Source organism: Mytilus trossulus, chromosome 1 (assembly GCF_036588685.1).
Source record: "Mytilus trossulus isolate FHL-02 chromosome 1, PNRI_Mtr1.1.1.hap1, whole genome shotgun sequence".
Taxonomy (NCBI): domain Eukaryota; kingdom Metazoa; phylum Mollusca; class Bivalvia; order Mytilida; family Mytilidae; genus Mytilus; species Mytilus trossulus.
Window position 1 is genome coordinate 49,431,713 of NC_086373.1, and position 288,358 is coordinate 49,720,070.

The 288,358-nt window shown below is 31.7% G+C and overlaps 3 protein-coding genes across 3 annotated transcripts; all 3 read left to right on the forward strand.

The window, feature by feature from the left end:
* Positions 1 to 26,807: 26,807 nt before the first annotated feature.
* LOC134726414 (plexin-A2-like) lies at positions 26,808 to 73,855 on the forward strand. Its single transcript, XM_063590820.1, has 24 exons — positions 26,808 to 26,946; positions 30,479 to 30,581; positions 33,641 to 33,786; positions 34,515 to 34,703; positions 35,183 to 35,252; positions 47,860 to 48,063; positions 48,760 to 48,924; positions 49,481 to 49,706; positions 50,699 to 50,847; positions 52,263 to 52,393; positions 53,486 to 53,545; positions 54,808 to 54,879; positions 55,100 to 55,166; positions 55,520 to 55,666; positions 56,644 to 56,800; positions 57,795 to 57,959; positions 58,819 to 58,925; positions 59,496 to 59,507; positions 68,494 to 68,574; positions 69,001 to 69,155; positions 70,303 to 70,450; positions 70,746 to 70,877; positions 71,981 to 72,064; positions 72,848 to 73,855. The coding sequence occupies exons 4-24, from the start codon at positions 34,585 to 34,587 to the stop codon at positions 72,950 to 72,952; spliced, it is 2,556 nt and encodes an 851-aa protein (XP_063446890.1). The 5' UTR covers positions 26,808 to 26,946; positions 30,479 to 30,581; positions 33,641 to 33,786; positions 34,515 to 34,584; the 3' UTR covers positions 72,953 to 73,855.
* Positions 73,856 to 85,811: 11,956 nt separating this feature from the next.
* Positions 85,812 to 132,304, forward strand: LOC134723717 (plexin-A1-like). Its single transcript, XM_063587299.1, has 33 exons — positions 85,812 to 85,919; positions 88,125 to 88,195; positions 89,342 to 89,554; positions 91,533 to 91,766; positions 92,493 to 92,693; positions 93,593 to 93,769; positions 94,849 to 95,043; positions 95,515 to 95,649; positions 98,196 to 98,257; positions 100,218 to 100,369; positions 101,695 to 101,803; positions 102,240 to 102,388; positions 103,458 to 103,646; positions 105,055 to 105,124; positions 106,115 to 106,318; positions 106,854 to 107,018; positions 109,797 to 110,022; positions 111,259 to 111,407; positions 112,343 to 112,473; positions 113,239 to 113,298; positions 115,058 to 115,129; positions 115,331 to 115,397; positions 115,628 to 115,774; positions 116,936 to 117,092; positions 118,308 to 118,472; positions 119,239 to 119,345; positions 122,419 to 122,430; positions 123,946 to 124,026; positions 129,531 to 129,685; positions 129,928 to 130,075; positions 130,508 to 130,639; positions 131,183 to 131,266; positions 132,027 to 132,304. The coding sequence occupies exons 2-33, from the start codon at positions 88,141 to 88,143 to the stop codon at positions 132,129 to 132,131; spliced, it is 4,308 nt and encodes a 1,435-aa protein (XP_063443369.1). The 5' UTR covers positions 85,812 to 85,919; positions 88,125 to 88,140; the 3' UTR covers positions 132,132 to 132,304.
* A 9,172-nt stretch (positions 132,305 to 141,476) lies between these two features.
* LOC134726425 (plexin-B3-like) lies at positions 141,477 to 216,984 on the forward strand. The gene is made up of 32 exons (XM_063590831.1): positions 141,477 to 141,592; positions 152,125 to 153,244; positions 158,277 to 158,462; positions 160,528 to 160,668; positions 162,598 to 162,698; positions 164,575 to 164,677; positions 166,957 to 167,155; positions 168,830 to 168,914; positions 175,099 to 175,159; positions 191,234 to 191,367; positions 192,147 to 192,255; positions 194,863 to 195,023; positions 196,411 to 196,599; positions 197,078 to 197,147; positions 198,652 to 198,855; positions 200,371 to 200,535; positions 201,377 to 201,602; positions 203,253 to 203,401; positions 204,499 to 204,629; positions 205,487 to 205,546; positions 206,008 to 206,079; positions 207,337 to 207,403; positions 208,036 to 208,182; positions 208,491 to 208,647; positions 209,475 to 209,639; positions 210,075 to 210,181; positions 211,725 to 211,802; positions 212,406 to 212,560; positions 213,005 to 213,152; positions 213,598 to 213,729; positions 214,555 to 214,638; positions 215,081 to 216,984. The coding sequence occupies exons 2-32, from the start codon at positions 152,246 to 152,248 to the stop codon at positions 215,183 to 215,185; spliced, it is 4,890 nt and encodes a 1,629-aa protein (XP_063446901.1). The 5' UTR covers positions 141,477 to 141,592; positions 152,125 to 152,245; the 3' UTR covers positions 215,186 to 216,984.
* The last annotated feature ends 71,374 nt before the right edge of the window (positions 216,985 to 288,358 follow it).

Genomic DNA, 288,358 nt, shown 5'->3' on the forward strand with positions numbered 1-288,358 from the left:
TTTAACCAACTGCCTAATTAACAAAAAACCTGAACAAATAAGGAAAAATTAATTAAGTATAGTTTTATTGTCTGTTGGTACATAATTGACACATCCATTAATGATTTTACAGGTATTAATCACTACTTCCATTTTTTAAAACAAACAATAATTGAGCTTGGGTATTAAAATTTTATTGTCTTAATAACAATATCAATAAAGTTAAAACTGGTTGATTGTCATTATTTGTTTGAATTTGTAATACTTGATCTAATTTATAATTAATAGAATTATTGCCAGGTAAAACCACAAAACAACTTTGTAACTTAGGAAAGTATATACATTTCTCTTTAAATTAAGAAACAGTTTTTTGTAATAAAAGATATTTTGTATTGATGAAACTTCTGACGTCACCTATTGTTTACTATGCACATTGTTTGTAATATTATGCGATATGTATACACTGTACATGTACTTGTTTATACTGATGAGCCGTAAGGCTCAAAGTTAATAAAGAATAAAAATTAGAAAGCACATATTATACACGAATTTATCGGAAACAAAATTTATTAAATTTGTCAATAAATGAAATCGGGTTTTAACTTCCATTTTGAATGAAGAAGGCTCATATATTTATGTCGACCATCAAAGTCAAATTGGAACTAAATGTTTTCTGAATATGAATTTCAAAGTAGTAATGTAAAAAATATTGGGTAAACTCATATGAAATTGGCGTTAATATTAGACGTTTTCAATCAAGGGGGGGGGGGGGGGAATGCAAACAAGGCATATTCTTGTATCATAAGAGCTCAATCTAACAACAAAATATTGGAGAGGCAATTTCCTTCAGTAAACTGTTAACAAAAAAAAAAAACACTTGGTTATACAAATTTGTTATATAGAGGATACAATTTATCTTTTAACGAGGTCCCATCATTGTGAACACTAGTTTCATGATTTTTCATTCAAGCTTTACATTTTCTTATTTTCATCTTGTCTATCAAAAACTATTCTCATATATATACAAGATTTGTAATCAGCAAGTAATCATATGAATGTAATCTTAAAGTAATCTAAAAGTAATCCTGATAACACCTGTTTTTTGCAATGTAATCGATTACAGTACGATTACTCGTAATCAGAAATGGCATGATTACTGATTACATAGGATTACACTGCAAAATGTTATCGATTATAGCTGATTACGATTACTGATTACGATTACCCCATGCCTTATATCTACATAAAAATTATACCAAGTTGTAGCTAAAAATCATTCAAATACTTTTTATAAGGATTCATAAAAAATACATTGACCTTAAGAACATATATGAATTAATTTCAAAAGATCAATGACGGCTCCCAGTTCGCACTATGGTTGGTACGGTAGCAAATCGGGAAACCTCTATTAAACGATGAAAAAAGGTTTGTTTGTGGGGTTTTTTTTATTATCAAAATCGCAATGATTATCGTTTTTCATTAATCGTCTTTTTCAAAAATGGAAAAAAAATATTCATGTAGGGTCCAATTATAATTTTTCAATAAAGCATTTGTCATCAAAAGTTTGAAGTTCTGAATTAAAGTGGTGACTATAGTGTTCAATTTTTGTGTTGGTGTGTATGTGTGTATGTGTGTGTTTTATGTATTTATCTGGAGAGATCCGGTAAGGCAAACTCCTTAAGGCCGAATGTCTGCTAGATTTGAGTTCTGAAATAATTTTATACACCATATTAAAGCTAAACATGCTTTTACAAGCAGCAGGATCAATGCTGTTGAAGATCATATGATGCATACCACAACTTAAAACATTGTATTCTTGACAGCAGAATAAATCATTTGTTATTCACCTGCAAATTGTACCTCAAATTTAAAGTACATATAAATCTTTTTTCTAAACTATTAGGTCGATGCCTCTCCTGGTGGACTATTAGTCCCCGAGGGTATCACCAGCCCAGTAGCCAGTACTTCGGTACTGGCATGAAAATACGTTTTTTTGTGTTATTAAAATTTGCTGTTACAAAATATTATAAATTATTATAAATTAAAGAATGTATCTCCCTCATGCAAAGCTCTGATTCCTTTCACGGATTTGGCTATACTTTTTGGACCTTTTGAATTATAGCTCTTCATCTTTTATATAAGCTTTTGATTTCAAAATTTTGGCCACGAGCATCACTGAAGAGACATGTATTGTCGAAATGCGCATCTGGTGCAAGAAAATTGGTACCGTTAATTTTATTTTATAATTTTATTAGTAGAATACGGTTTTTAAAGAGAACAATTTCATTATTACGTGGAAGAAGTTTTAAAATTAATTGCCTCATCACACTACATGTGTAAGAGTAGAACTGAACAACCTTGCGCACCCATGACGGTCTTCTACGGTCGGGATATTTGAATGTAGCAAAATACATTTTATAAGATAATACAATGATTCTTTATGTTGGGATATATTAATTTTTTTTTTTTTTTAAATCAATGAAATTATAGATATACATCAATGTCTTTAATAAACCAATAAAAAGAACTAAAATCTAGAACTTTTTTAGATTTTGTAACGATTTCAAATTCAATAAAATAGCTATATTTAAAGAAGAAATTATGACCCTGTTCAAGGTAGACAATCAACACATTGAATTTTGAAATAGAACATAGTACAAAAGAATGTAACTCTTGCATACAAATGACACATCAAAAGAACTAATAACTACAGAACTCGTGCCCCATCTTCAATGACGATTAAGAATTATCAATAGAATCAACAGTTGTAGATCTATGAGAAAGTGACAGCTTATGAATGCCAACCCACATTGAAATATATTTGTTTGAAATTGGTTTTCAACCTGCTCGGAAAAATGCACGAAATACTTGATTTCCAAAGCTAATAAAAAACGCGTTTAAACATTCATGTAATATGGCTGTTAAACATTATAAACCTCTAAAAGTATAAGACACCATGCACTTCGTATGCTTGCATCAATTTACCTACATAAATATTTATTTGAAGCCTAAACATTTGGCAATGTTTATATTTTATCCATTTTGAAATGTTAATATATATCACACTTTCCGGTTAAGATTTAACTAAAGACAAATATCCCAATATCGTCAGGTAAATATGCTGCATGTAGTCGATAGTCAATATAAACCCTGTGAGGGATAAGTGTCATACACCTTGATGTTAAGAACATGGATTACAAGGAGGAAGATACATATGTTAAATTGTATTGATTTTGATAAATATAGGAATTAAATTATTTCCTTATACATGCTCAGTTAAAAACATGTTTAAATGTTAAAGCCTAAGTGGACCATTTGAAGAAAAGTAGGAATGGGTATTTTTCTGCCGATAGAATAGTTCGATTTTACACCGGTTGATATATGTAGCGCGGAAATTACAAATGTACACAACTGTATCTTGAAAACCCATTCATTTGTAGGACAAAATTTCATTAAATCATGTCTTGTACAAAGTTATATTTTGATAGTCATTTATGTCAAAATATGGGTGACTGGCCATGGAGAATAGACAAATATCCAGTAAGGTCTTATTCCGATCGGCCGTGAAACCTTTGTAAAAGTAGAGCGCCCGTTTAGCTAAGCGAGAAGTACAAGTAAACATCTTATCCGGTAAGAATGGGACATTTAATTTGATGCCTCGTGTATTTGAGTGCCACGTTCTCTGTATGTTAACATTCTTTTGATCAACTCTTTCAGGTCTGTCCCTTACCTTAACCTTAATTCTCTCCGCGCCATAAGTCACATAAGGCCTTCACGTTGCTTTTCCACCCTTTTGTATCTTTTGCCGCTGTTCTGACAACGTTCCAACTTGTTCCTCCTTGTGCTTTCTTTCTCTCTCTGTTTTTCTTCTCATTAGCTTTTGCCCTTCCTCTAGTTCTTTTCCCTTCAGGTGCCCATTGTAGTGGTACATAGCTGTTGTTGTCGCCTTAATATGTGTCCTGTCCATATCCACCGTTTCCTTCTGATTTCACAGCTGATGTTTCTGGTGTTTGCAATTTCGTTTACTGTTTTGTTTGATGTTTTACTTTGCCATCTTGTTTTTAGGATTTTTCTTAGGCATTGGGGTTCTATAGTAGTAAGTTTCTTTTCTTCAATGTTTGTAAGTTTACCATGTTTCACATCCATACAATAATACAGGTCTAACTAATGATTTATACAGGTGTATTTTTGTTTTACGGCCAATTCCTCTTGCATACCATATATTTCTTAGTCGATGGAATGTCCCTTTTTGGTTTCTGTATTCGGTTTTTAATGTAGCTATTTCCTCCTCCCTCTTTGTCCATTCTGCTCCAAGGTATGTGAACTTGTCTACATCTTCTACCTTCTAGTTGTATAGTGTTATCAAACCTTTACTCTTTGTATGCTTTGATCTAAGAGTTTTACATTGTTGGGGTTTAGTTTCATTCCAACTCTTTCAGCTTCAGTTGTTAATATCTGTGTATTCTCATTAAGGTCGCTAAATTTTGAAGAAGCAGTGCAATGTCGTCAGCAAAGTCAAGATCTTCTAGAACAGCATTTAAGTTCCATCTTATCCCTCTGGCTTTGTCTGCAGTTGTTTTTCGCATGTTCCAGTCAATGACTAAAAGGGAAAAAACCTGACATTACAAAACCCTATTTCACTCCTGATTTTATTTTAAACCATTCTGATGTTTCTCCCTGGTCGATGACGGTACACTTAAATCCAGTATATATTATCTTTATGGTCCTTATGATCTTGCTTGGTATTCCGTAGGTCTTCATGATATACCAAAGACTCTCTCGGTGGACCGAGTCAAATGCTTTTTTGAAGTCTATAAAAAGTATGATTAAAGCTGCCCTCCATTAATTGGTTTGCTCAAGTATGTTTCGAAGGATAAAAATCTGTTCAGTTGTTCTTCTTTTTGGTCTAAATTCTGTCTGTTCATTCCTTAATCTTGTGTCTATTCCTTCTTTTATCCTTTCTATAAGCATTCTGTAGAATACTTTACTGAAAACAGGTAAAATAGTCACTCCCCGCCAGTTGTTACAATCTGTCATATCGCCTTTTTAAAAGATTTTGCAAATCATTCCCTTTCTCCAGTCTGATGGTCATTTTCGTCTTCCTATAGGCTGTAAAATATATCTGTCATTTTCTCTGCTGTAAGGTTGATGTCTGCCTTTATAAGCTCCGGTGTCGCACTGTCTATTCCTCCTGACTTCACATTTTCGGTCTTCTTCAGTGTTCTTTTAACTTCAGCTACTGTGGTGCATTCTCCTAGATCGATACCGTCTATTATAATTTCAGCCAGATCTACATCTTTCTCTGAAATTGGATAAAGAGTATCTTGCCGATTTAAATCTTGACTAAAATGTTCTACCCATCTATTCAGTATATCGTTTCTTTCACTTGTCAGTTCTTCTTCTTTACTTTTTACTGCTGTGTGTTGCCTCTTTCTTTCACCTGTTATGATTTTAGTGATGTTATAAGCTCTTTGCTGCTGCCATTTTCTGCTGCATTTTCTGCATCTTCAGTCATCATATTGTACCACTTCCTTTTATCCGCTCGGGCACTTTTCTTAACACCTTCTAATTTATTTTTAATTTCTTATGTTTCATCAACCACTTTCCATGTATTGTTGGGTATCCATGGTTTACTGATCTTTTTACTGCACCTCAATACCTGTGTATCTGCCTCAGTGTATATCTGCACTGCACTTTCGTATTTCAACACGGGATCTTCTATGTTACCTTCTTCCAGTACTTGGAATATGTTTCTCACTTCAATATTATGTACTTTTTCCATACAGCCATATTTTTTAGCTTGTTTAGGTTATATCTCTCTTTTTTGCATTTGTTTTTGTCACCTTTATTTCTTGCCAGTTTGATTCTGATCTTTGACCTTACTAAGTAGTGGTAAGTATACACACCTGCTCCTCTCATTACACTTGTATATAATATTGATGTCCTCATGTCCCCACGTACCATTATATGATCTATCTGAATTGTTGTTTTTACATCGGGGCATATCCATGTTACTTTATGTATTTCCTTATGTGGAAATAATTATGGAGCCTGTTATAATGAGCCCGTTAATTTGGCAGAAATTGCATAATAATTCACCATTTTCATTAATTGTCCCACATCCATAATTTCCTAACACCTCTTGCATATGGATGTTGTCTCTGTCTACTTTTGCATTCGGGTCACCCATAGCTATAAACATATCATTCTTATTGCAGAATGTATCATTGTCTTGTAGATGTTTGTAAACTTCTTCTTTCTCTTCCTCTCTTGCATCATTTGTTGGAGCATATCCTTGTATAACTGTCAGCTTCTTATACTTTGAATAGAATCTTGCTTTTATCATTCTGTTGTTGATTGGTGTCCATTCCATCAATGATTTCTTAGCTCTTTCATTCATCATTATGGCTACTCCCTTGACTTGCTGTTCATCATCCCCGACATAGATCATTGTGTCTCCACTTTGAAGCTTAGTTTCACCCGAACCTTTCCATCTACTCTCACTAATACCTAGTATGTCAATACCATAATTTTTTATTTCCTTTGCTACTTGTGCCGCTTTTGATATGTCTGCCATTGTTCTAACATTCAAAAACCCTATATGCATATTATGTTTTGCGCTACTATGGAACCTATCGGCTTGCTTTTGGGCTTCCTTTCGGCTTTCCCCCAAATGTTTCATGTTTGGATCCTCAGCAAAACACCAGTTTTGGGTTTCTTCAGCGTTTCTTGTTTCCGTAACAAGCTGTTTTTACAGAGTTGGGTTGTTAGCCAAACGTTCAACCTCCGCTCTGGTGGACCGGGTTTTCTCTCTGGGTAGTCCTTTCCGTAGATGATTGCATTACCATGCTAACGGATTGCATCTGTCCGGATTTCGTTCTGGATTGTCTCCCGTAGCCTTCAACTTTCCACAGTCATCCACAAGACAGTGGGGCTATTTTACCCATAGCTTGGGGTTTGGTTTGCAGGCACCAGGGCGTATCCACTCACCGGTTTGCCTAGCATGCCTTGCATCTAGAAGAAAAACCTCCTCCAATACCTTGTGGTTTTGCCTGGGGTCGTGAGGTGCCCAGTTTCAATCTATCACCTCGTGGAGGATCCCATATCTGGGCCACATAGATCTAACTGCATGTGAGGCTGTAACTGGCAGAAAAGACTTACGCACTCGGATCTCCTTTTCATAGCAAGCTGCTAGTCAGTGATGAATTCTGAAAGCGAGAATGACAAGCACAGACATAACAACACACATACAGGTGCGCATCACACAGTCATTTGATAGACTCTTCGGTCTGTCACAAGACGAAATTTATGTCACTATTCAATTTTTAATGGTAGTTCAAATTGTACCGGAAATCATTACAGACAACCTCTATTATAGCACCATGCTCATTGTATTAATTGTTAATGTGTATTCGTGCATAAAATTTTGAGACTGGACGTTTTGCAACCAAAAATCAATCAATAATCAATCATTTCCTAAAGAACTGTTTCACGACGGTTTTTTTATGTTATTTCAGGCTGCATAATCGTGATATTTTCTCAAACCTCTCTGAATCAATGTAACATATTTCTTAATATGTCAACTTCATGTAGTCATCTTCATAGGACAACATATGTTTTCTATAATCTTTAATAAAAGAGGGGCGAAAGATACCAGAGGGAAAACAAATAATTTTCTTTCAATAACATTCAGAAACATTACACTTTGAATACCCCCTCCTTTTCTCTCTCCAGGATAATCTAGTAAAAAGGCATCAAACGTCAACTGTCAATGCATCAAGGATAATATATATATATTTATTTTTTATTTGTCAGAATATAGATAAAGATGGCACATTTACTTCAGACATTATCACGGTTTTAAATTCATGATAAAATGAACATTTACTTAAAACACAAATTCCCTTAAAAGTTTCAAAACAACATCATAAAGTTGCTTTAATTTCTCTTTACAAGGTTTAAGGATCATTTTGAGTGAGTCTATTGTAGAACAAAGGATGATGGGGAAAACTTTTTTTTTTTTAACTTTTTTGAAAATATAAAATAATTGATTAGAAAGTATGATTTTAATCAGAACATGAATGACAAAAATATGTGACGTATCAATTTTCTGACAACAGACACGCGAATGTTTTCTTTTAAAATTGTAACACGATGATGACTGCTGTACACATTTTTTGACTATTTAATTTATAATGTCTGTTTAGTTCACGCATCATTGTAAATATAATGGAATTTGATGAGACTGTCGTACAAAGTGAGAAGTTAAGCGCTATAAAACCAGGTTTAATCCACCATTTTCTACATTTAAAAATCCCTGTACCAAGTCAGGAATATGACAGTTGTTGTCCAATCATTTTTGATGGTTTTATTATTTGATTTTGCCATGTGATTAGACCAGACACAAGTTGTTTCCTTTTTCGATATTCGAATTATGAAAAATATTAGTCCAAACTGATTTTTTTTCCCTTCATTTTTTTACTTCAAACTTTTTTTTTCCTCAAAATTTTTTTATTTTCAAAATTTTATTTTTCCTCAATTTTTTTTTTTCCGCAAATTTTTTTCCCTAATTTTTTTGTTTGTTTCCTTATTCGATTTTTCATTTCCTTATTCGGTTTCTTTTTCCTTATTCGATTTTCATTTCCTTATTCCGTTTCTTTTTCCTTATTCGGTTTCTATTTCCTTATTCGGTTTCTGTTTCCTTATTAGATTTTCATTTCCTTATTCGGTTTCTTTTTCCTTATTCGATTTTCATTTCCTTATTCGGTTTCTATTTCCTTATTCGTTTTCTTTTTCCTTATTCGATTTTCATTTCCTTATTCGGTTTCTTTTTCCTTATTCGATTTTCATTTCCTTATTCGGTTTCCTTTTCCTCATTCAGTTTCTAATTCCTAATTCGATATTCATTTCTTTATTTGATTTTTATTTCCTTATTCGGTTTCTATTTCCTTATTCCTTATTCGATTTTCATTTCCTTATTCGATTTTCATTTCCTTGTTCGGTTTCTGTTTCTGTTTCCTTTTTCGATTTTCATTTCCTTATTCGGTTTCTGTTTCCTTATTCGATTTTCATTTCCTTATTCGGTTTTTTTTTCCTTATTCGATTTTCATTTCCTTATTCGGTTTCTGTTTCCTTATTCGGTTTCTATTTTCTTATTCGATTTTCATTTTCTTATTTGATTTTTATTTACATTTGTACTTATTCGGTTTCTATTTCCTTTTTCGATTTTCATTTCCTTATTCGGCTTCTTTTTCCTTATTCGATTTTCATTTCCTTATTCGGTTTTTATTTCCTTATTCGGTTTCTATTTCCTTATTCGATATTCATTTCCTTATTCGATTTTCATTTCCTTATTCGATATTCATTTCCTTATTCGATTTTCATTTCCTTATTTGGTTTCTTTTTCCTTATTCGAGTTTCATTTTCTTATTCGGTTTCTGTTTCCTTATTCGATTTTCATTTCCTTATTTGGTTTCTTTTTCCTTATTCGATTTTCATTTCCTTATTCGGTTTCTGTTTCCTTATTCGGTTTCTATTTCCTTATTCGATTTTCATTTCCTTATTTGGTTTCCATTTTCCTTTTTCGATATTCAAACTTTGAAAAATATATCAAGTCCAAACTGATTTTTCTTCCTCAATTTTTTTTTTCACAATTTTTTTTTCCTCATATTTTTTTTTTCTTTTTTTTTTCCTCAAATTTTTTTTTTTAATAAGGAAAAGAAAGCGAATAAGGAAATGAAAATGGAATAAGCAAATAGAAAACGAATAAGGAAAAGAAATAGAAACAAGGGAAAACAAAAATTGAGGAAATTTTTTTTTTAAAGGGAAACTTCTCAAAGAAATCAAAAATTGATATAATGTCCATTCTGTATAAAATTACTCAAACTCATAGATATTAAAGTTTTATGCTGCTATATAAGAGATCACCATCGATTTGAAATTTAGAGTGTCAATTACCTGCATGCTGCCATTTTGTCATCTCCTCCGTTTCAAGACCACGATATTTCTAAGGACCAAAACTATAGTAACCTGATGTAGTCGTAATTGCGTGTCGATATCTTGTCAATCGTACGGTTGTTTTATCCGACTAATTAACTTGATACGAAAAATGCTATTATTTTTTAAATAACCATGGTCTGTCATTTTTAAACTGTTTATATTGGAATTAGTTAAAAAGTCAAAGTTCATCATAAATAAGTGTATCGTGAAAATTGTCTTCGAAAATCTGTTCATTATGACATTCTCTTATGTGATTTAAATAAATTCGGACCTTCTCGTCTAATCACCAGCATGTCTAAAGGTATTACTCCCAAAGGTATTGTGAGGTGACACGTCCAGGTATTCAAACGATTTCCTGTCGGACTTGCAAGTTCATGCATCGTTTCACTTCTGAGGGTATTGAGGAGTGAACACGGCCGATAACTTGTAATTTTCCATTTTTAACTATCAGGTGTATAATATACATCTCTATCTTGCGTGTCCGAAAGTGATATTCTAGTCATTACTTAACTTATACGCTTGTTTATGAATAACATTTCTGGTGTAAAGAATATTATTTATAAAAATCTATATAATACCAAATAAAAAAAGATTTGAATAACTAAAAATCTATTTACAAATTTTTTCCAAGACTAAATTTTGGAAAATGTAAGTATATACTCGTTGTAGTGAAGAACAGATTGGAACATATCAAAAATATTGATATAAAAAAATGTACGCACTTGTCGACCATTCGTTTATACGCTTGGATATAAAGTTACGGAACTAGAGCGCAATTTAAAATATATGCATGTATATATGTGTAAATTGGGGTAAAAGTTTTGTAAATAGACTAGTCCACGTATGCCAACAGTATCTAATCATCGAATCATCATCACTGATTGAAGATCAAAAGATCAGAATGACATAATGCTAATCTTTTAATTACCTTGAGTTTAACCACGCATTCAACATTCACCAAGTGTCACATAACAATACACATTGTATTTCCACACTACAAGCAGAAAATGCTGGACTGAAGTAAAAAGGTCAGAATACAAACATGTACTTTTAATACACCATCGATCATGTCAGTTTCATATGTTTGTTTAAAGTATTTGTAGAAAAAAAATCTTAAAATGTTCTATTGTATGATTTACTTTAATTACTAAAATTCGTATAAAAAATTCACACATAAATCCTACAATCTACTTTTAAAAAGGTGTATGGCTATCACTTGTTTTTAGTTGGTTAATAGCTACACCACAAGTCGTCGATGCGCTTTAAATCGCGTTATTATATTGTTAACGAACAAGACTTAAATGAGAATTATTTCACTCCCGGCATGCAAAAAGACTTAAACTACGTCACATAAGTCAGGAAGTTTGAAGAAATAAAATTAATAATTCCCTATTTTCTTCTTTATTAGTTTTCATATCAAAATAAAACTTGGTGAATATGTTTTTTATAATATTATGAACATAATAAGATAAGTGAAAAATCCCGAAGATTCCCTTTAAGGAAAAAAAAATGTTGAGAAAACAAAATTGAGCAGAAAAGATTTTGAGGAGAAAAAATATGAGGAAAAAAAATCAGTTTGGACTTGTAATATTTTTCAAAATTTGAGTATCGAAAAAGGAAAAAGGAAACAATTTGTGTCTGGTTGTGATTAGGGACTTTTCAATTTGATTTTCCTCTGAGTTCCGTATTTTTGTGATTTTACAATTTACTATTGACTATTGAATGCAATTAATTTTGACTATAAATGCAATACATCATTATAAGGAACTTCCCGTTTTAAACATTCCTCGGAGTTCAATATTTTTGTATTTTTTGTTTTTTCCTCCTTAAACAGGGACAAAAGATACCAGAGGGACAGTTAAACTCATAAATCGAAAATAAACTGGCAACGCCATGGCTAAAAATGAAAAGGACACACAATAGTACACATGACACAACATAGAAAAATAAAGAATAAACAAAACGAACCCCACCAAAACTCGGGGTGATCTCTGGTGCTCCGGAAGGGTAAACAGATCCTGCTCCACATGTGGCACCCGTCGTGTTGCTTATGTTATAACAAATCCGGTAAAAACTTATCATCGACGTAATGAAAAACAAATTCTTACAAATCTAGATCGCCCTCTTGACGCATTTTTGACCTTCTTTCACCTCTTCACAATACGCTTTGGTTGCATTATAATCTGTTCGGCCTGTTAATTTTCTTAAATGTTTGAGAGATTATGCACTTGACAAATGATGTATAAATAAAATTTCTCCAATATACAAATTGTGACGAAGCTCATTCCGTCTTTTTTAACAAGTAAGATCAGAACCGTGACATGAGGAAACAGGAAATTCCTTCCTAGTCAGTTTATAAATAGAGGAATTGATGGAATCAACATCAGCAACGTTCTACATCACAAGGACGTAACATCTAAAATTCCACGTTTTTCAAAATCAGCCTGTGCCTATTGTATCTTACAGATACACCTAAACAATTGCACCCAATGTATTTAACTATAAACAAGCATTGTTGGACCTTGAATAAGAACAATACTAAAAACACTCGGACATGTGACTGTTCCCGCTCGATTTTTTTTACAGATCCTCTGGTTATGATATTACTGGGTATCTAATCATAATTCAACCAGGAAATCTCCGAAAAGTGATATCTCATGGTCCTTAGTTCTCACATCAATTGGAAACATAGCTTCAAAATAATTATGCATTCAATTTAGGACAACGCCAGAGCAAGGGCTATTCGAGAAAAAGGTTAAACTGGACACTTTGTCAGAGTGGGTCAAAACAATCAGGTCTCTGATAAACGTCTTATTGATAAACTGAGTGAAAGATCGACCATTCAGAGAAAAAGACGCTGTGCAATGTCTATTATTAAAGTGGTATTAACAATATGTGAATTTTAACAAAGAAAAGTGCTTCTGGATAATTTCAAATCTCGATCTTTTTCTGAAATTAGTTCTATCCAAACTTTTGATTTTTTTTTCACCCTGTTGACCACTATTTTCCATGTGAAATTGAAAAAGCGTCTCTTTAAGAAACAATCCACAATGCTTTTCAACATAAAAATTGGATCAGTTGCTTTAAATTGATAAGTATTACTTATATTTCGTTAATAGTGAACAAAAAAGTAAAACATGCTACATAGAGAAACAAGTGATAATTAAGCTTGAGTTTCTTATTGACAACATATTTGTTAAATTTGCAGGTAAACTTGTCGAACAAATTGTCGGGATTTTTATGGGAACGAAATCTGTGCCTCTCTTTGTCGACCTCTTCTTATCTATACACCTTTATTCCTTCAGACACTTGTCAAAATCAAGAAGATCAAAGAAGCCAGATCATTTAATTTCAGATTCAGATAAATTGATGATGTTTCTTTTAATTTTTAGTCCAAGCTTTTCTGATTTATTTCCATTAATTTATTCCCAAAAGTTGAAATTAAAGAAACATGGGACACGACTTCCTATCATATCTAGACGTATACCTCTAATTTGACATGCACGGTCATCTCAGTACAAGAATCTATAACAAATGAAACGATTCTAATTTTGCAATTATTAATTTCCTCACCTTACTAGCTGTATGCTAACTTCACCTTCATATTGGATATACATTTCCCAAACTATTCGGTATTCAATAGCTTGCAGCTCCTTTTCAGACTTTGTAAAACATCCCCGGTGTCTGAGTACAAAGTTGATGAACCAGGTGTATTTCTTGAACGTCTCCTCCTTTTTCTAAAAAAAAATTTCATCGGATGGTTCCAAGACCTTGTTGATAAATATTCCGTATCAATTTCACAAATAATACAGAATGGTCTTGAAGTATTGATTATGGGTACTGATGCTGTTTATCATCTGCATAACGTGCTATAGTATTCTTTTATTTGTCTTTATGAATGTCAATGTATCTGTTCAGTCTTTTTTTTAAGAAATATCTGTGGTTCTGTTCTAATACATCCCCGTCATTGTGTTATTATTATACGGTACAAAGGAGTAGGTCCGGTAAGGACCGATTTGGCCTCAAATTTCATGTTCATCTGACGAAAGATTTTGACAACTTTTTAAACACTTTTAAATTAGTTTCTATTTTATTTGAATCAATTAGTTTATGTGAAAGATTTTAACTGATTTAGTCATAAAAAAAACCACCGATTCAAGCTGAAATATGAAAAATCTACCAAATATGCCGAAAAATGTCATTTTTCAGATGTTTTTTGTCAAAAATGAAAGTGGCCGCATCCGTGTTCATCCTCAACCTTTATATATGTTATGTATTATCAAAAAATACAATTTACATTTCAATATTTAGGATGAACACGAATGCGGCCACTTTCGTTTTAAACGAACCCGTCTATAATTTAACTAAAATGCTAGAATTGTGAAGATTTCAGTAATTTAGTATGACCTAATGGTGCTAGTACCCGATATATGTGCATTGTATTGTCAAAATCAGCCCAAATTTATGTAGCAGAAGCATTTAACTGTCCAATGAATAACTAAAATTTTACATTTTAACAATTTTGTAAAACTGCTTTATTTTGGGGCCAAAAAGGGGTCTTACTGGACCTTCTCCTTTTGTATTCTTCTCTTTCATTTTTGCTAATATACTTTGTTTGTATGCACTATTGTTTTTCTTTGTCACATATGACATTGCTCTGAATTTATTCATCCCGTCATTGTGTTATTGTGCTAAATTCTTGTACTCTTGTCTTGTGCCTAATAAGTATTTTGTCTATATATCTGTTTGTGATTCTTTGTTACATATTTGTTTGTTTTTATAGTGATTAAGATTATAACGTTAAAGTCATAAGAAACCTCAAATCAAAAAAAATAATTCATATGATTTTTATAACTCAATGGATAGTTTTCCTTATAAAACTTATGTACATATACTTTTTTCTGAATAAAATTCTTTAATTTATTCATATTTAGAAGAAGTTTACTTAATTTGAATAGCTTCCTTCCAGCAAGCAATTCCCCCGACATATTTTCCGTATGCAAGGTGACCTCATTGTGACCCATCTCGTAAAAATTCGGTGACCACAATACGCATAGATGTCCTTGAAATAAACTATTATCTGAATTTACATGTTAAACACGTGCTCAATTTCCATGCTTTTTGTTTATTTTTCGTCAATTGTTGACAAACAGGTGACAATCGTTAAACTTCGGCTTCAAAACACGAACTTTAATTACCTGCCATATTTTCACAACAACACTGACCGATTGAAAAAAAAAATGACAATTATACGAAATTTACACGAAAAAAAAGATAAATTCGAGCACAGAAGACTAAGTTTATGATGTAAGTATGCATTGGTTCAAGAATTGGAAGAACATTATTTTTCACCGGTCACTCGTTTCTTATGACTTTAACACAAAGTTGACTGTTGAACTCTATTTTGCTATAGTTTGCTTTACGTGTGTCATGAATCCGAAAATACACTGGAGTAGAATATTTATAAATATAACGTATTCTCGAAGCTTTGTAACAAATTTCACGCCGTTTCACTCCTATTTCTACCCGAGTGATGGGCTTTTGCAGGACGAATAGTATAAGAAATACAATAACTACGCGTGTGGTGCTAAAGAAACCAAAACAAACTACTCAGAGAATGAATCGTAAAGTGCCACAATTCTGAGGTCGTTTTCAAGTCTATGTCTGCAAATGCAATAAAACAACGAGTTTTTTATTCGCATTAAATTTTTATCAGCAATAATTCACAAAATACAAGGTTGCACTTAGTTTAAGAGCCAACCAACTATGCCTTCTGTGTATTTTAATCCTGTTTGGGTTACATAGAGTGTTTTTTTCGTTGTGTTTACTAAGTTATTTACATAACTGTCGATTTAAGATAGTCACATGGTGTTCATGTGACATATTTTATTTTTTTGTTTTCTATCATGTGATATAATAAATCTACAATGCTGTCAGGAGCAGTAAACTGTCTTCGTACACATTGTGTACATAACTGAACAGTACGTCAATATTCTTGGTGTAAATATTAGGACGCTTCGCGATGGAGCGATTAACGTCCGGAATCAACTGTATGGCGGTTATACCCCGTGGTATAATACCATTTGAATATGTAATGACAACAATATATCCCTTTATACTTACAATTACGTATTTGCTTATATGTAACAACGATTTATAAGAAACTGAAACATAAATTAACGTTATTCGATTGTTACTCGCACTTTCTTTCATTTATAAGATGTATACACAATTGCATGAGGAATATCAATTATCCAGTCATCCAAGCGTCAAATGAACGGCAATAGCTTTTGCTAGATGAAAAACGTTACCACTCATTTTATCGTGAAATGAAGATCGTATTGTAAATTTTATTTGTTATCTAAGATGCATCCAATAGATCTATAATCATAATGCATGCTTAAAGGTTAGGTTGACTTGCCTGCTTCGTTTGTATAAAGTTTTGCTCAATCTTAATTACAACGTTTTAGCAAACATTAATACAAGCAAACCAAGTTAGCCAAACCCATCTTTAAACTACAAGCATCTGGAAATTATCTTATTAGTTAGTGATGAAGATTGAGACCACAACTGAAAACTTACAGTGACGTGGATTGACTGAACGTTCCAAGATATGCATGTATGTATTCGATGATAGCGTGTCAGAGGAAAGGATGAATTTTATCCTACATATAGATCTTGATCTGGACATTTTTTTTACTAGAGAAAATAGGAATAGAACTGACTAAATTAGCAATAAATGTTATTTTATGGAATTTATTGATTCATTACTTTAGACTTTTACTCACAAAGCTTTCTGACTTCATACATTTTGTAAAAAAGTCGGCTAAGTTTAGACTTTACATGATTAAACAAAATCATTTAAATGCCACAAAAAAGACGCAATCCAGGGCCGACCGTGCAAGACACTCATTAGTAGCCAAGTAGTAATCGTAATCCCATGAGGACGCGGTGTGTCAGTGTCAGATCAACCCAATGGCCGGAGGCCAGAGGGTGATATGACACTGACACACCAAGTCCGAATGGGATACATTTTTTTACATCCGAGCTGTTTTAGATTAGACGAAAAAAACATTCACAATTCATAAAATCTAGTTTAGAACGCCACACAACCATTATAATATACTTTATATATTTTATACCCTTAATGACCCCGATCACGATGTTTAATTAAAAAAACATGTCAACTCGCCCCACTGGCCAATCGGCCCACACTAATCGCCACTTTCTAAAACAAATCGCCCCACTTTTTACCAACTCGACTACTGATGAAGAGGGTAAGATCCCATTGAACAATTTGTCTGACAACTCGCCTTATTTATGAAAAGGGTTAAAATCCCACTGAATAAAAATCTGCCAACTCGCCCCCGCTTCTGAAAATTTCTTACATATTTTTTAAATATGTTAAATTACTTAAGATGGTATCCAGTCGTCCTGGTGTAGGGGTTTGTGTCGTGGGTTGATACTCTAAAGGTCTTGAGTTCGAATCCAAGTATAGACAATGGATTTTTCTACATAAATTCTAAGTTTTATTGTGGATTATGCTTTCCTGCAAAAATGTTACAAAACAAAGCATGCAAAACAAAGAAACTAAAGCTTGGGTGATCTGGTAGGGATGATCCGGCTCATATCACCCCTGTTACAACAAAGGAGCTGGGATGTAACGTTCAAAACCACCCTCGTCGTCTATATATGATGAAAAATATATTTGTGAAAATGCATCGCATGTACAATACAATAGTTCCTGCAGTGACAATGAAATATATCATCATGAATCGCATACAAAAACAGTATGGGGGAATTTAATTCAATATCAACAAGCTGAATACCAAAACCCATTTTAAGTTATACAACATTAATAATCATGTTGAGAGTAACATTTTTCTGCAAATGAAACTGCTGCTTTTCAATCACTTGCACGCTCTGTTCGTAAAAATGTTTATATATTTGTGTATAAACTTAACACAATCATGGCTTTATTCTTATTTTATCATAACATCATGAACTTGTCGTCTGTTTATTGATCATTCTACATTAGCAATTTATAGCGGATACAGTAAAACATGATATGTCAGGATATGCATAAAATACACTGACAATTAAAATATAGCGTTGTACTACAATCAAGGTATCAGAACCATTTTTGGTATTCTTTATTTAAATGAATTTTATTTGTCAAGTGTAATTATAACATTTATAATGGCAATTTCTGCTTTTAAAATCTTCATTATGGTACAAATCTTACCCTAGTGATAATTTATCATTCATAGTTACACAGAAAATGTATTTACTATGAAACTTAGAAGGCAAATTTAAGCAATTTCATTGGACGAAAAGTTGTATGTCTGTTCTAATTAATAAATGGGCAAATTGTATTTTCTTTCGAAATTGTTTTGTTAAATGACGTTACATGTTCCCTACCTAAAGAGTTGTTTTAGTTACATTTCACGCCATGAAACAGTAGGTGTTTTTATTTCACAAAGTACTCATATGTTTAGTACATGAAGGGAGAGTATGGTAAAAGTCATTTTGGTCACTCTAAAATTGCTATAAAACCACAAGGATATTTTTTTCTCCATTTTTCATATCTTGTTAAAAAAATGAAAAAGTAAGATATAGTCTACCCACTTTTGACTGGTTTTTAATATACTTGGTTATAAAAATTCTATAAAAATTCCAAACTTTACATCTCAGACTGGACTGCAACGAACTAACAACTCTTCAGAATTAATTCTAATTCTAATTCTTTTGGAGGTACTCACAAACGTTTTTTATGCGTTTTTGTTTAAAGCATATATTTTGGACTCAACCTTTGCGTTTAACGACGGTCCGTAAATGAAAACATGTTTTGGAGAAAAATGTTCAAAGCTAAGAAATATCTCTGATTGCCTTTGTCCTTCAAATAGACAGGGAGTATTCGATAAACCAATTGAAAATGATGCTCGTGTCTATAGATGTCAAATGTGTGGATTTCATTATTTATATTAAAATTTTACAGTATATTTAGAAAACTACAGAATCTCAGAAATATCGTTATTATGAATGTTTTTTTTATTCTTCTTAAAATGCAGATTATTACATAGATTTTTTTGTTTCCTTAAAGTTATCCTATATCTCATCCATCTTCCATATTTCTGTTCTTGTAATCATTCTATTATTTTACAAGAGGTCTTCAATCTTTGGAGATTTCATTTTAGAAAAAAAGTATTCTTAATAATAACGTGGGAGTTGAAAATTAACAAATGTTTTGAAGTTTTCAAATGAAAGTTGATTTCTAGACTAAAGAAAAAACATAGTTATTTTATTTCCACAAAACATATGTAGGCTTTTTGGGAAACTGTTACGGAAGTTAAGTTTACTTTTATAACTATGATGGTTGTTTATTTTTTGAAACTAAGATGGTTGTTTATTTTTAAAACTATGATGGTTGTAAATTTTATTGAAAAGACTTTGGATGAAACATACTATTACTAAATTAATGTAGAAACGAGGGAATTGATTTTATTTTTGCTTCCTTGAAGTTGTTATAATTTCATAAGCATTATGAAGATGCAAATTCATCATGAAGATGATAATTCATACGGCAAGATAAGCAGAACAAGATGAGGAGCAGGAAATTCAGATGGCTCCTTACATTATGTTATGTTAGATAAGTCAATATATTTTGAACTGCTAGTGGCCACTGCGGAACCCTAAAGAGAGAATTTCAAGGTTTGATTGATGCACATAGAACGTTAAACTCTAAGAACACGCGGCATTTATACACAATAAAATATATATTTCATGTACATTAAGGCAAGAACAGACAAACGCCACACTTAACTAGGATGTGATGCCCTTTAATTCCCATACATCTATAAGGAGGAATTTTAAAATACCATTGGACCAATTAGAGACCATGAATAAGTTCTTTAAAGAAGACACCGCCATAGCAAAACAAAAGATGAAAAACAACCATCATAAACAATGATTAAGCAAAACGAATCCCAAAATACCTGTCATTCTATAAATCAACATCATATGGACTCTATTGGATATTGGTTAAACGTTTGAATTATTTCAAGATGGAAAATACCCTCCTCACGAAAAGCCCGCATAACTTTAGTATCCTGAAATATTTATACCTGGAACATTCCCCGAAGAAGCATTGATTGTCGGAATGTGCAATTACATTTGTACCGTGTAGAAATATAAACGAGTTAATAAAATGAAAAATAATAAACAACAATTATTAGGCAATACGAATCCCACCCAACTAGAAGATTAATTAAGGTGCCCATTTGCTGCTCCAGTAACGACTAAGTTTATGTTTGATATCATGGGTTACTTGTAGGTGAATAACAATGACCTGTTCTTTGGAAACCTGAGTAAACTATCAATTGGACTATACATGCTATACTTGGACCTTTATTGTTCCTTATTTATATCAACATGATCAATGACTTACCATTAACCTTAGATTATACAAAATCTGATCTATATGCTGATGATACAACTTTGCATTTGTCATCTAAATCTATTGTAAATTTAAATATATGTTTGAATAAAGACTTAGATAATGTTATTAAACCGTGTAAAGAAAATGATGTGACGATAAATAGCAAAAAAACAAAATGTATGCTTTGTTGATCAGAGAGAAAACTGGAAAGCTGCAATTAATGTTAATGTGTTTTATCACAAGATTATATTGTTTTAGTTAAAAGTGTTGACATAGCTAGATAATACAATTTAGTATCTAATTACTACCACAATTTGATATTAATAAGTATTGTAATTTTCATTGTTATTAATAAATGTACTATCAGTATTGCAAAAATAATCTTTAATCAATCCTTATTCTATCTTATTTTTGGGAAATATTTTTAGAAATTCAAATGTGACGTCAATTTGTGTTTGTTTTAACAATTTCAAATGTGACGTCACTTTGTGCGTTGAGGCTTTGGCTAACTCGGCTGTGAATTTATATGTGCTGGATTAGGTTGTTTTATTTAATGTATCCGTTTTTATTCTGTAGTTAGTCACCACTTCGGTTTTATCTATTATATAGTCATTTTATAAAATTAACTGTTTGCAAAAGTATGAATTATTCTAAATAATAGGGATGTTCTTATCCCAGGCAGAAAACTCTAGCCGTATTGGGCATAGTTTCTTTTTAGAACTTTTGGTCCTCAGTGCTCTTCAACTTTGTACTTGTTTTTGGCTTTCGTCACTGGTTAGTCTTGTTTGGACAAAACGCACGTCTGACGTATTAAATTTTAAACCTGATACCTTTTGTTAGCTATTATTCGTGTGTTTCTCTGTCCTATATAATCTCCTATTTATTTGTATTGTAGTCCTGTCATGTAATGTTGTAATTTTAATGTTATATGTAACATTGCCATACAAGCGGGAAGCTTGGCTTGCCACAAATTTAAACCAGGTTCAACCCACCATTTTTTTCTTAAAATGTCCTGTTCCAAGTCAGGAAAATTGCCATTATTATATTATTATAGTTCGTTTCTGTGTATGTTACATTTTAATGGTGTGTTTCTGTTGTGTTGTTGTTCTCCTCTTATATTTGATGCGTTTCCCTCAGTTTTATTATGTAACCCGGATTTGTTTTTTTTTCTCAATCGATTTATGAGTTTCGAACAGCAGTGTACCACTATTTATTGTAGTTGAAAAAATTCTTGGAACTCATATTGATAAAAATCTATCATGGTCAATTCGAATTGATAAAATATGCGAAACTATAACCAGAATATATTTGTTTAAACGGTTGAAACGTTTTTTACCATTAAAGGGTCTTATTCTTGTTTACAACAGCTATATATTACCCATTATTGACTACTGTTGTACAGTATTGGTTCTTACCACAAATCGTAATCTGGAGAGGATACATAAGCTCCAAAAACGTGCTGCAAGATTAGTTTTATCTGTTTCTTTTGATTTTCCATCATAATGGATGACTATATGTACGAGGATACACTATTTTCAAGCTGTGATAATGTTTAAATGTATGAATAGTATGGGACCTTGTTATCTATCTTATTAAATTTACTGCTTGTACTGATCCTTATAATAATGGTCTCAGGTCAACAACATCGGAAATTCTTCATGTACCAAGACCTAATTCTGATTTTTTTTTTTAAACAACATTTAAATATTCTGGTCTTATTACCTAGAATAATTTATCAAGTAATATTAAAGAAATATATAATTCAGATACCTTTAAAACCAAATGTTCAAACTATTTTCTTACTCAACAAAATGAAGATGTACGGATCTAATGTATTTGCCTTCTTCTTTTGAACATGTTGAATGCATATGTATTTATTCAATATTTAAGCTGCGGTATTATGTATTTTATTTTTTGTTTGTTTTTTCGTTTTTTTATAATTTTTTTTGAATTGATTGTTTTTGAAGGTCTCATGGACGATTAATATGTTAATGTTAAATATGTTACCTACGTCAAATAAAGAATTTTATTATTATTTATTATTATTATTATTGGCAAATTTTAAGGAATGTTGCACATAAATAGATAAATTTTATGTAACGTTTTATTTTAAGGTTGTCCACCTACGCAATTCGGACCTTTATGCGCTAAACCATGTCCAGTAAATTGTAATGGACCATGTCACCTAGAAACTGGGCATTGTACATATGGCTGTTTGAATGGATCGACTGGAAATACATGTGAACTTGGTATGGACAACTTATCCTTTTTAATCTTATAAAAAGATCAATTGATTATAAGAATATGAATATAAAACTTTAACAGACACAATTAATGAAGATTGTAACTAGCTAAGTGTAAAATATTGCCTTTAAGGTGGTACCCAACACTTTCACTAAAAATAATTTGGCTCGTTTAATTTTAATAAAATTTTGACAAAGTATTTACTTTGACCCTTTATACAACAATATAAAAATTTCAAAAATTGTGAACCAACCATTTCATCAGTAAATTACACTGGTTATATAGTAGTTTGACAAACACCAATTTTGATCACTGAGAAGCTTAAATAAACTCATCAAAGATATCAGAACTAAATTTTGTATATACGCCAGACGCGCGTTTCGTCTACAAAAGACTCAATTCCCTTTACAACACAACGTAATTAAAACGTTCATCTGACTTTATAGAGTTATCTCGCTACAACCTAGGTACCACCTTAATATACTGTTACTTTTTTATCAAAACCATTGATAAAATCGGTTGTTGATTCTAAAGATCTACTTTAAAATCCTCGGGCGGATAAGTTTCGAGAGCACCACCATCTCAGTGGTTCCGTAAACGTCAGTACTGGCATGAACATACCTGAACTATTGATATTAACTGTTAATAATATTAGATATATTACTGCCAATCGTTGGTGTCTATCATATTGTTTGATATTTCAAATATTAAGCCTAGATCTCAATGAAGGGACACACATAGATACATTTGTCTTACGAATTATGAATGACATACATGATGAACGACTGGTTGGACACACCGTCGATGCAACCAGTTAAATTTCACTTTGTATGCATTTTAAAAATGGATTCAATATAATTGTCCCTTATTTTCATATATGTGTGTATAAGACTACAAACTGCTCAGAGTCTGAAGTGACCAGTTTTTGTGCTCGACCAGTAAAATCGAGCACACATTTTACTCGACTAGTCTCGACTAGTCTCGACATGGTCTCGACTGTACTTAACTGTACTCGACTAGGTCTTGACTTTAATTAATTAGTCTGATTCAGTACTTGATTATCTTGGTGCAGTCTGAAATGGTCTTGACCGAGGCTCGACCTGTCTCGACCCGTCTCGACTAGTCTTGACCTTCAAATTTAGTTATGACTAGTGTAAATCAGCCCATCTAAGTAAATCAAATATCGATCTTACAAAATTCAAGCTGATTTGGTAGTTAATTTATTGCTGTGAAATGAAAGAATATACTGGTCGAGCACAAAAACTGGTCAATTCAGACTCTGAGCAGTTTGTAGTGTAATGACACAAGAAACATGTGCATAATTGGTGATACAAATTGAAAAAAAATCTTTCTTTTTTTTTTAACTAATAACTATATACTTTATTCAATTCTTTCTAGATAGTACAATGATTCTTTTTTAAATTTTGGTTGTTCTTGTTAAAATTAAGTCAGATATAATAATATTGTACACAAGACAAACTATCAATGTAAAGTTGACCCTGCTATCCTTTTGTATGTAACCTTCTTGAGTGAAGAGTATATCATGTAGTGGATGTCGCGGTTTAATGTCTGTTTAATCTGTTTTTCGTCAATTGTTTTGACATAAATCAGGTGCTAGCTATATCTAGGTGTTTGAATGGTTCAGTTTGTCATTGTAGGCTTTCTCGTCTTCTTCTTGTGTATCATTTGAGTAATTTTTATGATACTATACATGTTTTTAAAAACTGGTTATACATACACTGAATTGATAAAATCAAACAATTCAAATAGTAGATACATGTACATAGATGAGCATATATGTGTAAGTTTTTAAGAGAATAGTAAGTAAAACAAACATTAATTTGTTTTTTAAATATAAATTTGAAAAATACTATAATATGTATATTTTTTTATCATCATTAAAACATAACATTTCTGTTAGCTCTTATTTTCAATTTGTTTATCTATATTTCTAGGTTTCGATGATCATATTCAACATAACAAATCATAACATAAAACCGTGTGAATCGAACACCAACTAATAAGATGACTGTCAGTGATTTTTTTTTCTTCAGATTCTAATTGTTACTCTCGTGTTGAGGAAAACTATGTCCTGAGGTGTAATCCAGAAATTTATAAGGTAAATATAGATTGTACATCTGTGTCGAGTGTGTTACGATATATATCCACTCGATACAGTTAAATGTTCATATTTAATGTATAATAAGTAGACACCTTGAGCGTTTTAAATATTGAAAATTTAATTGTCGAGAATTAAAATTGTCATTTTGCATATATGACCTCACAATAGGAATTAAGGAAGAAGAAAGGAGTAAGGGCCGATTTTGGCCTCAAATTTCAGGTTCATCTAACGAAAGTTGTTGGACACTTTTTAAACACTAAAGTATCTATTTCAATTAATTCGATTAGTTTATGTGAAAGATTTTAACTGATTTAGTCATTAAAAACGCTCTGATTCAAGCTTAAATATGAAAATCTATCAAATATGCCAAAAAACGTCAATTTTCAAATGGTTTTTGTCAAAAATGAAAGTGGCCGCATCCGTGTTCATCCTCAACCTTTATATATGTTATGTATTATCATCAAATACAACTTACATTTCAATATTATGAATGAACACGGATGCGGCCACTTTTATTTAAGACGGAAACCGTCCAAAAATTAACCAAAATGCTAAAATTCTGAAGATTTCAGTAATGAAGCATGACTTAATGATGCTGGAACGCGACATTTGTGCATTGTATTGTCAAAAACAACTCATATTTATGTAGCAGAAGCATTTTACTTTCCAAAATATAGCTTAAAGATTACATTTTCACAATTTTCTAAAACCGCTATATTTTGAGGCCAAAAAGGGGTCTTACTGAACCTTCTCCTTTGACGACATATTCGAATGTTGACTTAAAAAGAACTAAGATGAAACGAATGACACTTTCAATGGATAAAACAAACCAAAATGTCAGGAAAAAGACATATCGTGTAAGAAAAAGTGAACACTATTTATCTTTAAGATAAATCAAGAATAGAAACTTCGTAAACGTTTGATATTATAAATAGCATCATATACACAACAAATGTAAATATCATCCCCCGATATAGAATAATCCAAATCTTGTCTTTTTGAAACATCCAGAATTCTTCCCATGATGATCATTATTTAAGTAAGAGAACAGATCATGCTATTTTTATCGAAATCTCTCAACTGACACAATTGTCCTTTTATATAATATTATACGTTTTCGTTCTAATCATTACAATGAAACGTGTCGAAAGTTAGCGTCAGTATCAAAATTTGCAGACTAAGAATATTTATAAAAAGGCGATGCACACAATAACCACATATTAAAAGCTCTATGACATGATGATTAATCTGCAATGTATATAATACTACATATTCACAAGAATTATTTCATTGCAGGCTTAACTTAGTATTTTCAAATCTACGTTATTGTTTTATAACTGTGATGTATAAAGGCCATACACATTAAACGTTAAGCAGTATGTATAGTAGAGGCATATCTTAGAATTACTGTTATTCAGAACTTCAAAACGAAATTGACATTCTCGACAGAGCAATTTTATATTTAAAACCACAATTGTTTAAAGTGAAACAGAAACCAATTCTACAATTAAAAGGTGAAACAGATTTTTTTTTATAAAATTGTGAAACCTTCAATGTCGGGTTGCAACATTATATATCCCATTCTGAAGTAATAGAATAGAATAAAACTAGATTTTTATATTTTTCGTATATTGGGAACAAATGAAAGTTTAAAAAAAAAACGTAAAAATGAATGCATATAAAATTAAAATTTCCTGGATTTAAGTATGCAAAAAAGCAAAAACGCGAACTAGAAAAACTAACAGCCTTTTTTATAAACAAAATAATAAGTTTATTGAAAAACAGATATGGTATACAAAACAAACTACTAATCACTAAATAACAGGCTCCTAGCTAGCTCTGGAATAATACTGCTTTCATTAAAAAGAAATAAAAAAAAGAATAGTAATTTTCTACTTTAAAAGAAACCTATATTCATATTATTGCTTAGTGCATTTTGTTCATATGCTTTAATTTCTACGACAGATCTACATGTAGCTATCAACGGTTTCACCTTAAATTAAGGCTTGTCTTTCATACAGATTTATCCATCAAGTGGACCAGTCAATGGTGGTACATTGGTAACAATAACTGGACGATTTATTGGGAATGCTAATGATAATGTTACTATTGATTTTAATGGAGCACCATGCCACAACGTAACAGTCCTGACACCATACACTAGGTATAAGTCAATAAATATATATACTTCTACAGTGCAGGTTCTCAATAACGCCATACAGATATTTTTGTCTCACTTAAAATAGATTTTACATCCCCAAAACATTATTTGATATTCATAAAACCCTAGCCGTATTTGGCGCAACCTTTTTCAACTTTTGATCAACAGTGCTTTCAACTTTAAAACTTTTTTTTACTTTCGAACTTTTATATCTGGGCATCACTGGTAAGTCTTGTGTGAACGAGGCGCGTTTTTGGCGTATTGAATTTTAAACCTAATGCCTTTTATTATCTTTTATTCATGTGTTTCTTTGTCTAATACCTTCTCCTATTTATTTGTATTGTAGTCCTGTAATAACATGTTGTATTTTTAATGTTATATTTAACATTGCTATTAAAGTTTCCTTAAAAATGTCTTGTACCAAATCAGGAAAATAGCAATTGTTATATTGTAGTTCGTTTCTGTGTGTGTAACTTTTCAACGTTGTGTTTTCGTTGTGTCGTTTGTTTTCTCTTATATTTGAGTGTGAATTAACATTACTTTGAGACGTGTTACTGTACTTTTCTATCCCAAATCCATGTATTTGGTTTTGATGTTATATTTGTTATTCTCATCAGATTTTGTCTAATACTTATTCCGTTTCTGTGTGTGTTACATTTTAATGTTGTGTCGTTGTTCTCCTCTTATATTTAATGCGTTTCCCTCAGTTTTAGTTTGTTACCCCGATTTTGTCCATAGATTTACGAATTTTGAACAGCGCTATACTTCTGTTGCATTTATTTATAAACACTTATAATCACCGTTTTGTTTAAAGCTGACACAAATAGTCATGCAAGCTAAATTAATTAAATTTGGTTCTTGTTATTCAATATTGTTATGGTGATTGCTGAATATATAAATTCTACCACTGCATCGAGTGTAATACGATATTTATCCACTCCACACAGTTAAATTTTGAAATCTAACTGTTGAGAGTGGATAAATATCGTATAACACTCGATTTTGTGGTCGAGTCTGTTTCTCTAATGATTTTCAAACAATATGCGGGCAAACTTATTCCTTTATTTTGAATGATCTGCCAAAAAGATGTGTTCTTTCTATGAGAAGTCATCAGATATGGTCGCATTTTTTCATGCCGTCACAATATGAAATCCGGAGGAAAGCAAGAAAATTCCACGTCATAATCGGATTTTAACCAATGAAGAACTATGATGACATGAAACACACGAGGATTAAATTTGTTTATACAATGGGTGCAGAAAGGGATGAATTGACGAAGAATAAGGGAAACTGAAATATAGAGCAAATTCTGTACACGGTTTAGTAAGACATCTTAAATACAACATTTACACAAAACAAAGTAGAATAAATCATAAAAACGTATACTAGTGAACAACCTTATATACTAAGACATACATATAGCAGATTATATCGTAAAATATGTGTATTCTGTTGAGTCCATAGTTCAGACAAAACAAACAATAACGAATCGTGTAATTACTAAGTATAAAAAGTTTGTGGTGAAAAGTTATAAGATAATATGTAGCTCTTCCTATCATTGTCCTTTGATTATTGTTTTGATAGTTGTACATGTGGTTTCATTGACAATACACTTAACCATTCTATATCTAACTCCATAATATTCAAACCTTCAAAACAGAGAAGGGAAAAGAAAAGACATGCAATATTATCATATATTAAAAAATATAAATGCCAACATCTTTTTTGTTAAACAGACCAAAATGCAATTTTTGTGTTCTCATCTCTACAAATATACATTGTGTGGTAACAGATGATTATTTGATTTTAATTTCTGCGATTACGAAGTATTATAACTGGCATATTGACACCTTTTACACTAAGGTATAAATCCAATCAATATGTGTTTACTGAAACATTCCACACTATCAATGAACATACTAAGTGCTCTAAAACTGTAGACCTTACATGTAGAGTTTGTCACATTGTCTTAAGATATATTAAACGAATCTGGAGGGTGTTTAACCAGTCTATAATACAACCTTGAAGTAATAACAAACAAATCCCTAACATTGATATTGGCAAACTTCTAATTCAATCAATCTCGAAACATACACATGCTCGGCCTACTCAGCTGTCGATTAAAAATAACGGTTTTCGTAAATTCAGGTACACAAAGCAACACCTTAGTGCTTGTAATAATTCAAAGCAAGAAATATCAAGAGACAGTCAATCATTTCTTTAAGAGAAAAGCACTACTCAGAAAACCAAGATTCAGCACTATGAATACTGATATATCGAAGAAGCTAGATAAAATTTTGTCATGGATTTAAGGAGTTAACACAATATTACACTCACGGGTTATTGTTCATAATCAATAGCATACTCCATATCAAATGGTATTTATTTAAAGTTTAGAAAAGAGAGGAAACTTATTTATTCAAATTGGTCATTAATGACTACACTAAAGCAATTTAAAGGCGTTGACACATTAGCCAAACCCGATATGAATTTTATTGACCCGATAAATTCCGTATTATTACAATTGAACACTGGGTAACGAATTTATCCTGATTTTGTTATATTACATTATTATAATATTCAAATTCAATATTAGGACAATTTCAACCAAATATATTTAAGATATTTAATCTAAAACTGTGAAAAATAAAAAATATAAGAACTTCAGTGTAAAGCAACTCAAATATTATATTTTTTATTATGTCAATGGTATAAGGGAGATAATTGCAATTGACGTAATAAATAAGGGAGATAATTCCAATTGACGTAATAAAATTTTTTATCGTCCTTCCCTACGCCTATATCACCCTGCTCTGTCGCTCAGTAATTCACGTATCAAGACTTCAAAACGAGACCAGGCATTATCAGCGACGTCACAATGTGAGAGGAGAAGTTATCAGCGACGTCACAATGCGAGAGGAGAAGTTATCAAGCGTGCTTTCGTCAAGCGTAAAACTGTCTTAGGGAGAGAAAAAACGACCATTAATAGAACGATAAACAGATAATCGTGTTTTCTACGTATAGATATCGTAAAATATCAGCCGCTCGACACAATGTGAAACTTTTTAGCTCGTTCGCTACGCTCACTCGCCAAAAAGGTTCACATTGTGGCTCGCGGCTGATATTTTACGATATCAATGTGTAGAAAACCCGATAATCTATACGTACTGAAATTTATTATGACAATATTACTGGATTTATTTCACTTGACTGGGTTAACTGGTTCGCTCATAAGAAACCCGTCCATCTATAGATAGGTGTTTTAGGAGAAACTCATGAATGAAGCGTCCAGTCATTTTTTTGTAAATTCATTTGAAGACACTGATAGGAGGTTAGAAACCAGTGATAATTATAACGTCAATCAACCTAATCACACACATCTTGAAATAGACTGTCCATATGCAAGTAAAACGTAAACTCCGCCCGATCAGTTGAAATAACATTCCTTTTTGGTAATATCAGCCAATCAAATTGCGAGAAATTACTCTAAATCCGGATAAATTACTTTCTGATACCTTCATCTGTTTTTTTTCAGTTTGACATGTGTTACTGGAAGCAAACATGAATCTGCGACAAACATATCTGTTTCAGTACATAGTAAAAGAAGTGGTTCAAATAACCTTTCCTTCACATTTCAGGTATGTCAATGAAGGACATTGTGTTATTTTCCTAACAAGCGTTTAGAGTTGCATCAAAAATATAAATAATCACCAATAATACTCAACATTTTTAAAATTTTCATTAATAACATGAACATGAAAAGCGTTTCACTTCCCAGATTTCATTATAGGTGCATTATTTGCCCAAAAAAATAATAAACATAACACAATATGTATTTTTGATTTTCTCTCCATGTTCTCATTGTGTAGCTGTTTTTACATACTTTTTATTTGAAGAGATATACATCTTCAAGACGGATATAACTACGTACGTCTTGCCATTTTATAAAAAAAATATTCATTTGATTTGGAGAAATACAGATTTTACAACTGCATGAACTGCATAGATTCTGATACGAAATTACCCAAATCAAGATAGTTTCAAGAGTATGCTTTAAGATGTATTTTTTTATTGAGGTGTTCAAACAAGGTAGCCTTTTTTAAGGTGTTAGTCAAGCAAATGCACAGAATGGGGTAAAATCACAAAAATATTGATCTCCGAGGAAATATTTGTCTCCAACAAATATATACTAGTTTAGTGATAATGAACGCCATACTAATTTCCAAATTGTACACAAGAAACTAAAATTAAAATAATACAAGACTAACACAGGCCAGAGGCTCCTGACTTGGGACAGAATGCGGCGGGGTTAAACATGTTTATCTCAACCCTCCCCATATACCTCTAGCCAATGTAGAAAAGTAAACGCATAACAATACGCATACCAATACGCACATAAAAATTCAGTTCAAGAGAATTCCGAGTCTGATGTCAGAAGACGTCATCAAAGAAAATAAACAAAATGACATAAATAACAACATACTACTAGCAGTTAACTGACATGCCAGGTTCCAGACTTCAATTAAACTGATTGAAAGATTATGATTTCATCATATGAATAACAGGCACAATCCTTCCCTTTAGGGGTTTAGTATCATACCATCATAACATATATGAGAATAACATAACCTGTGTCATGACAACAACTGTTTATTGATTAAATGTGTTTAGTTCAGATGCAAAAACCTATAAGTGAATCAATATTAACGCCAAAATATGCAATCTTTAATGACCTGACAACAGTATGGTAACTATATCCCTTCTTAATAAGTCTATTTAAAGGTTTTGTTAGTTCCTGAGGTGAATACTGACATTTTTGTGCTTTATAAAGAATATTTCCATAAAAAATGGATGTGAAATACCTGAACCTTTAAGAAGTCTGCATGTTGAGCTATGTTTACGAATGATGTCTTTATACCGATGATAAAATTTAGTAAATGTTTGACAAAACTTTGAACTTTTCAAAAAACTAAGGATTTTCTTACCCCAGGAGTAGATTACCTTAGCCGTATTTGGCACAACTTTTTGGAATTTTTGGTCCTCAATGCTCTTCAACTTTGTATATGTTTTGGCTTTTTCACTATTTTGATCTGAGCGTCACTGATGAGTCTTATGTAGACGAAACGCGCGTATGGCGTATGAAATTATAATCCTGATACTTTTGATAACTATTGACTAGTTTGTGATATCGAAAACCCTGGTGTAATAATTTTTCAGTAATACACAAATTTCTCTAGTTAAAATCTAAAACATTGTTACATACACGAGCGAATCGTACAAGTTGAGATATATAAGCACCGTAAGATGGTGACAAGGGAACGTCACCATCTAAAAATGGATAATTAACGTTGGGAAATGAAAAAACATATCTTTTATCATAAATTTTAGTATGAAGCTTTCCGTTAGTGATATAGATATCAAGATCGATTAAAGGGCAGTGGTCATTGCTAGTATTAGCTTGATTTAAAGTAAATTCAACAGGATAAATTTCTTTAGTATACATACTGAAGTCATCATTATTGAGAGCCAAAATATCATCCAAATATCTAAAAGTATTATTAAATTTCAGATGTTGTTTCGATGGGTCTTTGCTGACTTTTGTCATAAATTGTAATTCATAGCAATACAAAAACAGGTCCTCAATTACTGGTGCACAGTAAGTCCCCATTGGAATTCCGATAACCTGACGATATACGGAATCTCCAAAGCGAACAAAAATGTTATCTAGTAAAAATTCAAGGGCAGATATAGTATCAAAACATGTCCAATTGACATAGTTTTTTTGTTTATTGCTACTAACAAATGACCTAAAAGAGTTTGAACATATATATTCACATTCATATTTATGTCCTTTACTGAGGAATGATTTTAACTCTCGCTCTTGAACAATGGTAAGATCTCCTGTTATAAAATGGGAAATGGGTCCATAAATGTATTCGGAATTACTACAATTACATGAAGTAGCTGTATTTTCAGTGATATTAACATCTTTACACAATTGGCTATAATTAAACACAAATTTCCGGGTAGATTTCTTGTAAATATAACAAATAAGAGGGAGCTCAGTATTGTCAAAATATCCAGGAAAAAAGAATGTTTACAATATTTTTATTGTTTTGAGAAAGCCCCCGTCCTTTAGCAGTCTTACTACGACTCGTAGTCAGACTCGGGTCGTAGTCGGAGAGTTATTGTTAATCTCTAATTGGGTTACAGTCGTTTACATTATGTTACAATCTTCATTACTATAAAAATAAACAAACATGTAACAAAGAAACACAAAATGGCATATGGATCAAGCAAATTAGCAAAAAAGTAAAGACAAGAATACACAAATTTACCATAGTATAATAACACAATGACGGTATGTATAAGTACAGAGCCACGTCATATATGTAACAAAGACACATAAAAATGCATATACTAGTAGAAAAACGCATTAGCAAAAATGAAGCACAAACATACACAGCTGTTTAACAACAGCACAATAATGGGATGTATATGATCGAAGAGCAAGAACATTTGAGGACAACTTAGTGTTTACAAATGAAAAACTGATATTAAACGAAACTCACGTTTATAGTTAAAACAATCCTCCGTTAGATGAACAAAAATGAAGACAATGATACATAAGATAAATTAATCTCTCAATTTAGATGTAGTCAACAGGGGGGAAATAATGTTATGAACTTTATTTCAGACACCTACGATTTCCAATTTCTCCCCAAAAAATGGTATCCAAACAGGGAACACAACTGTAACAATAACAGGTCACAATATCAGTTACGAAGGACAAAATAGATATAATATTTCGTTTTATGATGATACGACAAGTATAGAATGCAGGTATTGTAGTATTTGCCCAGTTTTTTTCTTGTCAAAAATGTAATTAAAACTAAAAAACTAAATTGTTTCTTCTTTTATATTTCAACAGGCTTTTCATGCCAGGATTGTATTTATGGTCAACACTGACATTTCAAAATAAAGAAGGACAGCATAAATGTATAAGGAAATAACAGCAATGAGATTCTTCGCCCCTAAGAAATACTTAAAATACATAATATTACTTTAATTCTTCGATTTTACTTATGCAATCGGTTAATGACATATACATGAATTCGGACATTGCATACCTGAACATCAAAACGATGGCTACATCGCTTGACCAGGCGTTCGTTTATTGGTCATTATATCTGATATACAGGCAGATGCAAGTACAGCTGCTGTTTTCCTTATTTGAATTGTTTTAAATTTTGTTATTTAGAATCGATTAATTTGTTAACAAGCATGTGCAGTCCATTAAAACTTGAAAATTGTCTTTCATAATATTGTTTGAGCTATCGTTTCATGTTTTACTCATTTTCTTATAATGTTTATAATTACGTATTCTAACAACGTATAATCTAAAGACATCACTGCAAACAAACCATGAAGAAAAAACGACTGTTCTGTTCACCATAACAACATTTATAATGTCGACAGTGTGGTTCAATTTTCTGCTTGGTATTTACCTTATTCGAGAATTTTTTCCAGAAGCAAGTGAAAATCGTGAAATTATTCGTTTATTTTTATAGGGCAATTCAAAGTGAATTTAATTCAAAGAAAATCAAGTGCAAAACTGGAAAATCGAATGTTTCGCGAAATATGAGTCGATTGCAAGTTGTGATTGATGACCTGACTATACTAAATTTCACCGGAATATTTCAATATTTACCGGATCCACAATTTACTCTATCAAATGAATCAAAGAAAGCACAACAGAGGTAAGAATTCGTTAACATGTGTAACATGTAAAAAATGATAAATCATGAAAATCACCATTTTAAGTTCTATGTTTTAATTGATCAATCATGAAACCCACCATTTTCTATATTTGGAAATGCCTGTACCAACTCAGGAATATAACAGTTGTTTTCCATTCGTTTGATGTGTTTTATCATTTGATTTTGCCATTTGATTAGGGACTTTTTGTTTTTTTATTTTTCTCGGAGTTCGGTAATTTTGTGATTTTACTTTTCATTTAAAGTGCGTTTATGGTTTTATGCATTTCATGCTTTATTGATTTTCTTTTATACTGTACTTTTATTGGTGTTTAAAAGTGTATATTTCAAATAATCATATGTACATGAAAGAAGAGCATGCAAAAGTAATTGTCATCATTTCAATATTCAAAATAACTATCGTAAAAACGTGCATAAGTTCCTTTATTGTTTCAATATTTCTTTTTCTGTTTTTTTTTTAGTGGAGGCGCAACATTTACAATTCGTGGTCAAGGCTTCAATAATGTAGGAGAGATAACTGTTGACAGAGTGGTGAGTAAATATTAACACTATGATCATCAACATTGTATAGTTATGTTCTATATACAAAGTACCTGTCAGACAGTAAGAGGTTTAGCTAGCTATAAAACCAGGTTTCATTACCATTTTCTACATAATAAAATGCCTGTATCACATCAGGAATATGACAGTTGTTATCCATTCGTGTGATGTGTTTGAGCTTTTGGCATTTGATTAATGACTTTCCGCTTTGAATTGTCCTATTTCAGTATTTTAGTGATTTTCCTTTTTTTTTCAAACAAGGAATCAATACATTGACTATTCATGATTCGTTAAACAATATTTATTAAGGGCATATCCAACAGTTTCAGGGGAGGTTATAACAAACGTAACCGTCGTCTATTGTTTCCCGTAATTTTAAGGTGTTTCAACGACGTCACAATGGCCGTCTAGAAAAAGGCGGTTTCTTTCCTCAAAGGAAAGGGCACGGCGGGAATCGGCAAAAAACTCTTACAGAATATTAACAGAACTAGAACTCAAGACTATACTCACTTAAGTTTCCGTTTTATTAAAATTATCTTCAATACAGTAGAAAAAAACGAGAGCAAATGAGTATTGATTTATTATTGCATTAGAATGCAACACAAATTGTAATTAGTTTGTTATCAAACTTTTCCGAGATTTTGTTATTCAGGATAGAAAACTCAAAGTTTGGTTTTACTTGAGAAAGATGAAAAAAGGTGTTTCTTGAGAAAAATAAAATACGGCCGCGTAAACTAACATTTATCATGCATCAAGCTTTGCGTTGAAGTGCTAATATATATGCAGTAGCTCTTTAAATGAATACGATCTTTAACCGGTAAACAATGTAAAACAAAAGATGACACAGTAATTTAAAAATATTGAAATAGGAAAACATTGTAATATATACGTTTTACCGCTAGTACGCTCTTTATATCTTGATAATGTATCAATCAATTACTTTAGATCCACTCTCGCCTCGTCGTAAATATGCGTGATATATTTGCCACTGGAGCACGGGAGCAATCAATTCATCAGTTTCATATAGTGATGCATAATCATTAATTCTCAACTGATAGTTTCCTCAAACAGTATTCCAGTTTTGGTATTTTTATTTTTATTTTATAACTTATTTCTAAAAGAAAATTTTAGAATTTCTTTCCGCATCTTTCAATTTGAATTCATTTGTTTGAATAATCAATAATGATATAGTAGTCTTCATCGGTGGTTACATTGTATGCAGCCAAACTATGTAGAGGGCAGTAGAACAGAAAGCAAGTTCCATTGTACTCATATATTCGCCATACTAATTTCCAAATTGTACACAAGAAACTAAAATAAAAATAATACAAGACTAACAAAGTCATAAAAGCAAAAACATTCGAAAAAATAGCCACAATTTATAATAATATTAAACATTTCTCGGCCGTTTCGTTTATTCTCAAGTTAATGTCTTACTTATCTGTTTTGTTAATCAAAGTATTTTTTTCATCTACAATTGCAAAGGCGCAACAGATATGCGACTTATTTGAAGATGCATGTGACCTTTGTTGTTTTTTAGAGATTTTATTCGAAGTTCGTATATCCCTTCAATCATATATTTAGATGGAATTTTAACGTATAAATAGCACAAAACTCTCCTTACTTTATGCATCTGATATTATCACATTTTTATTTCAATAAAACGAGGCTGCAAATTTATACATCCGAGCAGCTAAACGGCCGCACCCAATTTTAGAAAATATATACACGTAACTGTCGGACGGGAGCAGTCCAGATATGTGAATATGTCTATACCCAATCAATCCTTTTTTTATGAAAAAGATTTTAAAGGTATACATTAATACGACAGTAACCCAACGACACATATAATTCAAAACACTAATAGTCAACATACAGATTTTTGTTATAGCTAGAAACCTGTAACGAAAAAATCAAAAACTGCAACATAAATATATAATACGGATTCAGTGAGATTTTAGACAAGTGTTTGGTTGTAAAATTTCACGTGCTCTTTATTGATATCGAAATTGATATATGAAAATTACCCCGGCCTGCTTTGTACTATAGACCGACACACATAAACGAATTTCTAACGTGTAATTAGTTTGTTTTAAAAGAGGGGTGAAATACCGTGCACCAGAGCCGGGGACTATTTTAATAGTTTGTTAGTCAATGGTTTGCTAACCCGAATAATTCAGTCCCTCCCGGTAATCGATCTCTCCTATTTGCGAGGTAGTAATCGTAGATCAGGGCAGTGGCGGATCCAGAAATTTTCAAAAGTGGGGGCCCACTGACTAACCTTAGAGGGGGCCTGCTCCAGTCACGCTTTAGTGATTCCCAATATAAGCAACCAAATTTTTTCCCAAAAAGGGGGCCTGCCCCGCCTAAATCCGCCTCTGTAGGGAAATATAACAACTGAATTATTCGGGTTAATGGTTTAACAACTGTGTTTCACAACTTTGTCAAACACAATATTAAAGGAAACTGAGTTATAACCATCTCGTACAGATACTGGTCCATTATAAATAAGAAGATGAGTACTATCGATACAACTATCCAACAAAGTCAAAGTGAAAAAATACATTTGTCTGCAACACCGTCGCACTGCCTTTGCAAAATTAGCGGGGAAATATAACGTTACGTCCCGAAACGTCTTAATATTTGGCGCAATTTGTGAGGCTTACGAAAGGGATCTAGTAAACAATGATACATTTCTAGATTTTTCTCAAAAACGAATATGATGACAAATATTTTTCAAAACGTTATGACGTTCCATTTTTTCAAAGAATAACATATCTTACTTTGGCCAAATCGACACCGTTAGAATTATTTAAAAAAATCAAAAATGTCCATTTCAAATGTTCATTTCTTGCCATTGTTTGGGTCCACCAAGACGTTTTTGGCTTTCTTTGAGTAAGAATTAATGCTTTAAATGGTAAAGTTAGATTTTTCTTACCATCTTGAGTTATTTTGCTTCAATTTGAGCCAAATTATATAAGTATATGTTGATTAAAAAATCATATTTAAATATTTGTTTTGATAAAAAACGTTTTTTACTCCAAAATTGCAAAAATGTACAATTTTCAGCAGCATTTTTTGCAAAAACGAAATCGACGACATATTTTTTTTTGGCAAAATTTGATTCTCTGTCAATTAAAGAATAAAGATATCTTAAAGAGAAAAAATTCTCACCGTCAGAAATAAACTGTTGGATATGCCCTTAAGTTCAAATGGTCCTTCATCAGAAGCATCTTTTTTCAGAGTCATAAATGTTGTTAAACTCATGTTAATTTTCTGTTCTAATGTCTGAAAATCTTGCCAGATTTACGATAATTTAATCGCATACTACGTATATTCTACTATCATCTTGACTTTCCACGACATTGGTATATATTATCTAATAATAAATTTAGTAAAAATGTCACAGTGAATTGAAGTTTAATTGATTTCTGACTTTATAATTTCTAAATGTCTTACAATTTACTTTTAACATAGAATAACTATTTTTGAAGGTATTAAACTTTAAAAAATACATCATAGTATGTCCACGCACTTTGGACACGTCACCACTAGACTACGAAAACGATTCATAACACAAAACATAAGTAAAACTGTCTCTTTATCCGTCGTATCATCTGTGTATTTTAAGAGGTACTTGAAACCCTTGCAAGTACAATTATTTTAAACTCCTACGAAAAATGTCACATTCAACAATATTCTCATTTGCTATCGCAATGTTTTAGTTAATGTGATAGTCCATGTCATAAGGTCGTTCAAATATCATAAATCATTATGAAGAGACACATCAAGGTAAAAACAAATATAATTGAGAGTATCGCATGAACTCTAAAAGGAGCGAAACTGGTATGTCGAAATGGTAAGCGTCTATGTTAAAGGTTCACACTAGGTAGAATGTAACAACTGGGAAAATGACACAATCGGTAGAATCACAGATCAGAATATTATGCTGATAACGAACAAGTTACTAGTGATGAGATGAGAACTAGACAAATTGTATCAGACAACCAACTCTGGATGATTACTATAAAACTTATCTCTTTTAAGTCGTTTATCCTCATAAACCTGTAAAAGCAGTTGTTGAGGGAGGTTAAACGTCGGGGGTAGACCTACACAATCATTACATATCAACTGAGCTATGTAAACGTCAGATGATAAAGTAGAAGATATATTCTTGCTGCAAAATTTAACGAATGGAAAGTTGTAATCATCACTTTTGTTATAAATTATAGTAAAAAGTCGTTCATCCCACGTGTTCTTTTGATATTAAAAATAGCAGGAAATGAACAAGACCCTTTTCTTTTGGTAGTTTTATTAATTTTAAATTCACTTGTATGTTTGAAATATGACCAGCTGCTCAAATCTGGGTTAGTTAGTAAACAAACATCAATATATAGATTTAAGAAGATGTGGTATGAGTGCCAATGAGACAACTTTCATTCAAAGTCTCAATTTGTAAAAGTAAACCTTTATAAGTCAAAGTACAGTCGTCAAAACGGGGCATTGACTCACATCGAACAAAAAGCTAAAAAAGGGCTCCAAAAGTTAATAGTGTAAAACCATCACTACAAACTGTTCAGAGTCTGAATTGACCAGTTTTTGTGCTCGACCAGTAAAATCGAGCACACATTTTACTCGACTAGTCTCGACATTGTCTCGACTGGACTTAACTGTACTTAAGTGTACTCGACTAGGTCTCGACTTTATTTAATTAGTCTGAAATGGTCTTGACCAAGGCTCGACCTGTCTCGACCTGTCTTGACTAGTCTCGACTCAGTCTGAACCAGTCTCGACCTGTCTCGACTAGTCTCGACTCAGTCTGAATTAGTCTCGACCTGTCTCGACTAGTCTTGACCTTCAAATTTAGTTTTGACTGGTATAAAGAAGCCCATCTAACTAAATTAAATATTGATCTTACAAAAATCAAGCTTATAAGGTTAGTGGCTGTGAAATAAAATTAAAAAAAATTTACAATAGGTAAAAATAAAAATTATTATATAAATTCAGATAGGCATCTTTAAATTTTCTAATAACTTTTTCAAATCAACTTGGATTTTCATCAAACTATGCACCTATCTAAGATATATATCAAGCTTACTGAATCCCATTTCATTTTCTTTTTTGTTGTATAGCTATGAAATTTAAGAATTAAAGTCATCTCGGTAAAAAAAAAGCTAGGATTTGCAATTTGGACAAAATAGAGATGGGCATCTTTAATTTTTTTAATAACTTTTTCAAAATCACTTGGATTTTCATCAAACTATGCAGCTATCTTAGATATATATCAAACTTACTGAATCCCATTTCATTTACTTTTTTGTTGTATTGCTGTAAAATTTAAGAATTAAAGTCATCTCAGTAAAAAAAGCTAGGATTTGCAATTTAGACAAAATAGAGATAGGCATCTTTAATCTTTTTAATAACTTTTTCAAATCAATTTGGATTGTCATCAAACTATGCAGCTATCTTAGATATATATCAAGCTTACTGAATCCCATTTCATTTACTTTTTTGTTGTATTGCTGTAAAATTTAAGAATTAAAGTCATCTCAGTAAAAAAAGCTAGGATTTGCAATTCAGACAAAATAGAGATAGGCATCTTTAATTTTTTTAATAACTTTTTCAAATCAACTTGGATTGTCATCAAACTATGCAGCTATCTTAGATATATATCAAGCTTACTGAATCCGATTTCATTTACTTTTTTATTGTATTACTGTAAAATTTAAGAATTAAAGAAATGTTGGTAAAAAAAAGCTAGGATTTGCAATTCAGACAAAATAGAGATAGTACACTTTAAATTTTCTAATTACTTTTTCGAATCAACTTGGATTTTCATCAAACTAGGCAGCTCTCTTTTTTTTTGTTGAATTGCTGTCAAATTTAAGAATTTAATTAATCTAGGTCAAGAAAGCTAGAATTTGCAGTTCAAACAAAATAAAGATATATAGTACACTTTTAATTTTTTTAATATTTTTTTCAAGTCAACTTGGATTTATTCAAACTATATAGCTACCTTGTTGATGTATCAGTCTTACTGAAACATAGGTTGTTATTTAGTTTGGTGTATTTCTGTCAAATTTAAGAATTTAATTAGTCTACATGTAGGTCAAAAAGCTACAATTTTAGATATATATCTTTCCTCATAATTTTGGAAAAAGTATATATAAATTAGTTATATAATTCCTTTAATGTTTTATTCCTTTTGATATATATATCCTATAAATATATCAAAAAGCAAAGAAAAATTAAAGAAATTATTCAAATAGTTCTTCTAATTTGTGGTGATTTATAAGGCAATACCTTCTGCTTGGGGCAAACTTATTAAAAAGATCACATCTACCAGAGAGTTTTAAATTCTAAATAACATTTATTCAAAGTTGCAACATCCTGTTAAATCTAAATCGCAAGGCTTTTTTAATTCTCTTGATAAGTAATACACGAGTTTAAGAAAAGTAGGGCTTTCTTTTTACCTGTAAAACTCAGGTGTACTGATGTAATTAAACCATATTGTATAGTGCCATGTCATTAAATTTGACAAAATAATATTTTAAGATTTGATTAAAATAAATTTTTACTGTAACTTTGGAACACATTTCTTTTTTTAAAATGTTTTCAAGGATTGTTATGAAAGTTCATGATATTAATTTTTTGTTTTACTACAAAAAAAGGGGTTTATTTTGTTTAAGCTGATTTGAAAAAGATATGAAATCTTAAAAAAGACACCTATTTTTTGTTAAAACAAAAATTTAATATTTTTATTTAAAGAAAGATATATTTTTAATATCAAAGCTTTTTGACCTACATGTAGATTAATTAAATTCTTAAATTTGACAGAAATACACCAAACTAAATAACAACTTATGGTTTAGTAAGATATTTAGCAAGAATATTGCAAAGATAGTTATAGAGTTTGATGAAAATCTAAGTTGATTTCAAAAAGTTATGAAAAAATTAAAGTGTACTATCTCTATTTTGTCAAAACTGCAAATCCTAGCTTTTTTACCTAGAATACGTTGATTCTTAAATTTTACAGCAATACAACTAAAATCTAAATAACCTGGGATTCAAGAATCTTGATATGTATCGAAGATAGCTGCCTAGTTTGATCAAAATCCAAGTTGATTTGAAAAAGTTATTAAAAAAATTAAAGTGTACTATTTCTATTTTGTCCGAATTGCAAATTCTAGCTTTTTTTACCAACATTACTTTATTTCTTAAATTTTACAACAGTACAACAAAAAAGTAAATGAAATGGGATTCAGTAAGCTTGATATACATTTAAGATAGCTGCATAGTTTGATGACAATCCATGTTGATTTGAAAAAGTTATTAAAAAATTTAAAGATGCCTATCTCTATTTTGTCTGAATTACAAATCCTAGCTTTTTTTACTGAGATGACTTTAATTCTTAAATTTTACAGCAATACAACAAAAAAGTAAATGAAATGGGATTCAGTAAGCTTGATATATATCTAAGATAGCTGCATAGTTTGATGACAATCCAAGTTGATTTGAAAAAGTTATTAAAAATATAAAGATGCCTATCTCTATTTTGTCTGAATTGCAAATCCTAGATTTTTTTACCGAGATGACTTTAATTCTTAAATTTTACAGCAATACAATAAAAAAGTAAATGAAATGGGATTTAGTAAGCTTGATATATATCTAAGATAGCTGCATAGTTTGATGACAATCCAAGTTGATTTGAAAAAGTTATTAAAAAAATTAAAGATGCCAATCTCTATTTTGTCCAAATTGCAAATCCTAGCTTTTTTTTACCGAGATGACTTTAATTCTTAAATTTTTTAGCTATTCAACAAAAAAGTAAATGAAATGGGATTCAGTAAGCTTGATATATATCTTAGATAGGTGCATAGTTTGATGAAAATCCAAGTTGATTTGAAAAAGTTATTAGAAAATTTAAAGATGCCTATCTGAATTTATATAATAATTTTTATTTTTACCTATTGTAAATTTTTTTTAATTTTATTTCACAGCCACTAGTCAAACTACCTAATAAGCTTAAATTTTGTAAGATCAATATTTAATTTAGTTAGATGGGCTTCTTTATAGCAGTCAAAACTAAATTTGAAGGTCAAGACTATTCGAGACAGGTCGAGACTGGTTCAGATTGAGTCGAGACTAGTCGAGACAGGTCGAGACTAGTCGAGACAGGTCGAGACTGGTTCAGACTGAGTCGAGACTAGTCAAGACAGGTCGAGACAGTTCTAGCCTTGGTCAAGACCATTTCAGAATAATTAAATAAAGTCGAGACCTAGTCGAGTACACTTAAGTACAGTTAAGTCCAGTCGAGACAATGTCGAGCCTAGTCGAGTAAAATGTGTGCTCGATTTTACTGGTCGAGCACAAAAACTGGTCAATTCAGACTCTGAGCAGTTTGCAGTGCATCCAAACGGGAAACCAACGGTCTAATTGATATCAAAAATGAGATATTAGAAACACTTATGAACCACTATAACAAACGACAACTACTAAACATCAGATTTCTGACTTAGGATATATATCTAGAAGTGAAATTATAGAAATATGTTGTCGATCATTTAGTCCATCATTTTAATGATTGCATCTTCGATTCAAATTTACAAATGAACAATCATTACAACTTCAAATACATCCTTTTTTTTTTATTTAAAACTGTTTAAAGCAATACTGAAATAAAATTGAGAATGGAAATGGGGAATGTGTCAAAGAGACAACAACCCGACCAAAATAAAAAACACACAACAGCAGAAGGTCACCAACAGGTCTTCAATGTAGCGAGAAATTCCCGCACCCGGAGGCGTCCTTCAGCTGGCCCCTAAACAAATATATACTAGTTCAGTGATAATGAACGCCATACTAATTTCCAAATTGTACACAAGAAACTAAAATTTAAATAATACAAGACTAACAAAGGCCAGAGGCTCCTGACTTGGGACAGGCGCAAAAATGCGGCGGGGTTAAACATGTTTGTGAGATCTCAACCCTCCCCCTATACCTCTAACCAGTGTAGAAAAGTAAAAGCATAACAATACGCACATTAAAATTCAGTTCAAGAGAAGTCCGAGTCTGATGTCAGAAGATGTAACCAAAGAAAATAAACAAAATGACAATAATACATAAATAACAACAGACTACTAGCAGTTAACTGACATGCCAGCTCCAGACTTCAATTAAACTGACTGAAAGATTATGATTTCATCATATGAACATCAGGCACAATCCTTCCCGTAAGGGGTTTAGTATCATACCATCATAACATATATGAGAAGAACATAACCCGTGTCATGCCAACAACTGTTTTTAGAATAAATGTGTTTAGTTCCGACGCAAAGACCTTATCAGTGACTCAATATTAACGCCAAAATATGCCATCTTTAATGACTTGACAACAGTATCGTAATTATATCCCTTCTTAATAAGTCTATTCAAAGGTTTTGTAAGTTTATGAGGTGAATACTGACACCTTTGTGCTTTATAAAGAATATTTCCATAAAAAATTGGATGTGAAATACCTGAACGTATAAAAAGTCTGCATGTTGAGCTATATTTACGAATGATGTCTTTATACCGATGATAAAATTTAGTAAATGTTTTGACTAGTTTGTGATATCGAAAATTTAGTAAATGTTTTGACTAGTTTGTGATATCGATACTGAAAGACTTCCAACTATATTTGAAGTACCATTTTGTTGTGCTTTCTTATATGTTGGAAGTCATTCCCAGATCTTCATCTTTAAATTAACAAAAAATGAAAGGCAATACAATGGAATGTATTTGAACTATAAACAGATACAAAAAAGTGTGCATCAAATACAGTCGAACCTCGTTGTGTCGAACTCGGTGTGTCGAAAATTCGGATGAGTCGAAGTCGTTTCTAGGTCCCGTTAAAATTAACGTTTGATCAATGCAAAATTACCTGTGATGAGTCGAACTCGGTTGATTCGAATACTCTGTTAAGTCAAGTAAATTTAATGGTCCCGTCGATTTAAATTCATTTGAATTGACCCCGATGTCTCGAAGTTCGAAGATTTTCGAAAGTAAGAATTTTCGAAAAATGCAGACCTAATGATAACATTCAAATCGAATGTATTTCTTATGTAACCTAATCATTTTTTCAAAAGAGATTAAAGCTGCGTAATCATACTAGTTTGTATAACAGTTAAAATGACATGTTAATGGTTGCTAGTAATTTTGTTGATCGTTCAAGCAGAACTTAGTGTGTTGAACATATTTCACATGAGATAAAAACAAACCGAATTTAAATGACCGTAACCGAGATTAAATAAATCGTTAGAACTAATACTCATTAATTAAAAAAAAAGGATTGAGACAATTACGATAAATTCAAAATAATTTAATGTAAAGCACAGGACCTCGAGAATGTTATTATTTATTATTATTATACAGTATTTATAACAGCGCATTATATAATATCACAAATTACCCTAAGCGCTTAACAACATATTCATATAGATATACAAGTATTAACAATAAAATATGAAAGCCCAAGTTATGAGATCTTAAAAAACAAACATATCTAAAATAAATGGCATATACTATTAAGTTAACTTATCAAAAATCAAATTTAAAATAAATGGGCATGATAAAATAAAGGAGACATTGATCCCGTATAAAAAAAAATAAGTTATAAATATTTGCTTAAAAATTAAAAAAAATATTTGCTTAAAAATTAAAAAAAATATTTGCTTAAAAATTAAAAAAATATTTGCTTAAAAAAAATTCAATAAGTATTTGCTTAAAACTTCAAAAAATTACAGTGATATAAAATATTTTAAGAACTATGAAAAAGATTGTCTGAATAAATGAGTTTTCAGATGTTTCTTAAACGCGTTCACAGAATGGATGTTCCGGATATCACTTGGTAAATCGTTCCATAAAACGGCTGCTGCTTTGTCGAATCTCCTCTCCCCATATGTTTTTGTTTTCACACGCGGTGTTGTTAATATCATGGCATTTTCTGATCTGAGTGTTCGCATTGGTTTATATATATCAACGAGTTCTTGTAGGTAGACCGGTGCCTCCTCATGCAAAGCCTTGAACACATAGACGAGGAGTTTATATTGGCATCTGTATGTTACGGGGAGCCAATGTAGACTCTTTAGGATTGGCGTTATGTGGTCGTATTTCCTCCGCCTTGTAATGACCCTGGCTGCAGTGTTTTGTACTCGCTGTAATCTTTGAATGGTAGTTGATGGAAGTCCATACAGCAATGCGTTCCCATAATCCAAACGAGAGGTTACAAGGGAGCATACTAATGTTTTGCATGCTTCTTCGGTAATAAAAGGACGAATTCGTTCAATGTTTCTTATCTGATGAAAACATGATTTTGAAACAGCGCTAATTTGTTTGTCCATTGCCAAAGTTTTCTCAAAATAAATGCCTAGGTTTTTTACGCACTCAGTATCACTGACAACGTTTCCACCAAAATTAAGATGCAAGTCTGAGAGGTTCTTCACTCGGTTTTTTGGAGCAAACACTATCAGCTCCGTTTTGTCATTTTAACAAATTTGAGCACATCCACTTGCTGATGTCAGCTTCGCAAGCCTCGAGTTGCTTAGATATATTTGTCCAATTATCAAGTGGTTTAAACACGAGGTAAACTTGTGTGTCGTCTGCATAACAGTTTTAGCACATATTATGTCGTTTACATATTTCGCCAATTGGTCTTGCGAAAATGCTATAAAGTTTTGGTCCCAAGACCGACCCTTGAGGAACACCAAAACGGAGACGAATCTCATCAGAAAGAACAGAACCAATAGCAATTCGCTGTGTCCTCATCTTGAGATATGACTTCAACTAACTGAGTGCTGTACCGGTTATCCCACAAGAGTATTCCATCCGCTTTATTAGTTTTTTTAGTGACTGACCTATGTTAATATTTGTTAAAAAGTTGATTTTATTTGTGCACGATTTGTATCTGTACTTGTGTGTTTAATTATTATGAAGGACCAACAATGGAGATTGAATACGCAATCATAAAGTGTCATATCGAAAAAAAACACACTGTCCAAAGAATCTAGTTTACGCATATCTCATACAGTATTTAATGCATTCCAAATTCATGACGGCAAACTCAACCTCGGATGAGTCGAACCTCGGATGTGTCGAATACTTTGGTCCGGTCCCTTCGACTTCGACACAACGAGGTTCGACTGTATTTCAATTTTTAAACAATGCAATATTTTGGATCACATGCAGGTTTGTTTCATAGCTAGACATTTGACAAGGGCTCATATTGTTGAATGAAAATACGTGGATAGATAATCAATATAAGCGTTCATATGTATAGTAGATATGACTTTTGTTATTTGATAATAGTATTCATTTGATTCAAAGCCTTACTGTAAAACCAATTAATGGAAAGAGTATATGCCTAATAAGACTGGTATAAAGACAACACGAACTTCAACCTATAGTGTGTTCAATTTCAAATATGAAATATAAACGCTTTCGGGCTCGAATATGCAAACTCTTTTCAAAACAATTGATTAAATTTTTAATGAATTACAAACTTTGAGCATTGATTTTAATTATCAATATTAAGATGATTTTATAAATTTCTGTTTACTAGGAAAAACCTTGCGATGTACCAGAAGATACTTCAGCTGTGTGCGAAACGCCTACAAAATTAGCAAATCAGTCTAACAGTCAAACTGTTTATGTTCGTTTTGACGGAGTGACTCTTCCGGTTACTATAGATTATGTTGACGATCCTACATTTGAAAAGTTTCCAGATGTATACGAGTACGACAAAGAGTCTCCAATCGAAATCAAGGTAAAGTTGTAATTATGGGGTATAACTATGAAAACTAATAGTATGATTTTCTTTTTTCAATAAAATGTACGCCATTTAACAAATCATCAGTTTTTTAAGTTGAAATATATTTGAATGGTGGGTCGCAGATATTGAACGATTTGAGAAAGTAAAATAATTTATCAACAAGTATAGTTCAACTTGGTTTTGTGAGATAATGCATGTGACGATCAATGGAGACTGTAAAGATTGTGACCGACAAGGTGTAAACACGATTCACGAAACCAAAAAACTGTATATAATTAGATTGGAGAAAGCTGTGATGAATGAATAAAACATATTTCATTCTGCAATGACACCTCGGCAAAATAATTTGGTCATATTAATTATTATTTGACTCCCAAATGAGGTGTTTAACGTATTACTGGCGATTACTACATTGCTTAACTCAATAAGATATTCTAAGCCATGACTATAGCCTTATAATCGGGTACACAAAAAGATTCGAAAAAAGATTAGTTATGTTCGAATTATAAAGTGTGAAAAGTGAAATAAAGTGCAATTTTTAAAAACATTGCTTTCAATGTCACTGGAGATGAATTTAATGTAACATTTTCTCTATCTCTTTATCTCTTTATGTTTCTCCAGTATACAAAACAGTGAATCATACAAGTATTCTAATTAAAAAACGTTCATATTAATTGATTTCTTGTAAAGGGTTCAAATCTTCTAAATGGAGCCAACCCTGGAGACTACAGTATACAGATCGGTTTGGATGGAAATTGTATTGATGTTAAAATCACTATGCAATTAATTACATGTTTGCCACCAAAATCAGTACCTCGAACTAATCATACAGATGTAAATACAGTTTATGTTATTGTAAGTACAATTGTCAGCCATATATGTTCACTAAAAAGAAACTTTAATTTCACTTTTGACTTTTATGAAGTAGACGATTCGCTTTCGAAATAGGGAAGTGGTATATTTAGTAGCAATATTGGATAGATAAATTAAACCATCATAAAATCCCGCATTATAAGGGTTGATTAAAAAAGAAGTTGAACTGCCTTGATTTTTAGAGATATAATTCCATCTTGCAGTGCTTTATTATTTCTGCGGTTATTATTACATTGTACTTTATAAATTCTGGAGTTACCATTTAAAACAAGAATGGATCCATTACGACATTTTTTTTGGGTAGTTTTTCAAGTATAAGTTTTTATAATAATTACAGGAATTCATTATAATAAATTCATATTTGCACAGATATAATATGCTGGTTAGAAACATTTTATTAACAACGTCTTTTTAGCATTACATAATAATGTATATATTTTTTATATAAAAAAACAAATCTTATTTCTGTTTGTTGTGGATAGTAAGTAATTATTAAAAGCTCTTTTAATAATTAATTTCACTTGCTTTGAATGAACAGGTGTTTGTTGGAAGACTCAAAGCATACATTGGTGACTTGAAATATCAAGAAGACGTAGAAATATTAGCCATCATAGTTGGTGTTCTAGCTGCGGCATTGGTTACAGCTATTATCGTTGGTATATCTGCTGTAGTTTTGTTGAGGAGGAAAAAGAAAAGGGTTATTAAAGAATTCAAAATGGAACTGATGACTAGAGAAGAAATGATAAGAAAAGCAAGCAGAGAAGGTTATAGGTTTTTATAGTATTTATAAACAAATATTCTTCATTGGTCAAAACAAATTATGCAAAAATTTACGTTATTATTTCAAACATAAAATTTAAAAATCGTTAAGTATGTTTATAACTTCTATATGAATCGAATGAGAAGAAACGGTTAGTATTCTTTAATGTGTGTGTAATAGGAACAACGTATAAAAATGCTGTCATCAAAGATATCAAGCTCAAAACTTTGTACTCCAGATTTGTGTTTGTTCTACAATAAAAACTCATCAGTGAAGCTCGAAATAGATTGTTAAAAATATTTAAAAAAACATCACAGAACGTTTAGAATCCAACCTATCAACATAGTTTTGTCAAATAAGGTATTCTAATCATAGTCTAAACAATCTTTCGTATTGCAAACAATTTCAAGTTTTGTAAACGTTAGTTTCAATTTAAAGAAAACAAAAATAAGGTACGATTAGATCTTAGACTAATTAATTGATTGTTATTATATTATTTGTTAATTGACTGTTTTTAATTTTCAAACTATATCTATTATTACATTCGAAATGATGCATTTCGTTGTTTATCTCAGTTAAAAGGTATGAATTGGTTGACCTAACATTGAAAAATGTCAACAAAGATAACACGAAATTCAATGTAGCCACGTTATTCACATCAACGAAAAGTGTTGCGTCCGACGTGCCTTTCTGAATCGATTTTTTGAATCCGTAAACATAGATAATTAGGATTAGATAAGTAATTAAAAGAAAACAATTATCTGCATTTTTTTTCATTTACTTTCAAGGGATAATGTGGTCGTTAACAAAAAGTATAATAAATAATATCAGCTCTTTTCAACCATTTTAAATCATCTAATTAATCAAAATTTTCTATGAATTATTCGAATTCCCTCAAAAGAAGTGTTAATTAACTGTTGCATTGCCTGTTTTTTTAACAAAGTTCAGATTCGAAATCAAAATATTATATCATCTTGCGATATTTTAATTTTGCAGAATTTGCTGATGCTCAGATGAATATAAGAGACATTAAATCGGACCTAGTTACAACACGAGTGCCATTTTGTGACTATCAAACTTATGTTCTCCATCTTCTTTTTCCGAACCAAGATATTAAATCAAACCCGCTTCTACACGATTCAGAGGTAATATATTTTCCGCTATTTATTTGGTCTACACTAAATTAAAAATTGCAATCTGTAAATTGTGATTATTGTATCCAAACGATCGTGCTCTTCATTTATTACATTAAAACATTTCACTCACGTGTTTTATGCAACTTTCCATATAATAGGATTTTCGTAGTACTTTGTTTTGTATTCTGTATCAAGATTTACACTATCTTTCTGTTTCTCTTATATTTTACTCGTTGAATCTTATAACTACACCTGTTCTTCAGCTATAAAGTGAAAAACATCCACACATTGTTAAATACAATTCTATTCCTTTTTGGTGTTGATTTGTTAAGCTTTGAAAAAACATAATGTCAAATAAATATATAGTTCTATATAATAAAAAAAAAAAAAAAAAACTTTGTGTCAAGTATAGAGTAGGGTGTCCTTATCCTTCATTACCTCACGAGGGGCGGGGGTAACTTCGATTTTTTTTTGGTAGGGGTGTGCCATTTTTGCCTCAAAAAACGTACCCATTTTAATAAAACATTCACTGAAATTCAGTACCTATAGTTATATAAATATTTAAGAAAGAATGACCTTTACTTATATACAATATTTAAAATATGACGTCAAAACGTTATTGAAGATCAAATCAGGAGACAATTTCCGGGGTTCATTTGGGAACTTATTTTAAAGGTGAACTTTCAAATGAATTGATTTAATTGAATAATTGACCACTAATAATGTAAGATTTTCAATAGCATATTTATATATGATATGTAGAACATACCCCAAATCAATATACAGTTATCAAACGTAAATGCATTTTAATATAGGATGTCATTAAAAACGAGGGTCATTCTTATGTAAAATCTTGCAAAATTATTACAAATATTTTTGGCACATGCCCGTATACCCAAAAATAGAGAGTTACCCCCCCCCCCCCCCCCCCCCCCGTGCATGACCTAAGATATCCCTTGGTACATCATGGAATTCTTAGTCCTCAGTCTTTATTTTGTTATATTTTTTTTAAACAAATGATTTTCTTTTGTCCATAATATAGTTATTCAACAATAATAGTATATTGAGTAAATTTGAAACTGTGTCTATAAAATTGAAAATGGAAAAGGAGAATGTGTCTAAGAAACAACCCTACCAAAAAGCAGTAAATATCCGAAGACCAATATTGAGTCTTCAAAACCGAGAGAAAACTCGCACCCGGAGGAGTATATCTATCATATTGAAAAAGGTCGGAAATGTATACATGACATTGTACGAGTAATTACTTATTTTGAATGTATGCTACAGATTATATTATGAACAAATACTTCGTCATGCATGATTTGGCAAATGTCAATAAATTTATTTCTGTGTTCTATTCTACATATCACCTTTTCCTATAATGGTCGATTTGACAGATGATTGACTACATTTTTTCGTTGCAGATAACAGATGACAAGAAAACCAGAATTAATAGTGCAATGGAAAAATTTGAAACATTGTTGTCTAAGAAGCTTTTCTTGAAATCACTTGTTCAAACATTTGATCGACCGAATATGCTGACAATGCAAGAAAAGTAATATAAATCAATTTTCTTGTTTTTTAATTGAGTTTTGTATGATAAGGCCAATTAGAGGAAATTGTTTGGTAGCCAGTTGTATATTTAGTACAACAAATCTTCGACTGAAGTGTATTCAATAATTTATTCATGATAGGACATTTCAAACTAATTTTCTGACGCAATTCCTGCATTTGATACCCATATATAATTTAATTTTGGATGTAACGCGTCTTCTGCTTGGCTGACGTTGTTTTTCTATCAGATCATATACATAATTTTGTCATGTGACCGTGACGTCCTCACATTTTTTCATTGTTTTCTACGATTTAAAATGGAATTTGGAATTATATTATAGAAATGACTGTAAGATCTGTCTTCGAAATAACACAAAAAATGTATTGCACACTGTTAAATAACCCGCTACGCTATTTTTTTTATATTTCTTCATAGACAGAAAACATTTTACAGTCATTCCTTAAATATTTTAATCACAACAGTTGGAGATAGTACACACAGAGTTGACATTTTCTTTTTTGTTTGTCTTTTTTTGGTATCAAAAGAAATAAAACCTTAAGTTTCTATTTAATAACATGAAACTGCTTAAACACAATTTTTGACGTATTGCTTTCTGTCGAATTGTTAAATTATGATTGCATTATTGTCGATCGATAAAAATATCTATTACTTTGGTTGCAATGAATTACATTGATTTTACAGATAAATAAAAACCGATAATTTCACATGTGAAATGCACGTGGTTATTTCTCTCTCTGACGCCATACAACATAAGGCGTTGTAAAGACGTCAAAAACGGCGGATAAAAAAAAATGTGAATGCGTAGAAAAAATATATAGTTCCTTACATGTTTTACATTAATTTCTTTAAAAAAGGCCATTCGCCAATGAAATAAAAAGATTAACTAATAAAAGAATTCAAATATCGAAAAATATTCAACTCGTGATCGAACAAGATTGTTAATTAACTCATGCCCTACGCGCATTCGTGAATTAATATGTTGTTCGGTCATTCGTTGAATATTTTTCTCTATTTGAATTCTTCGATAAGTTATTCTATAATTAAAACAAGTTTATATTTTGTATATTTTAGGGCTCAATTTTCGTCAGTTTTGTCGATTTCATTGCTTGGAAATATGAGACTCTACTTCGAGTAAGTATATTTTGATTTCGATTACCAGACTTTTGTTTTTGCTTTCATTTTCAAAGAAACAGAGTGTGTAAATGTTTTTTGCAAGAACTGTGACTAATTGCATGATATTTATTCCCTTTAATATGAAATTTGTATGGATAGTTAGTTTTGACTAAACAACATATCATTGTTACGTTTTCAGTAAGCATTTTTTTTTACAACTGATTGTTCAAGAACTGGAGTCGCATCTTTTTAAGAACAATTAATTATAGAACATTTCTTAATTTCTAAATGATTTTAGATAGTTTGATCCAAACCAGTTGTACCTTAAAATACTCTCAAAGTATTTTTCTGTTATAATATGGGGTATCAACGTCAAAACTCTTTTATGTAGAATTTATTCTAGTTTATTGATGTCTAAGTATGTTGTAAATTTCAAAGGTCAAGCATTAAAACAGTTCCAAATAAAATGAATAGAAAGGTATATATCTATGTATTTTCAGGTAAACAACAGTTGGTTCTCCTCACTATAAAAAAAAATTGATCAGACGGGTTTTTTTTATTTTAATATCACAAAATGGAAAAAATATGTATAATATTTCAGAAGTACTTTTTAAAATGATCTTCATGACAGATAAATATATCGTTCTGATTTAGATTTTCTGTATTCATATAACTATCTTTTTAATCATTATTAAATTACGTATAAATAACACGACATTAATTATCATGTGTAATTAGACATCTGTGAATTATCTGCTCTGTCTCTTTCCTCTTTTAGATAAACATAGTACATATTACTAGAAATATGAATGTGTATCCCATATACTAGCTAGACACTTATGATAATATCTTACTCAAATAATGTATAAATCAACCAATTCATTCATAAACAAATGAATTCAAAAAGTTTGATAAAAATTTGGTAATGAATAATGGGTTTGTCTAATACTATTTTAGACATTTGGTAACCTATTAAAAAAAATTTAAATGAAGAACTGTCAACAAAAAAATAATGGTCTATCTATCTAACACTTGTATTTTCTAGAAAAGAACTGTCTGAACATGTTCTAAACCATGAAAAGATCTACCGACAATGTTAATATCTTAGAGCGGTTATAACTGTCTAAATTTGTCCGGGGTTAATGTTAAAAACTGTTTAATGATGAAAATGTCAAAAATGCCTCAGATTACATATGTAAGATTTCGTAAGACTGTTTGTGGATGACGTCAACTATTGGTATATTAAACTCAGTATGTTTTTTTTGGTTTTTTTTTTGTAGATTGGTTCATTGTTTGCTGGTAGACCTTATTCGGACCTCAACCAAAAAGAACCAAAAAAGTTTATTGAGAAGGTACTTTATAGTTTCATTGTTAAAATAAAGTTCAAGTAACTTACTTCTGGTTCAAATAAAAACGTTTCGATTGTTTGGGAAATAAATATTTAATGAAAAGAAAAACAAAAAAATATTTGAAGTATTAACGGCATGGAATTTGTGCTGCTTGTGATAGATTCAATGGCATACATTACACATGTTGCAATTCCCTCAATATATATAATTCATTATTTTGTAGATTAGATTCAATAACCATGAGATTAGTGGTAAATTGGTTACAGACAGGACTGTATAAACAATTGAAAGTACGTAATGAAGTATTTCAAAAGACGAAAAAAATGATTTGGTGTGTATCTGCTTTAAATTGAATTGCTAAATTTGTATTACTCATTATGAATTAAGCACGTAATGTTTTTGCATAGTGTATACTTGGCACTTATACTGTCTAAGTACAATTTTTTCTATTCTTTACGATAGGAAAAATACGTACTATTTTGGGCTCTGTGCATCAGTTTTTTTTTTTTTAGTTTTCATCACATTTAATTCACGAAATAATCAGAATTTGAAGTCGAAATCGGAATATAAGACATATTAACTTATGTTATTACTCCGATTCCACACTTTCATTTATAATTTGATTTTTCATTCATGTTTACAGTCACACAGTGGTATGCAACTGTTCATGTTATACAAAGCAGTACAGACAATTATTGAAATGGCACCAGTTGATGCACTTACGGCTAATTCGAAAAACACGATTGCAGAGGAAAAACTACTTAAAATGAGGATTGAACATCAAACTCTTGTACGTACAACTCAATTTCTGTTTCTACTAGTCATTTTGTTGAGCACAGTCTTTTTAATCTAATTGAATATAGACAGACTACAAAAACCCGCCTTAAAGAAAGATAATCTCATAATATATTTATTGTTTGCCAGTTGTTTCTATAATTTCAAACACTTTTTGTTGTAAATATTTGTAATCACGTTCAGGTTAAAATCAGTGTTTTTGAACCCATTTGTTTAATGTATGCTATTCCTAATTGGCTTTTAAGTGTTTCTTCTATATGAGCGTCACTGATGATTTTTGTGTAGACGAAACGCGCGTCTGGCGTACTAAATTATAATCCTGTTATCTTTGACAACTATTTAAACCACACTGGGTCGTCCTCGAGAGTATCACCAGCCCAGTAGTCAACATTTCGGTGTTGACATGAATATCATTAATGTGGTCATTTTTATAAAATTCCTGTCTACAAAACTTTGAATTTTTCCTAAAACTAAGGATTTTTTTATTCCAGGCAGAGATTACCTTAGCCGTATTTGGCAAAACTTTTTGGAATTATCCTCAATGCCCTTCAAATTTGTATTTGTTTGGCTTTTTAAATTTTTCGATATGAGCGTCATTGATGAGAATTATGTAGACGAAACGCGCGTCTGGCGTACTAAATTATAATCCTGGTATCTTTGATAACCATTGTATGTATGATTAAACAATGTATAGTAATAAGATTTAAAAACCAAATGAACTCATTTTTAGCAATAACAATTTAGTTTGAAAGGACACAAAATAAACATGGAACATATTTGTCGTAATAGAAAAAAGATTAATTGCATGCTGTCAAAACGGAAACACACACATTTTCACTGTAAATGCAAGCATCTAGTGATACATTAGTCTGTTTCAATACTGTCTTTAAGTACAATACTCTTAATGGACTAGAAGGGGAGTTGTATTATCATGCTATCATATAGTGTTTCTCTATGATGTACTTTTTTTAGACATTACAAATAGATTTGAATGGTAACAGTGATCAGCATTATCCTGTTAAAGTTCTTGACTGTGATACAATATCACAGGTGAAACAGAAATGTTGTGCACAGATTTATAAGAATAAACCTGCTTCGGAGATTCCACATAATGAGGAACTTTCCTTAGGTATGCAATTATAATCCTATTACCTCTTACAGTGCGATTTTGTATAAAAAGTTAAAGACGCTTCTGAAAGTAATAAAATATGTTCTGACATAACAGGAACTTATGAAACCAAATTCTAAGTGGCCTTTTTGAGATTGAGCCTTACTCAGATGTGAAACATAGTCTTAGCTTTGACCATTTGGTGAATTTTTAAATGGAACCCTTTAATTAAAAACCATAAAACCACCATCGTATGTTCTTTTTATATGGGTGAGCAATTGAACACACGTCACAGAAAGTATAACAAACCTTTTCATAGGTTATAAATTAGTTTGCTGTCATATCTTTCTCTCTTTTTCATAACTTAAAGTTTTGTTGTTATAGCAAAATTGATTCAATTTTGAGAAAAACTTGTCGTTAAGTCACAGGTACTAAAACACGATCTTTATTTTTTTATTATTACTATTCTTTATTATCTTTTATTATATTTATAGCTATTATTATTGTGATTATTCGTGAAGAAATTAGTTCTACTGCAATTTTATCATTGTCGCATACGGCGTATTTGCTTAGACATTTAGGAATTAATTGGAAGTTTCTTGAAATTATCTAAGATACAAGGAGAACATATTTGTACTCGCCTAATACATGTTATTACAGATAAATAGATTAAAATGTTCAACACTGCATATACAAGCATATATCAAAATCATCCAAGAGAAGTTATAATGCCTATAAACATATTTTACTTACATTTTATTTAACATGTTCAATACCAAGTGTTGCAAGAGCGTTTGTTTTCTAAGCAAAATGTTGAATAAATTTGTAAAGTTGCATTACTTCGAGTCTTAAGCTTGTTGCAGAGAAATCTAAGTGCCCTTTCTCTTGACTCAGTTCGGTTAATTTAGATGGACAAGGTATTTAATCTTATATCAAAATGACTTTACATATAAAACGTTACGTAAAATTTTGAGGTAGAACTGTAGTAGAACTAATTTATTATCTGTTTTTTTAGAATGGCAAGAAGGAAGATCAGGCAAACTTACATTGAATGATATCGACAATACGAGTGACAGAAATAATGGATTGGTCTGTCTAAATACCTTAAAACATTATATGGTTAAGGACAACTGTAGAATGGCCCTTATGTACAAGCACATTGGCGAAGAGGATGTCTATGGTGAATATATTTTAATGTTTTTTTTTACAGTTTTTAAAACTGTACATGTGCACAACTTTTCAAAGTGTTATATTCTAAATTCCGTTTAGTAGTGTTATTGTCAAACTTTGCATTTATGCAATGTTATTGGGTTTTGAGATGTTTGCACCACATTATGGATACATTTTTGTTGACAATTTTTATATCAAACTTTAATGATTTTCATACTGTTTCATATACAGTGTAGTTTCTAATTCCATATGGCTTTACACATATAGGCATATATGTAAAGTTAGTTATAGTTATAATCATAGTATTTGAAATGCCCTATAACTTTAACATAGACATATATTGTTTCCGATAGCAAGTACGTTATATCATAAAAACATTATATTTTTATTTATTTTTTTACTTGATTTTCTCTATTTTTTCGGCTAACAACAGAAAAAATTCAATCAGTTTTTGATAGTATTCTCGTTACTGTACCTATAATAAGTAAAAGTGAGACTTCATTGAAATTTTTTATTTCCGGATAATTTTTAGGAGATTTAAAAGAGGGACGAAAGATACCAGAGGGACAGTCAAACTCTTAAATCGAAAATAAACTGACAAGGTCTGGCTAAAAATGAAAGAAGACAAACAGACAAACAATAGAACACATGACACAACATTCAAAACTAAAGAATAAGCAACACGAACCCCACCAAAAATAGAGGTGATATCAGGTGCTCCGAAAGGGTAAGCAGATCCTGCTCCCCGTGTGGCACCCTTCGTGTTGTTTATGTAAACGCAGTTCATATATTATTCTTGGATTATGTTAAATTATGATTTATTATTCTAGATAATCTAGGTATTGATAACTTTTTTTTTAATTTACAAGCTAATTCATCAGGAGGTCGAACAGAAAGTGTAACATCAGAGAATATTCAATTACTGGTATCTGGAAGTGATGAAGGCGAGGATACAGAAATGCAAAAATGGCACTTGGTACATGTACAAGTATAATTTAAATCATTATTTCTCTCTATACATTTTTGCTATTTAAAACACGAGAACATGAAATTCTAACGTACATGTTTTGAGTCATATAAGTTCACACACATTCATGAATAATTCTTAAAAATAAACATACTTAATATAAACTATATTTGATGTAATATAAATATGTCTTGACACATTTGATAATTCTAAGTGAAACATCATGTAAGTAAGGTGCTACTTAAAAAAGAATATAAAACTACTTTTAAGAAGACTTTGCTAAAATCATCATTCTGAATACTAGTTTCATGGCATGTGGTTTGTAGTTAAATCCGCAAGTAAATAATCAGTTCAAATTAATGTTAAGAATAAGAATTTGGTAGCTTTTTTTCTCTGACATAATATATCCAAGTCTTCAACAATGTGACCGAGTTACAAAGTGATAACAGTTCGCAGCGGGTTAAAAATAAAACACCACAAAAAAAAGACAATATCTGCAATGCCTTTTCCTCATTAATGTATTTTTTGTGGTATTTTTTTATGATTATTATTTTCATTTTGCAATATATTTCTTTAAAGGAAACCTGTTCGGTAAGTAAATTTATGTCCTAGTTATCCTGTTAACGTACACATATTACGTTTGCCTTTTAATGATAAGTTATAGGAAATTCTCACTCTGAAAGCTCTCCATTTTAAGAGACCTCTTACAGTTACTACTTCAATATCACATCCGTTGATCGATTCACTCTCGTGTTTTCCCCATTTCACTATGTATCTATATTCACTCATTGATAGTTTCTTCATAGTTTGTGTCTAACCGACTATTACATTGCCATATATGTATAGCCTGAACTAGAAAATATATCAAATTAAGGCGTAAGTAGTTTACCGATATTCAAATATTATGATTCGATTAGCGTGAGACAAATCAAGATAACAAACAAGGTATAGGTTTTGCTCATTTATGAAGGTCATACTGTGACATATAGTTGTTAATGTCTGTTTCATATTGGTCTCTTGTGGACAGTTGTCTCGTTGGCAATCATACCACATCTTCTTTTTTATAAGGACTCATTGAACTCAAAAACCAGCCTGGAAGCATCAAAAAGTAAATTTCTCTTGGTATAATACATCAATCGACATATTAATTCACACCATGTCAAAATGTCAAGTTTGTAAATAAATTTCTCTGAAGGAATCTTGTTAAGTAGGTAAATCGATGTCCTGGTACGTTTATGAGTTTAGAGCATATACTTTATATTGGTGCATTTTAGCTATATTACCTCAGATGAACCAGGATTTTCTCAAATAAACTAGAATTATCTCACATTTTTAGATTAAGCTCAGATAAACCGGGATTATCTCGATTTTTTCCAGATAATGCCGGTTTATCGCAGAATTTTCAGATAAACCGGGATTTTCTCCAGATAATGACTTTTCTATATTTTCTCAGATAAACTAGAATTTTAGCGAATTTGAGTTAAGCTAAGATACTCCTAGTTTATCTAAGATAAACCGGATTATCTGCGAAAATCCGGGATTAACTGAAAAAAAGAGCTAATAGAAAGTCACGACACATTGGAAGAAAATTTCATGGTCATACGGGATCTGGTATAGAGACCATGGTGCATCTATACAGACAGAATAATGAAAGATAAGGCTCTTACGGGAAAAGTTTTAGGACGTTTAATTTTTCTAAATTTTATAAAAAGATAACAGTTGATTTATTCAGGATGTACATGTATTACAATTAAATTCTCCCTCATGAATTCGTCCGAATTTAAAACATTTCTATACTAAATACATGGCTAAATAAGAGACAAGTCATACTTTAGGTTTGTTTGCTCGCAGTAACTTTCTTATTTTCTCAGCGAAACAACATTTAATATCTTGTAAACATTTTACAAATTACAAAAATATACCACAATTCCATCTATATACATTCACAATGTCCTTTAAATACATATCAATACAAACATAACTGTAATATATTATGCAGAGCTTAACGTTAACTTCGTCTATCAAAGTTACTCGAGCACATCGATAATAATCAAACGTAATCAGGACTTATATATGCCTATAAAACCCCACCCGTACTACCGCCCTCGAAATATTCGTGCAGAAAACAACAGTAACATCAGACCACTTCTGATTTACATACTAGCCAAACTTGTACCACAAGTCTAAAGATAGAAATAGAATAGGGAAATTCCAAATATAACGGAATAGAAATAAATTTAAATTCTCCCTCATGAATTCGTCCGAATTTAAAACATTTCTATACTAAATACATGGCTAAATAAGAGACAAGTCATACTTTAGGTTTGTTTGCTCGCAGTAACTTCGATAAAACAAAGGAATAAATAATTTGAGAACTATATGCCAAGATTCAAGGAAACAGCCATTTGAGATTTTAAATTGTCTTTAATATACCCATCTTTGGATTTATCAGAAGCCCATCTACCGTGGACTTTAAGTAACCTATCAGAGACTCCTCTATTAGCCCCCGTAGAAGCGCCACCACTTCTCAAACTATGAAGCCCAAACTTAAGCTTATCTAAACCAATATCTGATAAACTCTCTAACAAAATTTCTCTCGCTCTGGTATAGGACAATGGACTATTTATATTACATAATTTATAAACATCTTTCGATTTCATAAAAGACAGTGCTCTGAAAATATAGCTATCAGAATTTTTACTCAATTCAGCTAAATTGATATACTTATTTAACCAAAAAACTGGACATAAATCTGTACCTGTTGCAGCTATAACAACAGAATTACCCCTTCTGTATAAATCAGTTTTGCTTTTGTCAATGCGAATTTTAACATGACTGACTTGAAACTCAATATTATTCATTTTAATGTTAGCCAATTCACTATACCTCAAAAATCCAGAAAATCCTAACAGAAATAATACAACTACACGCAATTTTTTGAGATTATTATAATCTCCGAACTTTAAAACAATTTTCCTTAATATATCTGGCGTAATAGGTTCTTTTTTGTTTATAGGTTTACTTAACAATCTCCTTCCTCCTTCATAAATAAGACCAAGGAATTTGTCTGAACAAGGATTATGTTTGAAATTAAAGTCATGAAACCATTTTATTGAATAAAAACTTGCATCTAAAATCGCAACACTGGATCCCTGTTGAATGAGTCCACCTATATACATAGCAATCGTAGTAGTTGTCGCTGGTAAACACTCAAGTGAACATGAAACACACCATTTTTCAAACTTTTTAAAATAGCACTTGTATTTCTTAATTGTAGAATTTGATCTAGACGATTCGACAAAAGAGGGTAAATCTCGTATGATACTGGCAAATCTTGAATCATTGGCATAACACTCAAATTGTTTCCATTGATCTGTAAAATAAATATAATAATGAATACCAAGTAATAACTATAAACAAAGTAAATATAATTAACATTACTACTATAAATGAATGCGGCATTTCCCTCGCAAACAACCCAGTGCGGCATTTCCCTCGCAAACAAATGAATGCGGCATTTCCCTCGCAAACAAATGAGTGCGGCATTTTCCTCGCAAACAAATGAATGCGGCATTTTCCTCGCACACTTACTGTGGCATTCAACCTCACAGTATTTGAAAAAGTCATATACTTATATATATACAGTGGCATTAACCCTCACTGTATTCATAAACAATTAATCAACAATGTTAACAATGACATATCTAATTGTTGCAGTTAAAACATCACAATGTTAAATTTAACGTTCTTTCGAATATAGCCTCATATCTGATAACTGCGGCAAATAACCATCGCAGAAAACTAAATCAACTACAGTCTGTATACAACATTCAATGTATAAATCTCAATACTTCGAGAAATCCAACAACAAAACATATACATTACTGTTAAAAGGTCTCTGTGCAAATATACTCTTTTCTTGTGAACCTTTTGTAAAAAAATTCATAGGTTTTACATACTCTCTAAAGTCTATAACAAAAGATTTAAATCTGTCTGAAAACCTATTCACTAAGATAGGCCAAAATAACGCTGATGGCCATTTAGGTACAACTAAAGTGCCTTTAGCTTTACATAATCGCATGTGATTTAAACACTTGCTAACTAAACAAACTGGTGGAACTAACCAGTTATTATGAGCAGACCAATCATATGCGAAAGCATCAACCCCGGAAGTATCCGGTGAATAATATCTAGAGTTAAAATAGTCTACTTTTTTGTTTTTCGAATCTGCAAAACGATCGCATGTGAATGGTCCCCATAATTTATCAAAATATATAAAAACTTGATAGGAAACACCCCAATCGTCATAATCAAAAATTTTGCTCAGATAATCTGCATAAGTATTTTTATCTCTAGGTATCCATTCAACATCCAAGAAAATATTATGTGACAAACAAATATGAAATAAGCTTAAAGCAATGTCTTGTAATTCTACTTTCATGCTACCCTTTTTAACAATCTGTACTACATTTTGGTTATCTGTATAAAGTTTAACAAATTTTCCTGTTAAATCAGATTTAAAAGAAGAAATATTCTTTTCTACAGTTTTCAATTCTCTCCATGTAGAACTTTTGCTTCTTTCATGACCATCAAACATAAAATGTACAATTTTGTTATCATTCATTTAAAACCCTGCTCCGGCATACTGACTAGCGTCAGTGAAAATTACACGCTGTGGTATTCTATTTATAGGTACAATGCGTTGGAAAGATAATGACTCGCATTCAAAATACCAAAATTTTAGTTCCTTCAAAATGTTGTCATTTATAGGGATGACATCGTCCCATGCAGATCTACAACAGACTAACATATGCATATGCTTCGTCATCATTTGACCAACGTTACCAAGAGCAGGAATCATAGAAATGATTTTTCCATATATTTTAGCAATACATCTATAAGTCAAAATAGTTTTGCCATCTACTACGCTCGATATAACCAGCTTTAAAGCAAATAATTTTTTAAGCGATATTTCTAAAGTACAATCTTTAAAGTTCCAAACAAAACCTAACCAATCAATATTTTTTACTGGTTCCCAGACACTCTTTTCTGTATTAGCAATAAAACCGGAAAGCAGTAAATCATTTTTTACTGTTTTCGATAATTCAAAACATGTATCAAAATTTTCTGCTGTACCCATACCATCATCTAAATAAACCACCATGGGAAATCCTAAAGATCTCCAGTATTTAACTAACACACGTACTGTCTTGGTAAATATATGACCAGCTGATGAAAGTCCAAAAGGCAAAACCGAAAAAGTAAAATAACGCACTGTATCACCATATTGCCAAGAAAATCCTAAATATTTTTGATGATCAGGGTGAATTTCTATATGGTGATAACCAGACTTTAAATCAAATTCAAATCCAAAACCGCTAAAATTTACAAATGTCATAGCTTCTTTAACCCCTTCAAATTTAACTTTTTGTTTCTCGACAAATTTATTAACATGCCTCAAATCTAAGACTAATCTTTCTTTACCCGTACTATTTACCGACACAGTAAGTGGATTAACGACAAATGGTCGATTTACTTCTTTTATACATTCTTTAGTTAAAAGTTCTTCAATAGAATTTTCTACAAATTCTGAGTGTTTTAACGCGGATCTATTATTACTTAGAAAAATAGTCGGTGGTTCACTCAGAAAACGAATTCTATAACCAAAATTAATAACATTCATAATAAAATCATTAGCGTTAAGTACATTATTCCAAAACAATGCATGTTTTCTTAAATTTCCTTTCACATTTATAAGATTTTGACCAGATTTTTTCTCATACTTGTTAACAAATTGAAAACAATACTCAACTTCATCTATGTCTGTATCTGTTTTGTTACTGGGTCTTTCCTGTGTTCTGTTCCTGGACTTTGTTGCACCAACTGTCGCTGTAGGAATCCTTTTTTCGGGGCAGTTCCTTGCAAAGTGCCCGGGCTGGTTACAATAGAAACACTTGTAACTTTCTGACTTGCCTGCTTTGGAGAACTCGGTATCACTGACTTGGCCAAGGCCACGAAAAAAACTCCTAGAATTGAATTCTCCTTTTCTGGAACCACTATTGGAAGATTCTGGTTTACTGTACGGCTTGGAACTTCTTTTACGAGAAGCCCTGGAAATAGCAGCACGCAAATCACTAGCATCTTCTTTATTGTCGGCCAACGGACTATCCAAGTATTCTTTAACCGTGTCCCATCCATGCTTGTCGGCTATCTTTAGAATTTTGTTACGCTTACGGATGATTTCCTTTTCCTGGGAAATGATTTCACCAACTTCGGAAGCGTTTCCAAGCTTTATACAACTTTCAACGGCAGCAAGCCTCTCCAGACGCTCGGTATTAAACGAATATTGCACTTTAATTCCCTCACTATGGAATACAAATTCTGGTTGATCGACACCGGTTGCTTTAACACTTTTTCCTAAACGAGCTTCGAAATGATTAATCAAGGAATGTTTTTGCTTCTCTAAAGCATTGTTTAAAACTGACGTAAAAAGCGAAATAGCCCCGTCCGTACTTAACTCTGTTTCGTTACTATTTTCAGCATGTTGAGTAGTAGCACGGCGTTCATCATGGTCGGAGCCTTCCTCGGACATATTATGCAGAGCTTAACGTTAACTTCGTCTATCAAAGTTACTCGAGCACATCGATAATAATCAAACGTAATCAGGACTTATATATGCCTATAAAACCCCACCCGTACTACCGCCCTCGAAATATTCGTGCAGAAAACAACAGTAACATCAGACCACTTCTGATTTACATACTAGCCAAACTTGTACCACAAGTCTAAAGATAGAAATAGAATAGGGAAATTCCAAATATAACGGATTAGAAATAAATGTATATCGATATCAATGAAGATCAGTGGGAAGTTGTCTTGAGAGTTTCTTTTTAGAAAATTTGAATGTAATATCCGTATTTTTCCATTTGATGTTACAAAAATCTGACATCCGCACAATTAACTAGGACAAATAACTTTAACGTTGAAATAATTTTAGCACAGTTGAAATACACCATTTAGAAGTCCTAAAGAGTTTCCTTTTAGAAAATTATAATCTTAATTTAAAAAGATTTCACGCTCCATTTTTCTTTCCGCAATTTTCTCTATTAAAACAGTGAAATATGGTATCATACATTTTTTGGCTTAATGTTACATTTTAGAACTTACATTTTGTATTTAGTAAATAGAAATATAGAGTTTTAAGGGTTGGTGCTTATTAATCTTAACATATTCGATATAATCAATATACCAAGTTTTCAATGGAAGATATGTCTTAGAGAATGCCACTTCAACAATGTGCAAATGTATCGGTTTATTGATGAGTTTTAAAATTCATCATTTTACTCTGTCGTGTATTCTTTCATTCATTGGTGGTTTGTAAGGTTGTTTTTTTTTAGTTTATGTTTAATCGTAAAACAATGGTTATATTTCAATGTTGACGTGATTAACATAATAGAATACATATAAAACTTTTAATGCTGCAATTAAGTTAATGATTTGCTATTGTATTCCGTTTCTTCTAGCGTTTCTGCTTTTTAGCTCACCTGGCCCGAAGGGCCAAGTGAGCTTATGCCATTACTTGGCGTCCGTCGTCGTCGTCGTAAACTATTTCACGAATCTTCTCCTCTGAAACTATTAGGCCAAACACTTCAAAACTTTAACTGAATGTTCCTTAGGGTATCTAGTTTATAAATTGTATCCGAAGTTTTGATCTATCAACAAACATGGTCGCCATTTCTAAAAATAGAACATAGTGGTCAAATGCAGTTTTTGGCTTATATCTCAAAAAGGAAAGCATTTAGAGCAAATCTGACATGATGTAAAAATGTTCATTAGGTCAAGATCTATCAGCCCTGACATTTTCAGATGAATCAAACAAGCCATTTTTTGGTTGCTGCCACTGAACTGGTAATTTTAAGGAAATTTTGCAGTTTTTGGTCATTATCTTGAATATTATTATAGATAAAGATAAACTGTAAACAGCAAAAATGATCAGCAAAATAAGATCTACGAATAAGTTTATATGACCGAAATTGTCAATTGACCCCTTAAGGGTTTATAGTCCTTTAATGACAATTTTTCACAATTTGTTCATCATATTTGCTAACTTTAATAAATCTTCTTCTCTAAAACTACTCAACCAAATTCAACCAAACTTCAACTGAATGATCAGTAGGGTGTATAAAATAAAGTTTGTGTTTTATTTTCTATTTGATAAAAAAAACATGGCCGTCATGGCTAAAATTATAACACAGGGTAAAATGCAGTCTTTGGCTTATTTCTCAAAAACTCCAGCATTTAAAGCAAATAACCCAAGAAGTTAAAGTATTTATTAGGTCAAGGTCTACCTGTCCTGAAATTTTCAGCCGAATTGGGTAACTGGTTTTTTCAGGTATAATGCCCCTTAATTGATGATTGTAAAGAAATTTTGCAGTTTTGGGTTATTATCTTGAATATTATTATAGATACAGATAAACTGTTTATAGCAAAAATGTTAAGCAAAGTAAGATCTACAAATAAGTCAATTTGACCAAAATTGTCAATTGATCCCTTAAGGAGTTATTGCCCTATAAAGACTGTTTTCACAATTTGGTCATCATGTTGACTTACTTTAAAAAATCTTCTCCTTTGAAATTGCTGTATCAATTTCAGCCAAATTTAGGCTAAATGAGTTTCAGAGTATCTAGTATAAATTTTATATTTTATTTCCTTGTATGTCAAGAAACATGGCTAAAATAGAACATAGGAGAAAATGATTTTTTTTTTTTGCTTTTGAAGAAAATAGGACGATTCAAAGAACATCTAAATAAATTAAAAGCCAAAATAATCATTGATGGGAGATTTAACCAAATAAATTAAGGTGAGCGATTCAGGCTCTTGAGAGCCTATTGTTATATACATTTTTCGTGACGAAACATCGCAATATTATGTACCTCAAGGCATCAATGTAAAAATATTTCCTAAAAATCTGATAATGCCGTTATTTAAGAAGGATCTTTTATATTTTTTTGAATAACCGGAGCTAAAAAGGGCAAATGCACACTATACATTAGACTCTGATATTGTTGAACATTGAGTCAAAGAGTGTTAACAATAAATGAACACTTATTTGCGGGTATAATTTTCAGCTCGGTTGTACACATGTGACTTAAAGTTCAATGATTTAGAATGTCGATTCAGGTCAGATTATTAGGAACAAAAGTATAAACTTAAATTGTGTAAACAACTAGCTTTTACATTTCCTCACCGATTCTTGATTATTCACGTCTTATTTAGTACACTTTTTAGAAGTTGTATATATCTCATCGATTGAGTTGGTTATATATTTGTTTCTCGTTTGTGTTTAATGTTTTATTTCTGTGTATTTAGATAATATTTAGTTGACCTTTCAATATGCCGTTTGGAAATTTTATGCATTTTACATTTTATACTGTATACTGGGTAAGGCAACATTTATATCTTTCTTCTTGTTTGTGTCATGTTCTGAATGAATTATAAATGTATTTTTGTTTGACATAACTTTAAAAAAAAACGCATACTACTGCGTACAATTAAATGAGACTATCTATATTTTCAGCCAAACCTTCCTGATGACATAAAGTCTAATAAAGAAACTGATTTTGGTGACATATTCTTAAATAGATTATTCCATACAAAGGTTAGATTCAAATACAACCTTCTTTTAATTTGAAGTCCACGTTAGCAAACAAAATACTTTATATAATAAATCCTTTATGATTCAATGCCATAGTAACGCAAACAAAATAATCATGTGCGATACAATCGACCTGGTACATTTCTTAAATTCCAGCTATTTGATGATAATAACAAAAAAATACTTGAAAAAGGTGAAGTTACTGAACGTGGCTACGTACTTATATATCTTTAACGATTAACACCCTGCGATTAAAACTGGTAACCTTTTTCAAATATCGATGTAGACTTTTTAGGCGTTTATGTAATTCATTTATTGAGTTAATATATCCTCGTAGACGCCGTCGAAAGAAAGATCGATTAGTGATATCTAGACTTTTTAAAAGAAAATATATGTATATATATTATAATTATTATTAATCATTTCTAGTTGCTTCTATCCGACTACATTGATTCAACGTTTGAGGGGTTGATAGACTCGCAATCACTGTCAATACCAATTCGATACTTCCTCTGCATGTTAGACACGTTTGGAAACGACTATAAAATTGAGTCAGATGTTTTACAAGCATGGAAAAATGAGTGGTGAGTGTTCCTTATACTAATTCACATAGACAAGTTACCTCAAATAATATTATTGTCCAATTTAATGAAAATTATAGATACTTATTAGACCGTTGGTTTTCCCGTTTGAATGGCTTTACACGTCTAGTAATTTTGGGGCCCTTTATAGCTTGTTGTTCGGTGTGAGCCAAGGCTCCGTGTTGAAGGCCGTACATTGACCTATAATGGTTTACTTTTTTTAAATTGTTATTTAGATGGAGAGTTGTCTCTTTGGCACTCACACCACATCTTCCTTTATCTATATAAACTTCTTTTTAATGGAAAACCCTGTCGGTTTAATTTTTCTTGTATCATATACTTAAATATCCATTTCCATTTTATTTTAATGTCTTATTGAATATAAAAAAGAAGATGTGGTATGATTGCCAATGAGACAAACGTCCACAAGAAAACAAAATGACACAGACATTACCAACTATAGGTCACCGTTTTTGCCTTCTACAGTGAGCAAAGCCCATACCGCATCGTAAGCTATAAATTGCCCCGAAATGACAATGTAAAACAATTCAAACGAAAAAACTAACGGCCTTATTTATATATAAAAAAAATAAACGTAAAAAAAATATGTAACACATAAACTAACGACAAACACTAAATTACAGGCTCCTGAAGTGTATCTCTTGTATTGTTCAAACAAAGGAGAACACTGCCGGCCAGTATCGACCCAGTATTAAAAAAAACACCTATAAAACAACATTTTATAAAATAGACGCACCAGAAGCGCTTTTTTCGAGGGCGGGGGAGGGGGGTTCGAGGGACTTCTTCGAAGGTTCAAGTAAAACCGAAAATTGGAAACACCAAACATTTATGAGATGAGACAGAGCTTTAGGACCTCAAAAATAGCAAATCCATCAATCATATTTGTCATTTGCACAGTATATATGTGCATGACACTCGGAAGGTATTTTATGACCTACATTATTTAATCAAAATACGAAGAATTTGGTTTGCATACGAAGAACTTAAAACAGTTCATATTTCTGTGTCATGTTGGTCTCTTGTGGATAGTTGTCTCATTGGCAATCATACTACATCTTCTTTTTGGATATGTTAGACGTTTGTTTTAAAAACTGGATCTTAATTTCTAATTTTGTGTTTTCTGATCTAGTTATGCTGCGCGAGTGTGGGCTCCGTTCATTGCAAAACCAGAAATAATGTTTGATGTTAATGTACCTGGTCATGTGGAACCATGTTTGGACATTCTAAGACAAGTGTTTGTAGAAAGCTTCACACAGACAGCTCACAAAGTGAACAAGGTCAGATTTATTTTTTACTGAATGAGCAGATTTATAGACAGTTTTAGTTTATGCTGGCACCTTTCACCTAATTACTTAGATATTTCTCACAATATACACGGAATGCAACGAATGTCGAATAATTGTGTTGTGGAATAGGTTAGATTAAAAATAAAAAATTGTCGGTAACATGAAAATGAGGAAACACTAACATTTTCAATAAAAATATATGCACGTGAATATTTTTTATTACAATTATAAGAGAGATGCAAGTATACGTAATTAAGTAATCATTATTTATCATTGAATTAAACAGGAGTCACCACCACAGAAACTGTTGTTTCATAAAGATATACCAAGATACAGGAAACTTATCGCTCCTTTCTTCGTACGAGTAGAGCAAGTGAATGAACAAGAATTTTGGAGTGAATTAGAAGAAATATCAAATGTAATTAGTACTCTATTTTTTTTATCAATGACTTATGTTTATTAGAGATTCCAAAAAAGTATAAGAAGATGTGGTATGAGTGCCAATGATACAACTCTCCATTCAAGGCACAATCTGTACAAGTAAACCATGAAAGGTCAAGGTTCTGTCTTCAACAGCAAGCTATGAAGAGCCCCAAAATTACTAGTGTAAAACCGTTTAAACGGGAAAAACGACGGTCTTATCTATATACAAAAACGAGAAACAAGAACAGGTATGCACCACCTAACAGACGACAACCATTGAAAATTAGATTCCAGACTTTGGAAAGGTGCAACCAAATGCTCATAAGGAAATCTAAAGGACAGATTGAGATATTCATACACTGTTTTCACATGATGTACAATTCACCAATTTTATTGTGTTCATGACACATTTATGTCTATTCTATATCTACAATTATGAAGGCATATCAAACTCCTTTATAGATAAAGGCAACAGTAGTATACCGCTGTTAAAAACTCGTAAATACATGAACAAAAAACAAAACCGGGGTAACAAACTAAAACTGAGGTAAACGCATTAAATATAAGAGGAGAACAACGACACAACATAAAAATGTAACACACACAGAATCGGGCATTAGACAAAATCCTATGAGAATAACAAATATAACATCAAACCAAATACACTAATTTGGGATAGAAAAATACCGTGACACGTCTTATAGTAATGTGAATGCACACTTAAACACTAGAGAAAACAAACGATACAACGAAAACACAACGTTAAAATGTAAAACACACAGAAACGAACTATAATATAACAATGGCCATATTCCTGACTTGGAACAGGACATTTTTAAAGTAAAAATGGTGGGTTGAACCAGGTTTTGTGGCATGCCAAACCTCGCACTTCTCATTTGAATACATTTTAGCGGAGATTATATTGTAACATTCGTTTGATGTGTATAAACTTTTGATTTTGCCAATTGTTAAGGACTTCAGGGTTTGGTATTTTTCTAACTTAACTTTTTTCTTGGCATGAGCATGAATCAAAATCTAAATTTATTAATTGTAATAGTCATCAGTACTAAGCAGACAAAGTGATTTATTCATTTATAGACGCAGAAAGAAGAATTGAAGTTCAGTCGACAAGCTACTCTTCATCAACTGTATAATTTGTTTATTGGGAAGTATAGATCTGATGTAAGAAAACTTATAAAAATAACCATTATAACAATATCCAAATAGAAACCACTTAGGTGCGAAGTAGCTGTTTTTGTTTAGAATAAAGTTAAATGTCTTGTCTTTTAAATTCATTCCAGTTTACAATATATCGAACACTGCTATGTTAACATAATTCGAGTAGTTTCACGAGTAGATGTTTCATACATTTCATGCGCCTTTCATTTAGGTTCAATTTGTAAAATGTTCAATTTTTATCTTTTTATTTAATCAACGTGTGGATCGTTGATCTTAGTTCTTCATTAGTCGAAATTCGAATATGACTTCGAATCTTCTTGCTTTCCTCTGAATTTACCTATTGTGACGGCACGAAAAAAGGCGACCATGTCTGATGACGTCACATAAAAAGAATACATCTTTTTGCATATCATTTGAAAAGAAGTATGGAATTTGTCTGCGTATTGTTTAAAATCACTAGAAAACAGACTACACCACCAAATCACGTGTAATACGATATGGATCCAATCTCGACAGTTAAATTTCAAATATTTACAACACTTGGCAAGCCTCGCGTTTTAATTTTGAAAATTTACAGGTCTCGAGTGAATAAATATCGTATCACACTCGATGCAGTGGTATATAATCTTTATTTATACTTATTAAGGTGCCAAAAAATAATCAACAAGTATTTTCCCCGTTGCAACAGATTTTTAAAAAACTTCACCAATTAAAAACCTTTCAAGGATCGGTTTCATCAGCTCGGTTTTAACGTAGCGGTACAAACATATACTGTCTTTGTTTCAGATAATTGATGATTTTGAGGACTTGGAGGAAAGTAAAACCCTTCAATTCGCACATAAACTTGAAGAAGTCATAGATTTAATGGAGGAATTTTCAAGCGATTCTTAAATAAAGGAATATGTCTCATATCACAGAAAGTATACTACATGTACTATACAACAGATTGTTAACATCAAATTCTTGGTTTTGTTTGGTTCATTTTTTTATATAACAGATAAAACATTTCTGATATGCCTTTTAAACACGAAACGGACAAACAGAACAGAAGAGTTTCGTGTATTCGTGAATGTTAAATACAATGACAAGTGTAACTGACTGCTTACGAATACAAGAATACATAAATTTTGGTAACTTATGCATTGATTTAACTGGTGTTCACATAATGTCGGAAATATAAGATGCTTTCTTCTTTTACATTTCAGGTAACGCATGTCTTGTATCATACGTTATTTCTTGTAGTCAACCTTCATGACATATTTCTTATATTCACTCCATTTCATATATTTGCTATTTAGCTATTTTGTTTGAAATTTCCTTGTATTATATTGTTTTTGTATATTTACATGTTCATCAAAATGTATTTTGGTGTATTATTAATACTTTAACATACATAATTTTTAAACAAAAGTTAACACCTAGATTTAAGCAGTTGAATGTTTTCATAGTCAAATACATATCTGATTTTGCCTTATAATATGATAACACAATTTACTCGTTTTTCTTTGAGGATTGATTGACTCCAAATGTTTTAAAAGTACAAATACAGGTCATCGTATCATATTTAAGAGTATACATTTCTAGTTTATTGGGAAAGAGGACACACACATTTAACGTGTAGTATTAGGTGGGTGTTTTTTTGTATTTGTTTTTTTGAAATACCGACTTATGATATGTTAAACGGTAAACAAATCATTATTACAACAGCTACATCTGTTCTGAAAACAAATAATCTTTTATATACCTTAACTATTTTTTATTTTGTTGATGCCATACTTGTGACATATCTAGCATACATTTTTAGCTCACCTGGCCCAATCACTTGACGTCCGGCGTCCGTCGTCGTCGTCCGTCGTCGTTAGCTTTTAGAAAAATCTTCTCCTCTGAAACTACTGGGCCAAATTTAACCAAACTTGGCCACAATCATCATTGGGGTATCTAGTTCAAAACATGTGTGGCGTGACCCGGGCAACCATCCAAGATGGCCGCCACGGCTAAAAATAGAACATAGGGGTAAAATGCATTTTTTTGCTTACAACTCAAAAAACCAAAGCATTTAGAGCAAATCTAACAACCCGTTGTTGGGTTGCTGCCCCTGAATTTGTAATTTTAAGGAAATTTTGATGTTTTTGGTTATTATCTTGAATATTATTATAGATAGAGATAAACTGTAAACGGCAATAATGTTCAGCAAAGTAAGATTTACAAATAAGTCAACATGTCCAAAATGGTCAGTTGACCCCTTCAGGAGTAATTGCCCTTTATAGTCAATTTTTAACCATTTTTAGCTCACCTGGCCCGAAGGGCCAAGTGAGCTTTTCCCATGCCTTGGCGTCCGGCGTCCGCCGTCGTCGTCCGTCGTCGTTAGCTTTTAGAAAAATCTTCTCCTCTGAAACTACTGGGCCAAATTAAACCAAACTTGGCCACAATCATAATTAGAGTATCTAGTTTAAAAAATGTGTGGCGTGACGCGGTCAACAAACCAAGATGGCCGCCACGGCTAAAAATAGAACATAGGGGTAAAATGCAGTTTTTGGCTTATAACTCAAAAACCAAAGCATTTAGAGCAAATCTGACATGGAGTTTAATTGTTTATCAGGTCAAGATCTATCTGCCCTGAAATTTTCAGACGAATCAGACAACCCTTTGTTGGGTTGCTGCCCCTGAATTGGTAATTTTAAGGAAATTTTGCTGTTTTTGGTTATTATCTTGAATATTATTATAGATAGAGATAAACTGTAAACAGCAATAATGTTCATCAAAGTAAGATTAACAAATAAGTCAACATGACCGAAATGGTCAGTTGACCCCGTTAGGAGTTATTGCCCTTCATAGTCAATTTTTTACCATTTTTCGTAAATCTAAGTTATCTTTTACAAAAATCTTCTCCTCTGAAACTTTTGAACCAAATTAATCCAAACTTGGCCACAAGCATTATTGGGGTATCTAGTTTAAAAAATGTGTGGCGTGAATCGGTCAACCAACCAAGATGGCCGCCATTGCTAAAAATAGAACATAGGGGTAAAATGCAGTTTTTGGCTTATAACTCAAAAACCAAAACATTTAGAGCAAATCTGACTGGGGGTTTAATTGTTTATCAGGTCAAGATCTATCTGCCCTGATATTTTCAGACGAATCGGACAACCCTTTGTTGGGTTGCTGCCCCTGAATTGGTAATTTTAAGGAAATTTTGCGGTTTTTTGTTATTATCTTGAATATTATTATAGATAGAGATAAACTGTAAACATCAATAATGTTCAGCAAAGTAGGATTGACAAATAAGTCAACATAACCAAAATGGTCAATTGACCCCCTAAGGAGTAATTGTCCTTTATAGTCAATTTTTAACACTTTTCATAAAATTGGTAAATTTGTATTAACATTTTCCACTGAAACTACTGGGCCAAGTTCATTATAGATAGAGATAATTGTGAGCAGCAAGACAGTTTATTACAGTAAGATTTACAAACACATCACCATCACCAAAACACAATTTTGTCATGAATCCATCTGCTTCCTTTGTTTAATATTCACATAAACCAAGGTGAGCGACACAGGCTCTTAAGAGCCTCTAGTTCGTAAATCTTAGTTATCTTTCAAAAAATATTCTCCTCTGAAACTACTTGGCCAAATTAATCTAAACTTGGCAACAATCATCTTTGGGGTATCTAGTTTAAAAAATGTGTGGCGTGACCCAGGCAACCAACCAAGATGGCCGCCAAGGCTAAAAATAGAACATAGGGGTAAAATGCAGTTTTTGGCTTATAACTCAAAAACCAAAGCATTTAGAGCAAATCTGACATGGGATAAAATTGTTTATCAGATCAAGATCTATCTGCCCTGTAATTTTCAGACAAATCGGACAACCTGTTGTTGGGTTGCTGCCCCTGAATTGGTAATTTTAAGGAAATTTTGCTGTTTTTGGTTATTTTGAATATTATTATAGATAAAGATAAACTTTAAACAGCAAAAATGTTCAGCAAAGTAAGATTTACAAATAAGTCAACATGACAGAAATGGTCAATTGACCCCCTAAGGAGTTAATGTCCTTTATAGTCAATTTTTAACAATTTTCATAAAATTTGTAAATTTTTATTAACATATTCCACTGAAACTACTGGGCCAAGTTCATTATAGATAGAGATAATTGTAAGCAGCAAGACTGTTAAGTAAAGTAAGATGTACAAACACATCACCATCACCAAAACACAATTTTGTCATGAATCCATCTGCTTCCTTTGTTTAATATTCACATAGACCAAGGTGAGCGACACAGGCTCTTTAGAGCCTCTAGTTTTTAAATTACTGAGAAAAAAGTGCAGTTACTTTGTATGTGTTGAGCCTTCTTGACTTATCAACTGTAGTCTGTCATAGTTCCCAAAAATGTCACACAGTATATTCATTTGCGTGTGATCTGTAACTTTAATTTATGTTATGAGTTGCATTGTAATGATTAAACTATAAATATAATAAATGTCCAGTCATTGCTTAATAAAGATGTAGGATATCTTACTACAAAACTCGCATTAACCTAGAATATTACATCCGTTTTTTCCATCTATATGGTATGCTGTAAATTTTCCTTCCAGTTCATTATTTTGTAAATTAATGTGTTTTATAAAAAAAAATAATCTTGTTGTGTTTTAATTCAATAGCCTCTGATTTTCAGAATGCCTTGAGTTCTGAATCAGGTTCCAACGATCTCCAAAAAAGCTATAAGTATTATAATGCAAAACATACGTAATGTTAAAGCAACAAACAGCCGATTCTTTGTTTTACTGATCTGAAGACAAAGAAAAACCAGAGAGACGAAAACTACCAAACAGACATTTCAACTCATTAGTCGAAAATAAACAAACAACCACATAGCAAAAAAAAATAAAAGATAAAAAGACAAACAAAAGTTCACAAAACAAACAATAACCAACTTGTAGAAATTCCAGGTTCTCCGCAAGGATAAACAAATCCAACTCTACATTAGTGTTGATTTTTATGATCCAAATGATTTTAAAAAAATTATAAAAGTCATAATTTTTTAATCATAGATCACACATACTTTCCATCGTGTTTTTATTTTTTATCATATCATCTTTAAACTTGTTTTATTTGAGATCTGTTGAGTAATGCATATTTGGTTAACATGCTTTTGTTATTTTACAAAGCTATATTATTGTCAGTAATAACTTATTTTATCATGGTATTTTAATTTTGGATTTATATGTTAAAGGAAAATAACATTACTTTTCTACATGCTTTGACTGAAAATTGTATATTGCGTGCAACAATAAAAAAAACCCAATCATTGATCATTGCGGTGCTTGTCCTTTGGTACAGGCAAAACAGCATCGCATTAATATATGTTTTCACAAAACGTTTTGGAATTTTTTTTCGAACTTTTAACTGCAAATAAAATGGGATTATTATTCAAACTCAATTCGAATATGAATTCAAATCAGATCTTTAAAATATTACAGATAATGCAAATGCATTTAACCAGAAGACGACCAACAGGACAACGTACCTTTGAGATGGAAATTAACATTACGTGAATAAATGTGCTTTATTCATAATAAAGTGAAAAATGAAGTTTATCGGTACTTGCATGGCCTATAAATTCAACCACTGTAAAACGTGTAAAACATAATTTGTTGATACTTGTTACCACCAATTATTACAAACGTATAGTTTCAATATCAAATTTTCCTGTTGATGCTGAAATTTTGTAGCATATAACAAAGGCTATGAACCTATTTTATAGTTGTTTGATCGAAAATGAATTGTGAGTTTAACCCTATAGCTAATTCTTTGTAATGATTTGTGATCTATAATTTCCGTTCATTTCGAAATCGGCAAAATTTTAAAGACATCTACTAATTTGACTGTGAGACAAGTCTTATTAAACATCATTAGAACTACAGTAAATTACTAAAATGGTGGGAGTTCTTTGTGTTATTGTTCTATTCAAACATTTGCCTGCATTTTTAGTATTTTTGGAAGATATGTACAAAGACTAACACAATGTTCTGACAGAAATGAGATTATCTATAGATATATATATATATTAAGTAGAGATTGTACAGTATATGTCGTCGTGAGTTTGATTGTCAGAAGGACTAAACAAAACGTATGATATACATGTACTTACTAAACATGTGAACTTTCGATTTATAAACGAGTTTGTACTACATTGTACTATGAAAATCAAGACGCGTGTCACATAGGGAGCAGGTTACTTTTAAAGAAATCGAAATCGGCAAAATTTAAGACCTCAACTTATATGACTGCGAGACAAAAATGGCGGAAGTTCTTCATGTGTTTGTGAGTGAAGATCTATTCAAACATTTGCCTACAATTTTAGTATTTATTGTTAGATATGTACGAAAAATTACACGACTTTCTGACAGAAATAAGATTATCTACAGATATATATTGATATATTAAGCGCAGTGTGTATAGTGTATGTCGTAGTGAGTTTGATTATCATAAGGGCTAACCAAGACCTTTCGACTTATAATCGAGCTTGTTCTATAACGAGCAACACGACGAATGTCACATAGGGATAAGGATACTTTAAACCTTCTGGATCACCTTAGATGGGTTTGTGTTGCTCATTTTTTATGCTTTCTACGTTATGTGTTGTGTACAAAAATTTGTCTGTTAGTCTATTTCTGTCAGAAATATAAGTATTTTAATGCGAAACACACGTAATGTAAGAGCAACAAACAGTTGATTATTTGTTTTGCTAATCTGAAGACAAACGAAAATCAAAGAGACGAAAACTACCAAACAAACATTTCAACTCATTAGTGGAAAATAAACTGAAAATCACATAGCAAAAAAGAAAAAGATAAAAAGACAAACAAAAGTTTACAAAACAAACAAAAACCACCTGGTAGAAATTCCGGGTTCTCCGCAAGGATAAAAAAATTCTACTCTTCATTCGTGTTGATTTTTATGATCCAAATGATTTAAAGAAAATTATAAAAGACATAACTTTTAAGTCATACTTTCAATCGTGTTTTAATTTTATTTTTATTCATCTTTAATTTTATTTATAAAAAAGAAGATGTGGTATTATTGCCACTGAGACAACTATCCACAAAAGACCAAAATGACACAAACATTAACAATTATAGGTCACTGTACGGCCTTCAATAATGAGCAAAGCCCATACCGCATACAGTCAGCTATAAAAGTCCCCGATAAGACAAAGTAAAACAATTCAAGCGAGAAAACTAACGGCCTTATTTATGTAAAAAAAAATGAATAACTCACTTTATTTGAGATCTGTTCATTTATCTGTGAGTAATACATGTTTGGTTAGCATGGTTTTGTTATTAAATAAAGCTATATTATTGCCAGTAATAACTTATTTTATCATGGTATTTTATGTCAGAATTGATTTTAGCTATGGTGTGGATTTATTTTCGACTTATGATAGATATCGGAAGATGTCTCGTGAGTGTCAATGAGACAACTCTCCATCCAAATAACAGTTTAAAAAGTAAAGCATTATAGGTTAAAGACCGGCCTTCAACACGGAGCCTTGGCTCACACCGAACAACAAGCTATAAAGGGCTCAAAAATTACTAGTGTAAAACCTATCAAACGGGAAAACCAACGGTCTAATATGAGTTTGCATATGCCTCTGGTATCTGTTGTCTCTCTTTTGAAATTGTTTGGCAAACATGTAAATGGCACTTTCAAAACATGCCCAATTAAATGTTCAGAAGTGGAAAATACTTTTAATTTGATTTTTTTCCCGAAATTTGTTACTGTCTTGTAAACTGTTCTTTCTTTTAACCATGAAGCTGATTTTATTGAAATTAATATTTTCATGTACACTGAAACCATGATTTAATTTTCTATTAGAGAAAGAAAGTTTCAAAAATAAATGTGACTAGACACCGATTGAGGAACAAATAAGATGAGACTTTCTTTAGATTTAAAAAAACGTTTTTAATTTCAAATTATGATCCTTCAATGGTAAGCTTAGGTTTTGCAGATTAAATTGAAAAGGGTATTTTTTTTAACTGGATTCTTAAAGAATGGCATACAGAATGTGGCGGGGATATCTCTTCCTTAGTATGGGACCGTGAGATAACAGCATTACACAAGGACACTTTAAATATCTGTTTGAAAAGGCATGACTCATTAAATCCCCACAATTCATAATATCAACTCATTAACATTTAAAGAAATAAAGTTCACAAAAAAGTCATCATTAATGAAAATTGAAAAGCCAAACACGTCTAATAGATGTGTGATGCTTTCCAGCAACTTAAGTCAGTTCACCTATACGAATTAAGTTTAAAAACTTTTTCAACAGCATAAAATAAAGTGCTTCGCTAATTGCAGCTGAATTTGCCACACAGAGGTTCAACCCTGAACAGGCGGGGCAAAAATGCATACAATATTCACGCTTGATAAGGGTCTGAATTTGAATTTTAATTAAATAGTTGACATAATATAAGTTTCTGAATAAATATAGTCTAAAAACTTGAAATTGGTTAATATATGAATTGAATTTATATGCAATTAAAGATTTGTTGCTGTTGTTCAATACACTTTGATGTTGCGCAATACTTGGTAACTCAGGTGTCAGACCATAAACAAAACGAAAGCTTAAATCAATAGATATATACTCGGAAAATTTCTAAAATCGAAAGGGAGCTCAGGTTAATAGATGTTAACAATCCACAAAAAAGTCTTGCAAGTTGGTGAAAACATTCTTGAGGTATTGTCTGGATAACTGGAAAATCCAATAACTCGGAAACGTAAAATCTAAAATTTCTTAAAAATCGAAAGAAAGCTCAAGTGAATAGATATAAAAAATTCACCAAAGTTTTATGCAAATTGGTTTTAGCGTTTTTGCGTTATTATCCGACGGACGAATAGAGGGACATACAACGGTAAACCACAATATGTCCCGTAAACGGGAATATACAAACTAAATGAAGGTTGTCTTGATACATATAATTCAGTCTTCAAAGTTTAATGCAAACCTCCCTTTGTCTACCTCATTTCTCGAATACATTAGATTCTAGAATTTGACAATGAGTGTCGGTTGAGCACATAACTTTACGACCAAAGAGAGGATTTCAGATTCCAACTTGTGAACTTTCCATTTCTATGTAGAGACATTTCAGCGGCACCTGCATACCGGTATAGATCTCTCAAAGGACACGATATTTCCGAGCTTGTATTTCCAAATATGATTTTCTTGATAGAGGGTTGTTGCTCACAAGAAAGCTATTAAACCAAGAGTTCAAAAAGGTGTAGTTGAAATCATCCCTTCGTATTTTGCGGACGCCATGACGAGTCGGTTGACCGTTTTGTAAAAAACAACGTTTCACAGATGAAATAACATATGTTCCTTATGTCCTTACTACAACCATCTTCCCTTATCACGAATTTGAGTTACCGAATAAGACTATTTACCGGATTTGTAATATTAAAGAATGATCAACAAGACCGGTGCTACATGGCATGCTAGATCTGCTTGACCTACCAGAACACCTGAGATTACCCCAAGGTTTTGGTTGGGCTCGTGTTACTCAGTCTTTGGTTTTCTTTGTTGTGTCTTCTTTACTGTTATTTTTCTGTTTGTCTTTTTTCCTTTTTAGCCATGACGTTGTCAGTTCGTTTCGATTTATGAGTTTGACTTCCTTTTGATATCTTTCTCCTCTCTTTTTTAAGGATATTATCCAAAAATTTGAAAATCACCCCTTTTTAGAAATACAATCTTATAACTGGGCCATCTTTAAAGTCATAAGAAACGAGTAACCGGTGAAAAATAATTTTCTTCCAGTTCTTGAACCAATAGATATAGGAAGATGTGGTGTGAGTGCCAATGAGACTGCTCTCCATCCAAGTAACAATTTAAAAAGTAAACCATTATAGGTTAAAGTACGGCCTTCAACAAGGAGCCTTGGCTCACACCGAACAACAAGCTATAAAGAGCCCCAAAATTACTAGTGTAAAACCATTCAAACGGGAAAACCAACGGTCTAATCTATATAAACAAAACGAGAAACGAGAAACACGTATATATTACATAAACAAACGACAACTTCTGTACATCAGATTCAATGCATACAAACATCATAAACTTAGTCTACTGTGCTCGAATTTATAATTTTGGTTATGTAAATTTCGTATAATCGTCAATTTTTTTTTCAATCGGTCAGTTTTGTTGTGAAAATATTGCAGGTAATTAAAGTTCGTGAATTGAAGCCGAAGTTTAACGATTGTCACCTGTTTGTCAACAATTGACAAAAAATAAACTGCATGGCAATTGAGCACGTGTTTAACATGTAAATTCAGATAATAGTTTATTTTAAGGACATCCATGCGTATTGTGATCATCGGATTTTTACGAGATGGGTCACACTGAGGTCACTTCGCATGCGGAAAATATGTCGGGGGGAATTGCTTCCTGGAAAGAAGTAATTTAAATAAAGTAAACTTTTTCTAAATATGAATACATTAACAATGCTTAAAGAATTTTCTTCAGAAAAAGTATAAGTATATAAGTTTTATTATGAAATCTATCCATTGAGTTATTAAAAAACATATGCATTTTTTTTTTTGATTTGAGGTTTCTTATGACTTTAATAATGACGACTTTAAATCATTATAGACAAGAATATGATTGTCTTTTTTCTAACTTCCGCTTTAAATTTTAGGTTTCAAGAAAACATGCGATAAAATAATAACTATAAAATTGTCTTTAAAGGACAACAATTCATTCACCTCGTATACCTAGTGTTATAATAGTTTTGGTAATAAAGAACGGTGGGTAATTCTCATCATTTTGACACTTTCTGATCCTGCCAGAGTTCTACTATCTATAGACACTAAGATATGGCAACAACTCGTATTGTTTCTTCGGACCAGGTGAGCAAAAATTACAGTATATGTACTGTAATTGAAATAACATTGTTGAAGGAAATGATATGAAGTGGTGCATTCGTGATAATAAAAAACGCCGTTCTAACTTCATATTATTTTAAGCATGTTAAACAAGGAATAATAAGAAACTACCACGCCTGAAATAGGATGTAAGATAAGACGTAAACATTACTACCAAATAGTATATGTTTTAACATAAACTTGATGAATTTTATCGTAGTCCACCGTTCGCTTAAACTTGATAAAAGTAATAGAAGATCGTGTTTTATTCAAGCAGTCTCAAAATAGCATATTTTCAAATGTGCTTATCCTGTTATAATTCAAATTAAAAAAAGGAATATGTATTGTTGTATAAACCTAAATGTCTACAAGGGGCACGAAAGATATCAGAGGGATAGTTAAACTAATGGATTGAAAATGAACTGACAACGCCATGGCGAAAAAAAGACAAACAGCCAAATTATAGTACAGAAAACATAATATAGAACACTATAGACTAAGCAACACGAACCTCACCAAAAACAGGAGGTGTTCACTAGTCCTCCGGAAGTTTAAGCAGATCCTGCTCAACATGTGGCACCCGTCGTGTTGATTATGTTATTGCAAATCTGGTAAACAGTCTAATTCGGTAGGTCACATTAATTTAGTGAAAAGGGAAGCGTATTGTAGTTACGACATAAGAATCATATCAGATATCATCTGTGAAACGGTTATTCCATAACGTCCTCTTGATTTACTAGCTTCCTTGTGAGCAGTTATCCTCTTTCAAGAAAATCATGATACAAAACACCAACCCAGGAATATCGTGTCAATTGGGATATATACTCCGTATGCAGCTGGCGCAATTTGAATTTTGTAAGCTGAAATCATCTCTTTTGTCATTTAGTTTTATTTTTAACCGACACTCATTGTTAATTTTCGAATGTAACCGTAGTATCCTTTATCTCTAGTTTGATGGGAAAGATTCGTTCAACATAGTCACCAAATTTTGTATTATTTAGTGAGAGAACATCATCTATACAGCGGAACATAAAGTTAAAGGACACTGCTAACTTCTTATCATTTTGAAATCAGCATCATAATAATAAAAACAAACAGTCACAAGAAAAGGGCACAATTGGTTCCCAATAGAATTCCGACAGTCTGTTGAAAAGCACAAAGTCATCCTCCAAACGTAACAAATATGTTGTCAATCAAGAAATCAAACACCTTGATTATGTTAGTTTCAGAGAAATTTTTGTTTAAATCAGAGTGATTCTTTAAAAGTAGGATGTTTCCCTTCCCTCCTACTTGTATCTTCGTCTGCCCTACTTTCTAATGAAACAAAGAAATACCAACTCTTTCAATGTGTCTTTTAGTTTGGAATTGTAAATCATACAACAAAATATTTAATCTCATCAAAATCGGATGAATTACAAAGCTATTGAATAACATTGTCATCCCATACTCGAGTTCACCAATAGCTTTTTCAAGCACAGTGAATTTAACCACTAAACGTCTTGTTAGTTAGTTTTTATGGAATCGCACAGCACAAGTGCAAGAAAAAAAAATAGTAAAAATAAAGAAGTGAACAAATCTGATCTCTAAAAAAGACAAACCTTATCTTACTATGACATCAAAAACAGTCAATCTGAATACAAATATAAGGGAAGTCGCTGAAGGATGTCCACACAAACTTAATCACCACACATTGTGTATCTGTTGCAACAGATACTGAATATGTTTAAATTAATCTCAGTTGTGATAATAACTTATTTATTCCCACTATGAGAGCTTCAGAATATCTAATCAAAGTAGGTCAGGTAGGCGATAATCTAATAACAACTATATGTAAGGCCCTATCATTATTACATGAAAAATTGTTTGGCACATGTCATGTCAAGTCTTTTGTGAATGCCTGCCACAAAAACTACAAAGAAATGCAACATATATAAAATATCTGTCAACTAGGTGTTATAAACATGTCATTTGAAAACTACTAATTTTTAGGACAGTTTCTAGAATGTATTTTCCATCTATTCTTGCGTAATAGGTTTTAAAAAGTTTCTTTCTAAGTAATGCTTGACATATATTGTTTCTTTCTTAGTAATGCTTGACATATTTGTAATGCAGATTTATTAAAACATCGGATTAAAACTTTTGAACCGAGTTGTACTGAGCGTATTGTTGTGAAAATAAAACTGAGAATGGAATCCAAGAGACACAACATGACCAAAGGGCAGATAACAGCCAAAGGTGTGTCTGTATATTGTACATTGGTAAGTGATACGGATGGAGGGTTGAATTCTAACAAATGATGTTTGAATCCACCGCATCATTTTTGCGCCAGTCCAAAAGTCGGGAGCTTCTTTTCTTTTTTATTCTTGTATGATTTTTTTTTATTGGTGCATTTATATGTTTCAGATTTTAATGTGTTTAAAACAATTTGGCGGTTAGCTGACAGAGGTCTGCATCCAGTGAAGGATTTTTTCGCTGTGTTGCAGAACCATTGATAGCGTCGGTCTGTTTTCTGCTCGTTGGTTAGGTTGTTGTCTTTTCGTTGCCATATTACCGCTTTCCATTCTCAATTTTATTAATTTATTTTTTAGGAAAATCATTGTAAATTAAATGTATATGTTTTTATTTTCCTTTTTGTAAGGGTCTTTTTTAAATTTTATTTTTTTGCATTAAAACACTAAAGGAAATTCAGATTTCACATCTTTGAAATTTTATCGATGTTAATTTTGTCATTTTCGTTTAGTTGAGCACTTAAAATATAATTATATATATAAAGGAATATGATACAAACTTAAGGAGGTCTCTAAAAATATACCGCCCGTTTTATATCATCACACACGGAAGATTGAAAATGCTTCATATTGACACCGGATGCAACATCAGTTTCCTTCACATATACAAATTAAGTCATGTTGATTTTATCACCCTTTAACATATTTTGAGGAAGGTAAGATAAATTTTAGTTCTAATAAAAAATGAGCTGGTAACTAAAAAATTCAAAGGGACTTTTATTATCATCGCATCTTAAGATGCGGAATATATATATATTAGCATGAAAGTGTGTATTTTTTATTTCATCAGTGATACCAGATTATATGTGCACACAATATTTTCTTTTCTATACATTAGGTGTTGTAAAAATGTTTCGTTATCCTAACAACAAAAGTATATAGTTGTGTGAACGTAATTCAACTTGACGCCGTTTTGTCCTACGTAATAGGTTTTTTTTTTCGTAGTTTAACTTCCCTTTTTTTATCAATATTATATGTATATTGCGTCTTAGATAAGATTTATACATTCAGTTTATGTTTACTTGAGATTGTTAGCATGTATTTTTGATGAGTCAAGCAACTTCAATTGAAGTTTTATAGTTTGACTTTTTATGTTTTAATGTTACGACTGATTCAGTTTAGGGTGAAGGTTGACGTCTGTTAATGGCATACGATACAGTTTTGATTCCGTATTTACAAGTTGACAACAATTTGCATATAGGCTATTTTTTTCATGATTAAATCAAATATGAAATAAAAAATTTACCTTCATGTGCTATTTTTTTTAAATTTTAAATGAGGTAGAAATTTTTTAAATTAGCTAAAAATTCGGATTTCTGGCCGTATTTTCCCTTACGAAAAAGACATAACTTTTTTGTTTTAAAAGATAAACACAAATTGTTTTTGGTAAATAATTTGTAATTTCTGTATTGTATTAGTATTCTAAAAATTTATGATTTTTTTTGTTCAGAAATAACTCATATTTATCAAATGGTCAAGAACTGATAAAAATGTCATTTTTTGCTGTATATTTTCCAAAATTAAAATATTTGCACTATTTACAGTTTTATAAAATTTGGTCCACATAATCTCCCGGCAAAATGAAATAAAATGTCGTTTCAAAAAATGGGGGTATATGCATTTGTTTTCAAATTAAATCAGTTTGAATGATAAAAAAAAACAGTCGAAAAATGCATCTTTTACCGATATGTCACAGTTTGACGTCGCGAAAATAACATTTTACGTTAGCAACGTCATTACCTCCCCCCCTGTAACTGTATGCCTTTAAAACGTTGACACCCGCAACATTATTTTGTTCCTGCCCTAAGTCCTAAGTCAGGACCCTGTTGTTCAGTGGTTGTTATTTATTTATAAGGTTAAAAATGTGTTTATATTTTCTCGCTTTCTATATAGATTAGACTGTTGGTTCCCTGTTTGTATCGTTTTTCAATAGTCAGTTTCGGCCCTTTATAGCTTGATGATCAGTTTGATCCAAAGCTCCGAGTTGAAGGCGGTACTTTGACCCATAATTGTTTACTTTTTACACATTGTGACGTTGATGGAGAGTTGTCTTATGGGCACTCATACCACATCGTCCGATATCCATTTGAATCAGTGCCGTGTTCATGTATAATACTGTACAATGGAGTTATGGCATTTTATAATGATAAACTTCATGGACATGAAGAATAAATGTTCCATCGTTTTCCATTCATATAAAGAGGTTCTCAAAATACTGGTTACTGGTTACTTGAACAGCAATTCGCGTTTCTTCTACAAAAGACGTATCGCGGCGCTCGAATATAAAAAGGCCAAATAAAATATGATTTTAGGATTATTGAGGACCAAAAATTCGTTATTTATTATATGTGTGCGCACAACACATCAAGCCTTTTAAAAAAAACGTGATCTGTTTTAATTAAGTGATTAAACTACTTTCACAATATGGCTTTACATTTATGTTAGCTTTTTTTAGTAGAAATTACTTTAATACATCATTAAAACAAATCTGCTTTAAGGTATGGCATTCGAAACAAAATTCATGCTTAAATTGTATTTTAATTACTATTGAAAATAAACCGATTTATAGATACATTTTCATATGACATTTATGTACTATGAAGTGGTATCTAATGAGTACATATTATTGTTTTGATATGTTTAGGTACGTATGTTAGTATTTGTTTCCTCACTTTCAATGTATATATTACAAGTGTTTATTTGTTTCCTTTTTATTATGAAATGCCTCTTCGTTTTGCTTAAATTCATTAGATATTATCAGTATCATAAACACGACTTTTTACTTCCTTTGTAATCAAATTGTATCCATATATTTTCTCCCTTGCATATGATATATAACTGTTCTTTTCTTAACATTTTAGCACAGATGACACTAGTATGCTACTGGTTTTAATTATTCAAACCACTGTGTTGTTGATAGTTGCAGCACAAAGTAAGTTTGTCAATGTTTGCAATTAAAAAATTATAAATAGCAATCCATTTTTTTAAGACATTTGATTGGTTTGAACAATTTTACATCATAAACGTTTTCTTTCGCTTGATAAATGAAATTGAATTTAAATAATTTCAAAAGTAACTAATGTTTCCACTTCTGTAGACAATTAAATTCCACATAGGAAATCAATTTATTGCTAACGCTGTATTAATTTTTATATGAAGCTTTGTTAAAAATATTTCCTAGAATAGAAAGTTGATATGGATTATTATTTTTTTTTTCTAATGTCAAAACATAGGACAGTGTGGAATATTTTCTACGTTTATATGTCTAAAACTTCTAAGAATTCAAACTTATACCTAAACATTCTGTACTATCCCTCCCTTCACTAAGGACCTTTTCATAATTCAGTTTGGCCGCTACGCATGTGCAGTTATACTCGTTTGGTAGCTCTTGATATTTGTTTTCATGAGGTGAATCATATGGATGATATCTGGAAACTAGTGTGTTAACAAAACAAAAACAAAATATCTAATAATAGTAAATTTTCTTTTCTAAAGAGGTGTGGTTTGCGACACAGTTGTATTAACAAAGTGCAACCTATAATGATTTCATCGTAAAAATTCGGCAAACAGAAAATTGAAAGAAGAACACATCGAATATAATTAAACGGTATTCGTCAAATTATTTACAGTTATTGAACTAAGCTTAATATGCACATTTCAAGAGAGAAATTGTCATTATCATCGACTCAAATACCTGTATGAAATATGCACAGTTTTTTTTAGTTTTCTATTGTGAAAAGTTGTCTCGTTGGCAATCCTACAACTTGTCCTTATTTTTATATAATAGTAATCAAAGTTACCAGGATTATAATTTAGTACGCCAGACGCGCGTTTCGTCTACAAATCTCATAAGTGACGCTCATATTAAAATATTTATAAGGCCAAACAAGTACAAAGTTGAAGAGCATTGAGAATCCAAAATTCCAAAAAGTTGCGCCTAATACGGCTAAGGTAATCTATGCCTGGGATAAGAAACTCCTTAGTTATATAATCTCATTATTATATATTTAAATCGACAAGAAACATCCATATTGTACGGCTTTTATAACTATTCGTTGTTTTTTCATGTTTTTATCAGAGGACCTTGGCAATTATGGCATAGCTACACAAAATTCAACGTATCATGAAGGTGGTCAACCAGAAAATGCTGTTAAACCGCCGATATCAAATAGTTTTAGTTTAAAAAATTGTTCACACACAAACACAATTTCAGAATATGCTTGGTGGATGTTTGAATTTTCTTTTGGTACCGCCTTCATCACAGATATAACAATATACTACAGAGAAAACTGTAAGTATACAGATACTGAAGTATTTTCACAAAACCCTAAATATTTCTCATAGTTATATTAAAATATCTCAAACAAAGACGAAATAATGCGTAGAACAATCGTTATTTCTTAAGCTGAAGATAACAAGATTTTGAAACCTAAATTGTACTCCATTGTTTCATTAGCATGATATTGCTGATGGGTTTTTTCACATGATAGACTATTACTGTTTATCAATTGTGACCATTTAATAGATATTAAATAGTGATCTGACGTTTTATGTGATACTAGTGTGTTATTAGTTAATTCGGATATCACATTAGTTATGTATTTGTAAGCATATTGTGAAACCGTTCAACTAATTCCAAATACTCAGGGTTTTCAACGTTCGACATCGGTGGTTTTAGCCATATGTTACCCAATGTTTTATTGTTTGTTTCAATACTTTACAAATTTGTGTTTGATTTGGCTTTCAACATGTCTAAAAAGAAAAATCACAAAAATACTTAACTCCGGGGAAAATTCAAATCGGAAAGTTCTTAATCAAATGTCTAAATTAAAAACTCAAACACATCGAAAGAATGGACAACAACTTCATATTCCTGACTTGGTACAGGCATGTTTAATGTAGAAAATGGTGGGTTAAACCTGGTTTTAAATCTAGCTTAACCTCTCGCTGGTATAACAGTTGCATAAAACTCCACAATAATGACAACGATGTGTCAACAAAACAAACAGACATATTTGGTAAAAATGTCAACAATATAGGTACAGCAGTCAACATGTGGTGGGGTTCGTGTTGCTTAGTCTTCTGTTGTCTATGTTGTGTCTTGTGTACTATTATTTGTCTGTTTGTCTTTTTCATATTTAGCCATGGCGTTGTCAGTTTATTGGTTATTTACGAGTTTGACTGTCCCTCTGGTATCTTTCGGCCCTTTTTTGTGTTTTTATCTTAACCAATATGAGAACAAACAAAACATTTACCACGGTACAATAACACAATGACAGGATGTATAAGCACAAAGCCACGTCAAACAAAGAAACACAAAAAAGGTATACAGACAAAGCACATTAGCAAATATGAAAGACAAGAATGCAGAAAATATCAAAGAACAGTAATACAATGACGGGAAATTGATAATTTTAAAATTTAAATGTTTTGATTTGCGATCATGGATGAGTCATATTCATATCGTATTAAATTATAATACTGGTAACTTTGATAAGGTTCTGTGACTGAATTACAGACATTTAGTATTATAAATACCATAAGCATTATATCAAGTAGTTTAAATGGGTTATATATTGCCTATTTGGTACAGGTGTGTCGTTCATTTAACAGTTACTGTTCATTTAAATGTTTTAAAATGAAAACCTGACAAGTTTTATGCGCGATATGTGAACCTATATAAAAATTGTTGCTAACTTTTGTATGCACCTGAGTTTAAACATATTGATTTATAGTGGATTGAGAAACAAGTAATTGCAACTTATATTAATCCCTTTCCACTTTGCGGGTGCGAGTGCTGCCTTGTGGCGGCATTAGCCTACCGCTTTTTTAATCTACAAGGGTGTCTTTTACGTGCAAGAGATATGGCTCTCTTTTAACACGGGCCAGCCATTTATCGACTATCATCGTTTCTCAAGATCATACTCGCAAATGGTGTCAAGGGAGAGCCGATAATTCAGGCCCTGAAATTTTCTCCCTGGAATGGAGTCGAACCAGTAACTTTTGTGTTAGTAGTCCGATAAACCTTTATTTACTCTTATAAAGAATTTTTTTATGACAGAATCTGTTCATGCGGTGGATTTTATTTATCATTACCAGCTTTGGCGGCTCTATATCGAGATAACGTATTCAATGTCTTCAACGGTATCGAGTGGAGTTTGGTCTATTGTGACAGATGATAAGCCTCAATTGTTGTCCTTCATACCTGTATACCCTTTAATTAATTGTTTTGAAATCAACCTTGACAGAATTTGTTGTTGTTGTTACAGATGCTGATCGTATGTATGGATTTGAGTTATATTTAAGCAATACATCAATTATTCCTCCAGAAGGACCTAAAGGGTATCTCTGTTATAAAGATCCCGAACCAGGACCCCCGAACATCAGCCAGACAATTCCTTGTAATCACCTCGGACAATATGTCATTTATTTCGATAGGAAAGGATCTGTAACAAGAAATGAAAGCTTTAGTGTCATTGAGTTATGTTATGTTGGCATTCATGGTGAGTTTTGTTTTGGGGTACAATGTACATGCACAAAAACAATGTAACCCCCCCCCCCCCCCCCCCCGTTTCTTTTTATTTAATTCAAGTCTACTCTCGCTGATTTTATATTCAATGCATTATAACTTTCACAGGAACACACTATTGATCTTAGAATGCACTTTGTGTAAAGTATAAACAGAAAACAGGCATATTTAAAGCCCTTCTCATGGTGCCTGATTTTTTTGCTGTGATGAAGAAATAATTGGTCTTGTTGTATTGTCTCTTTGACAACATCTGCATTTCCATTATCAATTTGATTTTAATTCAAAAGTTAATATAGAACTTGCTGATTAGAGAGTTTGCATCATAAGATTTCAGACTGGTCGAATAAATTTGAAATATAAAGAAATTTGAATATATCTGTCTGTAAAAACGACAACAATCTGCATATATGAAATAACAAATGATTGGAATGTGATTACAAATTAAAGTTAAGGCTGATGTTAAAACCAGGCACAGCTTTTGAACAGTAACATTAGAAATGCTACCTGGTCTATAACTTGCAACGTCACTCGCGCACATTAGTGGCGCTCATATGAAAAAAATAGTCAAACCAAACACAAAGAAGAGGAGTATTCCAAACCAAATCTTCTTTCTTGTTTTAATATACACCATTGAACTTTTCATCATATTCTTTTTTTTTTTATTTTGACTTAAACAAAGTTTTCTTTATTTTGGTTATAGGTTGTCAAAAGACATTTTGGGGGAGTAATTGTGAGTTCGATTGTGCAGAAAATTGTATACACCAACATTGCTTTCCTGAAAACGGTTCCTGCATTTGGGGATGTAATGAAACGAATTGTTTGAATGACATCTGCGATCCCGATACAGCGGTTTGTCCCGAAGGGTGTAAAGACGGACGGACGGGACCCTATTGTAACAAATGTAAGTAATTATGTATAAGTACTGTCAGTTATTATTGGTGTGGTCAATCTGCAAATAGTAAAATAAAAATTAAAGCAACAACTTTTTATTCAATCAACCATAATTGACACATCTTTTGTATTTAAGTGATAATTTGCATTCTACTGAAACATGCAAATCAATTTGAATGATAAACATGGTAATATACGTTTCATTTTCACATCTAGTGTGTTATAACATTCAAACTTCTAGATATTTTATTTTACGGATAATCGACTAATACATATAGGTATTCATATAAGTTTACTTTTTCATTTCGAAGATATTAGCTTTATATGTTTCTTAAAGAGTTTGATCATTATTGTCCCATATATTTCCGTTTAATTGAGCTATTTGAAAATAAACATAACTTCAGTAATTGATTAACATGGCACCTGTGTACATTAAATCAAATGTCATCATTGCATCATGAATTGCGGTATTACTTCTCTATGCTTTGTTTCATCACTTGATTTAATTGACAGGTACAAACATCTCAAAAATAATTTAAGTTATTAGTTCAATATCAGGTCAGATGATTTGCAATCACTATCCTAAACTATTTGATCAAAACACTGTAATCATTTCTCGAGTCAATATTGACATTTTATCTCTAGAACTGATCAAATATTACATGCAAGCCGCTTGGAAATTTGTACTAGTTTTGTCAATTGACCATTTCTTTCGACACTTTTTTTTTACTGAAAATGACTTAGAAATACATATACACATCTATGAAATACTCATTATTACACATAAAGCTACAATTCATTGCATATTAAAAAGAACAGCCTCAAATGTCATATTCGAATTGTGTCTGAAATTTAATAGACATTTGTTTAAATAATCAAGACACAGTTATATTGTTTTGTACATTACAGATAACCTTGCATTTAACGGTTCGGTCATTTTTAATAAAAATGATACACAGCTGGCTAGTTTATCTGTAGATGGCGATAAGACGTCGTGTTTCACAATACCTCGGGCGTCCGAAATATGGATACAGGTTGACATTAAAGAAATTAGTATCGTGACGGATATTTATCTCAATTTAAGTGGTAAGTTTTTTTTATTTCTCTTGATTATATCATATTGAAATGATATATTTACAATAATATATGTTTAGCCCACCTTTTATAATTAAAACTGACCACATCAAAAGTATACATATGAATGATACATGTACGGAGAATGAACATTGGAGTGACGATGAATGCACGGTGAATGATGCACTCATAATGAGTGTTGAGTTTAGAAATAGGATTAATAAGATAACTAACAATAAGCGGTTAACTTACACATACTATGAATGCACGAAGGGGATGAGCGTTGCATGAATTATCATCACAACAAACATAGACGGCAAAAAATCAGTTAACTAAAAAATTCAATTTGAATTATCTTACAAGGTAACAATACAGGAGCATGATACATACAAAGTTTCAAACATTTGAAGTATGTTCTTTTTTGTTATGAAAAAGGCGGTAAAATAATTCCAGTATAGATACTTCTTTTGCTGAATTTTTACCTTAAGTCAGGCTAATAACCTGATTTGTGACAAAATCTAGCGATTATGTTTACACGTCTCTGTCGTTTGTAAATCAGTTATACAATGTATGTGTGAAGACATTATTTATGCCACTAATCGTTATACATCATCCAGTTATCATTTCATTGGGATAAATTAAAGTCTAATTTAAAAAATGAAATATGAAGCAAAATATTTTTACAGTGTACGTCCTAATTAATGTTTAGCCAATCCCGATATCTAAGGCTAATAATATAATTTAGAATGCACACATCTTGGCGATATCATCAGAAGCTAATTTAATGACTTTCAATCTTACTCTTAAAATCGAACTGACAAGGAAAGGGAACAAATTGTTATTGTCTTAATGAATGTAATCATTCTTTCCAAATAAAAATTGAATTTCTATGCTTCTCTGTCGTAAAAAACAGATATTGATATTTTTGGGAAAATTTTTGTTGGCGTCTTAATGATTTGATATGAAATAGCATAGAAGTAAACAACCTTTTTAATATATGACAGATGACTTTATTACAATTTGTTATGGCTGTTTTGCATGACATATGAATATCTGCAAATTAACAAACGTTTTTTTTTAAATTATTTTAGTGAACGTTAAAGATGGAGGTAATCATACCATTTCCGTATCAAACGCAAGTGGTGTACAGGAAAAAAGAACTATATATAGCAATGTATCTTTACCATCAAACATCAAAGTTGATGACGTTTTCAGATACTTAACTTATGAATATCTACAAACGAGCGAAAATGTTTCACTTGAAGTTTGTGAAATTGGAATTGTTGGTGAGTATTTTAATCGGACCAAATCAATAATGAAATCGTAGAAGTCAATCATGTTCATGCAAGTTCGCATCCTCATAAAAAGATACCATATGACTAGCAATCCTCATCGTGCAACAAAATGTAAAAAGGGAAAGTACTTGTTTTTTGGATTTGGACTTTTTTATGGTCGTCATTTAAAAATTGATAGAAATGTAACTATCCAGTCCCTTCTTAAGCTCTATATAATTTGTTTTTTGAAAGGTTACAATGTACAAGATTTTTTTTTGCAAGGAATAAAATGATTTGCTCGATTTGGATTATATTCTCGTACATTATTTTAGAGGAATTGATTTTAAATCTCTATCAATTCGGGAGTACAGCACAGCATTATCGTTTAAAAATAGCATCAAACGCTAAGATTTACACACAAAAAACAATTATCATATGAATGGTGAAGAGATTTTATATATATTTCTTAAGTGATTTTTTTAGGTTGTCCTCCTACAAACTATGGACCGCTTTGTAATAAATTGTGCCCAGTAAACTGTAGTGGTCCCTGTGACCTGGAAACAGGACACTGTTCATTTGGATGTGTAAATGGATGGATTGGTAATACATGTGAATTAGGTATGACAAACCTTATAAATGTTATCATTAAAACAGATCACTTCAATGATGTTATAAGTTATCTACGTTCATATCCGTAGATATGGATATTTTAACACCCTGAAGTACACCAGTACACCTTGAGGCGTAGCCTAAGGGTGTACAGGATACTAAAGGGTGTTAAAATATCCATATCTACGGATATGAACGTAGATAACGAATTTATCCCCGGTCTTAGTCCGAATCGGGCGAGTTTTATGGAAATTCGGGTACAAAGTGTAACGTGAAAACAACGTTGTTTTCATTATCTAAAAAAGCTTTATTGAAATATGGTAATTTTACTTATTCTTTACCGGATGTAGGGTACTACCTTTGGTAGAACCCTACAGGTAGTCAAATATAAGACGTTTATAATACGGAGACAGAGAAACTAGATTGAGTCAAATTTGACGCTCAATGTTGTGAGAGTAACGTCAAAGATGGTGTAACTTCAACGTAGGTCATTTGCATATCTAGGTCAGCAGTTACATTCCTTGAAAATGGGACAGTCAAGTGATGCATTCAATGAAATGAGTGTAAATAATCGACATTATAGGACAAAATCGTTAATGAAATAAATATTAAATTACAAATATCATGAATAATCTACAGAATTCAATATTACACAAGGAGCAATCAAGAAACTAAGGAAAACTTGCGCGAAGTTCCCCGGGATAATGGTTAGCAACGTCCGTGGATATGGGTTAGCAACACACAGGGGCCATGGGTTTTGTAACGACGTCCGTTAACCAATCAAAATCCTAGATATATACTTAGCCGGGGATAATTACTTTGAGTGTAGTTTTATTGTTTTCTTATTCACGTATAATCAAAATCATGAAATGGCTAAAATAATCAATTTGAAAAATATAGGCTCGATAACATGTAGTTTCGCTTTTGTGAATTTTTGTCTAGATGCTATCTAGTTAGCTTCCGAGTTGAACTCCAAATAACTACGATGTTAATATAAGCAATATACACATACATATAGATATAAATAGAAATCTAACACGTGCAGTTAGATTTTGTTTTTAAGTCTGCTTAATTTCGTATTATATACACATGGAAAAAAGTATTGTAGCACCTTAATTTTGTAAATCTTGAAAAATCAGCCTCTTTTTTTGGATGGAATATAATAAAATATGTGTATAATATTAATGAAACATAGTTAATGATAAAATTGGCATTGAAACGAACAAAAAATGTTTGAAAAAAATTGATTTATATAACTACAATTTTATTAACAAAATGAAGTGTTTTTTGTACATAAAAAGCATTTTACAACTTTTACTGTAGTCAAACTTTACAATGTCAGACATTTCAAAATTAATCTTCAGATGACTGTCCACATCATGGTTGATCGTTATACGCCAAAGAATTAGTACTTTGTTCGCAGCCTCCATTCAAACGGATAACAGCATCTTAACGTCTTTTGATTCCTGCCATAAATCGACTAATTTGTTGCTAAGGTAGCAGCAGCCATTTCTGATGAAGGGCATTGTTTATTTCATGATGTGTTAGAACTGGGGTGTCCTTTCGCGCACTTTCCGCCTAATAGTGTCCCATGTATGCTCGATATGGTTCAAATCGGGGCTACGATCAGGACAAGGCAGATGAACCGAATTCCATTTGAACATTGGATCTTCCTCCACGACGCTAATTTCAAACTTTCGCGAGCTCTGTACTTCATTGGATACGGAAAACTGTGTGTCTGTTCGTTAGCAAAGGTATCCGAAGTGGTCTTTTCGCAGGATAACCAGTAGCGATGAGTTGATCTCGAACAGTTCTTGTTAAAATGATCCTGTATGGCCACCACTCTCTTTTTAGGATTGTCTTGTATGCAATGGGTTTCCTTCTGACCAACATTCATTATGCTTGATTTTCTCTAGCAAATGGTATAGGGGGTGGGGTCTTCATTATCTCGGAAGGTCTTTAACAGCGTTTATTGCCTGATTTTTATTCTCCAATCGACTTATAGTTGAATGGTGATGACCAACAATACGTGCAGCTGTTACATCGGCATCCCTGCTTCACTTATGCTGATAATCTGCCATCTTGCTGCAGTTAATAGTTGTCAAGGACCCATTACAAGGTGTCAATCACATAACTTTAAAAACTTGGTTATTTAAATTGTTGAAAACAATGAGGATAAAAACATCTGTTTTGCTGTTTACAGGTACAGTAGCTGCATGTGCAGATAAAAACTTATCGAGTCGATATTTATTGATTAAACTCATGTGATACTTAAATAATGTTTAACTAGTTCTATTTTACCAAATTATATCACACAAAAATAAGGAGTGTTTTTTTAATTTCAATTTGGTGTTGCAATACTTTAATCCATGTGTATAGATAAAAAAAAATATATGTTTATCATCGTTTTCTCCTGTATAAAAATATCTAGGTAAGGGGTTAAATAGACGTTCATATGAATACGGATTCAATGAGGTCGAAATATTCACAAGTGAATAAATCATCATCAATGATTTTAAGCCTATTTTTACATTACTCTTATTATTTTATTACAGATGCAGAATGTTTCGAAGACTCAGAGACACCAGTCTTGAAGTGTAGGCCAGAAATTTATAAGGTATTACCTGATAATATACTTTATATTCATGTATAAGTCAAATGTTGAATGAATTGTAGAAGGTTTAGTGAACTTACTCATTGACATTATCTAGTTTCTTTCCGGTATTTGTAAGATCCTAGGTACGTTTTAACTTTCAAAATACTTTCCTTGACATGTGAACTCATTAAAGTAAAAAGATATTCTTTATCCCTTTTTTTTTATTACACATCTGTGCATTGAAAGTTATCAGCTAAGACCGTGTTTACATTGACCTAAAGTCGGTGTTGTGTTAGTGTAACTCACACAATAACTAAACATAATGGCTTTACCATTGATAAAACTCAATGTTTACATGTATTTTCAATCATATAAAAAAGAAGATATGGTATGATTGCCAATGAGACAACTATCCACAAAAGACCAAAATGACACAAACATTAACAACTATAGGTCACCGTACGGCCTGCAACAATGAGCAACGCCATACCGCATAGTCAGCTATAAAAGGCCCCGATAAGACAAAGTATAACAATTCAAACGAGAAAACTAACGGTCTTATTTATGTAAAAAAAAATGAACAAAAAACAAATATGTAACACATAAACGAACGACAATCACTGAATTACAGGCTCTTGACTTGGGACAGGCACATACATAAATAATGTGGCGGGGTTATACATGGTAACAGTACAACATAAGAACGAACTATAAAAATCAGTTTAAAAGGGCTTAACTAATCATATAGACAAAAAATACAAGTGGACGTGGCCAGATACATCCCGACACGAAAAGACACAATGAACAGATCTAAGATAACTCGAAGTTATCTGACAGCTAGTTCAAAGCCACTAACAACTAATAAAAAAATCATGCCTCTAAGACTTAAAACTCAATCCGTACACATCCAGCATACAATGGATTTAGTGATAAGACGTCATTAACAGCCAGAGAAAAACATGACCTTGTGCAATGTCAAGTTAAGTTTTGTCTACATGCAGCCAATAGTCAATGCAGGATTTATGTGGGTAAAGTGTATACAAAACAATGTATTAAGGACATGAATTTTACCATGTATATTTAAAGAAGAAACGTTTTGAATAAAATTGTATGTGTGTATAAATACTATAAATAAAGTCACTTACCGATTTATATGTGCAAACTCGAAATCAAGACTTAAAGCATCATCATTACCAACGACATAATATTTTTTTTAAATGTCTTTCAGAATCTACTGCAGATACACATAAATATTTGCCACTGGTCTTTACTCAATTAACGATACATTCATAAATGCATCACTAAAAAGGAGTGCGTAGTAAATTGTATTGTGCTAGTTTCTCAGCTCTGGTAAAATATACTTCTGACCTATTGGTCTAAGTAACAGTATAAACTTTGGCATTGAATGATCCTTTAAAGTACTTTTTATTGCGTAATCGATACATTTTGAGTATCTTAACAGTACTCCAAATTATCAAAATGGCTTTCATTAGAGAAGTTGTTGTTCGAAAAACTTGAATTCGATTCTATGTAATGGACCTTTAAATGGCAAGTTTACAAGAGATTAAAAGTGTGAACAAATCTCATGTACAGATAACTACACCAGGTGTAAAGATGTGAACAAATTTAATGTGAAACCAGTGTAAATTACGTTAAACTAGTAGTCACCATGTTTTTGTACATGGTGATTGGTGTGAATACGGCCATATTTAAACATTTTTTCATTGTAATTTTTTACAAATAAATCCATGACGCAACTAAGAGGCCAAAATAAAAGTTCACTGACAAATTCCTTAGGCATTTTATCTGGAGTAGTTACTACATATTTATTAAAGAACTTTGTAATATCTTCTTTTTCATATTTATCTATAAGGAAGGCGATACGGATAAAACATTTGGTGTTAAGTCACATTGTCACTAAAAACATTGCTGCCTTAAATGCTTGCGTTAATGTTCTGTCTAAATTTTGTTTCTCGTATAGGTCTACCCATCTACTGGACCTGTTCAAGGTGGTACATTATTGACAATAACTGGAAAATACCTTGGAAATGTGAATGACAGTATTTCCGTTAAGTTTAACGGAGTAAGATGTGATAATGTAACAGTTCAATCGCCAAATTTTATATATACAAGGTACGGATGACTATTCATACGTAATAAATATAGATGATCTATAAAAAAAGAGTTGTATGAAAATTTGGACATGCAATTGAAAAACAATGTTCTATCATGTTTTAAATAAACCAAAATGAGTCAAACCATTCCAATTTGACTACTGGTTACAAGTTACAAGTTAAAACTGTCATAAAAGCAAAAGTATTTTTCACAGGACGACGTTGTGCCTTATTCTATAGCTATAAGTTATTGATATGGTGGTAAATATGAATATCGTAGTACGACTATTAATTATGAGCAATGAGTGTAATGGATTATTTGAAATCACAAAATTATTTCGCTTGTTGCGTTATATTCATTCTGAAAATACACATATTATAATTGTAAGACGACTGCAGATAATCGAAGAATACTTTTCAGAGCAACTTTTTCCTGTATTAGTTATGTTTTCAAGAAATTATATTATATCATCATCTATCAAGTGTTCAACAATTAGCCGTTTTCACCGATCCCGGGAAATATTCCGACAGGATATATCAAATTATTCAGATATTGATAAGCCATACCCCTATTTCTAAAAATATATGCAAAATTAAGATAGATAAGTAAACTCATCAAATGAAACAACTTTTGCCGTTGTTGCTATTCCAACTTTTTTTCCAAATCTTGGTCTGTTGTATTGTTGGTTTTTTTATAATGAATTGTATCAATTTATTTGTGACACTGGCTATTTATGTCATGTTATTCAATTTGAAAGAGAAGAAATTGATATCAGGCACCCCGATAAGTTGCTGCTGAATTATAGTTTTTTGTCATGAAAGTCAATGAGGCAAGCCACATTAGTATATTGTGTTCTATAATGAATGGAAACAGAAAACTCGACAAAATCACGCTCATCTATACGAAGACCTGGAGAAATTCTTCTCTTAACGTTTTCTTTTCTAGCATGTCATTTTCCCTTTCTTATTTATGTTTGAACTGATAATTGTAAGCTTATAACTGATTAATATCAACGTAAAACTGATTAATATCAACTTAGAACTGATTAATATCATCTTAGAACTGACTAATGCCAAATGAATTATTTCAATCAAGTTAGACAATTGCAAATATAAATGAGATAGGTTAAAAATAAAACCTTTCTAAAGATAAGATATATTAGTAAATTTTGAATTGTTTACCACTCACTATTTCTATGATTTTGAAATGTGTCATGAATTCATCATGGAACAGTTGTGTAGTTCTCACTAAAAGTGCACGACTTCAACTCTGTTTAAATGAAGTAGTACTCATGCTTTGAATGACTGATATTTGTATTCACCTTTTTGTATCTGTTTGAACAGTTTGACATGTGTAACTGCAAAATACAACGATCTCAAGACAAAGGGGATGATCGTTTCAGTGAATGAAAATAATTTCAGCGACTATAATAGTACACGCTTCAGTTATAAGGTATTTTAACGTATGTATATCATCACATGTATCATCACGTGTATAGTCACGAGCTCTTTGAGCTGGAATAATATTCCCAGTAATGATTAATTTTGAATGCTTTTACCTAATCGGTAAACAAAATGATAATTTTAATTCACACATTTGATATTGAGTGCGATTGACTACAGCTAAAAGAATGAAATAGATAAACAATAAGTTAAAGCGATAAGTCATATCGTTTATCTTCAAAGTCAACCATACGAATACTCCTAAGATGCTTACAATGACAAAGGATATTATTCTACTTTTGTTTGAAAATGTTAATTATATTTATTTATCAATAAATGTGATAACAACAACAGAACAAACAACTTATAAATTGTTTATTGTTATTCACCTATTTGTTGTTATCTTCTAGAAATAGAAATAAGTCGTTTTGTAAATATTGCTTCAGGAACCGTCAATCTTTGAATTCTCACCAAAGAGAGGGATTGTTTCTGGTGACACAATTATTACAATAAGCGGTGACAATATTGGGTTCGAAGAATCTAATCGATACCATATTTCGTTTTGCGTTGATGGGGATTGTCGTCAACAATGCAGGTATATTAGTAATTTAAGAAGCTAGCAGTACTTTATCTCTAGTAACCAATTTAATATTTATCAGCATAGGCATATGCCAGAATGAATAATTTTGACACGAGAAAACTCACAGTTCGATTTGTGTAAAAAACAATGAACAAATACAAGGATGATCAAAAGCATTGGAAGTTAAACCACACATCAGATTCAACAGGTCTGGGTATATTTTAAACACATACGAAAATAACCAATAAAAATACAGCAAGCACTATGGTGTCAGCTCTTTTGATGAAAAAAAAAAACGGTTTGTTTTTAAAATATAAGCATTTTATGTTTGATGTGATCACCTGTCGAGTGCATAATTTCGTGGTAGTAACTGCGAGACAAAACTTGTGTGCCGTATTGGGTTTAATTATTAAAAAAAGACAAGTCATGGGAAGTTTAACTGCAGTTATGGATGACACAGTTATTCTACAACACACTTGAAGGGAGATGTTAAACTACACCGAAACTATTCGCACAAATAAGGACATTTTTTTATTTTTAGTATTGTAGATCTGCAATGGAGAATAAATGTTTCAATTAGATGATACTTAATATTAACAACAGAAAATTTATAAAAGAATGACAAAATGATGACTTAATTGGTGTAAATGCATCATCAAAAGAACCGGGCAAATAAGCGTTTTATATATATAGTCTTTTTACCATTTACAGTCATAAAAAAATGACTAAATATGTTTAAAAGTTCTCCAATGATTCTTTGAAATAGGTCATAAAACATATACCAACCAAGCAGCTAAATCTTTCGGCTCATCTGAAAGATAATATTCCCTTCGAGACTTTATTAAAAATCAATAATACATGTGTAGATCTGGACAAAGCGTAATCAATTGTAAGTTGAATATTGCCTCGTATGACTTCAAGTCGCCAGCTGATTAGTGCAAACCTTTCATTTCGGAATTTTAAATGTTTGTGTTTTCAAATTTTCTATAGAAGTAAATTTGCACTGCATATATGATGTATCTCAATTTCATCAATAAACTTTTAATTCTGTATAATAAAATACGTTGTTTTCAATTTATAACAGAGCGTTTCAAAGTTCCTTAAGTACGCAGTATATAAAGTGCAAAACGAAAAAATCGGACCAACCTAGAAATATGACTCGGTTGGAGGTTGTAATTGATGGCTTGACAGTGTTGTCGTTAAACGAAACGTTTCAATATTTACCTGATCCAACATTTAATTTATCCAATAAAGCACGAAAGGCACAACAGAGGTAAGAGTACACAAAACATTTTGAAGAGTTTTCAGAAAGACAATTAAGGGTTGCTTTTAATTTCTTGTAGATTACATAATATTGTTAATTGCTGTTATTTTCAATTATATTTCATTTCTCCTTATTCTTCTATTGTAGAATATAAAATGATTGAACAATGTTATAAATTGTCGATTCCTTCATAGTTGTGGCCTGTTATATATTTCTTACATGTTATATAGTTCTCGTATCAAATAATCTCATCATAGATATGAGGACAAAATTTAGTATATACGCCAGTCGCGCGTTTCGTCTACAAAAGACTCACCAGTGACGCTCCAATCCAAAAAAATGTCATAAAGGCCAAATAAAGTCCGAAGTTTGACGTTCAAAATTCCTAAAAGTTTTGCCAAATGCAGCTAAAGTAATACACGAAAAAGTAATACGAAAATCTGCGTTTATCTCAATGTTTAACCTGGCATCACAAGACGATATAACGGCATTTACATTGGCTATTCGTAAGATCATTGAATACTTTTTAAAGTGAAGACGATGTCTTCAATAATGTACAAAACATTCTAACAATTCATCTGACAATCTTCATAAGGTCTTTCCACTACTCTATTGTAAAGCTTAGGCACTTTATTCGGGGTTTAAATTGAACTACGCTAATTAAAGTGATTGCTATTTGAATTATGAAGAATAACATACACTAAAATAAGTATTATTATATAATACTTCAAACGATGACAAACCGTCTAAGAAATGTTGGTCTCAAAATTAATTACTATAGATACGATTATATTATAAATTGTAGAATATACCACTTCTTCGATATATTTGTACATTTTGGAATGATAAAATCATGTTATACATTTGTAACTTGTTGAATATTTCATAATTCTGTTTTATTCTTGCATTGGATAATGGTTAATGTTATGAATTGATTTTTAAATCAGCATTCAATATGTTTCAGAATGTACTCAGGTGAAACTTAGAAAATTAAGAAATTAAAATTGCTACAGTAACTCCGTTTTGAAAGAGCACTAGTTATGGAACAAAATATGCTAAAAATATTGATAGGTCATAGACCTCCTATTCAAAATGTTCGAGATATTTGAGTTTTTAGGCTAACTCGGACTTTTACCTTACATTTGCATTGGTATAATTTTGGACTATGAAAGAACAAAAATTTAGGAATTGCTTACATTTTGGAAAATGGCCTTTTATGAGCTAATGAAGTCTTTTATACAATTGAAAATGGGTGTTATTGGGCAAAATATTTTACCCTGTATTGATGGGAAAATACCAAGGCGTCCGAACATTTAACACCAATTTCCCAAAAAGCACCTAAGTTCATCCTTTAAATATTTATTTTGTATTGTAAAACTGGCAAGATATTTCTTGTTGAGATTGCTTTTTTATTTAGTGGTGGCGCGACATTTACTATTCATGGCGAAGGTTTTAATAATGTGGGAGAGATAACGGTTGAAAGAGTGGTAAGTTATATATTACAACATTAAGATTATAATAATTTTCTGTTACTTTCAAAGTTAGGAATTTTTCGTTCAGCGAGATTAGGATTACGGTTAAAAGGGTAATTCATGTTGATATTAATTGTATTCTACACTTATTTTTTTTTGTTTTTGGTTTTTGTCATAATAACATTTTAATTGAAAAGTTTGTTTGATTTTTTTGTAGTAAATAGTAAGACGTTTAGGTATCAGTGTCCGTATTCATTCTGCAGTTATGTAATTCAGCTATATTGATAACAGCATATTCTGCTCCCATTCCCAGTAAAGATATATATCATATTCTGTAAAGAAACAAAAGGAGAAAAGAGACAAAGGCTATGATTTGCCCCACGTAATTAAATATCAAACAGTATGTTTCATCAATCAAATGACGCCGTTCATTTATTGAAAAATAATGTACTTAGACAAAAGTATTTGGAATAACTGTATTTTACTCTATGTTGCTGTAAGCGTTAGCGTGTCTGTATTTCATAAAAAATAAAACTAGAACAATTATCATCATTATTAATTTTGCAAGTTATGCAAGACCTAACATAAGGGCAACTTGTTATTATATGTCTTATACACATACCTTTACCATGTTGACGAAAGCGAGAAAGCTTTTGAAGTAAACTATTTATTCTTTTTAGTAAACGTCAATAGGCATTAACATGACAAAATACTCTGGGGTTTTTTTTTTACCTGTCAGCTATTTTTTATATAGTTTTATATAATTTAGCTTTTATTCTCAGTAAACCATCATTTTGATAAGATGTAGATAACTTCTTAACTTGAACGGGTTTTTTTAAATTTTGTAAATACATGTGTCAATTTATTCATGTATCAATAAACTTTTTGTTGTATTCCGCACAAAACTGAGAAAGGGCTCCGTGTAACCTCGCTCTTCATGCTTCTCCGCCTCATACAAAAAAGGTCATATATTTTTTAATTGACCTAATTTTGTATGTTTATTAGGTCAATCCATGTGATGTTCCAGAAGATACCTCGGCAGTGTGTGAAACGCCTCCAAAACTAAAGAATCAATCTAACAGTCAAACTGTGTATGTTCATTTTGATGGCGTTAAAATTCCAGTCAATTTAGAATATGTGGACGATCCTACATTCGAAAAGTTCCAAGGCGTTTACAAATACGACAAGGAGTCTTCTATTAAAATCAAGGTTAGCATCGTGACGTTTGAAATGAAGTATTTTCTAGTAGATGAAATACTTTCTAAGTTTTCTTTTCAGTACAATCTAATTTAAAACTTTCATATGTTGCAATTAAATCGTTCATGTAGCCTTGATACAAATATGGTTTTTTTAAAGCTTGTACGTGGTAAACAAAATGTCAAATTTTTTTAAATGAAATGTGTTAAGAGTCAACCAAGTATGATCCTGGCAAATTAACCAACAAACAACACACAGAAAACTTAAGATTGAGTTACACGAGGGAAATTCGGGTGTTTCGAAAAGTAAGAATATGAAATAAAAACTGATACCATTCAAGAAACGACAACAAAGGGTTCAAGGTAGTCAATCTTGTTAATTTGAAAGGAAGGAAATAGTTCCTCAGGTATGGTATATAAACTAGTCATGAACAACAGCCGATCAAGGTCATTGTTCCCCATAATATGAACTATTGATTTGCAAGTATACGAAAACGTTAACTGGACAATTCAAGTCATGCAATTGTTTCGTATGATCTTCTTTATAGGGTAGAAATATTTTAAATGGCGCTCGCCCTGAAAACTACAGGATACATATTGGTTTGGATGGACGTTGTCTTATTACAGATATCAATATGCAGTTTATCATATGTCTTCCTCCTAATTCAGTACCTCGAACTAACAACACTAATTTCAACATGGCTCATGTTATTGTAAGTGTAATATATATTGGTATGCGTCATTTGCATGGGGTAAGAGCAATGCTCAAACCCAAAATGAAATTTTTCTGACCCCGTCTATATCGTATTAGGTCGCTAGCCCACTATATAGCGAATTTATCTCACCGACTATCTTTATTTGTTGAATTTTGACTAGAGTTGCCTTATTTGCAATCATACCGCGTCTATTTATTGTTAAATTTAACTGTTCAAGTGTTCAATTTTAAGAACTTAAAGTCTTTGGTCTGCACAACAAAACTAATGTCAACAATAACAGTTTAATATCAACAATCTTGATATAACAATAGTGAACAGAACTTTCATTACATTTAAGGATTCAAATAGTTCCAAAGTCGTTACTCAACTATTACCGTGTTTTGAGATAAGCCCCGCCTTCATACTAACCTAATATCGAATATACACGGTATCCACGCGGACACCTTCAACCAATCAAATTCCTAGAAATGTATAGGAGGTAAGATAAATATTGATATGCGTAAAACTGTCAAAAAAATCAATCACTATTATGGGTATATCATGTTTAAGAATATTAATACAACTTTTATAAAAACGAGAATGCAATTATAAATGTATAAAAAGACAGCATCTTCTTTCAACATGATCAAACGGGCATTCTAAATAGTTGCTACAAGCTAGCCTCTACATCTTGAAGAAACAATAGTATCACCATTTGAAACTTTCCTGTTACACTCATATTACGTCAAGCTTTTTAACAGATTTATTGTCCTATGTTCGGTGTTTGCATTTTATTATAAACCTACGTCCAAAAAAAGTTAAGCCACAAAAATACTGAACTCCGAGGAAAATTCAAAACGAAAAGTCCCTAATCAAATGGCAAAACACATTACACGAATGGACAACAAATTTCATATTCTTTCATTGGTACAGGCAGTTTCAAATGTAGAAAATGGTGAATTGAACCAGTTTTGATAGCGCTAAACCTCTCACGTGTATGACAGTCGAATCAAATTCTATTATATTTAAAACGATACGTGAATAAACCAGACATAACAGGTAACAATGTCAAAATATGTGTAACTTAAGATAACTACAGATAACTTTGAACAGTCAATCTAAATATGAGGTTTATTGACAGATTTCAACTGAAACTAATCATATTATACGTTTTACACGTTGAATAGATATAGCGCAAAAATGCAACAGTGTTAAAACTGGAAAATATTTTTTGCTTTTGAAACCAAATTAAAGAAATGGTTTTTAATTTTTAAAATTAAAAAGATATGAGGACAATGGTCAACTGTTAATTCCTGGTAATATTAACCTCAACTTATCTTCTTTCTTTTATACTGAAAGACGCCCTATATTTTAGACTCATGTAATCTCTTGGGTAATCACATTTAGATAATAAAATAAACTCATCATAGATACCAGGATTGAAATTTTATATTCACGCCAGACGCGCGTTTCGTCTACAAAAGACTTATCAGTGACGCTCGAATCAAAAAAGGTTAAAATGCCAAATAAAGTACGAAGTTGAAGAGCATTGAGGACCAAAAATTCTTAAACATTTTGCCAAAAACAGCTAAGGTAATCTATTCCTAATGTAGAAAAGCCTTGGTATTTCTAAAATTAAAAATTTTGTTGAAGGTTACTTTATTATTGTGAACAAAAAAGAGAGCAAATAAAAAGTAACATATACTTGCAATATTGTGTATGCTTGCATAATTCCAAGTAACAAAACATAAAAGATATTTGACTATTCCAACAATAAAGTGAGAGGGATTTCTTTTTATGTAAAACACATATTGTGAAGGTCAAAGATCAGGTCAAAGGGGATCATTGATCTTATAACCATCAAGTAGACATTTCCCCGCAAGGGTATTTCCAATTAAAGTATAACGTAACAGTACCCAAATTGTACCGAGTACCCAAATTGCACCTATTTAGCAAAAATAGCAGCGGAAATCTTACAAGATTTCCTAGAGACTAAACATTCTGCATTTTTATGATTTGATATTATGCATTTCTTTCAACATAGGTAAAAATATTTAGATATACACAAAACTTTCACAGTATTTATCAACAGATGACGTGTTAACTGCTGATAAATACTGTGAATGAAAAATGTACGGAAACGTCATCATGCGATGTCATCAAAACGTCATCTTTTTAAAATTAGCAAATACAATGTGTTACAAGTATCCATTTCTTAACAGATGAAGAGTCATCATAGACTCATATCCAGTTGTTCAAAATATTTGAAGAAATTAAACAAAAGCTCTGTTATTCGACCTTCTTCGACGACTCGAATTAAAGCATGGTTGAACTTTAGGTTCTCCTCATTACATAATCATTGATGATTTGGAGGTCAGTTCAGACCAATTTTTCTATGATTCGTTATGGATTCAAAAATAAATTGGTGAAACCATATAGTAAATAAGGATACATGTACAAAATAAACACACATTGAAAACTTGTGTCTGAAGCATGAATAAACGTAGGTTAAAAAAAATGTCAAAATAGGTGCCATTTGGATACCCTCACGTTAAATAGAAGATATTGGTCCCATCCTCATAAGTGAAATCAATAGGTTGTTACGTAAAGGTAAACATTCTTTAAATATGAATAAAGGTTGAAATATTGCTCAAATGTCTATTATGATTTCTGTTCCGAGTATCCGAGCACGACATTTGTAATCCAATACTAGAACATCAAAGCACGTACTCTAGTATGCTAGTAATCGCTGCTTTCATATTTTATGCACATATTTCCTATATGTTTAAAAAATAGGTCACCGTTGGAAATATTGAGGCATATATAGGTGACCTACATTACAAAGAAGACATTAATACATTAGTCATCATAGCTGGTGTATTAGTTGCTGCATTGATTACAGCTATTGTAATTGGTGTATTGGCTGTAGTTATTTTACGAAAACAAAAGAAGAGAGCCGTCAAAGAATTTAAAATCGAACTTATGACAAGGGAAGAAATGATACGAAAGGCTAGTAGAGAAGGTGAGTTGGTCTTAAACTACTGGTATATATTAATGAAAAATGGAAGTTAACGTTGGTTAAGGTGGTACCCAACACTACAGGGAGATAACTGTGTAAAATCAGCTGAACGTTTTAATTACGTTGCGTTGTTAAAGGAATATTAAGTTTCTCAATAATCATAATTAGTGTTTATCAAACTGCTATATAACCAGTGTATTTTTTCTGATAAAATGGTTGGTTCAAACTTTTTGAAATTTTTATATTTTTGTCAAAGGGTCAAAGTTAATACTTTGTCTCAATTTCATGAAATTAAACGAGCCAAATTAATGTTACTGAAGGTGTTAGGTATCACCTTAATCTGGCATGTATTGAAAAAAAAGACGGAAATATAACAATATGGTATAATCATGATAATTGCTAGTAAGACACCTTGATCAAACAAAAAATGACGTAGAAGTTAAAAGTTATATGTCACTAAACGGCCTCAAGAATGAGATTAACCAATATCGCATATATTACTATATACCCTAACTGATAAATGTATAGCAATTCAATGTGAAAACTAACGGTCTAATTAATTAACAAAACAATGAAAGGTAAACAAAAAATGATAGATAGTTAAACACGACAACCACTGAATGATTTATGCAAGAAATATAAACAATCAATGTTACTACTAACAGTCCTTAAATAAGTTAGACAGAAAATGGACATGTTTAAGAAAACACAAAACTATTACTCTGTATATTCTTTTTAGATCCAATAACGTCTTTCACTTAAAGAAAAATGTAAATTTTCATACTGCTTTTTTTAAAATTTATTTTTGTATCTGAACGTTTAAAAAAAGTAAGAATACGAATAACACTTTCATTCATGTGATTTTGAACCAGGATTTGAAAGAAAAAAAACAAATGGTTGCAAAAACTACATCAAAAATAAAAAGAGCCCATGTTTACGTTTGGTTTATGTATTGTAAAATTATCTGTTAATGGTTGTACTATCGAATAGTTTTGATGATATGTATTCATCGTTCAGATAAGGTTAGACCCTGTACACTCTATTTACGAATTTGGCTATCTATGTTAATGGCTACTGTTCGAAATAGATTAAGGACGATATCATTGGAAATTCGACATAGATTTTCATGGCTAATGGGAACTTTTAGCAACCATTGATATTGCTCAACCCATGTTCACTGATATAAAACCAATATTTTGCGCATGGCTATTAATTTCTCATGATATTATATTATTACAGAATTTGCTGATGCTCAGATGAATATTAAAGATATAAAATCTAACCTGGTTACTACAAGAATACCCTATTGCGACTATCAAACCTATGTTTGCAATCAACTCTTTCCTAACGAAGATAAGCTATCTAATCCATTAACTAACGATTCAGAGGTAATATTTAGTGAACCATGTATGAAATCTTTATTAAGTTGACTGACTGGTTCTCTTAGTGTTTGAAGAATCAGTTTGTCGCGTCTTGTTTTGAATTCAAAGCATGCCTTTGATTCCATTTTAGTTTTAGGATTTTCGCTGAAATTTTGAAGTCAATATTTTCTTTCCTTTTCTATTTGATAGTTGGGTATGCACAGCTTTAATCTCTGTTATTATTTTATAGGCTTGCACATAACTATTGTTCATTTTATTTGTTTACAAACAATTAATAAGCAACATTGATTTGATTTTTTACCTAGCAAACAATCTAACGCAGTTACACTTAAATAAATATTTTCTTTTATGGTATAAGTTATGTTGAGTTTTAAAATGGGTAAGTCTGTTTAAGGAAAATATTAGCATGCAACTTATGATCCTGTTTTTTTTTTAAAAGGTCTTCTTAACTGTTGGATGATTTAGTCCCAAGACAAACAATTATTTATCATAACTGTTATCAGTTACAGTTATCATAACGGCCCCTTTTAATTTCCCAACTCTTGAGTTCTACGACAAAAACAGTTGGCCCTTTATGCTTGAATTTGTCTTGTGTACAGAAAAGTCAAATACAAACTGTTTGTGTTTAAATTAGAGATTAATAGTTTTATGCTCTTCAACTATTTATTTGGCTTTTTAACTATTTGATCTGAGCGTCACTGATGAGTCTTATGTAGACGAAACGCGCGTCTGGCGTATAAAGTTATAGTCCTGGTACTTTGGATAACTATTATATTACTTTGTGATTTGTTTCATATAATACTGCTCTTAAGATATATATAATGTTATTTTAAAACGACAGATATGTATTATTGAACCTCCCTTCCAGTCTCAGAACACTCAAACTAATACTTTAACCAGGACATCGTTTATCCTTGGAAAATTTATTCTTGTTGTTTCAGATAACAGATGATAAAAACTCCAAAACAAAATGTGCAATGGAAAAATTTGAAATACTGTTGTCAAACAAGCTTTTCCTGAAGTCACTTGTCCAAACGTTAGATCGACCAAATATGCTTACAATGCAAGAAAAGTAAGTTGTCATACCATACTTCCTGTTTTTAGAGGCAATGACATTTACTATTTTTAGTTTGTGATTAAAATTGAAATAAAAAAATTACTGAGCTCTTAGGAAAATTCAAAACGGAAAATCCTCACAAATGACAAAATTAAAGACTAAAACACATCAAACGAATGGGTAACAACTGGTATATTCATGACTTGGGCGATGCATTTTCTGATGTAGAAAATGGTGGATTGAACGTGAGAATCAATTGTAAAAATACCTGATAATATTTGCTTCACAGCTGAATGATGATTTGTAAATCTCAGAAAGCCACGGAGACGAGATTATAGACGTCATTTTTCCTATGTACTTGATGTCAATAGTGCTCAATCTTTTATACTTTTTGTAGTTACTATTTTTATGAAGATGGTATAACTGTGTTTTCGACGTATTTTGAATATCCCTTTTGTGTCATCTGTCTGATTTTATGTCATTTCAGTATACCTTACTCCATTGAAATGATTGTAATTTCACAGATTTTAAATCGGCATTCATTTTGAAATAAGATAAAACTTTATATGATTTTGATTTTTATAGTTACGTTCAAGGCTGATAGAAAATATATTTAACCTGCCTATCATGTAAAATTCTAATATTTCGATTATAAATAAGCTGATCAATTATAAGTAAAATTAATAACCCCGCTTATCATTTTCAAATATTGTTGTTTATTTCAACGCACATTTGTGGCAAACACATATATTTTATCAACCATAATTGCATACATTTCAGGGCTCAGTTTTCCTCAGTTTTGTCGATTTCATTGCTTGGAAATATGAGACTCTTTTTCGAGTAAGTTTAATTTATATTTTGTGACTGTAACGAAAATACTATTTGTTACTCATAGTATGATGATATAATTTTCATTAATAAGGTTCAACAGTTTTAGTAAGAGTTATCATTTAAAATATACATGCATACATGGTCCTTTTTAAATAATAAAAATAAACTTAGGTCTTAACAGTGAGCTATGCAAGCGTGTTTCCTGCAATTTTTCATTTTTAGCTCACCTGGCCCGAAGGGCCAAGTGAGCTTTTCCCATCACTTGGCGTCCGGCGTCCGTCGTCGTCGTCCGTCGTCCGTCGTCGTCGTCGTCCGTCGTCGTTAGCTTTTAGAAAAATCTTCTCCTCTGAAACTACTGGGCCAAATTAAACCAAACTTGGCCACAATCATAATTGGAGTATCTAGTTTAAAAAATGTGTGGCGTGACCCGGTCAACCAACCAAGATGGCCGCCACGGCTAAAAATAGAACATAGGGGTAAAATGCAGTTTTTGGCTTATAACTCAAAAACCAAAGCATTTAGAGCAAATCTGACATGGGGTTTAATTGTTTATCAGGTCAAGATCTATCTGCCCTGAATTTTTCAGACGAATCAGACAACCCTTTGTTTGGTTGCTGCCCCTGAATTGGAAATTTTAAGGAAATTTTGCTGTTTTTGGTTATTATCTTGAATATTATTATAGATAGAGATAAACTGTAAACAGCAATAATGTTCATCAAAGTAAGATTAACAAATAAAACAACATGACCGAAATGGTCAGTTTACCCCTTTAGGAGTTATTGCCCTTTATAGTCAATTGTTTACCATTTTTCGTAAATCTAAGTTATCTTTTACAAAAATCTTCTCCTCTGAAAATTTTGGGCCAAATTAATCCAAACTTGGCCACAATCATTATTGGGGTATCTAGTTTAAAAAATGTGTGGCGTGAATCGGTCAACCAACCAAGATGGCCGCCATGGCTAAAAATAGAACATAGGGGTAAAATTCAGTTTTTGGCTTATAACTCAAAAACCAAAACATTTAGAGCAAATCTGACAGGGGTTTAATTGTTTATCAGGTCAAGATCTATCTGCCCTGATATTTTCAGACGAATCAGACAACCCTTTGTTGGGTTGCTGCCCCTGAATTGGTAATTTTAAGGAAATTTTGCTGTTTTTTGTTATTATCTTGAATATTATTATAGATAGAGATAAACTGTAAACATCAATAATGTTCAGCAAAGTAGGATTGACAAATAAGTCAACATAACCAAAATGGTCAATTGACCCCCTAAGGAGTAATTGTCCTTTATAGTCAATTTTTAACACTTTTCATAAAATTGGTAAATTTTTATTAACATTTTCCACTGAAACTACTAGGCCAAGTTCATTATAGATAGAGATAATTGTACGCAGCAAGACAGTTTATTACAGTAAGATTTACAAACACATCACCATCACCAAAACACAATTTTGTCATGAATCCATCTGCTTCCTTTGTTTAATATTCACATAAACCAAGGTGAGCGACACAGGCTCTTAAGAGCCTCTAGTTTCATAAAAAGATAGTTTTGTGGGGTTTTCTGTTGCTTAATATTTATCTTTTTATTAAGTGCAATGTAAATTGTAGACAATAATGTCTCTTTACTATCTTTGTATTTTGTTTGGGAATCTTTGATGAGTTGTGACTTGATTTCTTTTGTACACTTTTGTTATCTCTATTTCTAGTTCCCAAAAGGTCAGATACTACTCACATTATTTCATATCTTATTTCTCTTTTTATTTTGTAGTTTGATTCATTGTTTGCTGGTTGATATGGTTCGATCATCAACAAAAAAACAACAGAAAGTTTTATTCAGAAGGTAAATTAAATTTAAATTTTAAAATAACTGACTTCCTTTCAACGATTCCAAAGTTTTACCGGCTTCTATGTAAATTAAATGCTACGTCTAAAATCTGTATAATTATTCCCAGTTAAAAACACTGCCTGCTCGCGCTTAAATTTAGATGATTTGAATAAAATGTTCGTCTTCAATATGAAGAGCTGTTTACTTTTGTTATAGGTTTGACTCTATTACCCTGCGATTAATGGTTAACTGGTTACAGATTGCAATGTATAAAGAATTAACGGTAAGTTGTTATCTAAAGCATTGATATTCATATGGTTATGGTTTGTGCTATCAGGTTGATAATAGTTTAGTACAAGAAATGTATTTTTATGAATCAAGGATAGGCACATTTGTTATGTCGAGTGCGTTATTTTATTGTTTATGAAATTAATCAACATTAACATGTTTAACTTCTTATATTTCTGAAAACGAGTTTGCGTTTAATATATGAATAACCGATTTTCGTTACAGTCACACAGTGGGATGCAACTGTTTATGTTATACAAAGCAGTACAAACAATTACAGAAATGGGACCAATTGATGCACTGACGGGTAATTCGAAGAATACCATTGCAGAAGAAAAGCTACTCAAAATCAGGATTGAACACCAAAATCTTGTAAGTCAAATAAATAATATATTAAAAATACCATTTTCCATTATCTAGGTAGAGAGGTTATTTGTCCTTTAACAGATTAGTTACACATCTATAAAAAGATTATGCTGTCCTCAGACTGTTAGCATATTCAAACGACAGAAATGCTGGTATTCATTGTTAGAATTATAAAAAAATAAACTTCAGAGCATTAAGAGTGACCAGAATAGTCTTACGAAAGTATGCATGCATCTATCAAATGTAATTTAAATGCATTAAATAACTTCCCGCTGATGCGTTTTAGCAATTCTTCTGATTGACTTTCTGTTTTTTTCTTTTTTCCTACGTTTAATATAAGGGTCAATACAATGAAGGTAGCTCTTCATTTTTGTAATTTGAACACGAAACTTAGTACAAAACTTTGTTTGACAAACAATTTCACTTTTTTTTAAATTAAATCAATTTTAAATTTATATATTTACATGTATTTGCTATGATATGCAAGTCAAAATTCATTTAAATGCCAAAACTTGAATTAAGATGAAATTGTCTGAATTTGGGCGTAGAAGCGTTGTTTTCGTAAAAACATCAATTTTAAAATATATCAGTTTATGTACGGCTTTAAATAAACATCTAAATAATGGTAAGAATTACTGTTCCAATTTGATTGCAAAAATTAAATCAATTGATTTATCAAATTACTTCATTAATTGCATTAGAATAGATTTATTCCCTGCGTCAAATATTATTGGTTTTAAACCATTTAGAAAATACAACGGAGCTGTCAAATTACATATTGGTTGGAACTAACATAATTTGTATTCATCGAGAAAATATTCCTTGTATGAACATGTATAACTCATAAGTAAGTAAGTTGGTACATAAATTTGTTGGTTTTTTATGTGTCTCTGTCAAAAACTTATTTAAATTCAGGATTTCTAGTAACAATTAATATATAATTTATAACTGTGAAGTAACGCTTTCATTCATTAATTAATTTAATCATATATCCCTCAATTCGATGTCTTCTTTCAACTTATTCATAGAAAAAAATCATAAAACTCCTTTAGGTTTCTCCAGTATTATTAATAAGTTATATGTTGTTTTGTCCAATGAATCCAAATGTTATGAACAAGATTTTTGGCATGCCATTATAAAGTGTTGCTAAAAAAAAAATTGTTTTAGACATTACAGATAGATTTGAATGGTAATAGTGACCAGCATTATCCTGTCAAAGTTCTTGACTGTGATACAATATCACAGGTGAAACAGAAATGTTGTGAACAGGTTTATAAAAATAAACCTGCCTCAGAAATACCACAACATAATGAACTTTTTTTAGGTATGCATTTCTCATCACATTCATACATCTAAAATGTATTTCTGCATGCATATTATGTGCGTGCTAATTTAAACTTGATATCTTTCACAAATTTCAATAAACTGTAAAGCAGTAAAACGTAAAGTCACAAAGATACTGAACTCAGAGGAAAATCCAATCGGAAAGTCCATAATCACATGGCAATAACAAAACACATCAAAAACGAATGGACAAGAACTGTTACATTCCTGACTTGGTACAGGCATTTTCAAATGTATAGTTGAAAATGGTGGATTAAACCTGGTTTTATAGTGCTAATCCTCTCATTTATGATGCGTGAAATAAATAGTATCCACTTTCTTTTCAATAAAACTGAGATTTCTATTACTAAATAGTTTTAAAAAATCTATTCTATTATTGACATATTAACCATGAGAATATTGAGGCTCAAAAGTCTCCACAAACTGAAATCAACAACAAAAACATTAAAAAGACCTACCAACAGTCTACGGTAAAGCAAACTAAAGACTGAGTTATACGAAAACAACCAAACACCGTTATTTATCTTGGTTACTCCGGAATGTGATGTCGGCAGTGATGCTCATTTGAGTGAGAATACCTGATATATCAATGATGTCCCATCCCAGCAAATACGTAATGGTGCAATGATATAACATTCAAGGAAAGATAACTGGATTGTTTGTTACGTCAATTAAACATATCTATCGTCGTTTGTGAAACAGAAATTCCCACATCGGTCAGCCAGCTAATAAAAGCGTCAGTTTACTAGTCGAAGGAATGACCTCGATTTCACTACTATATGTAATATGCTAGCTTCCTTGTCAGCAGAAACGCATATCACTGAGATCATAATAATACAAATTCAAGCTCCTTATGATAATTGGAAAATATCCGGCGTCAAGTGTGAAGATAATAAATTGTGTTGGGTCCGTAAAATTTTCAAAGATATGACTTCACCACTAAAAATCTTGCTTCAATAGCTTCCATGTAAGTTGCAAATCTTTATCAAGAAAATCTATTTTGTCCTATTTTTTTTTTCAGTAGATATTCATTGTAATTTTTTTCTAGCAAATTTGTAACTGTATTTTTTGTATATTTATCTTGTGTTTCAAACAATATGCATGTCGTCATAGTCCTTTGCCTTATATCAAAATCACCTACCTGTTAAAATATATGAGACCATACAAAAATACACATTCATTTATCATATTTTAGAATGGCAAGAAGGAACAGCTGGCAAACTAACATTGAATGACATTGACAACACCAGTGAAAGAAACAATGGATTGATTTGTTTGAATACATTAAAACATTATATGGTCAAAGACAACTGTAGAATGGCATTGATGTACAAGCCTCATGGCGAACAGGAGATATGTGGTACATTATTTTCATCAAGCTATATTTTTTAAACGAGGTCAAATCTTCTGCATGACTTATTTCGAATTACACCTAACCTGGAGTCAATGTCAACATCAGATTTGTTAAAGGTTATAGGTCACTTTACGGTTGTCAACAATAAGACAATATCACACCGGTAAGTCACTTATAGAGGATTCCAATAGGGCAAATTTCAAACAATTGAATTGAAAAAAAAACACAATACGATTAAAGAAAAGCAATTATGATATATGAAAAAACGACATCCACAAGTTTTATAATCCTGTTTCGGGACCTTAATGTTCTGGGAGAAGTAAACGTGTATGTCAGAGCTCTTTTCTATAATTGGACAGTAGTGTAACAGCACAACATAAGAACAAACTATGAAAATTAATTGCAAATGGCTAATCTCAATAGATCGGGAGAAAAAAAACGTATTAATGGTCAGAAGAAAGCACAAAAAAAGCAACATACATAAAGTAGACAGAAGCACTGATATGATATTAGACTAATTGCAGTTACTGAAGGCTAGTGTTAAACCAATTGTAGCTAAAACTTTCCTTTTGATTTAGATATCGATTAAAGCAAATCAACTTCATTAAGATTGAATATGTCATAAACAGTCTGTGAATCGCTTGACCTTGAGCAATACCAAACTATATGTTTATACTATAAACGGCTTGTATGATCATGATCACTTACAGCTATTCATATAAAGCCGTATATATTTAGTTGTATTTTAATGAGTTATGTTTATATTTTATAGTGGACTCAAAAGGTAAAGAAATAGAAAATGAGACTTCAGAGTTTATATCATTACTGCTGTCGAACGATGGTGAAGACGAGATTTCAAAACTACAACAATGGCACTTGGTACATATATATATTAAATCACTTTATTTTTTTACAATACATATTTAAAAATATTTATAATCGATTATTCAAATTTCCATTTTGATGTTTTTCCTTAAGTACTTTTGTAAATATTGCTTTTACCGTATTTCAATATTCCTTTCAGTCACTGATAATGAACCAAAAGTAGAACATTAGGTAATTAAATATTTGACCGTTTAAAATTATTTAAAATTAAAATCAAATGTTTTTTTTAAATTTGACACGATTTTTCTATACTTCCACTGCATACTGAAAATTAAAGAACCCTTAAACAGGTCGGGACCACTACCTTATATGGAAATGCATAAATTAGCATACTTATGTTCTCGCACATGTAATTGTTTATTTACATGTGACGCAATTTATTTTTACCTAGGTTTTTGACCAATCCACTAAATGAGTCACATTGCATGATGGACTACTACGTGTTTACAATCAACCAAGAACACGTGTTATTTACTGAAATACAACACGTTTTTTCGTGCAATGCGGGATTCACAATTTCGCTTAGTTTTTCATTTTGTGTATCCTTATTCATAGTTCGTGATATAAAGTATTACTTCCATGCACAGATTAACGAAGAGTTGTTTCTATTCGAAGAAAAACGGGTTTGAATTACCCGATATATAGCCATTCACATGTTTGATGATGGCACAGAGATTTCATGTATCGTCTACAAGACAGCAACGGAGCAACAGCGAAAAACACAATTACCCATGAGACAAACTTACTAGTGTAAGAATAAGCCGTGACGTCGATAACAGCCAGTGCTAATATTCACGAGTACAGCAACTTTCGTATAGATAATTAAAGGCAAATGTGTGATCCTTGAATTTTGTGTTCGTAAAATAGGCGAAGAAATATTTACATACATGGCAGTGTTAACAAAATCTATAAATATTTATTTTTGTCACATTTCAGTATATAGGACTTCCAAACTGTTCCCTTTGTTTTCAAGGTATTGAAGTCAGCAACTGTAGTTTCAGTTTGTTCGTTTTTTAACAGGCTCGTACTTTTGCCAAACTGAATACATTATTACAGCTGATTTCTTATACATGCAAAGTAAAACTTGCGTTAGCTTGCTTGCTTTGTTTGTATAGATGTTTATACAAGCTTTGAAAATAAGATTGACATCTTTAAACAATATATATAGGCATAGTTTAACTTGTATATTTTATATTTTGTACAATATACAAACAAAGCAAGCAAGCTAACCAAAGTTTTGCTCTACATGCATTAGGAAATAAGCTGTAATGATTTAAAAACTTATAGATTTTGTTAACACTGCCATGTATGTAATTATAAATAATATGTTTTGTGAAAATTGCAGCGTTGGACCTATAATAAAAAGAGAGGTTGTGGTATGATTGCCAATGAGACAGCCGTCCACAAGAGACAAAAATGACAAAAAAATTAACATTTATAGATCATACGGCCTTCAACAATGAGCAAAGCCCATAGCGAATAGTCAGCTATAAAAGGCCCCGATATGACAATGTAAAACAATTCAAACGAGAAAACTAACGGCCTTAATTATATAAAAAAAAAAAGGAACAAAAAACAAATATGTTACACATCAACAAATGACAACCACTGAAATACAGGATCCTATACAATATTTTTTTTTATGGGATAGATTTCTTCTCCTTTGATTTATTTAATTGGGCCGGGTATTTTTTGGTGTTGTTTGGATTGTTTTACACAAGTATTTTTTGGGTCATTTATAGCTTACTTTTCAGCATTGAACCTATGACTGCTTACTTTACTGAATTATGTCTTTGTTGGAAAGATTTCTTACTGGCACTCATACCTCATCTTCTTATTTCTATATACAAAGCACGTTTTAGAAAGAAAAAAAATAGGTAATATGTCACCTACTTTGATCCAGATACTTTTAATCTTGGATATATATTTTACATAATTATGTCAACAGGACAGCAGCCGAACGATAAAAAAACCTCTAAGGTATATTCTGTGATAAAAATTAGCAACAAACGGATATTATCGATGGATGAAACAATAAAAAAATGAATTGAGCTATATACTGTACCCGTTCCAGGAGGGCGGGGGTTCCGGGGGATGGACCCCCTTTTTTTGGAAGATCAGTGCATTTGAATGGGGACATGTAATTGGAACCCCCTTCACTTTTGTCCAGGGTTTGGATCCCTGTTTTTAAAATGGCTGGATTCGCCCCTGCCGCTTTCATAACACTTATTTTTAGCATACTGAATATTATGAGGTTTTAACTTTTAGTTCAGGTCCTGATAAAAAAAAATACACATTCAGTACAGAAAGAAGTATTTCAATGAAAGTTTTCGTGTTTTTCTAGACAGAAATGATTTTGAAATGAAATTATACCGGTCTTAAAGAGCTGAAATGATTTTCTTACTGGATAGTGGTCACTTCATTGGATATTTCACTGTTTCATGTCGTGAAATTAATGCAGGTTCAATTCATAGCAATGCACAAAACCGGTTCAACTACTTTTGCAAGGCGAAAAAGAAAGTCGAATCGTGAAGCCAGTAAACAATTTTTTTTAATCTGAGCATGCAAATTGAGGATTACGTTATATATTTTACATTAAATATATTTGCAGAATAAATATATTGGTAATGAGAGTCCCAGACAATATATTAGTTGACTGTTTTCCCACTAATTCCACGTGTTTTGAGTAGTAGTTTACTCGTAGTAGCCCACAATGCATTGTAGTTCATTGAGTCGATTGGTCAGTTTTTCAAGGCCATATTGGCCTTGTGTTTTGGAAATTACTATGCAAATATATTCTATATTCTGACGTCAGAAAATCTAGAGTTCTCGACCTGTTAAATGGTTGTTGGTTTTTTTCTTATATAACACGTTTCCATACAAATATTTGTCCTTATTTAACGACAAACAGACAAAGAATTAAAGATAGCAGTGCAATAGTCTAATCCAATTATTGCCATTTGCAATTAGGTAAGAAAAACATTCAGTTTAAAAACTTTTTTTTAAAGAATTGTAATTTTTAATGGTCAAACGAACGCGATTTGTTTTTATTCTATCTTTTTTACAGGAAACATTTTCGGTAAGTAATTAATTATGTTTGATACCCTTTAGTTATAGAAATAATAATATTATCAACTCAACCAATATCCAATTGACAGTAATATATGTATTTGTTCTCGCGCTGTGAACATGGTGGATTCACTTGAGGGTTTTGGGGTTTTTTTTCCTTTTCTTTTGATGTAGTCATATCTCAATGACGAAACCCGTTTGGCTTAAATTGAAGCTTATGCAATACAATTATTTGTGTTTTACTTATATATATTTTTTTTTATCTTTTCGAGGTATTGATGGGATTTGGAAATTGCTAACTGTTAACTTATACTTATCACAATTTCAATTGCAAAAGTAAACACTGAATAATAGAAAGTAAAAGGTTGTCATTTTTACTTAAAAGGTACTCTTGGAGTGTTGACAGCTTTTAGGAACTTGATATGCATCAACAGCCTATGCATTTAGCTTTATATTTAACATGGATAATTACAATTTGTTAAGATGAGACACTGAAAACTCTTTTTTATATAATGAATAGTCAAAAAAAAAATGTGTCTGTGACCAGTGAAACGAGCTGATTATTATATATTTTGGAAATTATTAATTGCGTCACCAAGGGATAAAAAAAAAGTTTCGCAGCATAAGTTTATCGTCGGATTTGGCTGCCATCTGAAATATAAGTGGATAAATATATTGCAAATAATGGTTCAATTGAACCTACAATGTATGGATAATCAACAAGCTTCATGTGCAGATACTACCTGGTTACAAATGTATTAAAAATCTGTTGATTTTATCAGAAATATATCTTGTATGAAAATAAATCATGATTATCTCTTATATTGGTAAATAGCCTCCCTATTAAGTTATTTTTGTAAGAAATTTGAGAATGGAAATAGGGAATATGTTAAAGAGACAAGAGGCCCTTGATCTTGGAACAGGCACAAACATGCAGCGGGATTAAACACGTTTTTTATTATCTCAACCCTTCCCCTATATATTTAGCCAATGAAGAAAACAAACATACACCAATACGCAATACGCACCGAGTCCGATGTCGAAATAGGTAACAACAGAAATTAAACAATATGACAATGATACATTAATTAACTAATGACCTGCCAGATCCAGACCTCAGTTTAACTGATTGAAAGATTATGTCTTCATCATATGCATATCAAGTACAATCCCCATCATTAAGTGTTGATTAGAATACCATCATAAAAGATATGAGAAGAACATAACATATATCATGCCAACAACTGGTTTAAGAGTTAATGTGTTTATGACAAGGGAACGTCATCATCTAAAAATGAATAATAACGATAGGAAATGAGTAATCATCTCTTTTATCATAAACTTTTGTATTGAGTTTCTCATTGATGATATAGAAATCAAAATCGTGGAAAGGGCAGTGTTCAGTATTATCTGTATTTAAAGTTAGTTCAACAGGATACATTTGATAGCATTGACTTAGGAATAGTGATTGTCTGTGTCTGATTTTATCATGTTTAATAATAAAAATATTGATCATATTTTCCAGTTCAATCTTCAAGATGATGAAAATTCTAAAAGAGAACTTGGCTTTGGTGATATCTTTTTGAATAGGTTATTTCATACGAAGGTATAATTAATTTCAAATAAATTAGTTTATCTTTATTTAGAATGTATTTAAACATATATAGCAGTCTTTATTAGTCGATTCTCATTCAACGTTAACTATTAACTAAATGAAACGCATGAACTTTTTTCTGTAAAGAAAACTATTGTATATAAGTGTATTCTGATTCGTAAAGGTAAAAGAGTAGTGTACCAAACAAATTAAACATTACAACAACTCACACAAACCAGTCTATGGAAGGTGCGATACGATAAAAACTTTTCTTATATCAATGAGCGATATTGTCTTATATCAACGAGTTGCATTGTGGGAAATCTAAGACGAATGTTTACATTTTTATGAAGGAACGAAGATTTCTCGGTATAAAGTAATGATTCTTTTCTTAAACCAGGCTGACATTTAACAAGACATACGTCTGCTGTATAATTTCCATGAATTATTTTAAGTTATACCAAGCAAAATGTATTTAAACGAGAAAATTGAATTGTTGAATAAATGAGACATAAATGCACGATTTATCATTTGTAGATGTACAAATTTAATTAATGTCATGTAGCAAATTATGTGGAATGTAATCGAGATAAATTAGATTGTTGGATAAGCCAAAATCGCCAAGTCAAAGATACTGCTATATTTTAAAATATCAATGCGATGTTTGTCTTATATCATGGCGATATTTTTTTAATATCAAAAATTTATGAATGCGATACTTTTCTAATATAACTGCTATAGTTTTCTAATATAGAATTAATACGATGATACGTCACAATGCATGTCAAAAGAACCGCAAACATAATTCACAAACTTATTTCATGACCGACTTAATGTTTGAGGATCAATATCACTAAAATTTCGTTTCTGTAACAAAATTAACGCTTACACGATCTTATCATTTTTTAAATGTTGCTTGACTCTATTGATATTTGAAAGTGTTAACAACCTGTTCAGTCTATTGTTTTGCAATCACATGCTTTAACCAACAAATTCTATTTGAAGTGATGATGCAATGGCGGAATTTGAATGGGGTTGTACATAGTCTACCGACCTATTCGATTCTAATAACGGTCCAGTGGCGTATCCAGAGGGGGCGGGGGGTTGAAACCCCCTTTTTTGGCCGATCAATGCATTTGAATGGGGATATATGGTTGAACCCCCTTTATCCTGGGTTTGAAACCCACCTTTTAGAAACGGCTGAATCCGCCCTTGAGGTCACACTCCTATAGTCTTTCCACATGGGTAATATCGAAATAAAAAAAAAATCATTACTTAAAAGAAAAAAGAAAAACATTCATTCAAACAATCCAATTCAATACAGCAATGCATATTCAAATGGTAAAATAAATATTCCAAACAAATAAAAATGTACAAATGCTGTTGTCCCGATCTTTGAAGAAACCAACTGAGTAGCATCAGACTATAAATTGAACAACTTCAGATCGAACGAAAATCAAAAATTTTGTGAAACAGAAACTGTATTTATTATCAACATGGACGCTTATTTACAAATTTAGCTATATATTTTGGACCTTGGATTATAGCTCTCTCTCTTTTATATAAGCTTTGGATTTCAAATATTTTGGCAACGAGCATCACTTCAAAGACACTGTATTGTCGAAATGCGTATCTAGTGCATGAAAATTGGGACCGTTAATTTTATTACTTCCACTGGGTCGAAGTCTCTCTTGGTGGGCTGTTAGTTCCCGGGGGTATCACCAGCCTAGTAGCCAGTTACTTGGTACTGGTACTGGCATGTAAATACGGATTTTTTGTGTTATTTAAATTTTCTGTAGCAAATTTTTAGAAATTATTATAAATTATGGAATGTATCTCCCTCATTCAAAGCTCTGATTCCTTTCACGGATTTGGCTATACTTTTTGAACCTTTTGAATTATAGCTCTTCATCCTTTATATAAGCTTTGGATTTCAAATATTTTGGCTACGAGCATCGCTGAAGAGACGTGTATTGTCGAAATGCGCATCTGGTGCAGGAAAATTAGTACCGTTAATGTTTGGCACTGGCTACGGTTATATGGAAATGTAACAATAATAAAAATAGTATTGTTACATAGGAGACTAAATGCCGGAATGCAAAGGCGGATAAGGAACCGATTAATTACGAATGTAACAATAATTACTGAGGCTACGGTTACATGGCGTTATTGTTACATGAAAAACAGCAATTATTAAACTTAAATCTTGTATAGTTTTGTTGCCTTAATATTGCATATGTACGAAATAATACTTGTAATAATGATAAATAATATTTGTAATAATGATAAATAATACGTGTAATAATGATAAATAATAAATATTATCGTTAACAAATGGTGTTTAAATTGTTTTTTTCTAACGTATAAATGGTTTTGGTGTTTTTAAGATACTACTTTTGATAAGTAGTGCCAAAGGCGAAAATATAGACCAATGGTTTGTTGTTGAGAACTCGGGCTGAGAAAAGTGTCCACTTTAAGTATATAACTGCACACCTACTCGTATTACTATCATTATTCAATGTACAATGGATGAAGAGATTCTTGTGACCAATTTTGTTGTGGGTGAAAAATTTAAAACTTGGGATTCGTTTGAAACAAAAATGAAACAATATCAAGACACAAATTTCATTCAGCTTTTCAAACGCAGTTCTAAAAAAATTGATTCATCTATTACAAAGTTTGCTAACTGTGAAGTAAAATACTGTGAACTTCGGTATACATGTATCCACGAAGGACGTAATTTCGTTTCAAAATCAGACGGAGCTCGTCCAAACCAAAGGTAAGTTATTTTAACCTATAAACGAATATCAATGGGTCAAAATATTCATTTCGTTTCATAATTCAATGTTTGAATTGACACAGACCAAGTCTCCTACTCTTTTTTGCCATCTTTCAACGACATATTTGCTACATCTACATCATTTAAATGCAGAGGGTCTAAGACCCATTACGCATGTAAGTTAAGTCATTCAATATGGTGCTCATTAAAAACATTTTTATATGTGAAATTAAAATTAAATGTTTGTATTGTGACAAAAGGGATATCGCAGAATGGAACTGTACAGTATGTGATACGGACGTTCACAGTGTGGCATCACTGGTGTGTGATGGCTGCTTGGAGTGGTTTCACCAAAAATGTGTCGGACTCAGTAATGCTCCAAAAACCACTTACTGGATATGTAGAAAATGTCATTGCAAATAAATAATTAAAGAATTTATATTTAATAATTGTATGTATTGTAAATATAAAATAAATGTCTTTAATTTTTATTATCTAGTACATTTTAATAGACCCATCGTATATTGCTATTTTTCATGTAACAAAAACGCTATGTAACCGTAGCCTCAGTAATTATTGTTATATTCGTAATTAATCGGTTCCTTACCCGACTTTGAATTCCGGCATTTAGTCTCCTATGTAACAATAATATTTTTATTATTGTTACATTTCCATGTAACCGTAGCCAGTGCCTTAATGTTTTTACATCGCGACAACAGCGAGGACATTCTGCTGTATTGTTGCCAGAGATTTGACCTTAGTTTTTGACTAGTAACCGATCGTATAAATACGCTTACATTTCTTAGTGCAAAATAACAATCCGTATCGCTTGTTATAAGTTAATTTTTGCAATGAATGCTAAAAAAGATGTTTAGAAAACAAATAGATAAGATGTAAACGCCAAGCGCGCGTTTTGTCTACAAAAGACTCATCAGTGACGCTCGAATCCAAATGTGTATACATATTTTCTATATTTTAGAAATAATTCAGGGAAGCCATAGATTGTTGGAAATTTACACATGGATTGGGCCGTGATATTCGAATTTTATCCTGTAGATTTCTCCGAGCTCTTACAAGTGCATTACTTCTTTTTATTATGCATCCAAATAAGAATAATAGTTAAAAAAAATTTAATTGCACTTTTTAAAACAATAAAATCGGCAAATGGTCTGCAAATAGGTTCCAATGCATGTAGACTTACGCGGAAAGTATATTGTACATAACAGCAATTATTATGTATACCTCTGAGTCTGCGCTAAGTATAGATCTATCGAGAATTTTGTCACAGTGCTGTTTACAAAGCGACGTCATACTAGAATTATACATTTAGATCTTTTAGTGCTGTTTATTTGGTATTTTTATTGACGTAATCGTTCTTGTACCATCATAACTGTCGTTACCGTTAAAGCTTAAGAAGTGTACTAGTTTATATTGCACTGTACAAAAGATTCAGCACCCAAATGACGTTTTTGGAGGTCTGGAGAGCAGTTATTTATAAAGGGATATTTTAAAGATTTATAGATATAAGAAGATGGTGCATGAGTTCGAATGAGACAACTTTCCACAAAGTATAATGATTTGTTTCAAGTAAACCATTATAGATCAAAGTAGGGCCTTAAACACGGAGCCTTGGCTCACACCAAGCACCACGCTATATAGGAACAAAAAAAACTAGTGTTAAACCATTCAAACAGGAAAACCAACGGTCTAATTTGTATAAAAAAAAGGAGATTCAAAAGTACAGGTCAGATTTTGTCGAATCAATCTGAATGAGAACAGTATGATTCATCTTTGTCACAAGTTAGTTTCATTTTTATCAATAAAGAAAGTCTTACATGCATGCATCGCGAGCATATCAGATATATAATATTTCGGTGCGTTCATTATAAAATTGCTAAACGTTAATGTTATATATTATGTGAACAATAATTTGATACTTAGCTATTTGATTACGATATTGTTTATTTAACCACATCGGTACTGGCAATTTTACATTTTGAAAATGGATGATTGAACCTGGTTTATAGCGCTTAACCTCTCACGTGTATGACAGTCTCATCAAATTCTGTCATATTTACAACGTTGCGTAAATAAAACAGCCATAATGGGTAAAATTGTAAAAATAGGGGTACAACAGTCAAATATTGATACTAATAAGTGCTAATATTGATATAACAAAAACACCGCTATGATATTTTAAAAGTATCGCATTGATATTTTAAAAGTGTCGCATTGCTTATTTATGTATATAAGAAAAACACAGCACTTCAAATTTTACACGGACATAAACGTTAGCGTTTAGCTAACTACTGAATGTATATTTAGACTCAATTGTTGTTTATATTTGAACAATAAGTTTAAAAGTTAGTATTTACTTAATTTTTCGTTGCCAAAAACAACATTTTCCGCATGAAATGTCTGCATGTTTACAATTGATATTAGACAATATCGCTCATTAATATAAGAAAAGTTTTTATCGATACGCTTCTTCCATAGACTGCTTACCTCCAGTAACATATTGTTATCGTCACTCTATGTGTCTAATGGCTCGAATAACCCAAATAAACCGATTTAGTATCGGCACACATTTTGATTAAGATGCCAGTAAGGTGTTTGTAAGATCAATCAAACAGTCTTTCCTCTATGTATATTTGTTAATGGATACGTGAATTGTTGATTATTGTTTTGAGAACAGTTTAGGACATTGAATTAAAAATGTATTCATATTTATATCCAGTTGCTTCTAACAGACTACATTGATTCGACTTTTGAAGAGCTAGTAGACCCACAAACGCTTTCGAAATCTTTTCGTTACTACCTCTGCATGTTGGATAAAATTGGAGATGACTTTAACATTGATTCCGACGTACTACAATCATGGAAAAATGAGATGTAAGTTTAGCTGATATCACAGATATGTATTATTATTTTTTTGCTACGTTACCACATTATTAGGTTCAATAATCGGGTTATTTTGGGGGGTTTTATGTATTTTTTTGTAAAAATATATTATTTCATATTTTTTGTTTACTATATTGTTTATATAAACGCACGCTGTCGTCTCATTGCCATCCATCTTTAAATCCAATAACTTTTTTGTTTTGTAACTATTCATATATTTTTTTTTATTTTAGTTATGCTACACGAATTTTGGCTCCATTGATTGGTAAACCAGACATACTGTTTGACGTTAATGTGCCTGGACATGTCGGGCCATGTTTGGACATTCTGAGACAAGTGTTTGTAGAAAGCTTCACGCAGACAGCCCACAAAGTAAACAAGGTCAGATTTAAAGTATATTTATTTATTAGTTTGTTTACATTTTTCTTTATTGGTTTCTTTATTTCAGTGGTTAGTAGTACATGTATGTTGCCTAAATACGATCGATACGATCAAAAAGTATTGAATGTTTTTGTTTTTTTTCCTAAACTTAATCTTAAACTGCAATAATGACATCATGAACATTATCGGTACCAATTTTTCTGAAAAAGATGCGAAATTCGACAATTTACAAATGTATGTCTCTGTGTGATGCTAGTGGCCAAATATTTGAAAAAACAAATACAGAACACTAAAAAGAAAGAGCTTCAACGCCCATTAAAGACAATGTTAAGTTATACCTGTGGAAATAGATACATCATGAAATAAAATGACTTATACTGGTTGATGATGCAAATCAATACTATTTATAACGTTAATGTTGTAATTGGACAGGATTCACCAACACAGAAATTATTGTTCCATAAAGATATACCAAGATACAGAAAACTCATAGGTCCTTTCTTCAAAGGCATAGAGCCAGTCAATGATCAGGCATTCTGGAGTGAAATAGACGAACTATCAAATGTAATTATTACTTTCTTATCACATTTCAAATTAAGTAGATTAAAATCATAAATTATAACTCTTTGTTAAGGAAAACTCTAAGATAAATAATCGACTTTAAAATTTGAAAAACATATATAACTATAATTGTTTGGTTCATCATTATGTGGTAGTATCTGTATTCCAATACTGTCAAAGAGGTAAAATTAATTGATTTGTTTTTTTAAATCTTATAATTGCAAATATTGATAAAGAAATAAAAAAAAAACTTTTCGTTTGTGAGTGAATGGAGCAGTAAAAAAACATTATATGACAGCTTCACAGCAACAACGACACAGACGAAATGAAATTTAGAGGGTCAAGTATAATACATGGGGTCATTCAATATTTTAAGCTCGTGCAGTTTTAATGAATAAAGCAGAAACAATGAAATATCTGACATTTTCACACAGTCATATGAAGAACAATTTGCTTCGGGGCGTAGAGACAATTTGTCTGCAGCATGATACGTTCACAAGTATATTATCAAAACCTTCCAATAGATGTTTGAAATATTCATTTCAGAAACAGAAGGCAGAATTGAAGTTCAATAACAAGTTGACTTTTCAACAGCTATACAATTTGTTCATTAGAAAGTACAGAAGTGAAGTATGCAACATTAAACATTTTACAACTTATCAAGTTTAGCATAAATCTTGTTTTAATGAAAGCTTTAAAATGAGATAAAGTCAGGCTTGCCTGCGTCATGGTTAATGTTAAATACATCCCTTAGGGTTTAAAAATACATGTAAGATCTCATGGACAAAAGTGCAAATAAATAAGTGCTATCATCGCTATTGGGACATGCTTTATTAGTTGTTGTAACACAAATGGTTATTTAATGTAGTCCCCTGCAAACCATTCTTTTAATTTATTTTTTCGTCCCATTTTCCCCAAACATTTTTTTCTTAAACAAACTTATTATCCTCGGGGCCTTTTATAGCTGACTATGCGGTATGGGCTTGCTCATTGTTGAAGGCCTTACGGTGACCTATAGTTGTTAATTTTTAGGTCAATTTGGTCTCTTTTTGAGAGTTAATTCATTTGCAATCATACCACATCTTTTTTGTATAATTAATATCATTTAGTGATAAGATTTTAAGATATTTTATCAAATGTAAACTTCATTTTAAATGCTTTTAAGGCCTAATCACTGAACAGTATTACAAAGCATATTACAATATTCATTTCAGCAAGTGTCTTCAATACCAAAGAATATATACATGGTTGTATATATTGTGATATTGGTATGAAGAATAAAGTTTAAGAACTCCTGAACTGTTTTATTCCGATTTCATGCCATATATGTTGTCTACTGATATACAATTTATAAGTTGGTATTTTTTAACACTTCAATTATATTTTTTAGATACTTGAGGATTTTGAGGATATGGAAGAAAGCAAAGACCTCCAATTTGCCCAAAAAGTTACAGAAGTCATAGATTTGATGGACGAATGTTCAAATGACTCTTAAAATAAATATTAAAATAACTGTAAATAAGAGATGGTGCACAACATGTATAAATAACTTAAAATGACATTGAAGATATCTATGAACGAAAATTTTTAAAACTCAACAAATTTAATGAAATCATAGGTCGTGAAGTTAGCGTACATATGCATTATTATCTGAATAGCTTTAGTAAATTTTTTTTGTTAAGAATAAAACAAATGTGTTAAATAGATGAATGATGAGATTTTCTCAATGCCATTTTACATCAATAGTTTGACAACTTTGATGTTGCTATTAAAACGACTCATGTTTTCTTTCTTGCTTATGAAATAGATAATGTTTAAAAAAAAAATCAATTACATGTAGTTAGAATGGAAATTTAAAGAACAAAAATAATCAACCGTACAACACAAACACATAAGTCCAATAGATGAAATCATCGAACTACTCCTCACTGGAGTAATTATCCTTTCATTAAGATGTTTATCATTTGTGTTGCATGTTTGTATATCTGAAACAAAACAATATTTGATAGATAGAAACTTAGATATGTAATAATTACCAGCTTAAGAATTACAAATATGTTTGCATGGTTGAAATAGTCCCATGAAAGCTTACTAGAGTTATTACTCTTTAATAAAGATTTTTTTCAAATTATTTGCAACTTGCAATTGCTCAATATCCTTACAACTTGAATAGAATCTAAAATAAACTATCATATATAAATAAATTTAAATTTTGTACGACAGACGTGTTTTTGTGAAAAAAAGACTCATCATTGATGCTCGAATATAAAACAGTGAAAAATATCAAGTTCAGCCTTTTTTCAACTGATTTTTATAGATAGATCGTATGTGGTAATGTGAAACCACTACCCCATATTAGGGGAGGGTTAGTATCTGCAAACTAGTTTAACCCCACTACATACTGTATGTAACTGTCCTACAATAAGAGACTGTAGTGGTTGCCGTTTGTTGCTGTGTTATCATATGTTACATATCTGTTTTTGATCATTATTTTGTACATATATTATCGATAGTATTTTCGTTTGAATTATTTTACATTTGTCCGGGCATTTTATAACTGACTATGCGGTAGGGGCTTTGCTCGTGGGTAAAGGACGATATGTACGGTGACCTGTATGTCTATAGTTATTAATGGTCATTTGGTCTCTTATGGTGGGTTATATAATACCATATCTTCTTAAAAAGAATAAGGTAAACTGACAAGCAAGACCAGATTAACAAATAAGTCTACTGCCCGGAATCATCAGTTTGCTTAGCTGAGTTATTATAAAAATGAGATGTATTGACCTTCTGCTGGTGTCTGTTATATGGTCGGGTTGTTGTCTCTTTGACACATTCCCCATTTCCATTCTCAATATTATTGCTTTGAAATTCAGTTTGTCTGTTGGGTCGTGTTTAACTCGGTTTAAGTTTGTAATTCGGACTTGTTTTCTCTCAATCGATTGATGACTTTTGGAAAGCGGCACACACCAGTTGCCTTTATTTAATCCATCCTAGACTCCGATGTTTTTTCCTGATAATTTTTTTTTGATATAAAAAGCGTTGACCAAAGTTCATTGTATAGTATACATATTTGTTCAGGGGCCAGCTGAAAGACGCCTCAGGTGCCTGAATTTCTCGCTGCATTGACGACCTATTGGTGTAACCTTCTGCTGTTGTCTGTTCTGTGGTCGGGTTGTTGTCTCTTTGACACATTCCTCATTTCCATTCTCAATGTTCCTGTGTATGAACGAGCAAGCGCAATATTCTAAAAAAAAGAGCCGACGGTAAACTATTAAACAACCGTATGAAATTACAAAAAAAGTGTAATACTTATAATTACATTTTTTCGCTATGATCATGAAAACACGATTACTATCAAGTTTCTTTTTATTTACCTGTGCACCTTTTCTTTTTTTTTTGAAACGTGTGTCATCAGGTTTTAAAATGAAGGTTAACTTCCGAATGTTAATAATAACATTAGATGTATGTTCCAACACTACGCATTACTTTGATTAACTAACAGCAATCTCGCGTCATTCTGAAATTAACCTTCATTTCAAAACGTGGTATGATTGCATCATAACTGACAAAGACTATATAGCATATATCTAATCATGCTATACAGACTTTGATCTAGACGAAGATGAACGGAATTTGTTTTAAAATGCCTGCATCACAAACATTTACCGGATGTTTGCGATTTGAAGATATGACGATGCCTATGTATTGGACAATTTGAATAAAAGAATGTACTGTGTTTACTGTGATATTGCTACTTTTTAGGTTCATAAAGTTGGACAGTTTTAAACGTTTTAATTTTTTAGGTGTTTATGCATTTTTCACGTTTATGTACAGGTTAATTTTGATTTATTACTTATAAACATACTGTGATATCTTCTAAATTTACTTTAACTATCGATCTTACTAATGCTGTTCAATATTGGTCGAAATAACAGATATATGTTAATGTATACTAATTTAAAACATATGGGCTTTTATCGTTGTTGAAGGCCGTACGGTGACATATTATTGTTAATGTCTGTGTCATTTGGTCTCTGGTGAAGTGTTGTCTCATTGGAAATCATAATATTATCAAATTTTCTTATTTTATAAGGAAGTGAAACAAATTGTAAATCTATTTAAATGTGCTTGATAGTACTTATTTTTTGATTTATAACAAAAGGTCCATAAAACCCTTTACTTCTGAATATCATAAATTTCTGTGTCATTAGTTTGCAAGATTTCAATATTTTTTTATTTTGAATGTTGTCTTCCAAGTTTGCATTAAATTATTTGACTTTAGAGTAAACTATTTAAAGGAAAAAAGGCAAAAATATTATAAGTATTTAGATATGTGCCCAGGCTTTATTGAAAAAGATAGCTTTGTACAAAAACTGAGTACAAATGTCACTTTGTATTAACTTAATGTTTGGTTATGCCTTTGCTAGTACGAACAAATGTGTCTGAAATGACAATTTTTGGTCAGATACGTCCTTTATACTTCCATGCCAGTCGTTTATTATGCCCTGTTATGACAAAAAGTGGAGCAATTTAAACGAAAAAAACAAAAATTACCAACAAAATGCACAATTGACAGACAGAAGGCAAAGACAACCACTGAACCATACGTTCTAACCTAGAACAGGCAAACATTTAAATGGTTTGTGACCACAAATGCTCTGGAGCACGCACCTCTCCTTTTACCTTGGACTGTGGTGCAACACCATCACAAAAGTTGTATTTACATTACACGATATTGTAACTTAATACAATGAAATATATTGTGTCGATGTGAGTGATTTATTTTACGTTCATGCTGAATCCTTAGCTACTATATTTCCGTAGAATTTGATCTGGTTTTTTTCATTGGAACGACAACAAACAATCATGTTATTGCCAACTTCAGAATAGGTCCATATCAAGTACAATTTTATATGTTCTTGACCAGCATAATGGAATCATGTTTGCACCACACACACTCTTTTGTAGATAGTATGCTCGCTGAATTTTCTTGAATATAACAGTAAAGTTTTCGATTACGGTTAAAACCACATGGGCCTTTTGTTTTTCTTTACTTTGTATTGTTGCAAACAAGTAGTGATCCATAGTTACAATGTAGCATTTTCTGATACAGTTCATATTTAAACTCTTTAACAGATAGAATACAATTTTCCTTTATAAATGACATTAAACAACCGTCTGTTATGGGTAAGTGTTTGGGGTCCTTAAAATAGATTTATGTCGAATCTAAATTACTATCTTAATATGTCTCTTTTTGTTATTGCAAAATCTATTTAGAACTTGACATGTAAACTCTACAAAATGTAAAGGGAACATTTTCAATGATCATATCTTTCATATCTTGACTTACAACTAGAAATTGTCAATAGGGGTCGATTCAAAACAAAACTTTACGACAAAAGAGATGACTTTAGCTTCCAAATAGTGAACTTTCCATTTTTATGTAGCAACATTGCATTATGTAAAATATGTCCAACAAAAAAATGAAAAATTCATTGATATAAAGTTCGCGATGGAAGGTCTGACTTTTTGGTCGGGTTTCGTTATACTTTTTTTGTTGCGCACGATATTGGTGTCACTTTGGAAATATGGGTTAGATGGCGGGTTATTCAAATTCAAGCTCTTATCCTATAAAATAAATAGCCATGTTATGCATATCATTCGAAAGGAAATAACCCATAGAAATCAATAACATAGATGAATTTGTGTTTTGTCTATTTTTTGATGAAACAAATTGCTCATTTCGATGTCTATAACGTCATTTTAAGGGTGTCCCGCTGTTACAATTTTGTTTTATGTGCGTCCTTGAAATCCCAGTGCGGTCTCATTAATAAGTAGAATGGTTTAAAATTTTACAACTACATTGTATACATTTGACGCTAAATGAAGTAATAGACGTTTTTCACTTTAAGAGTAGGAAGATCGTCAGAAAAGTTTAAATAAAAAAGAGAAAAAATGTCCCAATTTGCTGCTCAACCCGTAAAAAAACATTCTGTCTTCAATTTCATAATATATAACATACGAAAATGGATTTCAATAATATCAGAAAAATTATACATGTTCTGAAGAAACTATCTGAAGACATCATTATGTAACTGCGGTCTTATTTTAAAAACATCGTAATTTTTCCCGTGTCCAATAAAATGTCCCGATGGACAAAATAACACAAAAAATAATTCAGAGGCTTTTTATCAAACGAAATTCTACTATATCTCAAATTTTTATCACCTGGTAACTGATATGAATGGAAAATACATTTAATTTCCTTTAAAATGATATGATATGTACTTTAGTTTGAGTTGCAGGTGGACAATCCGAACCGATCTAAGATGTCCAATGAAATGTCCCCGTAACCGTAATTTGACGTTCGCGTTATAATAACGTTAAACTGTATACGACTTTTTCTTGCATATTTGGCATAACATAATTTCATGAAATGGTTTATAAAATAAAGTTCTCGTTTAATATGCCTTAAAATGTAGATCTGCATTGTTTCAAGGATATAAGATGTCGAAATATTTAACTTCGATACTCCTACAAGACAATGCTCCGGAGCTATAACAAAGAGAAAACTTACTATTGACCGCACCCCCACTTTATAAAAGCAAGATACATTGAAAAAGGAAATGCAAACAAAAGTGAGATCTTCTTTATTATCCTCCTCAGCCAAAAAAAATAGGCAGTTAGTTTTCTCGTTTTAATTGTTTTACGTTGTCATTTCGGGGCCTTTTATATCAGACTATGCGGTATGGGCTTTGCTTTTGAAGACCGTACAGTGACCTATATAGTTGTTAATTTCTGTGTCATTTTGGTCTCTCGTAGAGAGTTGTCTCAGTGGCAATCGTACCACATCTTTTTATATATATATATATTTCAAGACATCAAATTGTTATTTTGTGTAATTGTTGCATATATAATTCTTCGCAAAAATCAAAAATTGTTCAATGACATGTAATTAAAATTTTGTTCAAATTCAATGACATTTTGTATTTGTACCGGCTTGAAAAAATAAAACCATATACAGAAGCAACTTCGAAAATCTCTGTACTTTAAGCGGCATTTCACATGAGTAGAATATGAGGTCAACGTTTGAAACTTTCCGTGGAACAACGTGAAAATCGTTGTTTAATTAGGAACGTCGTGTAACGCTAAGTGGCACCAAGACTGTGCGTAACGTCCTTGTTTTGTTTTATCAGCTATTTACCGTTAATTTATTGTACTAATAGTTTCATGTGGTATATATGATGAGTATTTTGCCTGAGAAATGTTTAGATACATTTGATACAGGATAAGTGTTGTAAAATTACAATTAATGTTCCACGATTCAACTATCCAACACGAAGCTAATTTAAGGAAATATAGGTCATCGTAAAGCCGTCGGCAATAAAAAAAAATATCGTTTAGACAGCTACAAAGGGCACCAACATGACAAATGTAAAATAATTCATGCAAAAAACACAACAGACGGATTATTGACAACGATATGAAGGATGGAATATAAATGACAGCAAACAACGAAATCTAATGATCTCAGACAACTTACTTGGGACCGACATATTAAAAATGTTGCGGATTTTTATATATTTGTGAGAGCTCACAACCCTCTTCTTAACCTTCTTAATGACATTTGTTTAACATCAAAACATAAGAACAAAATTTAAAAGTCCTATACTTTTTAATAATCACACAATAAAACAATGTGATCACACACGCACTAATTGTGATAAAACACGCATTACTTTTAAAATGCTGGGGAAATTTAAAAAGTCGGTCTAGTGGATAAAATCGTGAGAATTTAAACAATACAATGTTATCGAACTTTAATTTCCTCTTTTTTTTCTTTTTTTTTCAAGCATCCTTGATTGTTTTACTAGTAAAAGATGTCCGGGTATTTTTATTAGACGTCATAAAGTTACACAATAATCATATATTTAAATGTTCAAATCCAAATATTAATACATTGTAAAATATAAAGATATCTTAAAAATTACTATCATATTAATTTATTGTTTCAATGTATATGTGCGTGTGTAGAATATAAAACATCTCAAGGCGACCAAAATATCCTTTTCGTGAAATAGACACAAAACATATCCTTCCGCACTATGAAGAATTACATTCTGTAGAAATAATCCAGACTAAGTGTTCTATTGAAAATAAATCATGATCAATTATGTACCATTTATATATCAAAGTGAAACACGTCAACAATGATAGCTGCATTAAGATGTTCTTCTACTTCGTATCATATTTTGTTAATACCGAATTCCCTAAATGATAAAAAAAAAAAAAATCAATGATATTAAATTTCATGATCCCTCCTCTTGTCAATGATTTAGTTGTTTCCTATATAATTACTATGTTCTAATGTTGAGTTTGTTAACTGTTGCATATATCGAAGTTCAAGAAGTTTTACATGATCTTAAATCTGGCTTAGACATTATTTGAGACCAATATGGCAGAATATTTAGTACTTTGCTAATTTCAATAGCTGCTGTTTTGACTTTATTTGAACAACAGCGAGTTCAATTAGATCATACATGACACAAATACAAAATTGCAAATATACCAATTGTTACGTTTTATCAACAATCAGTCAACATCCTCTCGAACGTTAAACACTATCTGTATTTTAATCGTGAAGAAAAAGACATTGTCAACCTTGAGAACTTTCAACTCTTTTAATTGAAAACAACGGAAGTGTACATTGTAACTGTAATATTCAGATTCAAACTACAGACACAATTTAGATCTATATGATTAGTGTCCATAAAGGGAAAAGGCCTAGTAAAAAGATTTTTCAAAAATCAAGGCAAAAAAAATTATCCAGAACTTTGCGGAAGGTTTTTTTTTATTTTAAATTTCGATGTAGGATATAAAAAAAAATAAAAAAAAAAAAAAATAAAAACAAAACACTTAATTCACAGTTTTTTCATTGACCTGCTTAACTTCATTTGGGAAAAATCGATTGACCAATATGGACATATATAAAATCAATTTTGGATAAACAAATCCTGCAGCAATTCCCCGCCCCGCACCAAACTTTTTGATTTAAGTTCTTTTCCTACATTGATCTTTTGATGTCGTCCCAAAGTTACTAAGGGACGCAACTAAGGGGCCCCCGAGGTTAACATTCTCAATTGTCGTGGGGGAATCAAATGAAGAAAAAACTCCCATTATAAATTATTATTGGTTATTATCTATCTGTAAAACACACTATGTATATATAATCATATGAATAAAATATTAATTCTATCTGTATGTTTTTCTCACGAGAGCTACCTGTACTTATTAAGCAGTTTCAATTTTGAAGCACATCTTCCCTTTAGCAGAGGGCAATGTTGTCATAACGCAAGAAACTGCAAAAGGGTTTTGTCTCACTGATCGACACGACGAATAAATAACAACTAACAAAAAAATGACATAGCATACCGATTAAAGTTTAACTATACTTACATGTTTTTACTAAACGATAGTTCATTGCAAATAATAAGTAACTCATAAATGTTCTTTTTAAATTTTTAGAAAAATTTAAAAAAAATAAGTACAGTCAATGGATTAAAAGAAACTATAATAATGAGACTGAGAAAAGCATGATTTGGTGATATGCTATAATTCTAGCAACATATATTAAGTTTAATACGTTTAATTTATTCATATTTTTTTAATAGTTCAAATAGAACTATAATTATTCAAAGGCTTTTATATATTGTTGATATAAATAAATAACCTTTTAAGTGGCTGTCAGTAACTGCGAGGACTCTCAGATCTGTGCAAAGTGTCTTTTTGTTGTTGGGATGTACAAGTACCATGCCACATCCACTCTGTGTAATATTTGTTTGGTTTTTTTTTGTTTTTATCGGATAAGCCTTTTCAACTTACAATGTATGTTTATAGTTCGTTCTTATGTATTACTGTTACACCACTATCCCAGGTTAGGGACAAGGCTGGGATCACGCTATTAACATGTTTCACCCGCAACATTCTGTATGTATGTGCCTGTCCCTAGTCAGGAGCCTGTAATTCAGTAGATGTCGTTTGTTTATGTTATACATATTTGTTTTTCGTTCATCTTTGTACATAAATTAGGTGGTTAGTTTTCTCATTTGAATTGTTTTACATCGCCATTTCGGTGCCTTTTACAGCTGTCTAAAGCGGTCTCTTAAGCTTGTGGAAATAGTCTTTTTGGCAATAATACCTCATTTTCTTTTTTTATATATAGGATTGATACAATATGGTTCAAACATCAGTTTAAAATCTGTTGACCTATAATGGTTTACTTTTATAAATTATGAATTGGGTGGAGAGTTGTCTCATTGGTACTCTTCCTATATCTTATAATTGATAACATCAATGTGAAAATTAGGATTTCTACATGTTCAGGATTTTTTTTACATAAAATACTATTATACATGACTTTGAATGTATGAATGTAAGCGCTTTTTATTTTCTAAATTGACTAACTTCACAGGATGACGCTTGGTGTATCTATTTTAGATGGGAGTAACACGCTTTTTGGATGTGGGATCAAGGGGGTGTTAAATATAAGGGTAAACACAGGGATGTAGAATAAAAGGATCAAGAAATAAAAAGGGAAACAGGTTAGAAGTGGATACATAATATTTGAGAAATGAGCGTCTCCTGTTCATCACCCTCTTGCTGATGATCGCATGGTTACCTTTTGTAACTGAAACTTAATTTAATTGTTTAATAGGTTTTGGTGCTGTGAATAAAAAAAACATACATTCTAATTTTAAACTTCTGAGAATTTTGTAGGCCCGTTTTCTATATATTTACCTGTGAGAAACTCGACACTTTGATTATTAGTGTAGACAGGGAAGTATTTCGCGTACAGTGTATCTTACATCCTTTCATCAGGACAATACTGGCGACGTGATAAAACATCGTTCTTGATATGGAATTTATCCGTAGAAATTGTTCTCATACATAAAGGTAGGGAAAATAAAAGGATCTTTTGTCTAGCATATGATTTTAGGGGTTCAAAGAAATTAAGAAAAACTGTACGTAAATTTCATTGTATGCGTGATTAATATGTACATTTGAAATTATTTGACACACAAAAAAGACTTGGTGTATTTGTAAATTTGATACCAAATTAAATGTTCGTTAAGTACGTGGTTACTTTATATTATCAATACAAATAAAACTGTAATTTGAATAAGCTAATAAAATAAAATGTTTAAAGATTTGATGTTGTCATGACCTACATATAATTATTATTTATAGTTTACTTTTATTTTTATTGCTACTATAAAAAACCAAACAAAGAAGGCAATTTTCAAACTCTTTAAAACGTTACATAATGATTTAAACTTTTTTGTGAACAATGAACATCAGTTAAATTTTTATCTTCATCAAAACATTTGGTAAATACTAAAATTAACCAAATGGAAATTATGACAGTGCATGCTTTAGAAAATAAATCTACTTACAAAACCCTAAATTTGAAAAACGATGTACCACAAAAGTATTCATAATTGCTTACAAATAGAAAACCCGAAATGTCTATTGCAGCTGTTGAAAAAGACAATATCTAAACAAATTGTCCACGAATTTATAAAACATCTTACATACAGTAACGTTTTACTTATCTCGAATATAGTTAAGAAATATATAGGTACAAGACACATCTTAGTCCTGAGTCAGGTTAACGAAAGTCTCCTAAAATAAGATAATTATGTCCAATATTTGGTCATAAAGTTAGGATATACAAATAGGTGTCTTAGGATAGTCCTAATGCTTACATTGTCCCAAAACGTAATAAAAACAACAAATATAGCTCAAAATCAGAACTAAAAATAGTAATACAATATTAAACTATCATAAGTAGTTGTTATTAGAATTGAATTAATAAATCAAAATATTTTCAATATTTGTTAATTTTAAAAGATAAATTTCAATTGTATTAATTACATTACATTATTTTGTGCTGTTTATTTTGAAGCCTAGAAAATACTATCATTATAAGCAATATATTTTGCGACTAACCAAAACGCTGCAACTTTAATTTAAATATGGTAAAAAGTTGACTTTTTTTTTTACTAATCCTGATTCGATACATGTATAGAAATCGAGTGGACCTACGAACAAAACTAGTTTATGTACTAAAACTACAGCACGAATATCCCAAAGTTTTGTGACTATTTACTTTTGTTTTCGTATCAAATTCATTTATATCTTTTATCATATTTAATATCGTATTTATTAGTATTACGTTAACACTTTAACTTTTATTTTGCGATAATTGTTTCCATATAAGAGTAGATACTAACATACCATTAAATCTATATAAGACATACATGTAGAAGTCTCTACATATTTTTTCAATTAAATGTGTTAGGATGGTCATAGGATTATCGTAGTTAGGACTGTCCTAAGACAGCTATGTTTTACATCCTAATTAAGACATGTCTCAGACACGTCCTAAGACCATCCTAAATAATGTCCTAAGACATATCTTAGGACATATCCTAGAATACATTCATTTAAACGGTCTATAACAGTATGAGCATAAGAGCCATATTAAAATGGCGTTCTTTTGAATAAAGGTGGTACATATGCATGTACATTCAAAGTTGGTGTTCACATCCGATCGGATTTTTACGTTAAACCATTTACTGTTTTCTAAGAATGCTACTACTTAAATCTTAAAAAGGATATAAAAATAGGGAGATGTGGTACGATATTGCTTATGATACAACCAACCACCAGAGGAATTTAGTGGCGGATCCAGGGGGTGGGTACCGGGGGTTGGATCTCCCCTTTTTTTTTGGACGATCAATGCACTTGAATGGGGACACACAGTTGAACCCCCTTTTGTCCCCTTTTTTTTAAATGGCTGTATCCGCCCCTGATTCGTAATCAACTATAATTGCTTACCTTAAAGCTTCAAATAATTCTAATTTAGCAAATTGCCTTATAAAAGCTATACAAGCTATAAAAGGCTCTGACGTCACAATTGAAATAAAATAAAATCAGAAAACCAAGGGCCTGATTAATGATCAAACAATAAATGAAAAACTAATATGATAAAGAGCAACTAATGACGATCACCGAATTCCAAAAAAATATAAGCAAGATAATATGTGTCTTTCAAGAGTTTTATTGGCTCCCTGCCTTGGATAGACACATTCAGTATATAATGCACCGGGATTTAAACAAACCTTGAACCTAACCCGTCAGCGTGGTGTATAAGCTTAACAATCTTTTGAAAGGCAAAAAGGGCTAAATTCATCAGCCCGATAAGAAGCACAAAATTCAACTAACATCTTTGAGATGTATCCTACGGTATGTTCACTGATTTCTAGCAAGTGTAGTTTGTGTATTGAGATAATTTTGATAAATTTCCGTCGAATTTGTGAAAGATGTCATAATGTATCATGACACTATTTAAAGGCTTTCATTTTCTTAGAAATTTTCATTGTTGATTCACTCATGTCATAAATGCACATTTTTATATAAACAATATTTTCTTCTGAGTGCTTTCAAGCTTTGTTGTATCAAGGAAATAGTTCTGTTTTCTCCATTATAATATTTACCTTCCTGTGTTAAGTATGTACTCGACAAATTTTGAGAAAAATATGTTTTTCTATGTCGCGCCTCAAATGTGGTCTTCAAATGCTATATCTCTGACGACAATGGCAGCTGTGTAAAACAAAACAAAAACATTGAAACCTCTTTTCCGAGGTAATAAAGAGGACAGGTAATATTTTATATAAAAGGAAACGGCAAAGAGAAAAAACAATAGTTAACAAAATATTTTATACAATTTATGATATATCTCGGGATCGTTGTGTACAATTCATATTCAGTCGTTGTATGTTGACAATTACGTAGGAAAATGTTTCAGTTGAGAAATTAAAGGCAAACATGTATCTTGTGTCTAAGATTTGTCATCTCAAATGGTCGAACTAAAAACTTTTAAGCCTTTCCATTTTATGACAGTAAGTTGAAGTACTACTTTTTTTAAAGCTATGTATAATATTGTTTAAGAAAATTCTTTTCGATGTCCGTTCAATTTTAAGATAAAACTTTGTTGTATACTAAACAGTCTAAATCAATGTGAAAAAACAAACGTGAAATCAGAAAGGAACTGTTAACACAAAGACAAACCAGGGGTGGTGTCTTGAAAGTATCCTAAGATTCGTCCTTAGACACATATTAGACCAATTTTAGGATGGACTTAGGATCAACTTAGGACACTGTTAAGTTGTGTCTCGAAGCTATCTCAGAAGAATCTTATGTTAGGACGTCCTAAACATATCCTAAGTCGAAATTGTAAATCGTTAAAGATATTTTTTGATAAAACATTTATTAATAACGAAATTATTTAATAAAATTGTTTACGAATTTTTTATAACATGACTTGTACAGAATTAAATGCATAATTATGGAACGCCATCGCTGCCTTATAAGAAGACACTACTATGACATGATGCAAATGTTGCTTACATGATGTGAATTCTCCTTTATATGATGTGAATTCTTCTTGACATGATGTGAACTCTTCATTACATGATGTGAATTCTTCTTTACATGATGTGAACTCTTCTTTACATGATGTGAACTCTTCATTTCATGATGTGAATTCTTCTTTACGTGATGTGAACTCTTCATTACATGATGTGAATTCTTCATTACATGATGAAAACTCTTCATTACATGATGTGAAAACTTTACTACATTACATGATGTGAAAACTTCATTACATTATGTGAAAACTGCATAACATGATGTGAAAACGTCTTTACGTGATGTGGTTGTTTCATTACATGATGCAAAACTTTCCATATGTGCTGTGAAAATAAAAACCCTTGGACATGATGCGAATACTTTAGTGTATGATGTGAATATTGTAGTACGTGATGATATAACTGCATTACCTGATGTGAACGTCACCCTATAATTATACGTCATGTAAATTGTTAAATGAGACTATCCTCCCGGGACGTGTAGTTGCCAGTATTGTGTCCCTATTCGACCATCTGGACACCTTATGTCAGATTATGGCTGAACAACAGACAATTAATTAAATGAGACTATGTTTAGTCACAAATGTACAATAATTGCGGACAAACGAGAGTTAACAAACTTTTTTAAAGGAAGTTCAAAAATAGAGTAATTTCAAATGTAAAATGAAAAATAAAGTGTTCCCAGAGTTAGACTAAGTCTTTAGTAAAGTAAATTGGCTTCGCGTTGTGTTTTAAGTAGTAAAATTGCACCAAGAAGAGATGACTAACTCTAGCGAACTGCACCGAAGTGGTGACTAACTCTAAACTCAAGTGGACTACTGGGCTTTGTTCATTGTTGAAGGCCGTACGGTGACCTATAATTGTTAATGTTTGTGTCATTTTGGTCTTTTGTGGATAGTTGTCTCATTGGCAATGATACCACATCTTCTTTTTATACTACAGACCGGCGAGTTTTTTTTAGACCTGTACAAGGCCGACTCCGATTGAAAAACAATTAAAATCCTTATATTGTCATTAAACCGGATAACTTTTACATTAAAAGTACTGAAAACAAATTGAATAAACTAATATTCATTAAACATTACAGAAACATCAAAAGTTAAATACTTCTTTGAGAAGTCAATTAAAACAGGCATTGTTCCAGATGACTGGAAAACTGCCCATGTCTCTCCTGTTTACAAAAAAGGCCAAAAAATATAACCCTGAAAACTACCGTCCTATATCACTTACATGTATTTGCTGCAAACTTTTAGAACATATCGTAGTTAAACACATCATGAACCATGCAGATAATCACAACATTTTGTATCCCCTTCAGCATGGATTTCGCAGAGGTCGATCCTGCGAAACACAACTACTGGAATTTATAGACGATGTCTCGCTAAACATGGAAAACGGTAAACAAACAGATATTTTGGTCATGGATTTTTCTAAAGCATTCGATAAGGTTTCACATTCTTTTTTAACTAATAAGCTTCATCATTACGGGATACAGGGGGAATTAAATTACTGGATACAAAATTTTCTTAGCAATCGCAAACAGGCAGTAGTTCTAGAGGGGGAAAAATCTGAGTATGTTGCAGTTGAGTCAGGGGTCCCACAGGGGTCAGTTCTTGGACCAAGTCTCTTCTTGTATTATATTAATGACATTCCAACTGGTCTAACATCTACAGTACGTTTATTTGCAGACGACACAATAGTTTATTTGGCAATAAAATCAAACTCCGATGCATTAACATTACAAAAAGATCTAGACAAACTTGCATCGTGGGAAACTACTTGGAAAATGGCATTCCACCCAGATAAGTGTAATGTAATTTCAGTCACCAGAAATAAAAAAAACAATCACATTTAACTATACATTACACAATCATTCATTAGAACATGTAACAACAGCAAAATATCTGGGGGTCACCATCAGTTCCAACCTTAAATGGGATGTGCATATTAACAACATATGCAAGAAAGCTAATAGCACACTAGGCTTTCTAAGGAGGAACCTGAACATAAGTTCAACATCCATTAAAGAGCAAGCATATAAGTCCCTAGTAAGACCACCACTAGAGTATGCTTGCTCTGTTTGGGATCCATACTTACAACAAGACATAGATAGCATTGAAAAAGTTCAAAGGAGGGCTGCCCGTTTTGTTACCAACAAATACAGAAACACCTCAAGCGTTGGTAACATGTTACAACATCTTGAATGGCGCAGTCTCTCTGACAGAAGAAAAGACTCCAGATTGGTAATGCTTTACAAAATTGAACACGAAAAGGTTGCAATTCCTAAAAATAATAAATTAATTCCTCATAAAAGACAAACAAGACATTCTAATTCGAACAGCTTCCAAATTCCATCCTGCAAAACACAGTACAGAAAAGAATCATATTTTCCAAGAACTATTGCCGACTGGAACAAACTACCAGATAACATTGTAAATTGCACTTCAGTAGACTCTTTCAAATCTTCAATCTCAAAGCATCAATATTAATTACAACATCTTACTTTATTATACAAAACATTTTACATTTTTAATTTTTCGTATTTTTAAAAAAACTTTTACATTTTTTTCAATCTATGTCTTGTTGTAAGTTTCCTCCTCTGACATAATCTTCAATTTGTTGAAGGCGGTCACTATATGGTAGAAGTAGAAGTAAATCAGTTAAATTAACAATCCTTACTTTTATCTCACTATGGAGTTTAATTCAAATTAAACTCAAAATAAACATTTACAGCTAATTTCCAAAAGCATGTAGAGCAAGACTTTAGTTAGCTTCCTTGCTTTTTTTTATATTTTGTACAATCATTAGGATAACACCCAATCAAATTCAAATATTACATATTCAGTTTCGACTACGCCTATATATATTGTTTAAAGATTTCAATCTTATTTACCAAGCTTGTATAAACAATCATAGGAACAAAGCAAGCAATCCAACCAAAGTTTTGCTTTACATGCTTTAGGAAATTAGCTGTAATCAACAAATAATTAATCTCTCCAAAAGTAAGGGGAATTAACTAGGCACATTTATAACACTATTATAAGGTTCATATTTACGGGAACCTCAGTAGTATATACTAAACGTTTATGAGTAGCTGAAGCGGACTTTAGGTTTGCACTTTATCCGTCTGTCAGAATGTCCGTCCTGAAAACTAGCTTTCCGCATTTTTTAGTTTTAAACATATTTATTTATAATGGATTCGGTAACACGTTTTGCAACTTATTTAAATCCCTTTCCACTTTGCAAATGCGAGTTCTGATTTGTAGCGGCATTAGCCTACTCGTTTTCGAAATCTACAAGGATGTCTTTTACGTGCAAGAGATATGGCACTGTTGTTGGCCATGCTTGAAAATATTGATTTGATATTTAGTATATAATATAACTTTGACAGATCAAGTTCTAATTTTGTTACGGTTTGAGGATTTTTTGCAGAGTTATGGCCCTTGGACTCAGAAAATTCACTCAGATAATTGGTTTCCATATTATTTTTTTTTTTTTTTTTTTTAAATATATTGACTTAAAATTTGACATGAAAATTAGTAGTGAAACCATGACAAGTTACAGATCAAGTGCGAATTGTGTTTGCAAAGTTATGGTCCTCGAACTTAGAAAAATAATGCAAGAAATAAATTTTCCACTTTTTGTTTTGTCATTAACTTACAGATTTAGATTTGAAATTTGGTTTATAGTTTGACCATTACAAGTTACAGATCAAGTTTAAATTTAGTTTTGATTTGATGATATTTTGCAAATTCATGTGATCCTTAGACCTAGAAAACTCACACAATGTTCTGCACACGTTTTAATTATGCTTTTCTAACTACCGTTATATTAATTTGGTATTTGGTATCTACTTTTAACATTACAATTTACACATCAATTTCAAATTTTCTGTTTGAGAATAATGAATTTTTACTGGTAGGGGACTATGTATTGCCATGCAATACTTTCAGAATGCTGGATACTACCCATACTGGTCTTTGTCCACACTTTTTAAGTTTGTGTATCACTTCTTAGCCATTTTTTCTGGATTTTTTTTTTTTAAGGTTAGATAAATTAATAGATTAGTTAATTTGAAAGTGAGATATGTAACAAAGTAACGTAAGTGAGACAATTGTACATGTACCGTATAGTTTCTGGATATACACGATATAGGAGAAGTATTTTCGAATAATTTTAGGAAGGGGTTTGCCAACATTGCCTCTAAAAAGTACTATTTTCATATAAAATTCATTTGAATTAGGTTCCTAAATTTATATAAATATATAAAAAAAAAAAGACTTATACTTAAAAAAAAAATTTAAATATGACACGGCCATGCTTATATAAGCTCTAAATGTATAGCATCACTCATAACTTACATAAGTTTTATATTCAGCTCCCTTTAAATGCATTTAAGGATGTACTTAGTTGAAATTAAAAAAAAATCCAGAAATTAAAATTGATACTATAAGTCGAAATAGCATCAGCTAAGGAACAAAATAAGCTAAACAATATTGATAGGTCATGGAGCTCCTTTTTGAGATATTTCAGTTTTAAAAAATGGCGGCAAAAGGCTGACTTGGGACTTTTACCTTGCATTTGCATATAAATATATAAAAAAAAAAAGACTTATACTTAAAAAAAAAATTTAAATATGACACGGCCATGCTTATATAAGCTCTAAATGTATAGCATCACTCATAACTTACATAAGTTTTATATTCAGCTCCCTTTAAATGCATTTAAGGATGTACTTAGTTGAAATTAAAAAAAAAAAATTCCTAAATTTATATAAATATATAAAAAAAAAAAGACTTATACTTAAAAAAAAAATTTAAATATGACACGGCCATGCTTATATAAGCTCTAAATGTATAGCATCACTCATAACTTACATAAGTTTTATATTCAGCTCCCTTTAAATGCATTTAAGGATGTACTTAGTTGAAATTAAAAAAAAATCCAGAAATTAAAATTGATACTATAAGTCGAAATAGCATCAGCTAAGGAACAAAATAAGCTAAACAATATTGATAGGTCATGGAGCTCCTTTTTGAGATATTTCAGTTTTAAAAAATGGCGGCAAAAGGCTGACTTGGGACTTTTACCTTGCATTTGCATATAAATATATAAAAAAAAAAAGACTTATACTTAAAAAAAAAATTTAAATATGACACGGCCATGCTTATATAAGCTCTAAATGTATAGCATCACTCATAACTTACATAAGTTTTATATTCAGCTCCCTTTAAATGCATTTAAGGATGTACTTAGTTGAAATTAAAAAAAAAAAATTCCTAAATTTATATAAATATATAAAAAAAAAAAAGACTTATACTTAAAAAAAAAATTTAAATATGACACGGCCATGCTTATATAAGCTCTAAATGTATAGCATCACTCATAACTTACATAAGTTTTATATTCAGCTCCCTTTAAATGCATTTAAGGATGTACTTAGTTGAAATTAAAAAAAAATCCAGAAATTAAAATTGATACTATAAGTCGAAATAGCATCAGCTAAGGAACAAAATAAGCTAAACAATATTGATAGGTCATGGAGCTCCTTTTTGAGATATTTCAGTTTTAAAAAATGGCGGCAAAAGGCTGACTTGGGACTTTTACCTTGCATTTGCATTGGTATTACTTGGATCTAAAAATTAGCTATTGAAGATTTTTATGAAAATAAAAATTGGTGTTATGGGGCAAAATATTTTACCCTATAGCTTTGGAAAAAATCCAAGGAGTCTGAATAATAATAATAATAACGTCCGAGAGGTCCCGTGTTCTTATAAAGATGTTTTGACATAATGAAGTGTTCACATAACGTCATATGAGTTTCTTACCTCGTTACCCATTTGACATTACGATATATATATTTTGGCATAATGTAATAGAAATAAGACATAAAGATTTTTTAACATAACGTAAAGAAATTTTCGCATCATGTAATAAAACTTTCAGATTAGGTAATCATCGGAAACAACCACATCACGTAATGAAGTTTTCACATCATGTAAAGAGGAAACCACATCATGTAATGAAGTTTTCACATCATGTAAAGAGGAAACCACATCATGTAATGAAGAGTTCACATCATGTAAAGAAGATTTTACATCATGTAAAGAACAATTCACATCATGTAATGAAGAATTCACGTCATGTAAAGAAGAATTCACATCATATAAAGGAGAATTCACATCATGTAAGCAACATCTGATCATGTCATAGTAGTCTCTTCTTAAAAGGCAGTGATGGCGTTCCATACATAATTCACAATGTAATTATATGAAATAGATTGTTATCTAAACTGGTAAATAATTTGTTTTGAAATGAGAATTAAATTTGTAGTGTAATCGTATCGTGAAACACGAAGTTCAAAGTTTAAAATTATGCACAGTTTCTTTAAATACGAGTTAATAACCGCTGGTGCGTTTCATTTCATGTTCATTTTCACGTAAAATAATGAGCAAAAAGCGAAATCCAAACTTTATTACACTATGATGAAGATAGGATGCTCTCAAGACACTTTATTGGGTGTCCTAAAGTTTGGACGAAAAATGAGATAAACAATAAGTTAAGAGAGCTTTGAGAACACGGCTTAGGACAAAGACTTGTCATACGATAGACTTAGGACACGTCCTAATCCTAAGATAGCTTCGAGAACACCACCCCAGGTATGAATATTGTAACCTCATTTATCATTGACAATGCATTTTATAAGATCATGCTTTGGTTCAAACAGTCAGGTTGTGGTTTATTTTCCTATTTTTGAGCAACAATTTTTATTCAATTATTTGGTCAAGATTGGATTTTTATGGTATTTTGAAACATCCATACAACGAAATTTTCTGGTCTGGTTGTACTCGTATGCTTTACTAAAATTGATTTATGAGTTTTCATTTACCTTCTCAATTATGATTAAGTATTTTCCATGAACTTGCATGTATTTAAAAATTAAAACATCTATAGTTGAAATTCAAACGTACTCAAATGCATTTTTAACTGCAGGTTGATTGTTGTTCCGTAGATTCGAAAATTTTGATCAATCTTACCTAGGACGAAGCAGCTCAAATAATACAAGTTCAATGAACATTCTATCATCTAGACGCTGATTAAACATCATTTTATCATGGGATTCATACGGAAATTATCTTTTAGTCTAATTCTGTACATAATCGTCACTGCAGTAGAAAGAACTTTGAGCCAAACCAGCAATGAAAATGAAATTACTACATTACGGCAAATGATCGTTTCAAATGAAACGATATATGTAGGAGGTGTTGGCGGTATTGTGTCTTGTCATAGAGAAAACATGACGGAAAAGGCATTTGCCAATATTAATTCCAGCGTTTGGTTACTGTTATATGATGAGGAAAATGAAGAAATTATACAGTGTAACCAAAATAATATGAACGTGAGCTATTGTTCGAAACTGGATATAAATTTGCAGATTACTGGAATCGAACGGAGCGATATGTTAGTCGATATACAATACCCTCCGACCTACAGTATGCTCGATGTCAAAGAAGTAAACACAAGCATTGTAGTAATCGGTGCTAACTCTGCAAAAGTACTAAACACATCGTATGGAATTTTGTCTCTTAACTTGACAGATTTTACCTTGTTCAATATTGAACCATACCGAAAAGGACCAATGAATATTGAACGTGCGGATGAAGAAAATTCAACTCTTGTATTCAAATCATCTTTTTATCATGCACCACATGTTTACTTCTTCTTTCAAGTGCATGTAAATAACAAATTTAAATCTTCAAGAATAGGCAAACTTTGTCTCAATTACGAAAACAAATACAATAAATCTGGATACTACCATTCCTATGAAGATATGAATATTACGTGTAAACACAATGGAATGAACTTAACAGTAATCGAAAATGTCATAGATGAAGGTGAATTTGTCATATTTCTTTTCCTTCATAACAATTCTAGTGTCATCTGTGTACATTCATGGGTCGATATAGAAAAGGATTATAATGTATCTAGGAAGTTACAATTAGTCTGTGGAACCCTTGCTAAGGAAGATGGAGAATATTTCAAACCAGACATTGAGCGTGGAACCTCTGAAAATTGCTTTAAAAATGAAACATATTGCGATAAGGCAATTGATGTAAGTAAACATATAGTATAAAATTTGTTGGGAAACCCCATAAATGATATTCAAAGTTAAGGGTGTTCGCTTGTCATGTTTTGGACCTGTTGTCAGATTTTCTAAATCCTCTAGTTTTATCCATTTGAATTCTTTAAAAAAAAAAAATTGCCAACAAACCCACATATATCTTTTTATATATCTTGTACATATATAATTATAAGCCATCTGTTAAAGTCTTGTAAAATCAATGTTATTTTTTTATATTTTTTTTGAACTTTTTTGAATTTGTCAATAATCAATCTTAGAAAAATCAAGAGAGATCATTTTCCAGCTAAAATTTCAATGACTTATATCTCGAAAACAAACACACGGATCTATATATATTTCTCTCTCTTTTGGTTCCTTTATCAAACCTCTATCATTATATATAATAGTGTTATGAAAAGCTTGTTATTTTGAAACTGAGGTAGCGAACTTCCTTAAGGAACTTATTTCGCTTCTATGAAATGATTATGATAAATTATATAGTATGTATCCAACCAAGCATCCAATTTTTAAAAATACGAAATACACAGGTGAGTATCGCTAGTTTAATTGGTTAATGAGGGATACAGTATACGGGTTGTAAAGAATTATTTATTATTTGTGGTATTTTACTTGCCTTTCGTTTTATTTATTTCATCTTTTATTTCTTCTGAATTTGGAAAACAATACAGAAATTGATAAACAGGTGCAGAAGAGTCAGGACCAGTGGGGAACTGAGTCACTGTTCATGTCTCGTGTTATGAATTTTTAGAAAACCTAACCTTTTCCATTATTAATATGTGCTATCATAATATCTATTGCACACATTTGGCACAAAATAATGTGTATCATAATGTTTAAACATTTTGTATCTTATTGTTGCATTCTAGTGAACATAGTTACCAAATGTTTGATTTAAACTATAAGTCATCATCGTCAGATTCGTCAAAAACATGTTCCATTTCTCGTGATTTTTAGAGAATCAAAATCATAATCGTCACTTTTTGTTTTTTGTTTGTTTGTTTGGTTTTTTTTTTTTTTTGCTTTTTGTAGCTTTTGCCTCTTATCAGCTCGATTTTGGTAAGTCTCTTGCTCTTTCAGTTTCTCTTGTTCAGGACTCTTCTGCATCTGTTTGGCATTTTGTGTGTTTTCCTCTGGCTGTGGATTACCTACTAATAACTTTTTTTTCTTCGGAGGATATATCTCACACCAATTTTTTTCCCATGAACATGAGTACGTATGTTACACTCGAGACATGAACAGTGACTCCTGACCGGAGACCTGTACAATTTTCTTTTTTCGTACTAAAATTGCAGGTTCTGCAAAAAATGTCAAATAACTAGAATAATATCAAACATGAAATGGCTTTTTTTCATTTTGCATAGTTCGATAAGGTAAATTGCAGACTTGGAACCCAAAACACACAAAATGTATAAGTTACTGTAACAGTTATCTTTACATATTTGTTCTGACAAAAATATATTGCAATGCTAATTTATGTTAGTCTATGTCAGTCATATTGGCAACTACAAGCTGGTCGAACATAAAACGTGAATAAAGATGCACTTGAAATGAATGAATAGTTGCACTCTGATAAATTTTACTATCCTCTTTTTTTCGAATTGGAAAGTTTCCAGACACTCAAAAATGTTAAAATAAAACCATACGCATTTTTTTTTATAAAAGAATTGAAAAAGTCGCCCACCCAAAAATTTATAGGCTTACGATACAGTAAAGATACCATGGTTATCTTTTCTGGGATTGTACTATAGAGTACACTTATGATAGTGTCCATGGCAAGAAAAGGTTTATCTGCAAATACATTACTTTTATTAAAAGGGATAACAATTGAAAAGAAATATCAGGCCAAAAAGAAAATGTGTTAAATAAATCTTATATTATTTTGTCTTAAAGTCGATTCTTGAACAGTTGTGGATACTAAAAGTGTGTTCGTGTAGAAGAAGGAATACATGTTTGTACCCTTGGTTTTGTTCTAAGTTGGCTTACTATTTTTTTCTGATATGTGTTGTTTAAGACCTTTTTCTTTGTCAATAACCATGATCTTAGTTGATTATGAAACGACGGAAAAGGACTAACTAATTGCAAAAAAATCGACTCTTGTGAAAACTTGCCAAGAAGTTTCAGCGGAAAATTTGTATTTGGGATAATTTTGTAATATTTTGTTACTCTCTACATAATTCTTAGACAATTTTATAAGCGCATCATTTCACTTAAATTCTGGTAATTGCCTGTATGCAAACCCTTAAATAATTTCCGTTCCTTTAGAAGAATGATACTTTTTGTGTGATTTTTTTATAGTGGTAGCTTGGATGTTTAATTGTAACTTTTTTTGCAATAAAAAAAACAACACTTCTTATAAGATATTTTGTTGGTACCTCTTTTATGTATTTGTGTTTGGGGGGGGGGCAAGCGGCACTTCAATCCGGTAATAGGATGGGATGAGTAGCTCAGACATCAAGTCACCCATTTAATATATTATGAATATTTAAAAAGCATACCAGATGAGTGTTCATTGTCTAAATATACATATACATGTAAGCAAACATACTTATTAGTTACGATATTTCATGGTACGTCATTTGATCTTTGGTGTAGAGAGGTCTTATTGGCAATTATACCACATCTTCATATTTCATATTGACATATCAGTATTTATGGTTTGTCTTTTAACTAGCTTTCATTAACTGCGAGTACTCTAAAATCGTATTTTTGTGTTAATTTGACATGGAGACACAATTTGTGATGCATTTTTGTTATTCGATGCTTACATATTGTGTTACACCTCGTTTCCCTATGTTAATGCTATCTTTGATAAGCATTTTGTATGACGATAAATTTATTTTCTGTTCTCGTATGTTTACTGTGCACAACAAGTTTATTTGTTTTGTAAAATGTAAAAATATTTCCGAATACACGTAACAACAAAATCATTATACTAATAACTTTTCTTGTGTACATTAATATTTTTAACACCAGTTTGTCCTAGATTAGAGATGTCTCTATTTGTTATTGTTTCAAATATTTTGTATGCCCCAATTATGGGCATTATGTTTTCTGGTCTGTGGGTCCGTTCGTCCGTTCGTTCGTTCGTCTGTTCGTCAGTCCGTTCCGCTTCAGGTTAAAGTGTTTGGTCGAGGTAGTTTTTGATGATGTTGAAGTCCAATCAACTTGAAACTTAGTACAAATGTTCCTTATGATATCATCTTTTTAATTTAAATGCCAATTCAGAGATTTTCCCCCATTTTCACGGTTCATTGACCATAGAAAATGACAGTGCGGATTGGGCAACTGTGTACTATGAACACATTCTTGTTTATTGATATTGTGTTGATATTTTAATTTGTCATATATCATATTTATTCGTTCAGTGTATGTTTACTTGACACGACTTTGTTCTTGTCTATATCCCTATTTGGACGAGTTTCGTAATTTCAATTGAAATTTTATAGTGTCTTTTTATCTTGTAACTGTTTCAGATTAGTGTGAAAGCTTGCTCCTGTCAAAACGTGTAAACCTGCTGCAGGAGGCTGTTCAGTGGTTGTAGTTTGTTGGTGTGGTTATATGTGTTTCTCGTTTTTTATATAGATTAAACTGTTGGTTTTCCTGTTTGATTATTTTTTACAGTTGCTTGTCATTTTGGGGTACTATATGGCTTGCTGTTCAGTAAAAGCCAGGTTGAGTGTTCAGGGCCGTACTTTAAACTTTAATTGTTTACTTTTGCAAATTGTTACTTGGATGGAGAGTTGTCTCATCGGCACTCAAACCACATCTTCTTATTTCTATATGCATGTTTCTCTTGCATTTACGACTGTGGATTTGATGGAGTCGGTAACAAAAACTACATGTTTGATAGTTTCAAAAACTTTTGAATTGAAAAGTTACCTTGGCATATAAATGATCCCACTCCCTCGACCTTATCATATATCATATAAACTGAAATAGTGACCTATCAATGAGGCTCATTATTACCATTTTCTACACCAGGAATGGACTACCTTAGCTGTAGTTGGCAAAACTTTTACGAATTTTTGGTCCTCAATGCTCTTCAACTTCGTACTTTATTTGGTCTTTTATAACATTTTGGATTCGAGCGTCACTGATGAGTCTTTTGTAGACGTAAATATTAAATTGTATTCCTGGTATCTATGATGAGTTTAATTATATTACATGGTAGTTTTTTTAACGATATACAGGTACCACGTCCACTTGTATTTTTTGTCTATCTGATGAGTTAAGCCTTTTTCAACTGATTTTTATAGTATGTTCTTATGTTGTACTGTTATACCACTGTCCCAGGTTAGGGGGAGGGTTGGGATCCCGCTAACATGTTTAACCCCGACACATTATTTATGTGGTACGTCCCAAGTCAGGAGCCTGTAATTCAGTGTTTGTCGTTTGTTTATGTGTTACATATTTGTTTTTCGTTCATTTTTTTACATAAATAAGGCCGTTAGTTTTCTCGTTTGAATTGTTTTACATTGTCTTATCGGGGCCTTTTATAGCTGACTATGCGGTATGGGCTTTGCTCATTGTTGAAGGCCGTACAGAGACCTATAGTTGTTAATGTTTGTGTCATTTTGGTCTTTTGTGGATAGTTGTCTCATTGGCAATCATACCACATCTTCTTTTTTATATACAAGAAGTATTTTTTAATGCCGTCTTGGTTTTTTTGTGTGTTTTCTTTTGTGTTTTTTTTTTTAATTTAGCATGGTAAGAAACCACTTATTTCTTTCAGTTCTCTTATATTGAAAATCAAACAACTAATCTGACATAACATTTACATGTCACAAAAAAAATTGTAGAGCTTATTTCAGGATTATTATGTTTATTTCTATATACTGGTGAATATAATTAAGAAATGCTTTGATTACACAAGCCGAAAACTATAAATTATATCTCTCATTGGTTAATAATTTAAAAATAATTTCATAGAATTCGATATTGATGAAAAAGATATGGCATGTACATGAACATTCTAAGTTTGGTACAGCATATATGATTTCAGATTTGTAAAGAACTCGAAGGCGACTTTTGTGATATGAAACATTATCATACTCTAGTCAGTGGTAAAGGAATTGACAACATGGACAACGTCTACGACATCGACAAAACAATTACAGCCATGGATATTCTTCAAACTAGTAATTACTCTGTATTATATTTTGGAACAGTAGATGGTCTACTTGGCAGGGTATGTACTAAAGTATGTTTACTTTCAACAGGCAAAATATCTAATATATAAGTAGCTACTAAAGAAACCTTCGTCGTTTCCATGTTTTGCATGTCCTGTTACTGAAAAAAAAACAAACTTTAAGTAGCCTCTTTTTGGTGAACCACTTAATATAAATCTGTAAATCAAGTAACACACCTCAGATGTTCACAATAATAATTAATATGTCATCAATAATGTTTCTGATTTTTTCAAATATAACTTAATAGAATCAAATAAATTGACAGTCTTCGGCCAAGTTACGAAGTATTTAATCATAAAAATAACGTTTGCACAAGTTTTCAATTTATCTATAATTCCATAATTAAGCAAAACACTTAGATATCTAGTCGACGACATGTGTGTCTATTAAGTTAGATCTAAAAATGCATAGCCTCCGATATTTTTTTTAATACCATGGACGTATCAATATATTTGTTCATAAATTTTCGTTTCTGCCCTTCCATTATGTGTATCAAAAAAAAGATCCCACAAATTGGTAACAATTTCATTGAAAAGAGCAAATCGAGTGCACCTTTTTATGTCAGAGTATGTTTGAATATTTTGTATTGAAAACGTTTAAAGCAAGAGTATCTGATAATTCATCTCGCTTCAAATTCTATTATTTTTTTATATAAACGCTACAGGTAGAAGTTATAACATAAAAAAGCACAGTACAAAAAAATGAAATATATGGGTCAAGCGAAATACCTTTCTAATGAATCACAAAAACAGAGTAGGTGTGTTCGAATAGTAAATTTTTACTAAAAGTACTTGACGACAGACTGTTAAGTTAGATCTTAAAAATGCATATCTTCGAAAAAACTTATTTTTTGTGTATGATAAGTAGGGTTTATAGTCTTCAGCCACTGATATTTTTAGTCTGCTCTTCCACGAAATATTTAATTATTTTGATGAAGTGTTTTATGAATTTTCAAATATTCCACCTGACAACCGATCAGACAATAGTTTCAAGTTGACTGAATACATCTTTCTTTTAATTTTAACTAATGCTGAATGCTAGTAGATACATTTGCCTTTCAAAATACAACTGGCATATAAGGATCGTAATGGTGCTATGTGGATAACTTTATAGGTTTTCAAGAGTTAAATTGGCAGCACGTCATCCCTACAATGGCTTCTATTTTTTAGAATTGTAAAAATGAATTGGCGTAATTGGGAGATATCTTTGACAAGGTAGAATCCTGACTGTACATTATTTTCTTTATTATCGTTCAAGACATGCTATCAGAATGAACCTAATGGGAATGACCTGAGTCTTAGCTTTTTTGCAACTGATAATTATCATGACCATTGTCTTTATTGAGCTCAGAAAGTATTCGAGAAAAATTGCGAGTAGTAACCTTTGTCCTGGAACTATAAAATTGTATTTTGAAATCATGAATATTGTGCCTAATATTTAAGATAAGATAAAGACGTTTATTGCAACGAAAATAATTGTGACCACTATTTGAAAGATCGGTGACTTATGATGAGATGCTAGTAGTTCACTGGCAGAAGAAGTAACACGAAGTATAAATTAGATAATTTTGTTTAAAAAGTATATTGATAAAAATTAAACAGTAAGTTCTACACCAGACTCAATCTAAATGTAGCAAACAATAAGCTAGCGAACAATAAGAAAATGTGCCAACATGATCATGCCTAAAAACGAAGACTTGCAATAACACAAAACGTCCTTTTAAATCTGATGACAATAATTTCCAGTACGGAGACGAAATGCAATTCCATTTTAACACAGCATAAATTAATTAGTAACTGTTATTCGTCTATTTGATACAACTTTTTTTTCCATTTTAGCTAATCCTTTCTCTTCTTGGTGTTATCTGATTGGAGATGGGTTTGTTGTCTTTATAATAAAATTAATAACAACAGTTCACACTAAACTAGTGTGTACGTTCTACTGCAATTTTGACAATATGTATTTGATATCCCTTTATACCATATTACATTTATGTGATACAAAAGTATAAACAGTTTTCCCTAACTAATTTTTCTAAGTTTAAAATATTTACAATGTTTGTAGGTCTATTTACAACTTGGTGGAGAACATGGAGAACATGGAGAACATGGAAACCTTACAACAAAGTTTGTGTCTGTAGCCAATTCGAAGATTATTAATATCAAAATTGAACAGGACAGTGTATATTTTATAACCGAAAAGAAGGTACGATATTATTCTAATATTGTGCAATATCATGTCTTGCTGTTATATTTATGACGATGTTTTATAACGTCGTCTATCAGAGTATATGATGACATTATTTCATACTAGTAGATAGTAAATGATTTATGTTCCTTTGTGTTCACTGTTTGTTAATTGTGATTGAAAGGATACCACGTTTTAGAAACTTTAAAACTAGTTGAGAACCATATGTTAAAGTGCGAGTCAGGAACCTTGTCACTGGTCTTCCTTATGTTGTTCGTTAATATTAGCATTGGTATCGAAGGCAGATCTTTAAAAGTCTCTTTAAAATTAAATCACATTGGGTTTTTTAAAAATTTTGACGAATCAGAGTTTGGTATATTTATAGATACGTATCTACTATTATATCAATAGATATAGGAAGATGTCGTATGAGTGCCAATGAGACAACTCTCCATCCAAATAACAATTTATAAAAGTAAACAATTATAGGTCAATGTACGACCTTCAACACGGAGCCTTTGCTCACACCAAACAACAAGCTATAAAAGAGGGACGAAAGATACCAGAGGGACAGTCAAACTCATAAATCGAAAATAAACTGACAACGCCATGGCTAAAAATGAAAAAGACAAACAGACAAACACCAGTACAAATGACGCACCATAGAAAACTAAATAATAAGCAACACGAACCCCACAAAAAACTAGGGGTGATCTCAGGTGCTCCTGAGGGGTAAGCAGATCCTTCTCTACATGTTGCACCCGTCGTGTTGCTTATGTGATAACACATTCGGTAAATAGTCTAATTCAGTAGGTCACAATCATGAAAGGGAAGGGGATTGTAGTTACGACGTGAGGAACATATCCGATATCATTTGTGAAACGGTTATTCCATAACGGTCAACCAACTCGTGATGGCGTCAGTAAAATTTACGAAGGGATGACTTCAACTTCACCATTTGGAACTCTTGGTTTAATAGCTTCCTTGTGAGCAGCCATCCTCAATCAAGAAAATCATGATAGAAAATGCAAGCACGGTAATATCGTATCAACTGGGAGATATATACCCCGTATGCAGGTGCTGCTGGAATGTTGGTACTTCACAATTTAAGTTCATAATTGGAAAGCTGAAATCGTCTCTTTTGTCGTAAAGTTTTGTTTTCAACCGACCCTCATTGTCAATTTCTAGATGTAAGTCAAGATATGAGGCAGACTTAACTGTATCCGTAGTATCCTTTATCTCTAGTTCGATGGGATAGATGTGTTCCACATAGTCAGCAAATTTTGAATTATTTAGTGAAAGAACATTATCTATATAGCGGAAAGAAGAGTTTAAGAATATCGCTAACTTCTTATCTTTCTTCCTAAGAAGTTCCTTCCTAAGAAAAGATACCTATATCTACGTTGGCCATTCTTTTTTATGAAACAAAAGAATGGCCCTAAAATTACTAGTGTAAAACCATTCAAACGGGAAAAAAACAACTGTCTAATCTATATAAAAAACGAGAAACGAGAAACACGTATAAATTACATACGACAACTACTGTACATCAGATTCCTGACTTAGGAATGGACCTGATGTAGTTTTTTGTCGCTTGATTGTTGTATTGTTGACGTATACCAAACATATTCTTTTCAGATTATTCTAAACAAATGAAAAATACACAGTTACAAAATGTATCCCAAACACCATACATTTAATTTTTAACTTACAAAAATAAGAGAATGTGGTATGAGACCAAATAATGTAAAGCAATCGGAAATCATTATTCGACACAAAACAACATAGCTTAATTGATTCCAGTAAAATGTATATGTACCTCGATTTGAAGAGCTCTCCAAAGCATAGACTAATCACCTAAACATGCCATATTTCTGGATAAAGGCAAAAGTTATATAACATTATACATGTATGTAAATAATTGTAATACATGTAAATGTATTTTAGATAGGGAAACTGGATATCAACAATTGTTCAATACAAAAGGACTGTATGTCATGTATGAATTCCTTTAGTTCATCATGTGGATGGGATTATGTTGAAAACAGGTGTATAAGTATTGTTTTGAATTTTAAGAAATTATACTAATATACAGATATATGAACAGACATATAGGATATTACAATCAAATAAACACATTAAAACTGAAATTTAATCGGAAAATTTCGGAAAATACAAACCAATATATACATTGTAGGGGTTTAGTCTTCTTTATTAATGAAATATAAACTAAACAATTGATTTTTTTTTAATTTTAGCGTTATGGTCTGATGAAAAAACAAATTATCTATAATTTTCAAATATACACAACCGTTTGAGAAATTAAAACGATTTCTATATTTAAAGTACCGAATTATGTTTCTCTATTGTACAACCCCCCAATGGTGACTGGGGAATAGAAATATGGTCACTTGGTCTTCTCCCGACCGGCAGTTAAACGCTTGCCGAAGTGGGGCGTCCGTTTTGCTGTGCGGGATGTATTAAGTTCGCAGTCACGTCCAGTCAAAATGGGGACGTTAAATCCGATGTCTCGTGTAAAGATAGTACCACACTCTTTGCACGTTAAGAACCATTACAACAACTCATTGAGGGCCCGTAGGTGGCCTGTTGTAAGGCAAAATGTTTGTCCCTATCCGATATTCCCTCATTTTCCAGTGGCAGTCGAAATTTCCCCGACCATCATCCCTTATGGCCTCTATTATGACAAGACCTACCTATTGTATTTATTGTAAAATTGTTCTCGTCCTGAATATGCATGAACTATTTGCCACTGGACGTTAAGCAACCAACAATAAATCAATCTATTGTACAACCACAAAAACATACAAAGAAGAGACGAAACCGTCAATGCCATCTTTGATTCAAGGAGTTAATGACAAAATGATTTATTTTTACGCTAGAACCTACATTGTAATTAGAATTTTAATCATTATTGTGAATATCAGATTGAAAACATGGTATATGGTTTTCAACCGAACAACTGGAATAAACTCAAATGGGTTCGCTAGATTCAGAATTGATAACGGCACTAGATTAATAAATATTAAAAACAAATATACTCATTGTGGTCACGTTAGTCAAATGTAATATCTGTTATAAGCATTTAAGGACCCAGGTCTTAAAATATCTGCAAATACAAAGATTCCATGAACCAATATTGCTACAATTACATTTTGAAGGTCCTCAAAAGCTTTCAAAATACTACAAATACCTATTCTTTCAAGAAGATCTAAATGTGCCCTTTTTTTTTCTTTTTGTAGTGTTGGTGCATGTATTATGTTATGATTTGGAATGAACGGACCGAAAACAAAAATTATTATTCAGCGCCTATTTATTATGATAATTGATTAAGAATGTCTGTTTTCCTACCGAATGTCGGTGGTTCTCTCCAGACATATAAGCTTCTTTGTCAAAAAATGTACCCACACAAAATAACACAGTAGTGCTGTAAGTGGTGTTTAACAAACCAAAAAATCAATCAGTATAACTAATGTGCACTATTTATCCGTTCTTAACTTTAGTTGTATTCGCTACACATTTCTTTTTTGTTTTCCAAGCAATTGTGAATCTATCCATGGGTTGCTCCTTCCGTACAAGTTAGATACAAAAAATAGACCCTTGAAAAACAAGAATTTTAAACTGTTTTCGGGATACAATTTATCAACTTACTTATCCTCTTTATCCCCAGTGGGACATAATGCCGGGATACAGTGTAGTTCCTCTTTACCTTTCAAAATAGTATATGACACTGGGTAGTTGAGAGAAAACAAAAGTAATTTTATATCAAAGTATATTAACGGTATAATAATTTACGCTTAATTGTGATTTTTGAATTATATTTAAATCAATATAGCATTATATTATTATGGATTCATGTATGTATTCTTTTTCACGACACATGATTACGTAAAATTAATAATATAGGTGCAACTTAAATAATACAAATTCATCGATGTGGATTCCATCAAAGGAAGGAAACTGCATACGTTTCAGCGACATACCTCAGCATGTAAAGATCGACACTATGGTATGTAAATAAGATTGATTTTATTAAATCTAAAACATTCATGTGAACTAAGGACATTCATGATTACTTGTATAGATTTGTATGACTAGCTGTGTTCATGTTTACTGCGGTATTTCAGCCAAAAATTTGAATCGTTAGATCTCACTGTGTATCATCACAACCGACTTTATGTCTCCCCAAAGCAAAGAAAAATGCTAGCTAAAGTACCTATTTTAATTAACGTACATTATACAATAATTCGCAGATACTCGCCGTACAGTTTATCCGCTTAAATAACATAAATTTCTCTGTGTAAAAACTAGTTTATTCTTACATCACGATAAACCTTGTAGCTACAATATCAGAAATTACAATATCACAAAACGTTACTTGTCAGCAAAACGTTGACATATGGTAAAATTTAATAAAGCCTTATAATGAAAGTAAGAAGAAATTTACCTTAGATTTTGTTTGTTCCACAGTTTCGGAGGTACCTAGTATATTCGATGGTTATGATTAACATATTTATAAAGATATTTGCAATTTTACAAATGGCAACTGTAAGGCTTTCATTCTCTCGAGACATCCCAAACCGTTCTGTTTTAGTTCAGAATCTATCAATTAATGAAGTCGGGATGAATGTATTATAACGGTTATGTAATATCAATCCAACAAACCCAACAACATTTCGGTAATGATCCCGCATGGTTTTTCTTTTTACACTTTTAAAACTTTAAATTTTCATCTGCGCTAAGAATATATTAGCAATACAAACAAAACTATACTAAATAATAAGAAAATTAAAAAAAAAAAACATACGCATGATTTAAACCACTTCCTCGTTTTGTTCCGATTTTCAAATCGCAAAAATAACAACAAAAACAAATAATGCAAAGAAAAATTAATCCTCGATTTTTAATTTTAATTTTTCAAATCAAATGTATACAAATGGCCAACCTTTTATCAAACCTTAAAGTATTGATGAATTGGGAGATTTTTATGAATTTGTCTATTAATTAATAAGTTTGCATACACAACTGACGTAAGAATAATATATTTACATTTTTTTCCCATTATAACCCCAATCCTGTCATCATTTAATTTAACTGTTCACAAAACTTTTGATTTTTTTAAAAACTGAGTCTTTTCTACCTTAGGGATGGATTACCTTAGCTGTGTTCGGCAAACAATGCTCTTCAACTTCGTACTTCATTTGTTCTTTTTAACTTTTTGGGATTCGATGTGTCTTTTGTGGTCGAAACGGCGTCTGGCGTAAATGCTTAATTTAATCCTGGTATCTATGATGAGTTTATTTCCTAGACTGTGACTTACTTGTACTTGTGTCATCCACTGATACATGTTTCCAAAGTAGTATGACCACGAAGGCTTTATATTGGCCCTTAAAATCAGATTTTGTCAAACTATATGTAAAGACCAATAAATGCGATCTCAAATATGCAAATTTAGATAAACAAGACACATGTGTTGTCTGTTTCCAACTTACAACGTTGACAGCTCAAAATGTGATTTTTTTACAAGTTTTTAGCAAACTTGACGCTTTTTGTGCATTTGAAAATTATATTCCTTTTGCCAAACTTTGGCCACACCCTTCGACCAATATAAAATTGTTATTCAAATGTGTATATAGGTCAGGTAGTCAGGTACATATTGTGGGGTCCTTGTATTAAGCCGATGTCGTGTGAAGCAAAACATTTTCATATTAAGAAAACAAAAATTTCAAAATTTTACTAAATATAGACTCATCATAGATACCTGGATTGAAATTTTATATTTGCGTCTGACGCGCGTTTCGTCTCTAAAAGACTCATCAGTGACGCTCAAATCAAGTAATGTTTAAGGCAAAACAAAGTACTAAGTTGAAGAGCATTGAGGACCATAATTTCTAAAAGTTTTGCAAAATACAGCTCAGTTGAATTTCATTGAGTTCTATGGCCATTATGAACTCTTCCTGAGCATCCTCTTTTGAAATCGCCGTAAGCAACACGACGCGTGCAACATATGAAGCAGGATATTCTCACACTTCCAGGTTATCCGAGATCATCTCGGTTTTTGATAGGGTGTGTGTTGTTTATTTTCCAGTTTTCTATGTACCTTAAGTGTTTTGTAAACTGTTATTTGTCTTTTGTCGTTTTAACATAATGTATGTTTGTCTTCAACATATGAGTTTTATATCTTCTCTTTTTAACTCGTTTTGAAATACGTTTTATTTTTATTTCACTTTAATAATGTCTTGTTTATAAAATCTTGTTTATAAAATTGATATTTTTCCTCTATTCTAGGACATCACAATCATAATGTTTCAAACATTCCCTCGTAAACCAGTGGATGGTAATGAAAACGTCACATGTAGAATAACACGAAGTGAGGGAGGTGGTGATGACAACGTCACAGATAGAAGAGATAGAAAACAGGGGGATGTTAGCATAAGCACTAATGGCAGTTCGTTTTGTCAAATTGACGTACAAAATCTAACTACCGGTAAGACTGATAGATTATTAGATACAAGAAACTTTGTGTTTACAAAAAGACCAAATATTGAAAAATTGTAGAAAACAAGAATTTTGATGTACAAAAAATACGCAGATCGGATGTATTTTGACTTCAACTACTGGCTGCTATTGTTTGGGATAAATTGTAATAAATTGTAATTATGATATTATAATAAAACTGAATTTTAGTTTTGTTAAGATAAACAACATTTATACCTTACGTTGTCGTGTGTACCATAGATTTCGACATTTTCTTCGAAAAATGACCTGTTTAACAGAATAAAACGTCTAATTTTGAAAACTTTCTGTTTTTTGTTAGGAATAAGCTATTAAAAAATAAATTATATTCTCAATATGTGGAAAATGAGTGAAAATATACGAGGTGTCAATTCCTACCTGTCATACCTTTAGTTTCATTGATAAAATATAAAACGAGTTCGTCCAGTGTGAGTGTCAACTTAGTTACTTCACACATTCAAGAGTGTTCTGATTTATAGTGCGTGATAAAATTTTGTGAGGGAATTCGATGTTTGCTTTACTACGGTTCAGTTCAACAATTTATGACAATACCCCTATACCAATCAAATCGATTGTTATGCCCCATTTATAGGCATGATATTTTCTGGTCTGTGCGTCCGTTTGTTCGTTCGTCCGTATGTCCAGCTTCAGGTTTAAGGTTTTGGTCGAGGTAGTTTTTGATGAAGTGGAAGTCCAATCAACTCAACTTGACACTTAGTACACATATTCCCTATGATATGATCTTTCTGATTTTAATGCTAAATTAGAGATTTTCCTCCATTTGTACGGTCCACTGAACATATAAAATGATAGTGCAGATGTGGCATCCGTGTACTAGGGACACATTCTTGTTTGCAGTGTATAGAGAAATGATTTTACTTTGTATCCATGTATTCCTAGTGAAACATTAAATATTTTAAAATGGCGTATCTTCTATCCCAACAAAAACAAACATTTTTTCGATCTGATTATAATGCTATGGCTACAATTTATCCCAAACAAAAGTAGTCAGTAGATAAAGTGAAACTATGTCCGATCTGTCTATTTTGGTACATCAAATTTCAAACCATCGTCTGAAGGTAAATTTCGTCTACCTCAAAAATCCTGTTAATTTATCAATATCCGTATATGAAAAGAATAAACAGTTTTGTAAAATATTCAAAAATACATCGAAGTTGGCATTGAGGGTATCTTCATATCTAATCAGGAATTCTAACATTTTTTTTTAAGTTCATGAATTTAATGTATTTTTTAAATCAAGAACTACGTTGACCCGCAAAAAAGTAAGTTAAGAACGCATTATCATCAATGATATATATCAGACTGGTGTGTCTTTAGTTGTCCATATATGTACATCATAGAAGATATGATAAAAAATTATAATATAATGGGTTTTTTTAAACAATGGTTTGAATGGTTCAGAGTTGAGGTCAATACGTACAGTTTTAGTTCACTCTTTATTTAGAGGCAATCAAACCTAGCACTGATAAAAATGTCACAGGCTATGTCAATTGTACCTATTCTCAATATTTAGGGAAGCTACAAAAAATATTATATTTTCTTACACGTTACAGTTACATTGTTAAAGAAAGACTGATAGAAAGTTGTATTGTTACACACACATTCTGATAGCTTTTTATTTTAGGTCGGTATACATTTGAAATAATGTATAAGCAAGTTATTATGGGAAATGCCACGATTGAATTTTACAAGTGCCAGGATTTAGAAATGTAGGTTCTGTTTTATTTGTAATCTGTTATTTATTAATATGCCTCGTATTGATATTAACGTTATCTGTGTTATCATCCGGGTTATCACTGACAAAATATTAATCCCCCTTTTATAGGCATTATGTTTTCTGGTCTGTGCATCACTTCGTTCGTCCTTTCGTTTGTTTGTCCGTCGGTCCTCTATCTCGCTTCAGGTTAAAGTTTTGGTCAAAGTAATTTTAGTCTCGCTTCAGGTTAAAGTTTTGATCAAAGTTATTTTGGTAAAGTTAATCAATCAACTTGAAACTTAGTACATCTTCAACATGTTGTGATCTTTCTAATTTTAATGTTAAGTTAGAGTTTTACACCTATTTCACGGTCCACTGAACATGATAATGCAAGTGGACCATCCGTCTACTACCGATACATATATAAAATATTGAAATTTATGCAACTCTTGGATAGAAAATTACAAATATATAAGATTCAGACATAACAAAAATAGTATTACTATTAGTGATGCAGGAGTTTGCAAATTAGTTCATGTGTTGGTTAAAGCGCCACATGTAGGCTGGCGATCCCTTACGGTCTACATTATCGAAATAAATCGTTGGCTACATAAAGTTCTGCCTTTTCATCAATGGCCAACATATTTAAAACAAACTTCATGATGAACACTTTTAGGAAATATCATATTAAATAAAGCTATTGTTAATTGACAGTCAATGGCCTAAGTGGGTGCTTGCACTTTGCGCATCTGGTGCAAGAAAATTGGTACCGTTAATTTTATTACTACCACTGGGTCGATGCCTCTGCTGGTGGACTATTAGTCCCCGAGGGTATCACCAGCCCAGTAGCCAGTACTTCGGTACTGGCATGAAAATACGGATTTTTTTGTGTTATTAAAATTTGCTGTTACAAAATATTAGAAATTATTATAAATTAAGGAATGTATCTCCCTCTTGCAAAGCTCTGATTCCTTTCACGGATTTGGCTACACTTTTTGGACCTTTTGGATGATAGCTCTTCATCTTTTATATAAGCTTTGGATTTCAAATATTTTGGCCACGAGCATCACTGAAGAGACATGTATTGTCGAAATGCGCATCTGGTGCAAGAAAATTGGTACCGTTAATTTTATTACTACCACTGGGTCGATGCCTCTGCTGGTGGACTATAAGTCCCCGAGGTTATCACCAGCCCAGTAGCCAGTACTTCGGTACTGGCATGAAAATACGGATTTTTGTGTTATTAAAATTTGCTGTTACAAAATATTAGAAATTATTATAAATTAAGGAATGTATCTCCCTCTTGCAAAGCTTTGATTCCTTTCACGGATTTGGCTACACTTTTTGGACCTTTTGGATTATAGCTCTTCATCTTTTATATAAGCTTTGGATTTCAAATATTTTGGCCACGAGCATCACTGAAGAGACATGTATTGTCGAAATGCGCATCTGGTGCAAGAAAATTGGTACCGTTAATTTTATTACTACCACTGGGTCGATGTCTCTGCTGGTGGACTATTAGTCCCCGAGGGTATCACCAGCCCAGTAGCCAGTACTTAGGTACTGGCATGAAAATACGGATTTTTTGTGTTATTAAAATTTGCTGTTACAAAATATTAGAAATTATTATAAATTAAGGAATGTATCTCCCTCTTGCAAAGCTCTGATTCCTTTCACGGATTTGGCTACACTTTTTGGACCTTTTGGATTATAGCTCTTCATCTTTTATATAAGCTTTGGATTTCAAATATTTTGGCCACGAGCATCACTGAAGAGACATGTATTGTCGAAATGCGCATCTGGTGCAAGAAAATTGGTACCGTTAATTTTATTACTACCACTGGGTCGATGCCTCTGCTGGTGGACTATTAGTCCCCGAGGGTATCACTAGCCCAGTAGCCAGTACTTCGGTACTGGCATGAAAATACGGATTTTTGTGTTATTAAAATTTGCTGTTACAAAATATTAGAAATTATTATAAATTAAGGAATGTATCTCCCTCTTGCAAAGCTTTGATTCCTTTCACGGATTTGGCTACACTTTTTGGACCTTTTGGATTATAGCTCTTCATCTTTTATATAAGCTTTGGATTTCAAATATTTTGGCCACGAGCATCACTGAAGAGACATGTATTGTCGAAATGCGCATCTGGTGCAAGAAAATTGGTACCGTTAATTTTATTACTACCACTGGGTCGATGTCTCTGCTGGTGGACTATTAGTCCCCGAGGGTATCACTAGCCCAGTAGCCAGTACCTAAAGGTACTGGCATGAAAATACGGATTTTTTTGTGTTATTAAAATTTGCTGTTACAAAATATTAGAAATTATTATAAATTAAGGAATGTATCTCCCTCTTGCAAAGCTCTGATTCCTTTCACGGATTTGGCTACACTTTTTGGACCTTTTGGATTATAGCTCTTCATCTTTTATATAAGCTTTGGATTTCAAATATTTTGGCCACGAGCATCACTGAAGAGACATGTATTGTCGAAATGCGCATCTGGTGCAAGAAAATTGGTACCGTTAATTTTATTACTACCACTGGGTCGATGCCTCTGCTGGTGGACTATTAGTCCCCGAGGGTATCACTAGCCCAGTAGCCAGTACTTCGGTACTGGCATGAAAATACGGATTTTTTTGTGTTATTAAAATTTGCTGTCACAAAATATTAGAAATTATTATAAATTAAGGAATGTATCTCCCTCTTGCAAAGCTCTGATTCCTTTCACGGATTTGGCTACACTTTTTGGACCTTTTGGATTATAGCTATTCATCTTTTATATAAGCTTTGGATTTCAAATATTTTGGCCACGAGCATCACTGAAGAGACATGTATTGTCGAAATGCGCATCTGGTGCAAGATAATTGGTACCCTTAATTTTATTACTACCACTGGGTCGATGCCTCTGCTGGTGGACTATTAGTCCCCGAGGGTATCACCAGCCCAGTAGCCAGTACTTCGGTACTGGCATGAAAATACGGATTTTTGTGTTATTAAAATTTGCTGTTACAAAATATTAGAAATTATTATAAATTAAGGAATGTATCTCCCTCTTGCAAAGCTTTGATTCCTTTCACGGATTTGGCTACACTTTTTGGACCTTTTGGATTATAGCTCTTCATCTTTTATATAAGTTTTGGATTTCAAATATTTTGGCCACGAGCATCACTGAAGAGACATGTATTGTCGAAATGCGCATCTGGTGCAAGAAAATTGGTACCGTTAATTTTATTACTACCACTGGGTCGATGCCTCTGCTGGTGGACTATTAGTCCCCGAGGGTATCACTAGCCCAGTAGCCAGTACTTCGGTACTGGCATGAAAATACGGATTTTTTGTGTTATTAAAATTTGCTGTAACAAAATATTAGAAATTATTATAAATTAAGGAATGTATCTCCCTCTTGCAAAGCTCTGATTCCTTTCACGGATTTGGCTACACTTTTTGGACCTTTTGGATTATAGCTCTTCATCTTTTATATAAGCTTTGGATTTCAAATATTTTGGCCACGAGCATCACTGAAGAGACATGTATTGTCGAAATGCGCATCTGGTGCAAGATAATTGGTACCCTTAATTTTATTACTACCACTGGGTCGATGCCTCTGCTGGTGGACTATTAGTCCCCGAGGGTATCACCAGCCCAGTAGCCAGTACTTCGGTACTGGCATGAAAATACGGATTTTTGTGTTATTAAAATTTGCTGTTACAAAATATTAGAAATTATTATAAATTAAGGAATGTATCTCCCTCTTGCAAAGCTTTGATTCCTTTCACGGATTTGGCTACACTTTTTGGACCTTTTGGATTATAGCTCTTCATCTTTTATATAAGCTTTGGATTTCAAATATTTTGGCCACGAGCATCACTGAAGAGACATGTATTGTCGAAATGCGCATCTGGTGCAAGAAAATTGGTACCGTTAATTTTATTACTACCACTGGGTCGATGCCTCTGCTGGTGGACTATTAGTCCCCGAGGGTATCACTAGCCCAGTAGCCAGTACTTCGGTACTGGCATGAAAATACGGATTTTTTGTGTTATTAAAATTTGCTGTTACAAAATATTAGAAATTATTATAAATTAAGGAATGTATCTCCCTCTTGCAAAGCTCTGATTCCTTTCACGGATTTGGCTACACTTTTTGGACCTTTTGGATTATAGCTCTTCATCTTTTATATAAGCTTTGGATTTCAAATATTTTGGCCACGAGCATCTCTGAAGAGACATGTATTGTCGAAATGCGCATCTGGTGCAAGAAAATTGGTACCCTTAATTTTATTACTACCACTGGGTCGATGCCTCTGCTGGTGGACTATTAGTCCCCGAGGGTATCACTAGCCCAGTAGCCAGTACTTCGGTACTAGCATGAAATTACGGATTTTTTGTGTTATTAAAATTTGCTGTAACAAAATATTAGAAATTATTATAAATTAAGGAATGTATCTCCCTCTTGCAAAGCTCTGATTCCTTTCACGGATTTGGCTACACTTTTTGGACCTTTTGGATTATAGCTCTTCATCTTTTATATAAGCTTTGGATTTCAAATATTTTGGCCACGAGCATCACTGAAGAGACATGTATTATCGAAATGCGCATCTGGTGCAAGAAAATTGGTACCGTTAATTTTATTACTACCACTGGGTCGATGCCTCTGCTGGTGGACTATTAGTCCCCGAGGGTATCACCAGCCCAGTAGCCAGTACTTCGGTACTGGCATGAAAATACGGATTTTTGTGTTATTAAAATTTGCTGTTACAAAATATTAGAAATTATTATAAATTAAGGAATGTATCTCCCTCTTGCAAAGCTCTGATTCCTTTCACGGATTTGGCTACACTTTTTGGACCTTTTGGATTATAGCTCTTCATCTTTTATATAAGCTTTGGATTTCAAATATTTTGGCCACGAGCATCACTGAAGAGACATGTATTGTCGAAATGCGCATCTGGTGCAAGAAAATTGGTACCGTTAATTTTATTGCACGGTTCAACCGAGTTCAACATCGTTTCAAAGCTTTTTTTTGTCGAAAAAAAATCACATTTAATTCATTTGTTCCCGCAATTTAAGATTAAAGCACACATAAGCTATGTAGATAATATACTTATGAGATAATAACTAGACTATTAAGCAATTATAACTTACTTTCATAATTCAATGAATAATTGTTTTATCTAAAAATTTAATTTGAAATTATTTTGTGTTTATTCGTACAAGAAAAGTCAGAAAGTATCTATGTTGATTCTCATGCAATTTTTAAATATTTTTGTTTCGTTGGGTTTTTTTTTTACAATCAAATCAACGATTGACGTGTTGTAATTTTTTGAGTGAGCCGCCATATCTCACTATGCTGTGGTCAACGTAAGCGTCGCCAGTAAAACTGCGGTTTCGACCATCAAATCGACAATTCTAAATTGATAATAAATTATATACGTGTGTTCACCATTGTTTACTAGTTGATATTTTGTGAAACATATACCGAGTCTCAACACAAAGAAAAAAAATGAATTACAAAATTGTACGAGATGAAGTGGATAAACTTTAAGAGCGAATACTATTACACAAATATAAGATGTTTTGGGGTAGTTAAGAAATTTTGCTTTGCAACATGTTAGCAACAAACTACATAAGGAAACATTCTTCAAAGAGAAGCGTTCTTAGAACGGAGTGAAGACAATTACTCACAAATTCAATTCTTATTTGAAATTGTCTTAAAAATCGTTTGGTTTGTCATTAAAAACACACACACATTTTTCTTCATTAAATTGAACACATGTACATTTGTTTTTTTTTATTAGCATCGGTTGTCTCGTAATGGCAGGTTTGCCTATCGCCGAAGCTGATGCCTTCAATCCTAATCATGGTCAAATCATAGACTTTAAAATTAATATTTGCTGTGATTCGACTGTGTAGACTGCGTGAAGGGAAAAGAGAAAACTTTAAAAAAAAAAAAATATTTTGTCGAAATAAAAATAATGCGTTTAAAGGGATATGACCACTGAAATGTTACTCTGTGAACTAGAATGTCATCAATTCCGATAGTCCAGTTGGTCTAGTATGTACCAATGTGTATATGATCATACAACATGAACATATTCATATTCTGAAAATTAGTTTAATATTGGCCCTTCGGACGTTCCATCAATCTATCTATTTCGTTGTAAAAAGTCGTAATAATGATTCCTTGTTTTGGCAGACTTGAGACATGTAGAAAATATTATGATTATTGTGAAAGTTTGGATCCACTGAAAATTGAGGTAGGTGTTCTTTTAAGTTTGCTACATACGTATACAAGGGAAAGATCCGCTTTGCCAAAAATGCGTCCTTTTGCGCCACAAATTTTTTCTCCAATGCTACGTTTGCGCCACCTGTTTTAAAATTACTTGATATCATTTCCGCCAAAAATAAAATACGATTGCGCCGATTAGAAGAAAAATGACTTCCCTCCTCCTGTTTGGGACTTGGAACCGGCAGTTTACACGGTAAATGTTTCCTTTTCTGCAACATACTTTCTTCTTACTGCTGCTGCATGAGTGCTTCTCAATTTAACGTATGTAGTAGATTGTAACTTCACTTTATTGTCAAAAATAACAAACATTGAAAGATGAAATGCATAAAAACAGTTCGGAAGAATTTCGTTAGAATTCTATTGCTCCGTTACTGTTACGTCTTGCGGTAGATAGAGGTTCATTCCATACGGAAAGTCGGAATATAGCACTGTGTCATCAACATATCTGTCTAAAACATAATCAGTAAAATCTTCTATTTTCTTCTCTTTTGGCATATCTTGTATTAAATATTCAGCAAAGCAGTAAGTTTTCTTCTCTCTGTGTACATAGACCGTCTAATGCATTTGAAGTAATTTCTCACCAGATGGTTAAATATCTTTGAACATATGATTCTTTTAAAGCAAACGATAAGAATTAATATTAATCATTAATATTTATGATAGATATGTGAACAGGCAAATTGGCGCAAATGAGTTCCGAATATTGGCGCAATTGATACATTTGGAAAACAAAATTTGGCGCAAATGATACCCCGAAAAACAGTTATTGGCGCAAAAAGACTGCTGCCGTATACATATAGTCTAATATTTTATTATTTTATATTGCAAATCATTATATTGCAAACAAATAGTGGAAAAGGTAAAGCTTTTAGTGTATGTGACAGTTGCACTATCCTTGTCAAAATATATAGATGAATAAAGAAACGAAAAACATCTACTAACGTTATTGTCTATTAGAAATTAAACTTATTAAAACATTTGGATTTGATATCTGAAAAACAAAATTCTGTAAATTTGGGTTATTTCTAAAATTGATTATTTTTCTTCTAAAAAAATCTTTTTTTTTTCATACTGAAGGTAGAAGGTTTCTTTTTTTAATTTCGAGTAAAACTTAAGCCATCGAGGAGTACTGTAATCGATTTAATGATTATTTTCAGTTTTCTACCCGTACACTACCAAGAATTTACTCACGTTTTTATTATACATTTCTACCCTCGTATATATCAGTACTGTTCGGCAAGACAGAAAACTTATAATGTTATACTTTTTGATAATTCAGTACTGTATATTATTATACAAAAACGGTACATTTACTAATTATATAAATTCAGTACTGATTTTGTCAGTACTGTTTCAGTACTGATTTTGACAGTACTGTTTCAGTACTGATTTTGACAGTACTGTTTCAGTACTGGTTTCGTCAGTACTGTTGCAGTGCTGATTTTGACAGTACTGTTCTAGTACTGGTTTCGTCAGTACTGTTTCAGTACTGAGTTTGACAGTACTGTTTCAGTACTGATTTTGACTGTACTGTTTCAGTACTGATTTCGTCAGTAATCATGATTCAATACTGATTTCTTTAGTACTGTTTCATTATAACACTAATTTAATCAGTACTGTATCTGTTGGGAATTTTTTATTACTGTTTTAAGTATATACATGTACTAGCTCTTTTCAGTGCATGGATCAATAGATTACTGGGTTTATAAAAAAAAATGTCCTCTCTTTAAGTACGTAAATGTGCATCTTGTTTAAGGATTTTATTTGTTTCTTTATCAGGTAAAAATTAGTTTATTTAACTTAAAATTAGTTACAATGTTTACATTGGAATGCGTACAATGATGCCTATTTAAAAGGTCTAAGGTTGTTTTGTATATTTGGGGTGAGTTAATTGTTCTCTTTGGACACTTACCCCATTTCCATTCATTTTCTATATCGTGACATGTTGATGTTTTCGTTTTTTTTTTTTTATTTCTCTGATTTTATTTTGTCCTGATTTGGTTTTGCTTTAGTTCCAGCTCTTCGACAGTTACTTAGCTTTTTTTTAATATTCTGGCTTTATGTCATATTTATTGTCAAAATTGCATCTTGTGTGGTCATTTTATAAGGTTTATGTTTTCAGTAAGATCTTATTAATATTTCTATTTGACAATACCATATTACATGTATTTGTATCTTGCTTGAGTCAAATCAGAACTTATTGAACAAGAATTGAACATTGGAACTCGGTATATTACTTTTGAAAAGATGCGTGGATGGATGGATGTTATGTGATCCAGTGGCAAGTTAAGTGGAGGAAGAGGACAAGATACTATACAATATAATTAACCTGTGTTGTACATTTTTTTAACATGCTATAAAAAAGAAGATGTGGTATGATTGCCAATGAGACAACTATCCACAAGAGACCAAAATGACACATAAATTAACAACTAGCTCACCACAAGGAGAGAATCTGCTAGAATACATGTCCCCCTACATGAACAGGTACCTTCAGACTGAACAGTCTACGTTTTTTCTCCTTTATTCTGTGTGCTGAGGGAACAATCAGAATACGACCACTTTTCCAGTCTTATTTCTCATAAATAAATTTCCAATCATATGCCCATTGTAAGATTTTTAATGGTTAAATAAATTTATTGACAGATTTCGTTTTTTTGTATACATTAATCATGCTGCAATTTCATTCACTTGCAATGTGTGTATTGTGAATAATAACTTAGGTATGCATAACTCTTGTACTCTTTCCTATAAACCTTAACTGCAGAGCGTATTTTACTAAAAGAATATATGAAATTTGGTTTTACAATATTTAGGTATCCTGTTAACGGTGAGTTGAAAGGGTGAAATTTAAACTACATTACTCAGTAAAGCATGTTCACATGAGGACTGATGACTTTCAGGAAACTCTTGATTTGTAGTTCCTCAGAAAACTGTGATGAATTTGAATCTTACAGACATACATACAGAGGTACATTTTGTAAAAAAGTATAAAAAATCTAAAGACTGATTTCCAACAGACTGAAAATATCTGACGGAGGTCATTTGGTACATATATTAACTTTTTTTATTTTTGAACATACATGGTTTTCTTATCAAAATTGATTTTTTTTGACTGAATAAAACAGGATTAAGAACTCAAATTTTTAATTTTATCTTCTCATCAACTGCAATAACCTCCATTGCAAATACAACAAACAGTAATCTTAAGAATGAACAGCATGAAAGAGTAAAAAATGTGTTTTTCTCTCTCTCAATTTGATGTTTTAATCACTGAATCATAATTCTGCTTCAATGTTATTTTCAACTGCTCTTCCAATGCAACCTTGTTTCTGGAATGGAAAAAGTGGATTATAACACTATCAGATTTCAATGTTATCATTTTTGTTAAAGTTCAATAATAAGATTAAACATAGGTCAGCCATGACATAATGTGTATAGTGTACATGCATTGCTTAAGGTGGTATAACGTTAATTATACAAGGTTCATATTATACATGGAGAAAAATAAAAAAATAAAAGAATGGAATAATGTTTGATTTACCTACTTGAAAACTGGCCTTGAAGTCATAAAACTTTCGAGTCAGTTTTTTGTACTAAAAAAAAAACTGACAAAAAAATATATATATATAATTGTATGTGTTCGCAGCAGATAAAATCGGAGATCTCCGAATGTAACAAGGGTGAGGATATGAGGATAACGCCCAATCATTTCCGAAGCCTTCGCAACTGAACTTAGTAGTTGTGATGAAAACATCAAGAAGCCATGAAAAAAGGTCCAAGTAAACAACGTTATGCGAAACTAGATGGTCAGCTCGGGCAGATTCTTTGTTCACATTTAAGTCGGCCTTCCCCGTAGTTGTTCATGCCTAAGAATATCTCCGTGATAATTAACATCAGATCACATTGAAAAGATACAAAATGCTAACAGCGACGATATTGGCACTCCTGAACAACTTAAAGAAGAAATATCTCGTTGGAAAACCAGATGGAACATGACCATGTTAGAAGCGAAACCAAAGGCAATCCATGAAACACTTTTCAACAAAAACAAAAATCTCTATCTGTTATTATATAAAGGCAACAGTAGTATACCGCTGTTCAAAGTCATTAATCGATTGAGAGTAAACAAATCCCGGTTACAAACTTAAACCGAGGGAAACACATCAACTATAAGAGGAAAACATTGGAACAACAGAAACACTGAAGTGCAATAAAAACAAACGCCAACATACATAGAAACGGACTATTTGATAACAACTGCCATATTCCTGACTTGGCACAGTTCTTGGTATTATATATGTCCTTCTTGCAATACCAGCTTCAACAGTCACAGCCGAGAGATCTTTTAACGCCATGAACATAATTCAGAACCTCGATGAGAACAGACCGTCTCTCGGCGTTTGCTATGCTACACATCTATAGAGATGTGGAGATCGATAGACAAAACGTGATTACAAAATTTGCGTCTGTTATTAAGAGAAGAAAGCTGAACGTTTTGTTGTAAATAATCTGAATTGTTAATTTTGTAAATAGATTATGAAGTCATTGGAACCCTAATCAATATAATTATAAAGCTATAAAGGGCCCCAAAAAGGACTAGTGTAAAACCATTCAAACGGGAACACTAATGGTATATAGATTTAGGAAAATGTGGTATGAGTGCCAATGAGACAACTCTCCATCCAAGTAACAATTTATAAAAGTAAACGATTATGGTCAAGATACGGCTTTCAACACGGAGCCTTGGCTCACACCGAACAGCAAGCTATAAAGGGCTCCAAAAATTACTAGTGTAAACTATTCAAACGGGAAAACCAACGGTCTAATCTATACAAAAACGAGAAACGAGAAACATTAATAAACCACATAAACAGACGACAACCACTGAAGGCCTCCAAAAAAAATAATATGTAAAACCAGTCAAACGGGAAAACCAAGGGTCTAATCTTATAAAAACGAGAAACGAGAAACACGTATGAATCACATCAATAACGACAACTACTGAATACCAATTTACGTTAGCAACGTCATTACCTCCCCTGTAACTGTATGCCCTTAATGGTGTGGGATACGATAGAACCCGTATTGTTCGGTTGGATTATAAAAAAAAGAAAGTTGAAGCAGCTTCCAAAACAAATCTGGAGTAATCCGTACAGATAAATGTCCAAGATATGTTACACTGTGCACACTTTCTTCTGCTTGCAGACACAGACACCTGGTTAAAAAAAAATGATTGCACAATAAAAATTTGTTTTTATTTGAAGCGATTTTATGATTCTTTTTATCAATATGATTATTATTATAATAAAGTTCAGACAGAGGTACTTCACAATTAAGAAAACTAATCAGAGTAATACATTTTATATTATATTTTTCCCGGTGCTTCACTGTATGTCATTAATAAGCATAAGTTTGTTCAACATCGGTTATTCAGAACAAACATAACTACAGGCTAAGTTGACAACACATAATTAACTATTGATTGCTTAATGTCCAGTGGTAAATATGTCATGCGTATTTAGAACAAAAAAACACATAAACATTGCATTTAATAAGTTTTGTAAAGTTAAAATCATCCTTTAAAACATTGTAGAAAGTAAATTCTATTGTGATGCCTAAATGTCTTTTTACAAAATATATGTCTATGAGGGTATTGCACGACCGGCTTCGCGCAGAAGTGGTTTCTGTGCCTTAAGAAGACACAATTAAACGTTGATTAACAGAACATATTTTGGCGCCTGTGCAATTTGACATGTTTATACGATCATTGACGTTACATGGACACGTTTTGGGGGAATCGGACACGTTTCTGAGTGCTACATATGTACGTTAAATTATCAATTACATTGAATTTCCACTTTGATCTATTAAACATTAATATACTTTTGTATAAAGTAATGAGTATATATTTAAATATCTTTCTGTCGTTGTTTCAAGAATCTTATTATAAAGAGCACATAAATAGACCGATGGTTAAAGCTAAACGTGCATGAAATACTTGCCACTGGCAAACACCAATACTTTGATGATGATGAATTAAATTCTCATATTTTCCTTCTTTTTTTTTAGCAACACATTTCAACTTTGATTGATTATATATATACATGTATTATCAGAAGTCCAGTCCATTACTGGACTTCTGGTAGTATATAAAGTAATAAGTACATTTTGATTACCATTCCCTTCCATAATTGTGCATTCTTTTTATTTTTACATCACACAGAAATGAGGAAACAAAAGAAAGTTTATAATAGCCTTTATAAATTCATTTCATTTTCTTTCCTCATAATGATTAACAGCAATGGAGACAGGAGCTGACATGGGAATGGTCGATGTGAAAATTGAAGACCTATATACAGACGGGTGTATCAATATGGCACCCATCAGAAGAAAAAAACCATTTAATCATGAACCATTTAATCCTAAGTTTCGTACAAGTACCAAAACATTAAAGATGGATGCTTATAATGAGCTCATATTAGAACTAAAGTGTCTTCTTGAATTACCACTGTACATGTAGCAAGACACATCATATGCGGGACTGAATTGAGGAAAAGTGCCAGGAAACTGACATTCTACGAAGCATTCCAAAGAAAAGATGGCAAAGGGGGAGAGCAATAAAACATGATACATGCAAAATTAATTGTTTCTTTGATTGTTTTATTTATGAACTTGAAAGGGTCATAAAATAATCAAGGGGCATGAAAATGATAGAGTTTTTTGTCACAAACTTCACATGTTTATATGACATTGAATGTTTTATTATATATTAAAAAAAAAATGGATACGATTTTCAGAAACATACATATTATGTTAGATATACTGTTCCCAGGTTAATTATAATGCATTGCCTAACATAGTAACATATGACTGCATTAATTACAATAAAATTGAGAATGAAATGGGGAATGTGTCAAAGCGACAACAACCCGACCATAGAGCAGACAACAGCAGAAGGCCACCAATGAGTCTTTAGTTAATGTAGCGAGAAACTCCCGCACCCGGAGGCGTCCTTCAGTTGGCCCCTAAATCATGTTTTAAGCAATAGCAAAATACCAAAAATTAACAGTATTAAAGATTCTAATCTTGTTTGATATATGTATAAATTGTGCGCTATTATACACATTGATATTGTAAAATATCAGCCTCGAACCACAATGTGAATCTCTGATGTCGAGTGCGTATTCTTTTTTTAAACACAGTCACAATCAAAATCAAGAAGTAAACAAAGAATCACAAAACTAAAGGTTGCAGTCTTGTAATTAACTGCTCCATAGGCTTACATGGTAAACAGCTGATCTTTTAAAATAAAAAAATAAAAAATGCTACATAGAAAAAAAATTTCATGTTCATATCATGCATGTACTAATGTGAAATTGTGATTTAATCGAAAAAAAAGAGGGTGTTGCCACGAAGAATAAAAAGTTACGCAATCCTGAAGTCAAAACATTTTTTTTCTACTTTCTGTTTGCTATTTTTACTAGGCCGCACCACTTCCAGTAAACATGATATCCTTCCACTTTCCTGGATTGATATCCCCAAAAGATGCAAGATTTTTTTAAAGTCTATATATATATGTTTCAATTCAGCATAAACCTATAATCAAACAGAAAAAATTGAGTTAAGAAAAAAAAAGTAGAAAAAAATGCACTATTTTGTTTCCCTCCATGTTTTGACATGCACCGGAAATTGGAGTTGTAATACAAGACTGCACCGGAAATTGGAGTTGTAATACAAGACTGGTACCTAAAGGGCATTTACAACAACACTTTGAAAAATACATAAAAAAACAACACGAACTCCATTAAAAACCGGGAGTAAATTCAGGTGCTCCTAAAGGGTAAAATCCGATAAACTGCTTATCTTGCTTCATTTCTGTTGTTTTTCCCTTCACTTCAATAGTTTTTCGATAGACGAAAGTAAGCTAAAAATTTTCCTTGGTCATTTTGACGTCGCTCAAAAAAATCTGCTCAGCGGGTGATATAGTCGAAGAGAAAAACGTAACCAGCTAAAAAAGGATAATAGTAATATTGTCACAGAATTATCAAACCTATATTTGGATACCAATTGTACTGAGATGCACATTGTAAAGATTTCCCTAATGATAGACCAACACTGAATCAGAGATGTCTTCACAAGATACAAAATATCTCACAATTATTATGTACCATACTATACTTACCTTGTTTATAAGTTTTCAGTTCCAAGTTTTTTTGAAACAATACACATTCAAATTAAAAAGGTTAACCACACCAAATCGACTGCTACAACTATACCTAAAGAAACAACTATTTTTCATATGGATAAGGTGCGCACTAAAAAGTAAGTTCATTACTAAAACAGTGAATGAAAATATCAACTCAATAATAGTACTGTATTAATAAAATCGGTATACTTACAGTACAAAATCAGTATTGAAACACTACTGACAAAATCAGTACTAAAACATTACTGACGAAATCAGTACTGCAACTACTGACGAAATCAGTACTGCATGCGCAACTACTGACGAAATCAGTACTGAAACAGTACTGACGAAATCAGAACTGAAACAGTACTGACGAAATTAGAACTGAAACAGTACTTTCAAAATCAGTACTGAAACAGTACTGACAAAATCAGTACTGAATTTATAGAATTAGTAAATGTACCGTTTTTGTATAATAATAAACAGTATTGAATAAACAGAAAGTATAACATTACAAGTTTTCTGTCTTGCCGAACAGTAATGATATATACGAGGGTAGAAATGTACCAAAAAAACGTGAGTAAATTCTTGGTAGTGAAGTTCTACTGCGCAGGGAGCGTTAGAGTTATTAGTACGATGGGATTTTCGTTGCTATTCTAGTACATATCTGGCAAATAGCTATAATATATTTTATAAACACTAGTCAGTTTCATTTTGTAGACCATTGTTTTTTAACAAATTCATTTGACATCAAATTTTTTTCAATTAATAATGGAACTATTCGCTCATGCGCATGAAATAACGTGGGAAAATGTCATATTCCTTAAAATTTTGAGACTTTATAGGAAAAAAATACCTTGTGACAATAGTCGCTATACTGTACTCTTCTTTCACTATAAGAAAGGGAAAAGTTGTCTTTTCCGGGTACAAGACAACTCGGCATGAAGACAACTATCACTGTCTGTTATAACAAACGACTACTCGAACTGTCTATAGAATAGACAATTATTAACTTCCTACAGGTCATAGCTTATGTATACAACTAAGATTGCATATATTTTGGAGACAAATGGAGCCGTCACTAGTAACAACTCAATCTATACGACCTTCGACAATGTACAAACCAATACGATACCGTGTAATGAGATTTATACTGCAACTATTTGTGTTTATTTCCTAAATATAGTAACATAGCTATATTTTGTATAATGTCAATTTTATCATGGAACACTTTCTCCACAATCAGGGGTTCATTAAGGGATAAAAATAAGTTTGACATTTGTGTAACGATTTAAAAAGCTATCAATGTATTAGTTTAAGTTGCAGAATAAAAGCAATATTAGGTCAATGTCATAAAGCAAAACAAAAAAATTGTGCTCGGCGCAAAACTGAGGAAGAGCTCGGCAGAACCTCGCTCTTCCCCAGTTTCTCAGCCTCATACAAAAAAAGTTTATATTTTTCTTTCATTGACCTAATATTGTATATTTATAAGCATGGTTTTGTACCAATGTGAAAATAAAAATATGGACCTTGAATGTGTACATCTAACCAAAATCAGTGTTATCAAATAATTTCTTTCTTTTAATCTTATATATAGTATTGATCATTTCTTATAGGAAACTACAGACAATTTTTAGTAAAGATTGATTCAGATACACCATAATAAGACTAATTTAGTTTTATCTCACATAATTTACAATTTGTCAGAACATATTTGTTTTACTTTTTTTGGTATTTATGTTATAGATAATGCATATTTTAAGGTTTTTCTTGTCGTAGAACACACCGAGGGGTGACAGGATTGATCAAATGAAAGACCGACCGGAGGGAGGTCTTTCTTTGAACAATCCTGACACCCCGAGGTGTGTTCTACGACAAGAAAAACCTTTAAATATGCATTATCTGACTTATATACCGTCAAAAAATATTAATTTTATAAAGATTTGTAAAATTAAGTATCGTTTTTTTACCGACAACACTAAAGTGGGATATTCCTTTCTAATGCGTTCAGGTTTATTACGCCCTGCGGCTCTTTTAAAATGTGAAATAAAACTCACTAAATAATTTAGATATAAACCTTTTAAAAATTGTTATCCATACAAAATAAAAATATTACTGTAACTGCATGAAGTAAGACACAAATGTATTGTTACCATCCGATAACGGTGTATGACAAATACAAGACACATTGTAAGTTATTTATTGTATCACTATGGAAAAGGGGGAGGGGTATGTGTTTTTTTGTTTTTGTTATGTTATTTCTATCGCGGAAAAGTTGTTATTTATTTAACCATTTTACTTGAATAGAATGTAAAATTCAGAAAGATTGTCTTTCGAACAGCAATACATTTTATTAAAAGATTATCATGATAAAATTATAAACCCTCCGCACCGACTCTTTCGTGTTATTCAATAGAATATAAGATGATTTTATTAGTTGATCATTTGATAGAGTAAAAGGTATACATAAATTTTAAAAAGTTACGAACTGACACGAACAAATATTAATACATGTAGGTCACAGTATGATTTCATATTCAGTGTGTATCGTTCTGAACATACATGAAATATTTGCCACTGGACGTTAAGCAATCATCCTATTCAGTTTGACTCAATAAGATTTTCAAAATCTTACACACGAATATGTTAAATCTGGATTTATTTTATGAAAGTCTACATTAAAATTCATCTGACCTATATGATAATGTTTCACTTTCTTTATTATAGCGATAAATTAACAAAACTTCACGTTATTTGTTTCTAAAATTAAATTGCGGGTCTACAATGACGGTTTCTTTTACATCTATCATCGGTTGAACTTTAGAAAATAAATATCCAAATCGACACCAAAAAACTATTAGACGAATAAAATTTTGAAGTAAATCATAGATTGCATGTTAATCAAGGAAAATAATGAACTTACACAGGTCATTATTTTATGCCTTGGAGCATATACCATGTCTCGGTCATTGTATAGAAAGGTATATACTATGAAAATTAGAGCGCGGGGCTTTGCCCCAAGCTCTTATTTTCATAGTATATACCTTTCTATACAATATCCAATTTAGCACATATTTACAACTTGAGTAATCCTGTAATTAGTCTATTGATATGTTTTGGTTGACTGGATGAAGCTCATTTACGTAGTTTTGTAAATCTACTCACTATAATTATCATTGTAAAAATGGGATTTCAAAAGGCCCTTGACTTTAGAGTGTAAAGAGGGTAGCTGCTGGTGTAAGTATGTTTATTGATATAAGTCGTTGTTTTACTATACATGTACTTATTTACATGGTATTAGATGACAAAATGAATGATCCGGACATTTTTTCAATTGCAGTGAAAGCTTTACATTCTTGAAATCATTTTTTTAATTTTACATAAAACCTAAATCTATTTTGAAAATGCTTTTGAATGAGTACAAACAGTTGGATCCCCCTCCCACATCTTTGGTTGAAACACCTTTCAAAAACGGCTGGATCTGCCCCTGGTATGTACCCATAGGTAGTCAAATGGATAGTTTATATTCATGAAATATTTGTCACTGGACATTAGGCAACCAATTATCGACCAGTTTATGACTAAATATATCAAATTGCTTTTTAAATAATTTCCCTTCAAAATGATTCATGGTTGACTCTTTTTGTGTACAAAGTAATTGCATGGACGATAATTTAAAAAGAGGATAACAAATTTTAGATTCAATTTGAGTTAAATACTTTAATCAAGGTATAAAGCACCATAATTTTTACTCTTTATTTTTATGAAAGAAACTTTTTTAATTGTCAAAACAAAATTTAAATCAAAAGATTGAATAGTAGGATGTAAAAAATCTGTTTGAAAACTAGTTACAAACTATTTAATTAAATTTGGAACACAGAATTTATTTCAAAATAGCCAGTAGCAATTTTTGTTCTAATATCTTGATTGCAATACAATGAAATCTTACCCTTGTGGTCATTCATGCGTAGTTACTTAAATGCGCACAACTTCTTTGATGTTCTAATGGAGCAAATTTATTCAATTCCTAAAGGAAATTCGTTCTATTTATGTGGAGACTTTAATAGTCGATTAGGTAATTATACCGATTTCATTCAGGGAATAGACCAATTATCCACCGATTTTACAACCAATAGTTATGGTGAAATATTTAGTGAATTCTTGTCAACAGTGAATTGTTGTGTTTTAAATGGGAGATATCCTATCCATGATGATTATACATATGTCTCTACTAAAGGATTATCGGTTGTCGATTACTGTGTTGTTCCATATGAAAGTTTGTGTCATTATAAAAATTTTAAAGTTATTAGAGCCAGTGTTCTATGTAATAAAAGTGCTCAACCAGGTTCATTTAGAGCAAATCATATACCTGATCATTCTGTATTATGTTGGGAATTTGAAACCAATTTTGATAACATAAATGAAATTTGTTCTATTGATTTATCGCATAGTGCTCAAAATAGCTTGAAACAACAAAATAATACAAATGTTTCATATGATGTGAAAAACATACCAAGTGATTGGATGACAAATAATGATATATTGGATAAAATTAATATGTGTATAGATAGTATACAATGTTCTAAAGGGAGACAATTTGAGGTTGATAAATTATATAATAACTTTGTTGAAATTCTTCACTCTGAAATGAATGATAAATTAGAAACTAAGGTCAAAGTTCTGAACAGTACAAACAATCGAAAAAGACGAATAAAGAAACCATGGTGGAATGACAAGCTAACAAATAAATGGAACATTGTTTGCACGGCAGAAAGGGACTATGTAACTTGTAAACAGGGTAGCTTAAAACAACAATTACGAAAAGACTTTGTTGATAAACGCAAAGACTTTGACAAGCTTACACAAAAATATAAGCGTCAGTATTGGTACCGCTGTCAGGAAGAGCTGGTTAATTTTAGTGACAATGATACGAATCAGTTTTGGCGTAGAATTGGTTAAATTGGTATTGGTAACGAGAGACAGATGCGTATTCCGAATGAAGTTACTTTGGATGATGGAACTATATCTAACAATTTAGAAACTGTTTTAAGTAAATGGAAAAACAGTTTTCACAGTTTATTAAACCCAAATGTAAATGCAGATTATAATAAGGTTGATAATTGTATTCTTAAAGAAAATATTATTTGTATTGATTTAGATAAGGAAATTACTATTGATGAGGTTCATAAAGTTGTAATGAATGCAAAAAATTGTAAAAGTGCAGGAATTGACCTTATTCAAGCTGAGTTTTGTAAAAATATCTCTATTATTTCTATTTTACATAAATTATTTAACTTATGTTTCAGTTCTGGTAATGTACCAAATATATGGAATAAGGGAATTATAACCCCAATACCAAAATGTTCTACATCAGATCCTAGAGACCCCTTATCTTATAGGGGCATAACTCTAGCTCCATTCACATACAAGATGTATTGTAGTATTTTAAATGAAAGATTAGTCAAATGGTTAGATGAAAGGGAGATAATTAACGACGAGCAAAACGGTTTTATGAAAGGCAAAAGTACAATTGATCATATAAGCACTATAACATCAATAATAGAAACCAGGAAAAAATGTAAATTATCAACATATGTAGCTTTTATAGACTTTAAGAAAGCATATGACTCAATTAATAGAGTTTTTTTGTTAAAAAAACTAGAAAATCTAGGTATAAGTTCAAAGTTTATGTATTCTTTAAAAGCTTTATACTCTAATGTAGAATGTAGTGTACGTATTAATGGTAATATGACAGACTGGTTTAATGTTGATTCTGGATTGAAACAAGGTTGTGTTTTATCATCTATAATGTTTAATATATATATAAATAATTTGGTTGATGACATTAATGCTTTGAATATTGGTATTAACATAGATGATGAAAAATTAGCTATATTGTTATATGCTGATGATGTTATTTTAATGGCAGAGAATGAAGAAGATTTACAAAAAATGTTGAATGTGCTTAATACATGGTGTCTCAATAATGAGCTGACAGTTAATATAAATAAATCTAAGATCATGCATTTTAGAAATCCAGCTGTTCTACAAACTAAATGTATTTTTTCTATTGTTGGTAATAGTATAGAATGTGTAAAATGTTATCAATATTTAGGCTTATTACTTACTGAATATTTAGATTATCAGTTAATGGCTAAGGCAGTAGCGAAGTCAGCCAGTAGAGCATTAGGATTATTAATTGTAAAGAGTAAAATGCATGATGGTTTCCAGCACAAATTTTTTTCTAAACTGTATGATACAATGGTATGGTCAGTTATTAGTTATGGCGCAGGTATTTGGGGAACAAGAGACTTTTCCTGCATAAATGCAGTCCAAAACAGGGCCATGAGATTTTTCATGGGTGTTGGCAAATACACACCAAATGATGCCATAGCTGGTGATATGGGCTGGAAACCTCCATGCGTTAAACAATGGTCAAGTGTCTTGAGACATTGGGCTAGGTGTTCCATAATGGACCCACACAGGATAAATTTTAAAATTTTTAAGTGGTCTATACGAAAGTGTAATACCAGAATTAAAAACTGGAGTTTTAGAGTTATAGAAATGTTAAAATTGTATAATTATGAGCAATATTGTAATTTTGAATCAAATGTATTAAACAAAAGTTGTATTAAACAAATTGAGGAGGATGTATTTGATAATTTTAAATCAAACTGGTGTACAAGAGTTGCTGCATATGCAGAGGGAAGTAAATTCAGAACTTACAAATTGTTTAAAAATAACTATTGTACTGAAAATTATTTGCAAAATATTATATCTTTAAAGAACAGAAGTTCATTTGCTAAATTTAGATGTGGGGTAGCTCCACTAAAACTAGAAACTGGAAGATATGAAAAGAAAGAAGTCCACGAGAGGACATGTTTTAACTGTAGCTCTATTGTTGAAGATGAAATGCATGTCATTTTAAAATGCCCATTATATGTGGATCTAAGACAAATCATGATACATGAAGCTTTACATTTTAATGAACATTTTAACCTTTTATCAGATAATGAAAAATTTATATTTTTATTTAGTAATGACAATGTTGCTGCTATAGATGCCAAAACCTGCAACAGCATTTTATTAAGAAGAAATAGTATTCTATTTCACTAGTTTTTAATATCATTTAGTAAAAATGTATATTATGTCAGAATTTTTAATTCTAAATGTGTAAAAATATGTTTATATGTATATAGTATATCTTAAAAGTCTCTCATAAATCTTTTTAAGATTGGTACATGCAATGCAAATGTTTTAATGTTTTAAATCTATGTATGTGAATCTCATTTTATGTTTGTATGTGGTGAGACTATAATAAAATATTGAATCTGAATCTACTTAGTTCACAGAAAAAGTATGTACTATGAAAATTAGAAGTCAAACTCAAGCAATTTGATTGGACGAGAAGTTGTAAGTATGTGCTAATGAAACTTTATTTTGCAAAATGTTTTATACTTGCAAAACATGGTATCGTCCGGGTTGATTCTGAAAAAGAATGACCTGACGTTCTGAAAGAAAATAACTCCATATAGGTATATAATATATAAGATCATAGTAACCGTTGCTTGACTTAATATGGGTATGCATTAGCAATATACTTAAACTATGCATACTTTTTGTTATTATCTAATCATTGAGCCGAAAAAAAAATATGCTAATCATATAAAATGCGTCATGTTTTTGTAAAGACATATCTAGACAATTACGATAAAATTAATACAGACAGTGAAAACATGTATGAATTCATCCATTTTTAAATTACAGAATTTGTTTGCAAGATCATAAATTTTGAAAATAACTTGCGTTTCGCTTTACATTTCAAGTAAAGATATATTTAAATATTTTTAGATTTTCCCTTCAAGTGGACCAATAAATGGAGGGACGTTAATAACGGTATTTACGAATAGCACAATGAATATAGAAAATGCAACTATCTCCATTGCTGAAGTCAATTGCGAAGTGAAAGAAACAGCAAATAATTCGTAAGTTTAAACTACTTTTTCAACTGTTATTATTCGCATACACGTAACTTCAAATTATTCAAGCCACAAATTCAGAATAGATATCTGTTAATACCTGTTAAGATTAATCAAACTATTCCCTTGTGTACTTGATTATTTACAAGTTTCATTGAACTATATGAGAGCAGTAACCAATTATTTATAGACATATTTGTTGGTACACTGTAAGCTACTGACTAATTATTTACCTCCAAATCTTTTTTTATAATTTAATGATGTGTTTCATTTTTATTATCAAACTAAACTTGAATCCATATCCTTTATACTCTTTCTTGTAGTTGTCTGATTGACAATCATACCGTTTAACCTTATTTCATGATAGATAAAAGGACATAATCCCTCGTTTTTAAATGGTCATGAGTATAATCATTTTCGCATATTTTAATGTACTACTTAGGCGTGTTTAACGACACTGACTACCAATGGGAGTCTCACATGGTCGTTATTAATTGACAATTTTACATAGTAAGTGATTTCTATAAGGCAACAGCGTCGCTAGTCTTGTGGAAGAGTGTTCTTCTTCAGTGCTGGAGATAATACATGTAGACTTGATCCCGACTGTGTCAACCTACAGACCTTAAACTGTTATTCTGCTTTAAACCTACGCGCACAGTTTTTAGAACTAGGAGCATACATTCAATTAGCTCTGACTTGAACAAATCTGTTATTGTAGTGTTATATGATCTCTTGTTGAAAGTTATGTAGGCATCAATACATTGTTTGATTTTTATTTTGTTTAGAGTTACCTGTATTACTGGAGAAGTAGCAAACTCAACAATTGGCAAAATAAATATATCAGTTCGCAAAGAACCGATCAATTTAGAGAATGATACATATTTTACATACAAGGTATCAATATTAATAATTATTAATATCTATCACGAGAATTTATTGTTTTTAAATCGCTTCTGTAAGTTTTACTTTCTCAGTCTATTGGTTTAATAATTGAATTTTAAATAAACTGTTAACCAAAACATATTTTGAACCATACCCTTTTTTAAAATATCAATTTATTTGCAGAAAATTCTAAACTTGCTATCAATCCTTATTGACTGCAAATACCAATTCGTGTTCCTAAATTTTACATGGCTGACAAAGTACGCATAATTATTAACATTGTATATAGTAGAATTTGTTTCAGCTACTTCTGTTCCTAAATTGAACTGCATGGGTAAACAGAATAACAAAATCATCTTGTTAATATGTATATATTGTCGGCATGATCATACTCATAGTTGCTTACAGCAGACAAAGTTGACAAACCTGTTAAAGTATGACATTTTACATATCACGAAAAAGCAAAGACTTTAGAAGAACTTCTATTTAAATGAATCATCAAGAAACAAATTAACGAGGTAGTTTTCCTACATATAGATGGATACAGCACTTTAACAAATAATTAACAAGAGCAATATAATAGACTAATTTGCAATATTGTTTAATTGTGAATATCCTACCATGCTGTATATTTTAACGACAGTACAGCAAGTCTTAGGAGATTGACTAAATTGCTTCTCAAAGCTCTTTTGCAAAACGGAGATGGAAAGTATGATGTCTCTAAAACGTTTTCTTTATGGCAAAAACATGACTTGTCGATTTGGAGATTTTTGTCGAGCCTGCGAATTTTGTCGTAGACATAGAGATAGTGACCCGGCTGCGTCGGCTACGGCGGCTACGGCGGTTGCGGCGTTAGCTAGTTCCTTAAAAGCTTTTTATTTTAGAAGGTGGAAGACCTGGATGCTTAATACTTTGTATATAGATGCCACATGTTACGAAAGTTTCTGTCAGTCACATATCCAATGTCCTTGACCTCATTTTCATGGTTCAGTGACTACTTGAAAAATAAAGTTTATTTTTTTTGTTATATTATTCTCTCTTATTATAAGTAATAGGATAACTATATTTGGTATGTGCGTACCTTGCAAGATTCTCATGTCCGTCAGGTAGTTTTCACTTGACCTCAACCTCATTTTATGGATCATTGAACAAGGTTAAGTTTTGGTGGTCAATATCTCAGATACTAAAAGCAATAGGTCTAGTATATTTGGTGTATGGAAGGTTGTAAGGTGTACATATCCAACTGGCAGGTGTCATCTGACCTTGAACTCATTTTCATGGTTCAGTGGTTATAGTTAAGTGTTTGTGTTAGTGTCTTTTTAGTAATACTATATGCAATAGGTCAACTATATTTGGTGTATGGAAATATTTTATGATCTATATGTCAGTTGAAAAGGTTAAATTTGACCTTGACCTGATTTTCACGGTTCATTGCTCAGTGTTAAGTTTTAGTGTTTTGGTCTGTTTTTCTTAAACTATAAGCAATAGGTCAACTATATTTGGTGTATGGAAGAATTGTAGGCTGGTCATGCTTGACTGACATGGTTCATCTGACCTTGACTTCATTTTGATGGTTCATTGGTCAGTGTTTAGTTTACTTGGTTAATGTTAAGTTTATGAGACAGTTGTAATAAAGCTTTATATTTAGGACAATTATAATAATATCAATGATTATTAAAGAAGGCGAGACATTTCAGCGTATGCTCTTTTGTTGTATGAATATTCTTGGAAACAAAAAACAAGAAAATATGTTTGGGAACAAAGATAAGAAAATATTCTTGGAAACAAAGAAGAAGAAAATATTCTTGGAAACAAAAAATAAGAAAATATTCATATTATTATAATATCATGTTGATTTGTTAATTCTTTCTAAAGAACATTTATGTCTTCAATTTTTTTTACTTTAATTAAGTCTTGTCATTATAACGTCTCATTCAGGGAAACTGAATTAGCACAACCAACGCCCAACCTGTCCAATACAATTAATGTTATGGTTTTCAAGATTTTAAGAATATTGTAAACACATGTAATTAATGTTGATATGTTTGCTGTTATGAACAAGACAATTACTTTAAATTCGTGATTTAATCTTTAAGAGAACGAAGGTTCGCTTCTAATAAAACATGACTTTAATTTACAGGAAAAACATAGAACCGAAGAGATATTTGCAATTGCAAAAAGGCAAAAAGTAAAAGCACAAAAATACTGAACTCCAAGGAAAATTCAAAATGGAAAGTCTCTAATCAAATGGCAAAATCCAAAGCTCAAACATACAATTGAATGGATAACAACTGTCATATTGCTGACTTGTTACAGGCACTGACTAGTTTTATGTAAACGTTTTAACTAGATATATTCAAAAAATGATTCCCGACGTAATATGCACAGTTTTTTCAAAGCAGTTTTATATTACGCATAAAAAATCGAAAACCTTTAAAAAAAAAAGTGATTCATAAAAAAACTCTTTTGTTTTCATAAGGAAATTCTATAAAATTATTTTCTAAAACATTAGATACCAATGGAAGTAAAACAATAAAATATATTCGATTGAATATTTCTGTGTTTTAAATATACCGGTATACATATGTATGTTTGAAAATCATATATTATGTTTTTAAGAATCCAGAGATCTACGACTTTTTACCTAGAAAGGGAATCACATCTGGAAACACCACCATAACCATAACAGGGCAAAACATTACGTTTGAAGGACCAAACCGATACAACATATCATTGTGTGAAAATGACTCATGTATAACATGCAGGTTTTTTCAAAATGAGTATGCTTATTTGATTTTAAAGCTGGAAGATATACAAATATAGTCAATTTTGTTAATTGTTCATAAAGATTCCGCCAAAGGAAATACACTCAGATGCTTTTAAGGGATGTGTATTTCTTAAATAAAAACATCCATATGGTTACATGCGTTCTAAATGGTTAAACCATGCTAATGCGTAAGGAAAAAAAGCTTTATATTACATTTTTTATATAAGTTCTAAACTAAGAATTGATTGCTGCATTAAGAAGGTTTGTAAAAGCAAGTGGCATTTTTCAAGAAGACCTTTTACCGTAATATGTAGTGTGCCCGGTCGTCAAATATCCACACTTGCAATTTCCAAGAAACCAAGATATAAAATAATCAAGGTTGAACATTCTTAAAAAATTCAAGAATTAAACCAAATTTCCTTTTCTGTTTTTTTTAATATGTTTTATTATTCAAATAAAAGAACACAAATGAATCTTATAGAATGACCTGCATCATTCCTGATAAGATCGAATACCCTTCCTGAGTGCATAATTGTTTTCGCCAATTTGTTTTCAAATTTCGAGGAAATCTTTATGGACTGTTGTATATCTGTTTAAATATTTTGCTTTTGGTTATGGGTTAATCTTAGCTTCTGTCACTAATGGTTTGAGATTGCATTATATTCCCCTTTTCCGCTATTGAAAAGATGACCAGTTTGTTAAAAGCTCAGTATTTAAATGACATAATGGAATACTTAAATACTCAGAAGCAATATACATGCATATGTGTGTGTGTGTGTGTGTGGTTTGACGAAATGTAGACAACACCTTGGGTGGTTTTTTTTTCATACATGTACATTTGTTATATTGTTCTTAACTTTGTACTAGGTAAAACTTCTCGATATAAATCCATTTATTGACGTTTGCACCCTTATGAATATGTACGTTCAAGCATGGAAGTAATATAACGTCCATGGTTCAAGTAACATATATTCAGAGGGTTTGAAAAATAATCAGTTCAAGATCATCATGAAAGACTTTAAAAAGTAGAAAAACAAAAATAACAAACTCCAAGGAAAAATCAAGACGGAAAGTAATTATTGAATGACAAAATCAAAAGCTCAATCACATTAAACGAACTGAAAACAACAGTCAGATGTTCCTGTTCCTGACTTGGTACATGCATTGTTTTATGTAAAAATTGTTAGATTACACTTGGTTTGTGTACCTAGATAAATATCTCACATTTTGTATAATATAGCAATTTTTTTATACAGAAGCAATGAAGTCAAGTGAATTTATGAAACACATCGTTTTTCATTAACACTCACTTATCCTCACTAGGAATTTTGTGTATGTGCATAGTATGTAGGTTTTATAGTTTTAGTGGCTATTCTTTCAAATATCTCATTTTATTTAAGGCTGTATAAACTAGATTTGCAAGATTCCACAATAATGTGCAAAACCGGGAATTCAACAGGACCTATCAACTTGACGGAACTGGTAGTTTTTATCGATACTAATACAAATTTTACACTAAATGGAACATTTCAGTATTTGCCTGACCCAACATTTGAATTTGTGAATGAAACTTTAAATGCTTTAGAGAGGTGAGTATTTGTGTTCACATCTTTAAAAGCATTGCAAAATGTAGCATGCATGTAAAGTAATGTAGATTTCTGTGTAAATTGAAAATTGTTCAACAAATTAAAAAAATAATATTCTTTTACGGATGACGATTTTGTAAAAAAAAAAAGTTAACCGAGAACTGTATTGGATATTATTAAGACAACTATTTTCAAACACTTAGAGGTTACTATTGATTCTTCGAAAAACATTGAAAGGCGAGTGCACTTCAATGTTTACAATTCCAAAGAGATTTACAGTCAGCTTAATGATTCATGCTTTATTTTGCGGTGCATTTGAATATCATTTGAATTTAGCTCTATCTTTTATTTAGTTTTTGTAAAAATTTGAAACTAAGGAGAAGTGCTCAATTATATTATAAAACATGTTTATACATTGCATATTGCTTGTCAGTTGTGGGAATTTTGAATTTCATCAAAATCTGCTTCTTTTTTACTTCAGTGGAGGAGCTAAATTTACTATTAATGGTAATGGTTTCAATAACGTTGGACAGATAACTGTTGAAAGAGTAGTAAGTGATTTCAATTAAAAATTTTAAAGCATTAAAATAAATCATTACTCAGCGCTCTTGTGTTGCATCAGGGTATGTTGCTATTAGATTCAGTCGATAAACATGCATCTTTAAACGTTTTACTAAACAGCATTAATTTCAAATTATAATGTAGTTGTTTTAAGCATTGGACGTATCCAACTAATTATGGGTCAAAACGGCGCTTGAAAATAGAACAACAAAGCAAATAACAGACAATCATATAATAAAACGATTAGAAGATGTGGTATGGTTGCCACTGAAACAACCCTCCATCGGAGACCAAATTACTTAGAAATTACAACTGCATGTATATGTCACCATATGGACTTAAACAATTAACAAAATCCGTACCGCATAGTCAAATATAAAAGGCCCATTCATTAGAGAATTCAAATTTTCAGACAGAATTAACGGTATCATGTGTAAGGATAATCAAGAAGATCGGGAAAGAATTTTCTTCGTCCAATGGATATTTTGTCAGTTTAACAATTTTAAAAGCCTTTATTCGTGACCTACACTCTAATTAAGGCTGTCGATTATTCATAATTCTGTGAAGCTCTCTGAACCTTTTTGGAAAGGTTGAACAAAGTCTTCTTTTGTCTTGTTGTTAGCGGTGCTGTGAAGTGTTATAATGTTTGTCATCCTTCATTTTGAGGTTGACGTGCACTAAAAACCATTTTATGAACTTGTATGTAGTCCGGCTATCTGGGCGCGTTGTATGACTTTGGTTGAACGTCTACCTTATTGGAGTAATTGGTTGTTGAGTAATTGTTTGGTTTGTTGTACTGTCCAGTATTTTGGTAATATTTGTTATGCTGCTTTTGAATTATTACGTACTTGTCAAATTAAAAAAGGAACGAATGTTATTTTACTGTTGTATTTGAAAATCACAGTTAGGTCTTCAGTACAGAACAAAAGCTAACTACAGACTCGACATTCAATACGAATTTTCCACCAATGTGTTAAAGTCTTTGGCAAATTGTAAACTTAATATTTATACCGGGCCTAAAGATACGAAGATGTAGTAAGTCACCCTATGGCCTTCAACAATGAGTAAAATCCATAATGCTTGTTTTTTTACAATAATGATTCAACCAATTCCCTAAAATTGACTTGATATGATTTTATGACAGATTTCGATTACATTCAGCTAGTTTAATAAATACCGATACAAGTAAAACAGAATATTGCATGCAAATAGATCTTCTAAAATACCTCCATGTATAGCATTTGGCCGACATTGTTCTCTTAGTAAAAGAAGCACTAATTACTCAATCGTGTAGGCAATCACGTTTCACATCAAGAAGGTTGTTCAAAAACTCGTCATGAAATAATGTATGAATCGCGCAAATAATTCGGAAGGACTACACACCGATTTCGATCACAAAATTAAAAATGAAGACAAAACGTAAAATAGTATATGAGAAACAAGTTGTTAAAAATTAAAAACATCCATATCTTTACTTTTAGTTTCTTATTTCAGGTCGAGCCTTGTAAAGTTCCTTCTGATAACCAAGCTTTATGCCAAATCCCTGAAAAAGTACCAGATCAACCAAATAACCAAACTGTTATTGTGAATTTTGACGGAATAGCACGTGCTTTTGAAATTAATTATGTTGACGATCCTTCTTTCGAAAGGTTCGATGGTGTAGTTGATTATGACAAGGAATCTCCAATCACAATTAAGGTACGTAAATTAGTTTTTAAAAAAAGTTAACTAATGAATTTCTCTTATATCACTCATTTGATAATACTGCATTGGCCATGGAATTGCCCATTTATCATAAGATATTATAAGAGCTGATGCTGAATCGTTCATAATCAATTCAAACTATTTTGTGTTGAACCTGTATATTATAAAAAAAAAAAAGTCCTATTAAGGTATCTGACTACAAAATGGTGACAACTGATAATCTTATTTACAATTTGTTAACAATTCAGAATTTTGGTATAAGTATTTTTTTCATTTAAACATTATAGTTTCGGAGGCAGCATGCGCTCAATCGTAAGTGCGTCAATACTGACTAGATTTTTAAAATATTTTTCTTAAACTTCTTACATTGAGTTCTTATCGTGCTTTGGGAGGTTTTGGAAAATTTAATGAAGGTTCTAGGCTTTACTCAAAACAAAAGGTTATCGACTACTGCATCTTGTCAAAATTCGTCTGGAAAATAATATTATTTCATTTTTATAATGTACCGATTTATAACTCTGCAAGCAGAAGAATGTTGTATGGTTATTTTTCTTGATTATATGTTGTCGACCATGTCACGTAATGGCAGACAATTCAATATTTTTTTACAAAATGTGACACTTTCAATATGTATTATGCCTGTTCAACCTAAAAATAAATCTTAAAATGTCCTTTGCCAAATCAAGAAAATGGCAAGTGTTATCTTATAGTTCGTGTCTTTGTGTGTTGCATTGTCGTTTGGATTTTTTGTTGCACTTGAGTATAATGTTTCTTTTGTTTCGTTTTTTTCCTCTTATGTTTGATGTGTTTTCTTCAGTTTTAGTTGTAACCTGGACTTATTTTTTCTCAATCGATTTATGACTGTTGAACAGCGGCATACTACTTTTGCCTTTATTTAGATAACTTACCTAAACTTTGCCTTGTAATAATGAAAAAAGATACATTGAGTGACACACTGAGATTGGTATTCAAATCGGAAAGCGAGAGCGAAAGTTTGTATTTTTTTTTATCTTTAATAACTTTTAAATCTCTTAACTATACATTGTTAAAGTGTTATACTAAATGTTAAGCTCCAACTGATTTACTACTTGTCAATAGTTATATAGATAATAAATATGTATGTGTTCGACTGTTTTAATAATTACTGGATTTCAAATATTAATCTTTCCCGATGATGGAAAATCCATACCTACGCATGAATTTTTTTCTTAAGTCAGAGCCTTTCTTCAAATGCTTAAAGAAATGTAATAAGTAATACCATCATTTCATTTGTTATTTCTGGTGGATTGACGATACCGGTTATTATTGGACTTGGAAATCACGCTGTGTCGTTGCAAACCAGCGTAACATTTTTTTTATTTAATTTCGATGATAATGTTTTGATAACTTTCTCTTTTGCCGTATTGGTTTTCATATTTTAGGTTTCATGATTCAAATGACACATGTTCAGAATAGTTGTATATCGGAATTTATCTATTTTAAAATATTCTTTATGATCTTTTCTTATAGGGTAAAAATATTTTAAATGGCGCCCGATTTGTAGATTACAAAATTCAAGTTGGTTTGGACGGAAAATGCCTGGTATCTAAAATATCAATGGAATTTATCATTTGTGTTCCACCGAAAAACGTTCCTCGAACAAATAAATCAGAAGTAAATACAGTTCATATTATTGTAAGTATAAATGATAATACCTTGTACATATATATAGCAGTGAATTCTTTACCCATGATCAAATCTAGTAGAGCAGTTTAAAATGTTAAAAGATAATATAAGAATTTTCAAGAATTTAAAAAAACTTTCCAAAACCTCTAAAAGTAAGATGCCTGTCAAAGGAATTTATACAATGCGAATTCGAAAGGGGTTTTGTATGGCTCTTCGATTGAATAAATATTTACAAATTTTGAAATTAGATCACAACGAAGATTTGTGCCGCTTTCCGAAATTTTGTTTTATTCGTTAAGAAAGTAGGCATCTGCGATGAAGATCACGAACTTTAGTTTGTTTCAGTCTATACTTAATAGTCCTGTAAAGAAAAGTACGTGCTGCAACGTACACAATGTGTTTTTCCCCCTTCTTGACATCGAAATGTTCGTTTACATCTATAGTAATTTGACTGCGAACATCGATATCTTTGTGAGTTTGTTGTATTTTACAACCTAAGTCACAAACACGGCAAAAGCAGGTCTGTTAACCGCTCGACTCCTTCTGTCGTTCCGTTATTGTTTTCGTCTATCTGTAAGGAAGACCGTGTGTAAAAAAAAATCGTCAAAGTTTCTTTTGCTACTGTGAAAGAGAAATTATATTTGGTCTGTCAAAAGAGTTTTTCTGAAAAATCACGGAAACGTTTTACAGAACTAAAATTAGTTATCGTGTCTTCTATAAAATGCAATTATAATTTATTTGGTCTGATACAATCGTACGCGGTAACGCAGGTACCAGCCATTTTCCTGCTTTTTTTCAAATGACTCTTATGTTCTGCTCGGATGTAGCATAAGTTATTAAAGTTTTACAGGTTGAGGTTGGTAGAATAGAGGTGTATATAGGCGACATACAGTACCAGGAAGACGTCAAAGTATTAGCTATTATAGTCGGTGTTTTAGCTGCAGCTTTGGCTATTGCTGTTACCATTGGAATACTTACTGTTTTTGTATTAAAAAAGAAAAAAAGAAAAGCTATCAAGGAATTTAAAATAGAACTTATGACACGTGAAGAAATGGTACGAAAAGCTAGCAGAGAAGGTACTGATAAATATGAAAATACGATAAAGAAGTTGTCCATGATGAATTAAGCATGTAAATAAATCTGGATTTATATTCAAAATCCTCTATGAATTATAAATAATTGAAATGTGAAATTTAATGAATAAATATTTTCAAAGTCCAAATTACAATTACAAAAGAAACTGACGTAACATTTTGGGATGTATTAAGCGTTTGTGATGTTCGTATATTTTTAACGTAAACGTAAAAAAAAATGAGGGTCGATTAGGCACTTATATTTCTATGAGGAAAGCTGACTTTCATTATTTCACTGTGATCATTTATTTTCTTTCTAAAAGTAACTGCTTAAACATGATATATGTGTTTCGCAGTTGACACCTTATTTCAAGGTTAATGTTGCGTAGTGCCGCTCACATGTTATGAAGTTGGAAACATTTCTTAGACATTTTGAATGGCGACATCATTGTTGCAAATACTGTTATGGTGTATCTTTATCATGTTTGTGGTAATGTTACAATTGTACACACAACCCTGTCCTGTTTTCTTCGATGGTTTAATTTTCCAAAGCCATTGGGAAAAAAAATAGTTTCATTAGAAGAATGATTTAAAATGTTGCTTAATATTTATCAAAGATATTAGACGTTAAATTATTTTTGGCGGCCGCGTTTTTCTTTTATTTAAAAGCCCTTAAGTGGTGTCTCTATAAAACAAAATGGAAGATTCAGATCAGTTACGTAGTAAAAAACACTAATGATAAGATATATATCCAAAACAAAGCACTGCTAGAGAAAACACTTAATAATTTCCCACAAAACTTGTGAATTTGACACAACCCGACTCAGAGTGAGTTCAAGTATTCCAATAAATTTGCATTTCCATCTATAATAAGTATTATTGAAAATATAAGATTATCTAATTTTGATCCGAAACAGACAAAATAAGGAAAGGATTGAACAATACATTATTAAGTTATTTTTAGTTGCTTAATTACTTATTCACTACGGTAAATTTAGTACGGGTTAGACAAATTACATGCAGTCAGTAAGATCTTATCAGTGTGTTCGGACTGTTCAATAGTTTGTTTTTAACTATACACTGTAAAATAAACTAATTTGTCTGGAAATGTATGGAATAATGGAATAATTATACACTGTAAAATAAACTAATTTGTCTGGAAATGTATGGAATAATATTGAAATAACTGCAAACATATTTAATACTTGAACAGTACTTCATTTACAGCAGTCGATCAGTTTAATGATTTAGCAAAAGACTGAAGTTGACTTCATAATGTATTGATGATTGCATCGCCTTGATTGTTTTCCAAATGACCACGATTATGATTTCGACTTAGATTGAGGAAGTTGTTCGCAAAGCTTGATATCAAAATCGTACATCAAGACCGAATGTATCAGTCATTCATAAAAGTATAATGTAAGCTGATAGACAGTATGACGAAGAGGACATTTGGTGTGAATTACATGCGGCATCAACACATATTAATTCTTAAATTATTTAAAAAAAAATAAAACGGTTCATATTGACAAGCTGTGGTTTTTCATTATGTGACACTTGGAGCAATTCTTGTTTTAACATATTAAACATTTTTTAATTCAATTGTCTTATTTATAATTTCGCTCTAATATATTTTTTTTATTTTTATGTTAGAATTCGCAGATGCTCAGATGACAATGAAAAGTATTAAATCTGACCTTTTCACGTCAAAGGTACCCTTTTGTGACTACAAGACGTATGTTCTTCGTCAGCTTTTTCCGAACCAGGATATAACAACAAATCCCTTACTCCACGGTTTAAAGGTAACTTGCACACAGGTGTTTTAGATTTGAACGTAAATCTTTTATATCATTTTAGAGTAAAAAATAGCTACTTAAAAATACTTTTTAATGAGTTAGTTTTTGCATTTTATGATACATGAGAGTCTCAACCCATCTTAAATCACTTAGAGTTTATGTGATTGAAGTGTTTTTATTTAAGAATTGAATGCTTCTTTTTGTAACTTCATTTGAGTGTAAAAGCGTTGACCGAAGTACATTTTGTATGAAGCGTGGTCAACGCTTTTACAACCATATAAAGTTACAAAAAGAAGCATTCAATACTTATAATTACATTTTTTAGCCAGGATCTTGAAAACATTTATCAATTTTTTATTTAATTCACCTGTCGCTTTATTGTGGGACCTCCTGTTTTCATGAATGATCAGTTTTATTGTGTAATGCAATTGCTTAAGGAATAACACGTGATGTGCAGTTAGCCAATCAGAATAACGTATTATAATGAAATCTAATACAATTAATTTGTATTGAATATTCAGTAGTTTATAACAGTATTTATTAAATTTTATAAGTTGCCCTTATTAACACATACGGCTGATAAATTTGAGATATCAAGTAAAATTGGAAATGGAAATGTGAAATGTGTCAAAGAAAAAATAATCCGACCATAGAGCAGACAATAGGCGAAGGCCACCAATAAGTCTGCAATGCAGCGAGAAACTTCCGTACCCGGAGATGTGCCTCATCTGGCCCCTTAACAAAAAAATCATACAAGACTGACAAAGGCCAGGGCTTCTTAATTGAGACAGCCGCAAAAAATGCGGCGGGGTCAAACATGTTTCATGATATATATACCCTCTCCCTATACCTCTAGCCAAGGGAGAAAAAACACACAACAATACAAACAGTAAAACTCAGTTCAAAAGAAGACCGAGTCCGATGTCAGAATAGGTAACAAAAGAACTAAACCAAATGACAATGATACATACATTAACAAAGGACTACAAGTAGTTACTGACATGCCAGCTCCAGACCCTAATTCAACTGAATAAAAGATTATATTTTTATCACATCAATATAAAGTACAGGAAATGTTTTCAACATTTATATTTTTATTCAAGATATCGGATGAAAAAAAAGACGTTACTGAAACTGCGATTGACAATTTTAAAATGTTATTGTCGAATAAACTGTTTCTGAAGTCACTAGTCCAAACTATTGATCGCCCAAGTATGCTGACAATTCAAGAAAAGTAAGTAGAAATTGTTGGTTTCAATGTTATTTAATACAAAATAAAGATGTCTTTTTATCTGTTGTGATACGTTTTTACGTTCAGAGATATGATCCTCTTAGTTCCATTTTACGCACAAACGTATTCTAATTCTGAAAACATATGGATGACACATGAGTAAAGCTACAATAAAACTTGCACCAACCTTTGTACTTTTTTTTAACAAAACCAGAGATTAAAATAAAAAAAAATATCAAACAGTAATCGCATATGTGTACATGTATAGTGAGTTCACATTGGCTAAGGGCTTTTCGAAATTATAAAATGCCTTGCCTCAAACGGTACTTTGATGCAGATGGCTTATACAAAGATGTTGATTTCAGTAAAAAATCAAAATGTTTTATTTAATGTTTTAACTGGTAAATCATTTTACTACAAACTTTATATCAAATGCTCATTTTATGTCCACATCAACATGATTATAACGATATAGTCACATTTCAACTGACATCAAGAAATAGTGCTTTTCATTTACCGAATCTACATAATTATCGAGATTTTGATATTAAGCATTTCAGGGACCAATCAATGACACTTTTGAAGCTCTTGCTTAACAATTTTATTACTGGTCCTAATCAGTTTAATCAGTGCTAATCGATAAAAAAAATGCCCTGTGAGAGTTAACATGTCTGTAATCTTTCATGTTTATACCATTATTGACCATATTTCAAAATTATTTTTTTAAGAACATAACTAGTCTGTATTGGTATTTTATCTCTCAATTGATCACTATTTTGAATATTTTTCTCAAGTTATAAGCTTAACAAAACCTCGTGAAAATAGCTATCAATAAAACAAATAATGCTTGGTTATTTCAGAGCACATTTTTCATCCGTTCTGTCAATTTCATTGATGGGAAATATGACACTCTTTTTCGAGTAAGTATAAATTACATAATTTGCCTTAACCAACTTGTTTTGTTCTATGAAGAAATAAAAATAGTTCAAATAAGGTTATTATTTACTCGTTGCCATGTGATCAAGTTTTAAAAATAAAAACAAAACATTAAGGACAAGTGGCCGCTGCTCGGATTGGAATTAAACATGCTGTGACAATGATTATCTGTTAATTGTTCCATTCAAGAAATTTAAAACAATTCTTATATTTGTATTTGCATATGTTTATAAATTCTTTGTACATCAATGTTCAAATTCTGAAAGTTGTTGACCATTAATTCTTAGTTTTGAAAACTTGAAATATAACTTTCGAGACAGACTGGAGTATACCTGGACGTCTTCTTTCTTTCATTGTTTAAAATCATGTAGACATACATATGTAGCAAATTCTTCCATGTTCTAAAATTACTTTTTATAGTAAACAAACACTAATCATTTTGTAGTTTGATAGAATGTTTGATGGTAGACATAATTCGGTCAGCTAATAAAAAGCAACAAAAAGTTTTATTTAGAAGGTAAGTAATATGTCACATCATGTGGCTTGAAGAACCAATTTCATGTGTCAATTTGTTATGGCGTGCCACTTCCATTCTTTTAATGTTTTTACAAAACAAGACCAATAGCGAGTCTGGACATGCGTTAATGCATAACATTGATTAAGATTACATATATACTGAAGCATAACTGATCATTCTCTTCCATGAAAAAGTTTGAAGAGAATTGAACTTGTACAGTGAGTGTTATGAAATGCCAACATGTCAAACTATCAACAAATAGTAAGTGGTAGCACGGAAGATGTTGATATAACTTTCACGCCACATAATACTTTTCCTTAGAAATTGAGAAAAATTTGACGAGACTTTTTCTTTCATAATAAGTATTGTAAAATTGCAAACTATCAGAAAGCCAGAAACCTCTGCACGGCATGCTTCAAGCTGAGGATCAAAAACTAAATTCATATCAGACGGACAGAAAGAGGGCGGAATCGAACAAATACTGGAACCTGCATCTCCTGTGGCGACTTAGGTAAAACAGATTAGATAGTTGAGTAATCAACAGTTCCAGATTGATTTTGTTTCACATTTTCTTCCCCGAATATAGTTAATTTCCAAAAATTAAGATTAGTGTACAGCAATTGCATTATTTGTTCTGTTTTTTATACTAGCTGGTTGTTTATTTTCCTCGTTTTCTTATGTATATAATTTTGTTACAGCAATTGCAATTTTAACGTCAACATTTTTTAAAAATAAATGCTAAAAACGTTCGAAGTTTAATGGCATTGTGAACCTTAACTACGAAAGGTTAAGCCAAATACAGCTAAGCCTCATCTATTCCAGGGGAGAAATCATAAGTATTTCGAAAAATTCAAATAGATTTTTCAATTATCATCTAATCAGTGATAACTCGTGTCAAAACAGAAGCGCTGACTGCTGGGCTAGTGATACCTTCGGCGAAACACTAAGCAAAAGTTCGATTGTATATTTTGACCCAAAGAAGGTTCAGAGCAATGTCAACTTTTCGTATATGCAGATGGTGTATTAAAACTGTATGTCTGGATCTTACATTTAAACATAGACGTTGAGCATTTATGATTGGAGAACGTCTTGATTAAATTATTCACTTGTTTTAAACATTGTTGGACACATTTTGATACATTTCCTTTTTTTAATTAAATGTTCGAATGTAAATTATTGGAGAGTATCTGGGTTTCATTAATAAACATGTTATCGATCAACAGCATTGTCTAGTTTACTGGGCTTGTTATTTTGTAGGTTTGAATCTATCACACTGAGATTGATGGCAAACTGGTTACAGATAGGACTTTATGGACAGTTAACGGTAACTAGTAGTTTTAAACCTATGACAAGGAGCAACTTTATATTCCATATATAACACAATATGACATACGTTATTATTTGCTCAACGATGTTTCATACGTGTTACTTATAACGTATGAACGATACACTTTAATCGTGGAATAGAGACAATAAAAAGTTTAAGATTTCAAGAATGATATAATGTATGCCAGAACGTAAAATTATTATCTGTTTCAATGATTTGCATTCTATTGAATTCATAACAAAAGAAGTACGGAAGTCTGGCTACTGCATATCAAAACATTATCTTTAAATACTCATCCAAGATATCATGTTGATAGTTTTATACATTGACTAGCGTTCCGTTAACATTAGATTTATCAGTCGTGCATTTATTTAAAATAAAATTTGGATGAAAAATCAAACAAACAGCTGAAGAGCATTAAAACAAAATTCCTAAAAATTGCTCCAAATAAGATGAGACCGTCTTTATCCGGAATCGGAGGTAGGAATATAAAAATCTTAGTGTATATAATGATAAATATATGTAACACAATTTATCACAAAGCGAAGCATAATTGCATCGTATGACCTAAAGCCTTAAGAGTCAAATTATTCATTATGTGACAGGATTATTATATTGTATAATTACAGTCAAATTGTGGAATGCAACTGTTCATGTTGTACAAAGCAGTAAAGACAATTGTTGAAATGGCACCAATAGACGCACTTACATCTAATTCAAAGAACACTATTGCAGAGGAAAAACTACTCAAAATGAGGATTGAGCATCAATCTTTTGTAAGAGTATTTGAAGTTTATTTATCATATGTTTTTTAATAGGATAAAAGGTAAATAATCTCTAGTACAAAATCTGACTTAATTTTAGATTTATTTGATTTCTTTTTTACATGTTAAAGGAAAAGAAGCAATATCTTTTCAATTTTGAACTTATAATGTTTAAGTTTTTGTTTCAAACATGCATTATTCAGACTTTTGGATAAAAAACGAAATACATTGAATTATGCAATATAAGGAACTGTATTTATTTGAGGAAGGGTTATGTTTTGCGATGTACCTTTGTTCATATTACTATTTGTTTTATTTAGACTTTGCAAATAGATTTAAATGGGAATAGTGACAAGCGTTATCCTGTGAAAGTTCTCGACTGTGATACAATATCACAAGTGAAACAGAAATGTTGTGCACAGGTTTATAAAAATAAACCTGCTTCGGAAATACCAAACAATGATGAACTTTCTTTAGGTAAGTAGTACTTGTAACGAAACTATAAAAGTGCATTTAAATTTATCTCAACAAATGAACGCAGAAAAACATTTTCAAATTGTGTTAAACAAATATGAATCAAAGTAGTCATAAATTTGAATCACCTAAGACTGATACACTGATTCAAATACTGTGTTTAAGAGTTTAAGATAGTCGTTGCTTTAGTAGTATTTTAAAAGAGATTAATTGTGTTTGTATATAAGAGAGAAGATACCAAGATGGATAAAAGGTTTGAAAAGACCAAAAACAATGACAAAAACACTACAAAGCAAACTAAAGATTAAACAACACGAGCCTCTTACAAAATCCTTGGTTGAACTTAGATGCTCACGAAGGTTAGCTGTCTCTGTTCCACTGAGGCAACACGTTGTGTTACTCGTCACAAATTACTCTTTTGCTGAAACACATGTAGCTATAGCACTTGAAATTAAACACTGAGATAAACATACCAACAACATCTTTTAAACTTTTGAAAGACCGAATGTGGCCTACAAGATTAGATTTATTCCCGGGTTTGTACTAACATGGTCAACACGACGGTTGCCACATTTAGGCCAGGATCAGTTGACCTCTCCGGGGCAATTATATCACCCCCAGTATTCGCCACGTTTTTGTTTTGTTGATATAATATAGGCCAGTAACAGGAGTTGAAAATCGTTGTTTTTATACATACACACGAAAGGTTTCAAGACAGGAAAAATTGATAAGTTTAAGAGAGCTTTCTAAGAATTGCTCTCACTTGACTTAAATTAAGAATTCATAAAGTATAGTTTCACAATATAACCTTTGATTTTATGTTTTTTTAGAGTGGCAAGAAGGGAGGGCTGGAAAACTTACACTCAATGACATTGACAACACAAGTGAACGAAACAATGGAATGGTATGTCTGAATACCTTAAAACATTATATGGTTAAAGACAACAGTAGAATGGTCCTGATGTATAAGCAACGTGACAGCCACACTGTCAACGGTAAATATGTATATTTAAAATTTGCACACATTCAAAGTTTCTAAACATTATATTAAGTACTTGATATTTGTCTTTTGTCGTCACATTCTGATATGTAGATGACGTTCACTAACTTTATCGAAGTTTTGTCAATGTTAGTTGAACTTGTAACCCAAAGATGAAGTTCTGATGGTCTTCTTAAAATTTACAATGTGAGTCGCAATGTTAAACATACTAACATCTTCCTATATCTATAAATTATATGTAAATGGAATAAGTTTAAAGATTTGAAAATCAGATCAGGTTTGATAATACACGCATAGACATTAGAGATTTTATGGGGTTACCTCATTGTCGAAGGCCGTACGTTTACTATAAGGGCTTACATCCACTTCATTATCACTTTGGTTGATAATTGTCTCATTGGCTGTATAGAACATTTTTTTATCTTTACAGTGAATTCAATAGCGTTTCGAGATGAAAGTCTCGCGTCAGAGGATATTACTTTACTCATGCCGGAAAATGTAGAATGTTCGGAACTAGAAGGCCAGAAATGGCATCTGGTAAGTGTTTTATTAACTTTTTTTATGTTATCATTGTTCAATTTGATGTTTTACAAAAACACTTTTATGAGTCAATACTAAAAGTAAAATTCTTCAGAAATAAATATTTGTCAAAATATACATTGTTAAAGTTTATAGAAGATTAACATAGGTACAAAAATAATGTAATACTATTATTTGGTAAAAACATCATCAAAATAATCCCATATTACGTAACTGAATTTAAACAATTTCTTAATTATTACATTTCGTAGGTGTACAAAATGTATAAACATGAATTAGAGGCAATTCTATCAATTTTCAATTCCAATATATCACTTTGGTGATACTATTGCTTCTGGTATAGTAATAGTTGTCAATATCTTTTTAAGACAGTTTTTAATTAATAAAGTTACAAGGTAATGCTTATACCATTGCATAAGAAGCCAATCAAAAAATAGTTTAGATATTCTGTTATTTTCATCCGCATATTTTTTGTACGTGTATTCTTAATTTATAAATCTTTTCAAATGTACAGGAAACAAATGTGGTAAGTAAATCATGTATAACTTCTATTAGCTAGATAAAAGAAAGGGAAGGAATGTTATTGTTTAACTTACTGTGAAAACACAATCTTTTATATTTGGTTATTTCGATGTAAGCTTATTAGTTATCATACCGACAATTTTGGGTCATTTATCATATTTTGAAAATTTGATTATTTAAAAAAATAGATGCTCCACGTTCGTTTGATAACGGCATTGGTCGTTTTAAAAAAGAAAAGCTTTTTAAAATCATCGTTATTTTTTTCAGTATTCTATATACTATGGGTTTTTTTCATTGCAAGAAACTGCACTGCCAAGTAAACCTACCCAATCATGTAATGATTTTTAATAGCAAATTGCTTCACACTTCCGTTTAATTTGTTTTGCTTCATACACTATTTATTTTCATAATGGTATATCAATGATTGAACAGCTTCATACCCAATATTTTATCTACGTTGTATTGACGGACTGACACGATGACAATGTTTTATTAAGATGCATCATTGTTTTTTATATTTGGTATGTATTACAAAGAAGGCGACCAACGCATTCATCTTTGCAAATAATAACACATCTCACAAAAGAAAAACAACTGTCATATTCCTAGCTTGGAACGTGCTGATAACTGTATACATCGAAGACTGAGATCATTTCTTGGATAAATCTGATTCATATGAATAGGGAAAGTAATTTGCATTCAATAATCGTAATAAGATTACAAAAAAATATCATCATTCCTAATTATCATACTATGAAAGCCAAATAAAAATTCACAATGGATTCTTGTTGCCGTTAGTCATATGAATGTCTTGCTACTTCAATTTTTTGTTTTATGTTCAAATGTTTTAAAGCAATATAATTTTAAAATAAACACCATGTGCCGTATATTGATTATGACCTTATGTTTACTCTGTATTCATTGACCGGTTATCATCCGAATTCTGTTTTGTATGTGCATCTTTCTACTCTAGATACATGAAAGAGTTATATGTAAAAGCTTATAATATATTTTCTAGTCAAACTTACCAGATGGACAGTCTAATAAAGATGTAGATTTTGGTGACATCTTCCTGAATAGATTATTTCTCACCAAGGTAATATAGTTTTTATTATTCAAAATACAACCGTATTAAAATTTGGATCAACAAATTTTTCAATAATTTAACAATATGGTTTTGTCAGAAGAGTGAATTTGGGAATTTTATCCAGTTAAACTTCATTTTTAGTTTAGGACAATCTTTTTTAATAAGAACTGAGGTGTAGAAATATGATCACATGGATTTGTCCCATCCGGATGTAAAATCCACTTTTGACAGAGAGTCTGTTTAAATTTGTGGTATGAATAGGCATAGTCTTTGCAAAACGGAATCGGGAGACTGAATTGTATATACAGCATCGTTGTTTTCTAATTTCATTTCAAATTTCCCTTCAATGATCTGGCTGATCACAGCTTTCCAGTTGAAGCATGTCTATTGAGCGCAATAATATCTACTCAAAGCAGGGTCGAGTTGAAGTCATTAAAACGAAACAGCCACCCCGTCCTTTCTAGCAGAAGTCATCTTATTTCTAACATTTCCGATCCTGGTAGGCATAGGGTTTTTTTTTAAAGACGAAGTTGACCAATACTATAAAGACATGTTGCAGTCAATGCAAAGGTCTTAAACCATTGCCAAACAAAACATTTTTCTTTGTTTCAGCTGCTACTTTCGGAGTGCATAGATACTACTTTTGAGAATTTAATAGATCCACAATCATCTTCAATACCAATTCGATACTTCATCGGTATGTTGGATAAACTTGGAAAACAATTTGGAGTAGAACAGGATGTTCTGCAGTCATGGAAAAATGAATGGTGAGTGGTTGAATCTTATTCATAGATTAAAAAAAAATATTTTTTAAGCTTTGGTTTAAACTTTTTTAATTTTACCGTTACTTGACTAAAGGTGTTGCTGTTTAACTTTATCTATAGCTGTTCAAACAGATTGTACAATTACAATATAATTCGGACATTTGAATTGAGCTGAGTGTTTATCAGGTCATTGGGGAAAATCTTGCATTTTGTTCGATGTTTTATCGTTCTATTTTATTGGTATATTAAAACTTACGCCTTCTGACATTTTCGTTATTATTCCCCGTTTTATTTATGTTATTATATATGTTTTAGCAGATTATCAAGAAGTTCAAATAAGGTTTATATAATCTTTGGAAAAACATATTTCAAAACGTATATCATGTCAATATAATTGAAGTTTTGCTATAACTATGTTTCTGATGATACACATTTGTTTTTGCTTAGCTATGCTACAAGAGTTTGGGCTCCACTGATAGGTAAACCAGGTATATTGTTTGATGTTATTGTGCCTGCATACGTGGAACCATGTATGGACATTCTAAGACAAGTTTTTGTGGAAAGTTTTACCCAAACTGCCCACAAAATCAACAAGGTTAGAGTAAATTTAAACTTATAAATCATCTGTGTTTTGAAGAAGCCTGAACTATGGGTTGTCCAATTTTGAGTAGGTTAAATAAGAGAAACATTTACTTTATTATTGATGACTCGACTCGTGCCTCTATTCTTATCATTTGACTTAGTTATGAAATAAGAATAAGCATGAAAAAATACAAGGCTAAAATCAAATAAAACATTAAAAAATCCTTAAAAAATCCTTAAAAAGTCCCAAAAAAAAGAACAAAGAAAATCTTAGTCCGGGTTAACGTGAGGAATAAAATTCAATTTGAATAAAATAATAACTATTAGAGTTACATATTATTGCCGATGACTTTGTGTGGTATTTATTTATTGTTGCGTTTTGGTTTTGATATATCTTTTTTCAATATTGAGAAGTTTGATTAATTAGCATTATTATTCTTTGCATGGGAATTTGTTAGGAATCACCATCACAGAAGTTATTGTTCCATAAAGACATACCAAGATACAGAAAGCTTATTGGTCCTTTTTTCATCCGCCTGGAACCAGTGACTGATACTGAATTCTGGAGTGAAATGGACGAAATCTCAGATGTAAGTATTGACATTTTTCATAGTAAAACTGTAGGTGTAAATATGATTTTAAAAAGGTAAGGGGGTTACAAAATAAGAGAAACATGCAAACAAACTTCTGGAGGTAAACATACGATCTTCAACAGTGGACAGGTGTTTAAACTTGTATCAAGCTCGATATTTTTGAAAGTAGCAAACAGTGCATGTATTCAAGGCAACTATATTAAACCCAGGTTTCAGCGTCGCTCAATCTGTCTTGTTTTGGTTTTTGTGGGATTTTTTTACTATTCGCTTCACATAAACATGAAAATCATACAGACGCTTTCACAGATCTTCTATGTTAACACTAAAAGGTTCAAACAATAATGACCTAAGCCAGAAATTTACGAGAATTTTTTTTTCATTAGTTGCCTATGCATTGACGTACCATCTTTTATACGTTTTTGATTCGAGTGTCAGTTACGACATGGACGACTTCCGCATAAAATTTTTAATCCTGGTATCTATATAACAGATATAAGTTTGTTCCTTGGTAATAATCATTAGGAGTGGTGTTCGATTCTATAAAACTGTTTGGCTCATTCTTTAAAGCATAATCTGAAAATAATCCTTTTATTTGTTTTAATGAATCAATTGTTGAACTATTGGTTTTTAAATACATCACAACGAAATAGAGGTGGAAAGGATGATTAATGCACATAGCAAATATGAATTAAAAATATAAGTGTTGCTTTGGCTTCATTGTATATATTTTATTGAGTAATTTAAATGCATGTGTTCCTACAAGTCATTTGTTATCAGAATTGATAACATAAATGATAACATAAATGTTAATATCTATTTCAGAAACAGAAACTAGAACTGAGGTTCAGTCGACAGTCTGCCCTTCAACAGCTGTATAATCTATATATTAAGAAATACAAGACTAAAGTAAGTGATTTCATTGCATTGCTATGATTGAAAACATTTTGAATATTAATAATTTTGTCAGATTCATCTCTCGGACTTAATTCTTCAAGTTTTTACATTGGTCTATTGGTCATTGTTGGTCTGCTGTCCAAATAAATTGCATTTTAGAGAATATTTGTACATGAAAATTCTACTTTAAAAATAAAACATTTGGCTCACAAAATAAGCATCAATTCCAGATATGTGTACTGATCATCAATTTTTCGGACTGCAGTGAAAATCAAAATTCTATATGACATTTGTTGCCCCTTTTGCTTTTAAATGGGAAATATTTGGACTTTGAAGATTCTCCTGACATCTAAGATAACAACAATAAAAAGGTTACTTCGATGCTAACATTTCCGATTAATTTTCTTTATATATGATTTATTGTTGATCATAGCAGTTTTTTCTCCATTTTCAGATTATAAATGATTTGGAGGATATGGAAGAAGCGACAGACCTACAACTCGCAAGTAAACTTGAAGAAGTCATAAAACTGATGGATGAATCTTCTGCCTCTCGTTAATTGGTGTACTTCTCGTTATCACACAGACTGTAAATAGATACAGCTTATTTTTCTTGTCTTTGAATACGGATACAATCAATACACGAGTTATAACACAGAAAACAGCAATGCAGCAAGAAGTTATTACTCGCATGGAAGACGTTGTGAAATATACAGGAGTATTTCACATAATACTGTTATTATTTTATGACAATTGTTATTTCTTTTATATTTATTTGTTAATGAATTTACAAACACAAGTTGGGCAATCCACTTGTATAATTGATCTAAAACAATGGACAAAGTCATGTATGAATGGTCTGGATAGGTGCATTAAATGGAGAACAATGGGCTTACAACAAAAACAATGTGAAAAGTTATTTTGAAATACAAAACAAACAAAGAAATAAAAAAAACATATTTAACCTCCTGCTCATTGTGTATTTGATGAGAGAGGTATTATTTTATTCTAATAAAGGACTTTGATAATTTACTCAAATTATTAAAATAGTTTTTACATCAATTTTTCAATTGATAAATATTTGTATTTATTATTTGTATATTATACTATGTGTACAGCACGTACATTTATACATACTATATGTCTTGTAAATATTACGAAAGCGGCTTCTTGACCTAAACACTTTCTTATCTAAATAAAATAGTTTTTTGACATATTATCTGAAACTTGGTGTACTTTGCCTTTGCTAAAGTCACTCAAAATTATTTTCGTCTTGTCGAGGTTTTCGTTTGTACATAAAACCACGGTCGTTTTGAGCATGGTTCTTTGTTTTTTTTCTCCCTGGTGATTAAATAAGTTGCTTTTGTTTTTATTTGAATGCTATGAATTTTCCTTTTATCAATATGTTCTTGCTTCTATTAAATATATCTTAAAATGATAGAACGTGCTGTTCCTCAACTCTTATTTTCAACTAAAGAGCAAAGGAACAACTCATACTACTGTCATTGTAATTAAATACCGTTATTAATTTGAAATATTTTAGAAATTTTGATTTATAAAAATCAAAATTTAAAATCATAGTAAAGACAGATTAGTAAAGGGTGCAATGTAAAAGGCGCGTGTGAAATTTTTTGTGATGACATTTTGTTATTTAACTTATAACGTTGTTTTCGACATCATTTTTCAAAGTCGACATGTTGTTTTTCGTTAGGGCAAATGTCTTTACTGAATGACACTTTGAATTTTTTACCTTTTGCAATTTACACTTACAGTGATTTTTTAACTTTTATTGTGTCAAGTACCCAGACCATATGAGTTTATATACGGACGCTGGATTGGTTCAGGACAGATGAACGAAAGATAAATGGACCCCCCCCCCCCCTTTCCCCCTTTTATTATTTTACTTCATTATATTTTTTTATCATACATTATGCTTGCTTATTTTTTAAATATTTTTGGTTTTATGTTCTGAAATCACTTTATCTCGTGCACCCACCTGAAGGGTTGAGAATTGGTCAAATTTGACAGATCAACCCTAACAGATACGATGTATATTACAGTGAAATTTTCTATAAGGAATTTTGCAAAATCCCTAAAGTTTTGGAAGTTTTGTATAATCTGAATTTATAGTTATTGAATTTATAAAATCCCAGATTTGTTAAAATTTTTGTACTAGAGATGTTTAAGATCACTAGAATAATTTTAAACTTTGGTCGATGATTCGCTGGTTTAATTCAAGAAATTAAGAAAAGACTTATGAATCTTATTAATGAGTTTATAAATTCCCGACAATTTCAGGTAAATTACATAATTCCAATCAATTTAGACTGTGATATCATTACAATATCAGTCTTTTTTTTATATAAAAATCATAAAACTGTGAGCGATATTATAAAATCCCTAAATAGTTCAGGTAATATACAAAATCTTATATGTTACAAATTCATTGTTACGTATTTATCAATTTGTCAAAGTTGTTGTTAATGAATATTCAATTGAAACATAATGTGAAAATAAATGTATAAGATGAATAAAGATAAAAGAACTTGACAAATATCATTATGATATAGCTGTCACAATGGCGAAACGTGTATCCTTGATAAAATTCAGCCGAAATGTGCATGTAAAAATGGATTTACTGGAGACTGCTGAGCAAGCAAAAAATAGAACAGTATATATGTAATGAATATAATGAATATTGTTTTTTTTTTTTATATTTTGATGAATATTGACTGCTCTACAAATGAAACATCATGTATATTTGATAAATATTGTTTTTAAAATTGATCGTTAAATGGAAAATGTACAAATATAGTTCTTATAAATTTTACGCATATTATTTAATTTAAAAAAAAAAAAGAAGATGTGGTATGAGTGCCAATGACCAATGAAACATTTAAATCTAAATTTGTAACAAATAAACAATGATAGTGCCTACAATGCGGGTCAATAGCTCACATCGAACAGCGCTACAAAAGACCTCTAAAATAGTAGTGTAAACAGGGAAATCAACTTTCTAATCTAAAGCCTCGGTCACACCTTACCGGATAGCACGAACGGACGCCTAAAGCCTCGGTCACACCTTACCGGATAGCTCGAACGGACACCTAACGGATAACTTTTTTTCAATCCGTTCATGTCCGTTAGACGTCCGTCAATATCCGTTGCATGTCCGTTAAGCGTACGTTTTATCCGTCGACGTCCGTTCCGTCCGGTGGAAAATTTTGAGTATGTTCAAAACTTTGAACGGACGTCAAACGGATAAAATGTCCGTTGAACGTCCGGTAGGCGTCCGTTTTGTACGGTACTCGTCCGTTTCGTTTCCGTTTTGTATCCGTTAAGTGTCCGTTATACATCCGTTGGAGGTCTGGCAGATAAATTCACCAACGGACTTCTAACGGACGTTTAACGGATAAAACGGATGAGAAACGGACTTCTACCGGACGTATAACGGATAAAACGGATAATGAACGGATCTGAAACGGATAAATGCCAATTGAAAATTTCGCGTCAGAAATGCCAATTATTGGTATGTCAGATTTCTTAAGGGTCAAGAATTCTTATTATTCATAATCGATCTTAGAGTATAGGCACGTCTTCACAATCAAGCAGTTCTTATTCAGGCCAGACAGACACTGCCCTTTGGCGAAATTTTGAAGAACAAACCAAAACCAGTTACGTATACACAGAAACATTTTGAATATTTATGCGATTTACATGTATTATTATTGTCGCCTTTGATATTTCCGTATATCTTGTTCATCCGTTTTATCCGGTACGCTTCCGTTATGTGTCCATTTTATGCGGTACTCGTCCGATGGATGTACGTTCGACATCCGTTCTGTCCGGTACGTGTCCGTTGCTCGTACGTTGCATATCCGGTGTGTGTCCGTTATGCATCCGTTACACGTCCGTTTTATTCGGTAAGTTCATCAACGGACTCCCAACGGATATCAATTTTGTCAACGGACAACTTTTATTTTCATCCGTTAGGCGTCCGTTCGTGCTATCCGGTCAGGTGTGACCGAGGCTTAACGGATGAAAATAAAAGTTGTCCGTTGACAAAATTGTAATCCGGTGGGAGTCCGTTGATGTACTAACCGAATAAAACGGACGCGTAACGAATGCATAACGGACACACACCGGATATGCAACGTAAAAGAAACGGACAAGTACCGTACAAAACGGACGCCTACCGGACGTTCAACGGACATTTCATCCGTTGGACGTCCGTTCAAAGTTTTGAACATACTCAAAAATTTCCACCGGACAGAACGGACGTCGACGGATAAAACGTACGCTAAACAGACATGCAACGGATATGGACGGACGTCTAACGGATAAGAACGGACGTCTAACGGACATGAACAGATTGAAAAAAAGTTATCCGTTAAGACTCGGTCAAACCTTACCGGATAGCACGAACGGACGCCTAACGGATGAAAATAAAAGTTGTCCGTTGACAAAACTGTTATCCGTTGGGCGTCCGTTGATGTACTGACCAAATAAAACGGACGAGTAACGAATGCATAACGGACACACACCGGATATGCAACGCAAGAGAAACGAAAACGTAACGGACAGAACGGATGTCGAACGTACATCCAACGGACGAGTACCGCATAAAACGGACACATAACGGAAGCGTATCGGATAAAACGGATGAACAAGATATACGGAAAAGATAAAGGCGACAATAATAATACATGTAAATCGCATAAATATTTAAAATGTTTCTTTGTAACTGGTTTTGGTTTGTTCTTAAAAATGCCACCAAAGGGCAGTGTGTGGCCTGAATAAGAGCTGCTTGATTGTGAAGACGTACCCTTAATCTAAGACCGATTATGCATAATAAGAATTGACGAACCTTAAAAATCTGACATACCAATAATTGGCATTTCTGACGCAAAATTTTCATTTGGCATTATTTTTGTCCATCTGATTAAGCCTTTCAACTGATTTTTATAGTTTGTTCTTATGTTGTACTGTTATACCACTGTCCCAGATTAGGGGGATGGTTGGGATTCCCGCCACATTATGTATTATTGAATATATCATTTAATTAAAAATATCACTTGGTGTAAATTAACCAATTATCAGAATTGACGAACAGACGCCATTGATGCCTTGATTTGTATTTCACTACAACAAATAACAAACACTGATTTTGTTTGGATATGAATTGTCATGGCAACATTTAATCAAAATTCATTCATAAAACAACAACAACTGTTACAACAACAGTACACAACCAAAATATTTGTCAATCAATAAAATGTTAATGACGATTGAACTCATCATTGTATCACAGCTGGGCGATCCAAAGGTGGTGTACTGAAGGGCGGTCCATTCAGCAATATTTCAGAATTAGCAGCTGGGCTATCCATAGTCTGCATAAAATGAAGTAAATTTCGCCAAAATTATCTTTCGGACTCGAGTACAGAATGATAATTCGCCACAAAATTTACCCATGACAATTCAGTTATCTCCAATTCTATAATCAACTTATCAACAACATTTAAACAATTAAAATAATAAAAGATATAGTGAATTCAACATTTATATAACAACCAAATTTCACAAAATAAATGTATTTCCATCCATTGTCAGTATGAACTATGTTTATCTTAAGTTAAAGGTGATCGTGAGGAAATACAACACAATGTGGATACTTTATGAATGTTTCTAGTGCTGATTGAATTTGATTCAAGAAAATATTATTTCCAATAAATGATAGATGTACTCCATCGTCAGAATATAGCGCTGGATGACGGTCGTCAAAATCTGGATATTTGAGAACGTATCCTCCATGTTTGAGTTTATAAGATCTCACTCCCCTATTTATTCTCTTTCTTGTAACTTCCATGGCATGGTCATCGCTTGAGTATCGCCATGAACGCCTGGGAAGAATGCTTGACCATATAAGAGAGCAATTTTGGAGCATTCGAGACAGAATTGCTATTGTGAATTTAATGTGATATCGCAGAGCACAACATGGTACATTTCCTATGTCATTTCCACCACAATGCAATATCAACGCATGTGGAATTTTGCTGCATAAATTAATGATGCTGTTAACTGTGCCAACAACATCGTCCCATTTCATACCAGATTTGCCTGCCCATCGCAAAAAACAATTATTTTTTAAAAGACATAAATTACTACCTGAAGGTCTGTTCTCCGAGTGATCACGAGCACTGCATATTATTAAAGAACCAATAATCCATATTTCATTACTAAGACAAGCTGAAATTATAAGTTATTTGGTTAGCTCAATTCTTATTTAACGTTTAAAGGATGCAGATTTCCAACGACCTAAAGTCATAATTTCTTCATCAGTATGGCCGTTCATAGCAAAATGTGTAGCTGCACCTATTCGAAATGAATGCGTGTTGTACTCATTTGGATTACAATCAATAAATTTCATGGTCCTGCATAGTACACTAGAAAATTGATATCGTGTTACACCGGTTTTGTAAAAATGACAAAAAAGTGGTCCATTGTTTTTGTGTCTGATTGAAATAAAGTTTAATAACAATATCACCGGGCAAATATTTACTTGATTAAACCTTTCAACTGTTAATGTTGTAGCTAAACCTTTTTGGTCTGTTTTCGAAAAGGGAATTGTGATATATGCAGATTGTGAATGATGTGAAACATTGACATCATCATTGTTAATGACATGTTGCGTATTTCTATTTATTGTAATTTCACCAATTCTCAAAAATGCAAAAAATGCTAATGAAAACATGGATCTAAATAACGTACATTCATAGAATGTAGGAAAAAAAGTCACAGGAAAAAAAGTCACAATATATATTTTTTGCATGAAATAGTCATAGGGTCTGCATATACATGTATTAACAGGAGAAACATTCCCAATTTGTATTTTTTTTTATGGAAATGGTCATAAGGCCGCACATATAATTATATGAATATATTGGGAAACATTCGCAATAGATATTTGTTTGGAAATAGACATTTTTTAATTCATTTTTACAGACTAGCTTTGGAAAAGGTATAAATCGCAAATCATTTAAATGGAACATGTACACGCTGGTGTACTAGATTGATACATGTTTTCAAAGATTTGTTGTAATTATTTTTGTTATATATCTCTTAGAGATGTGAGTTTAACAGCAACAATTTCCTTCAATTTGAATACAAGTTAGAAGTTCAGTATGTTCCGGACCATATGAGTATCTGGACCATACGCGTATGGCCATGACCATATGGGTATATACTCATATGGTCCGACCATACGCGTATGGTCGGACCGTACGCGTATGGTCGGGGTAATCAACACGAATACTTTTAAACTCTTCATTAGATGTGACCCTTCCGGTTGTTACGTCACTAAAATGTCATTTTATTATATATTAAAAAAACTTATAAAAAGACAGCTTCACACAGTTAATTTTATTTACGATTTGTAAGTACAATTATAAGAAGATGTCAAAATTAAATGAACATATTGTAAAATGAATTTTATTGTTTAAAGTAGGTGACATCACCGGCAAGGATCATGGTAATTTTTTTTTAAAGATAATGATATTTTTTAAGACATGTTTGATAAGTAAAATATCAAAAGTGTATACACTAGTAATTTTGGGGCCCTGTATAGCTTGTTGTTCGGTGTGAGCCAAGGCTCCGTGTTGAAGGCCGTACTTTAACCTATAATGGTTTAATTTTTAAATTGTTATTTGGATGGAGAGTTGTCTCATTGGCACTCACACCACATCTTCCTTTATCTATGTTTCTTTATTTTTTCTATTCTTCATTTCTATACTTCTATTTTAATCTTTATTATAAGACCGGTAAAATAGCATTTAAGAGCCATGAAATAGCTACTGCCTTTATTTAATTTGATCTGTGATATTAATTTTACGATATTGGAGATTTAGAGTTTCTTAAAAACACCGTAGACACATCGGAATTGTCCGAGTCTATATCACTGCACGCAGCCAAAACAAGTAATCACAGAAAAGCTACTTGTATGGTACCGTGTGAATGTCATTCTAAGATCAACTGACAGTGGCATCAATATTTAATGTTTATGTAGCTTTTGAAATGTAAAACTAATATATACGTATAATTTCTATTGTATATTTGAAAAAAATACCTATATGGTCCAAATACTCATATGGTCCGGCCCGTTAATAACCATATGAGTACAATACTCATATGGTCGGACCATACGCGTACGGTCGGACCATATAAGTATACGCATATGGTCATGACCATACGCGTATGGTCCAAATACTCATATGGTCCGGAACAAGTATATAACTTGACCACATGTTTTTATGATTTTTATAAAGATATGTATTCTGTAAGTTAGTGTTAAACAAACAACTCATTGCCATTAATAATAGCTTAGCATTTTTTTGGGCGTATGACATTTGCGACGATTTTGAAAATTTTCATTCTTTCATTTGCGCCGATTTTTTATTTGCTCCTAATTAGATTTACAGGTAAATTAATACTTGTACATGTACTGTACTATACCATTGGTAAAATTTGGTTCTAAATGTTTTTCATTTATGTTTAAGATAATTTTGATTCATATTTAACACGATAGGCATATAGCACACTGATACGAGTCGAGGAGTTAATTCTTTAATCATCGAGGGCCATACATATCGGGAGGTCAGTGTCCTGAAATATAACAACATATCTTTCTAATGTACCATAAAACTGTGTAAAGCCAGAGTCACCACGGATTATATTGTCAAAACACAGATCGAGCATAAATATGTGGCAGATTTCCAAAAGACAGAGGCTAAAGAAATACGGTTACGGTCAGGGAAAATGTCTGGAGATGTATCTTGTAGGCCTTCTTCCACCTCCCCACTGTGAGCAGGGGACAACAGATATATACATGTTATGATTGACAATTCATAAATTTGTACAAGTGGCTAATGGAAGAGGTCTATAATGTTAAATGAAAAATAATATGACTTGGATGGAGAGTTCTCTCATTGGCACTCATATCACAACTTCTTATATCTATTCACCTGTTATTTACCTGTAAAAAAATTGGCGCAAATGAAAGAAAATATCGGCGCAAATGAAAGAAAAAATCGGCGCAAATGAAGTGCAGATCGGCGCAAATGCAAAACGCCGATTTATATATATATATATCTAGGGACTGTTGATATTGATGTGTGGCTTCTTGTGGCACCTCCCCTTTGTATACCTTTCATTTCCTGTCTTCGTAGGAAGCCATATCAATGAAATACAACTTATGCTCAATATTAAATAAAAGGACACAATCAGTTTTCCCTGTTTGTTAAAAAGTCAATTTTGGAAAAAAAACATTATCTATTCCAATACACTTTTATAAGTATATATAATTCTTTTATAGTTTTTAAAAATTAGCAACTAACATTAATCGGATACAAATATATTGTGACTTTTTTTCAATGCATTCAAAAACTCCAGTTTAGTTATTTATTGCATACATGTACATAGTGACTTTTTCACATGCATTCCAACATATTTCTGACAAATAAGTTTACTTAAACAAATTGTGACTTTTTTTCCTGTGACTTTTTTTCTTGTGACTTTTTTTCCTGTGACTTTTTTTCCTAGGGATATTGTGACTTTTTATCCTGTGACTTTTTTTCCGTTTACCCATTCATATACTGAAGAACAAACAAATTGCAACGAGTTTATTAATCGAGCTAATATTTCTAAAGTTATAGGTTTGCGACTATCTACTACACCATATAATTTGTCCATTCCTTTCAACATTTTTTGTATAATGGACGATGAAGTCAAATCTGTGAGCTCATTTATTCGTAAATAATAGCTTAAACCTGATAAGTACACCTTAACCGTTGCAGGAGCATACCCTAATTTTGATAAATAAGCAACATAATTTACTAAATGCGAAATACTGGGCGGTCATGTATTTCCTAATCCTTCTCATCATACCCAACTATATCAGTCCTATTCAGGACCGATAACTCTCGGGTATACAATATTGTTAAAACCAGACCAATCGTATTATACGTCTCTGTTGGAATGGATACAATAACTTTTTTTTTTAACACAATTTAAACTTTATATCGATTCATTGCCCGGATTTATCTTTAAATATTGAATTATAAAATAAATAACAATAAAATCATATTCAATGATCGAAATTCATTTAAATTAAAATTTGAATCAGAATATTTTTTTGAAATTATTATAGAAACATATAGATATTTGAATGCCTTTTAAGCAAAAAATATTTTTTTAAAGAAATTTTCATAATATTCATATTTTCCTAAAGTTTATTATGAAACATACTTCTTCTGATTTGACACGGGAAGGAGAAGATATTTATTTGTACATTTATGAAAACTTTTGTATATCACAAAATTTAAACTCTGGTAATACATGTATACACACTGACAGGATGTTAAATGTCACCTGGTTGCTTTTGGTTTGGACGTCTACCTGACAATATATTATGATGTAACATTATAACCCAAGTTAGATTTCACCTGTTCGGTCAAGGAATGAAATTTTAAAGGTATAGAATATTTATCTAGTATTATAATTGGACATTGTTTTTTTTCTCTTAGGATGAAAACATTTTTTTTTGTTCTAAAAGGACGGTGCGTCTAAACACTGCTAAGGACTCCTTAGTGCACTAAGGACTACACAATGCCACTAAGGACTAGGAGGAGTGCTATTATGTGTATTATTTTTACATATTATGTTAGAGATTGATATTTAATGCATAAATTTCAAATTTTATAGAAAAATAATCATTAATAAACAAGATATTCAACATTATTTAGACACGTGCCCGTTTTTCTTTGATATGCCGAAACTCAATGAACCGTTTGACACGTGCCATATGACATAACAACTGATAATAAACGATTGTATGCCAACATTTTTTTACACAATTTTATACCTTAATTTCAAAATGTTGGCATAGGTTGAATCAGAGACATATAATTATATGTCTCTGGTTGAATGAACCCATAATTTTTTTCGGTGAAGTAAAAAATGGTCACATAGCTGGTCCTTTTTTGACTAGACCTATATATAATCTAAGGTGTTCGCCTACCGGTGTAATTCCTAAGAAAACTGGTGGATTCAGATTGATTACGCACTTATCTTTTCCACCAAATTTGAGTGTAAATGACTTTATTGATGAAAAGTTTACTACAGTAAATTAACAAATGACATGGGTTAAATCTCTTTGTTCTTACTGTGCTATAATCTGAATAATGAACAGCTAAGGTGTGCATTAAATACCTCAGATAATCTGCACAGTTCAAATCTATTTTTACCTTTAGGGGCGTTTCCTGGATTCTGAAAGGGGTGTGACATGTATTCTATAAAATTATAAAAAATATCAACGATTGTATCGAGACTAAAAACGTTTCGTTCACCAAATCAATGAACAGCATATTCGACCCCCCCCCCCCCCCCCCGCCCCCCCCCCAAAAAACCAACAACAAACGAATCCGCCATTTGACTTGAAGTTACAAAAAAGTTGATAAATTAAACACTTTGTACAAACATAGTAGTTTCAAAATAAGAAAAAAATGATCGATTGATTGCTAATGTTTTAACGTCACTTTTAAGCGCCACATTTCGCCAAATGTTTTTTTTTTTGGTAGAGGGAGCCGGAGTGCCCGGTGAAAACCACACACATTTGATAGTGAAACTGACGGTCCTACTCAATTGATATTGGAGTCGAAAACCTCAGCACGGGCGGAGTTAGCCCTCAAACCCTCAGTGTTTACTGTCTAGTCATTACTGTATATATGGCAAACGAGGCCCCTGATGAAAAAAGAAAGGTTTCTCCTTCCTTTTTTTATTATCTAAACTGGGACATGAAATATTTTATTTTATTTTGTGTACACAGTGTAAATCTTAAATCTGTGCTACAAAGTCTGAACAGATAATAACGATTTTTTTGTAGTTTCTGCCAAAAAAGAAATCATGTTCAAATAATGAAATACTGGTTAGAATAAGTTTTAGACTCAATGAATTTCATTACGATTTTTGGCATGATATTGATTCCTATAAAGGGACTTTTTGGGTATCGAATTTAAATTTGGGGTCGGGGGAGGGTGTTAAAGATTGTATAGCGAATTGTTGTTTGTGTTTATTTAACATTTTAAATTTATGTACTAAAATCTTCCTCGTTTCATCTTTCTCTAACCATGTCATTAAGGAAAGAAAAGCAATTAATCTTTACTTCATAACACCGATTTAATAGTACAATAGGTCAAAGTATTAATCGTCACTGAATGCAAGAAAAAAAAATACTAATAAATTTAACAGAAACGATAGAAAATTTTTACAATTAAATCGCAAGTAATGTAAAAATTAAAGGGAGAAGCCCAAATATAAATAAAAAATAATTAAAAACTTACCAACCTCTTACTACATAAAGGCTCATTTTCCCCTTTCTTTACTATACAACAAATTTTATTCAGGAGCCGTGGATTGCGGAACATCGTTGCATATTGCTAAAACGTTCACGTAAATTGATGGCGTCATGTGTTAAAACAGTAATTGACCAATCAAATCGATATATTGGATTTAATCTGCACGCTCGTGTGACCCTTTAACCCGAACTCCTACGTCGTTCGGGTTAATTAGGGTCACCCAAGCTGTGCAGATTAAATCCAATATACCGACTTGCTTGGTCAATAACTATAACTTAATTTTCATTTAATTAAATTCTATTATGTGCCTGTCCCAAGTCAGGAGCCTGTGATTCAGTGGTTGTCGTTTGTTTAAGTGTTACATATTTGTTTTTCTTTCTTTTCTTTTTTTATATAAATAAGGCCGTTAGTTTTCTCGTTTTAATTGTTTTACATTGTTATTTCGGGCCCTTTATATCTGACTTTGCAGTATGGGCTTTGCTCATTGTTGAAGGCCGTACGGTTACCTAAACTTATTAATTTCTGTGTCATTTTTGTCTCTTGTGGAGAGTTGTCTCATTTGCAATCATACCACATCTGCTTTTTTATATTTATCCGTTTCAGATCCGATCATCATCCGTTTTATCCGTTATACATGTACGTCCAGTAGAAGTCCGTTTCACATTCGTTCAACATCCGTTCGAGCTATCCGTTAAGGTGTGACCGGGGCTTTAGGGATCCGTTCGAGCTATCCATTTAGGTGTGACCGAGGCTTAAGAATAAACCACGAAAAATGAGAAAAACTAACGAACCACAGAAACAAAAGACCACCATTGAACAAATGGCTCCTGATTTAGGAAATATCTGAAAGAAATTGGATTACTAATGATACAAATGAGAAGTATTTAGTTTAACAATTGGACTGAGTAAACTAAGGATGTTCGCCTGTAAGTAGAGTACGTTCGTCTAGTAAAGGTAGTGAACAATTGAGTAATGATCATAGAACATGTTCTTGTGGGCCAAGCATGGTAACAGGATCTGTATTTAATCAAAATTAGATTATAGACATCCCTTCAGCGTTTGTATTAGGAGTTGGACTTTCATGTATATGTCCTTGAACATCATTTAAAAGTCATAAATTGGCGAATGCCTTATTTTTTGCAGTAAAAATCGAAACTGTTTATTTTGTTCATTTTGTAGGTTTTAGATAGGTGTTTTTTTTTTTAATTACGGCAATGTTAAAATTACAAAGTTTGAACCTTGCACCCGACATAAAACAAATGCATCGGGGTTTTTTCTCCAGAAATATTGTGTTTTAATTACAGAGATATATTTCATTTTTATATAATGATGATATTTGTATTGTACATATCAAAGAAAGAGTTTATGGTGACGGCTGTTATACTACGACGTTACGCACGGTATTGCGTCGCAAGACGTAACATGTATAATTTGGGATAATTGATAAATGTGACGCCATATACTAACTTTGACATTTTGTTATCAAGAGCGGAGAACTGCTCAATCGACTTTTATCAAATAAATACAATAAGCTGAAGAAATGTTTCAAAATTCATCATGTATAAGGCAATTAAGTAAGGATCGTTTTTATTTTCTGATCTGTAATGAGATGAAAACAAATGCAAGTCTTTCCAATTATATTTTGGATAGGATACATAGCAACCTTTAAAAAAAAATCTTGCTCCCGGAGGGACACATGAAAACAAAAATATAGCTGAACATTTTTTTGAAAAAATGAACATAAACACTTACGGTATTTATTTCATAAAAATCGGTCATATAATTATTCAGCAATATTTCTTTTTGTAAGGATTTTAGTTGAAATGGGTTTTTTTTTTAAGATTGAACTCACTTTTGTCCAATATTTGTATGTGTCTGTGCGAGTTTTCAGACTATTTCTCTATCTTTTTAGCACTGATGGTTTTATTTTACAGATACGCATTTATATAATTCTTTAAAAATTATATCCTTGGATTCTAATCGGTTTCTTATCTATAAAGGTGTTTTAGATTTGCGTGAAAACTTTTGTCCATAAGAAATATCCCTCGGCCCATCCCCCCTTTTCCCCTATGTCTATAAAGGGTTTATTCCTTATGTTTGTGTGTATTTCTAATCTGAGTGTTATTTTGATTCAGCAGACCATTTTGGAATGAACATTTCCCGGCATCATTTTAACTGCCTAAACGGTTTGTAAATAGTGTGTATTTGTATAAAAGACGCCACTGTGCAGAAACGTCAAAATGACGCCCTTGGACATAATGGCTAGACATAGGGAATGCTTTCCGAAAACAATTGTGAGGTCATCATGTTTGTGAAAACACCCGACTTATTTAGCCATTTGTATGAACTTATAGTTTGTATCTTATAAATATGTTAGTTTTGTATTATAAATGCACATTTAGTATTTATACAACATGTTTCACCTAAGGAATGAACAAAAATTACGTTTGGACATAGTGGCTAAACATTCGATTTTTTAAAATTCTGCTTCAAGAAAAAGTGGTTTTTTACATTTGAAACTTGGGAAATGTTCATCTTTTTCAGAACTTTCTATTGAGTATAGTTTTAATATGATTTAATTACTTTATAGGGATAATAATAAAACTGAAATGTTGATAAACTTTCCTCATAACACATTTAGACAGGTTCCTCTGCTGAATATTTCGTTGAAGGCTTGCTTCAAATTTCAGCCAATACCAAAAAACGGATATGATGTTATAATATAAATCTAGTAGAAAGCTGATATATTAAATTTCGCAGATTTTATGTGCAAAATTACAACGGAACATAGAAAAATGCATTTTATTTATTTTGAAATGTTACGCCGGACATGCAATTTTTAACATAAAAGTAAGATTTGTGTGTTCAATAGAATAAATGTATGGTGCACAAATTTATAGAATTAACTTAAAGAAGAAAAACATGTATATATCTTTATTCTGTCAAACCTTTGCAATAACATGTCCGGGCCTTTCTGTAGATATATGGATGTTGGTGATTTTATTTTGTATAGGCGAATGGTTGCTGTTCTTAAATCATATAATAACGTAATTTTAATCATCAGTCATTAGACTGAAGACTGATGATTAGAAAAGTAAATATGCGCAAGTTTGATCCCTTAATGTAAAACAAGTTTTTGAGAGGTTACAAGCTCGTACATGTTAAATCATAAGTCATGCAGTGGATTCTTTAAAATAGTCTACAGTTGGAAAAATACACTGACGTCAGAGAAAAATCACCACTGCAGATTATGAGAGCATTTCACTGTGTATTGTAGGATGAACCTGGGTTTTTTCAATAGAGTGTATCATGATTCAATAGACTATTTTCATATTATGGACTTTTGATAACGATGTTTATATTTTTCGACAGGTTACCTATAACATCCTGGTACCAAGTCAAGTTACAGCATGGTAAAGAAGTAACATCAAGCTTTTAATCTGTTCAATTATTGGGGAAACTTTTTATAAATATATTACTTCATATTTTTTTACACGACAAACTCGTCGTAAAATAGAAAAAAATTAACTCAAATTCATCGATTAAATGCTTGATAATACTTATTATGACTGCTCTTAATTGACCGAGTACCAGGATGTCGTAGGTAACCTGTCGAAAAATAATATAAACCGGAGTCAAAAGTCGGTAATGAAAATAGTCTACTAGTTTTTTATGATCATGTTTTTTAAGTGTATTTTTATTATGAATTGTAAGATTTCCTGTAAATCTTAAATCAATCAGTATATATGCATATTTTGGGATATCAATGGCATGGTGTTCAGTCCAGAGAGAGACGTAGGATGTACGCGTCCACTTTTTTATTTATCGCATTTGTTTAAACTGCCTAAATTCACCGGGTAGAACGCCACATGCAGGTTGTCGGCTATGTTTGACACGGGTGGCAATCTCGAAGCGAAGAAAATCTATCAAAGTAGTTCAAGTATAAAAATTTCATTTTTTAGGATTCTAAGTACCATATAATGTATTGCACGGAAGGAACTGAACACCTATTTCCTGCATAGGAATTCAATTATATATATAAATGATTCGGGAGGAAGTCGTTTAAAGTAGTTTTTATCCAGAAATTTGCATATGAAGACTCAAAATCTGCAACACGGAAAAGTAGGGTGAGGTGTTTGAGAAAACAGAGCTCTGAAAACGATTGTTTCTGCTTGCAAGAAAAAGATTAAGTCTCAGTTCCTTCCTTGCAATACATAATATGGTATTAAGAATTCTAAAAGAAAAAAGAAATTTTGATACCTGAAATTACTTTGATAGTTTTTCTTCGTTTCGAAATTGCAACCCTGTGTCAAACATAGCCGACACCCCGTATGTGGTGTTCTAGACGGTGAAATTGTTCGCTTCGCTTTGCTCGGCAGTAAGGTATCCTTATCAGAGGAATTAAGGTCCCTCCCTTTTCAAAAATCCTGGATTCCATCTTTATTTGTATCTTTTATTACCCAAATTTTGATTAATTGTTCTATAAAAAGGTACAACATGGAAAAAAATTAGAATATAAGATTGCGTTTCATTTGTGAAAATTTAGAGAATTACAAGGCCCGTTTTGTTTTTTACCTGTGAGAAACATGATACAGGGTTAATGAACTGTAAACAGGGAAGTATTTGGTGTACCCTGTGCTTCTCTATAAGGAAATTAAGATAGCTAAGGTTTTTAGAACCTTGTTTAAACATCGATCTTGATTAAAAAGGATTGCATCGTGTCAAATAGTTCTCGAACATAAAGGTAGGGAATATTAAAGATACATTTTTCACAAAATTTTGGGATTTTAAAAAAGTGAGAATAAAATCTTTACAAGCTCTTTGTGATTATGTACATTGGAAATTACCTCATAAAAAGACCTAGTTCGTTCACAGATTTTATACAGAGTTGATGTCTAATAGTGCGGTTCGTACAAAATCCTTATTAATTAAAATCAGCTGTACATGTAAATTTTAATCGTTTTTTATTAATGACTTGATCTATGTTGACATACATTTGATTTTTTTTTACTTAGTGGTTTGCCTCATTGACGTTTGTATTTTAGGGGTTTTTTCCTTATGTATTGAAGAATAGGTCTATGTGATACTTGTCTCTTCTTTTATGATTTAATTATCAAATTCTTTTCATAAGAGTAGAAAGAATTTCTTTTGAAATTTGATAATAAACTAAAAAATGAAAAAATCATATTTCTTTCAGACGTTAAAAGTTTAATTGTCATTTTAACAATGATTAATGTTTTAAAAGAAATAAAGAAAAGGAAGTAATTAATTTGAAAAATGAGTTTCACAGAAATTCAAACTAATTTATTTGAAAACATAACTAAAAGAGAAAAACTACCAAAAAAAAGGAAAAGGACTACGAACATGACGAAAGATGTTCATATACATTTAACTACTTATTAAAAGAAGATCCATAAAATAATGTATTCAAAACAGAGGTTGAATGATTTTGATAAATATAGCCACATGAACTGTTGCCGTTTGACGATAAAACTCATGTGAAAACGGCGTTCTTTGGGCGATGTAGAATTACATGTAACATACAAAAATCCACTACGCTAGGTCAGATGTTTACACTGAAATACATGCCATATTTCCGAGAGCAATAGCAAAATATGTAAATCGGTATTACTAACCGTACATGATCAATTCAAATGAATAGTTTTGATTTTTTCATTGTTCATCCATTGTTTGATAATTACAAATGTACTCTCACCTTTTTGTGTCTGCATTTAGAGGGTCTAAGATATTGAATGTCATGTCCTTGTAATTATTTTGTTAAAAATCTATATTTTACTTTGCATTTTGTATCTCTTTTGAGATATTACACTTAACAAGATAGAAAACGCTGCAGGATTTATTAAATTCAAATATACTAACATGCAAATGTATCGTTGCTGATACATAAAGGGTTCGACACTACCTGACTTTCTTGGTATTTTATTTAAATTACAGAACTTTCTTGGTATTCTTAATAGGAAGATTTAGTATACTTAACGACAACATTATTTTTATTTACCTGTGTAGAATTTGAAACCGGTTTTTTTTCATAAGTGAAGATTTTGTATAATTTGTTAAAAAGTTCACAGTGATATCTTACCTTTAAGTTAGCTTTGTTTATTCTTGTTTATTTACTTTTGACCTTAAATGTTTATCCCTAATAACTTTATCAACTATGAATATGCATTCAGGTATCGCGTCTCAAATTTATTCGTTCATAGTGTCCGTCTATGGAAGAAGCGAATCGATAAAAACGTTTCTTATATCACATAGCGACATTGTCTAATATCAATTTTAAATATGCAGACATTCCATGCGGAAAATGTTGTTTTCAGCAACGAAAAATTAAGAAAATACGAACTTAAAAACTGATTGATCAAATATAAACAACAATTGAGTCTAAATATACATTCAGAAGTTAGTTAAAAGCAAACGTTTATGTCCGTGTAAAATTTGAAGTGCTATGTTTTTCTTATATACATAAATAAACACTGATGCTTTTAATTCTAATAGCAATGCGATACTTTTAAAATACCATAGCAGTGTTTTTGTTATCTCAATATTAGGACTTATTAGTATTAATGTTAGACTGCTGTACCCATTTTTTGACAATTTTACCTATTATGTCTGTTTTGTTCACGCATCGGTTGTAAATATAACAGAATTTGATGAGACTGTCATACACGTTAGAGGTTTAGCGCTATAAAACCAGGTTCAATCCACCATCTTTAAAATTTGATTCGACTAAATCTGACCTGTACTTTTGAATCTCGTTTTTTATACAAATTAGACCGTTGGTTTTCCTGTTTAAATGGTTTAACTCTAGTAATTTTTTGGGTCCTATATAGCGTGGTGTTTGCTGTGAGCCAAGGCTCCGTGTTTAAGGTCGTACTTTGATCTATAATGGCTTACTTTAAACAAATTATTACTTTAATGGAAAGTAGTCTCATTCAAACTCATACACCATCTTCTTTTATCTATAATTCTTTAAAATTTCCCCTTAAATTTAACTGCTTACCAGTCCTCCAAACACGTCATGTTGGGTGCTGAATCTTTATGTTAAGTAGTGATTTGGTCCAGTCAAAAAAGGTCAAATTGTATTACTCTGAAGCGGTCAAACTGAATTTTACAAACCCTTAACACAGAATTGTCAATATATTGAGTTAGAGCTGGTAGAAGATTCTATAATTTTGATATTATTTGTTCCACTAGAAGTACACTACACTGTAAAAATCTTTTTCAGATAGAGCATGTGCGGTTTTTTTAATTTGAATTTATTGTTTGAAAGAAATGCACTACAAAATAACTGTGTTCTCGGACCAACAGGAAGAAGTTTATTTGCAAGGCCTCTGAAAATTGAATAAAATTGAGTATGGAAAAATAGTACTAGAGTACTGAACACTAGATGACCGTAAGTTCTTGTGGATGGTCACAAAAACTTTTCTTATATTAGAAAATAACCATATATTACCTGAAAGTGAGGTTAATGTACCGAGATATATTTTTTCTAAGACAAGTTCGAGCGTAAATGGTGAATAAATGACTGGCAATTCAACCTCATCGTAATAACTATTACATTGTAGTGATACAAATCAGTATATATAAAAAAAGAAGATGTGGTATGATTGCCAATGAGACAACTCTCCACAAGAGACCAAAATGACACAATAATTAGCCATTATAGCTAACCATACGGCCTTCAACAATGTGAAAAGCCCATACCGCATTGTTAGCTATAAAAGGCCCCGAAATGACAATGTAAAACAATTCAAACGAGAAAACTCACGGCCTTATTTATATAAAAAAAATGAACAATAAACATATATGTAACACATAAACAAACGACAACCACTGAATTTACAGGCTCCTGACTTGGGACAGGCACATACATACATAATGTGGCGGGATTAAACATGCTAGCGGGATCCAAACCCTCCCCCTAACCTGGGAAAGTGGTATAACAGTACAACATAAGAACTAACTATACTAATCATTTGAAAAAGGCTTAACTCATCAGATGGACAAACATACAAGTGGACGTCGCCGGGTACTTGTACATCCCAACAACAAAAAGACACTAGGAACATATCTGAGAGTACTCGCTGTAAACTGACAACAAGTTCAAAGCCATTAACAATTAATAAAAAAACCATGCATCTAAATCATCAATCTGTACACATCCAACATCATTTCTAACGTCAAAAGACATTTTCATCTTATTTATTTGTGTTCTAAAAATTATTTTTATGAGTATTCATTAAAGAAATGAATTTATTACAAGCGATTCGGATTGTTATTTTGCACTAATAAATGTTCGCGTATTTATACGATCGGTTACCAGTCAAAAACGAATTAAGTTAAATCTCTGTGGCAACAATACATCGGAATGCCCTCATCTGAAAGAGCGTCCAAGCGGCGAGCTGATTATGTTCATAGAGATATCGAATTACAAACGGGAAAGTCTTGATACCCGACAAGAACTGTTTTCCTTCTCAGTATTTGTTTTCTATGTTAATAATAAATACATTTTCTGTTTGACAAGATTTTTGATTTTCGTGGTAACTGAAGTTGTTCAATTTATAGTCTGAGGCTACTCAATTGGTATCTTCAAAGTTGGGGACATCAGCATTTGTACATTTACATTTTAATTTGTTTGGAATATTTATTTTACCATTTGAATATTCATTGTCAAGTGTAATTGGGAACTGTATTGGATTGATTTGTTTGAATGAATGTTTTTCTTTTCTTTTAAGTAATGATATTTTTGTCTATTTCGATATTACCCTTGTGAATAGGCTAGAGTAGTGTGAGCTTTATTAGAATCTAATGGGTTGGTAGACTATTTACAGCCGCATTTAAATTTCGCCATTGCATCATCACTTTAAATAGAATTAGTCGGTTAAACCATATATGATTGAAAACAATGGTGTCTTCTGGCTATTCCTACATTTTGTATTTTACTATTCTGGCTATTCCTACATAGGAGATTAGTGGAAGAACAATACATGGTGTTATTGCAAAATATGTTGTTTTAGCCATTAGTGTCTAATTTGGTCAACGGTAAATTTACCTGTGGAAATTAAATAAAAATTATTATTTATATCTAAAAAATGAGACTTTTTTGTTTGAAAACATGCATTAAGTAATAATTTTAAGTATTTTAATACCATGTTATTTCTAGAAAATAAAACTAACTGAATGAAAAACAATGGACTGAGCAGGTTGTTAACACTGTCAACTATCAATAGGGTCAAGCAACATTTTCGAAATAATAAGTTCATGTAATCGTTAATTTTGTTACAGGTACTAAATTTCAGTGAGATTGATCCTCAAACATTAAATCGATCATGAACTAAGTTTATGAATTATGTTTGTAGTTTTCTTGACATGCATTGTGGCGTGTTATCGTATTCATTTTATATTAGAAAACTATAGCAGTTATATTAAAAAGTATCTCATTCATAAATTTTTGATATTAAAAATATATCGCTACTATATAAGACAAATATCGCATTGATATAATAAAATATAGCAGTATCTTTGACTTATAGGTGATTTTGGCCTAGCAAACAATTAAATTCGTCTCGCATTCCACTGGATTTGCTACAAAATATTTATTGAATATGTATATCTACAAAATGATAAATCGTGCATTTATGTTTCATCTATTCAACAATTCAATTTTCTCGTATAAATAACCCTTGCCTGGTATTATATAAAATAATTCATGGAAATTATACAGCAGACGTATGTCGTGTTAAATGTCACCCTGTTTTAAGAAAAGAGTCATTACTTTATACCAAAAAATCTGCCTTTCTTCGTACAAATGCAACTCGTTGATATGAGACAATATCGCTCGTTGATATAAGAAACGTTTATGTCGATTCGCTTCTTCCATAGACTGAGTGTGTTAACTTACGTTTTTTGATTGATTTAAGCCTTCCAATTGATATTTTATCGTCTGTTTTTCTATGTTGTGATGTTATACTATTGTCTCAGTAAAAGGGAGATGGTTTGGTACCATTAAAACGTTTAATCCAGCTGCAAATTTTTGCACCTGTCCTAAGTCAGGAATCTGATGTACAGTAGTTGTCGTTTGTTAATGTTGTTTATACGTGTTTCTCGTTTCTCGTTTTTTTTTTATATAGATTAGACCGTTGGTTTTCCCGTTTGAGTGGTTTTACACTTGTAATTTTGGGGCCCTTTATAGCTTGTTGTTCGGTGCAAGCCAAGGCTCCGTGCTGAAAGGCCGTACCTTGACCTATAATGGTTTACTTTTATAAATTGTTATTTGGATGGAGAGTTGTCTCATTGGCACTCATACCTACGGAAGCGTATTAGTACGGAAGCGTATTAGCGCCACACATCTTTTTTTTTAATATTTCTTCTTCCTATGTTTGCGTTACAACGCAAACCTTTGCGATATAACGCAAACCTTTGCGTTTAACGCAAATCTTTGCGAAATAACGCAAACCTTTGAGTTATAACGCAAACATTTGTTTTATCTTATTTCTCATTTAAGATTCAAAGGAAAAAGCAGTTATAAATGGAGGAGGCTGTTTATTTTAAAATTTATCACCTTTGTACTGATTGCAAAGTAAAATGCTTGAATATTTAGAACATGGCATTGACTAACAATGGGCAGAATAATTATTATAGATCATATAAGAAGATATTGGTATGAGTGCCAATATGAACATCTCCATCTTCAACACGGAGCATTGGCTCACACCGAACAGCAAACTATAAAGGCCCTAAAAAATGACATCCATGATACAACTAGTATATATATTACAAAGAAAATTGAGTAAATTGAAGCTATTCTGAAGAAAATAAAAAATCAATCCAGCGTATATAGCTATAAATGAATATAAATATACTTCCAAAGTAAGTTCTCGTTTGAGGACAGTGTAAAGTTGGTTATATTCAAACAAGCAATAAATGTATGGAATGAAGATGTTTTATTTATAAAATTATGTTCTCTCCATTCAAATTGCTGTACCAAAGCATCTGAAAAATACTTCACTATATTGATATGAAAATTCAATGACTTTTTATCAAAGAATCTTTATCATATTCTGAGATAATAAAATTTAAAAACACAATTTCTTGCATCAAAACTAAAAAAAATGTTTCATTTTAAAACAGAAAGATCATTTTTTCTGTTTGACTTGGAAGTTCACAATTGTAGGACATTATTTTTATATTTCAATTAAAATATGCCTATACGTTTCTCGTTTTTTTTATATAGATTAGACCGTTGGTTTTTCCCGTTTGAATGGTTTTACACTAGTAATTTTGGGGCCCTTTATAGCTTGTTGTTCGGTGTGAGCCAAGGCTCCGTGTTGAAGGCCGTACATTGACCTATAATGGTTTACTTTTTTTAAATTGTTATTTGGATGGAGAGTTGTCCCATTGGCACTCACACCACATCTTCCTTTATCTATACAATTTTCTGTTAAATTATATACTTTTCTGATAAACAAAGCATTCTTAATTTAGGTATAATTGCACTTCAAGTATTCCTTTATTCCTATAAATATTTATTATTATGATTTGGCCATGTATTTATGGTTCTTTTCTTATATACTAGTAAATCACAACCGAAATTAATGACACTGTCAGACGGACACGTATACAAAACTTAATGAATTATTGAAATCAAGATGTTTGCGTTATAACGCAAATTTTTTGCGTTATTTCGCAAAGGTTTGAGTTATATCGCAAAGGTTTGCGTTATATCGCAAAAGTTTGCGTTATATCGCAAATGATTACATTTTCTCGCAAATGTTTGCGTTATTTCGCAAATGTTCGCGTTGTATCGCAAAGGTTTGCGTTGTAACACAAACATAGGAAGAAATATTAAAAAAAAGTTGTGTGTTGCTAATACGCTTTCGTAAATATCCCGTTTTAACCAATTATTCTTTTAATATCATTATGCAAGTACATATATATTTATATATATACAACTCGTCTAAACATCAACCCAACAATGTTAGATCTGTAAATTTGCTTTCGCAAATTTTTGGTTCTTCCCTCGCCGGGATTCGAACCCATGCTACTGTGATATTTTGACACCAAATCGTCTGCACTGCAGCCGTCCCGCTAGACACAGCCATGTATCACCATCATTGATGGCGATCCGATGGATACATCTGTTGTAGAGTTGTCACTGACTCAGACGTACTTTAGACCCTTCTTCACCGAAATTTGTTTTACATGCACACGTGTAAAAATTGTGGTTTTTATCCAACGCAATCATACGAGGTTTGAACGTAATTTTCAATTTAGACTTGTTTATATTTTTTTGTTTGGGCTTGTATCATATTTTCCCTCATCCGTTCATCCTATTTTGACTCTTTAAATTCAAGAATCTTTCCTAAATTGAGGTAAATTATATGGCCTTCCAAATAACGTTTCGATCCCAAATATCACTGAAGAGACATTTATTGTCGAAATGCGGATCTGGTGCACAATTTTTTTTGCACCTCATGTTTGTGGTATAACATCTTTGCCGCAAGTTTATTATTTTCTGTTTAGTATTAAATTAATATTAAGATCCATTTTGTTACATCTTGTGATCAATTTATTTGGCAATCGCCAATGGCAGTCAGCAGGGTTTAAGAACATCAGTTGTTCGACCTATTAGTCAAATGCGTTTTGTTATTCAATATACTTTTTTACTTTTTTGGTCTTTAGGAAAATGTTGTTTGTGCTGTATTTAGACCCTTCTACAATGAAATTTGTTTTACATGCACACGTATAAAAAATGCGGTTTTTATCCAACGCAATCATAGGTTTGAACATAGTTTTCAATTTAGACTTTTATATATGTATTATTAGTTGCATGGTGTGTTAGTGACTTAATACGATATATATGGGGTCAGTAAAATCCATATGGGGTGAGAGTGAAGATTGAATCCCCATATGGAGTTTACTGACCCCATATTTATCATATTATGTCACTAGCACACCGTGTAACGAATTTATCTTACTGACTATCTTCGCATGCGGTATTGAGACCAGCGACTATCAAAGTGATCAAGTCTTCAAAACTTAGTATTGAGATCCTACATGTACTTTCATTTGTCTATACAGAAAACAGCTGCCAACAATAACAACTTTTTAGCTTTAAATTTGTTTTATGAATTTATTCCAATCGTTCATTTCAGATTTTTTTTTTTTTTTTTGAAAGGGAATGCCAGCAATAAATTCTTGTTATCATCAATTATGATTGTTTAACGGACTACACGTGGTGACTATATATATATATATATATATATATTATAAAGGGTGCCCTTAACAAATACATGATAGTTACCATATAGGATTAGATTACCATATAGGGAAATAATATTGCAGGTGCCTCAGGCATATTCTCATACTTTAAATTTTTACCTATGCCAGTCCTAAATTCAGATATTCATTAAAATCCTTTCTACGTATCCGTTTATCTACTATTTCATAAAGCAAATTAATAATTTTGTTGTCTCGAAAATAAATAAAACTTTAGCATGTAACAATATATTTATATTTGAGACATATCATTGTTTATTTCCCGTCGTGTCCAGTGAAAAGTATTTGACATTAACTATGTGATCTTTTAACATCAAGAAACAAAATTTCACAATGCAATATTGACCAGCTGTTTGTTTTAATATATACAGCAACAACAAAGATAGCAGGGCGGGAATAAGTACTTCAATTCTTACTCGGAGTCGGGGCTAATATAAACTAAGCAAACGAATGAGCCAAATTTCCTTAAAACGTATATATATGTTGGACTCTAAAGTGCTATGGGGACGCTAAAGTACGATGGTCAAGCTAAAGTGCGATGGTCTACGCTAAAGTGCGATGGCTACACACGCTAAAGTGCGATGGTCTACGCTAAAGTGCGATGCCTACACACTCTAAAGTGCGATGGTCCGCGAAAGTATAAAGACGTAAGAAACATAGATGGATTATAACAGTCCTTTATACTAACCATAAATGTACATGCTGGAAGATACATTTCATTAACAACTTATAAACCATGCAGTTGGAAATCAGGTGTTCATGACTTCTTTATAAATTTAAACCTAACCGTGCTTTGTCGGATGAAGCAAATGTGTAGGTTGCTTGCAGGAGGACATGAATCTGAAGTTTACTTTATCGATACAAAATAGTATACGCATAAGTATCCTGTATCATGCTTTTATTGGAAGCCAACGGATACATTAAAATTAGTTTTACGTTGATTGCAGTTCAATATAAATTACTTTGCAGTCCACGCGGTTAAAAAATTTCGGATTTTATGGAAAAATAACGTCTGTAAAATAAAGGTACATGTTTTCTGTCGTAAATTATAATAGATTGTCCGCTAAATTACTAGTTTTTACATTGTAGGAAAATAAAACATGTATTTGTTCTCGCTACGAAAATGTAGAAAACTTGGACAACATCTCCTTTCTCTCATATTTGAATTAAAGCTTATGCAATAAATGTTATACATTTCGGAAACTATGATGATCGCATTTTGTATAAGTTATTTACAATAACGTCTGAAAGCTATCCTGGGTTGTCTGTTAATAAACATAATTGTTAGACAGTGTGAACGGTAAGCTACACCAATGGTCCAAATATTTAATACGCCTGAATTGTATTTTTTTTTTTAGTGACACCTAAATTACCTTTCAAGTAAAAGCAATACACACAACTTTGTCGGTCTCCTAAATTAAGGAACAATCACTCAAGCCTACCGGTAAATTATAAAGGCTATCACATATTTATACTTTAGCTTTCTAGCTTTTGCAAAAATACATTTTTTTAACATCAATGTTCTTTCACGTTTTTTGCCCTAAAATTTTACCCTTTTGGTCCATCGCACTTTAGCGTGATAAACCTTCGCACTTTAGCGAACAAACAACCATCGCACTTTAGCGTGATACACCATCGTACTTTAGCGTAGACCATCGTACTTTAGCGTGACCATCGCACTTTAGAGTACCATCGCACTTTAGAGTCTTTTTTACATTATTCATCATCGCACTTTAGAGTATTTAAATGTAAATGCAACTTTTATATATGTGTAGGACTCAAATCTATGGCGGGTTCCAAACCTATGTCAGATTCCAAATCTATGGTAAATGTGACGTTACAAACGTCAAACAAATCAAATCTATGGCAGATTTTTGTTTTCTCTAAATCTATGGCAGATCTTTTTGATAACGTCACAATTAAATAGCGCCATATTACAAGGACAAAACGTGCTCAATAAGGACACCGCTGTTTTCAGTACCAGAGATTTTAGAAAAGGATTTATAATAAATATTCTACGGCTGACACAGTTTATGAAGTGAAAAATCAAATTACCAGATACTAACTTGATTTAAATTGTAAAAAAAAGTACAAACAATGAAATAACATTATGTGAAAATTCTAACTGTTCAAAAGCCTGCCTTCTTGTTTGATAAGGGACTTACTAGTTGGTTTAATGAATGGGCTAAACAGGTACCATGCACAGATTAAAAAATGTTTATTTACCGGGCGCATCATTTTAATCTTTAATAATTTTGATAATAAGTCTGTATTAAGTTCTATATTTTCAAAATGTTTTGGTTGACCATTATGGAATGTTTATTTCACAAATGTTTGACATGATCCCGTTGTCGTACATATAGATATAGGAAGTTGTGATATGAGTGCCAATGAGACAACTCTCCATCCAAGTCAATTTTTTAAAAAGTAAACTATTATAGGTCAAGCTACAACTCAACACGGAGCCTTGGCTCACACCTAACATCAACCCATAAAGGGCTCCAAAAATTACTAGTGTAAAACCATTCAAACGGGAAACCCAACGATCTAATATATATCAAAACGAGAAACGAGAAGTCCACTTGTTTGAGACAAGTCGTATATGTACTGCATTGTTTTACATTTGCACAACATTTTGTCATAGATTTTGGAAACAACAAAAATACGCCATAGATTAGGAAATTACAAAACTTGCCATAGATTTGGGAGGGCATGACGTCACATTTGCCATAGATTAGGAATCTACCATATATTTGGAACCCACCATAGATTTGAGTCCTACATATGTATTCAATTTTTTGTAGGAATATGCAAGGATTTAATATCCTAAATTTTTCCTTTGTAGTTTGTCCTCACCTTCTGGACAGAATTACCCTTAATATAAAGTCCATAAACATGCGACTATGAAGAAGTTTCATATATGGTCAGAATTGTGGTGCAAGGCACATATCTAATGAAAAACAGATTTTGCTACGCTTTGAGTAGAGAAATCTAATTACATCTGCATTTTCTATTCGGCCGCTTTGAACTTTGTTCTAAAACGGTTTATAGTATGGTGAAGTCAAATGGAGGATTCATTGATTGATGCTTGCTTAACGTCCTGTGGCAATTGCTGAAGGGGGTACCTTTTTGTGTTATCTATTTCTTGTAGACTTTTTAACAAACTACTTAGAAAAATTACACATATAATGAATTTGCGTTCTTTATAAAGGTTAAGCTATGAATTATTTGCAATTTTAGAAATGTGATTTTTGATAGTAAAGCATTGCGTAATTATAAAAAATGATCTATGATAGAATCGACCTCCTATTCATAAAATCTCGTAGTTTCTCATTAATTGTTAAAAATGTGTGCAATTTTTACGCCCAAAAATATAAAATATCATTATTAAAGGACATAAACAATATGATTTAAAATGAATGTCAAGGTGTATCTGGCATATGTTGTAAATAACACAAACAACAGAGAGATATTTTTAAATTAATGTCGCTGTCGAAAGACATTGTTATCGTTTCAAATTTAATACATGTAGGTCAACATTTTAGAAAGTTTTTAATATAAATATTTAGAATGAAATTTTAATGCAAAATTTTAATACAGAAAATAAAAATATCTCTCTGCTAAGTATATACAAAAAAAAGTAGTGGTAGGATTGCCAATAAGAGAAATATCCACAAACGGCTAAATGGCACAGAAATAAACCCTTTAAAGTCACACTACGGCCTTCAACAATGAGCAAAGTTCACACCGCATAGTCAGCTATAAAAGGCCACGAAGGCCTATTTAAGTACCTTCCAATCTTTAATTTAAATTCGAAATTTAAATCGTTATCACGAATTGTTTATTTCGTTATAAAAGAGGGACAAGGGATACCAGAGGGAAAGTCAAACTCATAGATAGAAAATAAACTGACAACGCCATGGCTACAAGTAGAAAGAAAAACACGCACAAACAGTAGTACAGAAGACACAACAAAGAAAACTAAAGACTAAGCAACACGAACATAACCAAAAAAAAAGTAAAAACACAAAAATACTGAACTCCGAGGAAAATTCACAAAGGAAAATCAAAAATCAAAAGGCAAAATCAAAAGTCCAAACACATCAAACGAATGGATAACAACTGTCATATTCCTGACTTGGTACAGGCATTTTCTAATGTAGAAAATGGTGGATTGAACCTGGTTTTATAGCTAGCCAAACCTCTCACTTGTATGACAGTCGCATCAAATTCCATTACATTGTCAACGATGCATGAACAAAACAAACATACTCAAAGAGTAAAAATATCAAAAATAGGGGTACAACAGTCAATATTGTGTTATCATCTTAATATCACTACATAAACAACAAATGTAACAAAGAAGCACAAAAAGGCATACATCAAATTTAACATTCTCATAATGCTTTTCTTATACGGCTGAATTTATCTATGTAAAGTCTACCCATAAATGAAAGAAGGTTTTCATTACTGGTGTAAAATTGCGCGTTTGAAATTTGCACAGGTAGACATAAAAATAATTTTGTCGTATGACGGCATACATAAATGCAGACTCACGTAAAGTAGATATAACAAAAAACAGTAAAATAATGGTGTGGTTCAAAGTATGACGGGATACATAAGTACAGTTTCACGTCAAATACGGCTGAAAAACTGAGGGTGATCTCAGGTGCTTCGGAAGGGCAGGCAGATCCTGCTCCACATGTGGCACCCGTTGTGTTGCTTATGTTATTAGAAATCCGGTAAATAGTATAATTCCGTAGGTCACATTCGTGAAAAGGGAAGGGTATTGTAGTTACGACATAAGGAACATATCCGATATCATCTTGGAAACGATTATTCCATTACGGTCAACCAACTCGTGATGGCGTCCGTAAAATATACGAAGGGATGCTTTCAACTTCACCATTTGGAACTCTTGGTTTAATAGCTTCTGTGTGAGTAGCAATCCTCTATCAAGGAAATCATGATGGGAAATACATGCCTGGGCATATCGTATCAATTGGGAGATATATACTCCGTATGCCGGCGCTACTGTAATGTGGCTACATAGAAATGGAAAGATCACAATTGGGAAGCTGAATAATATTTTTTGTAATTTGTTTTAACGAATTAAAATTGTAATAACGAATTGTATCAATATATTTGTAAAACGTGATAACACATTCGTAATTTTGATTTTAACTTTTATTACTCATGACTGCATGAGATACTGTCTTGCTGATCGTTTTGCAACTTTCCCTCGATCTACAATGGTGTTTTGACACATGCAAAACAGTGGTATAAATCGTGATAAGGGTTTAAATTCCCTATGAAGTAAAAGTGGCGATTTTAGCAGTCTGCAAATTTTGTAAATCTCGTCTTACTGGTAATTATGCTTGGTAAAGTTTCCCATCATCTATTATATTTTGTAATTAGGAAACCTGGAAACACATGAATGAAATTCTCCTGTCTAAAATGAGTTTTAAGGAAAAATAATGACTAAAAATTTATCAGTTCAGAATCGTGAGGATAACACACATTTCATTTCTTAAGATACCAGTTTGTGAGTTATCCCACCCGGTTTACATTTTATATGTGTGCATGAAGAGGACATCAATAATGTTGTTTCAGTTTGTATCCAATCCATTTTGCTAATTTTACAAATGAAATGTGTTTTCAATATCAATTTATTATAGTTGTATTTGAGATCAATTTAAATTCATTTTACTGTAGGTTCTCCATATTTGACACAAACAAGATTTGTTATCACGTTTTACTAGGACAACACAACTTAGCAAGACGTCTGTAATGAACAGTTTATCTTAGACACTGGGTTATATTTCATAATTTATTATTTCTACAATGGTCTTCGTTAGGGATTTATTGTTAAGCTTTATAACTGACATAATCGTCTATGCGGCTGAAAATAAGTTGAGTCAATACAGCATAGCAACAGTGTCTCCATTACGACATATGGTCATTTCAAATGAAACGATATATGTAGGAGGTGTTGGCGGTATTGCGTCTTATCATAGAGGAAACATTACGGAAAAGTCATTAGACATCAATAACTCAAACGTCTGGTTACTGCTGTATGATGAAGACAGTGAAGAAATTATACAGTGTAACCAAAACTATGATAATATGAGTCACTGCTCGAAGCTTGGTGCATCTTTGCAAAAGATTGGAAACGTTATAACCAACATGTCGGTCGATGTACAATACCTTCCAACCTACAGTATGATCTATGTAAAAGAAGTAAACACGAGCATTGTAGTAATCGGTGCTAATTCTGCAAAAATACTGAACAAATCGTATGGAATTTTATCTTTTAACTTGGCAGACTTTACATTGTTCAATACTGAACCAAATCGAAAAGGACCAATGAATATTGAACGTGCTGATGAAGAAAAAATAAAGCTTTCCTTCAAATCATCTTTTTATCGTGCACCACATGTTTACTTCTTTTTTCAAGTGTACGAATTTAATCAGTTCGTAACTTCAAGAATAGGCAAACTCTGTTTAAACTACGAAAACAGTAACAATAGCAGTCATGGCTACCACCATTCCTATGAAGATATGAATATCACGTGTAGCTATAATGGAATTAACTTAACAAAGATCGAAAATGTTATAGATGAGGGTAAATTTGCCATATTTTTTTTCCTTCATAACAATGCTAGTGCCATCTGTAAACGTTCCTGGATTAATATAGAAAAGGATTTTAATGAATCCAGGAGGTTGCAATTACTTTGTAAAGAGCAAGGTGCTGTACAAGTTAAAAGAGATGAGGAATATTTCGAAAAAGACATAGAGCTTGGTAGCTCTACCCATTGCTTCATCAGTGAAACATATTGCGATAAGGGAGATGTAGTAAGTAAACGTATATCATAAACACTTTTATTACCCCCCCCCCCAAAAAAAAAAAAAAAAACCCAATCACAACAAAGCTACAGTATTATTATAGTCCAGTCAAAATAAGATTTAACCTCAAACTAATTGCAACAGGAAATATTATAGTTCTAATCTTTAGCATAATTCCCTTTATATACACAGAAAAAAGTCCCATAAAAACTAACTTAAGGAAAACTCAAAATCAGCATTTTTAATTTCCTATGATAATTAACATTGGAAGGGGAGATAACTCTTGCAAAAATTAGTCTATTTTGGGCAGTTTTTGGTTGTTTCTCTTAAAATTTATGTAAAGTATGATAATTTGATGGGGTTATAAATTTGTATTTGACTAAATTATCTAATCTTCTGCTAATGAAATGTACAAAACCGAAGTGTTATGGCTAGTTTTATTTTTTCGTGCATTTTTCAGTAAAGAAATTGCAAATTTGAAGTTTTGTAATCATTTTGAAAAAATAATGTGAAAATTTGGTATTGTTTATATCTGTATATTATATTTTTTCAGCAACTTACTTATCTAAAGAAACTTTAAACCACAAACAGAAGAATACATGCTTAATTATTTTTATTAGATTTGAGATTATTTACCTTGAAAAATTCAATAAATGGTCAATTAATGAATTATAGCTTGATAAAAGATATGAAAACACCTTTAGGGTTGTTTGTTATACTCTAAAGACAGCTTAAAAAAATCAAGAATCAATACATTCTGATGAATAGAAGCGGTAAAGTTATAATTTTGTATCAATTTTTATTGATATTTCTGCCTTTTCTGCAAGAGCTATCTCCCTTTTCAATGCAAATCTCCAGAGGAATTTTACATGGTGATTTTTTTCAGTTTTCCTCTAGTTAGATTTTATGGGACTTTTCTGTGTATATTTGTGGTATAATGTTAAAGATTAAAACTTAAAAATCTTCTGTTGCAATTACTTTCGGGTTAGGGTCAAATGTATGCTAGATTGACTGGACTATTAGGAGTAAGCATGTACATCGCAAACCCTCAAATTCCCCCTTCCCCTCCTCACAGGAAATATGTGTGCTCATCTGAAAAACATAAAAGCATGCCCGTGCAAACCGTTTATGTTTTATAACAGTTAAGCACACGCTTATATCGAATTTCATATTTCAGTTATCTTAAAAAACATCTCTTTATAAAATCAGGGAAAATATTGACTCTTTGTGTTGTAACTTTTATAATGTGAACTTTTTCTGATATGTATTGCTGCAGATTATTTTTTTTCTTCTTTATCAACAACTATCTTAGTTCATCAATGAAGATAAGAAATTGGACTATGTAATTGCCAAATTTTGATTCTGTTGAAAAATTACTAATGATTTGAACAAAGAATATGCAATTGGTATCATGTTTTGAGGCCTCCTCCATAATTGTTATAAAAAGTACATCATTTCACTTCAATTCTAGTAATAAGCTTTACTCCAATATTTTATCTTTTGTTTTGCCAAACTTTTTTTTTAAATGTACCGTTTGCAAGATATTTTAATTGTATTTTAATTGTAAATTGATAGTTCATATCATTCCAAGAAGATTTGTAACATTTTTTGTCTAATCAATAACGAAAGATATCACATTTTCTTATGTTGCTTTATTTGTCTTGTATTATATTCCCAAAGTGTAGTATCATTTAACCAGAAATTCACACGATTGGTTTAGTTAAATATTTCCTTCTGTGCTGTGGTTTCAAATAACTCTTTGGTTAATTATATACCCCGTTCTTATCACATTTTTAATAGCACAAATATACTTTATCATTGACAAAAAATTCCCCCATTGGTATCATAACTACCATATTACGCGATATCATGAAACATAAATTGTTTTGAAAAAAACTATCTGATGCATTTAGAACTGTGATTTTAATGGAATCGGTGAAAAAGTTGATATCTGTATAATTTTAGATACTTATGATTCAATTAGCAACCATGTAATATACTTCGTTTCAAATTCTAGACCTTATAATTACACATCATTACGCTTAATAGTGAAACATTTCAGCGTCTCACTCAAACTTCTCTTTCCATAGTACAAATATGAGTGCCTCTCCTATGGATTTCGGCAGAAAATAAATTAAGCAACTTCCTTGAACTTATTTTTTTTATGGAATTTTTTTTTTTCTATTTCTCCGGATAAATAATGTTTTTATCTTTATTCAAAACCAAATTTATTGATTATGAAATACAGGAATAAGACTATTTTCCTTTATATAGATTTGTATGTATATATATTAATTTAGAAAATGTGTTCCCATTTCCTTTATAAATCAATTATAATTGTGTCTTTTTTTCAAACCAATATCATCTTAATTCCGTATTAAAATTATTGTATAGTAAAAATTTTCATAGTCAATAAATATCATTTACATTCTAAGTTTATTAGTACAGCATGTATAATTCCAGGCTTGTAAAGTGCTTGAAGGCGACTTTTGTAATATAAAACAGTACCATACATTAGTCGGTGGACAAGGAATTAAAAATATGGATTTTGTGTACAACATCAACAAAACAATTACAGCAATGGACATTCTTCAAACCAGCAATTACTCGGTATTATATTTTGGAACAATAGATGGTACAGTTGACAGGGTATGTTTTTACTAAGTATATAGTAGTATTAGTTTTAGAAAGTGAGATTTAAGCATATCACTTACTACTTGGCTTCCTCTATATTAAATAAATTGTTTACACATAATGCATTCAAAGACAAAAAAAGAAGAAGGAGACTATGATTAGATTGCAACTTATGAAGAAATCAAATTATCTAAATATGCATGTTTAAACAAAATTGAGAATGGAAATGGTGAATATATCAAAGAGACAAAAACTTGAACAAAAAGCAAATAACAGCCGAAGCCCACCAGAGGGTCTTCAACGCAGTGAGAAAATCCCGCATCCGTCGGTGGTCGTCAGCTGGCTCTTAGATAAATATGTGAAAATGGACGTTATACTGAACTCCAAAATATATAAATGAAATAAATTTAAAATACAGTCAAGACTAACAATAACGAGAGGCTCCTGACTTTGGACAGGCGCAAAAATGCGGCGGGGTTAAACATGTTTTGTGAGATCTCAATCATCCCTCTGTAACTCTAGCCAATGTAGAACAAAGAAACACACAAAAATTCACATAGTAAAACTCAGGTCAAAATCAGCCCGAGTCCGATGTCAGAATAGGTAACTAAGCAAGAATAAGCAAAAAGACAATGATACATAAATTACTAGCAGTTGACTGACACGCCAGCTCCAGACCTCAATCAAACTGTTTGAAAGATCATGTCTTCGTCATATGAAAATCAAGTGCAATCGCTCCCGTTAAGGGTTCAGTATCTAACCATCATAAGAAATATAAGAAGAACATAACCTGTATCATACCAACAACTGGTTTTGAAATAAATGTGTTTACTTCCGATGTGGGAATACATATTGATAACAAAAGTACGCGATCCGTAATGACCTGACAACAGTACCGTACCTATAACCCCTTCCGAATATGTCTGTTTAAAGGTTTGATTAGCTTTTGAGGTGAATGTCTTTAGTTTTTTTATGTTGTGTCATGTTTTCTATTGTTTGCCTGTTTGTCTTCTTTCATTTGTAGCCAGGCGTTGTCAGTTTATTTTCGATTTATGAGTTTGACTGTCCCTCTGGTATCTTTTGTCCCTCTTTGTTTTGAGATATATAAACACCATTAGATGGTGACAAGGGGACGTCATCGTCAAAAATTGATTATTAACAATAGGAAATAAAAAATCATCTCTTTTATCAAAATGTTTGGTATAAAGCTTCCGGTGCAAGATGTATATATAAAGATGTAGGAAAGGGTAGTGTTTATTGTTAGTTTTATCTTTATTTAAAGTCAATTCTGCAGCATAAATCAATCTTGTGTACATACTATATATCATCTAAATATTTAAATAAAGGCAACAGTAGTATACCGCTGTTCAAAACTCGTAAATCGATGGACAAAAAACAAAATCGGGCTAACAAACTAAAACTGAGGGGAACGCATTAAATATAAGAGGAGAACAACGACACAACATTAAAATGTAACACACACAGAAAAGGACTAAGCATACCACAAAATCCGATGAAAATAACAAACATAACATCAAAACCTAATACATGTACATGGATTTGGGATAGAAACGTACCGTGACACGACTTATAGTAATGTGAATTCAAACTCAAACATAAGAGAAAACAGACGACACAACGGAAACACAAAGTTAAAAATTAACGTAACACACACAGAAACGAACTATAATATAACAATGGCCATATTCCTGACTTGGTACAGGACTTTTTTTAAAGAAAATTTAAAAATAAAATGTTGGGTTGAACCTGGTTTTGTGGCATGCCAAACCTCCCTCTTTATAGTGCAGCGGCGAAATCTGAAAAGACGCTTAGTTAAGGAGTTTAATGCACCCAAAAGAACACACACCTGGATTTTTTTTAAATGAAAGAATACATGTTAAACTTATATTTTAAACATGCCGTAAGAAAATCGTATGGTCGAATTTCCGTACAAATGGCTTTTTAGAGCGTTATGTAGTGTAAAAAAAAAAAAATCACTGTTACACTAAAATGTTAATTATTATTACGAATAACAATATTACGGCTATTTTTTAATTTGATAATGTAAGAAGATATAACTGACGATAAAACTAGTCAATAATTGTTTTAAAAATATTTACCATCAACATTTTAAAAACCGTTTTCCTTCAGTAGTTGTGGTTAACACGATTTTTACCGGTTTCCGTTAATAACAGGATAATTATAAAACACTTTATTTGTGTTTATTTGGCATAAATATACACTTCGATATTTACTTTATACAAAACAACTTTCGTTTGGAACATTTCTTATTCGATTTACAAGAAATTTTTAACTTGAATAAAACACATCAATTTGTTACACAATTGATATAATTCCGGAAATACCGTCCGGGACGTTTATTTTTGTTTAATCCTCACTCCGTTCAGTTCTATCATACTTTGAACCACACCATTATTTTATTTATATTATAACTTTCCTGTTAAGTCTGTTTTTTTGTTATATCTACTTTACGTGAGTCTGCATTTATGTATGCCGTCATACGACAAAATTATTTTTGTCTACCTGTGCGAATTTCAAACGCGCAATTTTACACCAGTAATGAATACCTTCTATCGTTTATGGGTAGACTTTACATAGATATATTCAGCCGTATAAGAAAAGAAAAATGAGAATGTTAAATTTGATGTATGCCTTTTTGTGCTTCTTTGTTACATTTGTTGTTTATGTGGTGATATTAAGATGATAACACAATATTGACTGTTGTACCCCTATTTTTGACATTTTTATTCTTTGAGTATGTTTGTTTTGTTCATGCATCGTTGACAATGTGATGGAATTTGATGCGACTGTCATACAAGTAAGAGGTTTAACTAGCTATAAAACCAGGTTCAATCCACCATTTTCTACATTAGAAAATGCCTGTACCAAGTCAGGAATATGACAGTTGTTATCCATTCGTTTGATGTGTTTGGACTTTTGATTTTGCCTTTTGATTTTTGATTTTCCTTTTTGAATTTTCCTCGGAGTTCAGTATTTTTGTGTTTTTACTTTTCACTGTACAAGCCAAATGTCGATTAGCCATTCACATTGAAATGGTTTAATTAATATTAGTTTTAGGATTATATTTGTCTTTACACTAGATTTATATTTGCTTTGTTGTTGATTTCATTGTTTTTTTTGTTATTTTGAATACCCATAGTGGTAATATATTGGGTTTTTTTTTTTATCATTGTTTAATATTACATTGTGTTAAGTAATCGCTAAAAACATATTCGGATCTGTTTTGAAAATTTTCCGGATAATGTCACAGTTCGGTAGTCCTTTAAAACTTACCCCGACAAGTGCCAAGAGAGGGAAGTCTTCCTTAGATTGGCTGGAATGCATTATTTGTCAGATTAAAAGCCCGGAAAAATTATATATTTTCACTGACAAAGGCAAAGTTAGTTTCATTGAAGCTACAAAACTACGGAAAGATGAGATCTATTTGAAGATTGTTGAAGAGTTGTCTTCTATTAATCAATTTTTTCGGAAAATATTGATGTTAAATACCATAAAACTTGTTGTAAGTCTAACACCAGTAAGCAGAATATATCTTGTTATAAACAACAATTTATGAAAACGGAGGAGAATATAGGTGGTGCTAGCATTTTTTCACCTGCTGCAAGCACATCGAGATCTAGAATCACAACTCGATCAGAGTGGTATTCCTGTATTTTTTGTAAGAACAAAACTTACAAAAAAGATGCTAACTTGCACAAAGTGGAATCAGAAGACAGACTTGAGGCAGCTAGAAATAATTCGGATCATGAAACTGAGTCAACGGTTTTACATGAAAATTTTACTGAAAATGCCCTGTATCATTCGGCCTGTATAACTAAATATCTACTGAAAACACCCCAAAAAGTAAAAGCAGAATCTTCTGACCACGATACTGCATTTGCGAAGCTGGTATCAGAAATCAATTCAGAACTGATGGTATAGCATAAGGCTCTATGATGTCCACCTTGCTTGAGAAATTTCGTTTCTTGCTTCCACAGGACTATGCTGACAAATACACAACATATAAATTGCAAAATAGGTTAATGAATTATTATAGCGATGCAATTATCATACAACCACAACAAGGCCAGGGTAAATCAAATATCATGCTCAGCAGATCTATATCTATCGGTGACGCAATCAAAGCTGCAAGTCAGCTAAAATCTGAACTCAAAATAGCACAGTTAGATTTGGAAATTGGAAGTTCCAAAAATTAAACAAGTGAAGAACAGATTTTACACACAGCTGCCATATTTTAAGGCGTGATATACATTGCCTTGATTTAAACAATGATTATTACCCAATACCTTCCGAATGTTCTCTGCCGTTGTCAATTCAATCAATGCTCCCCAACCTGACCAAATTTATTTGTTGGTTAATTATAGATGAAAAGTCTTTTCTGGCCGTTACAAACCAAAATCATATTACCGTAGAAAAAATGCGAAAATGTATGTCGCTTACAGAAAACACAGTTCCAATGAGTACTAATGTGATCACTCCATTTCAAATTGGTCTTGCATTACAACTGTATCATGAATTTGGATCAAAACAATTAGTGGAAACATTAAATGCTCATGGATTTTGCAGTTCGTATGATGAGGTAAGGCGTTACCTAACAAGCTTATCAAGTCATGAAATTGATAGGATTAAAAATGGCGTGTATGTTCCAAACGGTGTTGTACGTCTGTCGTCCAATGGTTGTTTTATCCAGGAAGGATCAGATAACATTGACATAAACACGGAAACGGTGGATGGCAAGGATACTTTCCATTCTATGGCTAGGGCTGTTTTCCAACTGCAGACTGAAATGACAGATTCAAACGCTGTACATGCTGAACAGGTTAAAGTTAAACGAGGACAGGAAAAATCTTTACCAGTCGACGAGCAGACAATGTCTTTGATAAACTGTGTACCATTCAACAAGCCAAAAGAGCGTCCTGAGCCTCCCCGTCGTGAGAATGCATATAGTGATATACTATCTTGTTCAGAAAGATCTGAAGCATCCTTAGACTCCGTTTGGGTTTTGCTGCGACTTCTGTTCAGAGAAGTAATTCAATTTCCAATGGAACTTCCAGAACAAATTAAACAAGCAATCCCTTTCTGGACTGGGTTTAATGGCCTAATCTCAGAATCACTTCCTTGTCGGACAAATGTTACATATGCACCAGTTGTTGACTCGAAGCCAAGCGATATGTCCACCGTCTATACAACAATGAAGAAATGTATGGACATGTCAAAAGAAGTAGGACAGGACTTTGCAATACAGACGTTTGATCAACAACTTTACGCAGTATCACAGCAAGTGAAATGGTCAATGCCGGAAGTTTTTCTATCCCATATTTTGAGGCTTGGTGGATTTCACACACTTTCTTGTTTTATAGCTTGTATTGGTAATTTGTGGGCAGATGGAGGTCTTCGGGATCTTATGGTTGATTCTGGTGTATATGCCGGATGCACTGTCGATCAGATGCTCTTAGGAAAACAGTTTAACCGATCACTTCGAGGTTTAACACTCGTATATAAAGCATTATGATCGTTATGATTTGCTTCGTTTTTCAAATGGTGTGAGGAAAATGATGGAATTGATGCAATACTAAAGGATGTATAGGTGATGCTGTCCAAATGCCAAGCAAAGTTTTCAGATGAATCGGAATCTTACACAGATGTTCTTAACGAGTTAACGATTCTGTATACCACCCATGTATTACCATTAAATTAACAGTTAGATTCAGGGACTGGGGATATCTTGAGTCCCCGACATTTAAGAACAGAGATATGTTCCTGACCGCGGTTGAAGTAATGCTTCAAAACATTCGTGCAGAACGGGAATGTTTGTGGTCATTGCATTTACATACTACTACTGATATTCTGCCATACTTCTTCATAACCAACAGAACAAATTACTCCAGATGGACCCCGGTTTATATTCTTGATATGCTTGATATTCCTCATAAAGTCCAATCAGCATTTGATTCTGGTGAATTTGCAATTCACCAAAAAACGGGAACTTTTAACGGCATTTGGAATGACATGGCCACCGAAAAAAACATTATAAAAGACTCTAAAGGGCATGGGGGATTGTTGGAATAACCCGCAAAAAATCTGCTTTGATTAGAATGACATTAACGAGACATGTTATCGGTCATTTAGGTTCAGAAATGCGTGATAGAGCTGGTTTGTCCATAGAGTGTGACGAAATGAAACCAGCAGCAATGACACGAAATAACCAACAGGTTAGTGATTTGATAGATCATATCATCAACAAAATGATAGATCCTTTTGATGTTACCCTTACATCCAGTTCCTCTCATAAACATGTTAACTGGGATGCACGCATCTAAAGAAGTTCAAGATTTTTTTTATTGAATTCTATAAATGAGGGGACACAAAGGGTTAAATCCTTTGTTGATGGTTCTTTGTCGAATGGGTAGTCTCGAAGTTTCTATAACCCGATATCCAGATCTAAACTAAAGTCTTTCGAGGATATGACGAAACAAACTAAGCTAAAGTCTCGTTCTGGTGACACAGTTAATGTGCATATCAACCCAGAGTTAGTTTTTAGGCGTGCCTTGGCTTTGGCAAATTGTCGAGAGGATGTAACAGTTGAAAAAGTTCTGTCCTATCCAATTGGCCCAATCCCAACATCCATGTTCCATGACGATGGTACAATGCGCAAAACTTGCAAGACAGATTTAGCTCACATACTGGAACATGATGTAGTAGTCTGTCAAATCCTTCCAATACTCGATATATCCCGAACCACCCATATACAAGATGGCATGGTATTATTGCAATCTATCAATGCAAAAAGGTTTAAAACATTTGGCGAATTGGCTTTAGATTTTGTCCGCAATCAGGTTGCTTGCTTTCAATATGCTTCAGTGGTTGCTGACATTTTTGATAGATATGACATTCAAAATTCCATAAAAAGCTCTGAACGGGAACGTCGATCAAAGTCATTTTTCAATCCAAAGGTGTCTCAAGTAATCGAAGGAAGAATCATTCCAGACTGGAAAAATGTTCTCAGTTCAGGTGAAAACAAGCAGTCACTTATAAAGTTTCTTGGTGAATTTACTTTGCAATATATGAACGAAAATAGTTGTCTAAAAGATGGACAAAAACTGTACCTTGCTGGATCATTTCCCAATCCAGACATAGTGAAAATAATAAGTCCCAAAGGTATATCAGATTGCAGTGAATTGTCAAGTACACAAAAAGAGGCAGATAAACGTATTATTCTGTATGCATTGAATACTGACAAACTGTACAGGGTAAACGGTGTAAACGGTCGCATTATTGTAAAGTCTCTGGATACGGACGTGCTAGTACTTTTAATACATTATTTCCCACAGATGACTCATATATCTGAATTGTGGTTTCAAACAGAAATGATCACTAGCATTAAGGATTGTCGTCGTTAAATTCCTGTTCACGAGCTGTGTGGGTCGTTAAATTCAGTTTTGTGTAAAATCCTACCAGCTGCACATGCTATTACAGGATGTGATACTACATCGTCTTTATTTGGCATAGGCAAGAAATCCATGCTAAAGGCACTTAAAGAAGCGCATGTTGATTTCAATAACTTGTCCCAGATATCTTTATTAGATATAGAAGATTCAGTAGCCGTCAGTCGGAAACTCGTTACTAGGCTTTATTATCCTAAAGGAAAGTCCAAACGCTGCCATAATAATCTAAACAGTTTTCGGGTGAAATTAGCCACATGTAAAGATTCTAGCTTGGTCCGACTCCCTCCTTGTGAAGCATCTTTCTTTCAAACAGCACGTCCTTAGGTCTTCTTTCCAAACCAAAATCTGGATGACTGCACATATCGCCAAGTCTGCTATTGGATCGCCTCTACAGTTTGGTTGGAAAGAAGGAAAGTGTGGTCTTGAACCTGTCTTGTTTGAAGCTCAAATGTCATCTGACTCCCTTCAAGATTTTGGTGTGCACATGCAAAGGAAAATCAGTTTGCAGTAAAAGTTGTGTGTGTTTAAAACAGAATTTGTCCTGTCAATCATCAGACCGTTGTAAAAACATCAATACACACCTGGCAGATATAGAGGATGATGATGATGCTTGATTACCTGACTTATTTACGTCTTAATAATGCTAATTCATACATACACCTGTTTTGCTTTTAGTTTTTGTCCACCTTTTCTGTTGATTTAATATACGTTTAGTTTACTTTGACACTGAAACTATTTCCGTTTATTATGAAAGGACGATCGGGCATTCCGAATGTTAAAAAACGTCAAAAAACGTTGATATGATGCTAATATATTTAATAAACCTTATATGAAAACATTTTGATTTTACAACAAAAATATTCATGGCAGCTTTTATCTGAAAAAAAATGTAAAAAATTTACAAAAAAAAACATCATGACCATTGAAACTGAAATCAATAAAATTTACTTTTATCCCTCCTTTACCTGACTTTAAACTTTTGTATAGTGCAAGTCGTGTTCAGACTTCATTTTTATGGGAAAATAATATCACCAAAGTTCAAGGTCATCCTTGTATGGAAACTAAATGAAGTCGTAAATAAACAAAATGTATCATATAACGAAAAACGTCAATTTTTACGTTAAAAATGACGTGTTTAGAAAAAAAAATAGTATTCACAACAGGTTCCATATATGTCGAATGAAATATTGTCCACTGATTGTTAAATATGTTTTATGTTCTTAAGTTTAGCCCAAAATTGATAGTAAAGACAAAATTTTGTAATATTCAATTGTTGCAAAATTCCGACCACTTCTCATGCTTACGGCATCATTAATATTAAAGTTAACAATTTTATCTTTTCAACGATATATAATTTAGTCGTGTGTTCGGTGGGTGCATTAAAAAAAATATTTTTGGATTCTACCGCTAGTCTATTAATGGCAATGTTAAATATAACATTAAAATGACAACATAACATTACAGGACTACAAAACAAATAAATAGGAGAACATATTAGACAAAGAAACACATGAATAATAGCTAACAAAAGGCACCAGGTTTAAAATTCAATACGCAAGAAGCGCGCCTCGCCCTCACATTACTTATCAGTGACGCTCAGATATAAAAGTTCGAGAGTCAAAAGAAGTACAAAGTTGTACAGCACTGAGGATCAAAAGTTCAAAAAGGTTTTGCCAAATATGGCTAGGGTTTTCTGCTTGGGATAAGAACATCCGTATTATTTAGAACAATTTATGCTATTGCAAACAGTGAATTTTATCAAATGAATATAAAAGATATACATGATAAAACTGAAGTATTGACTAATTACAGAAAACAAAACCCGGATACATAAACCAACACAAAAAAATTGACACACCCGACTAAGTCAATGCCTCAACGCAAAAAGTGAAAAAAAGTAACGTCACATACGAAGTGGTGAAAAGGCACCCAAAATGACGTCACATTTGAAATTCTAAAACTGCACACAAAAAATGACGTCACATTTGAATGACTAAAACTATTTCTCAAAAATAAGATAGAATTAGAATTGATTTTAGATTATATTTGAACTAAATATTACATTTAATAACAATGAACATTACAATTTAAAGTGTTATTGTAAATATTCAAATCAAATGTTGTTTCGATTGGTCTTTACTGATTGTAGTCATGAACGCATAACAATACAGAAACAGGTTTGCAATGAATTGCCTACAGTTAGTTGGCATGTGAATTCCGATAACTTGACGATATACGGAATCTACATAGCGAAAAAATGCCATCTAGTAAAAATTAAAGGGCATTTGTAGTATCAAAGCAGGTTCAATTGACATAGGTTTTCGTTAAATGACCTAAAACTGTTTCAACAGATATATTTGCATTCTAACTTTTTTATTTGCCCATTTAATCAGGTGTGTGAAATTTTCATAGAAGTTTATAAGGCAAAGTGATATATTGGGTACAAAAATCAAAACATTGAACAGATTCAAAATCACCAATATAAGCATGCAATTTATCAAGTATTTCTAAATATTTTTAAAACATTCGCAAAGTAATTAATTTAACTATTTTCAAAGGTCTTATTTGAACAATTTATAACCATGTTTTAATTGTACTAAGTACACTAGTACGTAGAATAGATAGTTTAGTGAATGTGATGAATATTTTCAACTCTACTCCTCGACGTAGACGCAGTCATGGTCATCGTCATTATACAACGGCTACTCTGCATGTTTCAATTAATGACTTGCTGCCATTTATACAAAAGCCGTTACGTATTCATCACATTCGCAAGGAACTTTATTCATAACCACATTCAAAACTTCGTTTTCTGTTCACTTTGTGTTTGGAAACCACTGTTACAAACCCTCATTCAAACCGATACAAACTTACAGCTATCATTTCGGATATTGCGTGTCACAGACTTTTCAAACCAGTTTGCATTGTTAAAGATGAAAAAGAGAAAAGATCTTCTCTTAAACTTACCTTTGCCAACAAAGGTCTCGATGGCGTAAACCTTGACAATATCCTTCATCATAAATTAGTTCAGTCGAAACCAAACCAATTGCAATTAAAGTTTTCAATTACAACCACGTTTTGCAGGATCTCAATATTGACGACTTCAAGTCTAAACCTCCTGATTGCATTTGTGCTTGTTCCCAATTCACATATAATCCAGCGGGCTACGTTATTACCGGTTGCATCAACATTGTCAATAACACTTCCCAAATTTGTTATCCAAAGTTCCGAAATATCGTGAGCCTTAATCCATCAATTGGAAATACAACTTTAAAATACTAATGGATTATGCAAGGTAATTGGCTAAACGCAAGTTGGAAGACGTAGATACTCTTTCCGAATCGATTAAGGCTGTGAGGTCGTTGATACAAATCAAAAATAAGAAACTGAATGGGTCTATCAATACCAATGCTACGTCAATCTTTAAAGACCTCAATCTTTAAAGTCCTTAATGTTACAAAACACTTGCCCTACCTCCTTGACAAATATGTTGGCCCCGCAGATAAAGCATTAAAACCTAGAATCAACCCGACATGAATATTCAAAGGAATGACACTAGTCTATTTAATCATTTTAGCAACTGATATTATGTTGAACCTTTATTGTTCTTTTGGTAAACTTTGCTATTGGAATCTATTGTTGTGCAACTATCAAATTCTTAACTTGGCTAATTATGGATAACGCGTCTAAAATTTGACTACCTCATGAAAGTTTGGTAAATTCACACAGGTGACTATAACATGTAGTTGAACTGTTTAACAATAGAGTAAGCAAATTGGAACAAAAGATATATAATTTGTTGATTTTTTAAACGTTTGAAGCCACCTCTATATATCAGGCAGATAAAACAGTGAACAAATTTGACATTACCTACTACGATGATCCTTTGAAATTGTTACCAGTTGTCATAGTCAAGGCTTAATAAAGTTTATAACAGAATGTCATATTCAACAAATTTGTAGGTTTATTTGCATACTGGTCAACCACCTCAAAGCAACCGAAGACCACTTTTGTCTGTACCTAACACGACGATTATCAATATAAAAGTGGAAAAGGATGGTGTATATTTTATAACTGAAAGTGAGGTATGACATTTTTTAGTAATATTGTATGCAAAATGGAATAATTGTTTATTTACTTAAATAATGTGAGTTTCTGAATTGAAGTTCTCTGTCAGTTTTTTTCTAGCCAATGATCTTGGCTTTCAGTACTATCTATGATGATGTAGTAAATCTTTTATTTCAGATGTTCAATCATCGATATTCATTTGGAGTACACGACAAATAATATCATCTTCCTAGATTATTCTTGTACTGTTTATTATGTTCCTTTTTGTACATTGTAACTAATCGGAGTATGTAAAAAAACTAGTTTCAGACACCACATGTCAATCTTTATATCCCAAATCAAGAATTTACTGATTGTCTGTAGTCACATAATCCGATAAAAACTTATGTCGATAGCAGGTCTTTGATAGCTTTATTCATCGTTTTAGCTCACATACAAAATTGTGAAGATTTTGAAATGATACATGTGTATTGTGTTTATTTTATTAATTGTGATTTTCAAAATGTGTCCAAACTTCCTTAATAGTTTGATTAGTGTAAAGTTGTTTGTACTGAATTTCGCTCGATCTTGAAAAGTCTGAATTGTCCTAGATTTGTCGGTTTAACTATAACTTTGACAAAATATTCCAAATCCTTCTTCTACCGATACTACACTAGATTTTTCAACGGTGCTTGATCGGATTTAAACAGTGCTTAAGGAGGCTCGAGGGTATAAAAATTTCATAAAAATAATAAAAATTTATTTTTCATTAAAATTTTTATTTATTACCTTTATTAGTTGTTACTTTATCACGTGGTACAAAAAACAATTCGTGTTGGCCCCAGATGACTTTTAAAATGTATATATCATTGAAATAGCTCCAAATTATCTCTCTTTGGTGCAAAAATGCAATTTTTTGGCATTAAAATTGATATATCTTTTTTATTATAATTTACAAGTAAGCTGTACTTAAACTAAACTATTGTAAAATTTCTGTAATTTAGTTCTTTTCTTATTTAGATATTACCACTATTTCTTCTTTTAGTTCAGGAGAAAAAGTACCTTAGTTTACAAAAATGTATGCTTCTTTCGAAGGCAGATTGTGAGCGTAAATGAACGATAACCCAATTTTTTTATTTTATTTTTCTATTTAGTATAAGATAAAGTTCGTTTATAGAAAAATCATAGCAAAATCTCTATATTAGAAAAAAAAATGATTTAGACCCGCGAGCCCCCTTAACACTGATTATGTTTGCTCAGAATTCATGAAATAAGTACACGAATAAAGTTACATTGCCATAAGTCAGACATTTGTTAAACTTGAGAAATCAGATTCAGACTTTTTGGGACTGATTGAAACATATTCAGATAGATTATTTACAAAATTGGTATATCCTGAACAATCCTATTTTAAAGTGATTCATGGGTATTTAGACACACAGAACAATTTTGAACACTATATTTCAGATCGGTAAAATCAATATCGAAGATTGTTCCCTACACAAGAACTGTGAATCCTGTATGAATTCTCTAAACATATCCTGTGGATGGGATTATTCTGAAAACAGGTTTCTAATTTTGGATTTTGTTTTAAGAAACTAGACCTAAAAATCAGATGAATTGCATACATGGAAAGGACATTTAACCGTTAAGTAACATAAAAAAAAAACATACGGCCAGCTTACATGTAATGGGATATGTCACAGATTTAGGGAAAAATTGTATACACTATTGGGTCGTACAAAGTATAACTGAAAATCGAAGAAATAATGCATTTATCTTTTTAATATTGTTGATTGATTTCTTTCAAAAAAGTGAACAGTTGTATAGAAAGCACATAACATATGCGAAATACGTTCGTTAATTTGTCTTAAATCATCATATCAACAACTTAAAGTCCATAGATTTTTCTTTAAAAACTATTTAGGAGGAGAAACATGGCACAATATAAACATATCACTAACATGAAACATGCACAGATACGAACTATAATATAAAAAATGGCCATATTCCTGACACGGTACAGCACATTTGAAGAAAAAATAGTGGCTTGAACCTGGTTTTGTGGCTAGCCAAACCTCGCACTTTAATGGAAATGTTAAATATTACACTAAAATGACACCATTATATGACAGGAATACAGTACAAATAAATGCAAGAACGTTCAGGACAGAGAATTGCGCAAATAACAATACAATATAGTACATTTCGACAACGAAATAACAGAAACACTGAAGTGAACAAAAAACAAACGACAATGCAACACACACCAAAACAAACTATACGATAACAATTACCATTTTCCGGACTTGGTACAGGTATTTTCTTTTGAAAAAATTGGTGGGTTGGACCTGGTTTTGTGGCTAGCCAAATCTTCCGCTTTTATGGCAATGTGAAATATAACATCAAAATCACAACGTTACATGACGGGACTACAATACAAATAAATGGGAGAACATACAGGACAGAGAAACACACAAACAATAGCTATCGAAATATATCATGCTTATAATCCAACACGCCAGACGCGCGTTTCGTCTACATAAGACTTACCAGTGACGCTCAGATTTAAAAAGTTCGAGAGTATGTGACATTATATAATCATATATGAATTATTAGGTATGATATGATGCCAATGAGACAACTCAGCACAAGAGACCAAATAACAAAAAAATAAACAACTATTATCACCGTACGGCATTCAATAATGAGCTAAGCCCATGCCACATAGTCAGCTATAAAATGTCTCTTAATTGTGATACAAATGCATCAATTTAAATGAGAAAAAAACTAACGGTCTAGTGTCTTATTTAGGCTCTTGTACAATTGGTCTAGTTCAGGCTAATTCAGGTTTATCTACAATTGGTCAAATTCAGGCTCATGAAAAATACAAAAATAATCTTATGTATGTATTTGTTGAGTATTTGTTGTGTTCATATGGTCATCAAGTTCTTTCTTTAAAAGTGTCATCTTCATTTGCAAGCAGTTCATTAAACAAAACAAATGAGAAAACGTGTTTTTATATTATCATTTGAATTTAATCATTATGATATTGTTTTATACAACTTATAAATGGAAAAACAGGCTATGCTTTATTGTGATACAAATGTATTTTAAGAAAGCTGCAAAGTGATACTGCATTATGTGATCACAGATGCTTTTATGTAGATATTAGTTAATTTTTTCACGAAGAAATGACAACATACTATTGATAATACAGGTGCAGTATCAATAATACAAATTCATCTTTGTGGATGAAATCGGGAGTAGGATTTTGCATACATTTTAGTCTAATATCTGGCCAAATACAGATCACCACTGAGGTATGTAAAAGCAGTCTATTTGGTCTCATGCAGGTTTTGAAAGAAAAAGAAACAAATAACTGTTGTGTTTTTATATACAAGACTATTGCCAAATAACGTTTGCTTTCAGAGATTGATTAAAAGAAAATAATAATTTATAAAACGTATTATCTTACAACTCATTAGGTATTTTGGCTTTTATTTTTTTAATCCCATTTGGATATGAATAAAAGCTGAAGAAAACCTTGATTAAAAAGACACAATATTTACAGAACGCGAAGTCAAGCACTAAACCATCATGTAACCTATATCTACATCTATAACTATCCCAGTCTAATTGAGAGCATATGTAAAAGTAGACCTACTCGTTGGTGTAGAAATAAAATGTGTAGTAACCCTATTAAAATACTAGTTGTGGATGACTTCCCAGATAGTATGTGGCAATTCAATACTGTACAAATTGGTTGAAATTGGCATGAAGAAAGTTGATACATAGATATAAGAGAATGTGGCATGAGTGCCAATGAGACAACTCTTCATCTGAGTCACAGTTTGTAAAAGTAACCCATTATAGATAAATGTACGGTCTTTAACACGGAGCCTTGACTTTTTCAGGATATACATTGTTTTTGTGACGTTAACTTCAGACACAATATTAAGAGAGCTGTGAAAATTGGAAAGTGGTATTGAATATATGATAAATTTTTAATGATGGTCTGACACTTTCACTGTTAATCAGCAACAGAATTCTATAACTAACGCAGATACTGCTGGAGTGTCGTGTTTGAAGCTAAAGTGTCCGAAGGTGCTCTTTAAAATCCATCTCTGATTTTTTTTTTGCAAACTCTAGATCGATGAAGCTTGTAAGGCTTCAGGAGGCAGGCCATTTCTACATTGTATATAGGTGAATTCATTGGTATTTATAGAGGTTATACTCTTGGTAAACTTCGCTAGCTGGTAATGTCCTAATTGAATGGATTGTCTTTTCACATGTGATGGTATATGTTTACTGCTACTTCGTCATAGCTGCTTTGTAGAGCATAGAAAATGGGAATTCTTCAAATTTGTCGCTTTGTTTGTAGAGTAAACTAGTCTAGGATTTGGGTGTAGAACGGAACAAATGATGATCGTTCAGTCTTAAGTGTGCTGTAATGTTCATATATATAATTAGAAAATGATTGTAACATTTTCCATTAAAGGATGTGTGTTTGCCTTGATTTTTCAAGTCCTACACAACTTCTAACGAATTTGGTCTTTTTCTAGCAGAGCTTATTTGCTAGTGATGTATTCTTTTGATTATTTTTCTTGTTGTTTGTTTGTATCTTATTGACGTATAAAACAACCATTACCCCTTTTCTCATATTTAAAATATTACGATGTGTTTGTCTCATGTGATTCCATGCTTTTCAATCAAGAGTCTAGTTTTTCAATTTGTTTTACAAGACTTATGTAAACAATGCGCAATTATTAATTATTAAAGGTTAAATTAGAATATTTATCCTGAAATAATTCCGGACGTTCTTCAATTACTTGAACACAAATATAAAGTAACAATTTATCACAAATGCATGTACTTCCAATGAATATTGATTGTACAAAAAAATATCTCGACACGAGGAAATTTGCGATCCAGATTCTTCATCCTCGAAAAATATACCAAATGATGACGAAAAGAAAACAGCCGTGACCTTTTTGTTAGTTTACAATGATATCATATTTGAACATCAGAAATGATGCTTTTAACCCTCTTCTCTCAAAGATACAAGGTCACACTTTGATGTAGGATGCAAACAATAGTTTATCAGGGAGCGACAATTTGGCATATAAATTACGTACGAAATAAGACGTTGTTAAAAAAAAGAAATTGCACATTCCCTTAATTAAAGATATAATGCTTTGTCAAAAGCGTTTTAGATACTAATAAATTATTATGGTAATTATATTAGTTTTGAAAATAGTTTTCATGGTCTTTTTAAGGATACTACCGCAGTACAGTTTCAGACATCACCTCCTATACCGGCTACAGAAGAAGGTGACGTCCATTGTACTGTGAATGGAAGCCAAGGAACAGTTAAAATTGATGATGTAGGAAAAGGAATACATGTATGTTACATATGCATCAAAAGTCTACAGACTGGTAAGTTGCGAAATTAGAAAGGACGTTTTATGATGTAATGAAATAAACTTATTTTAGATAGTTTATATTTAATTATTAATCATTTATCTATTAGTTTATACTTACAGCTTGTTTGCTATGCCCGCGTTGTGTGTGGCGTTTTAGATTTTTACGAACGTAATTTATGTATTACTGGTAAATTATTAAGTCAGGGATATCGTTATCACAAATTACAGAAAACTTATTTCAAACGGAATAACACATCTTCCGGAAATTTTCAAAAATATCCTGGTAAATTTATAGATCCTATAAATAAACTTATTCTAAAAGGTTGCCAATTAAACACTGTCATTAGATCTTTGATTATTGTTTAATTGGTATTTATATTGATTTTGTTATAAGTATATTACAAGCAAACTATTTATTCAGTTTATGGATATACAGTCTGTCGATTTCTGTATCTGTTTATGACGTCTTAACACTGATTTAATTAGATGTTAGATGTATAAATTGATAATTAAGTCTTGTACGCATGCATTTTTAATTAGTTGTTATCGGCTGTGAACTAGCTGTCAGTAACTGCGAGTACTCTCAGATCTATATTTAGTGCCTTTTTGTTGTTGGGATGTACAAGTACCGATCCATGTATACTCTGTTGTTCTTGTCATATGTATTTCTATTTGTATTCATCTGATGAGTTAAGCCTTTTTAACTGACATTTATTGTTCGTTCTTATGTTATTCTGTTACACTATTGTCCAAGTTTAGGGGATCCGCTTACATGTCTAGCCCGGTCCTTGCCTGGCCCAAGCCAGGAGCACGAAAAAGTGGTTGTCGAGTGTTGCTATGTTACCAATTGTTTTGTTCATTAGTTATGCGGTTAATTTTCATGTTTGAATTGTTTGATATTTGAGATTACGGGGCTTCTTATAGCTGACTATGCGGTATTTAATGCCGTACGGTGACCTATGACTGTTAGTTTCTGTGTCATTTGGTCCCTTGTCATGCTTGTAGAGAGTTGTCTCATTGGCAATTATACTACATCTTCTTTATAAATATAATTCGTTTTTAACCCTAACTTTCAAGAAATTGGAAAAAAGTTTTCTTATCAATCTTAATGATCATGCAGTAAGAACTGTACCACGTATTTTATCGTCAAACTATGTCTTATCATATTTACAAACTGTTTTTCTTAAAATAAACTATGGACATTATCAAATGTAAGCCTTATAGGATTACGTTTATTTGGTTCCCTCTCAGAAGATTGCGGCAATGCATACTGATGCTCAGTGGTTGCCGCTTGTTGATGTGCTTCATATTCAGTTTTTCTCGTTTCTCGTGTTTTCATATAGATTAGACCGTTGCTTTTCCTGTTTGAATGGTTTTACACTTGCCATTTTTTTTAAACCCTTTATAGCTTCATGTTTGGTGTGAGCCCAATGCTCCGTGTTGAAGACCGTACTTTGACCTATAATGGTTTATTATTACAAATAGTGACTTGGATGGACAGTTGTATATTTGGTACTCATACTACATCTTCTTATATCTATGTATATTTTAGTGTGATTTTCTAATATGAGCATTAATATTTCTATTTAATTTGTTATGCAATCAATGCATGTTCGTTTGGCACAATAATCTGTTTCCGAAAGCTGCAAATATAAGAAGTACTCTTTGTTAAATGTTTGGATTTTAATAGGATTAAAGAAACTGTACCACCAAGTTCTAGAATTATTTGTATTACGATCTGTCTAGATTTGACGTTTCTGTCCATTTGTCACAGGAAGCCTCTATGCTTGCATTCCAAGAGATCACTAAACCATTATTTTCTAATTAACATCAATTCTACAAAGAATGAAGAAAATAACAGCGTGCATGTAGACAACTGGTTCTTTCAACGTTATCGTGTCTGTCACTAGCTTTTGACAACAAAGATGTGTCGCAATTACAGTTTGCCATGAGGTCTCTTAATGGGGATATTATAATTCCTATCTTTACATATTTATATTCAATAAAAGTTTCTGCATTAAGGTTGATATGAATTTGTTTCAGATATGATTTATATCATCACATCAAAAATGTTATTTAGATAGAATGAAATCCGAGGTGATAACATTATTTAATAAATTTGGGCTCATAAAAAAATACAAATCAAATATTTCCGTGTGACTTAACCATTTCGAGTAAACTTCTGTCAATTTTCATCCTGATTTATCGTTTTTTAAATAGCCCCCCTGACCTATATCCTTATTAGCACTGAAAAAAATATTATAAATTGAGTACGTCAGTGATCAGTTTTTCTTGAAAATTTAAATATTTTGCTTACAAAATTTAATTCCTAGAGATATCCTTCAAGAAGCTTATGAATCTGTTTGCAAAATTGATATTGATTGTTTTGAGTAAAAAAATGCGGTTCTTTATTCTTAAAGGGTTTCATTGTATTTTAGGTTTAAATTGCTAATGAATATTATCAATTAAGATTCGGGTATATGTCAAGGACAAAAACTTTGAAGACGATATGAATTTTTATGTTAGATTTTATTTTTTAAGGTTTTAACGGTTTCAATTCTTAACAGGTGGGTAAACAAATCGAGTACGATAGTATATGCACGTATTCTGTCTTTCTTCATGTCCTTGTCATCTGGGTTGACAGTGTTGAGTAATGATTTTCTTGTAAACAAGGTATTAATTTACACGAAGTTACTCAGATATTTGTTTTACACCTATTATTAAATGAAAATATAACAAACCTAACGGAATTTATATTCCTTTATTAAACATGAAGATGATTATTTCAGTGAATTCGATCTTACTAAAAAAAAGTTTTAAAGGTTTGAAACAAAAGGAAGTAAATATTTTTTTAATTTATGTCCATCTTATGACGATAAAAGTTGATTTTGTCTTTATTCGTCACTTTGTACACAAAAATGTTTATTGTACACAAACAATGTTGAAAGTATTATGAACAAGTAGTGATTTGAATCCAATGGTACGAAAAAAAGTCAAAACGTACGATCACAACGAAATTACTTTGGAAATCTTGTCACTGGTTGCAGCGATAACTGTGACAGAGATTATGTCATGTGTACCCATGGCCATGTTATTAGCGACAAATGACTGAAAAGAGGCAAAAGATACCAAATTTAAGAGAATGTCAAAGATCGTTATATAAAAAAAATGTGGTACGATTGCCAATGAGACAACTCTATACAAGAGAAAACTTAGTAAAAACGTAGAAATAAACAATTATAGGTCACCGTACGGCCTTCAAAAATAAGTAAAGCCGACACCACATAGTCATCATTAGTTGAGTATAGACAGATAAAGTCATGAAAAAATGACTAAAGTCAAAAATTAAAGACAGATTCACCAAAAACTTTGATGCTTACAAATTGTTTTTTTTTTTAATCATTTCAATTACAATTCATAGAACGAATTGAACATCGGTTCACTCACGATTTCAATTTCTTTCTTTTGAACGTTACAGTAAATAGCGACAAATGAAAACTAAATACAGGGTTAAAGGAAACAATTACTAGTAATACAGATCACAGGTAAATTGTTTCGAGAGAAAAAAAATGTATTGTCATACATAGATTTTGATAGTTTTTCTTTTTAGGTTACTATACGTTTGAATTAATATATAGGAAGGCGATTGTTGGAAAAGCCATGATTGAATTTTTCAAGTGTCAAGATTTCAAAACGTACGTTCTTTCTGTTTTTTCTTCGATTGAATGCTTTTTTCTGTTATTTAAAGGAAATTTTCAAAACAGTAATTCATGACAGCATGTTTTTTTTAAATTGCATGGTGTAAGTGTTTGAACTTAAAACACATCTATATAAGTATAATAAAATCACTGATTATAGTCGATTTCTTTACGAGTAAGGAAAACTTAATAACGAAAAAATCATCACTTTCTATTTAGATATTTTTTAGAAAATTAGTTAACAATCATAACAAGTACAGTTGTTGATTGATTTTCATAGTCCTGAAATAAAATGAGCACATTACATCAATAGCCCAGCCAAACTAAGGTTTAACCTCAAACTAATTGCAACAATTAGTTCTAATGGATTGCATTAAGCCCCAAATATACACAGAAAAAAGTCCCATAAAATTCTAAGTTGAGGAAAACTCAAAATCAGCACTTTCAATTTCCTATGGAAATTAACATTGGAAAGGGAAGATAACTCCTCCAAATAGGTCTCTTTTTTAGTCAGTTTTTGGTGGATTTTCTTAAAATTCATGTAAAGCATGATACTTTGAAAGGTTTATAAGTTCGTATTTGACTATATTATATAATCTTCTGCTCATGATATGTACAAAACGGAGGTGCTATGGGCATATTTAATTTCTTTACGTATTTTTCATTAAAGAAATTGCAAATTTGTGGCTTTGTGACCATTATGAAAAAATAATGTGAAAAACTGGTATTGTTCATATCAGTAAATTATATTTGTTTAGCATCTACTGTGCATTGTTTAAAGAAAGTTTAAACCACAAAATGAACATTATATGCATAATCAATTATATTAAATTTGATATTCTTTACCTTGACATGTTGAAAAATTTAATAAATGGTCAACTGATGAATTACAAAATTTAGGTTGTAGTTTGATAAAAGATTTGAAAACACCAAAATAGTTGTTTGTTATACTCTAAAGACGGCTAAAATATCAAGAATCAATACATTCTGCTGAATAGAAGCGGTAAAGTTATAAATTTTTATAAATTTTTATTAATATTTCTGCCCTTTTTTGGCAGAGACACCCTTTTCAATGCTAATTCCATTGGAATTTTAAAATCGTGATTATTTAGTATTCCTCAAGGTATACTTTGTGGAACCGTTTTTCTGTGTATATTTGGGTTATAATGCTAAATATTAAAACTTTAAAATCTTCTGTTGCACTTACTTTAAGGTTAGGATCAACTTTATGCTAGATTGACTGGACTACAAGTCCAACCAAGTATAATGTCGAACCAAAACTTATATTCGCATGACAGACATTTACTTGTATGTCTACCTTCCAGTAAAATTGTGTCTAATTCTTTGTCATTTGTCTTGCCTGGAAAATAAAATATGTTTGTTCATTATCACTGAACTATTTCACATTTTTGTTTAGGGGCCAGCTGAAGCACGCCCCCGGGTGCGTGATTTAATCGATGTATTGAAGACCCCTCTGGGCCTTCTGTTGTTTTCTGCTCTTTGGTCGGACTGTTGTCTCTTTGACACATTCTGCATTTCCATTCTCAATTTTAGTGGAGGAGTAAAATTTATACAACTTACAAGATTCAGTTATACAAGATTAATTACGCTTACATTAAAACTGAGAACAACTATGAAAATATTATCCTGAATATTCACGTTATACTTACTGTTTGATGTTCAACATTCATCAATGAATCTTTTTAGTTTTCTCTTTGTAAAAACAAGATGATTCTTGATATTGATTTTTTGTGACAGATGTAAGAATAAAAAAATGTTATTCAAAATATACAAAACCCTTTTGGGTTCAAAAAAGGTTACATTCTTACATCAATAAATTCACTTTCAAAATGACTTTCATTAACTTAATAAAGAAATATGGGTTAAAGCAAAATTCGTACATTAAGACAGGTCACGTTTATACCTATATGAACCACTATAAGGAATTGTTGCACATTTTATTTCACATGCACCCTCTAATACGGAGATTGGACTTTTGCACTTGATTTACAGAATAACAAATGCTTTCAACTAGATTCAAAATTCAGTATTTTTTCGATACCAGATAGAATTTTTAAGATTTAGTCAAACATTGCGTTTTTCAATTAAAGATGAAGGAAAGAGTGTATACATTTCTTAATTCTTAATATTTGGAGTTTATTGTGACGTCCATTTTCACTGTACGAGGAAACAATTTTATCCAGGGCCCAGCTGAGGACCATCTCGCTGCGTTTAAGATCCATTGGTGTCCTTCGACTGTTGTCTGCTCTTTTGTCGGGTTGTTGTCTCTCTGACATATTCACCATTTCCTTTCTAAATTTTATTATCCTGAATATTCACGTTATACTTACTGCTTGATGTTCAACATTCAATAATGAATCTTTTTAGTTTTCTCTTTGTAAAAACAAGATGGTCCTTGATATTGATTACCTTTTTTTGACAGATGTAAGAAATGCACAAATAAAGGGTATCTGTGTGACTATTGGGATATGATAAACTTTGAATGTGGTAATCAAACAAATGGAAAAAATGCAACTAGCCTGATAAAGGTATGTGTTACTTTATAGTTATGTGTTGTACATATATTTGCTAATGTTTTATCTACATGCCCTTTTATGTTTCTTTGATAGATAATGACGTGGCTCTTTTTTGAAGAAGTTCACAATAAGCATATACATAATCGACAAGAAGGACAAAGGAAACTTTTAATTTATATTCTGCAGAGGATTCGCTTAAAAGAACTACAGACTTTATTCTGTTCATACTTTGAACGACAAAATTATTTTATATCAACCTGTGTGAAGTTTATATGCTGATCATCTGATATAGACGTCAGAGTTAATGTTAACCTACATTTGTAATAATGTGCCTGGCAGGAAACATTCGGTCCCAGGACTTAAAATCTTTCAATCCTATATGGTTGGAATTAACATTGATAAATAAAATTGTATAATGACAAACCAATGAATGAGGTTGTTAAATTTGATTTATGCCTTTTTGTGCTTCCTCGTTACATTTTTGTTTGTTTTTATATAGTGATTAAGATTATTACACAATGTTAACTGCTGTACACCTTTTTGGACATTTTTTACCTATCATGTCTGCTTGTTTCGTGCACGCATCGTTGTCAATATAATGGAATTTGATGCGACTATCATACAAGTGTGAGGTTTAACTAGTTATAAAACCAAGTTCAATTCACCATTTTCCACATAAGAAAATCTCTGTACCAAGTCAGGAATATGACAGTTGTTATCCATTCGTTTGATTGTATGAGCTTTTGTCATTTAATTCGGGTCTTCCCGTTTTGAATTTTCCTTGGAGGTCAATATTTTTGTGATTTTACCTTTTTAGCTCCCCTGGCCCATAGGGCCAAGTGAGCTTTTCTCATCACTTGGCGTCCGTCGTCCTTGTCGTCCTTGTCGTCCGTCGTCGTGAACTTTTACAAAAATCTTCTCTTCTGAAACTACTGGGCCAAATTTAACCAAACTTGGCCACAATCACCATTTGGGTATCTAGTATAAGAATTGTGTCCGGTAACCCGCCAAACCAACCAAGATGGCCGCCATGGCTAAAAATAGAACATAGGGGTAAAATGTATATTTTGGCTTATTACTCTGAAACCAAAGCATTTAGAGCAAATCTGACATAGGGTAAAATTGTTTATCAGGTCAAGATCTATCTGCCCTGAATTTTCAGATGAATCAGATAATGGGTTGTTGGGTTGCTGCCCCTGAATTGGTAATTTTAAGGATTTTTTTCTGTTTTCGGTTATTCTCTTGAAAATTATTATAGATAGAATTAAACTGTTAAAGCAATAATGTTCATCAAAGTAAGATCTACAAATAAGTCAACGTGATCAAAATCGTCAGTTGACCCCTCAAGGAGTTATTGCCCTTTATAGTCATTTTTTACCAATTTTTCATAAATTTTTGCAATCTTTTACAAAAATCTTCTCCTCTGAAACTACTGGGCCAAATTTAATTAAACTTAGCCACAATCATTATAAGGGTATCTAGTTTAAAAAATTTGTGATTTGACCTAGCCAACCAACGAAGATGGCCGCCATGGCTTAAAATAGAACATAGGGTAAAATGTAGATTTTGGCTTATAACTCTGAAACCAAAGCATTTGAAGCAAATCTTACAAGGGGTTAACTTGTTTATCTAGTAAATATCTATCTGTCCTGACATTTTCAGATTCGTTGTTGGGTTGCTGCCCCCCAATTGTTCATTTTTAAGGAAATTTTGTCGTTTTTGGTTTTTATCTTGAATACTATTATAGATAGAGATAAACTGTAAACAGCAATAATGTTCAGCAATTTAAGATCTACAAATAAGTCAACATGATCAAAATGGTCAGTTGACCCCTTAAGGAGTTATTGCCCTTTATAGTCAATGTTTAACAATTTTCATTAATTTGGTAAATTTCGGTAAGTTTTTACAAAAATTTTTCTTCTGTAACTAAAGGGCCAAGTTAATTACAGATAGAGAAAATTGTAAGTAGCAAGAATGATCAGTAAAGTATGATCTACAAACACATCACCATCACCAAAACACAATTTTGTCATGAATCGACCTGTTTCCTTTGTTTAATATGCACATAGACCAAGGTGAGCGACACAGGCTGTTAAGAGTGTCTAGTTTTTTTTTATAAAAGCATGAACATGTTTCTGATGCATCTACTTATTGAGATATTTCTTTACTCGTGTCAGTTAGATTTTAATATTCAAAGCACGAGGCTTGTCAGCTTTTTAAACAAATAAACTTTAACTGTTTAGAGTAGAGAAATATTGTAAATAAACTCATCATAGATACCAGGAATAATACACTAGTTATAGTGGTGGAATCTGTTTCTCTCATGATTATTATCCCTCCCTTTCAAAGGTTTGCAAAAAGTTGTAGTTTTTTATTTGTGACGCCACCAGGTATGGTTGCCTTTTTAAAGATGTCACAATAGGAAATTCAGAAGAAATCAATATACGTCAGAATAAAACGTCGACCATTCATTTGCCGAGAACAGTTATTTCACTAGTGATAAGAAATATTTTTCTCATGTTTCTTCAGAAATGTGAAAATAGCACAAAATTAGAGAAATATATGTATTCAATTGAACGATGTTCTTATCTATGATTTCTGTTTGATTTTTTATTTTATCCAAAGCAAAGCACAGTCTGAGTTTTAGTTTATTCTACATTGGCTAGAGGTATAGGAGGATTGATATTTCACAAAACATATTAAATCCAGCGGCATTTTTTTCACCTGTCCCAAGTCAGAAGCTTCTATTCTTTATTAGTCTTGTATGTTTTTAAATTTAAGTTCATTTACAAATTTTTGGAGTTTAATATGACGTCAATTTTCATTAAACTAGTACGAATTTTTATTTTTATGTAGGGACCAGGTGAAGTCCGCCTTCATATGCAGGATTTTCTCGCTATGTTGGAGACCCATTGGTGGCCTTATGCTGTTTATCTCCTCTTTGGTTGTGATGTTGTTTCTTGACACGTTCCCCATTTCCATTCTTAATTTTACATGACAATAAATGACCAAGTTGATTCAGTTACACTATTACATAAACAAAATCATGCAGGAAATCCTCATAATTTCAAATAATGTTTCAATGAATTCCTTTTGTAATTACTTCGATCAAAGTTCAGATCAAGCATAGTACATGTATGTAACATATAGTTTCGATGGTTGGTTCAAGCTTTATAAAGTCTGGCCAACATTCGACCTAACCTGAGACAGTAGATATAGTGTAACATAACAACATGAAAGACACACTATAAAATTTAAGTTGAAATGGTTTTACTCGATCAAAATGACCTATAAACAAAAACAAATTACATAAGCATACAATGAACGAAAAGGTTTGATCATTGACACAATATATATATATATATATATAAATGTATACAATATTGAAACTTATGTGGCTATATTACAAGAGACAGTAATGGTTTTATTCCATATTCCGAGAGAAACGTATGTCATGGAAATTATTTACCTACACCTCAGAAGTATTTTTACCAAAATTATAATTGAAAGCACGCGACGTTTTGCGCGGTGAATATTCCTTTTCCACAGTTTAATATGCTTATTTATTCAAAATCCCATTCATATAGAAAAACATACTGACATTTTATCAATATGGAATAATTGCTTTTATTGTGAACTTTGTAATTTCAAGAAAAGAAATTACCTGAAGATCGTCAAATTGTTTTACAAATTATCTTTTTTTTACAGGATGAAGGAAAATGTCCCAGCCTGCGTAACGATTTAGTTTTACACTTGCATTCTAACGGATCTGAAAATTTAATCATTCCTGTCAAAGATGTTCAACGTGATGTAAGATAACAGTTTTAGATATAAAATCACACATGTCACATGTTAATATTATTTTTACTTAGAAATATAAATAGATAATTTTTTTTAAATTGGTAAAACAATGGTACTTCAGACTCAAATAACTCTGTACCAAGCACTATATAAACATGTCTTCTTTAATTCGTGTATTCATGAATTTAAATTTGTTGATAAATATAATGATTTTTAGGAACATAGAAAAAAGACCTTGGGTCAACATAGTTTTATTTTAAGAAAAAAAACAGCTTAAATTGGTCTGTTGATATATTTAAAAAAAACACTTGCTGATGCCTAGAAGTTTAATAATTCATTTGCATAACAGGGTAAACTGTGTCAAAATGTGTTGCTTGTTCAAATGAAGCTTAAGAATAGCAGACGTGTTCAGTGTTGTGTTATTGTGTTGTGAACTGTTTTTTGATTAAAGGGTCAAATTAATTGTGAAGTTTGATTAAATTTATACTTAACTACACTTAATTATATTTCATTTACGCACTTGACTAGTTGCTTGACATCTTAATTGCAAATAAGATTTTTTTATACTGTTAGATAGAAAATTGAAACCATATGTAAAATAACAGAAGAATAAGAATTAAAAAATGTAATTTAATTCCTCAAAAGTAGGCTTAGCTTTATATAACAGAAACAGATGGGGATTGGTGGTTTTTGAGCTAGATATTTGACAGAAAGAAATCTTTTTTGGGGGAATTTCAGTGAACAACAACACTATCATTACACCAACACAATCGAAATAGTAAAAGTCATCATGCATTTATTTTTTTAAACTTGCATTTCAAATTATTCTTTAGTAATTTTTTGCCCTCATGGTTCAATTAACAAAAGAAGATAAAAATCGAGTCCCTAATGAGTCATTTGTAGACGAAACACGCGTCTGACGGACAAAACTTTAGTGTATTTTTTTTAGAATAACTAATTTTCTGTTTTCAGTTTGATTCCCTTATTAAAGTAAAACATTAATTATTGAGTCTGAGTTATAGTGCCTAACAATATTTTGTGAGGAAATTCGATGTTTACTATACCACTGTTTATTTCAACGCACTTTATGACAATACTTCTGTACCAATCGAAATGAAAACGTTTGCAGTGTTTTGAGAAATGATCTAACTTTGTAGTAACGTATTGTTTTGGAAACATTTTATGTTTTAAAAGGACAAATTTTCTCTATAAAGTCAATAATTATGTGGACTTTTGAAGCCCAAACTTTGTATGGCCTTAAAGACATAAATGAAAGATCCAAAAACTGTACCAATACAGAACGACATGTTTATGAAATTATAGCAAAACTTTTGGTTGAAAATTTTTTATTCGTTATTGCAAAAAAATAAATTTTGAATATCTTACATTTTCTCCCTTCCCAGTTTAACCCCTATATCTTATTATAATGTGGACCGGTCATTGTTATTTAATATTACGCAATTTGATTCGGTTAAGTTATTATTAGTTTACCTTCAAACTGTTTATGCTTTTATTACATGACTATTGATTAAATCAGAACGTGCATGAATGTGACAGTAATTAAAATGACCTTCAAACTGGACACTGGATGAGTCCATGTTATGTTTTATCAATGAAAGTATAGGTATGAAAGGTAAGAATTGCCAATTCTCCTATTTACACAAATGTTTCCAAATACACAGTAGATAGATTATTTTTTAATAGTCAATTGCGGAGAAAAACAGAAAAAGTTTACAAATAAGACGTTTTATTCCAATCAACAAGTCATTTTTCGGAGAGAAATGCCAAAATACACTTTACACAAGGCTACGCAAGGTAAAATTATTATTTATCTTACAAAAAAAACAACATTTTTCAGTCTCATAGGAACATGCTAATTACAATTAATCCCAAACTGAGGGAGTCATTAAATAGAGTCAAAATATGTCTGATCTATCTATTTTTGGGGCAAAAAAGTCAATACTATCGTTTTACTCTCAATTTCGTCTACCTCACAAAATCTTGTTAGGCACTATAGTATTTAAATATAATTTTTAAAATTTAGTTGATCAATGCGATGGATTTACGAAACTTTACATGTGAAATAGGCCAACATGACAGATTAGTACAGTCGGTAGAGGCACAGTGGAAAATGTATGATACTTCTGTTTCGTGTATAGGGATACAGGTAAGTTTCTAAACATCACATATTTGATTTCAATGAAGTAATATGCATATATAATTATACATTACTAACTATCAAGAATTGTGTTTTTGTTTTAAATTACGCTGTGTCTAAAGCTTTGTTTTGCGTAAGCTTGTTACGTATAAGAACGTTTACTAGACAAAAAAATTCTGTTACTTATCATTCCTAGTTAGAGGATTGTTTAACCATAAAATTTTATTTTTAATGCACCAACCTAACATAAGGCTGAATCATATACCATTTGAGCGCGCAACATCTGTACTATCTCTTTTGCCCGGTCGTCAAAAATTCGTTTGGTGCAGTTTCCGTCAATTCACAACGAAAGATCAAGGACAGACAACTTCTAATTTTATAAGATGTTAACATGTTTGCATATTCTGTCTTCTGAATAATGATATGTTGTATGGACATATGGAAACTGTTAAATCAGAAGTTAATAGTAACTTATCAAAAGCACTTTGGAATAATAATGTTGGATTTTGTTCCAGAAATTCCATTGAAAATGACAAAAATGCACGAATACCAAAGTCTTTATCTGTTATTCAACTGTTATTCACCATAAAACCAAATAGCATACTATATTTAGTGATAAGGATGTTTTCAACATAATTTGATTACTGCAACTAGCTTCTTGTAAATTAAACAGCCAATGATAACAACCTTGCAGTTGCCCAAAATAACGACTTCTGCCAAAAGATAGCTGTTTAGCTAGACAGAATACATAAGTCATTCATACTTTTTGTGAAAAGTTTTGGAGCGAAACTTTGATATTTCAATATGTCAGTATTTATATGTTTTCTTGGTTGCTTATACTATTTTTTGCATTGACTTAGGAAGTGAAAACTATCCTAAACTAGCCAATGAAATGTTCTTTATGTCTAGTCAAGGTATTAAATCCTATCAAACTACGTAATTCTTTTGCATATATACTTACTTTTATTATTTTTTTAGACGGGAATTTTAGCAATTCGCAATAACTATACATACACACACTCCCTGAATAGTTTACATATACATACAGTGTAATATATTGGTGATTGATGAATTATTGGTGTTTGACACAATTTTCGGTTCAGCATTTTTGGCTACTAATTTTTTTGGAAGCGATAAGTTTTATTGGTGAAGGCCCATTGCATGCACAAGGAAACACCGACCATCGGCAGGAAACTGGTTATCTCAATCAACAATAAATACATTACATGTAGTTATAGCTATTACTTTCAAGGACGAAATCACTGTGTATGTGTCACAACAAACATCTACCAATCAGCATCAATTATCTTTTGTAAAAGTAGGCAACATCTTACAAATAAAGCAGATTTGATATTGAAGGTTACTCCAGCTAAATGATACAAGTAAAGTTGCTAAATAGAAACAGAAATGTAAATGCATTTGAACCACTTTTATTTCAAATTTAATTGGCCATGATTTTGCATTAACATTTCAATGTAGATTTGCCACATAATATTTTAAGGCATTTAAAAAAAGAGCACTATTTTAGTAGATCATCTGCTAAGCATTTGTTGTATTAACCTGAAGATAGCACATGTTTATTTAGAATAGATAGTGTTGCAATGAAGCTATTTTATTCTAAAATATCTATACAATTGTGAGAATTGAAGATCGTGTTGAAATTATCCATTGGCAGTTGTTATCTAATAGTTCGTTTCTATGTATGTTGCATTGTCGTTTTTTTTTTTTTTTTGTCGCACTTCAGTTTTTCATTGCTTTCCTCTTATAGTTGACGTGGTTCCCTCGGGTTTAGTTTGTAACGCGGATTTGTTTTCTCTCAATCAATTTATGACTTTTGAACAGCGATATACTACTGTTGCCTTAACTTATCCATTTTTTTAATTGGTTTTATGTCATCTAATCTTAAATTTTGTTATTGGATAATTATTGTGCACTGAGCCCTCTGTTCTATATCTGACAGCGATTTTTGTTGATTTTTCTCACATTATTTTCATATTTTTCCGTTTGGGCTTCTAACGATGCGAAAACTTCACAACAATAGTAAGTGATGTATATGTTCATGAAAAAAACACCGTATAAATTGTTATGTAAAAGTATTAAAAATGTCAGTTTAAATTAAAGAACAATTGAAGGTCTTTCCACCAAAAACCATGTAATTTAATATGAAAGTAGTAAAATTAGGTTAAAAATGTCATTTCAATCGTCAAATGATAGGTAATTGTACGCTGATTCCAAAAATATATAGTTTCTATATGATATTTTTAAATAAGGGAGATAATGTGTTACTTCCGGTTCGAATGTGTTACTTCCGATAATATTTGAATATTTACTTGACACTGATTCCAAAAATATCTCGTTCATAATAATTTTATATTAATTAAGTACAAAAAAATAGCTACTTCCGGTTTACACAAGGTCATTTCCGGTTGTTTTTTTCAAGGTTAAATGGTTTGATACCTATTGCCAAAAGTCTCATTATTTTATCATGTATACATATGAAGTGAAATCAAAGGTCAAAATCTAGAACGTCAAATTCAGCTATGACCCTGAGATCAATTTCAAGGTCATAAACCAAGGACCTCATATCAAAAGACCATAGGTCTTAAATATATTTGGCAAATGAGTTATATCACCATACACATATTTTTAAATACAAGAGGGGAGAAAACTCGCTTTTACGTTCAACGTACCCTTGCAATAAAAATTTACGTGTTACGACATGTCGCAACTAGTAATTTAGTGAAAATAATTTGTCGATATCTTATAAGGTGTTTGCAAATATGTTAAAATATGCCAAATTCAAAATTTAGAATATGACCTTGACCTTTGACCTTGACCTAATTTTCATTTTTTGGACCAAGGACCTCAAATCAAATGATCCTAGGTCTCTTTCACTAATGGTTTACAAGATAGAAACGCATATCACTTATATCAAGTGCATAAGGGGAAATAACTCTCATATGGAGCGTTTATATTGCTTCGGTCAAAAAAGGACAATCAAAGTATATAACGAGAAATTCTATAGAATCATATTCAAAACAGTGTGGCTGTGGCCATTGATTGACGTCCTTAATTCATCCAATGACTGGGACAGATTATGTGAACGTTTGTCTGTAACGACCACTGCTCACTATGTACTTGTTAAAGACGTAGGGAAATTTTTGTTCTTTTACATCTTTTGTATTTTGCATCAATAACGGAGTTTTAAGTTCTGTTTGAACCTCATGGTTTCTTTTCTTTGGTTGAAAGAAGGAATAAATTGATAAGGAGGCCGTTTCAAACCATAGTCGAAGAAAAACTGATGACATGCAGCATGACCAAGGCGAAAAAGTAGGACAGACAAACACAACTTCGTAAAATACTATAAAAACATGGGCGAACACGACATAAACCAGTATGGTGATTACAGTTGCGCAGGAAGAGTATTAAATCTAAATTAATCTGAATTAATAATTTTCAGTCATATTTAATAAAACAACTATTAAAGTATATATCAATGGTCTAACATTAAAAGGAATTCGTCGGATTTGATAATGAAAGTGCGTGATACAAACAGTTTTTGGTCGAACATTGAACGAGAATAAACTTCGTTACATGTCTTTCCATATCGGAAAACTATTTTTTACCAAATATACTTTTTTTTTACCTTAATTTTTTTCCATTACCCTTTTTTTTTTTTTTTAAATATTATTGATCTTTATCTGCCGATCTTGCCAATAAAAGCAAAATGATCCCCATTTGCCATGTTTGCAGATGTTGTTTTTTAGGGCAACTGAAAACGCTTCATTATCAGGTTGCATTTTGTCCTATATCATATAAAATACATTTAAAAATTATGAAAAAAAATCCCTTGTCCTATAAACGAGAAATCTATTCTATTTTTGACATACAAATATTCAAACTTAAAATCTTATTTCAAGTTTATGATTTTTTTTAAGTTTTTTTTAAGAAATGCAATTTTCTGCAAATAAAGCGCAATCAACGTTTAAGTTTGCATTTGATTTGGAATAATGGGTATTGTTTTAAAAGGTTAAGATATTTTTAAGGAAAAATAATCTATACAAGTACCAGAAAATAAATTTTGTTTCATTCTGGCAAAATCTAGAAAGGTTCAATTTTAACCTTTGATCTTGATTTGACGAAAACTGCACCGTACGAATTATTTTAACCGGGCAAAACAGAAAGTATAGGTAATAAGCTTTCGAATGATATATAACATAGCCGTATGTTAGGTAGGTGCATTAAAGTCGTTAACTAGGCGTCTTTTTGAAAAATGTCGCTCGCCTAAATGGAGCATTGGCGTATAAAAGACAATGAGATTATTTGTTTATACATTCTACATGTATGCCCTTGGAGCACAAAAAAAACGCGCATTAAAGAGAGATTTTGAATAATTAACCATATTTTCAAAGGAATGTTTATCCCAAAATATCACTTTGCGTCCATCCTTTGTCGTTGTCCGTAAATCTCTGTTCATAATAGAACCAAATGAAGACAGAATAATCCTTGCACGATGATCCTAGCGTCCAACTAACTTGGCCTCCAAGGCTAAGAATATGAAAAAGATATAAAACGTCTGTTATTTTGAAAATCGTTTCCAATGGAGAAAATCGGACAGATAATAAATGTTCAGAATGTCACATGCTGTCTATCTGCGACGAACTATGTCAAACAACTGTTTAACTAAGTTATTGCACTAAAGTGTTTTTGACAATTGTTTACAAACTGTTAGATTTTTTTTCCTTTTTATCTTATAAACTGTTTTAAGTACATGTAATTTCCTTTTTGCCAACAATATCTACAAATGTTGCAACATTGCCGAAATTGCCAATCGCATAGTTACATGAGTTAATTCCTAGTATTGTAGATTTTAGATTGCAGAAGGACAAATTGTTCTTTTAATATAGCTTATACGAATTTATAGAAAATCCAGATTCAAAATAAAGAATTTTAGAAAAAGCCCAGAGTTCTAAAACATTTAATAAAATGTCTTAATGTAGAAAATGCATGCCACATATATGCTGTATATATTTACTCAAATTATCTAACCATATTCCTTATATGTTATATCTCTCTTTTAGCTTTTGAAAGCCGGGCAACTATATACTATCCGGTTGAAATACAATAATATGTATTTTGATGGAGAAATTACACTAAATGGTAGGCTACAGCTATTTCCTTTTTATCTGATACAGTGTACTAAAGAGCCTTAATAGAAACTGTAAAAAAACCTGTTTTTTAATAACAGATGAGTATTTTTTCTAAATTCACTGTGCTATTCTCATGATTCTTCTAGCCAGTTTGAATTATCTAAAATCATCGTTATTGGTAGTAGTATACCGCTGTTCGAAATTCATAAATCGATTGAGAAAACAACAAATCCGAGTTACAAACAAAAACTGAGGGAAACACATCAAATATAAGAGGAGAACTACGACAGAACAGAAACACAACATTAAAATGTAACACACACAGAAACGAACTATAATATAACAATAATGAAAAAAGTGCAAATGATTTTCCTTTTGAAAAAATGCATCAGATTTGGAAATTGCTATTTCAAGAGTGTGATGATAATGTTTGCTCTATGTTATATGTCGCAGTTGACCTTTGCGAAAAACATCAGGTTAAATCATTTCAAAGTCATTTTTTCTACCAAATGATATCTGTTTCCAAGGAATAATATTATCTATTATCATGTTTGTAATGACCCCATTTACCTTTAAAAGTCCAGCTCGAGAACGGCAAAAGAGTTAAAACGACGGGGATTTGTCCGAAACAACAATAGTTCGTTCAAAGACCATGCCAATATTTCTGATATTAAAGAATTTGTCTGGTTTTTTTTTTTCCTTATTTGATTTAAATGGACCAAATATGTAATGGAAAATAATTATTCACATTTCCACTGTATACATATGCATACTTTATTGTTAAAAAATAACATGACATTCAACATCCACGAATTCCCATCAATTAAATTTCATTAATATAATGATTATTTATTTATGCAAGAGTAAGAATACTCTATGGGCTATTCGCCCTTATTTATATAATATAATTTAGAACTGCTTAATCAATCCTACATTAATTTAATGTTTCGGCGGCTAAGTATTTATAATTGTATTACTATATTGTTTGAAATAAAGTTTGATTCTATAAGTTTTTCCCATATATTTATTGGCCCGCCTCTTCAGGGATTTCCAATAAATGGGTTAATTTCTTATTTTAGTGGAATTTAGCAGATCTGCTAAATTCTTATGTCTTTTATACGCTAATATTGGCTTGTTCTTAAAAATCTCTCTGCAATCCGTATCATGATTCAAAAGGTGCCAGTGTTTGATTATCGCCTTTTTAATCCTGCTAATACAAGGATTATATTTTGTTGTTAAAACCAGTGGAATATCATTTGCATTTCCACGTATTGATTTATTCAATAAATCTTTTCTATCAATTTGTAATGCTTCATTAACAGATTGCCTTATCTCAGCTTCTTGATAACCTCTCGCCATCAAGTTCAATTTGAACTGTGAGAGTGCATGTTGTAAATCGTTATCATTGTTAGTATTTCTAATATAACGAATGACCTCTCCTTTGACGAAACCCGAAAACACGTGTGGATTATGGCAGCTTCCCCTATGGAGATATAGGAATGTATTTGTAGGCTTGAAATAAATTTTCGTATCTAATATTTTATTACACTGAAATCGTGAACCCTTGTATACTTTAAGGTCAAGAAATATTATTTCTTTTTCTGATATTTCGTGTGTGAATTTTAAATATTTGTGGTGGCTATTTGCCACCTCAAATAATTCTGTCAATTGACTATTAGTTCCGTCAAAAATTATAATGCCATCATCCATATATCTTCCGATGTAGAATATTTGTTTTCTAAACTTAAATTTAGACACTATGTCGTTTAGAATTTGATACATTAATATGTTGCAAACTTGTGGGGAAGGAATAGCTCCAATAGCTGCACCTATCTGTTGTTTCCATAGGATATTATTGAATTCAAAAACATTGTTTCGCAGTATTGACTCGAGGAGGTAAATCAAATCGTCTGTAGGTAAAGATTTAATTTTGAATTGTGATTTGTCAAAGTTATCAAAGGCGTTTTTACTGCTGGCATTATTTCATCAATAGGACAATTTGTAAACATTTGACTTATATCGAAGCTACATAGTAGACATTCAGAGGGAGGTCTCAAATTCTCCAATTTTAGAATAAGGTCCGTAGTGTCCTTTAAATATGTAGAATGGGATTGCACAATAGATACAAGCTGACTGTCAACTACTCTTCCTATGGATTCAGTGACCGTTCGAATTTGTGAAATTATGGGTCTACCAGGGGGAGTAATTATTCCAATACATTCCTATATCTCCATAGGGGAAGCTGCCATAATCCACACGTGTTTTCAGGTTTCATCAAAGGAGAGGTCATTCGTTATATTAGAAATACTAACAATGATAACGATTTACAACATTCACTCTCACAGTTCAAATTGAACTTGATGGCGAGAGGTTATCAAGGAGCTGAGATAAGGCAATCTGTTAATGAAGCATTACAAATTGATAGAAAAGATTTATTGAATAAATCAATACGTGGAAATGCAAATGATATTCCACTGGTTTTAACAACAAAATATAATCCTTGTTTTAGAAGGATTAAAAAGGCGATACTCAAACACTGGCACCTTTTGAATCATGATACGGGTTGCAGAGAGATTTTTAAGAACAAGCCAATATTAGCGTATAAAAGACATAAGAATTTAGCAGATTTGCTAACTTCCACTAAAATAAGAAATTAACCCATTTATTGGAAATCCCTGAAGAGGCGGGCCAATAAATATATGGGAAAAACTTATAGAATCAAACTTTATTTCAAACAATATAGTAATACAATTATAAATACTTAGCCGCCGAAACATTAAATTAATGTAGGATTGATTAAGCAGTTCTAAATTATATTATATAAATAAGGGCGAATAGCCCATATAGTATTCTTACTCTTGCATAAATAAATAATCATAATATATTAATGACATTTAATTGATGGGAATTCGTGGATGTTGAATGTCATGTTATTTTTTAATAGTTTGTTCAAAGACCATGCCAATATTTCTGATATTAAAGAATTTGTCTGGTTTTTTTTTCCTTATTTGATTTAAATGGACCAAATATGTAATGGAAAATAATTATTCACATTTCCACTGTATACATATGCATACTTTATTGGGGGATACGCAAGGTTCCCGATGGTGTCAAAACTAATTCATTATGGACCAAGAGTAGAGAAAAATCGGTAAAATAAAAAGAAAGGGAAACAAATCTGGAAATAAACTCATTCTAGATACCAGGATTAAATTTTGTATTTACGCCAGACGCGCGTTTCGTCAACGAAAGACTCATCAGTGACGCTCGAATCCAAAATAGGTAAAAAGGCCAAATAAAGTACGAAGCTGAAGAGCATTGAGGATCAAAATTCCTAAAAGGTTTGCCAAATACAGCTAAGGTTATCTATTCCTGAGGTAAAAAAAAACCCTCTGTATTTGAATAGAGGATTATAGAAAGCTAAAATATAAAGAACAGAGAATAGTGGGCAAACTTAATATAACATAGAGAAAAAAACTTTATTCATTAATTTTTTGAATGATGTAACCTCACCCCCTTTTCTCTTTCCTAATGCAAACACTCACACGGCTGTTGTAAATAATTAATATTGATATTTCTAAGTTACATAATTCAAAATACTCTACTTGTATACAATTAAAAAAGTATCAAACACTGCTTATGCATTCCAATTTGTGAGGACAACCTGTACAATTTAATTAGTTCTCTTTTGAACCGCGAGCTTTCATGAAAATAATTGCAACTCGCTTATTTAGTTTTTATAGACATGTGAAAGTCTATTCGACAACAGGTTCTAAAGAATAAAATGAAATTTGGAGACTAGTACTATGAACATGAAAACCAAACGAACCTTTATCATGACATGGAACTTTGGCAATGACCTGCTTTCACTCACTCAGACAGCTTTGTACGTTTCTGTCATTTATGTCGGTAAATTTATAAATATCGAAGGCAGTTTTGGCTGTACAGTTTTATACTGTAGCTCCTAGTGTATTAATACTCCTCATATTTATTTTTAATATTATTTTGAACGTTCCAATCGAATGGAATTTAGATACGCGAAGCGAATTCAACGAATCTAGTTATTGTTATCAGATATATGTTAATGTCGATGCAAACTGATATCTAAGTTTCATTTAAAACAATCAGCATTCCTTTGGAATCACAGATGTAATTTGAGATATTCATTGTAACTTTTTTCAATAAATTTAAGGCAAAATTGGTCCGAATACCTCCATTTTTACATAACTTCGATAACTGCGAAGTA

What these genes read in the sequence shown, in the direction of transcription:
- LOC134726414 (XM_063590820.1), top strand. Translation starts at nt 34,585, where the DNA reads ATGAGTCGATTGCAAGTTGTGATTGATGACCTGACTATACTAAATTTC. An exon ending in AAGAAAAGCAAGCAGAGAAG is followed by an intron (nt 49,707 to 50,698) that starts GTTATAGGTTTT and finishes TTAATTTTGCAG; the next exon opens with AATTTGCTGATGCTCAGATG. An exon ending in GACTGTATAAACAATTGAAA is followed by an intron (nt 55,167 to 55,519) that starts GTACGTAATGAA and finishes TCATGTTTACAG; the next exon opens with TCACACAGTGGTATGCAACT.
- LOC134726425 (XM_063590831.1), top strand. Translation starts at nt 152,246, where the DNA reads ATGGGATTCATACGGAAATTATCTTTTAGTCTAATTCTGTACATAATC. An exon ending in TAGATGGTCTACTTGGCAGG is followed by an intron (nt 158,463 to 160,527) that starts GTATGTACTAAA and finishes CAATGTTTGTAG; the next exon opens with GTCTATTTACAACTTGGTGG. An exon ending in CAGTCATGGAAAAATGAATG is followed by an intron (nt 212,561 to 213,004) that starts GTGAGTGGTTGA and finishes GTTTTTGCTTAG; the next exon opens with CTATGCTACAAGAGTTTGGG.
- LOC134723717 (XM_063587299.1), top strand. Translation starts at nt 88,141, where the DNA reads ATGCTACTGGTTTTAATTATTCAAACCACTGTGTTGTTGATAGTTGCA. An exon ending in TTGTGAAATTGGAATTGTTG is followed by an intron (nt 95,044 to 95,514) that starts GTGAGTATTTTA and finishes TGATTTTTTTAG; the next exon opens with GTTGTCCTCCTACAAACTAT. An exon ending in ACATAATGAACTTTTTTTAG is followed by an intron (nt 117,093 to 118,307) that starts GTATGCATTTCT and finishes ATCATATTTTAG; the next exon opens with AATGGCAAGAAGGAACAGCT.